This window comes from Orcinus orca, chromosome 5 (assembly GCF_937001465.1).
Source record: "Orcinus orca chromosome 5, mOrcOrc1.1, whole genome shotgun sequence".
NCBI lineage: Eukaryota > Metazoa > Chordata > Mammalia > Artiodactyla > Delphinidae > Orcinus > Orcinus orca.
The window spans coordinates 65,973,002-66,207,025 of NC_064563.1; the positions used below are offsets into that span (position 1 = coordinate 65,973,002).

At 43.5% G+C, this 234,024-nt stretch overlaps 4 protein-coding genes, 1 long non-coding RNA gene and 2 pseudogenes across 12 annotated transcripts; 6 read left to right on the plus strand and 1 right to left on the minus strand.

Annotated features, from left to right (window-relative positions):
• Positions 1-14,477: 14,477 nt before the first annotated feature.
• Positions 14,478-18,339, plus strand: LOC125964526 (uncharacterized). The gene is made up of 2 exons (XR_007477618.1): positions 14,478-15,038; positions 17,158-18,339. It is a non-coding gene; the product is annotated as an uncharacterized LOC125964526 (long non-coding RNA).
• A 5,419-nt stretch (positions 18,340-23,758) lies between these two features.
• Positions 23,759-112,348, minus strand: ABCC5 (ATP binding cassette subfamily C member 5). 8 transcript variants are annotated; one of them, XM_033403145.2, is made up of 30 exons: positions 112,200-112,347; positions 108,768-109,017; positions 84,749-84,906; positions 84,409-84,564; positions 83,583-83,730; positions 78,535-78,768; positions 78,211-78,384; positions 77,452-77,599; positions 74,714-74,862; positions 74,199-74,306; positions 69,661-70,017; positions 65,979-66,050; positions 63,664-63,788; positions 63,472-63,544; positions 61,196-61,399; positions 60,173-60,316; positions 57,653-57,755; positions 54,230-54,414; positions 53,454-53,600; positions 53,019-53,148; positions 51,380-51,533; positions 51,160-51,288; positions 48,349-48,535; positions 46,549-46,638; positions 43,825-44,014; positions 39,935-40,094; positions 28,935-29,013; positions 27,815-27,928; positions 26,992-27,156; positions 23,759-25,225 (listed from the first exon to the last, which is right to left on the minus strand). In XM_033403145.2, the coding sequence occupies exons 2-30, from the start codon at positions 108,894-108,896 to the stop codon at positions 25,124-25,126; spliced, it is 4,314 nt and encodes a 1,437-aa protein (XP_033259036.1). In that variant the 5' UTR covers positions 108,897-109,017; positions 112,200-112,347; the 3' UTR covers positions 23,759-25,123. The 8 variants fall into 8 exon arrangements, with proteins under 8 accessions (XP_033259036.1, XP_004278459.1, XP_033259037.1 ...); XM_004278411.4 differs by having other exon boundaries at positions 108,768-108,951; positions 112,200-112,346; XM_033403146.2 differs by lacking the exon at positions 112,200-112,347 and adding an exon at positions 110,295-110,407 and having other exon boundaries at positions 108,768-108,951.
• On the plus strand, positions 56,964-57,658 carry LOC125964525 (40S ribosomal protein S15a-like; annotated as a pseudogene).
• Positions 112,349-121,752: 9,404 nt separating the features above from the next.
• Positions 121,753-127,747, plus strand: LOC101269648 (5-hydroxytryptamine receptor 3C-like). Its single transcript, XM_012536228.3, is given in 10 exon segments — positions 121,753-121,819; positions 122,977-123,143; positions 123,517-123,561; positions 124,023-124,132; positions 124,386-124,552; positions 124,736-124,896; positions 125,693-125,909; positions 126,093-126,263; positions 126,266-126,307; positions 126,436-127,747. Coding segments are annotated over 10 exon segments (1,377 nt in total). The 3' UTR covers positions 126,666-127,747.
• Positions 127,748-147,901: 20,154 nt separating this feature from the next.
• Positions 147,902-151,320, plus strand: LOC101269900 (5-hydroxytryptamine receptor 3C-like; annotated as a pseudogene).
• Positions 151,321-166,413: 15,093 nt separating this feature from the next.
• On the plus strand, positions 166,414-172,197 carry LOC101270067 (5-hydroxytryptamine receptor 3C-like). Its single transcript, XM_012536254.3, is given in 10 exon segments — positions 166,414-166,545; positions 167,840-168,005; positions 168,445-168,489; positions 169,368-169,489; positions 169,748-169,823; positions 169,825-169,915; positions 170,485-170,645; positions 171,013-171,220; positions 171,426-171,641; positions 171,749-172,197. Coding segments are annotated over 10 exon segments (1,353 nt in total). The 5' UTR covers positions 166,414-166,468; the 3' UTR covers positions 171,940-172,197.
• Positions 172,198-218,846: 46,649 nt separating this feature from the next.
• On the plus strand, positions 218,847-228,671 carry EIF2B5 (eukaryotic translation initiation factor 2B subunit epsilon). Its single transcript, XM_004278413.3, has 16 exons — positions 218,847-219,151; positions 220,266-220,390; positions 221,228-221,413; positions 221,505-221,682; positions 222,178-222,258; positions 222,534-222,611; positions 223,133-223,445; positions 224,327-224,472; positions 224,701-224,842; positions 224,969-225,070; positions 225,252-225,359; positions 225,496-225,586; positions 225,891-226,014; positions 226,735-226,860; positions 227,293-227,403; positions 227,579-228,671. Exons 1-16 carry the CDS (start codon positions 218,942-218,944, stop codon positions 227,636-227,638), a joined length of 2,181 nt encoding a protein of 726 aa, XP_004278461.1. The 5' UTR covers positions 218,847-218,941; the 3' UTR covers positions 227,639-228,671.
• The last annotated feature ends 5,353 nt before the right edge of the window (positions 228,672-234,024 follow it).

Sequence of the window (234,024 nt, forward strand, 5' to 3'; positions counted from 1 at the left end):
TGCTCTTTTCCCTCCAGAATTATTTATATCCTGTTCTGGGTAATGTTCTGGACTCCTTGCAAAGTGATTAACTTATATTAATCTGTGGGACAGGCTCAGACCATAGCCTACCCAGCACACAACATGGGCAACCCTCCTTCTCCTACAAATTATAGAGCCATCTGCCTGCTGGATACCTCCTGGGGATTCTATCCCAACTTCTTCCCAGTAAATGGCAGCTTGGAGCTTACAACCAAATAGAATGTCTGAAGAGAGACAGGCTTGAAGCGCCACCTCTGTATTAGGGACCATTGCTGTTGTCCCTGTCACTCGACTGAACCGTTTAGGAATATCTGCAACATTTATTGATCTACTGTCAAGCTCTGATTCTACTTTCAGGAGACATCTCTCGCCCAAGTTGGAAAAGCTCAGTATTGATTCCAGGCTGTTAATGGCTCCCTGGAGCTCTTATCACAGAACACCTCCTAGAATCAAATTGGCAGGAATGGGCTATTAATAAGGAAATTTCTAATCCCAAACAACATGAAGCAGAGCTGAACCTTAGTTCCCTCCTTTTTAACTTGACCTAATTTGGAACAACTCTTGGACAACCAGGGCCTGGGGGCTTCTACCAGGATAACAGCAAAATGAGTTGATGACATGGTCCTATCCTCACAATTAAGGAGACGTTTGTCTAACCTCTGAACTTGATGGCCAAATACTGCCAAGGACTGTTCAGTATTAGCCAATCTGGCAGACCAATAGACAATGCAAAACACCTCCTTCCAACATGCTGATTCACTAACCTTCCTAAAGAGGCATTTCTAGAGCAATATGAATGGCAGGGGGTATGGTAGAGCAAAAAATTTGGAATCAGAGGGACATGAATTCCAAACTCAGTTAAGTGCCTTACTAACTGTGTGTTTGCGGCAGTTACTTGAGCTCTCTTAAGCTATCTGTTAAAAAAAAAAAAAAAGATTAACAGTAGCAACAGCATCTAAAGGACAGGGTTATTATGAAGGAAAAAATGCATGGAGACAGGAATCTCAAGTCTGATCAAATTAATAAGAATTTAATAATCACATCCTGGCAGGGCCCTTCCTGTCAAGTCTTCCCTGAACCATGGTTGTAAAAGTTGAACAAAGATTCTCATGCTGGAAAAAATTGGGCCCCCATACCTTCTATCCCCATTGTTTTCATGGTGTACCACCTTGTACCATTGAGGCTTCCACCAGGGACAGGCTGGCGCATCAGTGCTGAGCCAAAGTCCCTTTCTGAGGAAAGTCTTAACACAGCGCACCTCCGTGCACAGGGCACCAAGATGAGTGACTCTGTTTCATCTTCATTAAAATGGCAACCTTGCCACCTACACACCTGTGCTACATTTCCTTTAAAATGACACCCCACTCCCAAAATGATTCATGATGCCTGGCATTCACTCCCTGTGAAACCGTCTCCCCTTGAGGGTGGGCTGGCTCTAGCGACTCACTTCTAGCAAACAGAATATGGCAAAAGTGATGGGATACCACATCTGAGATTAGGATACAAAAAGACTGTAGCTTCTGTCTTCTCACTTGCTCTCTCTAGTGAAGGTCAGCCGCTATGTTCTGAGCTGCCCTATGTAGAGGCCCAATGTTAAGGAACTGAGGGTGGCCTCCAGCCAACAGCCCAGGAGAAACTGAATCCTGAAGAAAGCAATGCAAGTGCTCTGACAGTGGAACCTCCCCATGGAGCCTTCAGATAAGACTGCAGCCCCAGCCAACAACTTCATCATAACATCATGAGAGACCTTGAATCAGAGGCATCCAGCTAAGCTGCACCTAGATCCCTGACCCACAGAAACCCAGATCCCTAGCCCACAGGAGTGCTGTTTCTGTAAGTTGCTACGTTTGGGGGTAATTTATTACATAGCAAGAGAGATAGACAACTGATTCAATAAATATCTCTTATCTAGGATCTGCATGACAGTCAGTCATTGTGAGGACTGAATGCTGTAGTGGACTCAAAGCCCTTAGCACACAGTAAGGCTTGGAAAAGAGCAGGAATTATTATGTTATGATCCAGTTCATGTCAGAAACCTGCACAGAAACCTGTTTCAAGCTGAATCACCAGAGAGCTACAAACCTGAACTCTATTTTTTAACTCCATGCAGAAATGTGTTCATGTTAAACTTTCATCGTTTAAAATGGGTTGAAGAGGGCTTCCCTGGTGGCGCAGTGGTTGGGAGTCCGCCTGCCGATGCAGGGGACACGGGTTCGTGCCCCGGTCCGGGAAGATCCCACATGCCGTAGGGCGGCTGGGCCCGTGAGCCATGGCCGCTGAGCCTGCGCGTCCAGAGGCTGTGCTCCGCAACGGAAGAGGCCACAGCAGGGAGAGGCCCGGGTACCGCAAAAAAAAAAAAAAAGGGTTGTAGATAAGAAGAAGCTACCATATGAAAGAATATTTCTGTATCTTTAAACTCCTACTGAAGGCACCACCCAATACATCGTCCACTGGCCCTCAAAAAGGTATTCTGATTGATGATCTTCATAATAACTTCTCGAAGGGTGATAAGCCAGTTTTCCTGATTCAGGCATGCCTCCTTTTATGACATAATGCGAGTCATACCTAATCCGGATTTCCTTTTTTGACTTGATCCAGGGAAGCTCAGACTCAAGTTTTATGTACATATACAGTGGCTGTTCTTGACCTAAACAGTTTGATTTAACTTTATTCCTCTATCTCTCCTTATTCAGTACTTGTTCTCTTAACCTAGTTATAAAATGAAAGACATGAGAAAGGCATTTCTACTAGAAATCAGTTCTAAGGATATAACACAAAATGCAGACCAAGCCTAAGGCACATAAATGGCAAATAGGCTAAAAGTTCACCAATAAGGGTTAAGAATTAGAAAACATCCATCTGGTGGAACATTATGCAGCCATTTAGAGTGACGTGGAACAGTGGTTTTCAAAATGTGGTCCCGGGGCCCAAAGCATCCACACCACTTGGGAACCTGTCAGAAAGGCAGATTCTCAGGCCTCACCCCCAATATTCTGGGAATGGCTCCCAGCAACGTACATTTTAGCAAGCCCTGCATGTGACTCTGGTGTACCTAGAAGTTTGGGAACCAGTAATGTAGAAGAATCAGAATGATATGTTAAGTGAAATGAAGGATTCAGAGTTATATATTCAGCATAATCACAGCTACGTAAAATATATGTGGACAAAAAAGATTGGAAAGAGGTGCATTAAAATGTCTGCAGGGGTTACTTCTGAACAACACAGAACATTTAAAAATATCCCTAATTGAGTGTATTCTTTCGCAATCATAACTCTCCATCCGGAATGCCATGGATAGAGATGAAGGGATGGATGGATGCATGATTGACTGAGTTGGCAGACAGGCAGAAGCTGTAGCAGGTGGCTGTGCTGGGCAGGCAGCCCAGCGAAGGGTGCTTTCTGCAGGCACTGGATCGAGCATGAGGTCACACTGGGGCCACCTACCTTGGGCACGGGGTGGCCGTGCACATGGGTGGAGGTCACGCACTGGCGCACGGCATCTGTGGTCACGACGCGGCTGAGGCGCTGCACCTCACGGACGGTGCGGGTGTAGGGCAGTAGCTCGCGGTCCTAGTAGCGGATGGCCTGGGAGGTGCCCAGCACCGCATCCAGTTCCCGCTGCACCCTCTCTGCAGGTGGCTCTGCGTGGGTCCCGGGAAGGGCTGCAGCCCGACCTCCCCACCACGCCCTACCATCCTCGTCCCCACCCAGAGACAGTTGCCAAGGTTCATCGCCCCTAGGTTGCCCTACCGCACTCAGCCACCCCTGGTCCCAACAGTGGCAGTCCCTCTCTGAGGCAGAGCTTGTGAACAAGATTTTGCAGGATTTGCTCCTCCGAGGGGAACTTGAGGGAAGGGCTAGGACCCAGATTTCAGCACCCACTGTGTGCCAAGTGTTCTATATACAAAGAGTCCTATGGGGTAGGAACTGTTGTCTCCACTTTACAGACAAGAAAACTGAGGCTGTGACAGGACCGGTACTTTTCTGAAGGCCACAAAACTAGTGGAACCAGGATCTGAACTCAGGTCATGGCCAGTTTGTCCCTGAGAGAACTCTAGCCGCCTTTCTTTCCTTTGTGATCTTGGTGGACATTGACACAGGGCCTGGCACTTAGTAGGTGCTGGATCATTACTGAATGGGTGAAATAATGTTGCCTCATTTCACACTGTTCCTAAGTGGTTTAATTACTTACCCAGGATCACTCAGTCAGTAGCAGGGTGGGACTAGAAGTCCCCACACCCCAGCCCCTCCATCTGATTCAAAGCCATGAACACCTCCTACACCACAGCAGTGAGAGCAGGACCCACCCCTGGGGCCACAGACCAAAGACAGTGATGGGGACAGGTTCCTTCAGCCCAGAAGCCCACAGCAGGGGTAATGGGCATGGGGCAGTCAGCAGGGTGTAACCATGGCCCCCTTACCCCGGATGGCTCCATGCTGGACCACGTAGATGAGTGCCCAGCACAGGGTAGTGGCCGTGGTGTCGGTGCCTCCCAGAAACAGGTCGACCACTACCTGGATCAGGTTTTCTTCATTGAATGTAGAGACAGGGTCGTCCGTGGCCTGGTGGGTGGGGGATGAGTGGTGGGGAGAGCAGCTCTGAGTCTGAAGCTCTCCTCTCACAGAGCCCTGGCATCTCCCTGACTGAGGCCTGGCCTGTCCCTAAACTTGTGGGACCAGAACTCCTCTGGGGTCAGAAGGGCCTGAGTCCCAGGACTGCACTGACTTTTGAGGGGAAAACTGCCCTGGTCTCCTGCTTCCCACCCTACCCATGTCTGCAGGAGCCAGCGCCGGCCTGGGTAAAGATAGGGAGGGAAAAACCCAAACGGCTGCTGCTTCAGCGTGTTCTGAAAAACTGAGGTCAGGATGAGGAACTGAGGCCGTGGCCTTGAAATGAGATGCAGCCGGGAAGACAGCCCCCTCCGTCCCTCCCTCCCTCCGTCTGCAGCTGTTTCAGGCCCACCTTAGTGATCTGGGCCAGGTAGCAGCTGATGAACTCCTTGGGGGCCTCAGGTGTCCTGAGTTTGTGTCTGCTGATCTCCCGGCAGATATAGCCTCGCACAGCCTTCTGGTACCTAAACATCTCCTGGTGGGGGCCTGGGTGAAGGCCCAGGGGAACCGATCATACAGCTGTGGGGGAAGAGGCCTGCCCAGGGGCTGCTCAGGTGCTGACCCTGAGCCAGGGCAGCTCAGAATGGTGCTGGGGGCACCAAAGTGGTCTGGAACCTCTGACATGGGCCTCCCAGGACCGCTCGTCATCTGGAAACTCTCCACACCCCCAAAGTAATCTAGACAGTAATGAAGGCAGTAGTAGCAGAGACTGGACCCAGGGCTCAGCTAGGATGTCGCAGGCCCAGACAGCCGTATATAAGGGGGGTTAACCTGTCTCTTACTCCCTGCCCACACTTCCATGCTCAACCACAATAAAGGAACTTTGATGCTGTGAATCGTCATTTTGCTGAGCAGAGGCTGCCTGAGGAACCCAGAATCAGGCCCCATGGCCTTCCTCCTGCCTACCCGACACCCTCCCTGCTATGCCCTGGCTGAGGCCCCTGCCCACCCTGGGCCCCCAGCTGTCCAATGGTCGGCACACCTGCCTCCCCGAGGGCCAGCTTACCCTGCACCAAATGGTGCTGACAAAGGCCAGGCCAAAGTCGATGGCTTGAATCAGTTCCTGGAAGAAGGGATCCTCCAAGAGGAAGCGGCGGCCAAACACGAGGGCCCCAATGACTCTGGCCGTGGACGTGACAATGTGTACCCGAGGGTCGAAGGGTCTACCTGAGAACAGAGGGGCAGGGCTCAGGGCGAGGAGGCAAAAAGAGCACTGCCCTGAGTGTTCATCTAGTCTGTATAAGGTCACTCATTGCATCACTCATTCATTCCCAGTCTTCAGTCATTCACTCAGCAAATGCTTACGGAGCAACTTCTATGAGCCAGGCTTGGTGACAGGCGCTGGGTTTGCCGGGAGAGGTGTGGGAGACAGACCCATTTAAACACACTAGAACGTGGGGCAGGTACGTCCCAGCTGGGAACAAAGGATGCAGGGACCAGCTGTGCCTGGGATTTGGGGAGGGCTTCTTAGGCAGGTGATGTCAGCCAGGTCTGAAAGGAGCAGTGGTTTCTCACAAGGAGGGAAGGGGAGTGGATTAGGACATTCCAGAGGGGGAACAGCATGTGCAAAGGGTCTGTGGTGTAAAAGGCTCGAGATGTTGAGGGAGGACATTTCCCCATCTGTAGAGAAGGGCTTCAGGCTTCTCAATGGACTGGATGTTCCTGGGCCTCTGTCTGCCCACTTGCCCACCTTACAGAAACTCCTGATTTATTGATGTAGCACAAATCCCCTACTGGACCCGCAAAGGGTCCACCCCTTTACACACACACACACACACACACACACACACACACACACACACACACACACACACACACCCGAGGGCTCAGCCTCCTTGCAGGAGTGTGCTTGTTTGTTGTGGAGGGATTAGGGTGGTCCTGCCCCAGCCGCTCCTTACCCTGCTCCTGGTGGAAGGCCTCTGCCAGCTCTGCCGCCTCTCCCTGCAACTGCAGCTCCAGTGCCAGCTTGCCTAGGCCTAGCTCCCGAAGCGTTGCCAGGCAGAAGCGTCTCTGCTGCCTCCACGTGTGCCCATTGCTGCAGATGACCCCTGGGCCCGGGTTGGGGGACAGTCAGCAGCCCGTCCCAGCCTCCCAGGCCAGGGCCACCTGGCTCTCACTCAGGCAGGGAGAGCAGACCCTGGGCAGCCTTCCCAATCAGCTCACGGCTGGTGCTCTGACCGAGGGGCATTTGGCGGTCATGTGGTCTGTGGGCCTGGTACCATCAAGGTGGGCTCAGCCATGCCCTCCTCCCAAGCTGCCAATCTGATTTTGCCTTTAAGAGTCCCTACAAGAAATGGAGGAGGAGATAAAGAAGGGAAGGGAGGACGGAGCCTGGAGGGGAGGAGGCGGGGGGAAGGGCATTTGCTGAGCCAGGCGCTGTCCTGGGCACTGTTGGCTGTAGGGCTCACTTAATCTCCCCCACATCCCGAGGAGGCGAGAGCAGTCACTATCCCCATCTAACAGACGGGCACACTGACGGACGGAGAGGGAGGCTGCCTCGCCCGGTCACACAGCTGGCAGGGGCACAGCTGAGACTTGACTCAGGTCTTTTTGACCCTCCAGAGCCGGTTCCTTCCCATGCTGCCCCCTCCCCTCGCACAGCGGTGTTTGAGGAGACCCGAGTCCTCCTGGCAGATTCCTCCCTGTGAACAGTTCTGGGTCACCCCAGGGGACTCTTGAGTGCAGTCACCATCCAGCCACCCCGTTCCCAGCAGAGAGGGCAGCCTTGCCTCTTTCTCCAAACACGTCCCGGAAGAGCGGGGTGAGGGGCCGGCCTGAGAACTGCTCCGAGTTGGAGACCAGGGCTTCCTTCACCACCCAGAAGCCACTCAGCACCACCACGGGCGTCGGGCCCACCCACACGGTGAACACGTTGCCGTGAGCCTGGGCCAGCTGCGGAGGGACAGGGTCCCGGGGCTGCAGAGAAAGCTCAGTTGGCCCCATTCCTGGGAACCTTCCTCTTGGCATGAATCTCCACCTTCTCGCACCCAACACTTACCTCGGGTGCACCTTCTCAGAGCACCCGCCACCCCGTTCGTCAGACAAGCCAAACCCTGGGTTCCCACAGCCAGCACTAGTGCCAGCTGGGGTCACATCACAGGCTCCCTGAGCACCTAGAATAGTCAGGGCCCAGCACTTACACATACGGGGTCTGGTTTGGACCCCAAGGATCCTGGGAGGTGGGTATGCTCTACCCATTTTACAGATGATAGTCAATTATAACTATACTTTCTTCAGGGCTCAGTGTCCAGTGTGGCCTTTACATATATTACTTGAGTGCATTTTCAGTATAAGTGGGCGAGGTAGGTATCATAATCTCTAGTTTATGAAAATGGAGGCCAGGGAATTCCCTGGCAGTCCAGTGGTTAGGACTTGACGCTCTCACTGCCAGGGGCGTGGGTTCAATCCCTGGTCGGGGAATGAAGATCCCATAGGCTTCACGGTGTGGCCAAAAAAAGAAAAAGAAAAACAAAGAAAGAAAATGGAGGCCAAAAAAGAAAGCAAAAGACCAGGGCTTCATACCCAGGTCTCCCGACCCTCAGTGCAGTGCTTTTCCTACTACACGAGGAGCCTGGGGATCATGGTCATCTAGAATCTTCAACCAGAATTTTATAAAATACTTAGTGAACATTGATGAGAACTGAGCATTGTCATGGGGAAGGGAATTGTCTCCTCCAGTTCTCAGCAATAAGTCAGCTCTGGCCCGGATTTCAAACCCCCCACTCAGGGCAACAAAACCCTCCCACTGGTGGGATCCACCCACCCTAGAAGGGGGCTTGGTGTAGCAGTGCTACCTGAGTGTGCCCTCGGGGGTCCCATTCTCCCCAGTTCCCATCTCAAGTGGATTTTCAGAAAATTCCTTCCAGCCACAAACAGTGCTCTCCTGGAGCAGAGTCCTGTTAAAGAGTTTTCTCCACCTCATTACATTGGCAGTGGAGCTCTGCCGCAGAAACCTCTTGGGTGACCTCTGTGCAAAGTTTTTTTTTTCTTTTCTTTTAAATATTTATTTACTTATTTATTTGGTTGCTCCAGGTCTCAGTTGTGGCATGTGAACTCTTAGTTGCCGCATGTGGGATCTAGTTCCCTGACCAGGGATCGAACCCACGTCCCCTGCATTGGGAGCGTGGAGCCTTAGCCACTGGACCGCCAGGGACGTCCCTGTGCAAAGTTTTTACATTCAATGTTTGCAATCCCCCAACAACCCTGCATTTGACAGATGAGAAAACTGAGGCTTGAGGTCATAGAGCAAGTGAGTGGCAGGTGCAGGATTCACCTCCCCAGGCGTGTCTGAGCCCAGTTCCTTGCTTCTAGTGTCCCTGGGCTGAGGGGGAGGGTCCATGTGCCCACCTCTCCAGAGGGCCTTCAACTCAGGATGGATTCCCTACCTGGAGAAGTGTCTCTGGGTGCAGCTGAAAGCTTAGTTGCCATAGGTTTCCAAGGATGGGGAAGGGGAAAGGACCAGGAGGAAGGTGGCTCCTTTCCCAGTAGATGGTGCCAAGTTTCAGGAGCAGGAAGGAGACAGCCAGCAAAGCCAGCCCGCTGAGCAGGGAGAACATCTTGGGCCTGCACGTCCCTCACCCCTTTGCCTCCAGCCCTGGGCTGCCAGTGCGCTCCAGCCTTCTCTTTAGCTCTGTCCGGCCACCCTCCTCTCCAGCGCCGTCTGACCTCCGCTGTTATCCCAGCACAATCAGGCAGTGTCATGTTGGGAGGCAATCCCAGGAGTCTTCTCACAATGGAGTAAATCCACTTGGTCACGCTAGTCACACCCAGGCCTGGCTACTCAGCAGGGCCACAGGGCCCCGGCCTGGGACAGGTTGGGACAGCTTCATTCCCAGAGCAGCCTCACCTCTGGCCCATGGAGCTCAACCCCAGTCAAGGTCCTCTCGGCCTCTTCCTGTGAGTCTCAGCCGACCGCCTGGGTCTGCTCGGCGAGGGACGGGGCAGCCACTGGCAGCGGCGGTGTCTCCCCTCGGGATATGCTATTCTGGCTCAGCATGATGCAGACTGGGCTCATCTTTCCTGCTCACCTCTGCCCAGGTGCTAAACAGTCTCTCTGAAGGCCTCACCAGCCTCCCAGTCACCCCCACCCCTGCTCCAGCCTCTGGTCACCTTGAACTCTTCACCTGCCCGGGATCCTCGTGTTTGTCAGTTGTCACTTTCTGTAGCCTTTGCTTTTATCTCAGCTGTCCTGGAGCCAGATTGCTGAGTCGAAATCCTAGTTCTCCCCTTACTAGGTGAGGACCTTGGGTAAGTTATTCAGCCTCCCCCTGCCTTGGTTTTCTCATTTTCACAATGGTGATGATAATTTTAGGCACTGCCTCAGAGAGTTGTTGTACCAGGTGTGGCGGGAGATAAATGGTTCACTCAAGTTGAGTAAATTGAAGATAGTTTAAGAGAGATTTACAAACGTGTGTGGGCAGGAGTTAGTGGAACCACAAGGCACAGTGCAGTGCTCCAGGGTAGCCACGCGGGGGAGTCCTGCCCACTCAAGGCTGAGAAGGAGAGGGGCATCGATTAACCGGTGCGGAGTTTCAGTTCAGATAGATGGAAAAGCTCTGGGGATGGATGAGGGTGATGGCTACGCAACAGTGTGAACGCACTTAATGCCACTCAACTGTGCACTTAAAAATGATTAAAATGTGGGAAATTCCCTGGCGGTCCAGTGGTTAGGACTCCTTGCTTGCACTGCAGGGGGCCCAGGTTGGATCCCTGGTCAGGGAACTAAGATCCTGCGAGCTGCACGGTGTGGCCAAAAAAAAAAAAAAAAAGATTATAATGGTAAGCTTTATACTGTGTATATTTTACCACAATTTTTAAAAAAGCCAACGGACAGAGACATCAGTAGAGGAGCCTGGAGCCCTTAGTTTGGTGGAGACCCACCAGTGACTCTTGGTGGATCACTGACAAGAACTCTGGCCTTCAGTAGTGAGATGCAGTTGGTTTATGGCAATCCTGCAGAAAATAAATACCTCATCCTCACTCTGCTCTACCCTCTGATGTCTGTAATGTAATGTGCCTCCCGTTGGTCAAATCCAATTAGAAGCTGGAGGGCAAGAAATCCCGTAGAAAATGTAAAATGGTGCAGCTGCTTTGGAAACCCTCTAGCAGTTCCTCAAATGGTTAATCATAGAATTAGCACGTGATCCAGCGGTTCCACTCCTAGGTGTATACCCAAGAGAAATGAAAACATATGTTCATACCACAATGTGTACACAAGTGTTCATAGCAGCATCATTCATAACGGCCAAAAATGATCAATGGTCCATCAACTGAGGAATAGTTCTCAGACTTCACTCTGCATGTGGAAACCCTGCACTAATCTCTCCATCCACACAGTCAGTCCTTCCCCATCTCTATGCCTTTGCTCATGTAGTTCCCTCTGCCTGGAGGCCCTTCCCCCATGTCTCCTCCTCTAGAAGTTCCATCTATCTTCAAGGCCTCTCTCACCTGGATGTGATGACAAGGATGTTCCCCTCACAGGGCTGTTGGGAGGATGAGCTGAGACAATGTGAGATGAAAGTGCTTGTGGATAATGTACACACTGGTACAAATACTGTTACTGCTGCAATTTCCACAAAACTGCTGGCTTCCGCTTTTTATAAGTTGCCTTCCCCTCTCCAACATGTCATGTTCCTTCTTCCTCAAATTGTTGCTTAAGAGCCTACACTTCTCAAAATGCTTCTCTAGCCAACCTCACCGGTCTCTATCCACTACCTCCAAACACCCCAACCCTCTCCCACAGTGGTCCTTGCCTTGGCTCTGTTAACTACATGGGTGTCCACTCCATCTCTTCCACAATATGACAAGGTCCTAAGGGCCTTTCTTTGGGTTTCTCCAACAGTGTCACCCGATTGCTCAGAGTCCCAAGGTGCCATTAGGTAACGTGGACTTACTAACAGAAGGACGTGGTGGCCCCCCAGGCCAGTCCCACAGCTCACTTTCCTCTGTGTGAGCACACCAGTGTCCACTGCATGAGAGCTCCTCCATGGTGGTCCTTCCACACACGTCTAGACATTTGCTTTACCCCCTTCTCTCCCCCACTGCAGTGTGGGGACCTTGGAATATCTCACATGTAACCTAGTACACCGTTGCAGCCTTTGAGTTAACTCAGATGGTTTTGGTGGTTTGGGCACATGAGGATGCTGTTCTGGGGACGGCTGGGGTGGGTGGTGCTGGCAGGCATGAGGGTTTTAGTAGAGGCTTTTGCACAAATGCAGGGAATTGGGCAGTGGCTGTGATGGTGACTCTGGTTTGGGAGATTGTCGTAGGCTAGAAAGATGGGTCGGTCATCTGTCTTGTGACCCACTGACCACATTTCATTCGGGTCCAGCTACATTCTGGGTGTCTTGGCTAGGTAGGAATGTTTCTCAGAGCCTCCTCAGAATCAGATACAGCATTTGAAGCCTTTTCTTTAAGACACAGAAATTTATTCCCCTAATGGGAGACTTGCCTGGTCAACATTTCTAAGTGTGTTGAACTTTGACAAACTTCCTCCCCTCCTTCTGGCTCCTGAGGGTGGGATGTGGCTCCTGGAAGAGAGACACACACAGCACACAGGGCCAGACCGCAATCAGATTCTGGGGATGGCAGGTCCAGGACCTGGAACGGAGGCTCCAGGACACTAACCCCCTCCTCATTGCTTGGCCAAGGCCCTCAGTGTTACACTGTGAGGTGTGGGCTCCCCAACAAGATGGTGGAGGTAGGCCACACGGTTCCCACTTAGAGGGAAGTCCCCATGCAGTGTCTGATCCTGGGGTAGCCCACCCTCAAGTCATACCTTCAGAGATGGTCCCCTTATGATTCCAGCCACCATCACCATCCAGGCCATGGGGCTCCCTGTTTCCTGTTTAGAATTCTAAGCCAAGGGCAGACAAAGCTCAGACCCCCATCTCTTACTCCTCTAGGAGCAACTCAAATCAACTAAAGATGTCTTGGCTGAGAATCTGCCCTGTGTGAGGTATATGCCCATCAAATTCCTAAACCAGTGCTTTCTATGACACTGTGATGGATGTTACTATAAGCAGGTAAGGTAGGGGATCCCCGGAGAAAGAAAACCAAGCAAGCCTGGCTTTCTGGACATAAAAGAAGCCATTTTGGGCCTAAGTCATTTTGTGATCTATGCCTGGCCACAATGCTGGCCCTTGATCGTTAAAAACTAACGATCCTAAGGGAACAAAAGAATGCAGAAACAAACAACTGTTATCAGGCAAGAGAAGTAAAAATAGCAAAGGTAATATGGGCTGTCAAGACTCCCGGTTCTGTTACCACAGTAAACATTAGCCTGAAGGGTTCAACCACCAGATCAACTGGAACCTAAGGGATGATGATGTTGACCTTTTCTGACCCTCGTGACTTCAATCAACTAAAGCTTGGACTCTTTGACCGCCCAGGCCCCTTTATGAATATACATCTACACTTAGCTTAAAACGCCCCCAGTTTTGCTGTTTGGGGAGACACTGCTTTGGGAAAGATCCCAGTGTTCTCCTTACCTGCTGCGAGGAGTAAATCCTTCTCCTCTCCTGCTCTTTGGCTTGGGTGCATCTTTTGGCTCGACACCCACCAGGAGGCGAACCCAGTTTCTGCGTACCATTATTGCTTCTGTCTTACAGATGAAGAAAGCAAGGGTGAACTGATTTGCTCAAGAAAGTGGTAGGGCTACAATTCTAACCCAGGTCTTCTGTCTCCAAGTTCAGTTTTCTCTTTCCACAGCTGCCTCTCAGCTGGGACAAGCCAACATACTCAAAAGGGAGTTTACTAAAGGCCAAGAGAAAAACAAATGTGAGAAACCCTGAGCCAGTCATGCTTCCAGAGATCCTGATGCGGCTGTAGAGGCCTCCTTCACAGGGCCCAGGCTGCTCCCGGGTCTGGCTTTGCACCCTGTCTGATGCTGCACCCAGGAGCCCCTTCTTCAGAACTGAGATGCCTTTTCCACTCCTCCTTTCTCTCCTCTCCCCCATCCAGGGGGACCCCCTTCTGTGGCCCCTGGAGAAACAGTGGCTATGGACAGCATATCACAGCCTCAACCGAGAGGCCTGGGCCCCAGGCGGGAGGTATTCTCCAAAATAGACTGCTCCCTGCAATGTGATGGATTCCAGATAAAAGGCTGCTTCCTCCCACCTCTAGATCTACCCAAACCTGGGCCTAATCCATGCTCACTTCCACTCCACACCCACTCCAGCAAGGTTTGGGCTATCTGTAGCCCCACCCCTACCTCTCCCTCCACTCTGAAGGGGAGGAGACAAAAATAAGGAGGTACGGAGACCACTAGAGATAAAAGAAATAAGAAGAGGTGAGGGAGGAGAGGTCCCTAAAGTTATCTCCGTACACGTGAACAAAGAGAGGGACTTGTACTTCCTACATTTGTGTTGAATTTGCACAATGCGCCTTATGCCTCCTGGGAGTGAGTGGGAAAAAATACAGGTGGCCTCCGGACAGCTAGATGAAGTCCCCAAAGAACTGGAGCTATTTCTGGGGAAGATCGGGAGACCCACAGGTCCCTAACTGAAGGAGGGTCAGACTCAGAGACCATAATACCCAGGCAACCGGGACAACGGCTGGCCCTAAAGGACATGTCATGCTTTGCACATTATAACATTAACCGTGCCTCTTTCATTCTCCAAAGTATCCCAGTTTGACCACTCCCCATGAACACCCTACAGCCTCCGACTCCGAAAGTCTCCAGGCTTTGCAGGCAGGGAAATGATGATGTGATGTCTCACTGTAATGAGATCTCAGCATTGAGAATTCTGCTGAGCATTCCAGTTCCCACAGGGAGTGGCTTGCTTTCAACCTCAATTTGAGAGGGGGAGTGGGGCCACAAAAGACACTCCCATGCGCCACTGCTGTGCCCCAGGAGTAGGATCCCAGGGCTCGGGAGGAGGCTTGGTGTCTGAAGAGCGCGGCGGAGGGTAGCCAACACCCTCCCCATGCACACGGGCACACCCACACCCAACACCTCCTGCCTTCACGGAGCTCCGGAGTAGTTGAATTATTCATCAAACCAGAACGATGTTTTCATTATACTCAGCCTATTCCTCTTATGCAAACAAGATTTATGGAAGTTTTTTGTTAAAAATATTAACTATATTTTAAACAGTCAAAAGGAAAGACCCAAAATCTTACGGAGGACACTGGAAATAGACGGAGACAAATGTACTTACAGTGCCTGAGCTTAAGAGTAAGAGTGGAGACACCATGTGTTGCAGAATCCCCATTGAGAAGGAGAGAATTTTCCCAGCAGCAAATTCTGAAAGGGATTTACTGTGCGGACTATTATCTAGTAGACAAAGTTGTCAACAGATTTTCTGGAAGACGAGCAGCAGCTTTCCTCATGGGTCCATTTCTGAGAGTGACTCTAGTACTGACCAAGGACAAAGAATTGAAACCAGAGGAGTGACGGTCTCTCTGTAAGTACAAAATGGCTCGCCTAGTGTGGCGTGATTTACAGGGAGAATCAGATCATACCTAGGAATGGGTAGTATCACGTCTCTTAGTCAAACACTGTTTTGCTTATCTAACTATGAATGCCAGCGGTTGTATCACGTGGTGGGTGGCCAGGACCGAGCACCTACAATCTTGACCAGCTGCCAGGCTCCCAAAGGAAACATCCACCAAGGACGCTCTAGGCAAAAACCCTTCCACTGATTACTTCAAGGCTCTGCCCTCTGTGAGGCAGCTTGGTGGGTTAGTCTGGACAGTCTGGTGCAGAGGGCTCCTGGGGCTGATCTCAGAGAGGCCCCTTTTTGGCCTTTTAGCACCAGCCCCGGGCTCACATCCTTATATTAGACCTTCAGACCTTTCCACACTCAAGGTGAGAACGCATGACCCCAAGGTAAAGAACACCGCCGACAGGAGCAAAGGGTGTCTGTACAACCCAGGCCAGAACCGGTCCAGGCACCTCCCCAGTTATGAGAGAGCCTGGCTGCTCTCAGCATGCTGGCTGCATAGAACAAGAGCAGAGAATCGTGGAGGAGGAAGGAGGGAGAGAAAAAGAGACAGCTACAGAGAGTACATTGTTTCAGTCTCTCTTCTTTTTCAGCCGCGAGCTCCATGTGTCTGTTTTTGGTCTCCAGCGGCCAGCAGAGTGCCCAGCACTTAATGGGTGCTCCATAAATATTTTTTGGGGAAAGGAAAAAGTCCAGAGGAAGCTAGAGTCCAGGTATTGGGAAGCTGGGAGGGAAGAGATAGTTGGGTCAATAACATGGGAAGGAGAAGTGAGAGCTTGGAGGGAAGGCCTCTCTCATAGGCCCATGGGGATGAGGTAGGGGAGGACCCCAAGTGGGCCTGTTGACACATTTTCTGTCATCAGTGGACAGAATGGTCCCAGGACCACAGCCCACTAGATTCTTTGTCAAGGACACAAAAGGTTGGTCAGGACAGTGTCCCTCAGCCCCTAGAACTGTTCTGGGCAAGGTGAGTGTCTTGGCCCCAGCAACCGTGTGCCCACACTCCTCCCTGGCTGGCACTGGGCCAGTCCTGGGTGGGTGATGGGGCTCCTCTTCAGGAAGGCAGCTGTGCCATAGCTGGGGGAGAGCAATTCCAAGCTCTGACAGTTCTCACTCAGGCAGCAGCTGGCTTGGTCTTCCTATGCTGAGTCCACCAGAGGGGGTGGGTGGGAGTTTGCCGGAGTCCAGGCCAGAGACAGCAGCAGGATAGGGAGAAGATCCCAGGAAAAGAGGTGACCCCCTGCCTCCAAATACACACCATCTCCCTCGTGGGAGCTAGGAGGGATGGACACAGTTCTGGAGCTATGCTTCAAATGAGGTTACCAGGACCCAGGTTTTTCAGGACATATTCGTTGATCCACGTTAATCAGAACTGGAGCTGGAAGAAATCTTAGAGACCATCTGGTCCAGCACATTCATTTATTCCTGAAGCAACTGAGGTTGAGGTCATCAGATGCAAGAGAACCACTAGAAGTCTAGAATCAAACTGTCTGGGTTTGAATTCTATATAATTTACCACGTACTGGATGTGTGACCCGAGAGAACTTAATCTTCATGGACCTGTTTCTTCATCAGCAAAATGTGTTTAATAACACCTACCTAGTGCAATAATTGAGAAAATTAAATAAGGTCATATTGCAGGCGCCTCCACAGTGCTTGGCACACAGGTGCTCAGATAATATGAGTACTCTCTTTCCTTGTTGAAGGTGACAACACTGATAGGTTATAAAACTTATTAGGTTTAAAACATTAATTAAAATACAACAAATCAATACTTATTATGAAATAGACATGAGGATTTTATGAGACTAGTATTTTGTTTCTATACCTGTAAACAGGCTCCAACGGGTCACTAATTCCCTGCAGCAGAGGTGGCTAGATGTTCACCAAAGCTGTTTTGTCCTCAAAGCAGTTTTTGCCTCCTGGGCACACAGCTAGACATTGCCCAGCTTCCCTTGCAGCTATAGAAGTGAGCTCTAGCCAGTGGAATTTGAGTGGAAGTAATATATAATATCTTTAGGTCTGGCCCACAAAAACTTCCTGTTCAACACTGCATGCTCTTTCTTCCCTGGTTTACTAGCCCACACAGAGGATCTGGCTGAGGACTTCAAGCCTAGAGGTTGGCAGAATGACCAGAAGGAGAAAGCCTGGGTTCACAAGTGACTCTCACTCCCCCCTCCCAGCACCACACTGCTCTGTGACAGGGTGGGGTCATTGTGATAAGCTGCTGAAAGCAGTTAGCAGATTCTGACTATCTACTTGGACTCAGGGAATTATAAGCCGTGAGAGGACAGAATGGTGATGTGGAAATTGCCTTTAAAAATCAAATTTAGGGACTTCCCTGGTGGCGCAGTGGTTAAGAATCTGCCTGCCATTGCAGGGGACACGGGTTCAAGCCCTGGTCCAGGAAGATCTCACATGTCACGGAGCAACTAAGCCCGTGCACCACAACTACTGAAGCCCACACGCCTAGAGCCCACGAGCCACAAGTACTGAGCCCATGTGCCACAACTACTGAAGCCCACGCGCCTAGAGCCCATGCTCCGCAACAAGAGAAGCCACCGCGATGAGAAGCCCGCACACCGCAACGAAGAGTAGCCCCACTCGACACAACTAGAGAAAGCACACATACAACAAGGAAGACCCAATGCAGCCAAAAATAAATAAATAAATATTTAAAAAATCAAATTTAAAGACAACATGGAAAACTGAAAACTGAAACAACCTAAATATCCATCAAAATTGCATTGTTTAGAGACTTTCCTGGTGGCGCAGTGGATAAGACTCCATGTTCCCAATGCAGGAGGCCCGGGTTCGATCCCTGGTCAGGGAACTAGATCCCACATGCATGCTGCAACTAGTTGCATGCCACAACTAAGGAGACTGCATGCTACAACTAAGGAGCCCATGAGCCTCAACTAAGGAGCCTGCCTACCACAACTAAAACCCAGTGCAAGCAAATAAAAAAAAATTGGATTGTTCATATAAAAAGCACATCAAAGTCATCTTCTCAGTAAGACTGGACAGCCCCTCTATAATTTTACCCTCTGGTGCCCTTCCCTGCTTTATTTATTTTTTTCCTGGACCTTATCATTATCTAATATTCCATATATCTTACTGACTGCCTGTTCTCCCAATAGGATGTAAAGTCCATGAAGGTAAGGATGTTCTCTGTTTTATTCACTACTATACTGTCAGTTCTTAGAACAGTGTCTGCCTTATACTAGATGCTCAATAAATACTTTTTGAATGAAACAAATAAGTGAATCTCTACAAGACAATGCTATAAAACTATTAAAATCATGTTTCTGAAGAATATTTGACATGAGAAAATGTTCATAATATATTAGTTGAGATCATACAAGTTGTATATGTAAGTTATCCTAATTTTATTTTTAATGACTTTTATTTTATTTTGGCTGTGCCGTGAGGCTTGTGAGATCTTAGTTCCCCGGCCAGGGACTGAACCTGGGGCCATGGCAGTGAAAGTGCCAAGCCCTAACTACTGGACCGCCAGGAAAGTCCCTGAATTATATTTTAAATGAATAATGCTGTTATGTGTTTTTAAAAAATGCCTGGAAAAATACAGATCAAATTATTAACAGTGGTTGCCTTTTTCTGTAGGGAGTGATTAAGATGCATTTCTACTCTCTACATTTTTTATGTTTAAGTGCTACTTGGATTTCTAACAAACATGCATACATAGTATTTTTGATAATTTTTTAAAAAGGAAAAAAATACATGTTTAGAAAAAGCTATAAAGAATACAACCAGGCATGAAGAACCTAGGGGCAAGACAGGAATAAAGACTTAGACCTACTAGAGAATGGACTTGAGGGCACGGGGAGGGGCAAGGGTAAGCTCGGACAAAGTGAGGGAGTGGCATGGACATATATACACTACCAAACGTAAAATAGATAGCTAGTGGGAAGCAGCCACATAGCACAGGGAGATCAGCTCGGTGCTCTGTGACCACCTAGAGGGGTGTGAAAGGGAGGGTGGGAGGGAGGGAGACGCAAGAGGGAAGAGATACGGGGATATATGTATATGTATAGCTGATTCACTTTGTTATAAAGCAGAAACTAACACACCATTGTAAATCAATTATACTCCAATAAAAACGTTAAAAAAAAAAAAAAAAAGGAAGAATACAACCAGGGACTTACCTGGCGGAACAATGGTTGAGACTCCGTGCTTCCACCGCAGGGGGCGAGGGTTCGATCCCTGGTTGGGGAACTAGGAACCCGCATGCTGCATGGCACAGCCAAAAACAAACAAACAAAAAACCCGTTAAAAAAAAGAAAAGAGGGGGCTTCCCTGGTGGCGCAGTGGTTGAGAGTCCTTCTGACGATGCAGGGGACACGGGTTCGTGCCCCGGTCGGGGTGGGAAGATCCCACATGCCGCGGAGCGGCTGAGCCTGTGAGCCATGGCCGCTGAGCCTGCGCGTCCGGAGCCTGTGCTCCGCAACGGGAGAAGCCACAGCGGTGGGAGGCCCGCCTACCGAAAAAAAAACAAAAAAAAAAAAAAAGAAAAGAGGGCTTCCCTGGTGGAGCAGTGGTTGGGGGGGTCCGCCTGCCAATGCGGGCGACGCGGGTTCGTGCTCCGGTCCGGGAAGATCCCATATGCCGCGGAGCGGCTGGGGCCGTGAGCCATGGCCGCTGAGCCTGCGCGTCCGGACCCTGTGCTCCGCAGCGGGAGAGGCCATAGCGGTGAGAGGCCCGCGTACTGCAAAAAAAAAAAAAAAAAAAAAGAAAAGAATACAACAAGATAACACTGGCTATTTTTGGGTGATGGATGCCTCAGTAGTGTTGTGAAACCACCCCACAATGTAATGGCTTAAAAACATTTTATTTTGCTCAGGAATTTGGGGACAGTTCTGGCTGGCCAGTTCATCTCTGATTTACGTGGCATCAGCTGGGATGTCTGGGGCTGGAGGTTTCACTTCCAAAATGGCTTCCTCACTCACATGTCTGATGTCTCAGTACTCCTTGGCGTCACTCCATCTCCATACACTCTCTCATCTTCCAGGAACCCTCCATATGCTTTGTAAATCTCACGGTATGCTGGTCTCCAGATAGCTGCACTGCTGACATGGGTGGTTGGCTTCCAAGAGGCAGGAAGTGTGAGCTGCTAGGCCACAAAAGGGCTTTGTGCAGAACTGGCACAGCACCACCATATTCTGTTGGTTAAAGTAGCCACAGAGCCCACGCAGATTCAAGGGGGTGGAGAAACAAGACTCCACCTCTTGATGGGAGAGTAGCAAGGTCACATTGCAGGAAAGCCCATGAGATGGGAGATGCTGTTGCAGCCATGCTTGTAAAACACACTGCCATGGTAGGGTTCAGGCAATTTTGGGTTTCTTCACTGCACCTATCTGCATTTTCCAAATTTTGTACAAAAAGCATGCATTATTTTTATAATAAGGAAAAAAAATTATTTAGAAAATATGTCTCACGACCATGCAGGCAACCATCAGCGCAAGGTAAGGTTTCTGTGTGCCCCCCTCCCCCGTGACTCATTTCCTCTCAATGCTAGGCCCTATTTCTAGGTGATCAATCAGGAAAGGGGTAGGAAAGGAGCTGTCACATCACTAAGCCACACCTCAAATGCCGACCAGGGATTGAACCCGGGCCCACGGCAGTGAAAGCGCGGAGTCTTAACCACTGGATTGCCAGGGAATTCCCGAGGAATCAAATTCTTTTTTGTCATGACCACAAAGAAAAGTCTGCAACACTGGCTTCTATTAACAAATATTCTTTGAGCATCCACGTATAAGGCATGATTCAAGAGTCAGCTAAGTAGTGTCATACTTATTAAGCACCTTCTGTATGTAAAACGTAATACTTGGGCTTCCCTGGTGGCACAGTGGTTGAGAGTCCGCCTGCCGATGCAGGGGACACGGGTTCGTGCCCCAGTCTGGGAAGATCCCACATGCCGCGGAGCGGCTGGGCCCGTGAGCCATGGCTGCTGAGCCTGCGCGTCCGGAGCCTGTGCTCCCCAACGGGAGAGGCCACAACAGTGAGAGGCCCGCATACTGCAAAAAAAAAAAAAAAAAAACACGTAATACTTAAGCCAGGAGTTATAAGGTATACAAAATATACCTTATAATTAAAGGTATATATAATAAGATGATTTACTGCCTTCAAGTTTATATTCATGGGCTAAAATATAAGGAAATAATCAACCATTATATGCAGAGCAAACGGAAATAAACCTTAAAATAGATTTGTGAGCAAAGTGTTGGAGGAACCCAGAGGAACTTAGTTTTAAGAGAAAGGCTTTGTGGAGGACATAGTATCTGAACTGAGTTTAAGAAAAAAAAAATGGCTTTGTTGAAAAAAAACATGGCTTTGTTTGACAAGAGAGAATCAAGGGATTCCAGGCTAAGAAAATAGCAAAGACTTAAAGGTGTGAAAATATTGACTCGTTTTTGGAAATATTGAGTAGAAAAGGAGGGTTGGAGGCAAATAATGGACACCCTGACTGCCAAACTCAGGAATACAGGCCACTCAACAGGCAGATGTCCCCTGAAGATTTTTGGAGGATAAAGTATTTGATCCACTTGCATTTTGGTTTGCGTTTTGGCAGTGGTATATACAGTGGTTTGGAGAAAGACACTGAGGCAAGGAGACTAGCTATGAGGCTGTAACTACAATATTTAAAAAAAGAAAGGAGGTGAGTCTAAATTAGGGCAGAGGGAGAGAAGGGGGTGGTAGTGGTGATATATAGGACCTGGAAGTGGTAAATTTACTGGGAATGGGCAGGAGAACTGAAATAACTCAAGGCTTCTAGCCTGAAAGACTTAAGGAAGTCAGAGGGGCTATTAATTAAGACAGGGAGCACTGATTTGCAAGAAGCTGTTTGAGGGGCCTGGGAGATGCGCCCAGCAGGCAGCGGAGATTGGTACTAAAGAGAGAGGTCAAGCCCACAGTTGAAGGTTTGTGTTGGTGGGAGTGAAAGAATCCAGGCAAGGAGAGCAAAGGGAGAGGGCAAAAGGCAGGGAAATGCCTCCTTTTGAGGGGACAGAGCAGGTTACAGGGGTGGGAGGAGACCCAAGAGGTGAAAGAACAAAACTGAAGGAGGGGAAGTTAGTGTCACGTGCTGCAGTGAGCTTGACTAGGGCAACCACGTAGGGCTCCTTCTGCTGACCTTGTTACTCTTCTTTTTTTTTTTTTATTTTTATTGGAGTATAATTGCTTTAGACTGTTGTGTTAATTTCTTGCTGTACAGCAAAGTGAATCAGTCATACGCGTGCTTATATCCACTCTTTTTAAGATTTCCTTCCCATTTAGGTCACCACAGAACATTGAGTAGAGTTCCCTGTGCTATACAGTAAGTTCTCATTAGTTATCTATTTTATACATAGAAGTGTATATATGTCAGTCCCAATCTCCCAATTCATCCAACCCACCTCTTCCCTCCTTGGTAACCGTAAGTTTGTTCTCTACACCTGTGACTCTATTTCTGCTTTGCAAATAAGTTCATCTCTACCATCTTTCTAGATTCCACATATAAGCAGTATTATACGATATTTTTGTTACCCTTCTTGGAGGGTAAATCCAGTGCATCCAAAAACATCGTTGCTTACATTGGCGCCGTCCAACAGAACTTTCCACAATGATGGGAATGTTCTATGTCTGCGCTGTCCAGTACAGTAGCCACAGGCCACATGTGGCTACAAGAGCACTTGAAATGTGACAACTGAATTTTTTTTTTAATTTAATTAATTTATTTATTTTTGGCTGCGTTGGGTCTTCATTACTGCACGCAGTCTAGTTGTGGCGAGCGAGGGCTACTCTTCGTAGCGGTGTGCAGGCTTCTCATTGAGGTGGCTTCTCTTGTTGCGGAGCACAGGCTCTAGGCACGCGGGCTTCAGTAGTTGTGGCACGCGGGCTTCAGTAGTTGTGGCACGCGGGCTTCAGTAGTTGTGGCATGCGGGCTTCAGTAGTTGTGGCACGCGGGCTGTAGAGCGTAGGCTCAGTAGCTGTGGCGCATGGGCTTAGTTGCTCCGCGGCATGTGGGATCTTCCGGGACCAGGGCTTGAACCCGTGTCCCCTGCACTGGCAGGCGGATTCTTAACCACTGTGCCACGAGGGAAGCCTTGAATTTTTGACTCAACAGCCAAACCCCTGAATTTTCAAGACACTGGTTTACAAAAAGGTCTGGGTTTAAGATACGATTTCTGATGCCTCAGCAGAACCAATACCAAATAGTTTAATGCTGCTTTCTTGGCCGCATTCAACATGAGATATTGAGAAACTCTAGAATGAGTACCCTTTCGAATGGGCACTTAATTCTCAATGAGTTAACCTGAATGAATTGGCTGAAAGGGCCATTATATTGTTTGAATTGCTGAGAACCCTCAACAGACTTCATTTAAAATGTGTTTCACCACAACCATCCATCTTACCACATCCCTTCCCACTCCCCACCCTCTTATTAGCAGCACAGGAGCTTGGTTTGACGACCATGCCCAGGAACACAGGCTGGAGGGACTAAGGCCCACCGCAGTGATTCCAGGCAAGCGGGGCTCCACGCCCCTTGCAACCAACCAGCTCTGCTACTGGTCCCTCCCATCTGTCACTCCACAGCTGGATATTCAGATCCGAGGCTCCGGGACTCCGAAGCCATTCAAAGACACCTTGTTCCCCTCCCAGAGAATTATTTTATACACCAAGAGTTTTAGAAAATCCAAAATAATTTTATTCACTTTTTCAGATTTTTGCCTCCACAAGGTGTTCAGCAAACATGCTAAGGCGACAGAATGTCTAGTTGGTCACGACATGCAACGCTGACCATTGGACGGATGACAGCAGCGACCACGCCCACCTGAGCTACTGGCCCCAGAGCACAAACGGGGTTTGTGGGAACACACCGAACCACACGGCACTCAGAACCTGAGGTAGGTCTCTTTACAGTACAAAAAACTTCTACACCAGTGTGAGACACTGATGAGCAAGAGCTGCTTAAAGTCGCAGACTTTGGAGAGAGGAAGAGACTCTGCAGCGACCACAGGGAGAAAGGGGAAAAGACCCACAAAATCCTGAACCCTGTCACTGAACTGTGGGCTCGTGGGGCAAATGAAGGCAAATGAAGAAGTACCACCGGGAAAAGCAGCAGTTGGCTCCAGGGTTCGGACCGATGGGTTGAGGAGCCGGAGAGCGCTGTGCGGTGGCCAGCGTTAGGAACCTGAGGCAGTGGGACACTTGGAACAGACTCGATGCTTGTTGAGAAACAGCAGAGAAAAGGAGGAAAGCAGGAAGGACACTCCCCCCTCACCGAGGAACGTCTCGGCGATTCTCATTTCCGACGGAGGGAACGAAGAGGGATCTGGGACTTTGCCCCACTGCTCTCCCGACAGAAACAGTGAAGTGACAACAGGACAGAAAGCAGGAGCCCTGAGAATTCACGGTGCTCTGCGTGGCCTCCAGTGGCCCCCGCTCCACCCCGCCCTGGAGTGGCTGCTGGGGAGGCGGCAGGGGGCCCACTGGAGGGCCCGCTATTGCCACACGCCTTCCTTTTGGACACCCAGAAAACCCGGCACCATGAAACAACCAGCTGGGGAAGAACATATGCTACCCTTCCTATAGTCTAATAGTGAAACCAGATCCTAGTGCAGCAAACTGTACAAAAATGATAGAAAGGAATCTGCACTGTTCTTAGCACAGTGCTTATTTTAATATAAAATAAACGGCTTACATTTTCACTGGAAATATAGGCTATGTACAGAATTATATATAGATATAGCTACACGTATAAAGCTTCATTATAGGCCTCTGATACATATATAATAACGGTTCCCTGAACCTTTTAGAGTGCAATTAAGAACAAAAACTAAATTTTGTTTACATGAGTATGGAATAAATACAATAATCAAAATATGACTCTCCCTAAAAGTGAAACACACAAGCCAATCCTGAATTGCTGTGCTAAAGATAAAATCGGGAAAGGCAAGGTTTCGGCAGGAGGACACGATGAGGGGCCCGCCCCAGGCAGGGAATGGCAATGCTCCAAAGAAAAGAGACTTGGGCAGCGGCGGGAGGAGTTAGCCCTTGACGGCGATCTTGTTCTCTGCAGCAGCAAACATGGCATAGAACCGGGAGCTGTCATTGGACAGAAGGACCGATGGGGTGTCAAACTCCACCACCTGTAAAGGAAGGAATGATGGTATCAGAATGTGACTCGGGGACACGTGGGGTGATTTAGAGGAGCCACTGCTCAGGAACGGGGGCAAAGCCCAAAGCCCCCTGAGGATGGAATCAAGGTGGCAATTCAACTAGCCCTGTCATGCCCAAATGGGTTCTTTTTTTTTTTTTTCAACTAACCAGGGTTTAGTTAAGAGAAAGGTTAGAGAGAAAAACCTCCAGACCTCCTTCACATAAATCTCAATTCTTTCAGCCTTGGGTATGAAGGAATCAATCAACAAGGTCCTATAAGCTGCAGAGGAAAAAATTGCAGCTCAAGTCAAAGGCATACCAGGCAAATGTCATCTTGTGGTGCAACCTGATCTGAATCTATGGCTAGAAAAGGAACAGCTCAGGATGCCTAGTTGGCAGGGGGAAAAAGGGAAGTGAGTATAAAGTCAGTATAATCAACTCAGACAATTATCCATTCCTGTGATGGACTTCTAGGCGGCCACTGGAAATCATATTTCAGTAGAAAATGAATGATATGCTGGCAGAACCTGCCTCCCATGAGAGAGGACACATACTCTCCCAGCCTCCCCTGCTGCAGGGCAAAGGCATGGAACACAACTTTGGCCAAGGAGAGGAAGGGGACATCTCCTAGGGTGCTTCTAGGAAAGGTTGTCCTGACCGAGAGACAGGCATAAGGACAAAGTGTTCTTCCTTAGGACTGGCTGTGTGAGGGTATGACGTTGGGTGCTAGAGCAGACATCCTGCATCATAAGGGGAAAGGTAGACACTGGCCCTGTTGAGGGATAGGCAGATTATAAGCAGATCCATATGGGAGAGGGAACAAGAGGAAAGGGCATTTTAGGTAGATGGAACTGTATGAGTAAGACACAGAGGTGAAAAAGCTTAGGGGATTCAAGATTGTTTATAGCCAACAGCACTGCAAGGAAATAGCAGGAAACGAAGAAGGCTGGGGGGCCAGATTGTTGGAAAGCTGGGACCAGAAAGAAGTTTGGCACCACTACATGACTGTAAAAAGCAGACATATAGGGACTTCCCTGGTGGTGCAGGGGTTAAGAATCCGCCTGCCAATGCAGGGGACCGAGGTTTGAGCCCTGGTCCGGGAAGATCCCATATGCCACAGAGCAACGAAGCCCATGCGCCACAACTGCTGAGCCTGTGCTCTAGAGCCCGCGAGCCACAACTACTGAGACTGCGTGCCACAACTACTGAAGCCCACGTGCCATAACTACTGAAGCCTGCACGCCTAGAGCCCGTGCTCCACAACAAGAGAAGCCACCGCAATGAGAAGCCTGCACACAACAGCGAAGAGTAGCCCCCACTCAACACAGTTAGAGAAAGCCCACACGCAGCAACAAAGACGCAACGCAGCCAAAAATAAATAAATAAATAAACAAAAAAACAAACCAAAAAAGCAGACATATAGTGGCTCGTCTCAGTAGCTTTGGGAAATTCTTGTGCATGTGAGTGAATTACTAAGTACACATGCTCTCTGACCTAAGTCAAAATGTTACTGTTTACAAGCAACAAAAGAACACGTAGTAAAGCATAATGAGAACCCCATAAGAGTGCTCCCAGCTCAATCTCTTGACTGGGAGGGCTGCATCCCACCCAAAAGGAACCAGACTACAGTCATTATGGCCGCTTATCTGAATGCTCAGAACTACTCTAAGAGGGCCATCTGCCCAATCCTGCCAGGGGCCAGTTTTCCTCCAGACAAGGCCACGTGCCAAGCCAAGGTCCCTTGGGGGCTCAGTACCTGCCCCTGGGCCAGCACCATAATCCTATCAGAGCCCAGGACTGTATGTAGGCGATGGGCAATCGTCAGCATGGTGCAGTCGGCAAATGCTTCTCGGATGGTCTCTTGGATCAGCAAGTCTGTCTCCGTGTCCATGGCAGCTGTGGCTTCATCTAGAATCAAAATCTGCCGGGGAAGAGAAGAAAAAGAGGGGTCCGACCAATTCCTTAAGCATTCTGGTTAATCTAGGTTTCACTAAAATGTATTTTATGATTTGAATTTTACACCGTATATTGTTTTTTCTAAATAGGTACACGCATATGTAAAAATACTGTTTTGCTTAGAACTGATATAACTTCAAACCCCTATGTTTGCCTTGATTTCCATGAATGAAAGGATATACGTGAAATACTGATCTAACAAAAGACTCGCCCCACTTGCTCTGTAACTCTAAACACGTACAGTAATCTTTCTGGACCTCCCTTTTCCAGTTTTAAAATGAGGGGACTGGATTTGAGGACCTGGATGTGTCTTGTAGTTTAAAAATTTTTCAAATCCACGGTTTCCAGTACTACAACTACTCACTGGCTAGAAACAAATTGCCCTTGGAAACTGAAGACTCAGGGAAGTTAAAAATAAAAACAAACAAGCAAACAAAATATCCATATACCCAAATTGTGTCAAGGTTAATTTAGAAACATCTCTGGCCACACTCTTAAGAAGTGCTGCTGGGCTCAGAGCCAGGGATGCCTTTGGACCTCATGCCACAGGCAAAAGCTGTTCTTCCATCTTCCTGCACGTCTCTGCTGATCCCCCTTCCCTGCCACCCACCAAACTGCCTTACCTTACAGTGACGGAGCAAGGCTCTAGCTATGCACAAGAGCTGCCGTTCCCCCACTGAGAAGTTATCCCCATTCTCCATCACTTCAGATTCAAGTTTCAGAGGTAGCTGAGCAATCTAGGGAGAAAGGAAGTCGAGATTAGAAGGGTAAAAAAAAAAAAAAAAAGTAAATTTTGAAAGATAGGAAAAAAAAAAAAGAAACTAAATTTTGTCAAAAATCCAGTGGCAAAAATAAATTATTCTGAAACAGATGAAAGAATTATTAGCCCAGAACCTAGCTCACCTAGAAAGAAGGTACAGGTGTGATGATCACGTAGTAGGACCGCATTTTCTAGGCCATTCCATATTTCAGCTAAACTATTCTATTAGTCTCATATCATCAAAACGTCCCAGAAATTCCAATATGTTCGTCCCCAAAGCCTGTCATTTTTGGTTCTGAAAATATGGTCATGCGATGAGAAATGGGGTAGACGAAATTACTCTCTTTCTGAAGTCCAAAACTGTAGGCCCATGGCTGTCAAACCTTTCTTTCCATAAACTATAGAACCTATTCTTCAAGTGAACTTGTTTGAGGCAGAGCAGATCTAGCTGAATTAGCGGAAGAGACCCTGGGCTTGTGTGCAGGAACACAAGAGACCCTACTTCAGGCCAGGGGTATCTGTAGATTGTGGCCCCTGGACGGGGCCTGCCGAGTTACCCTAAGAGGTCTGTGAATCCATACACACACTTTCTCCACAAGTGATATATCTCTTACACACATATAGATGCTTCAAAAAGATGTTGTACTGTTATAATGAATAAGAATAGAACTTGATTTTAAAGCATGACTGAATTCTGAGTGGTTGTCGTTAATATCTTCTCAATGAATGGACAGTAAAAAGGGCAATATGACCATGGGAGGGGGCTAAGGGGGGAGGTGAGGGTCGGGAGATAACAACCTTTATGCCCTTTCTGAAATGCCTGGGAAGCCCTGCTCTGAAGTGCTCCTCCACAGACATCCTGGAGGTGGAGGGAAAGGCTGGGCTGGACAGCGGCAGCCACAGCAGGCTGGAGACTGACCACAGCATCACTGTGTTTCCAGCCCTGAGATGCCAGCAAAACTCTCCGTCAGTTCTTTACTTACACATTCTTTCATGTGTGTCCTTTCTAGGGCATCCCAGATCTGGTCTTCAGTGTACTGGTTGAAGGGATCCAAATTGGACCTAGTGAGAAACATAACAGGAATTCTCAGGGATCCACCATGTATGTGACCATGCTGCACAGGTTGACTGTGGTAAAGGTTTAGACACTGGGGCTCAAACCCCATCCAGCCACAGCGGGAGGCTGAGATGGGAGCGCTGCTGCCTGCCTGTCGCAGGAATGAGCCTCCCTTTCTTCTTTACAAAACTTTATTATTTTTATTATGTAAATGATACAAGTTAGTTATAGAAAAATTAGGAGATATAGACATACAAAGACAAAACAAAAACTAATGTATGTTTAATGACTTCTTATCAGACCCTCAGAAACAAACACTGTTAGCACTTTGGCATAGATCCTTCTAGATTTTTTCTATGCATATACATGTTAAAATCTCTCTCTTATATGTATAAACTTAGAAAAACGCCCTCTTTCTTCTTGCTGCACCAGGGTGAGAGCCTGTCACTGAGCAGGGGTCTCAACAGCTAGCTGACCAGGAAAGGAGCCAATCCAGCAGGAAGGCAGAGGAGAAGGCTGAGCATAATGGGTTCAGGGGGAAGGATTTTACTGGCACCGAAAACTAGTTTGGGGACTCTTGCTTACTGTACTAACAGTATCCACCTCAAGGACATCAAGATTGATACCAAAAGAACAGGTCTAGGTATTTCTGGAAGTGTTAAAGACAGGAGAAAAAGCTCTTTGTCATGGAGGATGAGGGTGAACAGGTGGTGATGAAACATATTGGGTGGAAAGTGGGCTGTTGCTTTAATTTGGGGTGTCTTGTCTCGATCTAAACGTCGCGTTTGTGGGTCTAGTAATCTGAAAGGTATTAGGTATAATTTGCTTTGCTCATAAATTATGGTTGGCATATGGGAAATAGAAAAATCTTTGGGAGAAACTTAGCTCTGATCCACACTCATCTCTGTGTCTGGGGAGACTAATCCCAGGCATGCAAACACAAGCAGGTCATGATCGCAGAATTCTGCCCGAGAGGAGAACGCAGGCAGGCACACGCCATCTCCGGATTCCTGGGCAACTCTCTAACCAGCCCTGCTCTCTCGTGCCCCTTTGCACGTGTGCTTCCCTCGACTTAGAACATGCGACCTCTCCCCACCTTTTTACTTGAGAGGCACTGGTAAGACAACGGCTCTGGAGCCAGACTGCCTGACTCCTTCACAGCTTCCATCAATGACAGCTGTGTGACCTTGGCCAAGTTAGCCTAACTACTCTACGCTTCAGTTCCCTCAACTATAAGACAGGGATAAAAGAGCACCTTCTCAAAAAGGTTGTTTCGGGGACTATATTTCACATGTATAAAGCACTTACAGCAGTACCCGCGGCAGGACCGGCAGTGTGTACGTGAGAGCTACAATTACTGTGTTATTATTATCATTGTTCTTATTCCTTGGCTGTGATTCCTTCTTGTCCTTCAGCTCTCAACTTAGATGGGGTCTTCAGGAAGTGTCTCCTTACCCTTCAAGCTTGGACTGGTGGTCCCCCTGCCCACCCCTATAACAGCACTCGTCACTTTGTTCACTTGTCTCTCTCCTCCATTGGATTAGAATCCTTGTCTGGATCTTATTCACTGTTGTAGCCCATGTATACTGTCTAATTTTTTTTGTAAGAAAGAAGAACTTATTCCTCCCATGCTTATTTGAGGTCCTGATAACAGACATTAGTATGTCACAACTTAAGTATTTTCAGTAATAACAGAGGCAGAAAGCAGCATGGTGGAGGGCGGGTGTGTACACACATAGGATCCGGGCAGACTGGGTTCGATCCCTGCTCTGCCTCTTACCATCCGCGTGACCTTGGACAAGTTAGTCCTCAGTCTCCTCATCTATAAAATGGGGGGATAGTGACACGACCTGGTAGGCTGCTGTGAACATTAGAGCTGTGTAGATACAGTGCCTGGAACACGGCAGACACTCGATAGCTGGTAGCTGTTAAACTGACAGGGGACATGGTCACTTTAGATGCCTGGTTGCACTGCTTGGTGGTTTTGACTCTTATATTTGATGCATTTTTCAAGTGGACACAATAATCCCAGGATCCGAAATAGTTCTGATCAAGTCCTAGCCGTGAATGGTCTAGATGGGGAAGACATTCTCTGCAGGCATGCCATCTAGGAAGAGCCCTCTCACTTAAAGAATGATGGTCTAAAACTGAAATGGCAGAGCATGGGCCTAAGTCTAAGAAGAAGCTCACCTGCTTCTCATCAAAAAGAGATGCTGAAAGCACCTGATCTTGCTTGTCCCTCTAACACTCTGGAGTCTGCCTGAGCTTGCCTCAGGGTTGATGAGATCTGCTCTCTCTCCAGCTGCCTTGTACACTGATACACCAACAGATCAGGGTGAAACCTGTGTTCTCCATCCCAAGTCTGAGGGATAAAAGGTTAATCACGTTTTTGTTTGGTTCAACACAGACTGGTGGGAATTCCCATGGGGCAAGATTAGCACAATCCACCCCCCCAAAAACAACAACAACAACAAGATTAGCACAGCCTCTGAGTGACATTTATCTAGATGGCAATGCAAGTTTTCACAATAAAATATTCTCTCTCCTTTTGTGTCTAATATGGACTTTCTCATAGTTTATAGCAGATTTCCTGACCTTAGGGGTCACAACAGGCGTCTCACTTTTGAACCATAATGCTCAGAGCTCTGTTTTCTCTTTTTTTTTTTTTTTTTTAAAAAAAAACAAGTTCCTCGGAGCTCTTTACAAGAGTCTTCGGAAGTCCTCATCAAACCTAGACAGAAGGGGCACCCGCCCAGCGGGAAATCACAACTGGTTCCATACAGGGGTCATGTCCTGCTTTGCCTGGTCTCCTGCTCCTTGCCCTCCGCCTTGGTCTCTATCCAGCTGCCCCCCGGGACTGCACGCTGGAGAATGGCCTCTGCCCATTACAGGGAATCAACTCTGACCTCGGGCAGTAGGACCCGAAGTCGGTGCACATGTGGTTTAGTGCCGGGCTGCTCTGGATCTGCATCCTGCTCTGACTGTGATTCCCACTTAGTGTCACGGGACCCTATCGAGCTAGAATCTCCCCTGTCGGACAGTTCTGCAAGGTCAGTTCCCGTTGTGTCTCCATGGGCCCAGGTTCCTATCTTGACAGCCTGCTCAGGCTCCCAAGTTTCGGGGCCCCACCTTGCTCTGGTTTTATCTATGAGCTCCCTGATTATAAATATCTGTCTTTTGGGGTCTCTGAACACTGCCCAGTTGCCACTGCTGTGGTCTATTTGCCAGAGGAAAATCCATATTACCTAAGGCTGGAATTCCCAGCACCAATAACTTGATAAATTGCCACCTATGGTTTGATACCTCACTTTCTGGATTTCCGGTTTAGCCCATCTCCTACCTCTTAAATCTTCCCTTTCTCTACCTCTTCCTGGAAGGAATGTGTAATTCTAGGTTTTAGATTCTACCACTTGTTCAGATTCCTCCCATGTCTGCTGAGTTGAGTCCTTTGAACAGAGTTAAAGACCTCAACAAACATATGTTCAAGATTGAAGGGTCCGTAATGTTGGTTTCCAGGAAAGGAATGTGTACAGTTTCCCTAGACTTAGTCTAGGAAGTGTTCTTTAATACTGTACAGTGATGCCTAGTGTTATGGGTTGAAAAGTATCTCCCAAAAAGATATGTTGAAATCTAACCCTCAGTACCTAAGAATGTGACCTTATCTGGAAATAGGGTCAGTGTAGATGGTATTAGTTAAGATGAGGCCATCCTGGAGTAATGAGGTACGGTGGACCCTTAATCTAGTAGGACTGATGTCCTTATAAGAGAGCCACATAAAGACAGAGACACAGAATGAGAGGGCCCATGTGACAACAGAGGCAGAGACCGGGATGATGAATCTACAAGCCAAGGACACCCAAGACTGTTGGCAAACCACTAGAATGTAGTAGAGGCAAGGAAGGATCCTACCGGTTTCAGAGGGAGCATAGCCCTGCTGACAACTTGATTTCATACTTCTAGCCTCCAAAACTGTGAGAGAATAAATTTCTGTGGTTTTGGGCCACCCAGTTTGTGGTACTTTGTGGCAGCATGCCGAGAATACAAATACATCTAGTAATTCGTCAGACACCTCTTACCAGACAAATAGTAAGTACACAAGAGTGTACTGCTCACTGAGCAGCTGCCCCGTCAGACTCGGCAGACACATAGAGGGGCTTGACATTCAACCCCGCCCAGGCCCATCACACCAGCTGAAGGGGACTCCCAAGACTAAGCAATGGGTTCCAGATATGTAAGGAATATTTACGTACACCAGCAGGTGGTAAACATACACATTAAGGCAGACCAGACTGATCTCAACAGGGAACTCAATCAGGAATGAAAAAGAAATATATACCCTCATTAGAGGGGCCAGATGGTCCTGGTCTCACCCACAGGTACGAATGAAAGCAAAGTTATACATCCACTGCATCAAGTACTCAGCTGGGTAGATGGAAAGAAAAGCATCTGAGCATGAAGGCACTTATTTTTTAACAGTCGGAACTCCTGGAGTCCTATGTTGCTCAAAGTGCATTTTCATCTTTGGTTCTTTATATGTTATTTTTAGCAATATTCTAAGTTTACCTATTGACTACTACTGATTAAGGTCAAGAGTATCTCCCGGGGTGTTTGAGGATACAGCAATCCCCTCCAGGCGCACAGAAGACACCATGCTGAACCACATCGTCCTCTGTCGGTGGTGCGTGCCTCCCTGCAGCCTCAGCCTCAGGACAGGAGACTACGGGACCCTCAGACCTTCGTCTCCCAGGAAGTTAAAGGAAAACTCAAAATAGTAATTCAGAAACAAGGCTTGGCTTTTAGTTAAGAGTACATGAAAAAGACTAAAGAGAACAGCAGAGGTTGTGTGAAAATTTTTTTCAAGAAGGGGGACAGAGGCTGTGCAAATCTGAAAGCAGATGAGAGTTTGAAGATGTCGGAAAAAGAAAGGTAACTAATGGTCAAGACCCCTGCGGCAGCAGGCGCAACCCTAGTTTTTGGAGAAAGAGATTACCTCTCAAGGTAGTGACTAAGGGGGCTGTGGTGATAACTTCAGAGACAATACAGTGAGCGGAGTGAGGGAGAGCCCAGGCTCTCAGCCAGACAGCCCAGGTTCTTATCTTTGGGCAAATTATTGAACCACTCTGGGTTTTAGCTTCTTCATCTATAAAATAGGCATAATAGTAGCACCTACCTCATTTGAGTTTTGAGTGTTTGATGAATTAATACAACTTAAATGCTTAGGACAGTTCACCACGTAATAAGTCCTCAATATGCTTAGCTACTACTATTATTGTTGTTGTTCTTTAGAGCAGCAGTACCTGGTACCAAAGGACCTTTTTCTTTCTTTTTTTAAAGACAATTTTTTTTAGAGCAGTTTTAGGTTCACAGCAAAATTGAGAAGAAGGTACAGAGATTTCCCATATACCCCCAGCCAGAAGGACTTCAACAAAAGTTAGATAACATCTAGTGTTCTTCATATAGCGATCCTAGACTTAGCATTACTTTCTGACATTGAGATTAGAAGCTTTGGGGGAATTCCCCAGTTCCACAGGGTCTAAGACATCAAAAAAAGTAAAAGGGGGTCCCTTAAACAACAGAAGAATTCAAAGACAAATGAAAGACCTTGAGATTCTAAGATTCTGCTTCAAATCTGGAGCAACTTCCATTCCCTCTAGAGCGCTAGGTGCTTGTGCTTGAAGGTGTCTGGGCCCAGAATGAACCAAAGCAGAGTGGGTCATTGGTGGGCTCAGTTGTTTTTGTTGTGATTTTGAGTTGAGAGCTTGAAATATTCCTCAAAAGTAGAAAAAAAAAATTAATGGGCAGTTGGAAAAGGAGAGAGAGCAGCTGAACAGGAAGAACTGAGAACACTGCCTCCGGCTAATGAAGGGATGCCAGGCAGAGATGCTCCAGGTGATGAGAAGTGCTCACCCCCCACAAGAAGACTGAGACTCAGAGACAGACTAGAGTGACAGCTGAGGACAACTAGTCTCACTAAGGGGCAGATTAACCATCAGCCAAGGCAGGCTGCAGATCGTCCACAAGGGTGGAAAGCATTTGGGCAGGAGCTGGTTACGGCAGAGGCAAAGAGATAGGCTTCCTGAGACCAGGAAGCACAGGTCCTCTGGGGAAAGGAAAGGACTGCCAGGACCACGAAAGAGGGAAGGTCAACAAAAGTGTTTAGGGCTGGATGAGAAGGGACCTCTCTTCCTGGAGCCAACCATTAGGGCAAAAGGCAGAGGAAAGGCACTGGCCACAGAAACACAGGCCTTACAATTCAAACCCAGACAGTTGGATGAGGGAGGGCTGGGTGAGCTATTGGAATGGACTGAGATTCTGCCTAATCTAGGGAGGAGTGTGCCCCTAAATGATCTGGTCTATGATTTATTTATATTTGTATGCAGAACAATTCACAAATGTTTAACTTGCAAAATTCTCTGAGTTCTGTTTGTCTGATTTTGGTTTTACGTTGATTTCCCTCTAAGAGCTCCTGATATGTTTTAACTGCATGTTGGTATCTCCAGGAGACGTACGCACCCCCAATGCTGGTTAAAGGCAGTGGAGATACAGCTTCCAAATTCAGAGTCTCCAGGAGGTAGCTGAGGAAGCAGCTGATCTACCCTGCCTTTGCCTTGGGAAACTCATTACAGGCCGCCTAATTTTCTAACAAAAGCAGAAGAACACCAAAAGCTGGATATTCTTTTAAACCTATGAGAAACCTGAGGGGATAAAGGGAAGATAGAAGGTCTGGGATTTAATTTTTCCTCAGTGTCTACTACCGACTTAAAAAGTCAAAATTACAGCAGGCAGAAAGTGAAACTTATATGATTTCCTAGGTTTGCACAGCCGACTAACCAAACAGCGCTCCGAGCTCAATTACTAAAAACCCAGTCAACAGCACACCAGCCACTGAGCCTGTCCATCAAGGGGCAGCATATCTCTGGAGCTGATAACAAATGGCTCCATCTCCCACGAAGGATGTGCTTCCACAGTGTTCTACAAACAGCAGCCAGCAGGTCAATGCTTAACCATTAACTCCAGAAGCCCGAGTCACAGACCCAAATGAAGTGCTGTAAAAATTTGAAATGAACACTGATACTTCTTGGTGGCAGCATATTCAAGGGAAGTCTAACGTTTAACATGCCTTACTTCCTAGTTCTCTTCTTTTTTTAAAATTTATTATTATTTTTTACATCTTTATTGGAGTATAATTGCTTTACAGTGTTGTGTTAGTTTCTGCTGTATAACAAAGTGAAACAGCTATACGTATACATATATCCCCATATCTCCTCCCTCTTGCGTCTCCCTCCCACCCTCCCTATCCCACCCCTCTAGGTGGTCACAAAGCACCGAGCTGATCTCCCTGTGCTATGTGGCTGCTTCCCACTAGCTATCTATTTTACATTTGGTACTGTATCTATGTCGATGCTACTCTCTCACTTTGTCCCAGCTTATGCTTCCCTGTCAGAACCATTTTTTTTTTTTTTTTAGATTCCATATATATGTTAGCATACGGTATTTGTTTTTCTCTTTCTGACTTACTTCACTCTGTATGACAGACTAGGTCCATCTACTTCACTACAAATAACTCAATTTTGTTTCTTTTTATGGCTGAGTAATATTCCACTGTGCATATGTGCCACATCTTCTTTATCCATTCATCTGTCGATGGACACTTAGGTTGCTTCCATGTCCTGGCTATTGTAAATAGAGCTGCAATGAACACTGTGGTACATGTCTCTTTTTGAATTATGGTTTTCTCAGGGTATATGCCCAGTAGTGGGATTGCTGGGTCATATGGTAATTCTATTTTTAGTTTTTAAAGGAACATCCATACTGCTCTCCCTAGTGGCCGTATCAATTTACATTCCCACCAACAGTGCAACAAGGTTCCCTTTTCTCCACACCCTCTTGAGCATTTATTGTTTGTAGATTTTTTGATGATGGCCATTCTGGCCAGTGTGAGGTGATACCTCATTGTAGTTTTGATTTGCCTTTCTCTAATGATTAGCGATGAGCATCCTTTCATGAGCTTGTTGGCAATCTGTATATCTTCTTTGGAGAAATGTCTATTTAGGTCTTCTACCCATTTTTGGGTTGGGTTGTCTGTTTTTTTGATATTAAGGTGCATGAGCTGCTTGTATATTTTGGAGATTAATCCTTTGTCAGTTGCTTCATTTGCAAATATTTTCTCTCATTCTGAGGGTTCTCTTTTTGTCTTGTTTATGGTTTCCTTTGCTGTGCAAAAGCTTGGAAGTTTCATTAGGTCCCATTTGTTTATTTTTGTTTTTATTTCCATTTCTCTAGGAGGTGGGTAAAAAAGGATCTTGCTGTGATTTATGTCAAAGAGTGTTCTTCCTATGTTTTCCTCTAAGAGTTTTATAGTGTCTGGCCTTACATTTAGGTCTTTAATCCATTTTGAGCTTATTTTTGTGTACGGTGTTAGGAAGTGTTCCAATTTCATTCTTTTACATGTAGCTGTCCAGTTTTCCCAGCACCACTTATTGAAGAGGCTGCCTTTCCTCCATTGTATATTCTTGCCTCCTTTGTCAAAGATAGGGTGACCTTATGTGCATGGGTTTATCTCTGAACTTTCTATCCTGTTCCATTGATCTATCTTTCTGTTTTTGTGCCATTACCATACTGTTTTGATTACTGTAGCTTTGTAGTATAGTCTGAAGTCAGGGAGCCTGATTCCTCCAGCTCCGTTTTTCTTTCTCAAGAGTGCTTTGGCTATTTGGGGTCTTTTGTGTTTCCATACAAATTGTGAAATTTTTTGTTCTAGTTCTGTGAAAAATGCCAGTGGTAGTTTGATAGGGATTGCGTTGAATCTGTAGATTGCTTTGGGTAGTAGAGTCATTTTCACAATGTTGATTCTTCCAATCCAAGAACATGGGATATCTCTCCGTCTGTTTGTATCATCTTTAATTTCTTTCATCAGTGTCTTGTAGTTTTCTGCATATAGGTCTTTTGTCTCCTTAGGTAGGTTTATTACTAGCTATTTTAACTTTTTTTTTTTTTTTTTTTTTTTGCGGTACGCAGGCCTCCCACTGTTGTGGCCTCTCCCATTGCAGAGCACAGGCTCCGGACGCACAGGCTCAGCGGCCATGGCTCACTGGTCAGCCGCTCCGCGGCATGTGGGATCTTCCCGGACCGGGGCAGGAACCCGTGTCCCCTGCATCAGCAGGCGGACTCTCAACCACTGCGCCACCAGGGAAGCCCTATTACTAGCTATTTTATTCTTTTTGTTGCAATGGTAAATGGGAGTGTTTCCTTAATTTCTCTTTCAGATTTTCCATCATTCGTGTATAGGAATGGAAGAGATTTCTGTGCATTAATTTTGTATCCTGCTACCTTACCAAATTCATTGATTAGCTCTAGTAGTTTTCTGGTAGCATCTTTTGCATTATCTATGTATAGTATCATGTCATCTGCAAACAGTGACAGTTTTTCTTCTTCTTTTCCAGTTTGGATTCCTTTTATTTTTTTCTTTTCTGATCACTGTGGCTAAAACTTCCAAAACTATGCTGAATAACAGTGGTGAGAGTGGGTAACCTTGTCTTGTTCCTGATCTTAGAGGAAACGGTTTCAGTTTTTCACTGCTGAGAATGATGTTGGCTGTGGGTTTGTCATATATCCTAGTTCTCTTCTAAATGATGATTTAAAAAATTAAGAAAAATATGGTTCTTTTTCCTGAGCCAAAATTATAAGGTTAATTGTATTCTCAAAGGCATTCCTGTGGCATCTAAAAATAGAGAGATTTATGGGAAGGAAGAGCAGATTTGGCAACACCTTTCAATTTCTTAATTTTAGACCTGAGTCTTCAATAAATTATAATTCTCTTAATGTTGCTTGTTTAACCCTGTTATCTCAGTACCCAAAGGGAATGACATCCTCATCAACAGAACCAGTCTATGCTGTCCAAATTCACTAGTGTTTTAGAGAAATGCCAAAGTAAACACACCCAAGAACGTTGACCCCACATGAATGCAGGTGAGAAGTCAGTTTATCCACCAAACCTCCTTGAATCAGTGGGTTCAAATGCCAGTTCTGAAGAAAGCGGGGCGGGTGTGTGTGGAGGCCTAGTTTTAAAGACAAGTCTGAACATTGCCTGTGGTTATTTGAAATTAAGTTGGTACTTTTTTTTTTTTTTTTTGGAAACTGCTAAAAATTAAAGAGGGAATGGCAATATCACTTTTAGAGTGATTTAATAAAAGGAGTCCTATCTAGGTCAACTGTATAGTTAAAGCTGTTTTTATTTAGAAGGAGTCAACTTAAATAGAAATGGACTCAAATTATGGAAACACATTGCTTTTAGGAGGCAGAAGCTAGAATAAAGCCTAGGAAAAGATAACAGGGTTAAACATATATCCTTCTTAGTTATTTTATCTTTGGCAATCTGGCAGATTTCAGAGACAGGCATCATTCTAGAGTAAGAACAAAAGGCAGGGGAAAGATACTGGAAGATGAAAAAACGTGAGTAGTAATAATGCCTGAAGACCATCGTGAGAACTGTGACTTGGAGGGTACCTAGAAGAGAGTACAGCACGGGGAGGACGATGATGGCTGCTACCATGTATAGGATGCTCGCCCTTTGCCAGCCTCTGTGCTTGTATAAAATTTGCACAAATTTATTCAACCTTCACAACAATAGGGCTTAGTAGTATCCCCATTTCACAGAGGAGAAAACAAGCTTAAGCGTGGTTAACTTGTCTAAGACACACAGCCCAGATGTCTCTGACTTCTTGCCGCCACACTACACGGCCTCTGGGCCTCACTTAGCTAATGAGGTGGCTCGCACACTGGAGCTGCCCCTTCTGCAATGGGGAGCACATGGTGCCATGGGAAAGCGCTAGATCAGAGGCCACTAGATCTCAGTCCCCGATGGGGGCTCTAACATGCCCACCTGGCCTGAAATGTGGCACGAAACATGTGGGCTGAGCTCCTCACCTGACAGTGCCGCTGAAGAGCACCGGCTCTTGGGGAATGATGGAGAGTTTGCTCCGGAGGTCAGCAAGGCCGATATCACTGATTCTCACTCCGTCGATCTTGATACAGCCTCCAGATAACTCCACCAGACGGAAGAGGGCCATGCCCAGAGAGGACTTCCCTGATGAGTCAGAAGACGGGCAGAAAAGTCATTCAATTAGCAAATTCTGTGAAGACAAAACTGGTTTATTCTCAGGGCAACCTCATCTATTTTTCTATTTCTGTTCAATCATTATTTCAACTGATTAACTCAGGTAATGTATAAAATGATAGCCAGAAACAAAAACCAAAACCAAAACCAATGAACTTTCCTGGGACTTCACTGGCAGTCCAGTGGTTAAGAATCCACGTTTCCACTGCAGGGGGCACGGGTTTGATCCCTGGTTGGGGAACTAAGATCCCACATGCCGCATGGTGCAGCCAAAAAAAACCCCCAAAAACAATTAACTTTCCTGAGCTACCAAGCGTATACATTTACATCACACAGCTCCAGCCTAAGAAGGAGTGGGAGGGACCATTATACTCTCATGAGAGTAAAATGGAGAAACTCCTCCTTTTCACCTTAGGAACAGGTACACAGGGTTAATGCTTCTCAGGCAAAGTGAGAACAGACAGCAAGGAGCTAGTGGCAAGTCGGAGGACAAGCTGTTTTCTCTCTCTTCTGTCCCCTTATCTTAGCTGAGAGAGAAACAAGACAAGGCCTTGCATCACTGTGGCAGCTGGGAAATGGAAGAAGTTCCTGGCTAAACACACAAGGGAAGGTGGTTTGGGCTTGAGAAAATGAGTGGCTATAGATTCTCTACCACAATAGGAAAATGCGGTAGAAAAGCAGGTTTGGGGGATAAAATAGGGAGTTCAGTATCACAGTGGTAAGCAGAACAGCTTTGCTTAATTGACTCTTTTTTTTTGGCTACATTGGTTCTTCGTTCCTGCGTGCAGGCTTTCTCTAGTTGCGGCGAGCAGGGGCTACTCTTCGTTGCGGTGCGGGGGCTTCTCATTGTGGTGGCTTCTCTTGTTGTGGAGCATGGGCTCTAGGTGCAAGGGCTTCAGTAGTTGCAGCACGCAGGCTCAGTAGTTGCGGCACTTGGGCCCTAGAGCGGGTGGGCTTCAGTAGTTGTGGCATGCAGGTTTTAGGGCACATGGGCTTCAGTAGTTGTGGCACGTGGGCTTCAGTAGTTGTGGCGCATGGGATCAGTAGTTGTGGCATGAAGGCCTAGTTGCTCCACAGCATGTGGGATCTTCCTGGACCAGGAATCGAACCCGTGTCCCCCTGCATTGGCAGGTGGATTCTTAACCACTGCGCCACCAGAGAAGTCCCTTAATTGACTCTTCATTTAAAAAATGATACAAGTAATTCAAGCAGATTTAACATCAATCTCCCATAATCTCACTACTGCTTTTTTTTTTTTTTGGACACATTTACTTTTAGTTTTTTCCTCAGAGTTGAGATCATACCAGAGAAATAATATTGTAACTGCTTTTCCCTCTTAACATTACCTAGCAAGCACTCAATCATATTATTACCTTTTCAAGACAAAGTTTTAGTGGCTGCAACAAATTCCATCATGTGGCTGTACTTTTACTTATTTAATCAGTCCTCTAACGTTGCACATGTAGTTTATTTAAAACTTACTATACTAATGCTATGGCAACCTGGTCAGTGCTCAAACTGCTCCTATCTCAGACGATTTCCTTGAAACGGATTCTCAGAATGGAAACTACTTTGTCAAAAAGATATAAATATTTTTAAAGCTCAGTGTTCTACCCCACCAAAAAAAAAAGGTTTGACATAGTCCTATCTATCTACCATTCTGCAAGTCAGAATGTAGATAGTTAGATGTAGAACCACAGGTTTTTATCTGTTAGAGCAGTTTTCCCAGTTCTTGACCCTCCTCCCCTCCTCTGGCTCCATGTTCTGAAAGACCTCTCATGGCAGCCTTGTGACTGTCTATTCAGAGGTCAGCGAGGGCACAAATACCTGCCTCACCCCAATGTTTGCAGCCACAGTCCTGCTGTTGAGATTTGACCCCCGTCAAACAACCTGTGGGAACCCAGAACGTCCATCTCCCTAAGGCAGGAGTCCTCAGGTCCATCTACCAGAAACGAGTTGGGAAACCTGAGTCCATGTAGCGGGACAGTTCTTGATGAGGCCTGTCTTCCTGGAACTGGCTTTTTCAGGACTGGAGGATCTGGTTAGGGGCCCCTCCCAGGTAGAAGGGAGGAGGTGGAGGCCCTCCCCAGTGCCGTAGCAGTGGTTCAAGATTTAAGCTGAGGAAGGAATGGCGCTCAAATAAACAGGTTAAGTTGTTCCACTTAAACAAAAGATCTGAGACTAGACTACCTTTGTACTGATGGAACGTGCTGGTAAAAAAGGCAATGAGGTCCTCACAGTGGTTACAACCATGGTAGAGAGCCAGGGCCTATGACATAGTCTCAGAAGAAGCTTATTAGGATTACAGTTTAGACTTTGTAAGTCGGGCTATTTATAATTATTTTATTTTTGTTTATGTCTCATCTGTCACCACTCATGGTTTAATAAAGTCCTGGTGAAAATTTCGGTCTGTCTTACCTGTGTTAAAGGGAAATCACAGGAAGGGAGGTCAGTCAGAACTTTCAGGGGAGCAGTGCACCCCTGGGGGCCAATGTAGCAGAGGGAATTCGAGGGAGAAAGCAAAGTAAGAGCCGTGGGGACATTCACCCTCCTTGGATGGGCATTCTCTTTCCAATGCACAAGCCTAGAGGCAGTATCTTGTTTTGACATGCAATAATTCCTTCAAAGAGGAAGCAGCTTTTTCTTTTCTGCTTAGCAGGTTCTTTAAAGTAAATTGTCTCAAGAAGACTTTTTTTTAATGGCAAGAAAAAAAAAGCTAAAAGAGTTTTGATGCCAAGGAAGCATGGAACTCAGAAAGCTAATGAGAAGTGACTCAGAGAGACCTCTTACACAAGGGTAAACAGGTTAATGAAAAAAGACGAGACTCAATCTTGAAATGTCATTCAGGAAGGAAAGAGGGAAAGAAACACATTATTCAAGTCTTGACTCTAGAAATCTAAGGGGCATATAGTAACACATTTCTAAGAATAAGAGTGAAATTAAATGCCTAAAATGAAGGCCTAGTCTCTATTTGCAACTGATGTCAGATCAAGAAAATAATTTGTCTTCAAAGGAACATAGGTTCCTCACTTAGAATGATGCTGGCTTCTGATAAATATGAGGCTATACAGGTAACACATCACAAAGACCTTAAATTTTTTGTATACTTTGACTTCACAGAAATAAGGATGTTCACTGCAGTGCTATTCATAATAGTGAAAAATTGACAACAACCTCAATGCCCTTCAATTGGAGCAGGGTTAATATAAATGATGGTACATCCATAAAATAGAATTTTATATAATGCTGCATAAAAATCATGTCATAGAATATTAACTGACATGGAAAATCTTTGGTAATTTTAAAAGCAGGCCATGAAACAGTGTGTATAAAAGGACCTCATTTTTGTAAACACATTTGTTGATAGAAAAAGCCTAACAAGATATCCACCAAAATGTCAGCAGTAATTATCTCTGGGTAATGGAGCTATGGGAGCCTTTCCCCTTTTGTACTTTGCTATATGTTCCAAGTGTTCTGCACTGAGAATGTATACTTTTATGATTAGAAAAAGCATTAAATGTTATGAAAGCAGCGTTGAAAATAAGCCTAGAAAAGTGGTTTCAGAGACCGAGACACTAACTGCTCATCTAACAGGAATCTGATATGAAGGGATGAGACTGGTATTCAATAAACAGGAAATCATGGGCCCCAGACTTGATTCTGGTAGGTTCAAATGTTTCTCCAGAGAGGACATCCTTACCCGATCCTGTCCGTCCCACGATGCCAATCTTCTCCTTAGGTTTGATGGTGAAGGACACTTTCTTCAAGACCAGGGGGAGATTTTCTTGGTACCTCATCTCTGCATTCTCAAAGGTGACCTCTCCTTCCTGTGGCCAGTCAGAGGAGGGGGACTTGTTCTTAATTCTGGCAGGTGCTTCCAAGGAAAGAGTCTGGGGAGACAGAAGTGGCTGGTTTAGACTGACTATAGATTCTGGGGGAGCTGCAAGGCCTTGTCACAGAGAAGTAGAACCAGGACACCCAAAGCAACCACACAGAGAAAGCTGCCGCTCTGTTCCCTTGCTGTGAAAGAGACCCCTGGCAGTGAATGCTCATCACCAGTAAACTAGACAGAGACAAAGTACAGTGGTCTCTACACTTAGCAGTTTACAACGGCTACTAAGCAGCAGCTCGGGAAGGGCAGTGGCTTTCAAACTGCCTTCTGTCATAAGGAATTCTTCCCCAAAACCTCCTTGGAGGGACTCCCCTGGTGGTGCAGTGGTTAAGAATCTGCCTGCCAATGCAGGGGACACGGGTTCGAGCCCTGGTCCGGGAAGATCCTACATGCCGTGGAGCAACTAAGCCCGTGCGCCACAACTACTGAGCCCGTGCACCACAACTACTGAAGCCCAACTGCCTAGAGCCCGTGCTTCGCAATAAGAGAAGCCACTGCAATGAGAAGCCTGCACACGGCAATGAAGAGGAGCCCCCGCTCGACTCAACTAGAGAAAGCCGCACAGCAACAAAGATCCAATGCAGCCAAAAAAACCAAAAAACACTTCCTTGGAGACCAATGTGAGGCATGAAGCCTTCCATCCCTCTTCAAGCACAGCAGTTTTTATTGGAATTTTTTGAAAATATTCCCCTTGAAACAGGGTTTCATCATTTGAAAACCACTGGGCTGAACCCAAAGGAGGGAAAGTACATTTATGGAACATTAATGAGACCCTGGCATCCTGCCTTCTCAGTCAGTCCAGGAGAGACAGACTCTACTCCAAACTCCACCACTAATAGCTGCGTGACTCAGACATATCACTTCTTCACTCTTCGTCTTAGTTTCTCATCTGCAAATTGTGGGGAATAGATTAGATGATTTTGGAAATCCATTCTAGCTTTAATATGCTGTGTTTAATACAACCATTGGATAATTTTTGTCATCAACAGTCACACTTCACGATGCTTTAAAACTCTCTGGTGACTAGTCATGGAGCTTATAGCCTCATAGGGAAGCAATGGCCAAAGACTGCAGTGTTCTGGCAGGCGGGGGTGGAGACTGAAGTCTAAAACTCCGTGTTGGGACAGGCATCCAGGTTGGGGACTGGCAGTGGGGATCCAGTCCTCAGGAATATGACTGGTTTGTGCAGAGTATACTCTGTACCACGGCTGGCCATCACCCTGACCTTTCCAGCAAGAGACTCACACCAATAGTGATATTAAATCAAACACTACACACCCACATGTACACCCACAAATTGTCCACAGACCAGAGCACTGGGCCAAGAGACTCATGTATAAACATGAAGAATAGCCTTTAGCAGATTTATCAGATAGCCATCCGCCATTCTTTCTGATAACAATCATTTATGAGTTTAAGAAATATCCTACGACTGATGAGGTTCATTGACAAAATAAATCAGCAGGGCATGTCTCTACTAGAAAATGCAGTTTACATAATATACTTGTTCTCAGTGAAAGGCTAGTTTTTTAAAACTATGTTTGTAAGTCAACGTTCTAGTTGGAACTTGGAATGTATTCATTATCTGTAAATAACGATATAAATGCTAATAAAGTCTCTGGGCTGTTCACAAAATAGGTAACTCCTGAGAAATAGATTAAATTGAGAATCCTAACTACTCAGGACTCTGCTTCTCTCTACAGACAACTGTTTTCGAGTTCCAACTATGACACCAGCAAGACACTGCCCCATGGCAGGGCTGCAAGGGTTACTGGGGAAAGGTGGGAAGAGCTAGATCGTCTCAGTACCAACTCATTAACTGGTTTCTGAACTGTGAATGCAGTTTAGAATTAGCTACGGAGCTTTTAAAACGTCAGAAGTCTGGGTCCTATCCCAGACCTATTGCATCAGAATCTTCAGAGATGAGGCCCGTGTTAGTCTTTGCCTCAAGCTCCATATGGGATTCTGATGGCCTTCCCTGGTTAAGAACAAGTAAACTAGACTAAGACTTGAAATAATACATGGTTTTAAATAGTGTAAGGAAAATGTTACATTAGTCAGCTTAACTGAATTAATGAGATTAGTAATACTTTGGGGACTGCCCTGGTGGTCCAGTGGGTAAGACTCCATGCCCCCAATGCAGGGGGCCCGGGGTTTGATCCCTGGTCAGGGAACTAGATCCCACATGCACGCCGCAACTAAGAAGTCCGCATGCCACAACTGAGAAGGCTGCACACCGCAACTAAGACCCGGTGCAGCCAAAATAAATAAATAAATAAATAAAAGGAATGCTTTGGAAATTAGCTGATGAACATAGGTTCTCAATCAGGCACAATTCACAAATATATTTAGAAAATCTTAAGATATTCTCTTCTCCACTCCACACATGCTGGAGAGACCGCTGCCTCTCCTGTGGGACAAGATAAGGCAGAGAAAACAAGCATCCTCCTGGGACATTCACTCGAGGCTGTAAAAGGGTAAAACTGCTCCATGAAAAGTCAGATTGTAGCAAAAGGCCTGTAGCAGCCTGACCTTGATGTAGTGGTTGATCCTCTCAACTGAGGTGAAGCGAGCTTCTGTCTCAGATGCCAGTCTGACAGTAAACTGGAACAGTCCTGTTAACTGACAACGGAAAACAAGAATCCAAGAGAGAATTTACTATTAATACACACCAGGCCAACGCCAGAAAACCTCCTTCATCTAAGGGATCACAACTCAAGTTACAAGAACTAACTGGGCACATGCAGCAGCTGATTTTAGGGACCGAATCATTCTCTAAATATTTAAGACAATGCCTAATAGCACCCAATCAACTGCAATTCTCAGTGAATGCAGGTGGCGTTCTGGTACTGCTGGCACTAACTTTCCTGTATCTGAGGGCTTTCCGCCCGTCTTTACATTTCCAGTAATTCAACTGTAGCTGAATAACTGCTGTGCTTCATACTTGCATCTACACCTGATGTAGTAGTCACAACAAATGGAGATTATATCAAGCTCTGCGCAGCAGTGAGAATGCTTCCAGCAAGGTCAAATAAGAGAAATGAGGCTGGGCCAAAACCGAATGCAGAGCCCCTGTGTGCCTCAGACTGAGGACTCTGAAACACAGTATATATAAAACACAGATTCTCCCCCCACCTCTAATAATCAAGGAAGTCTGCATAACATGGACAAATATCTTTGGGTATCTGTGAAGATACGTATCTCTTCTTAGGTTTCTTCTGGCTACTTATTTTTATCTTTCCAATATAGAAAAATGTCAAACGTATACAAGAATAGAGAGGAGAGTATAATGAACTCCCATGTATCAAACATCCAACTTAAAAAATTATCAACTTACAGCCAATATTGTTTCATCTATACCACCCCATCCTTCCGTATTATCTGGAATCAAATCCCATATAGGCTATCATTTCACCCATAAATATTTCAGCTTATATCTCTCTAAAATATAAAGACTCCTTAAAAACAACCATTGTCACATCTTAAAAAGTTAGTAACAATTCTTTAACATCTTCAAATATCTAGTCAGTGCTCAAGTTCCCAATTGTTCTTTGATCTATTTGAAGACCTTCAACCATTCCTAGGAGCCAGAAGGGTTTACATATGTAACAGTATTGGGAAAATCAGGGGCCTGAAAATAAAACACACAGAAGAAATGTATTGATATATATTTCTTAGAAGACTAGGAAGAGGCCAGAGATGAAAGGGTAGTGAAGACAGAAACCTACAATTAAGAAACCATTTTCAAAATCATATTTATTTAAGAAAAAAATAGCACCTATTTCATAGACAAATGCAACAGAGTTAAATCCCTTTATTCCTATACAGTCAACCTTCAGTATCCATGAGGGATTGGTTCCAGGACTCCCGCCAATAAAAAAAATCCACGGACACTCAAGTCCCTTATATAAAATGGCATAGTATCTGCACATAAACTATACACATCCTCCTGTATCCTTTAAGTCATCTCTAGATTACTTATTATACCTAATACAATGTAAATACTATGTAAATAGTTATAAATACAATGTAGAAAATAGTTGGGCAAAAATAAATAGTTGCCCACCTACAGTAAATTCAGTTTTGCTTTATGGAACTTTCCAGAAATTTCTCCCCCCAAATACTTTTGATCTGCAATTAGTTGAATCTATGGATGTGGAACAGGTGGATGTGGAGGGCTGACTGTATACCAGTCCAGAGTGTTACTGCCAAAGCAGACGGGGAAAAGCTCTAGGAGTCGGAAGTAAAACAATGGCTTAGGGTAGAGCCCCCTACCAGCTCTCTCCTAGGCCAACATACGAGCAAGAGGACGCCCCCATCCCAGAGACTAACCTGGACAGCATAGGAGATGGCAAGCCCCGCGTAGGCCGGGGGAATCTGCCCATGCATGAGAACAATCATCAGCCCGGTGGTGGTGATCAGGGCAATGCTGATCAGGTCTAGCCGCACTGCCAGCCACCGCATCGCACACGTGAACAAGAAGAAGGGTCTCTGGTTGTTATCCAGTAGCTCCTGGTACCTGTGAGGAAGACAGAACACCTAATAGGCAAATAAAGTACCACACAACCCTGGGCATGGAGGATGCCAAAGCTCTGGTGAGTGATGGGTGGAGGGCTAATACTGAAGTACTACTGTTTGTAACCAGGAGTGTGAGATGGAAACTTAAGGAGTGCAGAGTATTCCAGGCTCCACAGACAGGAGGACACGAGGGTTTTCTAGTTTTACCCTTTCAAAGAAACGTGTTAAAGATGCTAGGGAAAGATATCTACTTCTAAAGCATAGGGAAAGCAGGAGGGAAGGAGACCAAATAAAGAGACTGCTTAAGCTTTAGAAAAATGTTTTAGGTCAGGGGTCATTTCCTCAAAGAAAGAGAGGTTACAAAGGTAAACTGCAGAAATGGCACAAGACCAGAAAAAAAGAAAACCTTGGACCGAAAGTGGAAATTGCCTGCTGACACACTTGTTTCCCAAGGCCATGGAGCAAAGAACCAGGAGCAGTGATTTAAACCAGAGCAAAAAGACCTAGACAATCTTTGTCACTGCAGGAGAACACACCACTGTCACCGGGGGGCTTAGAGAGTAGATCACGCCCCACCTGAAAGTCTGGCACCTACAAACAATTAGAACTCCAGAGTGGGAGATCTGGGTGGGCAAATGTGCTTTGCTTTAAAAAAAATCACTACCCTCCTTACAATAAGATATGTGCACTTTAGAGAAAATTAAGAAGATGCAATAAAAGAGGAAAATGTAAAATTCCAGTACTCTCACCACTCAGCTAAAACCAGAGTTAATATTCTGCTGCATTTACTCCCAGCAATTTTTTCAATGCACTCACACTTCTGTGGGTATGTACATACACACGTACACAGTCAGCATATTTCACTTTTTTCACTTAAAGTTAGGATGCATTTTTCTGAATTGTTTAACTAAACCTTCCTACTTTAGAGTTCCTTTTTAACATTAATTACTTAATTTTTGGAATGAATAATATACTCTACAGGACAGAATATTCACAAGGTACAAAAGGTTTTATCCTGAAAAGTTGGTCTTTCTCCTGCCCTCCTCCAACTACTCAGTTCCCCTTTCCAGTGGCAACTATTAGTTTCTTATGTGTCCTTTCAGAGATATTCTAAATGTTACAGACACATCATTAAAAGGAGCACACGATACCCACCCATCTGTACCTTGCTCTTTCACTAATATACCTTGGAGATCATTCATTATCAGTACCTAGAGAGCAGTCTCATTCTTTTTAGGGGCCATATCATATTCCACCACATGGGGACAACACAGCTTATTTAACCAGTCCTCTACTGAATGACCTTTAGTCTAATTCAATCTCTTGTTAACACAAATCTCCACAATGACTATATATGTACATAAATTTCTCATACAAACAATATTCAACAGCTAAATAAAATGTCAGTCTAAAGTCAATGAATGTCTTTTACTGTTCAGAAGATAAAAAAGTAAAAAGAAAAAATAATAATAATAAAAAGCAAAACTCCGGGACTTCCCTGGTGAGGTGGTTAACAATCCACCTGTCAATGCAGGGGGCACGGATTCGAGCCCTGGTCTGGGAAGATCCCACATGCTGCAGAGCAACTAAGCCCGTGTGCCACAACTAATGAGCCCGTGCCCTAGAGCCCGCGAGCCACAACTACTGATCCTGCGCCCTAGAGCCCGCGAGCCACAACTACTGAGCCTGCATGCCACAACTACTGAAGCCCATGATCCTAGAGCCTGTGCTCTGCAACAAGAGAATCCACCACAACAAGAGAATCCACCACAACAAGAGAAGCCACCGCGGACCTCCCTGGTGACGCAGTGGTTAAGAATCCACCTGCTAATGCAGGGGACATGGGTTCGAGCCCTGGTCTGGGAAGATCCCACATGCCACAGAGCAACTAAGCCCGTGCGCCACAACTGCTGAGCCTGCGCTCTAGAGCCTGTGAGCCACAACTACTGAAGCCTGCGAGCCACAACTACTGAAGCCCACATGCCACAACTACTGAAGCCCGCGTGCCTAGAGCCCGTGCTCTGCAACAATAGAAGCCACCACAATGAGAAGTCTGTGCACTGCAACAAAGAGTAGCCCCCGCTCACTGCACCTAGAGAAAGCCTGCACACAGCAACAAAGACCCAGCACAGCCAAAAATAAAATAAATAAAATAAATAAATTTATAAAATAAAAATTAAAAAAATAAAAGTAACCATTCCAAAAACAAAACAAAACAAAAGAAAAAAACAAGAGAAGCCACTGCTATGAGAAGCATGTGCACCGCAACAAAGAGTAACCCCCGCTCTCCACAACTAGAGAAAGCCCACGTGCAGCAGAGAAGAACCAATGCAGCCAAAAATAAATAAATAAAATAAATTAATTTTAAAAAAAGCAAAACTCCATCAAATATAGCCATTCAGAACTGAAAGCTAACAGACTCCAAATCTGTGTTTTTGTCTTTCCATTTGCTCAGAAGGGAGTTCCACCAAGCAAGTGAATCTTAACCAGAGATCATTAAATTACTAATACTCTTAGTAATGAGCTTTATAATCCAGAATTCTGACCTTGAAAGGCTTCTTAAACTCTCATTAAATGCTGAGATGCTGGCTCCCCATTGAGCCCTCGGGCCCCCATTGAACTAACCTGTGCAGAAATTCCTGCCCTTTGTTGTAGGCATGGATGGTGGCAAGGCCCTGTATGCTGGATGTGATGTGGGAGAGGAAAGGTGACTGCGTGATATTGTCCAGACGCTTCAGCTCTCGGATCAGAACCCTGGAGAGAGAATGTGTTCTGTGTCAGAGGGGTAGACTAGCAACTCTGGCTTCATCCTTTGCCCTGGAAGACATGAAGACTTCCTGTTTACCTGGAGACAATGTGCAGAATTGAAAAGAGGATGATGAGGGGCCCCACTGCCACAAGGAACCACGGGAAAACTCCCGCGATCATTCCAACACAGAAGAACACAAGGATGACGTTCTGGATGAACATCTCAGCCTGGAACGGCAGGCGCACATCGACTGGGGAAACCGTAAAGGAACACGTGTCAGATGCTGGGATCCACAAACCGGGAAAATGGAATTTTAAATTTCTCCCAATTTTTAAAAAACAAAAAGAGGCTCCCTAAAATCCCTATCTGAAAGTTATGATTTTTGCCTTTTAAACAGTCTGATCAAAGAAAAATCTGGAAACCTGGTTGCTCTAATTTTTCTTATCCCAAGAGCATTTAAGTGACCTTTCTCCCCTGTGCCTTCTTTTTGGTTCACTATGCTGCCCAACCCCTTTAAACATTTCTTCCACTTTGCAAAGTAATATATGCTTGTTGTAAAATATTTGGAAAATAAATATGCAAAAAACTTAAATAAACATAGTCTTTATTCTTACCAATATCAATGAACTGCCGCTAACATTTAAGAAATTTTTCATCATGGAAAATTTTAAACATACACAAAAGTTGAAAGAGTATAGAACCTCCAACAGTTATCAACATTTTCTTCACCGTTTTTTGAACATCTCCTCCCCCCGCCTATTTTCATGCAAATCTGAGACATGTTGATACCACTGATTTTTTTTTCAATCTTTTTTCCATTTGTCTGTGTGTTTAACAGAAATGGGATCATGTCATGCACATGTGTAGCACTGTTCTGTGTATCAGTGATGGTTTTGATCCCTTGTGACCTCTGGCCATGGCTTTACACTGGCCTATCAACATCGGAAACAAACTCCTTCTATGGAGGCAACACAGTACAGTAGATAAAAACATTAGCTCTGGGGTCAAAAAGATCTGGGCTCAATTCCCAGCTTGTTATTTAATAGCTGTGTGATCTTCAGCAAGTTATTTAACCTTTCTAGGCATCAGCTTTTCCGTGTATTCAGTGGATGAAACGATATCCACACCTCATAGGGCTGCTGTGAGGATTAGGATAACGCATGTAGAATATTCAGTACACAGTAAGCCCTCAATAAATGTCAGGCAGCATCACTATCATTATGGGCTACGGGAGTATAGTTGACCCTTGAACAACGTAGGGGTTAGGGACACAGACCCTCTGTACAGTCAAAGGTCCACATAGAACTTACAGTCAGCCCTCCATCTATGTGGTTCCTCATCCGTATTTCCATATCTGCGGATTCAGCCAACCTGTCGTTCAAGGGTCAACTGTATTTAAGTTCTGGTGCTGGCACAGCCCATGAGGCATCCAGCATCCAGCAAACCTGTCAGAGGTTATAGGTGTCCAGGAACCTATGCACTACCCACAAGTAAATATGTGTTTTGGACTCTGAGATGCCCCTGTCCAAAGCCTCTATGCTAACTCAGTGCTCTGAACTGGTTTTCAGTTTAAATAAGATCAAATAAGAACTCAGACAAAAGGTGAAAAAGCAGATAGGTCCTTAGCCTAAAGAGTTTGCAATGTGGAGAAAATGCCAAAACTAAAATGTTCCTGACGCAAACATCGACAGCCACCGTGCTCCAGAGCACAACAGAGAGGAGCAGTGAGAAATACCTTCATCCATGTCTTTGGAAAACCTGTTGAGAATCCTCCCAGTGGGGGTAGTGTCAAAAAACTTCATAGGGCTTCGAAGGATCCTTCGGAAAAGCTCGTCGTGGAGCCGGGAGGAGGCTCGCAATGTGCCCTGAGGGGCAGAGCACAGCGTGATCAGAGATCCGGGACTCAGGCAGTTTCCCTAAGCTCCCACTCCACAGGGTCGCAACTCCACAGGACATCGATGCCCAAAGCCGGAGAAGGGCGAATGGTCGTGGAGGAGGGAGGTGGCTAATAGGAAAAAGCTGAGGCTCATGGGATGCAGGTCACTTCGGAGAGGGCCATCCTGCTTTAAAGGAGCTCCCCGACTCAGAGTACACCTGAGGGATGCCAGGAGGAATCCTAACCACGCAGCCTCTGGGGAGAGGAGGAGCAGAGGCCCCCACCGGTGCATACCTTGACAAAGACCACTCCGCGAATGGCTTTCAGGATCAGCATGACTGCCATGGAGAGGGCGTAGATGCTGGCATAGTACTGCATGAGAGGATTGTCCTTCATGCTGCTGCTCACAGATGTCCTGTTTTCCTGAGTCACCGTGGTGTTCTGTTTGGAGGCAAGGGTCTGTGAGGCAAGACTCCCAGGGACTGCCAAGAACCCCGCATCAGGGCCATTCTTGGCTCAAGGGAGGGTACAGGATAAAAACTCTGGGACCTGGTTGAGGCAGACACAAGGCAGACTTTGCCCTGCTCCCTCTCTCTTTTCTTTTTTTTTTTTTTTTTTTTTTGCGGTACGCGGGCCTCTCACTGTTGTGGCCTCTCCCGTTGCAGAGCACAGGCTCTGGACGCGCAGGCTCAGCGGCCATGGCTCACGGGCCCAGCCGCTCCGCGGCATGTGAGATCCTCCCAGACCGGGGCACGAACCCGTGTCCCCTGCATCGGCAGGCGGACTCTCAACCACTGCGCCACCAGGGAAGCCCCCTCTCTCTTTTCTAAGGACAAGAGCAGGCAGCCTACAGTTTGCTACTGATAAGCTCTATTGCTCCGTGAGTTGGTCAGGGAGCAATTATCTGCTGAGGTTACATTAGAGACTCATCAAGATCTTATCCTGGGTAATCCTTGTTCATTGCTTCTTTTAACTGAAAACTAGAACAGTTTCCCTAAGGAGAGACAGGGACTATGGAGAGATGGCCACTTTATGAGACGTATAATTTTCCCATTAATGAGGAACCTTACCCCACTTCCTTGCTTGATCCAGTAACTCAACCACCAGTTGCTAAAGGCGGTACTGCCCACGTTCAGCATGAAAAGGGACAGAATGACCAGGAATGCCAAGGGGCCCCCAGCAGCCTGGATGTAAACACCATATACTGACCAGGGCACGGAACCCTGCCCCTTCTCTTCCATTTGCACAAGCTGCCCTAGGTAAGGAAAAGAGAAACGTGAACTCAGAAAGGAAAGGCTGCTTTTCAAAACTAAGTCACCTGTAGAACAACAGAATCAAAGGGAGCCTACAGTTTCACAGAGCTCTAGATGAGAATTATTTCCCCTTCATCAGGAGCATTTATTTATCCATGTAACATTTACTAAGCACCAACTATGAACCAGGCCCAGGATGAGGTCCTGGAGCGGTAACGAAGATTAAGACCAGGTCCCTGCCCTGGAGATCTGGCTCAGATCATCCTTCCACAGTCTAGTAGGACAAACAGGTAAATAAATACATAATTATAATAAAATGTGCGAACTCCAACGCTAGAGCTATTTGCAGGGCAGCATGGGAACATCCAGGAAATGCACATAACCTACTTGCGGGAGCTGTGAGGGGCTTAGCAGGGCGTTTCCCCGGAAGACTTCCTATGCAGTCCATATTGCGTTATTTATTTATTTTTTTGGCCGTGCCACGTGGCTTGTGCGATCTTAGTTCCCTGACCAAGAATTGAACCCAGGGCCTCAGCAGTGGACACGTCAGGGAATTCCCCATACCATGACTTGAAAGGTAAGCCAGAGTCGGCCAGATGGGGAAATGATGGGCACAGGTGTGGGGAAACAGCAAATCGGTATACACAGATATCCAATTCAGTGTGGCTGGAACATTCTGTGTGCCTAAGGAGTGGCAGGAGATAAGGCTGATTAAGGAGGCTCTGGTCAGGGGATAAAGGCATTTGAACTTTATCCTTCAGACAAGAACTCCTCAAGAGAATGGGCTACAGGGGTGTAGAGATTTGACTCCCTGGCCCTGCTGTGCACTAGATGGGCCTGGGATGGCCAGACCAGCCACCTCAGGCAGCCTCTACCATGCATCCCAGGGGCTCAAAGAAATAGTGGCGTTTTTCTGTGTGTGCCAAATCAAGAAAAAGATTAGAAAATGCGGCTTTGACATTGGGAGGCCACTGAAAGGCCTCAAGCAGGAAAGTGAGTTGGCTGGTTTTTAACTAGATCTCTCTGCTGTTCGTGTGGAGGACAGATTTAAAAGGAGGCAGCTGTAACAGTCTGGGTAGATGATAAAGGCCAGAACCAGGGTCATGGCAATGGGGACGGAGTTTCAGGAGGTAAATTCAGTAGGACGGCGTGACTGACTGTGGGAGGAGAGAAAAGATTCCAGGATATTTCCTAGGGGCTCCGTGGGCTGGTCAGGTGATCGATGCTGACAGGAGAATACAGAGAAACATCCCCACAGGAAGCAGCCTCTCCCCTTTATCATATATGATGTGTAATTACCTTGGAACAAGCAACACATGCCTTGAGCACTTTGCGATGTGAGTCTCCAGGTTAGTGGCTATGTAAATAAGGACAAATGTCCCCTAAAGACATTCTATTTTTTTTTATACTGTCTATGGCAGGAACTGACAGATGTCTCAGGCTTCTGTGCTGTGTTTGCTTTGTGTGTGAGAGAGTAAGGCATCTCAATTCACACCGGAATTCAAAAGCTCATATGTGGCTAATTGAAAGAAAGACAAGAGGCAGGGAGTGGTAAATCTGGATGGTCACCTCCGAACGCCAAATGCTTTAAGAACAAGGAAATGAAAAAAGCAGTGGCAAACCCAGGAAAGGTCCTGGATTCAACACGTCAGGTGAGGAGGTGACACAACAGAAAGAACTTTAAAACAGGACTGCATTTTTATTTATTATTATTCTTATGCTTTGCAAACTGATATGCAGCTTCAAGTTCACAAAAGTGAAAATGCCTAAGGTATTGCATATAGCTTTTCTAACTCCCAAGATTTGTTTCAGTTGATAAGATAAAGGGTTTAAAAAACAGGACCAAGGACTCTGGATAGGAAAATCAAGTAGGAAAAACCTTGGCTGTAACTCTTCACCACAGCCCTGCTGCAGTCTGCTTGGGACAAGCAGAGGAGTGTATCATTGTAACAGGGGAGGTTCTGAGGATGTAGGCATTCTTAAAGCTGGCATGCCTCTGCATTGGTTGGCATGACTTTTAAAGAGCAGAGATGAACCCACGATTCAATTTTTGCTTAGTCAAGATGACTCAGCTATGACTACCTACACCTCACCCCACCCTGCATAGGAAAAGAGGGCATAGGGTTAAAGGACATTCTTGTTGCCTTGCTCGGCTTAAGAAAACACAAAGTGCCTCATGGTCTCCCAACAATCATACAAAAATCTGGTATTCTAGAAATATAAGGCGAGGCGCTCTACAACACACAATGCTATTAAACAGCATGAATTACCACATGGCGTAATTTCTGATAAACTTTTTTTTTTTTTTTTGTGGTACGCGGGCCTCTCACTGTTGTGGCCTCTCCCGTTGTGGAGCACAGGCTCCAGACGCGCAGGCTCAGCGGCCATGGCTCACGGGCCCAGCCGCTCCGCGGCATGTGGGATCTTCCCGGACCGGGGCACGAACCCGCATCCCCTGCATCGGCAGGCGGACTCTCAACCACTGCGCCACCAGGGAAGCCCCTGGTAAACTTTAATGACACACTTTCCACCATCTTTCTGTGCTGCCAAAATGGTGCTCATGAACGTCCTGGCTGGCTGATACTCTCAAGAGCATCATCAATGTGAAAAAGAGAGGCAAACGTCAGGTTCTTATCAGGCCATGCTCCAAAGTCATCATCTGGTTTCTAACTGTGATGGTGAAACATGGTTATATTGGCAAATTTAACTGATGATCACAGGGCTGGGAAAATTGCCGTGAACTTAAACAAGTGTGGAGAGATCAGCCCTAGATTTGTTTTGCTTTGTTTTGTTTTTGCTGTACGTGGGCCTCTCACTGTTGCGGCCTCTCCCGCTGCAGAGCACAGGCTCCGGACGCGCAGGCTCAGCGGCCGTGGCTCACGGGCCCAGCCGCCCCGCGGCATGTGGAATCTTCCCGGACCGGGGCACGAACCCGTGTCCCCTGCATCGGCAGGCGGACTCTCAACCACTGCGCCACCAGGGAAGCCCCAGCCCTAGATTTGATGGGCAACACAAGATGTAGAAACATGGCAGGTCCCATCCTGTCAGTTTGGTTTCATTGTACTGAGAACCTCATCTAGCATCATGGACCATGAAAAAGCAAGTGTGTGAAAACACACTGGAGGGAAAACCATGGGATCCTTTTTCTAGGGATGTAATACGTATGTGCAAATAAAATGCTTCAGTGGAAAATAAAAACCAAAAAAAACTTTAATGACAAATCTCAAAAAAGTTCATTACCTTCCTCTGGCTTCACTGCTTTCTCCTTCTTTACTGACCCTGTTTTAGGACACTTGTCTTGTGTTTTCTTCTGTGAACCACTGGTTTCCTTTTTAGAATTAATCTTAAAAAAAAAAAAAAAAAGTGTCTCCGTCATCATGATATGGCCATTCAGACAAATGTCCAAAGGACACGTTAGCAAATCATCCATCGAGCTGCTGCTCTTATTGAAAAGAGACACATCCAGCTTCTTAAAAGTTAACTTCTGGAACCTCCCCAACTCCTTAAATCTTTAAGCTGGGTTCCTACCATTCCACTGACACTGCTCTCCCCAAAGTAACTAAAGACCTAAACTCCGAACACAGTAGCCTTTATGCTGTTCTCATCCATTCCAACTTGTCCAGAGTATTTGAGCTGGGGTCACTTCCATTCTTTCCATCTCTGATCCCCACATCACTAAATCAAATCATAGATCTACCATGGGATAAACTTCCGCTTCTCAGCCTGCTTTTGCAGCACCTCCACATTCTGGCCCTAGCCTGTCCGTGCCTCACATCACACTGCCATTTCCCACTTCTAGACTTTTATCCACCTGGTTCTTCACTTGGGATGTTCCTCTCCTCACCCAACTCAATCACAGTTGTCCCCATTCAGATGGATTCAAATCTTAATTCTCCCTGAGGCAACTTAACACTCCTCTAGAATAGAGTTCACCCTCCCCTGTTCTCCCAGGCACTTGTTAGTACTTTCACAGCATGTTGCTACATATGTGACCTGGTGTTGTTACATATGTACATATGTTGTTACATATGTACGAGCATAAGGGTATTGGTATTCCCTAGAAGACTGCGAGTCCCTCAAGGACAGAGATGACATCTCACTCATGGTTATAACCTACACAGGGCCCAGCACCCAGAACTGCCCATAATGGGGCATGCTGGGACTTACGAAACATTCATCAAATTGAACCTGAGATAATAGAAACTACTTAATGTTCTCCTTTCCAAGTTCCTCTTATATCTTTATACAGGAAATTCTCTATACATAGTTTATTACATTTAATTCTATGTCACTGTCAGCCTCATGACCCCAGTTTGCTCTCCAACTAGATTTTTAAAATTGACAGTGAAAAAAACATCAGAAAATAATATAAAATTTAGAGCCACATCTGGAACATAAGATAGGACTCTAAATTTTATATTTACCACAGTGCATGAATAAATGCACTCTCTAAAGAGAAAATTACTATTTGTTGACCACTGACTGGGATAAGAACATTACATATTATTTCAAATGCACCAACTCAAAGAGGCAGGTGCCACCCCCATTTTTAAGATGAGGAAACTGAGGCTCAGGAAATGAAGTGATATACTGAAAGCACGCTCCTTCACTCAACATGTTCCCTCTCGATATTCCTTTGCTCCTTGGACATTTCATGTTTTAGCTTCTCTCCCTCTCATTTTCCCCTCCATGTGTACAGTGAGGAGGAGATGATCTGAAGAGCCCAAAGCACCGTGAGAGTCACAGGGAGAGATCATAAAATCCAAATCTGGATTAGGTGTCCCTATAGCAGTTACTGATGACACTCGCAATGTCAGAGTTATATCAAAAGGCCTAAAACACATCATGAACAATGAGTTGTACTGAACCTGAAATCAAACAAGATGATACCCAAACACTGAAATAAGAGTCCCAGAAAAGGTCCCAGTAACTTTTTGCTTTCATCCTACTCAACATCAAAATGACCTAGTAGCTAAGAAGCGGCTTTTAGCCCAGCCTGAGTGAACTCCTAGGACCCAAGGCGACCAGAGTATGAAAAGGTCAATATGAGAGCCAGCTCTACGCACGCCCTTGTCTTTGCCTAACTCAGAGCCCAGAACGGGCGGCCAGCTTTCCGTGTTGCTGCAGGAGGCCCGGCAGTGCAGCACTTTGGAGTCAAACTGACCTTTCCAGCAGGCTGTTTAACCCTTCTGAGCCCCCGTTTCCTCAGCTGTACAAGTGGAGGATAATCGTATCTGGCCGCAGAGCTCTGTTAAAATGGCTGAACAGGATGACAGCTATAAAGTGCCTAATCCAGGAATTGGGACACAGCTGGTACTAGTTAATGAGTGCCAAGTCGGCAGCCAAGACACCATAGATAATTTTCAAATGTATGCAGTATTTAATGTCTCTTCTCTGCCACCTTATTCATTTGATTATTAAGAAAGGAGCTTCCTAATGTTTCAGTCAGGATTTGATGGAGTTTAGGAAGCTAAGTTATGACTGAACAGCAGCACACACTGAGCCCACGTCCTTCTTGTCATTGCCTTGCTGATAAACTCTCCGTGACAGAAGACCTCGGTTCTCTAACCCCACAACCCTGCCCTCGCAGAATAGAACCAGTATGCGGACTAAAGCACAGCAGTCTGGTCACCAGAGAACAGGGCCCCTGCCAACAAGACACGGACAATGAGTTCAGCTGAGATTTCTCCATCACTCACTACGGTTCTCTCTCTCTTGCTGGAAAGACACACACACACACACACCCCCCACGAATCTTACCTCAACTGGGGGTGTCTCTCCCAGCAACAGGTTATTAAAAATGGTAGCATAATCACCATTTAGATTCATCAGTTCCTCGTGGGTGCCTCTTTCTGTAATACAGCCCTCTTTCATGAAGATCACCTCATCACAGTCAGCCAGGTACTGGAGACAAAGACAGGGACAACATAGTGTGGCTGATACTTGTGCGAATACATCCAAATGCCTAGACCTCAGTTCAGCGGTTCTCATCTGGAGGTGAACAAGCCCCCCAGAGGATACTTCGTAGTATCTGGAGACATTTTTGGTTGTTACGGTTGGGGGGGAGGGGGTACTACGGCCATCTGGTGGATAGAGGCCAGGGATGCACAGGACAAGCCCCCCACAAGAGGGAGCTCTCTGGCTCCCAAACCCCACTGTGCTGAGACTGAGAACCCCTGCTTTAGTTTGTCCTGCCTCGTGATGTAGTTCAAAAACCAGTTCCTCTAATTTTTGACATAAATCTGCTGATGAAGCCACACAAAGGCCTGCATTAAACCTCACATCCCTTCCCTGTGCTCAGAAGTACATGTAATTACAGTCTTTCTGCGGCAGAATGGGGGCTTAGCCCCCCAGACTTGACAACATATGCAAAGCGGTTGGTAACATCCTTGAGCTGCTCTCTGAAGTGGCTGCTGGTCATGGAACGACAGAGGGAGAAGAACTTGTTTTCCCTAAACAGTTCCCACTCGCGCATAGATGTTAACACAACCCTTTCCAAACTGTCTCATACCCAAACTCCATTTTCAGTCTACTCCTCTCAGCCCTTTTACTTACTGATTTACATGCAGAAGCTAACATGCTCCAAGGATCTCTGATTCAGATGGCCATCTGATATAACAAGCTTTATTAGTACAATGGGACAGGGGGCTATTTGCTGAGCAAGTGAACACTCGTGATTCCAGGGACCTCTAGGAGCCCCACAAAGGTACCTGGACCAAGCCCACCTCCCTGTTTCTGATTTCTCAAGCCAAGGTGGGGAGCCTGGGGAAGGAAGCACCATACCTGTAACTGGTGGGTAATGAACAGAACCGTCTTCGACTTGAGGTGCTTCTGGATAGCACTGTTGAAGATGTGGTTGCCCACGTGGGCATCTAAGGCACTGAGGGGGTCATCCAGGATGTAGATGTCTCGGTCACTATACAAGGCCCGGGCGAGGCTGATCCTCTGGCGCTGCCCACCACTCAGGTTGGCTCCGCGCTCGCCAATCTACAGGAGCCCAGAAAGCACGGGAAGCCTCCAGCTCAAGTCCAGAACGATGCTCAGTGATCACCCCAGTCACCTCACATCTCCCCCACCCAAACCAGCTTCTTCTCTTCACCTCCCCACCTGGATGAAGTGCTGCCATGTCCTTCAGGGCCCACACGGAACTGGGGGGGCATCAGCCCGGATGCCCCCTCCCCTCCCACCACCATCTGGTTCCTAACCAATCCTGTATCTGAGCCTCGACACGCCCTCTTGATGCCCCGCTACAATCCATTCTCCATGGGCAGAAAGACCTCTCCAAAACACAAAGCTGACCATGTCCCACCCTTGCTTAGTCCTAAAGAACATAATCTAAGCCCCCAAATATGGCAGACAAGGCAGGCCCTTTACCACCTGGTTTCCCAGCAACTCTCAGTCTCCAGTGTCAATCCCCCTTCCATACCCTGGGATCTGAGCATTTTCAGTTGTGTGTCTATTATGAACACACACCACCACTGTCATGCCTTCTCCTATACTGTGTCTGCTCAGTTCTGGTGTCCTCTCCTCTGTGAAGTCTCCCCTCCCCCTCTCCACTAACACCCAAAAGAAAGGGGACTCTTTCATCAGCCTATTTTGTGCCTATTTGTCGGGATGTCTCTCTCGATTGTAAGCTTTTTGAGGACACAGACTATTGTCCTTTCCTTTTATATTCCCAGTGCCCCCAGCAGCTTCTGCTCATGCAGCCGGCATATAACAAGCACTTAATAAATATTACTAAATAAACGAATGAAAAAAAAATCAATTGTCAAACGGCAACTGGCTCTGTATCTTTAAAAAAATCTTATCCTTAAAAAAAATTCAATTAATTCAGAGGTTTTCAAATAAGAACATGTATGAGAATTACCTGCAGGGCTTGTTAAAACATATTGTGCAGCCCCACCCTTAGAGTCTTGGATTCAGTAGGTTTCGGGTGTGGCTGAGAATCTGCAGTGATGCTACTGATTTGCTGCTAATCAGGGGACCAGGATCTGAGAACCAGTCAACTAATCAAACCATTCAAATCTGGTTTGAGGGCTTAAACTGAAGTCAGCTGAATAAAAGAGTCAGCCCCAGAAACCTCCAGGACAGGTCATGGGAGGTGAGTGTCAACACTGAAGGCACTAGCCAGTTCCAAAGACAAGCCTCTGGGAACTGTTCCAGGGCAGAGAAGCAAAGAAAGGCGGGTTTGTGCTAAGGACTCTTTCTTTCTAGAGGGAGAGGCCTCTCTAGAAACCATGTGTGAGTAAGGAAGTTGGCAGAATGAAGTTCAGGGGAAGAAGCTCAACAAGCACATGCTTGACTTTGGTTTTAAAAATGAATAGGGTAGGGGCTTCCCTGGTGGCGCAGTGGTTGAGAGTCCGCCTGCCGATGCAGGGGAAGGGTTCGTGCCCCAGTCCGGGAAGATCCCACATGCTGCGGAGCGGCTGGGCCCGTGAGCCATGGCCACTGAGCCTGCGCGTCCGGAGCCTGTGCTCCACAATGGGAGAGGCCACGACAGTGAAAGGCCCGCATAACGCAAAAAAAAAAAAAAAAAATGAATAGGGTAGAAAACATGAATTCTGAACCAACAATGGGATTTTGTTTAAAATCCACATGACATGAAATATTTATATGCTTAAAACAGGTAGTGTTGGGGCTTCCCTGGTGGCACAGTGGTTGAGGGTCTGCCTGCTGATGCATGGGACAAGGGTTCGTGCCCTGGTCTGGGAAGATCCCACATGCCGCAGAGCGGCTGGGCCCGTGAGCCATGGCCGCTGAGCCTGCGCGTCCGGAGCCTGTGCTCCGCAACGGGAGAGGCCACAACAGTGAGAGTCCCGTGTACAGCAAAAACAAACAAACAAAAAACACAAAAAACCAGGTAGTGTTGATATTCCTGCCCTAAGGACCAAATGCTTTCCTAACATAAAGTCCCAGAGAAAGTAAAACTCCCGTGTAGGTTCTTCTCCCATGCATTTAAGATGCACTCCTAGGAGGTGGCTCTGGCATAGCCCTGCCACCTATCTTCCAGAATCCTCTCTGCTGAACACCCTGGCCCACCAGGGACAGAAGACTTGTACCTCCGTCAGGTCACTGTTGGGAAGGATAGCCAGGTCAGGCCTCAGGCAGCAGCTGTTCAGCACAGAGTTGTATCTGAAGGACACAAAGAGACCCAGCATCAGGGACACGGTTGGGGTAGAGCCTGCTGACTCGGGCTGTCTGTGTCTCACACAGCCAAGATGAAAGCATGACAGAAACCAAACATTCCTTGCCTTTCTTCATCAAATGCCTTCCCAAAGAGGATGTTGTCTCTCAGAGTGGCATTGAGGATCCAGGCCTGCTGCGCCACATAAGCGAAGGTTCCATTGACTGCAATGCTGCCCTCTAGAAGTGACATCTAGGGAAAGAGACACCATCTAATGGCATCACAACGCAAAACCATCACCCTAAGCCAGCAGAACCCCCGACATTCCACAGCGGAGTTGAAAATCTTGGCAATTTCCTTGGATACTTTTTGAACCCAAATCTGGACCTCACCTTTGTTCCACAGAGAGCAAAGCTACAGCAGTAGCTACAGCGGTCAAGAAAATCAAAGTTCTCCTTGCTTACGTGTGATGGGAGCCCAGCATAACCCATGACTTGAATGAACAAATACTTCATTCAGCAACCCATACGCTACTTTATTATCCTTTTTTCCTAACTGCAAACTGTTCTAATTGAAGGAAGCACAAGCAGAAGGCCCCTGCAGAATTCCCCTGGGGAGTATGCTGTAAAGATTTAGAGCTAGTCCCTGCCTCAAGATGAGCGCAGGTCAACTCATCCACAGAATTAATACAGGCTGTTGGCTACAGCAGCTGCTTCTGTAAAATGAAGACCAGAGGGGAAAAAAATTCCAGTTAGACATCAACTAGTATTGCTGAGTATCTACACAATGATGACAGACCCTCCCCTCCAACATGAAGAGACTACATGATGAGCCATGTGCTTTGAATTGTGTTTTCCATTGCAGTGGTCGACATGAATCGATTTACCCATTTTATGCTCTTTCAGTGTTCCTTTTGGAACTAACAGTAGACGTTTGTCTTGGGTTAGGAATGCTATAGCTTGAAACAGTTTCATTAACCAATCTGCACATACAAGTTTGTCCTCTCAAACATGGTAATGCACAGTGTACACACACAGGCCGTAACGCAGTACCACAACTGCCCCCAAACAGGTAAGTACACTGATAACGCACTCAAGTGTTCAGAAACCCCCTGAGGGTCTAACTGTGGAAATCCAGCTCTCTCGGCTGCTACAGTACAAACACCCCACACTGCAGACCGCCAACAAAGAGTTACACTCTAAAGAAGCAGGGCTGACCGGTATTCCCAGACTCTCTGTCAGAGAGAAGGCTGTCAGGATTTGATCCAGAAGCAAAGACCCACTCATTTTTCAATTTAACTGCTGCCCACTAACCCTTCCTTCCCCTTCACTCCACCTGTATCTCTCATCACTGGCCCTGAAATCTGGCTGATGATCAGAAATTACACAGGAGGTCTTTGGTTTTTTACGAAGACCACTGGCTGAGCCCAACCACTGTACAGCCTCATAAGGCAGAAGCGGGTGTGGGTGGGAAGCTGCACCTCCAGATGATTTGAATACAGGCTTCCTCAGACCACCCCGGGCACCACTGCTCTAGAGGAGAGCCACAACTCCATCAACTGTGACAGTGACGCTGAACAGGACCAAATATTCCACAAAACAATCTTCCCCAGCCCCTTCTCCCATTTGTTTAATTTCCTCAATATGGAAAAATGACTCAGAGGACTTCATCCACCAGGAGGAATAACCTTAAGTTTATCCTCATCTCACCCAACAAGTCAAGCTAGTTTAATCCAAATGCTCACAGCCTTCTTCTGGGCCCTCTGAGCACTATTCACTCACTGCCCTGTGCTGTGCTTGTGTGTCTAGAAGGCCCAGCACCCCAATCAGACCATGGACACTCCTCTTTTTTTTTTTTTTTTGGGGGGGCAGCGCCACGTGGCATGCGGGATCTTGATTCTGCAACCAGGGATCAAACCCGCGCCCCCTGCAGTGGGAGCATGGAGTCTTAACCACTGGACCTCCAGGGAAGTCCCAGACCATGGACTCCTTGAGGGCATAATTCTTTCAATGGTTAGGCTGAAAACGGAGTGGGTCTTTACTTCTAGATCAAATCCTGAAGGCTCTCTCTCTGAGAGGGAGGCTGGTGAGGCTGGTCCATTTGTTGGCAGTCTGCAGTCTGTCCATCCCTTACTTCTGACATTTCCCAACACACTGTCCGGCATACCTATGGCACTCAGTAAATACATGCTGAATAAAAGAAGGCAAGAGAAACAAATGACTCCAGCTGGGTACCAATCAGTCATTCAGCCCCCTTCCAGATACAGTGCTGTTGTTAAGGGGTAGGAAAGGCAGGGGGCGGGGTATGATACAGACCTAGGGTCATTTTGTTTCCACCTTTCCTGACTCTCTTCAGGAAATAAGTTCATTTTTCCTGAGACTCTGGCTAAGCAGAATCCAGAGAAAGAAGCAGAAAATGCCAAGGACAATCACAAAATCTTACCTGGCCTAAAATGGATGAAATGAGAGAGGTTTTTCCACTTCCCACACTGCCACAGATTCCAACCAGTTTACCCTGAACAAAGCACACGAGAGAGGAAGGTCGTTAAAGCACTACTGACCATTCATCTCTAGGACTTCGGATTTCTTTGAAGAAAAAAATGTTAACGACAGTCCATCACTATGGGAATGTCATCCTGAGGACACAGCAAGTCACTTACCTCTTTTCTCCCTCATCAGCCACCCACGTCATAGGGTTTCTGTGGGGATGCACTGAGGTAACAGATGTGTAAGCCTTTTGGAAAAATTAAATATGTGACAGACATTAAGGTATCCCACATCACTTTTAGAAAGGCCTACCCCCTTTCCTACTTTGTTGGTAACCCATGCTTTTTGATAACTTGTTTATTTTTCTTGTTGTTTTTGGAAAAGAGGACAGGACTCTTGAAAATTACTTTATTTTCATTTTATTTTATATGATTTTTTTCTCCAGGGTCTATAAATCATTTTCATAAAAATTATGTGCACTGTGCACTGTTGTTTCCATTTTTCTACAAAACACCTCCAAGAATCTGAGGGCATATTTTTACCATCAATCCCACATGAAAGTGGAAAACCAAGCCTGTGATTAACTGAATATCCTCAGGCAAAATGATGAGTTCTCCATGGGCAGTGTTAAACGTTTTCAAGAACAGACATGATATTAACAGGGCCACTTGTTCAGCAACACTCTGTTGCCTCAAGACTGGCAGCGAGGAGAGGCACGGAGAGTGGTGGTGTGGAAAGAGCGTGGATTCTGGAGGCAGACAGGTCTTGATTTGAATCCCAGCTCCACCAGCACTTTCCAATTGTGTGGACTTGGTCTTATTACTTAAATGAATACTGTCTCTCTAACTGAGCTTTGAGCAACTTGGAAGGAGCCATCCTTGCAGGACCAAACACAGTGTCTGGTACTTAATAAAAGTATAATGGACAAAGTTTTTGACATGGTTCAGGAAGTTGAAAGATTACAGCCCGGTCATGATGAGGAGACCAAGTCACAGGCTCAGACTCTGCTCAGGTCGGTCAGGTTAAAACAGAGAAAACGCTGTTCCGATGACTAAATGGTCACTAAAGATGTCAACAATGAAGTAAGTGCCTGGGGCACAGAAGACATCAGGTGAATATTAACTTCCTACCTCTTCCCTAAAGGGGGGGCTGGGGGAATTGTGGTATCTCTTCAAATAGCTAAAGGTCTGTCATGTGAACGTGGATGGTAAAGGGCAGAAGGAGGATCAACAGATAGAAAGGAGAAGAGTAAATTTCAGCTGATTACAAGGAATAATCCTCTAATAGAGCTGATCAGCGATGTGATATAGTTGCCTCAATCAAGATAATCGTTATTAAATAAGGAGCCTGCTGTTAAAAGTTAATTGAAGTCTGGACTTCCCTGGTGGCGCACTGGTTAAGAATCTGCCTGCCAATGCAGGGGACAGGGGTTTGAGCCCTGGTCCGGGAAGATCCCACATGCCGCGGAGCAACTAAGGCTGTGCGCCACAACTACTGAGCCTGCGCTCTAGAACCCGCGAGCCACAACTACTGAGCCCGTGTGCCACAACTACTGAAGCCCGTGAGCCTAGAGCCCATGCTCTGCAACAAGAGAAGCCACCATAATGAGAAGCCCGTGCACCGCAACGAAGAGTAGCCCCCGCTCGCCACAACTAGAGAAAGCCCTTGCGCAGCAACAAAGACCCAACACAGGCAAAAATTTAAAAATTAATTAATTAATTTTTTAAAAAGTTAATTGGAGCTATAAAAACTGACTTGTGTGCCTGCCAGGGATGAACCATGCTAGTTGTTGCAGGTGGTCTCATAGAGGACCATCTCCCCCAGCTCTTATCTATAGCTTCCAAGAGCTGGGAGCTTTTTGTTTTCCCTTTAGTCCAGCTCTGGATCTGTGTAACAGGCCTCACACCGCATTAGTACCCCCTAAGCCCACTTCCAATTAAGTAGATGAACATTCCTTACCACCTCCATTACCACCACCCTTGGTCCAGAAAACTCTTATGTTTTTCCTTGGTTCTTCTCACTTCCCTCCTTGTTTCCCTACATACTCTTCTGAATCCAGAAGCTAGAATGATTCTCTTCATACGTAAGTCAGATCGCATCACTCTTCTCCTCCAAACCCTCTAACGGCTTCTCTATCCATTCAGAGTAAAGCGGAAATCATTCCAGGAGGCTCTGGCACCCCAAGCCTCTCTGCCCTCAGCACCCTCCCCTCTCTCCCATGCTCACTCTGCTCTTGTGACAGGCACGCTGCACACTCGGGGCCTTTGTGCTTCTGTTCCCTCTGCCTGAATGCTCTTCTTCCTCCACGTATCCATATGGCTTGCTCCTTCAAGCCTTTGCTCAAATACAGGCATACCTTGGACATATTGTGGGTCTGCTTCCAGACCACCGCAGTAAAGCAAATATCGCAATGAAGCGAGTCACACGAATGTTTTGGTTTCCCGGTGTAGATATAAGTTATGTTTACGCTATACTTTAGTCTACTAAACGTGCAATTACATTATGTCTAAGAAAAACAATGTAAATACCAATTTAAAAACACTTTATTACTAAAAAATGCTAACCATCATCTGAGTCTTCAATGAGTCATAATCATTTTCCTGGTGGAGGGTTTGAAATATTTTGAGAATTACCAAAACGTGACAGCGACATGAAGTAAGCAAATGCTGACGGAAAAATGCCTACAGGCTTCCTTGATGCAGGGTTGTCAGAAGCCTTCAATTTGTAACAAATGCATTATGCCTGTTATTACTTTTTTTTTTCTTTTTTTGGCTGGGCCGCATGGCAGGTGGGATATTAGTTTAAATGAGGCCTCCCTTAAGAGGCCTATTTAAATTGACCACACCTGCTCCCCCCCCCCCCCCCAGCAAGCACTCTATCCCCTTTCTTCGTAGCCCTTTTACTTGTTTACCATCTATCTTTGCTCAGAAGAAGGTAAACTCCAGGGGGGCAGGGATTTGGGCCTATTTGGTTTTTCACTGCTCTATCCACAACTCTGTAACAGTGCCTGGCAGGGAGCTGGCACTCAAAAATGGAATGAGTAGATATATATACACCTGGGACCCTCTGGCTGCTGCAGCCCTCAACATGGCGCTGGCTCCCAGTCACATTCTGTATTTTAAAAGCCTTAAACCTGAAGTGTCTATGGCAGCCACTCTCTATAGGAGGACCTGTGGGAGACTCTAGTCCTGTGTTACCTGGGCCGTGACATCATATACCATAACGATCCTTTCCTTAAAAAATAAAGTTACGATAGAATTGCTGAGCACAGCATCACTGAGAGTACCTATTATACGTCAGGTTCCGTGCTATGCACAGCCCAGTGCTAATAAGAAGCTCACGCAGAGCTACAATAACTAGAAATTATTATTACAGCTCACATACAACTAAATCAAATCTATTCAGGGCAAAATTGTGGAAAACCCGCTCGAATGCTTCATTTCCTTGCTTATAAAATGAGTATCTCATGAGAGCAGTTGTTATTCATTTCTATTGTTAAATGCCTAAATATCCCTTCTAGAGGTGGAACTGGTCAGATCTGCTCTTTAGTTCAAAACCACTCCCAGAGAGAAAGCCCTTTGCTAAAAGGACTGGCAGCTGCCTACCCCTGCCAGGATAGACACCTGGTAGATGGTTACCTCTTCAATTTCCAAGTCGATGTTGTACAGCGTCCTCTGCAGGCGGAGGTTCCCCAGGTGGGTGTGCTTGCCCTCTTCCTCCTCAGGACTGGGCCGCTCGTCACTGTCCAGGAGGAGGTGGCCCTTCTGCTCTGCCAGCACCGCCTGATGCTCAGTGGGCTGCAGCTGCCTCACCTTCTCTTTCTTGCCCCTGGCAGCCCTCTTGTCTTTTTTCGTTTTGGGGGTCAGCTTGGGTGAGTTCTGGAGACTGGAGTGGGAGGAGTCCCATGCCAAGGTGGCATTTTTCATCTCTATCGTGATGTGAGGGCTGGCTGGTTTTTTCTGTATCATGTGAACCTCTTCCATTAGAAACAAACTCTGATAGGAGTTGTGAGAGAGGTGCAAAGATGAGACACTGGATCAAGACCAGGGAGACAAGCCTAGGGCGTACACTCACGAAGCAAAACACATCAGGCTATACAGTGGAAGGAAGCTGAAGGGCAAAAGGTAGCTCATTAGTGTAGCCCAGCCTCAGGCCCACGGAGAGGTCACGGGAGTGTGGGGACACCCTCGGGATGGACAGGGGCCTACTTAACTGGCCCAACACTCGACGCTACCAGTTACATGCTAAACTACTCTTTCCTTTTCCACCAGTCTAATGTGGGCCAAGGGCTATTTAACTGACTGGTCTGCAGCCCCTGTTCTCACTCATGAGTCGCTGAGTAGCAGGTAGTAAAATGCAAGCAGGGAAACCAAAGGGCAGCCACGCTGCTCCCCTGCTCAGACCCTCATCACTCTGTCTGCCTTCCAGACCACTCCTGCAGAACCCCCAAGCCTAGGCACTTCCCTCGTGCACATGTCAGGGGGAGAGGCAGAGCTGAGATTGTGACCAGGCCTAGCTCGCTCCGGTTAGAAAGGAGTACCTAAGGTTCTATTGACGGCGGAGTACATCTTCTCGCCAACAAGTTCTCATGTCTTCCAAGTCCTGCCTCGGAACTTGTGAGAATTCAAACAAAGGGCTTGCGTGGAAGGGAAGGGTATCTCCCTCGGAAACATCCTTGGGAAGAAAGAAAGACTCTTCCCTCCCACTCATTCCCCAAGTCCCACTGAGGTATATCAGGGCAAGAGAAATGGAATGCTTGAAAAACTAAATGTCTCTGAAATTAGATCTGAAACAGTGACCATAATAAACCTCTGCCCAGGACCAACATGTGCCCATGACTTTGAACCCACTTCTGACACCTCCCTTAACCCAGTGATATTCCCTATAGGGTGCTATCCCAGTTGGATTCCCAGTACGATTAAAATTTTTTTTAAACGTTAGAAAGTCTTTAGAGAAAAGATGGCTTTTAATGGCAGGACTCTTTGCTTAGTTACCGAGAACCCCTAACTATTTTGAAGTTTGCAGGTGCTATTAAATGTACCATATAATCCCCTTGCCTAAGAGCAAGCTCTTTCTCCTAAATCCTAAGCTTGCTCTTTGCATCCCTAAATTGCCCCGTCTCCTATCCATTCCCAATCCCTGATCTTCCCAGAAATGTCATGTTTCTAAATCTCCTAGATAATCTTCACTCTTGGTCAACCTTTAAAAAAAGTAGTGTTTTTTTTAAAGTTCAGTTTTCTGAAAAGAGCCATTGGTTTCATTTGCTCAGAGCCTTCCTAAGAGACTGGGCTGAGAATAACATGCGAAATATTCTGCCCACCTTCACAGAGTGAAACCATATGCTGACAGAATTCCTATCATTTCTCTCTCCTAAAGAGTTACTAAATGGGTCTTGTAGGCCTCATGCACTATAAAAACTATGCTAGTGTCTCTGGCTTGCACAGCTCGTCCACACTTTCCCTTCCCACAGGCTCCCTGCAGCCCCTCACTCCTCCCAGAAGGATTTCAGCTTCAGGTCACTCTGCCTGGACATGCTGAGGCACACAAGCGCCCCACACACCTAAATTTATATCTACTTGGATTTGCACCTGCGAGGACAACAGAATCTTAGAGATACATAAACCATAAACCTCAACTTTACATCAAAACACTACTCTCACTCACTGAAGCAATCAAATCAGAATGTATCTTTTGAGCAGAAGAGGAGAGACTACTCATAGGGTTGCCAGATAAAATACAGGATGCCTAGTTAAATTTTGATTCCAGATAAATAATGAATAGTCTTTTAGTATAAGTACGTCTCATGCAGTTTTAACTGGGTGACCTGTGTTTTTATTTGCTAAACCTGGCAACACTATACTGGTGACTGTCTTATCAGAAAAGTTACAAGGTGGCTTCTCACTGCCTTTCTAAAGTTATCATCCTCCCAGAAGTGGAGGCGGGGGCGAAGGAGGAGATTTGCCAAGAGGAATTAGCTAGAATGAGACTCATTCTCATGAGGCATACAACAGAGCTGGGGGTGATTTTGCTTCTATTATTAACTCTGAAGCTTCCTGGATAGAGGAAGGATCTGTAGCGTGAGAAGCCACCTGCTAAAACAGGTTCTCACTAGTAAGTGAAAAGAAGAGAGCTCTCGAGAAATAAGGGGGTTGGGGTGGTGTGTGAACAATCTGTACTATAAATTCCTATTCCTTCGTCCAAAATGCCACCAAAGCCATTCACTAAAAAGGACAGAGAAACAAATAGGGGGACAAATTTATGCCCAAAACATCTGCCTTAGGGGTGGACATTCTGCTTATCACAGATAATTTCAACTGATCTATCTTCAAGTTCACAGACTTCCTTTGTCACCTGCATTCTGCTACTAAGTCCATCCAATATATTTTCAAATTTTGATTAATATATTTTCTTATCTTAAAATTTTTTTATTTGGTTATTTTCTATATCTTCTATTTCTCTGCTGAGACTTTCTACCTTTTCATTTCTAAGGTCTTTTTCTGATAATTCCAACATTTGGGTCATCTCAGTATCTAGACTTTCTTTGTATGCAGAGTAATGTTGGATTGTATCCTGGGCATTTTGAATATTATATTATGAGACTCTAGGTCTTGGTTAAATCTTATATAAAATGTTGCGTTTTTCTTTTAGGAGGAAATTGATCCATTTAGGATGAGCTCTGGTCTGCTTCCTGTGGGCTGTTATAAACAAGACAACAGGCCCCAAATGGAGTCACTTATGCTAAGCCCCATGTCACCAAACTGAGACTTAACTATAGTTTCAGCTCTCCCAGAAATGGAATATTAAACAAGTCAATCAGGAATCACCTGATCAGCACTAGTTAGGTAACCTGCCTGATAGACCCCTGCCATCCCCTAAAGGAAAGTAACCTTGTAATAACCAATGCGATTTTCTGCCTAGAAGAACTTCCTTGTTCCTGCTCCCTTCTACCTATAAAAGTCTTTCATCTTGTACAGCTTCTCGGAGCTCCTTCTGGTTGCTAGATTGGATGTTGCCCAATTCATGAATCACTGAATAGAGCCAATAAGATTTTTTAAATTTACAAAAAAAAAATCTGCGTTCTTAAAAACTAGATATTGTGCGTTCTGCAAAATAAGGCTCTGATTACAATTAGACCATTTCTTTTCACGTGGCTCTGGATCTTGGCCTTCTAGTAGCCAGGCTGGGGCGAGGGAGGGCTTGGGGCTAGGGTCGGGGGGCACATTCTTGAGGACTAGCTTTCTTGACCAAACAAAATTCACCTGGTTAACCATAAACAAGTAAAATATAAATAAATCTTGGGAAGCTATTCTCCATGCTTCTTAAGAGGAAAACCCAATTTGTTTTCTGCTGAACACCTAAGGTGATGATATTAATCCCTCAAACACCTGAGCTTCAAGCCTTCAAGACCTTGCTTTTGTATTGCTCTCAGCAGCCAAGAAGAATTAGCAGGAGCTACTCTCTGCAGTGGCTTTGTCAAGAGAGTCCAGCCACACAGGTGCTGGACATTTTTTTTTTTTAAGTATTAACCACTTTCAAATATCTATCTCCCTCCACCCTCCCAAATATATCTACCTCTTGTATCATGTATTTGTATTATTCTGAAGGCACAAAAAACACAGTCAAGGCACAATCAACTAACCACCTGCAAGGAAAAAAAAAAACCCTGATACGTACTTAACTGCAGTTCTCAGTATGATCTAGTCTTATGACTATTCCCATGTCACTGCATTACCTGTATCATGAGTGGCAACCACAGGGCAGGGAAAAGAATCAAAAAGAGCTTATTCCCGACAGTATTTTGGTAGAGGTAGATGCAGATCAAGGTGAGAAAAAGCTGACAGCCTCCTGATAATTCTAATTGCCTAGGTTTGAATCACTTAAAGACCCAGTAAATTATAACATATATCCATGTTAGGTCCAGGCAGAAGGGACTAGCTCTGAAGGGGAACACTGAAATTTTGGAAGCCCAGAACTAGGCTGTCTACAAAAGGTAAAAATTCATATTTCTTTGAAAAGGTCCCCTGAGCCTCCTCCACTGCCCCCTTTCTTACCAACTTGCCGAAAGGCTAAAGGTGAAAAAAGCCAAGTGCAGCCAGCCCATGTGGCCCATTGGAATAAAGGCAGCAGTTAGTTTTGCCACAGCTCCCGACACGGAGGAGGGAAGGGAGCCACTTACCTTAAATCTGTCGACAGCAACGGATGCTTCTGAGAGGGACTTTACTGAGAACGGTGTAACTTTCAAAGCAAAAGTCATGGAATTGAAGACAGTCACCACTGTGAAAGCCTGAAAATAGGAAAAGAGAAGAAACTGAGCCTGATGAGGCTATGCGACTAAAGTAACACGACGTCATCAATTTCCTTTCAGGTTTAAGGAGGGCTGTAACTTGACTGTCAAATGTTGGTAAGAGTCAGATATATTTCAGATATATATTTTTTAAGGTAGAGTTTTTGAGACCTCTAATTAAAATTCTCAGTGAATCTGAATCAAACAATGACCTGTATTTTCAGAATTAAACCCAAAGTTGTAAAACAACCCGTACACTTATTTGTGCACTGGGGCTAAATCCTCACTCTTCCACTTCTCAGATTAACCGCATGAATGAAAGAAATCCAAATCTAGTCACCAGAGGACCAGAGCATCTCTATATGTGGTATTTCTAAAACGTCCCCAAGCCCTGAGGGCTCACTGACCTGTGCTGCTGTCAGATCAAAGCCAAGGGTCATGTGAACAGAGAAGGTCACAACACTGGCGATCACCATCACAATGGGAGCCACACCGACGGTGATGCTCTGAAAGTACCCGGCTTTTTCCAACATCCGACGTTCCTCCTCTCGGATTTCTAAGAATAAAAAGCAAGCCAGTTTCTAAAAAGCAAGTCGAAAGAAACCATGGGATATTGCTCCTCTGTCACCAAACAAGACTTGGTAGGTCTTCAGCCACCATAGGTTTTAAAACGACCCTGTAACATTTACGATGCAAAAAACTAGGTCAATACGGCCATCAATTACAATCACAAAAGCTGGCACACAAGCTTGAGGTTTGAAATGCATCAAGTCACAGGAATGAATCTAACAGAAAACAGTCACTACTTCTCAGTACAATGATCATCTTCTGCCTTAGTCTAATTCTTTTTGCAAATTTCTTTTGTTTAAAAGGAATGAACACATGAATCATATCTGCTAGTGGCAGTTTTGTTTGCTTCCCTGGTTGTTTATTTCTAGGTTAAGTACTTATAAGAAAGACTATACAACGGTAATGGAGAATTAAAAAGGAACTAAGATTTACTAGGGTGTCTACTGTATGTATGTTGGTGCTAGAATAGAGGCTTTCACACAAGAAGCAGTAAGGGTGATTGGAAGAAGATGAGTGAAATACAATTTTTGTAAGCAGAATGATTTTTCTTAAATATTTATAAAACTGACAACCTTATTATCAGAGCAACCATGGAGTACAAAAAACCAGGGAGTAAGAGGTATGACAATAAAGCGGTGAGGTATTTTCAAAAAATTTTCAAACATAAAAGCAATTTTTCTGGGAGACTATGAACTGACCTTTAAAGGTATTACCACTCTCCCAAACACTGGGAAATATATTGAGAGCCAGCTCTCAAGTCATAGTTTTAAAAAATTCAACTCATTGCTTTAACATGTATCACATAACTTGCCCAAGTCTATAATGAGCAAGGATGCTCTTTTCAAGCTAAAACACACAGGTAAAGATACCAAAGTCAGGGGCTGAAGGATGAGTGGAGTCACAGAAAGAAGATTATAAAACTGAGAAAATTAGAATCTGAGAGCCGGAAGGGACTATCATTGGTGACCCTGCCAACAGGTTTGGCAGATGTCCTGTTAGCACCCAATTGTTCCATTCTATTGGCAACAAACTCACTACTTAAAGAAGGAGCCTAATCCACTGCTGGATGCTTCTGACCACTCATAACTAAAGTTTATGAAGTGGACACAATGTTCCTGAAGGTTTAGTCAACAAACCAAGCAGTGAAAATAAAACAGCTTCCTTGATCTGAACACTGTATTTCTATTCAACCCAAAATTGCACCAACTTTTAAACTTCTTTTTACTTTTTTATTTTTTGGCCACGCCACACAGCATGTGGGATCTTAGTTCCCTGACCAGGAACGGAACCCACACCCCCTGCGGTGGAAGCGCGAAGTCTTAACCACTAGACCGCAGGGAAGTCCCCTGCACCAACTTTTTAACTGGATCATATTCAGGTTAGCTCACTGTGAGATTATGGTCAATGAACAGCCATATCTTTTATATTTAAATTAAATTTAAATGTAACTATGTCTTCTCATTTGAACTCTAAAGTGCCTTTAAATATTTATTTTATTTATTTATTTATTTATGGCTGTGTTGGGTCTTCGTTGCTGCGCTAGGGCTTTCTCTAGTTGCAGCAAGCGGGGGCTGCTCTTTGTTGTGGTGCGCGGGCTTCTCATTGCGGTGGCTTCTCTTGTTGCAGAGCACGGGTTCTAGCCGTGTGGGCTTCAGTAGTTGTGGCACACAGGCTCAGTAGTTGTGACTTGTGGGTTCTAGAGTGCAGGCTCAGTAGTTGTGGTGCACGGGCTTAGTTGCTCCATGGCATGTGGGATCTTCCCGGACCAGAGCTTGAACCCGTGTCCCGTGCATTGACAGGAGGATTCTTAACCACTGTGCCACCAGGGAAGTCCCCTAAAGTGCCTTTAAATATATTTTTCTTAAATTCACCTTTTTTAGGGCCCAAGATTTCAACTTTTGTTGAGATCTTTTGGAATGCCCAGCTAATGTGCTAATTATTCCTCCAAACTTTGTGGCATTTACATACGACATGTTTATGTCTGCAATGAATTTACGGATCAGGATCGGGGCAGGCACTGAGAACCTTGTGACTCAACACAAATCAATTATTTGAAAAGAAACCAAATTAAAAACCCCTGTGAGTGAGTGGCAGAGCGAGGCCCAGAGTCCAGCTGTCCTGACCTCCAGCCTAGCCCTTCTCCCAGCACTACCCCCAGGGTCTCACACCCACCTACCCGTAGTGCGCATGCACGCACAGAGTGGTGGGGGCAGAAGTGGCGCTCTCAGCCGCCACTTGATACTGTTTTCTGTGATGTCCTCATGGCCAGACCAGAAAATTACGGGCTGGATGAGAGTATAGATAGGGGGCTTTGAAACTGAATGAATTACTCATAACCAGCTGAGTTATCTTGGGAAAAATCACAATTTTCTCAAGTCTCAATTTCCTCATTTGTGAGATGAGGTTATGGGTGCCAGTCTCTAAGATCCCTATCAACGTAAAGCTCATAGGCTAGTATTAAGGACATAAGGTATTATGATCCTATGACATTAGGATTCCCAGGAGCTAATGTGCTCAGGAAGCACAGAAGCCAACATCCTTCTACCATTTACCCATATGAAGTCTTTAAACTCACTTTGTACACTCTGAGAGAATGCTTTGACCCAGGCATACATTTTAATAAATTTAATGTAGGTAAGGACTTCATTCATCTTCTGGACACGGTCATCTGTGATGGTCACACATTTTCTCCTGAAATATGCAGTGATCCGTGATACAAACATCTGAAAGGAAAAGCGATGTCATGCCAAATCACAGCTTATTCAGAGTTAGAACCGTCTAGTCTCTCTGGGAGATAAATCCGCTTAAGGTTATTATAAATAAAGTGAGCATCCCGTGGTTATACTGCTTTTTAATAAAAGTGGTCTATTAAATGATAATCAAATAGTATTTGACTCTTATCCTGTGGAAGAAAGTTAAGACAAGTAAATATTTGTCCTCAGAGTAATCACAGATATCTATGCTACCAAAGGGAAGCGGGAGAGCCATATTAGTTAGCATCACCTTGAGGTGGCATGACTCAAGCTCTCCTGCGTTACCTGGGGAAAGCAGGGTTCACCTGATGACCTCCTTCACTCACACTCCCTCTTTTTAAATCTCACTTAGGAGCGACTGCCTTTATTCAAGTGACATGTGACGTCCTCTGAAGTCAAAATGCTGCCTGTATGGATTGAACACTGTCTAGCTCTTTCCAGACATTTCCAAACCAGGTACCTGCTTAAAGGAAATTTCCAATCAAGGATGTGATACCTCGGTGGTGCCTACTATATATAGCCCAGTGGAAGTAATTCATCTGAAGAGAAGCTGCCAAAATACGGTAAGGAAGCTTACTCACCATTGCAGGATAAAAGAGGATAAAAACAGCTGATCCCAGGAAGCCTGTTGGTCCCAGAATAATTACATTATAAATCATGCCCAAGATGGCAATAACAGGTCCTCCAGCCAACAGGCTGCCAACGGCAGCTGCCTCGAACATCCTCTGTCCGTCGTTGGAGCACAGGTTGATGAGCTACGAGACACAAAGAGCAGTGAGTGGACACTGCGAGGACGCAGGCACTGCCTCAGGAGGAAGAGGAAGGACAGAACGGGGACCCAAGGGAAGGAAGAAGCTCAGGTTGGGAGCTTTCTCTCTGCCCTGAAGCCAACACCCCTCGCTCACCTCACCCACGGACTTCTCCTTAATGTTCTTCAGCTTAAGGATCTTCTTAAACGCCATGGTCAGGATGGCCCCCCGCAAGCGGACCCCAGTTCGGTAATTCAATGCCCACGTCAGTGCAAGCGACCAAGAACGCACGATTTCTGTCAGGAGGAGGCCCAGGACTAACAGCAAGCTGTACTGGAGGTTAGACTCTGTGTCCTGGGTGTACTCCAGGAGGTGTTTCACCACGAAGGCCTACAGGGAGAAACACACACCACCGTCAGCTTCTCCACGGCACTCACACGCCACGCCACAGTTTTATGTTAAGTTAGAAAGAGGAGGCAGCTCCACTGTACAGTGATAAGTGCCTAAGCAGAGAAAGACCTTCTCGGAGGACCAACTATTGCTGACGGCCCACCTGCAGCTATTTACGCAGAGCAATTTGCAGGAGGTAGGTCTAATTTGAAACTTTCTTCCTTCAGGACACCACCAAAACCCATACTCTTTCTAATGTAACATAAACCGGTCCATGAGCTGAAATTCATTCTCAACACACGGTCATTAAAAAGTATATATTTGACCTTATTTCCAGTATCTCCACACAATGATACATTTCTTTACATGAAATTAAGACCCTTTTTTTTTTTTTTTTTGGATCGTTTCAAACGTGCTTATTTGATAAAAAGGAACAGTGTACCTACAGTTGGACTGGGGAAGAGTGAGAAGTGCATTTGCAAAACATTCCTGAAAATAAACATCGGCAGTTTAATAGTACAGAAGAGAGCAAACAAAGCTGACTATTCAAAATCCAGAGACCCTCCCCAGGGCCCTCCCACACTCCCCGCTCCCTCCCAAAAACAAAAACATGTTACCTCAGGTAGCACATGTCTAACACCACCTGCAGGGAGGGAAGGCAGCAGCCCCCAAGAACCACCGAGTGCCACCTCCAGCTCTGAGGTCCTGCAACGCCGGAGCACACACTCACACGAGGCACATTCAGCAACAGGATTAAATACCAGGAAGTGGGAGGTAATGTACTTTTATTGAATATGAAAAAAATAAAAAGTACCATCTTCAAAGAGCATCTCACAGACACTGTACAACAGGAGGAGCATTGCGGTAACATACATGGGAACATACAGAGTCGAGTTATACAGGGCTAGCCAGCCAACAGGTCTGGCCTCGACTGTTGTTTTAACTACACACAGTGGAAATTACAGCATAGAACCAATATCTGTTTCCAGAGTCCGGAGTAGCGCATCAAGCTGACAGCACTTAATCGGTTAGGGCTCCTGAAGTTGCAGTTAGCCTGCAATAGAGGAGATTCTCCAGGAATAAAGACCTTGCTGCTAAGGAAAGAGAATTAAAAAAACAAAACTGAAAACTCCCCAAAGAGTTGGCTCTGCTTAAAATCACTGGTCCTATTGGTTCACTAGGCTGTGAGGAGTGACCTCTGCTCAGGAGGGAATACAAAAATCTAGGCCTCAAGGAAAAATGGGTGGCATCCTTCAGAGTCTTTTCGAGTCCTTGCAGCTAAAGTTGATCTTGCCAAAAATGAAACAAAACAAACCACAACAAAAGAAAGCCAAATCAATCCCCCTCCCCGAAGGAAGAAAATAAAATTAAGGAGAAACCCATTCACCCATCTACACCGATCCTTATAGCAAAGGGTACTATAGCTGGAGACCAGCGCTTGAATGACAGATAAAAATGGAGGCCAGAAGCAATTGTCCTGAAGCAGCTAATGCTGAATTCCAGAACCCAGACTCTCTCTGGGTAAATCGGTATTTCTTGCTTTTCCTGAGAGGAAATTAATATCAGATGTCGACTAGATCCTAAGAGATTCCCACCAATCAGATTTATGTCAAGTCTCAGTAAATAACCTGATCAAATAAATAGGAGATTTCAGATTCCAAGAACTATTGTATCCCACCTCTCCCCTCCCTCAGATTTTTAGGTTTTATATCCATTGCTTGGGTCACCACTGCATACAGCTGGGTTGTTGGTTTACTAGCAAGAAGATTGGCTTCTTTTCCAGTATGCAATCCAAAATGTGGAACTGAGTCACTGAGTGGCAGGGTCAAAACCCCATTTTCCTCACGTGAAGCAACTCAGTAAGATGGCGGTGCAGTAAAGCATTTTCTCACACACCTCGGCACTGACGGAGCAGTCTCCAAAGGAAGGCGTGAAAGGACAGCAGGTTGTAGTTTGGGGTTCCTTCCTTCCCATACCTTTATTGTGCCATTTTTCAGCACCAGGTAATAGCATTAGTACCTCCCAGAGAGGAGGAGCAGAGGGAAGGTGAAAGACAAAATGAATGCTTACACTATGCAAAACTTTCAAAGGGGAGGGAAAAGAGGAAACAGCAGATTAAAGAATTTCCAACACATAGGGGTTTTTTAAAAAACAATTACATTTCAAACCATTTTGTATGGAACAAAGAAAAAAAAAGGTTTTCATGAAAAATCTAACCAAAATTTCGTTTTAAAAGGTTACAAATTAATCATTTAAATTTAAACAAACTGGGAGAAAACTTGAGACTGTCAGCATAGTTGTCTGGCTGTGGAAAGCATTCCCAGTGAATAAACATTACCTTACCTGAACTCTTGGCGAGAGATTCTGCCCAGCTTGACTCTCTCATTCTGACCGCAGAATACAGCCATCCTGAAAATTCTAAAGAACAGCTTCTGTCACTGGTTCCACTACAGAGACACTCCCCCCAAATCCAGATCCTGACAGCATCAAGCAAGCTGCAGCTGGAGAGAGGTTGGAAGGGTGGGAAACTTACCTCTCTAGAGGCTTTTCACTGTCCTTTCCCCAAAAGGCCCGTGAGCAGAGTTAGCATTCACCAAGAGATAGCACTGCAGGAGGGAGCCGTCTCTTGCAGATCTACAGGGCGGATGCTAATTCTTTACACACAAATCATAGGTCAGGCCTGGTCTTTTAAAACTGTTTTAATCCAAGAAGGCCACAAATCACCTCTGCAAGTTTAGCCATTTGGTCACTCATCGTAGGTCAGGACCATACCCTTAGGGATTCTGGCTCTCCATTAACACTATGGTGACCCTTGGACACCGTGCGCAGAGCAGTGGTCCACTGGCATCACTGAAACCTTAGATCGTCTTGATCATTAATGTCCAGCCCCAGCTGGCCAGCAGTTAAAAAACAAAACAAAACACAGTCACTTGATTGTGTTTTATTTGCTCTGCATATGGCTACCAAGGTTCAGTGAGACCTGAGGGGAGAGTAAAAAAATATATATGGTATCTGGGGAGTCAGATCTTACGTAGATTTCTGTAAGAACAGACTAAGCCAGTTTGAAAGCCTCGCCGTATGAGAAAATGTGCAAATCTAAAATGGATGTTCTTCCAGAGGATTTAAATCCACAGATGGAAGGTGTGCTCATTGCTAATACTAATCGCAAACCCGATCCTTCAAATTTCCAATTAAAAAGAAATTTGTCAGAATTAGAGCTCCAAAAAAGAAGTTTTCATTGCTTACAATTTGAAATCTTTTTTTATTAACTAGAGACACTGTGGATGGGACCATTGCTTTCTTGATTGTTCTAGGGGAAAATCTCCCAAAGTAACACAGGCCTTAAGGTGCTCTTCCTCAAGAGGGTGGAGAAAAGGAAAAGCGTGCTGCTGTCTTCCTATTAAAGGAAGGCTCTCAGCTTTCCCTGGCATCTAGAAGAGTTTACTAGAGATTAGTATTCCAGTGCGCTGTGCCTTAAAAGAGAGATAAAGGAATATGCAGATGCTCAAGTGAGTGACTGTAAGGCCCCCCAAGCTGAACAAGCATAAGAAACTTTTTTTCCCAAGTAAAAAATTAAAGTCCCAACAATCTATGGAATTTTTGGGGGGGGGAGGTGGGAGGAGCCAATTAAATTCTTGCGTTGGCCGAATGGAATCAAGGAAGCCTGTATACCGTGCTACCCAGCTGCAAGAATTCTTCCAAAGATCAGAGCAGCCACCAGCCCTGTAGTGAAACAATGACAGAAGCTCTTCTTGGGGGAAGCTGGTCCTATGAAAACGTTTGCCATTTTGGTCAGTGACATGATATTCAGTTACATGGTCCCTCTTACTTAAAACTTATACAAAAGTATGTTAGTTGGTCAATGAATAAGAAACCCAATACCAGAAAAGTAGTGTTCTCTGCTCCAGAAAAGAGATCAAAACTTTTAAAAGGCATCAGACATTAAAAACAAAAACAAACAAACAAACAAAAAAACATAACAGAAAAACTGCAAATTAGTTTTACCTAATCACCATGCACCTTAGGCCCATACTTACCAAAACCATGACCCTCCAGCTTACCCACACACGGAAAACGCACAGAATAAGGAGTACTACGGCTCCGATGCCTCAAGGCAAATATGTAGAGAATAGATTTAATCAAAGTCTCAAGGGTAAGGCAGCACAGCAGGTGTAAGAAACAGGTGTCCAGAAAACAGCGTGACCGTCACTCTTCTCCCCTACTCTGCTTCAGCAACACTAGGAAAACCAGGGCTGCAACCCCAACACCTGCCACACGGTTTACACTATAAACCAGAACTTGAAATGGACTTCAGGTTAGCCTCTAAGAACCTCAACAGTCCTCCAGCTTCTTGAGGGCTCCTGTGCCACAGAACCGTCAAACATGTGACAACTCTGCCCCCAGACCTTCAGTGTGTCACCAGCACCAACGCGACAGCCTACGCCACACAACACTGCTCTCGGCTGCTCACGGAACTGTGAGACACCTTTCCCGAACCGGGACTGTCGTTTCGTGTCGATACGCCGCAAAGCAGCGCGGCCCTGGGCAGAGCTGGAGTCATTCAGCTTCACCCCCACCCCAGGGAAGCAAGCCAGGTCCGCTTCTCCTCTGGCAACACAGCCCCCTCCTCCTTCCAGTTCTCACAAACCACCATTCACCCCAACATCAACTGCGCCCTTGCAACAGACCTGGAGGCATCTCTAAGGCTGCTAACTAGCCCAAAGGTGAGGGCAACCCCTGCAACAGAACAAGAAGGTTACAGCTGGCCATGGCTGGGGCCCTGGAGACTGTTAGGAAGGATGGTTAGGACTTACTGGTCCACTGAAGCCAGCCAGCTGCGTGATCATCAGGCACACGATGGAGAGGATGAGCCTGGTGCGGCAGAAGGTCCACACAACCCTCCGGAGGGAAGCATCGTCTGGCCCAACTTCATGCAGCTCTTCTTGCCACAGTCTCTCTAGTCTTAACAAGGGCACATGTCCTCCGTCACACATCTCCCCAGGGAATACGCAAACCCCCCCACCCCCACCCCCACCCCCCACCCCCCCAACCTCCCTCCTGCCACCATTCACACCAGTCTCTCCTTTCAAGTTATGTACAGTCTTCACCTTCTGGGGAAGAAAGACCTTTCCTGGGTAACTACATATTTACCCTGTATAGGGAGCCTCTCGGGATTCAGAAAATGATGAGAACGAAAAGTCTCTCCTTCCACCCAGAAAAATTATCCCTGAATAGAATCTGCCTGTGGATAAGAACTTCCTTCCTCAAGGGTCCCCAACCCTTTCTGAAGGATCCTGTGGTAAAATGCAGAGTCGTAACTAGATTTTAATCATGACAATCGGCTACCACAAAAATGTATTCTGTCACAAGGCAGCAACATAATCTCCCTGCAGACTCAGGAAGAGAAGCGGGGCTGAGAGAGAGAGAGAAAGCCCGTGGTTAAAACAGGATTAAAGATGATATAGGAGATAAAGCAGAAGAGCAAAGGGAAAGTCACCCCCAGGCTACCCTCCCTCCATAGGATAGCTCAGATCCTAAAAGGACACAGAGCTCTGGACCTGACACTGCTGGACCCACACTCCTAGCTCAGGCCCTACACAACCAGTACGTGGGAGATGAGGGTGGATCAGAGACGCCTACCTTCTACAGTTCACCTCGGAAGACTCGTGCTTGGACAAAGACCACACGTCCTCCATTAAGAGCTCCCCCTTCTTGTGGGCTATGCGAGCCAGAGGAGAAAGCCAAGAAAAAGTCATACAGGAGAAGAGCCCAGCATTGTCCACTGGGTGCTGGTGTCTGAAGACAGAAAACCCAAAGCACAAAATTGTCAACACACGTGGAGAGGCTAGCCAACACTTACAATACAATGTTTAGTATACAGAACTCCTGGCAAAACCCAGGTTTTCCCCAAAGAGTCTAACCTTAGCCCGAATTTTTTTGGTGCTTCACAGACAAGCCACTAACCAGCAGAACCTCTTACTTGGAAGTGGTCCGGATGGGCTTCAGAGCACTTAAGCTATGATGGTACTTTCCCTTGGGATGTTCCTCATCCAGGATTCTGAGCTGAGAATGCATGGAGGCATCCAGGGAAAGGCCCTCAGCTCGGGCTGCTGCTTCCAAGGCATCTTGGCAATCCAGCTGTTTCAACAGATAGGGAGGGAAGGCAAAAGCACAATTAAGGAACAGTAGAAAAACAGAGAACACCAAATCTGCCTGACATTAACAGCTCAAACTGCAAACCAGATTCATCTTACCCAAGAAATCCCAAGGGTCAGTAGGTTAAACACTAACTTGTATGATATGAACTTGCTAAGGAACATTAAACCAGATACTTAAAATTTCTAAACTAACAGACTTCATTTTTTGAGTACTTTCAGAAAAAATTGAGCAGAAAGTACAGAGAGTTCCCATATACCTCCTCACCTCCCCCCTCTCCTCCCCCTGTTTCCTCCATAATTAACATCTTGCATGAGTGTGCTACATTTGTCACAACTGACAGCCCAATACTGATATATTAGCACTAACTAAAGTCCACAGTTTACATCATTATTCACTCATTGGGTTGTATATCTTAAAATTTATATTTTTATCACTAAAATGTTTTATCTTTCATTTCCCAATACAGACTGAGAGTCAATTACTACACTACTAACTGCAAATTCTATTGCCCATTTTCTATGGCAAAAACTTCACAATCCCCCCCCACTCCCGCCTTATCAGCCCTGTCATGCAGAAAAAGCCAGGATGCACACATGCCTCCTCTCTCTCTCTTATCAGCAACAGGGAGAGCAGAAGCGGGGCTCTCACCCTGGCTGCCCCGCTAAAGAGCTCCTACCCAGACTTCTGCAGCATGAAGCAGAGAGTCTCATGGGTGGAAATACAAAGTTATACATATTTTACTATAAAGTTTACAAGTACCAATTAATCATATTAACAAAAATGCGTATAATTCAAAGTCTGACTGTGGCAGAAGAGGGTGGACCAAAAATCTGGACACGTCTACGCCCGTTTACTCTAAAAGTAACCCAAAGTCACTTAATTTTTTAAAAAGTTTATTGAAGTATAGTTGATTTACAATGTTGTGTTAATTTCTGCTGTACAGCAAAGTGATTCAGTTATACATATATATATATTCTTTTTCATATTCTTTTCCATTATGGTTTATCCCAGGATATTGAATATAGTTCCCTGTGCTATACAGTAGGATCTTGTTGTTTATCAACCAAAGTTACTTTTGCAGTTACTGTTGCAGAAACATAAGCATTCTTTTCCTCAAGTAAGGATGATAAGGACCTTATGCTTTTCTCACATTCTCACAAATATTTCCAGCAATTATTGTGAACTAGCAAGAAAGAATAGATCCCCAGATCAAGAAAAAGTTAAGTGGTGCAGCACCTAACACACTGTGCCTCACACAAAGTGGAGTCTCTATTTTGACACACCACCTCTTTTACACACAAAACAGAGGCAACTCAAATATTAAGGATTTGTGCCTGGGGGTCACCTGCATGCCTATGTGGCTCTCTCCTCAAATACAATAGCTTTAGTTCACAGCACACTTATGAATCTTCAGATAAGTCACTGCTTAGTATCAGGCAAGTACACAGCAACTGGGAAGCATTTTTTCCCTTTTGTCAAAGGCAAGGCAAACTTCAAAACAAAGTCTACCTTCAAGAGAATAACAACAAAACGTGACAAAGGAGTCAACACCAAGAAAAGAATGAACTCATATAAAGTCCTTAGTTATTAGGTGAACACTTATTTATGGCACCTAAAAATGAACTTAAGTCTACTGAGATTCAAGTACACAACAAAGGTTTTTTTGTTTTGTTTTGTTTACTTAATATTTATTTAACCTTTAAGCTGCCCATAACCACAAGGGGAAGAAAAGAAAACCATTGGATTGAGAAAGCAGAAAGACACACTAAAAATACAAACATATTCTCTATAAGGGAGTAGAAACTGAGAATACGTACAGATAGGTACAGAAGGTGACAAGGACCAGCCTTATTTGGATGTTCTAAGCTTCAAAAGAAGACAAAAATTAAAATAATACCATTTCAAGTACACACTGGATAGCTGCCCTAAATGAACTATATGCTGGGTCACAAGGCAAACCGTAACACATTTCAAAAGACTGATATCACAGTGTATGTACTCTGACCACGAGGGAATTCAATTAGAAGTCAGTAACAAAGATAACATGAAAATCTCCAAATATCTAAAAATTGCAACACACTTCTAAATAATACGAGTTAAAGAAGACATCAAGTCGAAATTAGTATATATATTCTGAGCTAAATAATAAGAAATTGTAACACATCAAAATCTGTGGGATGCAGCTAAAGTGGAGCACAGAGAGAAATTGTGAAGGCTTTCAAAGCATATATTAGAAAAGAACAAAAAGTGAAACATCAGTGCTCTAAGGTAGGGGTTGGCAAAATTTTCTGTAAAGGTCCAGCTAGTAAATATTTTAGGCTTTGTGGGCCAAGAGACAAAATAGAGGATATTATGTAGGTACTTATGTTACAAAAGAAAATAAATTTCTACCAAATGTTTATTGCCAAAATTCAAAATATAGTAATACTAATTGAGTACAATTTTTTTGGTGGTACAGGTCTACTAATGAGAAGAATGAAATTCTTTTATGAGGGAATAACATTTCACTTAACTGGGGTTTAAAATAGTTTTCCCTTGGTTACATTTCTTTATACTAACGATGAAATATCAGAAAGGGAATGCAAACAAATAGTCCCTTTTAAAATCACATCAAAAAAATAAAATACTTAGGAATAAACCTCACCAAGGAGGTGAAAGACTTATATACTGAGAACTATAAAACATTAACAAAGGAAATTGAAGATGATTCAAAGAAATGGAAAGATATCCCATGCTCTTGGATTGGAAGAATAAATATTGTTAAAATGGCCATACTACCCAAAGCAATCTACAGATTTAATGTGATCCCTATCAAATTATCCATGACATTTTTCACACAACTAGAACAAATAATCCTAAAAATTGTATGTAACCATAAAAGACCTAGAATTGCCAAAGCAATCCTGAGGAAAAAGAACAATGGAGGAGGCATAACCCTTCCAGACTTCAGACAATACTACAAAGCTACAGTAATCAAAACAGTGTGGGGCTTCCCTGGTGGCACAGTGGTTGGGAGTCCGCCTGCTGATGCAGGGGACACAGGTTCGTGCCCCGGTCCGGGAAGATCCCACATGCTGCGGAGTGGCTGGGCCTGTGAGCCATGGCCGCTGAGCCTGCGCATCCGGAGCCTGTGCTCTGCAACGGGAGAGGGCACAACAGTGAGAGGCCCGTGTACCGCAAAAAAAAAAAATAAAACACAGTGTGGTATTGGCACAAAGCCAGACATACACATCAGTGGAACAAAACAGAGAGCCCAGAAATAAACCCATACACCTATGGTCAATTAATCTTTGACAAAGGAGGCAAGAATATACAATGGGGAAAAGACAGTCTCTTCAGCAAGTAGTGTTGGGAAAGTTGGACAGCCACATGTAAATCAATGAAAGTAGAACACACCCTCACACCATACACAAAAATAAACTCAAAATGGCTTAAAGACTTAAATGTAAGACAAGACACCATAAAACCCCTAGAAGGGAACATAGGCAAAACATTTTCTGACATAAATCATACAAATGTTTTCTTAAGTCAGTCACCCAAGGCAATAGAAATGATAGCAAAAATAAACAAATGGGATCTAATCAAACTTATAAGCTTTTGCACAACAAAGGAAACTATAAACAAAATGAAAAGACAACCTATGGACTGGGAGAAAATATTTGCAAATGATGCGACTGACAAGGGCTTAATTTCCAAAATATACAAACAGCTCATACAATTCAATAACAAAAAAACAAACAATCCAACTGAAAAATGGGCAGAAGATCTAAATAGACAATTCTCCAAAGAAGACATACAGGTGGCCAATAGGCACATGAAAAGATGCTCATCATCACTAATTATTAGAGAAATGCAAATCAAAACTATTGTACAATGAGTTATCATCTCACACTTGTAAAAATGGCCATCATTAAAAAGTTTAAAAATAATAAATGCTAGAGAGAGTGTGGAGAAAAGGGAACCTCTTATACTATTGGTGGGAATGTAAATTGGTGCAGCCACAATGGAAAACAGTATGGAGGTTCCTCAAAACACTAAAAATAGAGTTGCCATATGATCCAGCAATCCCACTCCTGGGCATACACCCACACAAAACTATAATTCAAAAAGATACATGCATCCCAGTGTTCACAGCAGCACTATTTACAATAGCCAAGACATGAAAGCAACCTAAATGTCAATCGACAGATGAATGGATAAAGAAGATGTGGTATATATACACAATGGAATATTATTCAGTCATTAAAAAGAATGAAACAATGCCATTTGCAGCAACATGGATGGACCTGGAGATTATCATACTAAGTGAAGTAAGTCAGAAAGAAAAAGACAAATACCATATGATATCACTTATATGTAGAATCTAAAATATGACAAATTAACGTATTTACGAAACAGAAACAGTCTCACAGACATAGAGAACAGACTTGCGGTTGCCAAGGGGGGAGAGGGGAGGAATGGATTGGGAGTTTGGGGTTAGCAGATGCAAACTATTATATACAGGATGGATAAACAACAAGGTCCTATTGTATAGCACAGGGAACTACATTCAATATCCTGTGATAAACCATAATGAAAAGAATACAAAAAAGAATATATATGTAAAACTGAGTCACTTTGCTGTACAGCAGAAATTAACACACATTGTAAATCAACTACACTTCAATAAAATTTTAAAAAATAGTTTTCCCTTTTCATCAAAATTGATTGTAAATTCATCGTTAATGCTGATTTGTAACAAGATATTATAATTTCATCTTTGAAAACCTCTTTTCACACAGATAGGTACAGCCAAATACTGAATCAATCCATGAGTATATGATTTTAGTTGAGCATACTAATCTCTTGGTAGGCATCATAGGATTCTATTAGATTTCCCTCTTGACATTTGCCTTTATCATATCATTACATTGCAGATTTGTCACTTCCAATTCAAAGTTAGGTGGAAGTCACTGAATGGCAAAATTAAGTGGACTATTTTTGTGTGTGTGGCAAAATACATGCAATATAAAAATTGACATTTTTACCATTTTTAAGTGTATTTACCATTTTTAAGTGTACCATTCAGGGGCATTACTTATATTCACAATGTTACGCAACAATCGCCACTATCTCTTTTTTTCCAATAAATTTATTTATTTATTTATGGCTGCGTTGGGTCTTGGTTGCTGTGCATGGGCTTTCTCTAGTTGCAGCGAGAAGGGGCTACTCTTCGTTGCGGTGCTCGGGGATATTCTTCGTTGCAGTGCACGGGCTTCTCATTGCGGTGGCTTCTCTTGTTGTGGAGCACGGGCTCTAGGCGCGCAGGCTTCAGTAATTGTGGTATGCGGGTTCAGTAGTTGTGGCTTGCGGGCTCTAGAGAGCAGCCTCAGTAGTCGTGGCACACGGGCTTAGTTGCTCCACGGCATGTGGTATCTTCCCGGACCAGGGATGGAACCCGTGTCCCCTGCATTGGCAGGCAGATTCTTAACCACTGTGCCACCAAGGAAATCCCTCATTACTACCTATTTCTAAAATGAATGGATCTTTTCAATTAATCTACCACAAAGGAGGCAAGAATATACAATGGAGAAAAGACAGTCTCTTCAATAAATGGTGTTGGGAAAACTAGGCAGCTACACGTAAAAGAATAAAATGAGAACATTTACAAAAATAAACTAAAACATGGATTAAAGATCTAAATGTAAGACAAGAAACCATAAAACTCCTAAAAGAAAACATAGGCAGAACACTCTTTGACATAAATCGTAGCAATATTTTCTTGGATCTGTCTCCAAAGGCAAAAGAAAAAAAAGCACAAATAAACAAATGGGACCTAATTAAACCTAAAAGCTTTCTCACAGCAAAGGAGACAATCTACTGAATGGGAGAAAATATTTGCAAATGATATGACCAATAGGAGGTTAATATCCAAAATATATAAACTGCTCATACAACTCAGTATCAAAAAAACAAACAACCCAATTAAAAAGTAGGCAGAAGACCTGAATAGACATTTTTCCAAAGAAGGCATACAGATGGACAATAGGCAATAGCTCAACATTGCTAATCATCAGAGAAGTGTAAATGAAAACCACAATGAGTTATCACCTCACACCTGTAAGAACGGCTATCATCAAAAAGACCACAAATAACATTAGTTGGCAAGGATGTGGAGAAAAGGGAACCCTGTACACTGTTGATGATAATGTAAATTGGTGCAGCCACTGTGGAAAACAGTTAAGAAGGTTCCTCAAAAAACTAAAAATAGAATTACCATATGATCCAGCAATCCCACTCCTGGGTATATATTTGAAGAAAACAAAAACACTAATTCAAAAAGATACATGTACCCCAATGTTCATAGCACCATTATTTACAATTGCCAAGATCTGAAAGCAACTTAAGTGTTCATCGACAGATGAATGGATAAAGACATGGTGTGTATATACATATATATGTATACACACACATACATATACATACAATGGAATACTACTCAGCTATAAAAAGGAATGAAATTTTGCCATTTATAACAACATGGATGGATCTGGAGGGTATTATGCTTAGTGAAGTTTGTCAGAGAAAGACAAATAGTATGTTATCATTTACATGTAGAATCTAAAAATTAAAACAAACTAGTGAATATAACAGAAAGAAAGAGACTCCGGCTTCCCTGGTGGCGCAGTGGTTGAGAGTCCGCCTGCCGATGTGGGGGACACGGGTTCGTGCCCCGGTCCAGGAAGATCCCACATGCCGCGCAGCGGCTGGGCCCGTGGGCCATGGCCGCTGAGCCTGCGCGTCCGGAGCCTGTGCTCCGCAACGGGAGAGGCCGCGACGGTGCGAGGCCCGCGTACGGCAAAAAAAAAAAAAAGAAAAGAAAAAGAAAGAGACTCAGAACAAACTAGTGGTTATCAGTGGGGAGAGGGGAAGGGGGAAAGGCAAGATACAGTAAGGGGATTAAGTGGTACAAACTACTATGTAAAAAATAAATAAGCTACAAGGATAGATTGCACAGCACAGGGAATATAGTCAATATTTTATAATAACTACAAATGGAGTATAATCTATAAAAATTTTGAATCCCTATGTTGTATGCCTGAAACTATTATAACATTGTAGGGACTTCCCTGGTGGTGCAGTGGATAAGACTCTGCACTTCCAATGTAGGAGGCCCGGGTTTGATCCCTGGTCAGGGAACTAGATCTCACATGCATGCCGCAACTAAGAGTTTGCATGCCACAACTAAGGAGACCGCGTGCCTCAGCTAAGGAGCTGGAGAGCTGCAACTAAGGAGCTTGTGAGCCACAACTAAGGAGCCCGCCTGCCACAACTAAGAGCTGGTACAACCAAATAAATAGATCAAAAAAAAAACTAATATAACATTGTAAATCAACTATATCTCAATTTTTTTTTTTTTTTTTTTTTTTTTTTGCTTTACGCGGGCCTCTCACTGTTGTGGCCTCTCCCGTTGTGGAGCACAGGCTCCGGATGTGCAGGCTCAGCGGCCATGGCTCATGGGCCCAGCCGCTCCACGGCATTTGGGATCCTCCCAGCCCGGGGCACGAACCCTCATCCCCTGCATCGGCAGGCGGACTCTCAGCCACTGTGCCACCAGGGAAGCCCCAGACCTCAATTTTTAAAAATTTAAAAATTAAATAAAATAAAATGAATGGATCTTGAAATATGGAAATTTCCTTTGTACTTCACTGAGGTTCTGAAACACACTGCTGGAACTGTAATTTAAGCTCAGAAAATATATAAACTACAAATCTTTAAGGGAATGGGGACCCCACTTCTTATTTCAAGTTTTGATAGCGTGAGAACTATATAAAGTGACTTGACATTACTTATGATTCAAACATTAGTTGTCACTGAAATTACTTTGTCACAGTCTCATTTCAGATTCCTACCAGCAATCTATGAGAGATCCAGTTTCTCCACATACTCGTCACTGCCTGGTATTGTCGTTATTTTTTATATTAGCCACCTGAACAGGTGTGGTTTAGTGTTTCATCATGATTTTAATTTCACTACCCTAATGGTTAATGATGTTTAACATCTTTTCCTATTCTTATTTGCCACTCATACATCCTTTTGGGTGAAGTGTCTGTTTAAGTCTTTTGCCCATTTTCTAAATGGATTGTTATTCTTAGTGTTGCATTTAGAGAGTTCTTTATCTATTATGGATTCAAGTCCTTTGTCAGATGATTTGAAAGTATTTTCTCTCTTAATAGGGTCATTTCACGGAGCAAAAGTTTTATATTTTGATCAAGTTTAATTTGTTGATTTTTTTCTTTTAAGGATTGGGCATTTAGTGTCATGTCTAAGAACTCTTAGCTCTAACCCCAGGTCATGAATATTTTCTACGTTTTTTTCTAAAAGTTTTATAGTTTTAAATTTTGTTCTGTGATCCATCCTGATTAATTTTTTGATTAATTTTTATATAAGGTATAAAATTTAGGCAAAGGCTCATTTTTTTGACTATAGCTGTCCAATGTTCCAACACCATTTGTTGAAGATTCATCTCTCCATTAAGTTGCTTTTGCACCTATGTAAAAATGAGTTGGCCATACTTGTATGGGTCAATTTCAGGACTCTATTCCATTGACCTATTTGTCTATCCCTTCACTGATACCATTAACTTGATTACTGTAGCTATTTAGTAAGTCTTAAAATAGCATAGTGTGATATCTCCAACTTTATTCATCCTTTACAAAACTGGTTTAGCCATTCTAGTTCTTTTACCTTTCCAGGAGAACCAAGTTCAAGATTGAGGAGAGTTTTATAAACATCTTTTGACGTTACGGCACCAGAGAAGGAAAACTTGGTATGCCATCCATTAGTATTCTCACATAAGAATGACATAGTAGCATTAAGAGAAAACTAAAATCTTCACATCTTCATTTATTCTTTCAACAAATAACTTACTAAGCACCTATGTACAAGACTGTCCCAGATGCTGGGAATAAAAAATATTCTAATTTCTATCTTTGTAGTACACTAATTTCATTTTATTCATCTCTAAAATGCCTAGTTACAATTTTCATCAAAACCTACGAATAGAAAAGTGAATGGTTGACCACAAACAAAATCGTCTTATTGCATGAGTTTTGTTCCTTTGACTATATACATGATGTCATGTTCCACGACCCCCTGGTAGTAAGTTACTTCCCTTATTGGAGAATGCCAAATTCAAAGGCTCTCTAAAAAGACTCAGATGAGAGCAGGCAGGCAAGGTTTCATTCCCAAAGGCATATCATGAGTACTATACAAGCATTATCAAATGCCTGTAACATATCAGAGACTGAGGACTCTTGCAATGTTTTTGATTTTAGAACAAGGCACTCAGTATAATTTTATTCTGACAAAGAAAAACTCCCATAGAAGTGGTTGAACTAATTCTCAAATTTTCATAGAATAATAAAACATGGAGTAAGAATGAACACAGTAAAGGTATGGAGAAGTCTATATCGTTGATCTAAGACAATCAAAAGTTGCCATTCTAAGCAACCCACTTTCCAAGTCTCATCGTATTTTTGCTATTCTTTCCTAAACTGCTTCCCAAACTGTCAATCTTGCTGTCATAGCTTACTCACTGCCCATATAAGGACAGTGAAATATCTGATGGAGATAAGAAGATTCATGCAGGATGCTCTGTTTTGAAACAGTCCTGCTCCATATTTGCACCTAGCTCCTTCAGTGACACGACTCTCAAAACAGTAAGCAACAGGTGTTTAGCTCTTGAATGATAAAATAACACAATCAAGAAAATCAAGAGAAAATCCCCTTACTCCAATAAGACTATGTTCTCTACGGTCTTAAAGTATTCATACTCCTTAGGCAGAATTTTCCCATAGTTGGAGGCCACTGTGAAGTATAATGGTTTTGCACATGGATTTCAGAAGACAGACACGGGCTCACAGGCTGATTCTGCCACCAACTTTCTGCATGTTACCTAGCCACTTTAAGCTTCAATTTCCTCATTTTTACAATGGTACATGCACCTACCACAAAGTGTTGAGAGGAATTAATGGGATAATGAAAAGTGCTTAGCAAAGTATTGGGTATATAACAAACATTTAATATATAAACTATACACCAATTTATCCATCTGATAAATCATACAGCCTATCTTAACTATTCCTCTTTCCTTTAGCTTTCCCTGACTCTTTCAAGATTAGGGAATTTATTTCCCTCCTCCTATGTCTTCCCTGCACTGTGTCACTGCAATAGGATGCTTCTACTAAGAACTCCTGGAGGGCAGGCTGACTAACTCTTGTTTGCACCCCTTGCCCCTGGCACAGTACAGAGCCTGGCACCTATTATTCAAATGGCAACCAGAACATCTCCATGTTGCCCCACAATCTGCATTATTATCATGTAAAACTGCATGACATACCACTAAGAAATCTTCTTAACCGATCCACTTCTGTTTAATTTCTCTGCTCTTTTGCTTATTATTAATTGTATAATAAACAATTACAGTTTATTTTTCTCTTTCTGGATTACTTAGGATAAATTCCATCAGTGGGATTACAGGATTAAAGAGTGTAGCTCGAAGCAACTAGACATCCATCCAGTTTGTTTAATTAACCTTATTATAAGATATGTACTCCAGTACTATTGCAAAAGAGAATTGCTCTTAGTTTTAGTACTTTCAGTTCTATTTTGTTGACCTGAGCCTGCCTCTATCCCACCTACTCTGGGACATTAGCAAGAAACAGAGGAAGTTAGGGCAATCTTCTTTGTTTATAGCCCGATCTCATGACTAGCATGTATCTGTAAAGGCAAACTGCTTACTTGAAGGTGATGGGAAAATTTGGGCAAATGAACTAATAATAAACCAACATAGCATTTACTATGTGCCAGGCATTGTTTTAAATGTTTTACAGATACTAACTCTTATAATTCTCATAACTACCCTATGAGGTAGATACTCTTATTTCCCCTGTTTTACATCTGAGGAAACTGTGAAGTAGCAGCAAAGATTTGAAGAGATCTTTAAAAGCAGAGATCGAATCCAGGCTCCAGAGTTGAGGCTCTTAATCACTATGCTATGTGCCATTCCAAGAAAAAACAAGCAAATAACTCATCACTGTACAAGATGACCTCAGATGTGTCTTTATAGACAGCCAGCTCTCCTCTCTTCCCCAGGGTGAGTATCAGATTAAAATAAACTATGACTCTGCTAACTAACCTCATTATAAGCAAATGGTAATTTCCACAGTCAAAGGCACAAGTACATGATTAGAACACTAGAATATAAATAGACTATTTTACTCAATTGCAAAACTCCACTTCCTGGTTGTTTTTCAACCAAAGATGAGTAGATGCTAAATGATGAATACATTATGGACTGATATTTAAAAATAAAATAAAAGCATCTTTATACTACCCTGCCAGTAACTGCATAGATGTCTTATACTTGTAACTGTTTGGTTGGACGCCTAACTTCTCTTTCTTTCTAGGCTTCCCAAAAAAGCATACCTGGCCAAGCAAGCCAGGGGGAAAAATGTCTATCTAAAGTAAAAACGAATTTAACCTACCATATTAACATTCTGTAATGTGAGTTACCACGTTCTAAGATTGAGTGGATTAAAAATAGAAATGGGGCTTCCCTGGTGGCGCAGTGGTTGAGAGTCCGCCTGCTGATGCAGGGGACACGGGTTCGTGCCCTGGTCCGGGAAGATCCCACATGCCGCAGAGCGGCTGGGCCCGTGCGCCATGGCCGCTGAGCCTGCGCATCCGGAGCCTGTGCTCCGCAACGGGAGAGGCCACGACAGCGAGAGGCCCACGTACCGCAAAAAAAAAAAAAAAAAAAGAAATGAACCAAGAAAAATGACTTAATATATTTAAGCTATATGGGCTTATTATATGAACGCATAAATAATATAACACGGTAGGGAAATACAATTGAGTGAATATCATTGGGACAAATACAAACAGATTGGAGATGAACTGAGATCCAGGTTTCACACCATACATTAATCCATCTGGAATTAACCCCAAAAGTTACATTAAAATGATGAAATAAATAGAAGAGAATTAAACAGCATATTTAGCCACCTAGGGAAGGAAATAGTCTCCATTTCCCCCCAAAGCCTGAAACTTATCAAAGGCAAGATGGATGGCTTAAAATATAAAAAGGAAAACTTTTTGCATAATGAAATTAGCATTAAGGGGAAGGGAATACAGCTAAAGGAGTGACCAGGTAACTAATATAATAATATATTTTGAACAGTCAGCTTTTACTGAAAAACATGTTTTATCCATTCATTCAGCAAGTATTTATTGAGGGGACTACACGCCAGGCACAGCTCTGGGTGCTGGGGACACAGGAGTGAAAAAACAGACTTGCACCTCGAAATCACTGCCTTAATGCAGGTTACATTCTAGTATTTATAAAAGGTCAAAATCCAGAATAATCTACTAAATTGGTTCAGAAGCTTCTCTCAGCTTCTGAATTCAATGTTACCAATCAAGAAATTAAAATTAAATTTTAAGATACAACTATATATACCTTAATAGAAATAGAGATAAAATCCAACCCGAGAAGGAGGGAAATGTAAGACAACCACATATCATCTGAACCTTGACCCAATTTTTAATGTCACTGGCAGGTACTCAGGGGAACAAACTGGTCATATGTAACACTTTACATATGATTTGTCTCCATAGTATTATTATAGGAAGGAAAATTTTCCAAACAAAAAAAATTATTTAAACCCAATGGTTTACTGGGAACTAAATGCCTAATAGAAGATTAATGGCTAAACTACAGTAGAGCAACACTCCAGTGCAGTGCTGCTTAACGGAAATAAAATACAAGCCACAAATGTAATTTAAATGTTTCTAGTAGCCACATTTAAAAAGTAAAAAGAAACAGGAGAAATTAATTATAATAATATACATTATTTAACCCAATATATACAAAATACTATCTTTTAAACATGTAATCAATAAAAATTATTAATGAGATATTTTATATTCTTTTTTTGGTTCTAAGTCTTTGAAGTCTGGTGTGTGTTTTTTATTAGGTTTTTTTAAAATTAATTTACTTTATTTATCTATTTTTGGCTGTGTTGGGTCTTTGTTGCTGTGCACGGGATTTCTCTAGTTGCAGCAAGAGGGGGCTACGCTTCATTGCGGTGCGCGGGCTTCTCATTGCGGTAGCTTCTCTTGATGTGGAGCATGGGCTCTAGGCGCGTGGGCTTCAGTAGTTGTGGCATGCAGGCTCAGTAGTTGTGGCTCGCGGGCTCTAGAGTGCAGGCTCATTAGTTGTGGCGCACGGGCTTAGTTGCTCCACAACATGTGGTATCTTCCCAGACCAGGGCTCGAACCCGTGTCCCCTGCATTGGCAGGTGGATTCTTAACCACTGTGCCACGAGGGAAGCCCTGGTGTGTGTTTTATATATACAGAACATCTCAATTCGGACATGCCACATTCCAAATGTCCAATAGCTACATGTGGCTGGTGACTACAGTATTGGATAGCGTAGTCCAGTAGTTTTCAATTGAGGGTGATTTTGCTTGCCCAGGGGACATTTGGCAATGTTTGCAGACATTTTTGGTTGTCACAACTGTGCGTTCAGTGGGTAGAGGCCAGGGATGCTGCTGAACATCCTACCATGCACAGAACAGGCCCCCACAACAAAGAATTATCTGGCCCCCAAATGTCAGTAGTGCTAAGGTAGCCCTAGCTAAACAGCTAACACGGCTAGTACTTGATGTATGATGATCCAGGGGAATGTGTTTTATGAGGCCTATTTGTTTTTTACGTTACAATGCTTTAAATCAATTTTAGAAGTAACTTTTTAAGGCTTCTCCTGCGACGAGATGAGGGCACTCATTTCTCTTTACTTCTCTTACGGGGCACTGCAGACTGAAGGTCTCTCCATGGCCAGATGTTGCGGCCACAGAAGGTGTCCGCAGCAGTTGATTCATTCCAAAGGGAAAAATACTGCTTGATCCAGGAGTTGAGAAAACATTAAACAAGGAAATACTGCTGCCATTTGTATCTTCCTGAGGACTGTGGCTAGGAGACATGAGCATTTTTTTTTCCTACCAAGGTGATGGGGATGGAGCAGGGCAGGGACAGTGGGGAACTAAAAGGGGACAATGAAATTTAGATTCTGCCATGGTTCAAACAAAGGTCAGGGAAACACAGAGTCATTTACCTGCCCATCCCGTGAGGGAAACAAGGAACTTTCGATCCATAAGCAAACAGAGAGGTTTTCACAAGAGCCCTCCATCCTCTGTGCACTAAGACCATCCCCAGGGCTGGGATAATTAGCTCTCACTATCACACCACATGGCTTCCGCTTATCTAGTTTGTCCCATCTCATTTTAACAGGCTGCCAGAGCGGAATCTCTGCTGACAAGGCAACCACAGGCTTCCCCCTGCGTGGAGGCCCCTGGGACAAGATACCAGGGGCCAGCAATCATTCCCCAGGCTAAACAATCCTTTCCCAACAGCAGGACAACAGCAGGGTAGCCTTGCTAAGCCTGGAGGCTGAGGAATCAACCAGAGGCACCTCTCAGCTTCCAAGGGTATTAAAGGCTGCAATATTCCCATCTGGCCCGCCTCACAAGGAAAGCCGCACTTGGGGCACAATCAGAACAGACAGGCCTCAGACTCTACAGCATATTCTTCCTACCCTCTCCTTAATTCACAAATACAGAGTGGGTAGCCTCTTCTCATAAACCCTTCTGGCCCAAGTAAAAGCTTTTCTGCAGGTGTCCCAGCCCCACAGCTGCCTTTACGGCAAACATTTAGAAAGACAAACTTTTAAGAGGAACTGTTACACTGTCAAATACAGTTTTCAAGAGACTCAAAATGTTAACAATTAAATAAGTTAAATTTTCTTTTAAATTAAAAAAGAAATGAAAAAGCTGATACCCTCCCAGGAACAGCTGACTCCAGGCGTCCCCAATTCTCCCTCTCCCCGACAAGTTAACGCTACAAAGGACATTTCCCCTCCCAATTCTCAGCACTTCCTTATTCCAATGGGTTATTAACATGATTCTGACCGGCTCTAGCATTTCCCTTAAGAACTTCCAAACAGCGGTCACTTCAGTCAAGGGACAGCGAAATTCTAGAACGTAATCTTCACAGGAAGGAAGCAGAATATAATAGAAAGGGCTCACTATTCATTCAAAGTCAGGGAACCTGCTAACTTCAGCCCTATTGCTCAGCAGCTATGAATTAACTTGTACCCCAGCTCACTAATCTGTAACTAGGCTGTATTACCCTCATGCTGAGGATAAGCTATTACAATTCACAAGTGTAAATATGTAAAACCAATGGATATAACTTACCACCATCACGGTGAAACAGGTATTTTTCCGCAGCTCATAACCTAGCATTGCCCCAGAATCCGGAGAAATTTGAGGGCTTTCAATTGTTTCATAAGCTAAATTCCAAGGAACTTTTCTAAAGTTCCTATTACACTGGGGTGTGAGATTAACTTTGTTATTATAATGATAAGGTTTCAAAGGACTAAACTGAAAATAAATCACAGAAGGGATTGGAGCCCCATTGGTTGAGGGGACAGAAGAGACTTTATTCCATGAGATCTAAGGCAGAGGTTCTCAGTGCTGCTGACACATTAGGATCACCAGGGCAGCTTTTAAACAACATGGATGCCTGAGCCTGACCCCAGAGACTGGTTTAATGGGTCTGGAACATTGGTATTTTTTTTTAACGCTCTTCAAGTGATTTTAATACGCAGCCTGAACTGAGAACCACTGATGTAGACGGTAGGATGCTGGTCATTTGCATTTGACAAAATCCCTTCAAGATTTTCAGGCTTTAGCTTAAAAAAGCCAAAATATAATTTGTAAATGAAACTCCCTTCAGTGATCAGTAAGTACCGTGTGAGCCCATGTTAAATGCCTAGAATAAGACATTAGTGGGTCCAACATGTGACTCCTGTACCGCAGAGCAGGCTGGAGCCACTGACAATGGTGGGAAGCAAAGGCAAAGGTGAAGATTTGGGCAGTCTGGCTATTTTTCCACTGTGAGAATACAACATTTCAGGAAACTAAGTGACTGCTCAACACCACATCTGCTTTAGTAAACAGAAGTTTTCATCGGATATCTAATAACAGATAAGTTGATTCTTTGAACAGCTAATTCAGAAAATAATCAAAACATATGTAACATCTAATTAATTATCTAAATAGGTTAACTCCCTAAACGGGGGGTAAGGAGGGAAGGAATAGACTTAATAAGCTTAATTCTACGGACAGGTTCAACCATTGCAAAGACTTCCGGAGGCTTTGTTTCCTGTTTCCGGCATTGACCTTTTTATTTTTGATTAAGAGAGAGGGAGGGACAGAATGGTGAAACATTCAAAAAAGCATTAGCAAAAGGCTACCTCAAAGCAAAACCAAAGTTTCACTGAGAAAGTTCTCACTGACCATTTGTAACTTCCAAGTTATAGATCTTAACAAAATAAAGGTTTGGGTATTTAAAACTGCTTAAAAAACAAAAAGCTAGTTCCAATACTTTTCATCCCTTTTGACAGAAAGCTCCTTTAACTCATGCCAACAAGCTATATTTATTTCCCTTAAGCAGCATTTCCTAGGAAAGAAGCAGCAGTCCTGCTGCAGATGGCATAAGAGAGCTCATGATCAAGGCAGCAGGCCAATCTTAGGAGACCCACGTGGTAGACTCAGTCACCACGCAGGAAAGCCACCTGGGCTCTGCACCAATGGCAGCACTGTTGTCATCTCTACCGGAGAGCTCTGGGCTGCTATTGGAGACCAACATCTGGCACCAGGCCAGACACCGTATCATACCGTACTAAGATTTATAAAGCTTTATAGATGCCTTCAGGGAAAAGAAAAAAAAAAAAGGCAGGTGTTCTTACGCATCCTATTACTAACTGTCCAGAAAATGTGCTGAGTCACTGAGTAGCATTCAAGAGAAAAATAATGCAGAGACTGCAAATACTAATCTCCTTCACCCTGCTCTCCTTCCTAACAGCAAGGAGACTCACAGGTAATACTTTCGACACTGAAAACACAAGAGCATGGAAAAATTCACATACCCTTAGTCCATAAAGAAAAGCTTTCAGAGTTAAATTCTCTAAAAGTGTAATGTACTAGACAAAACTATTTTATGGTAACAATAGTTGTCTCTAGGTAGAGGGGTTAAGGGTGATTTATTTTTTCTATAATCTTCTACAATTTGCACATTTTCTATAATGAGACCATAATTCTTTCATAGTAATATATCTTAGAATCATATTTCTTGGTAAGAGATTACACCCACATCTTTGTCTCTAGCATGTAACTTCAATTCACCCAAATATTTCCACTCACTAATTATGAACACTCCAACCAGGGCTACAGTGTCAGCCGAACAAGGAACTAAAGGAGACATTAAGTGAAGGTCACTGGACTTTGCAAATACTTGCTTCGTTACTTTGCCTAGAAGCAGAATATTCTAACTTGGTAGAAAGCAAATTCCACCAGTGGTACACTTCTTTTTTTTTTTTTAATTTATTTATTTTTGGCTGCATTGGTTCTTTGTTGCTGCGCGCAGGCTTTCTCTAGTTGCGGCGAGCGGGGGCTACTCCTTGTTGCATGTGCAGGCTTCTCATTGCAGTGGCTTCTGTTGTTGCGGCACATGGGCTCTAGGTGCGCGGGCTTCAGTAGTTGTGGCATGTGGGCTCAGTAGTTGTGGCTTGCGGGCCCTAGAGCGCAGGCTCAGCAGTTGTGGTGCACGGGCTTAGTTGCTCTGCAGCATGTGGGATGTTCCCTGACCAGGGCTCAAACCCGTGTCCCCTGCATTGGCAGACGGATTCTTAACCACTGCACCACCAGGGAAGCCCTGCTTATTTTCCATCTTTCCTCCTTTCCTAGATTACACATGCTAGGGAAAAACAAGTCACCTTTGGCTTTAGCCTGAGCACACTGAGAAAACAACCACCCACCACAATAAAAAAACTTATAAAAGCGTCAAATAGCTTTGTCTTGCTTTTGCTTAAGTTTTAATTTAAAGCAACTAAAATCCAAACTCCTTGGCCTATTATTCAAGAACACATCACCTGAAACTCACTGACCTATCCTTCTACATATATGACTTCACACTTCATGTTCAAAGCCAACAGCACCTAGTTGGTCCTACCCACAGCTCTTTCTTCAACCAGGCATGTTCTTATTTCTCTGAATTCTAACTATTCCTCTAAGTCTCCAACCAAATGCTACCTCCTGCTGAAGTCTTCCTTGACCTCAAAAACTGAAGCACTCTCTCCTTCTTGTTAATCTCCATAGCATCTAAATTACAGTAATCTATGTACATGCCTATGAGTTTAAGATACGGAGGGCAGGCAGGCCCAGCACTAATTTATCTCCATGTGCACCAGAACACTTCATTCAGGGCTGTGCATGCATCTTGGAGAGTGCTCAAATGTTTGCTGAATTAAAAAAGTGAATAAACATCACATCTTAAAACAAACCAAGCCGGGGGCAGGGGGATGAATTGGGAGATTGGGATTGACATATACACATTAATATATATAAAATAGGTAACTAATAAGAACCTGCTGTATAGCACATGGAACTCCACTTCACTGTACAGTAGAAACTAATACAACATTGTAAAACAGCTATACCTCAATTAAAAAAAAAACACACACACAAACCAACCAGACTTGGTGGAGTTATGTGATCGATATGTGCATATCTGAATGCAGTTATAAGAAAAGGAGCTGTGCTTGGAGAGTCATGCCTCAGACACAGGAACAGTGTTAAGGAGCGGTCTGGACATAAATCTTTGTTAGTTGAAATAATGCCAGCCTAATGCCAACCAAGATTAATACTTAGGCTCAAAGAACTAACAGCAACAGAAGGCACCCCTATTAGCACTTCAGGATTAAAGGATGTCTGCAAATCATCAAGTTGTGTGTGGCCATAAGCTTTAACTCAATAGTCCTGAACAAAGGGGAGGTGTGAAAATGCATTATTTTTAACTTAATTAGCTCTAAGCAAATGTGATACAAATATCTGAAACGTGAATGATTAGAGCAATTTTCCCAAAGAGTATTCCAAAAGATTTGGTCACAATATTAAGAAACAGGCAAACTGTGTACTCTGCAACTTTGCTTACAGCTTGAGAGAAAAAAAAAATCACCCGCCTGTTTAAAATGAGAATTTAATCCCTGATGCTTTGCTTCTGACTTCTGTTTGACAGTTCCATGTGTCCATGTTAACTGGACCTATTGAAGGCTAATGGTGGTGAATAAAACCTTGTTTTCCAATTAAGAGCCACAGATGATGTATCCTTATCTTTTGTTACTTTGGGAGGTACTGTTTTTTTATTTCTGATGGATAATAGACATGCCTGGCATCTGGGAGGTCCCATCCCAGATTTCGTCTCTAAAAACTAATATGGAAACAATGGTTATGATCAAGAGACACGAAACTGTAATCTCTACCCAATTATCTACTTACATTCCTTTTTTTAAAAATTAATTAATTAATTTTTATTTATTTTATTTTTGACTGCATTGGGTCTTCATTGCTGTGTGCAGGCTTTCTCTAGATGCGGTGAGTGTGGGCTACTTTTCATTGTGGTGCGCAGGCTTCTCATTGCGGTGGCTTCTCTTGTTGTGGAGCACAGGCTCTAGGCGCCCGGGCTTCAGTAGTTGTGGCACGCGGGCTCAGTAGTTGTGGCTCACGGGCTCTAGAGGACAGGCTCAGTAGTTGTGGCGCACAGGCTTAGTTGCTCCACGGCATGTGGGATCTTCCCGGACCAGGGCTTGAACCCATGTCCCCTGCATTGGCAGGCGGATTCTTAACTGCTGTGCCACCAGGGAAGTCCCTCTACTTACATTCTTAAAACGGTATGCTTATACAGCCATTCTACTTCCCAAATACTTAAATTACCCATTTGTAAACTATCGCTGAACCAGAAATTTGTCATCTTGCTGATTTCCTCTATTAGCAAACTGTTATATGAGACAAGTTCAAGATATATTTATATCTAAGATTCTGGATTTTGACAGGTAATATGCAAGAAGATTCTAGGTGGTATGTGAACTTTTAAAAACACTTGATATTTACACATTCCTTTTAACGTGTGTAAAAAATAGGTTGCATAAACCTATAATTCTATTGCTTAGGTCAAGGCTGAGCAAAAAAAGCCAGTACATTAAAAGAATTAAGGATTTTCCTGGCGGTCCAGTGGTTAGGACTTCGCCTTCCAATGCAGGGCATGCAGGTTCGATCCCTGGCTGGGGAGCTAAGATCCCACATGCCTTGCGGCCAAAAACCCAAAACATAGAACAGAAGCAATATTGTAACAAATTCAAAAAAGACTTTAAAATGGCCCACATCAAAAAAAAAATTATAAAAGAAATAGTTTAAGTAAAAAAAAAAAAAAGTTCAGAGGGTACAGGATATGGCAAAAAACAGGAAAACAGTACTCAAATGTAAACATTTAGGAAACATCAAAGGATAATGAAAATGAAACTCATGTGGACTGCTCAGATTTTATAAAAGGGGTTGGTATCAGCCTCCTGTTTCTTCAAGATGAGGCTCAGCCACACAAAGGAAACTTGCTGTCTGGTGCCTGACTTAATAATTTAGGGGACAAAAGGCACAACAGTGACTCCGTTTCCAGTTCTTCTCCACCCACAGAGGAAAAGTTTGCTGCTCCCACTGCACACCCTGATGTCAGTTCCGCTCTAACCAACTGGACGGGGCCTCTGTCGCCAGAAATTTCACAGGGCCACACACTACCTTCCCAGGTTCCATCTCTTCCTGCTCTACAAGCTACCCATGGGCAAGCTCGCTCACTCCTAAGACTTCATCTACATGGATGCACTCATGACTCCAAAACTTGTGCCTGCTCTACTCCCTGCCTATGCTCTAATTATCTACTAATCGTCTCATGTGGATGCACTTCAAATTCCACATGTTCAAAAGCAAACTCATTCTTACCTCCTCTCCTTCCTTCTCTTCCCATGTGTCCATCAATAGTTTTAAATCCTTACCATGAATCCCAGGCACCCCAATGTTTCCCTCCCCTTCCAGAGATGCCCTCAAATCTCTCCCCTCTCCTCCATCCTCACTATTATTCTTGGACACAGACCCCTGGCCTCTTTCACATGGGCTGGCACAGAAGCCTCCAGATTGCTCCCTGCATTTTGTCTCTCTCTTTCTCTCATACAGGTTTTTCCTACACTGTCTCAAAACTAATCTTCCTAAGATAAAAATCAAGTCTTAAAAATCTCAACTCAACTGCATTAGCCATTAGGTAATGCAACTTAGAACTACAATGAGATATCAGACATACCTATCAGAATGGCTAAAATAAAATTAATAACACCAAGTATTGGCAAGAATGCAGAGAAACTGGATCACTCATACATTGCTGGTGGGAATGTAAAATTATACAGCCACTCTGGAAAAGAGTATTGAAGTTTCTGATAAAACTAAACATGCACTTACCATATGACCCAGCAATTACATTCCTGGGAATTTACCCAGAGAAATGGAAATTTTATTCACACAAAATCCTATACACAAATGGCTCAGAGCAGCTTTTTTTGTAATAGCTACAAACTAGAAATAACCCAAATGTCCTTCAACAGATGAATGGTTAAACAAACTGTGGTCTACCTATAACATGGAAAATTACAATTAAAATGAAAGAACTATTGATACACACAACAAATTAGATGGATCTCAAGGGAATTAGGCTGAGTGAAAAAATCCAATGTCAAAAGGTTTCGTGCTATATGATTTCATTTGTGCAGCATTCTTAAAATGGCAAAATTACAGAGATGGAGAACAGATAAGTGGTTGCCAAAGATTGGGGGAGAGACTGGGGCTTCCCTGGTGGCGCAGTGGTTAAGAATCCACCTGCCAATGCAGGGAACATGGGTTCGAGCCCTGGTCCGGGAAGATCCCACATGCCGCGGAGCAACTAAGCCTGTGCACAACTACTGAGCCTGCGCTCTAGAGCCTGCGAGCCACAACTACTGAAGCCCGCGTGCCACAACTACTGAAGCCCGCATGCCTAGAGCCTGTGCTCTGCAACGAGAAGCCACAGCAATGAGAAGCCTGCACACTGCAACAAAGAGTGGCTCCCGCTCGCTGCAACCGGAGAAAGCCCGCAGGCAGCAACAAAGACCCAACGCAGCCAAAAATAAATAAATAAATAAATCTATTTTTAAAAAAAAAGATTGGGGGAGAGGGCAAGGGAGGTGGTTGTGGCTCTAAAAAGGGAACATGAGAGATTCTTTTGGTGGAGCTGATTTGTATCTCTACTGGGGTGCTGGTCATACAGATTTACACATGTGGAAAAATTGCATAGACTACGCACACACACAAATGAGTGCATGTGAAACTGGTGAAGTCTTAATAAGGTGGCTGAATGGTATCCATGTCAATCAATATCCTGTTGTGATATTATACTATAGCATGCAAGAAGTTACCACTGGGGGAAGCTAGGTAAAGTACGTATGGGATCTCTCCATATTAGTTTTTACAACTGCATGTGGATCTACAATTATCTCAAAATAAAAAAGTTAAAAGAAAAAAATCCTCTCAATAGCTTCCAATAGTTCCCCAACACCCATAGTAAAGGATTCCTTAGCATGGCGTGCAGAGCTTTCTCACATACATCCTATGCTCTAGACAACTAGCTCTAAGACCTAACACTTTTTGAGCACAGGCTATGTGGCAGGCACCATTCTAAGCATTTTATATGTATTAGCTCATTTAATCCTCAAGGGAACTCATGAGTTAGGTTCTACCGTTGATACCATTTTAGTCATAAACCACTAAGGCACAGATGACTTAAGCAGCTTGAAAGCATCCCCACCTCATCAGTCGTCAAAGCCCTGCTCCAGTGTTACCTTTGTGACTTTTTCCAGTTTAAGTCCTATACTAACAGTGTCTAGCATTCAAAAGATACCCGATATGTGTTTAATTAACATAAGGTTTGGACAAAGGGACAAAGAAAAGGTACAAAACTGGCACCTTAAGGATTTGATACTGATTACCTTGAATCTATGTTTCCCCAAAGTTAAGCTCGAATGGGAAAGCACTGTATAATATACAGTAGAAACAGAAAACAACCATCAGTTAGAAAATGTTGATTAATAAGGCAACAGCTTTCAGGTAGCAAAGAGGGACAGGTAATGTCAGGCTAATGAAACTCCAGTGTCAGCTGCAGAGCCATATCTTTCTCCAATTTTCATGGAACAAATAGATGAACACAAACCTCAACTTCCTACCCAGCAACCCCCGTTCTTCTTTATCAGTTACTTCTGCAATTCAAGAAAAGGTATAATTTTTTCCCCTGAATAAAGATATTTCTTCCAGTTTAAAATGTATATTCATTATTTCCCTTGGAGGAAATTAGGTTATTAACTAAAGGCTCCTTTACACTCATGGGTTTACTTGAAAATTTTACTGATTATCCTCCAACAATCTAGAATTGTTCCAAGTACACGCTGAAGTCTGAATGAAAATCTCCAAAGGAGTCACCTTTTAAAGGCAGACAACAGAGGCAGAGGGAGAAAACAATTTTAAATACATGAATGAAGTTTAATGGTTCATATTCCCTCTGCTCCCTGCCCAGGCCTTCCCCTATCCCACATGGCATAAACCGTCTTCTCTCAAGCAAAGCCTTTTTAGAGGAGAACCCAAGGGGAAAAATAGGTGAGAAGCTGAGAGCTAACCTCTCCTCTTTCATAAATAACCATAAATTCTTAACAGTGACCTAAAGTCAATAAAGAAAAATAAACTTATTTTAAATTAGGCATCTTGTGAAGAGAGAAAGTGTGGTCTAGCATCGCAGCAGGTAAGAAGAGGGACTCAAGCAAGGCAGTACTGACCGGTTGAGTTCTCTTGTACTTGGAATCCTCGCGGTCTCGGTGCTGCCCTGAATTGCTGGTTCTCTCCCGCACATTTCTATAACCAGGGCTGGGGATGATATACTCCTTTCTTATGTCAATGTCCTTCATCTTCTCTGAGTGGAGGTGCCAGGGTTCACAGACTCTTGGTTCCACTTGAGAATTTCTGAAATTAAAAATTCATCAAGGACAGGTATTTCCTAAATTGTGCTTCATCGTAAGTGAAAGTGCTCTAAAATAGGGGAAAAAAGGACAAAAGCATTAAAGTTTTCTGTCATTATATCTATAAAAATAAATTTTCAAAAATCTTTCAATTACCCTTTAATTTTTTCAAGAAAAAAATTCAGTGTGATAGAATCAAGAAGAATTCTCTCCTCCCACCTCTAAGGGGGGAAAAAAAAAGATTAAAAAAATAAACACAGTGACAGAAACACCCGCCTTCTTCACCTTCAACTATGTTCAATCACAATGTATAGAGCATTTATATACGTCTTAAAAAAAAAAAGACTTTCTGGAAACAATTTAAGTTTGTTCCAAGCATTACAAATTCCACAATTCTAAAACAGATAAATTTTACTAAATGAAAACTTATAAAACACTTATTCTACCAATGATATATCTCATCTCTGTATTTTTATAATTAAGTAATGGGTTAACTGACGCTTTTAAAGCTCTGTGAAGTTACATAGCTAAAACACAAAATAGTACTACACTTTACCTTTAAAAACAAATTCCCCTTGGGTTACTGAAAGTGTTCTAAAATTAGATAGAAGTGATGATTGCACAATTCTGTTAATATACTAACCAAACACCACGTTGTATACTTTAAGGGGTGAATTTCATGATACAAAAATATCTCAACAAAGCTGTTATTAAAAAACAATAACAAAAACAAATTCCCTACCCTGTCCTACTAAGTCTTACCTCGTATCTACCTGAAACTCTGTTCTAAACCCCTGCTAGCCTGGTTATCTCTAATCAATATCTGATATCAATTCTGGTTACTTCTGCAAAAACAAAACACATGCATACGTCTCTAAAACATTTCCCCCACTCTAACATGGTTCAAAGCTTCCCAGGTACAAGTTGGGAAAACAATTTTCATACCAGCCTCACTAGAAATTAAAGAAGTGTAGCTGTGTTGCCTTTTGAATTCCATAAATTCCTAGCTATCACTGAGACTTAAAAGTACAACAGTACGGACATAATTCTGATAGCTACAATTCATTTTTTAAGGTATCAGAAAAAAAGGAGAACACTTACAAATCCTCTAAATAAAAAGGACTAAATCTCCTCCAGAGACGTATTTCCAGCACAAAAAAAGCTTTACTTCTTGCCTTTCAGGGGTCTGGCTCAAGTACCCTGAGTTGATACTGCTAAGTTACTTATCTTCAAAGAAAAATGTCACCTTGTCCAATGACAAACTGCACCATAAAGAGCACCGGCTTACAACCAAGAACACAGCAATCATGTCACTGAGACCTCAGCAAGCCTAAACTATAAACAGACCTGGCATCTGCCAGTGTCCCCAATGTCGGGATGCCGCTGCAGATCAGAATAATCCTTCTTACAGGGATCACTGAAGTCCAACCTTCCCCTCCAAAGGTTCCCCGGACTAGCTGATTATCTGGAAAGCAGAAAAGATTAGTCCTATTTTGAAAAAAGGCAAGTGGAGGGGAGGCAGTTTGAAAGGGGAGAGGCCAAAGTATTGTAACTCACGCACAATACCAAATGCCATGTCAGGAAGAACACAAAGATCATCTCAATTGTCTAATAATTCATGTAACCTCAGTTTCTTTCAATCACTTTATTCCAAGTTATTCTATGTTGGAAGGATGTGGGGAGCAATTTCCCATTCCCTCTAACACTCCTGCTTCTTTAATTTCCTGGGGAAAGAGGCACAGCTATGAAAGTAGGCAAGCCTTGTGCAGGGACAAAGCTAGTATCTCCTGGCCTTGAACAGAAGGAGGATTCCAGCTTCTGTGGATCAGGGATATAAGACAGGGCAGCCCACATGGAGGCCAGCCAAGAGCTAGGAAGTCCAATGGGTCTGGGAAACAAGGGCCAAATCTGAAGAAAACAGTTAAGGAAAGATCACTAGCTAGACTTTTTAGGGATACCTTTTGTATTTCTCTCTTTTCTTCTTTCTGTTCTCCCTTAAAGTTGTTTAAAAGTCTTTTTTAAAATGCTAACTTGCTCCAACTATTAAGAGAGGGAAAAGGAAAGGTATTTTTATTTTTGAGTCAGAGCTGAACGATGGCACTAGCAGAATATTCGAAGTGGGAGAACCCAGAGAGGTGCTCAGCGCAGAGGCCACTTGGTCAGCTCCCTTTTTTTTTTTTTAACCAAAACTCTCTTTCCAGTGATAAAAGTGTAGACGTTCTCCTGCACGATGATGCAGTCGAAGCTGCATGGGGGGAGGGGGCTGCACAGGATTACAAGGACTGTAAGTAGCAAGACTGGTGTTTCCAAATTGCCTTCATTACAACATTCCTTAGGTTTCCAACACCTCAGGAATCTGGTTCCAAGCCCTGCAGCTACACAAAAAGACCTGAAGCTACAAGGATATGTATTTACCACCCCCTTGATATCCACTTGCTGTGCCCCAGCCTTCTGCACATTTCACTTACTCACGCTGGAGACCCCAGAATGACCTATTCATCTTCTTCAAAACCTCCTGAAACTTTGCCAGTCTTTCCTGTGCCCATCTGCCTCCTGCCTCCCCACGTCCGTGCAGAAACCAAACGACCCCTATGTTTTAAATACAAAGCACCATGCAGCTCTGTGCGGCGGAAGAGGACAGGGCACTAATGACAGTCAAGAAATCTAGATTCCATTCCGGACTCTGCCAAGTGTTTGCTGTGCGTGCTTCTGTCACGAACCTCCCTCTACCCATTCGCCAAAACGAGAGGTTGGCTTCTGAGGTCGCTGGCAGCTCAGTCTCCTCTGTGGGGATTGAGCGGGGGTGCCCCAAGCCGCCTCCCTACAACCTTGAGGACGGGGGCTTCTCTCAGGCCAGCTTCGCCTGGGATGCCGGGGCCCTAGGGCGTTCCCGCGGCCAGTTCGGGCCCGCAGAGGCGATAGCTACCCACACCCACGGGCCGCGGGCGCAGCACCCCCTGGTGGCGTTAGCCGGGAATGTGGCCGGCAACCCCAACCACTCATCCCACCCTACCTGCCTTCCGACGCCAGGACCTCACCACCTCACCACCAGCCCTCAGGGGTCAAGTCCCGAGGAGGAGGCGGCGGCGGGAGACTAGAGGGAAGCCTGGCCCCGTTTCTCAGGTCTCCGGCTTCCCCCGACCTGCTTGCATCCTCGATCGCAGTCCCCCACCTCCGGACGAAACACACGGGAGATAGTCCCCGCGACAACCCGAGGGAGAAGGAAGGAGTACGGCGATCGCCGCTACCTACCAGTGCCCCAGCTCCAAAACGACCGCGTCGGCCACTCTACCACGCTCCCGAGCATCAGCCCCGGAGCAAAACAAGCCTTTATAGCGGCATTGGCCGCCAGACTGCGCAGGCGTGCTGCACAAAGAATTCCCAAGACTGAAGGGAATTGTAGTCCCCCTTCCAGGAGCCCGAGGCTCGATTCGCGGCAAAGAACTATATTTCCCAGAAGCACCGTAGAAGCCCTGGAGGAGGTGCAAGTCGCTCCTCCCTTCCACCGCGCTGCAGGCTCTGCACCATCCTTCCCAGAGGTTCTGCGATCCTGTCTGGAATCTTCTCTGAGGCCCTGTGTTCCAGTGGGTGGCCGGGAGGGTTGACAGTAGCCCTCTGTGGGCGGGCAGCACAGTCAGTGTTTGTAGGCAGGGCGGTCACGGCGGTGCTTGGCCGTTTATGCACCGGAAAGCACTGTGAAGGTCATCATAGCCTCTATGTCCTCTCAACCAGCCAGCCCCAAATCTCATGTGTGGCCCTTCACGTTTTACTACTGCTTGCTCACGACTCTGCGCTATCACCTTTCTCCTTTTAATCCCACTGCCCATCACATAATGTTATAATGCCTGGTTTCTAGCAAATAAAGGCCAGGATCACAGTTTTTAGAGTGGCAAGAGCCTTAGAAATGGCATGCCAATTCATCCCTTTCTTTTTATAAAAGAAACTGAGGTTTCCAAAGGGACTGATCACTTTATTTCTCTTGGTGTTTCATCTGTATCTTCAACATGATCATAACATAAATAACTACTGTGTTGAGTGCCTACCTGTTCTGTATCTGGTGCTTTACACGCTTATTTTTTAAAGTCTCCATATCAACCCTATGTATAGGTATTATGATTATCCATTCCAAAGATTTAAAAAAAAAAAGTAAGGAAAGTGACTTCTACCTTTATACAACTAGCTAGTACAAAACACAAATGGAGGGAATTCCCTGGCGGTCCAGTAGTTAAGTCTCTGCACTTTCACAGCCGAGAGCGCAGGTTCAATACCTGGTCAGGGAACTGAGAACAGAGATTCCACAAGCCCCATGGCACAGCCAAAAAAAAAAAGCATACCAATGTACCATAAAGCTGAAGTAATTAATACAGTGTTCTTACACAAGGATGGATTACTATACCAATGCAATAAAGAGCCTAGAAACAGACTCATTCATACATGTAAACTTGATCTGTAACAGAGAAAACATTAGAAATCAGTAGAGGAAGAAAGAAGATTCTATGAATAGCTCTGGAACCACTGGTTATACATATTTTTTAAAACTCAGGAATTACTACTTCATACCACACAGAAAAATCAATTTCACGTAGATTAAAGGCCTAACTGTGAAAGGGAAAACTTTCAAACATTTAGAAGAAAATGTGAAATATCTATGTGAACTTAGGAGTAGAAAAGAACTTCTTAAACAAGATACAGAAACAAATTAATAAAGGAAAGTTTGATAAATTTGTACTATATTAAAATTTAAACTTCTATATAAGATGCCATTGAGTACAAAGATAAAGCACAAATTATAACTGACAAAGTTTTTAATACAGAATATACAGATAATTTCTACAACTCAATAAGAAATGGTAAATAACTTAATAGGAAAATTGGCAAATGACGTGAACAGACAGTTCACAAAAAAGAAAACTCAAGCAGCCACTCAAAGATGAAAAGACACCCAGGGAGATTAGCTCAAGATGGTGAAGTAGAAGGACGTGAGCTCACCCTTTCTTACGTAAACACCAGAATCACAACCAACTGCTGAACAGCCATAGACAAAAAAAAAGCTGGAACCTACCAAAAAAGATACTCTACATCCAAAGGCAAAGAAGAAGCCACAGCAAGGTGGTAGGAGGGGCGAAATCGCAATAAAATCAAATCCCATACGCGTCAGGTGGGTGGCCCACAAACTGAAAAACAATTATACCACAGAAGTTCTCCCACTGGAGTGAAAGTTCTGAGCCCCACGTCAGGCTTCTCAGCCTGGGGGTCTGGCGACGGGAGGAGGAGCCCCCAGAGAATTTAGCTTTGAAGGCCAGCGTGTTTTTTTTTTTTTAATAAATTTATATTTTTATTTTGTTTATTTTTGGCTGCGTCGGGTCTTCCTTGCTGCGCTCAGGTTTTCTCTAGTTGTGGCGAGCAGGGGCTACTCTTCGTTGTGGTGCGCAGGCTTCTCACTGCGGTGGCTTCTCTTGTTGCGGAACGTGGGCTCTAGGCACGCGGGCTTCAGTAGTTGCGGCTCGCGGGCTCTAGAGCTCAGGCTTAGTAGTCGTGGCGCACAGGCTTAGTTGCTCCCCGGCACGTGGGATCTTCCCGGACCAGGGCTCGAACCGGTGTTCCCTGCGTTGGCGGGCGGATTCTTAACCACTGCACTACCAGGGAAGCCCCACATGTGTGTTTAAAAATGTAGAGCCAGGTGCTTCCCTGGTGGCGCAGTGGTTGAGAGTCTGCCCGCCGATGCAGGGGACGCGGGTTCGTGCCCCGGTCTGGGAAGATCCCACATGCCACGGAGCGGCTAGGCCCGTGAGCCATGGCCGCTGAGCCTGTGCGTCCGGAGCCTGTGCTCCGCAACGGGAGAGGCCACAACAGTGAGAGGCCCGCATACAGCAAAAAAAAAAAGAAAAGAAAAAAAAAGTGTAAAGCCAGGCTTGGGCATGATCAACAACAAATCTGAGGTGTAATTACTTCTGGTGTTGGAAGGAGAATAAGATCAGAGAAGGATATACAAAGGGCTTCAACTGTTTCTGTAATATTTTCTTTCTTTAAGAAACGACTTTGGGCTTCCCTGGTGTGCAGTGGTTAAGAATCCGCCCGCCAACGCAGGGGACATGGGTTCGAGCCCTGGTCCAGGAAGATCCCACATGCCGGGGAGCAACTAAGCCTGTGTGCCACGACTACTGAGCCTGCGCTCTAGAGCCCACGAGCCACAACTACTGAGCCCACATGCCACAACTACTGAAGCCCGTGCTCCTAGAGCCCGTGCTCCGCAACAAGAGAAGCCACCGCAATGAGAAGCCCGCGCGCCATAACAAAGAGTAGCCCCCACTCGCTGCAACTAGAGAAAGCCCGCACGCAGCAACGAAGACCCAACGCAGCCAAAAATAAATAAATAAATTTTTTAAAAAAACAGATACACACTACAATATATAAAATAAACAACAAGGACCTACTATATAGCACAGGCACCTATATTCAATATCTTGTAATAACCTATAATGGAAAAGAATCTGAAAAGGAACGCATATATATATTATATATATTATATGCATATATATATAATATATATATATATATATAGCTGAATCACTTTGCTGTACACCATAAGCTAACACAACATTGTAAATCAACTATACATCAATTTGTAAAAATGACTTATAAATGTTAAAATTTTAAAAAGCTTGGCAGTGGGTACACAGGTGCTTCTAAAATCATTTGCTGTACTTTTGGGTAGCCTTTAAGGATTTCATAATAAAAAAGTTTTAGTATCATAGAAACAAACCATTTCTCCTCTCAGTGGGGATATGTTCAATTTAACAGAAAAATCTTGAGGATTTATATAGATATAGATATAGGTATAGATATATAGATATATATCTACTGAGAATTCCTTAAGCACCTCTGGCCATCTGGTGGGATAAGAAAAACCTTTTTCAGTACACCTCAAGTCACCTTTCCAAGGCATACTGGTACTTCCAACCATGCTTCAAACATTGTAGTACCCAAAAGCTGCATATCTGATACCTTCATATAAAATAAAAATCTTCAAAAATCTCCCTGAATACTTCAAAAATAGGTTTTTAAAAAATGAATGAGCACTATACAACCCTGGTTCAACATCTCAATACACTATGGTACTACCTCAGCCTGTCCAAGAATAGCCTGGGCCAAAGACTTAACTTATTTACATGGTATTAATTGCAAAGCATCCCCTCCTTGAAGTGTATTTATGTTGTGAAGTGTTTTGGGGCAGAGGCTGATATTCTCCAACCTTCAGGCAAGGGGCTAGAGAATCTATGTTGCAATGCAGAATTGTTAAATATATTTATGTTGTGTAAGGTACTCAATATATTCATTTATTCAATATTTGATAGAGATACAATGGAGCTAAAACAGACAAGTTTCCTGCCCTCGTGGGGTTTAGAGTCCTGGATAAACATTAATCCAAATTTAAACTATAATTGATATGTACAAGAAAAGAAAGGTTAGTTTTACATCTGAAGAGTAGTAGGAGTTAGCGAGGTGAAGATGGTGGAAGTGAGCAGAGGAGAGAGCTCTCCAAGCAGAGGGAACAACAAAGGCCGGGTGGTGGGAGAAGGAAGGGAAGGTCTCCAAAGGTAGATCATGTTATAGGTCTTTAGAGTAAGACCAAAAACCAACCATTGCAAGGTTTTAAAAGGTGAATGGGTTACGCGTTGAGAAATCAAATTTACATTTTGAAAACTTCCCTGAGGCTGGCAGACTGGAGAAAGAATTAAAGACAGCTAGAATGGAAGAGAAGAGTCAAGCTAGGAGTGACTGTCATCATCCAGGATGGTGGCTTGGACTAGAACTGTGGTGGAAAAGATGGAGAGAAGTAGGCGGACTCATGAGAAATTTAAGAGGTCAAATGGACAAACGTTGATGGATTAGATACTGTGGGATGAGAAAGAGAGGTGTCATGGGTAACAGCTTGGTTTCTGGTTGCAGAACTGGATGGACGGTGGTCCCATTCATTGATATAAGAAATGCTCTACTCCAGCAGCCCCCCGACACCCTCCTCTACCCAGCTTGTCAGGAGCTAACGTCAAGTGTGATCACCCCACATCTGCTGTGGCACTCCTGAATTCTTCTGCTAGTTATAAAAACAAAACTTCACTTTTGCAGATCAATTTTGCAATGAAAGTCATTTTCATGGAATAAGACTTTTTAAAAAACTAGTTAATAAATGGAATCTTTTATTTAACATCATGGTAACAATATAGTGCAACAGAATAATGCACCTCTTTAATGGTCTCAGGCAAATTAAGAAAGAAGAGAAGAGGATTTAAGATGTAAACAATGCTGAATAAAAGCCAAATAATATCATAGCATGTTATAGAGACAAAGGTTTCACAGAATTTTTAATAGAGAACTGCGTGGGAGAAGCTGAGTGTTCACAGAGTACACAGCGGTATAGGCATGTTATGATAAGTCATATCACATATTCACCTTATGAAGGAAAGAATTACACACTCCCCACCTTTGCAGTAATAACCTCCTAAGTTCATTAGCAGTAGCAGTAGTAGTTAGAATGAAATGAAGAATTGCTTTTTAAAAAATGTTTACGAGCTATTATATTTTGATGCACTATCAAATTGGCTCAACAAAATAACAGATAGGTGTTCCAAAAAACTAGCTCTGTATTATAAAGAGGGAAAGAATGACATCAATTATCTAATTTTAATAAAACAATATTATGCACTACATTAAATTAGTGTTGTGTTGATTCTGTAGTCTTGTATGTAATAATTTGTAAATTTATTTTAATTTTATAGTGGTATGAGAACTATAAAGGATATAAGGACTTTATACATGGTTTTATGAATATACATATTTAAGTAATATTATAATATAAATAATTTAGGTCAACATCAGGGGTTTAGGATAATTGTTTCCCTTAAAAGAGGTCTGAGACTTATTCAAGTTTGGGAAACACTGGGCTATGAAATTAAACCAAACTTTAGCTTGGTATACAAGACCTGTGATCTGGACCCACGTTATACCACAGCTTCATTTCCTGTCACTCTCCTACTCAAATATGAGGTCCTGATAACACTGTAATTTCCATGTTTTTACTCTAGCTGTTCCCTCCACCCAGAACAATCATCTAAATCTACTCAGCTCAAATAACAAGCATCACAATTAATAGACAGGCCTTGGAATTTTACTCCTCCCAAAATGACAATTAAGGATTACTTAAGCAAACAAAAGAATGCAGTATGTCTAACATCTCTAATGGTAAAATGTGCATGAGGGATTTTCCCACATTGTGAAGTATCGACTGGGTACCTGTCAGGTCACAGACAAGAGGCAACAGGGTCCCACTAAGCCGGAGAAGACAGAACCAACAGTCCAGCCAAGATGGAGGCTTCTCACTAAACAGGCCTAGACAAATTGGAAGAGTGGTCGCTCCCAGTCATCCCCCAAAGCTTCTCAGGTGTGTTGCTTTATAAACATGGGATTTTGATCAGAAGAAGAGATAAACAACTTTGGTCTACACTGGTGATAACCTATCTGGCATGAATATCAGTCCAGGAAAATTTAAAACTGATGCAGGCTGTGTGTATTTTTCACTCAAAATAATTCACTTATTGAATTCCATGAGGAAAAACTATATACTGTTAAAACACAAATTATATACGTTATCGATTGCAAGACCACCAAAGAGAAAAATCAACATTGCCCGTCTACTAAAATGTTACTGTCTGAGCATATTTGAGAGGTAACAATACCAGAGAATGTTTTTAAATTCTCATCTTAAAATTAGATCTAGGTGGATAACATATGGCCAGCAGCTGGTAAGCCATTGATCTAAAGGAAAAGAAAGAAAAAAAAAAGCTTCCTCCTTGAGGCAGTCTAAGTTTATATTGCTCAGGGATTCAGAAACAGCTTGAAATTGGTATCTATTTACCTTTTATTTGTTTGTGGGTTCTTACCGTTCTAATCAAAATTCAGATTTAAAATACTTATCTAAAGAAAAAGCCCTTATCTCGTTTATTTTTTAAATTTCTTTTTTTTTAATTTATTTATTATTTATTTACTTATTATTTTTGGCTGCGTTGGGTCTTCGTTGCTGTGCACGGGTTTTCTCTAGTTGCAGCGAGCGGGGGCTACTCTTTGTTGCAGTGCGCAGGCTTCTCATTGCAGTGGCTTCTCGTTGTGGAGCACCAGCTCTAGACGCGCGGGCTTCAGTAGTTGTGGCTTGTGGGCTCTAGAGCGCAGGCTCAGTAGTTGTGGCGCACAGGCTTGGTTGCTCCGCGGCATGTGGGATCTTCCTGGACCAGGGCTCGAACCCCTGTCCCCTACATTGGCAGGCAGATTCTTAACCACAGCGCCTCCAGGGAAGCCATATTTTTAAAATTTCTTGATTTATTTATGTATATGCTGCAGCATTCTATGTTCTCTCTGTAGCAAGTCTAAGACAAATTTTTCAAGTTTTCTTTCTTCTAGATTTACGCTATTTACCTAAAGCAGTGTTTCACAAAAATATCCGTGAAGTACTAGTCCTGCAAGATATTCTGAGAAAAAGGAATTTCCAAAAGTCAACTACATTTGGGAAATTATATACATGATATTCAAATCACATTAGCATTTTTTTAAAATACTCTGAGAAATCCTACAGTAATAAAACCTGTTTCTCCTTGTTTAATTCAGCATTTCTCAGACTTATTTGAACTTGAACAATGAAAAAAAAGTTTTTCAGAAAAGCATTGAACGGGCTTTCCTGGTGGCGCAGTGGTTAAGAATCCTCCTGCCAGTGCAGGGGACACGGGTTCGAGCCCTGGTCTGGGAAGATCCCACATGCTGCAGAGCAACTAAGCCCATGTACCACAACTCCTGAGCCTGCGCTCTAGAGCCCACGAGCCACAACTATTGAAGCGCATGCACCTAGAGCCCATGCTCTGCAACAAGAGAATCCACTGCAATGAGAAGCCTGCACACCGCAACAAAGAGTAGCCCCCACTCACCGCAACTAGAGAAAGCCCGCATGCAGCAACGAAGACAAAACACAGTTAAAATTTAAAATAAATAAATAAATAAATTTAAAAAAGAAAAAAAGAAAAGCATTGAACATCCTGTAGAACTAGTGTTCTGCAGAAAATGTTTTGAGAAATGCTGATCCAGAGGAATCTTTTAAAAAAGAAAAAATAAATAAACTTCCTGAAGGGGAAAGGATTCTCAAAAGATGAAGAGTGGTGCTAAGGAGAGTGGAGGGAGGGTCCTTATCAGTATGCGGCTGAGTGAAGCTGAGAGAAAACACTTTTCTGCTCATGAGAACTGGGGTTAATTCAGTCTACTCAGACGTTCTAAGTCCAGAAGATTCCATTCAGGCTGAAGCAACCTAAACAACCTTGACAGAGTGAGGATAACAATAACAACTACTCTTACTGCCACTTTTAATGTTATTGCTGCTCCAATTCATAAGCTGCTTAGGATGGGATAGGCAACGTACAAATATTATCTCAAACCACATAAAACTCCTGCATGACAGGTTTTATCCTCTCAATCTTAAAGAGGAGGAAACTGAGGCAGAGAGAGGGTGACACGACTCTAACAGAAACAGGATTTGGCCTTAGACCTTTCTTCCTGTCTCATACCAACTAGTCTGAAAAGCTTCTTCACTGAAGCAACCTCTCCCTTGGTTTTCCTAGCCACTGATGACACTCCCTGGGGCCTTCCCTCACAGAAATCATTCTAGAATAAAACAGGTTAAACAACTGATGACTTTGGCCCACTTTCCCATATGTCTGGTTTCCACCAGGAACCAAATATGTGCACATTCTAAATCTGACAAGACCCGGGATCACCTAGGCACGGCATGGTATTTCGAAATTACTTCCTAAGGCCTTTTAAGAATCGAACAAGAAAATTAATCTTAACACTCAAAGGCAAACTTAAACACCAACCAAGGCCAAGCAGGTAACGTAAATGAGGGGAGCTGCTCAGGAATAAGACAATATGGGTGACAGAAACTGTGATGATCCAGAGAGAAATATTCTCCATCCAAAGGGCTTAACCACTTCTTAGCTTTGGCAGAAAGCATTGCTGTCAAGCAGAAATGTGAGCCCAGTACTGCTTGATCTTATCTTTCAAACAAAGCCAGAAACAGTTTTTACATGAAATCTCCCTATTTTTAAAATGTTGGCAACTAACTAATTTCCTAAAAACACTAGCAGGGTCAAAAACAACATGAATTTGCAGGCTGATTGGTCATGACCTCATAAAGCAACTTCTACTGAAAAACTCTGTGATCTCCCCTCCACCCCACCCCCTCCTCCTGTATACCTGGGTCCAAATTGCTTTTGACACATGCAAAAAAATCAAAAGTTAAGACTTGCCAGTACAGAAGTCATATTTAAAACCTCAGAGTCTGAAGTTGATTATATAAAAGGAGACACCCCCCTGCAATTATGTTGAAAGATGGCAGCAGGGTTAAAATAAGTACGTGTGCCACTTGAAGGCAATAGAGTCATTTTGTGCCTTTCCTATGGTCCATTATATGCCAGAGTGACTCTAAAGTATGAGGAAGCCATTCGCACTGCTCCAGTGACCAAATATTTTTTCTTCCTCCTCTCCAAACTGATTTGTCAGATTACTTTTGGAGACCAGGTTCAGGTCTAGTTAGGGCATGGGGTGGGGTAGTCCTCCATGATATTCTGTTGTCACTGGGGGTGCTCATTAGAGAGATGGCTAACGCTACCTGACACCTGAATTATTCAAAGCTAAGGCTTGAGGTGTGGCCTATGGTCTTTTAAGGTCAACATTATCACCAAGTCCCCAGAGAAGAGCCAAGCAGAGGAAGATGGAAAGAGGTTGGCTCCATGGGGAAGGATTCCCCCTCTGCCTCATTCTCCACCTGCTGCTTCAAGGTAAGATGGGACAAGAGTAAGAGAACAGCATCCATATAACTTCTGGGAAACAGAGAAACCAGGCTAATTTTTATTTCTAGACAGTCAACGACTGGGTGTTCATTTTGGTAAAAATGGAAACTCATGACACTGACAGCTTTGTAGCTCTTTCTAGGGTCCTAAACAGTTAGTTGACGCCTCTCTTAATCTATTTCTCCACTCCCCATACATCTATGGGCCTCTTCCCTTTCCCCATGTCATTCTCTTTCCAGACATATAATCTACCCCACGGTTTCTGGGTATCGACTGACATTGAGAAGAAGAAAATTCTTTCTCAGTTCCCTTAAGCAAATGAAAAGAAAGATGCCAAGAGGAAGGAGGTAGAAGAGAAGATCTGTTGTGAAAGAGGGAAACTTTTTCAGCACAATTTTCCCAGTCTAGAGTAATTTCTTGTTCATTATTGAGAATAAGCAATGAGGGATAGGACAACATCAGAGACAGATAAGAACAGACTCGACCAGAAGATGTTACCACATACATTCTCTGTTTCTGCCCCACAAAGTATGACAAGAAAAGGTTTGGGTATAAGATGGGTATCAAGGAACTCTTTTTAAGATAGTCTCAGTGGTGATGAGTCCTGAGTTTTAGAAGAGAACAAATACAGCACAAGGCAAGGACACAATATATACCATTAAACTGAAAACTGAGTTCCTTCTTTAAGGAGTTCCTTCCTTAAGGTCCCACAGATTGCTCACTACCTACCTGATTATTTCTCTCATCATTAATTCATGACCATCTATGCCCTGTTCATATAGTGAGGAGGAGAACTGTGATTGCAAAATCTGTCACTGACATTCACCCAAATGGCTCAAGGACAAAGGTTTGTGGTGAGATTGTTAAGAACACAACAGGACACTAAAAAGTGGTGGTCAGGACTGAATTTGCATACACATTTAGACAAGTTTTGTGTAGACAGAGAGACAATGGAATTGAGGATGGAGCGCTGACTCGGCTCACCTCATCAACTTCCCCCATTTGCCTACCAGCCCAGCCCAAGCTCCCTGGTCCAGGAAGGAGGAGTTCAGACATTTCTCCCATGACCCCTGTTGTCTCTCTGTGCAGAAACACTTCCCAGACCCCAGTGCTGGCACTCCTTTCACAGTCTCTGCTCTCTACAGGAAGAGGAGACAATTTCACCATCACTTGCTCAGGATTCGACCAGCATGGGGTGGATCCCGCTGCCTTCCAAGCAGTGTTTGACAGAAAGGCCTTCCGTCCAGTCACCAACTTCAGCATCCCCACTCATGTCCACATCTCCTTCACCCTGTCTGCCATCCTGGAAGTAGTAAGTCCTGACCTAACTCTGTAATGGTCTAGCGGTGAGCAGTGGGCTCCCTGACTGGATTTTGTAAAATTAAAAGCTCATTCTATGGGGTAGGGAGGAATGACAGGGAATGCTACAATGACATCACTGCAGGCAAAAGCTCTCCCTTTTTGGGAATACGCCACAAGGAACATGATCCCAATGGACTCTCATACTGGTGCTTTCACTTGCATTGCTCATGTACTCTGGATTATATGACCTACCATTTTTAGTGGCTTATGAAAATTTTTGTAATTGCCACACCGAACAGCCTTGGAAATGAGTAAAAGGTGGGTGGTGGCACTGGACCTGACTTCATAAAATTAATGATCCTGGATGAAAATTGTTTTTCCAGGATACACATCTTTAACTGATGACATCATTCCTGTGGCTAAATGTGGTAAGATAGACTCCGTTTCCCCTTTGTTATGACACCTCTCTTTTTCCACTCCAAGGTCCAACTTCACAGATTAAAATGGATAAAGCTGAGAATACCCACAAATTAGACAAATTCATACAGAACCAGCCAATCATGAAAACATAAAACCTCCTGATTATTCTGCCACTTTAAGGAGGGCAGAGATGGGGCTCAGGGAGCAAGTGGCATAAACCAAGGTCATGGAAACCAATATTTAAGTGGCTCCAACACAGGGAACCCAAAGCCAAGCTCAAGGTCTCCCTTGAGACCACTGAGAGGGAAGTGGAAGCAAGTAAAACTTAGTGACGTCGTGACAGCTGTCACCAGAGAGAGGGTGGGAGAGTAAAGAAATGAGTAAAAAAAGGAATGTAAAGTGCAAGAGACAGAGGAAGACTAAGACCAGTTTTCACCCCCTGTTTGTCCCACACCACGGTTTCCTCTAGATCTGGTACAATCCATTCCTTAGGTGGAACCCAGTGGAATGTGGGGGCATCAGGAAGCTGAGCGTGGCAACTGAGAACCTGTGGCTTGCAGATATCTTTATCGAGGAGTTGTGAGTATCGGGGCTGAAAAAAGCCAGAAGGAGACCATATCTCCAGGGAAGAGCATGAGTAACCAATAGGGGCCACACAAAGACTCACCTTAGAAAGGAGCAGTGCCTGAAACCCCCAAAACATGGCAATAGGTGGAAGGGGGAGGTCAGATGAGTGGGGCTGGAGCACAGGAATGGGTGACCTGAGAGAGGAAGAAGGCCAAGTCTGATGGGGAACCCACAGCACTCACCTCCCTGTCCTTCTCACACACAGCCTGGATATGGATCAGACCCCTCCAGGTCTCATGGCTTATGTCAACAGTGATGATCACATCAAATACAGTAAACCAACGCAGGTGACCAGCATCTGCAACCTGGACATCTACTTCCCCTTTGATGAACAGAACTGCACCCTCACCTCCAGCTCTTTCATCTACACAGGTGAGTGAGGCTCACATGTTGAGAGCTAGAGAAAGGGTTTGGGAAGAAGAGGATAGGAAGCTGGGAACAGTGAGGGAATCTCACCGAAAGGGGTGTGAAAGCTAAGTGGTAAGGAATCCAACAGTCTGGGCAAAGGGGTTGGGAGTGCTGGGGGAAGCTGAGTTGCCTGGATCTCCTTTGTAGTGCAGAACATGGTGTTGGGCATGGAGGAGGACGTGCAGGAGATTTTGAAAACATCACAGAACGTCGTTTGGAGCAAGGGGGAACGGGTACTTCAGGCTATCCACCAAAGAATGATGAAGATGCCTGTGGGCACCAATGAGTATGACCAAATCATCTTCTATGTGAGCTCAGGGGCCCTGGATGAGATCTTCTCCTTAGATACATAGCTTATGTCCTCCACCAGGATGTAAGCTCTCCCATGAGAAAATAAGCTCCCCAGGGACAGAAATTGTTATCACTTTTTTCACTGATAAATCTCCAGTACCTAAAACAGTACCTGGCACTCAGTAAATATTGATTGAATGGATCCTCCCCGAGGAAGAGACAAAGCTCCCATGGCAGTGATTTATAGTGAGCATGACCCTCCGCCCCCTGCCAGGGCTATCAGAACTTTTTGGAGGGCAGGAATTTTTATATTTATTTTTTAAAAGAGGTGGTGGAAAAGTTATGCAACACTGTCTTAGGGATATTATGATTCCAAATCCTGGTGACTCCCAAATGTCTGCTCTGTCTTGTTTTCCCTCCCCCTGGTTTTAAATGTCCACCAGCAAAGTCACTAGAGATTAGACCTTGATGAGGAAAGCAAGCAGAAATACAATGCACGCAATACCTGAGAATCTGGTCCCTCAATTCTGCTAAGAGCACATTGGTAGTAATAAAAATTTAGGTGGAGAAAGTTGAACTTTGGGCCAAGAAGGAATGAGATACATTTCAACGGTAAGCAGCATGGTAGAATCAAGCCATGGAAAGGCAGTGTAGTGATTCCGATGGCTTTGCTGGAGAGGCAGGAATGAGAAAGGGACTTGAGGTGATGTTTCCTTACTAGAAAGTAAGGAGCAAATCTCAACTCTTGCTTCTAACTGGCTTGGCAGCCTCCCAGGCTTCTCCTCAGTTGCCTCCCTCTCCCCTCCCTACCAGGTGGCCATCAGGCGCAGGCCCAGCCTCTACGTCATAAGCCTCCTGGTGCCCAGGAGCTTTCTGATAGCCATGGACGCCCTCAGCTTCTACCTGCCGGCAGAAAGTGAGAACCGCGCCCCATTCAAGATGACACTCCTACTGGGCTACAACATCTTCCTGCTCATGACGTTGAATGACTTACTCCCTGCCAGTGGCACCCCACCCCCCCATCAGTATGGTCCCTCCCACTTTCCGGGGAAGCAAAGGCAGCAGGGGACATGGTGGGAGGCAGGTAGCAGGAGAACCGCTGCCTCTCCACTTAAGGAGGGAATGGATTCTGAGGAAAGATTGGATTTGGGGAAAAAAATCTTTTTTAGTGAGGAATCTGCCCAGATTTATTTATAGTTTGCTTTGCCTTCAGGTGTCTACTTTGCTCTGTGTCTGTCACTGATGGTGGTCCACCTGCTGGAGACCATCTTCATCACCTACCTGCTGCATCTGGCCACCACCCAGCCCCCACCCAGGCCTCGCTGGCTCCGTTCCCTGCTTCTACACTGCACCAGCCCAAAGAAATGCTGCCCCGCTGCACCCCAGAAGGGAACACGGGCCTGGGCCTCAGCCCTGCCCACCTGCCTGGTGAGGGAAATCAGCACGGCCCACGCGTCCTCTCATCACCTCCACTTCTCTGCTCCCGCCTCCTTCCTGTCCCCACAACCCCCCAGCTGACCTTGGCAGCCCGCAGCTGAGTCTCTGTCTCTCCGTAGGTGTGAAGGAGCCCGTGGAGTTGGTGGGGAAGGCGCCAGGTCCCAGAGAGGCAGAGCTAAATGGGTGCCCTGGGTCAGCGAGGGCCCAGCAGGAGGACGAGGCTCAGAAGCAGCACTCGGTCAGCCTGTGGATGCAGTTCAGCCACATGATGGACACCCTGCTCTTCAGCCTCTACCTGCTCTTCCTGGCCCCCTCCATCGTCACGGTCATCATCCTCTGGAACACCTAGGCAGATGCCCACCTGCAAGCTCCAGGCAAGAGCTTCTCTTGCCTCCAGGAACCAGCCGGGCTCTCGTTCCTGTCCAAATCCCACCTTACAGCCCTGGCAACCACCTTGTTTTCAACCCAGCCCTTCTGTTCAGTTTCAGACCAGACCTGAATGGTCTCCTAAGCTCTCCTGAGTCAGGTCCTTGCTCCTGCACGCCATCAGCTCCCCTCAGCCCTCCCACGAATCCTGCCTGCCTGGTTCCTCAGGATTCAGGTTCTTGGAATACTTCCTTGATCGAATCTCCTCCAATAAACCCCTTTGCAGAAAGCACTGGCTCTTCTCTGCAGTATATTATAGTTTCAAAACCCTTGAGGTTGAGAGTCTTCTTGCAGAAACTTCTCATTACCAAAGTAAGAAGGATTTTCTTGTTTGTTTGTTTGTTTGTTTTTTAAGTCTATTAGGCAACATGTGAAAGTGGGGAGAGGGGAGAGAAGAGGCCAAAATCTATTACAAGGAATTATAATGAAATAGGGATTAACCTCCTAAATCCAGTTATCCCGGATTTAAGCTTCAGAAATTAATAATGTGCCAGAACCAGGCATCTCTTGTTTAAAGAGTGAAGCCTTTTGTCACAGCCTGACATATGACTCATTCATCATTAAACACTTAGAGTGTTAACATAATCCCGAATTCTGCTGTCTGTGTTGCAATTAGAGTTGATCCGTCCCTAATCATGCTAAGAAAAGAACACTAGGTCAAGGAGAGCACGTTTGAAAATGGCATCTGCTTTACTTGGGAGTAACACAAATGCCTCCATATGAACTGGAAAATCCCCCTTCCTGGCACTTGCCTTATCATTTTGAAAGTCTTTGTCTCTTGGCCCATTATTTCCAATAGCTTCTTGGGGGAAGTGGAGACCCCACTGTATCACTGTACACCAGAGCTGTGGCATGATTTGCTGGACACCAGGTTCAGAAAAGCACAGATTCGAGAGCAACTTAATTACAACTTGAACATAATCTTTCATTTTTAGCAACCATTTATTTTCCTTTCTTTAGTTTATTCTACTACTGTCTATCTGAAGCCTAAATTTCCCAGGTTATAACAGGCTAGGAGTAAAAAGAAAGTCACAGTATTGTTCACTAAAGTATATTTCCTTGGTTCCTCCTCTCCACTGCTCTTCCTCAAACTCCTTTGGCTTCCTCTGGTCACTGGTGGCAAGGTCACCAAAGGGCGGCAAGGCTGCCAATGTCCACTAGAAGTGCTGCTGCTGGTGGTGTGGGCCTGGGGTCCCATCCCAATGTTCGCGGCAGGAGCTTCTGCCCTCTCGGAGCCCAGGCCGCTGGAAGGCTGAACCCACAGTGCAGATGTTCCCACTGGATGCTGAGTCACCAGGACCAGCTGGAAGTTGCTCTTTCCTTGCAGTCCCCTTCTGCTGGGACTCAGGCAGAAGTCCATGGGAATCTGGGCATACTGAGGCAGAAATACACTGCTATACTCTGAATGGCTCCTTTCGCTCAGGCTCCTGGTCTTCCAATTAAACTTGTGCCCCTTAATTCTCCTTTTTTTCTGCTTTTTTTAATTTCAGGAAGGTCTTTGGCTCTTCGGTTTCTAGAACCTTGTCAAACACTCCCTTCACCATCACCAGCCCTCCAGGCATGTCAAAGATCTAGCTAAGCTTAAATCAGGAGCCCTGACATTCACCTAAATAAATGAGCATGTCTGTTATTATTTTGGATATCTGTTATTATTTTGGCAGTTCCTCAACTCACAGCTTTCTACAAAGTGGGCCTTTAGAAAGGACACAGTATAGGTATACTAATAACCAACATTTATTTAGTTATTAGTATGTGACAGGCACTTTTCTAAGTGCTTTATATGAATAAGCACACTTAATCCTTATGGTAACCCTATGAAGCAGGAACTACAGATCCACACCTACCTTGGAGCCAAATGTGGAATTTTTCAGATTTTAAAAAGGTAACAATCATGCATGTACTATATGTTACTAACACCCCAAGTCAGCTATGGAGTAGCACCCTCTAATCAAACACAATTAATATTTCTGCAGTGAAATCTATGAATATTCACACTCGGTAGCAAAAATGAAACTACAGACAGACTCACAACTGTTCATGTCAGGCTTTGCCACCAAATAATTTATGAAAAATAATTTGGTTTTCAAAGCCCTTTAGGTTATAAAACTGTGGTTTTGTATTATCATCCCCATTTTATATATTCAAATAAATGAAATAAATGAGAAAATGAAGCACAGAGAAGTGCTGTGATGGCCACTGAGCTGTCTCCCAAGTTTCCACAGCTAGTCAGGTGACAGAGCTGCAGTTTGAACCGAGGAAGCTGGCTCAAGACACGGGACTCAGCCTCTGCCACACGACCCTCCAGACGGAGGATGAAACCAGACAGGTTCTCCAGGAGTCCCGTGTTGGGACATCAATCCACTTCAAGTCTTTTTTTTTTTTTTAAATATTTATTTATTTATTTGGCTGCACCGGGTTGTGGCATGCGGGATCTTCATTGCGGCATGCAGGATCTTAGTTGAGGCATGCAGGATCTTTAGTTGCGGCATGTGGACTCTTCAGTTGCGGCATGTGGGATCTAGTTCTCTGACCAGGGATTGAACCCGGGCCCCCTGCATTGGGAGCATGGAGTCGGCCACTGAACCACCAGGGAAGCCCCCACTTCAAGTCTTCATCGGCTAACACTATAGGAGAATTAAAACAGGAAGCGCAAGTCTCTGATCAGGGTCCCTAAGACAAACTTTCTTTTCAATTTCCTTTTACTCCCTCCCTCAGTTTTTTCTACTCCTCACCCCTCCTGCCCACCCTCATCATAAGTCATAACACCCAAGTCCACTACCTGTACTTTCTCCACTGCTTTCTGGAGTATATATTTCCCCAAATCTGATCTGGGCAATCCTTCTTTCCTTTGTATTCTCTATGGATTTAGCTTTTTGCTGCTGATATCTATTGCCAGATACTTTAGGATGTTCCACTCCTATGCCCTATCCTGAGACACTCATCTCACCTGGAGACTCATCCTTGACTTTGCTGAGTAGCTCACTTACCCAGATTTCAAGAGGTTCTAAAATTATGTGAGGTCCATTTGCATCATTTTGTTCGTTCTTTCCACCGATCATCACGGTACATATTTCTCTACTTATTTTCTTCGCATTTTTTCCATTACATAGCTTTATGTTTTATTTGAATAGTAAATATGCACTTTATCTTTTTGGACATATGGATTAAGATACTAAATCTCCTTTCAGTAAAAGAAGGCATGATATAATTATAGTGATTTTATTTTTCCACAATCAAAATCTGAACATGTGATCTTAACACACACTGGGTAATCATACAGAACCTTTGAAATCAGAGAGCTCCCAGAAAAGTAACAAATGTGGTAGCTGTCTTTCTATTCCATCTATAACAGAATCATACGATAAGCACACTTTGTGCTAATGACCTTCCTCTTGTTAGGTGGCAAAGCTTTGTAAGGGCTTTGCAAGGTAATTTATGACCTCCTTAGGAAAATCTGCTGACAGGCAACTGGTCCAGCCTGGGCCATCTTGCATGTGATGGGCTGTTTCTGCCAACAGCTCCTCACCGCCCACTCATCTGCGCTGCTACCCTTTGGTTCTTGCACACATTTTTGTTCACTTTCTTTTTCTCTAAACCATTATAAGCAGTACTTCTCCACATTCTCTACATATTTTTTTGGTTCCCTATTAACACAGCATTAAAGTGTATTATCTCATTATTGTCTTTGCCTCTCTCTCCTCTTCCTGAAGACCGATTCTAGGATATGAAGTCACGGAATTCATTTCAAGCCTATCCTTTTCCTCCTCTCCAGTTTATGATTCTCCCTTTGATAAACTCTCTTATTTAATCATCGATTGGCACTGGTCCTTCTATATAGCAGGGAAAAAACTAGCATAGTAGAGAGACTTTGGGATCTGGCAGCCCTAATTTGATTCCATTACTTGTACAAGTGGCTTAACCTTACAAGTTTAAATGTCTTCATTTATGAAATGGAGCCAATAACACAGATTAAATTGTTTTTTATTTATTTATTTATTTACTTACTTTTGGCTGCGTTGGGTCTTCGTTGCTGCACGCAGGCTTTCTCTAGTTGCGGCAAGTGGGGGCTACTCTCTGTTGCGGTGCGCAGGCTTCTCATTGCAGTGGCTTCTCTTGTTTCGGAGCACGGACTCTGGGCATGCGGGCTTCAGTAGTTGTGTCACAAGGGCTCAGTATTTGTGGCTCGCAGGCTCTAGAGTGCAGGCTCAATAGTTGTGGCGGACAGGCTTAGTTGCTCCGCGGCATGTGAAATCTTCCCGGACCAGGGCTTGAACCCGTGTCCCCTGCATTAGCAGGTGGGTTCTTAACCACTGCACCAACAGGGAAGTCCCAGATTAAATTATTTTTAAAACATGGATTTAAAAAACCATTTATAGGCTTATAGAAACTAGAAAGGCCAATGTGATACTATAGAGAGCATCTTTTCATCATGCAGACTGACACCTAGAGTGCAAAATCGACATCTAGGTGGGAGGCACTAGACATAAAGAATTATAGACTTTCTAGCACAACCCCCTCATTTTTTAGATGAGAAGAATGAAGTGGAGAAAAGTGAAGTGATAAGTATGGGGTTGTCACACTTCAAGAGAATTCAAGCCCGTTAAAGTGGCAGCCACAGCTGAGTGGTTGTCTTGGTCTCTTTTCCCAGGTGCCTCTGAGGAGTCCCAGGACCCTCCCTCTTTCTGTTCCAGGCACCATAGCCAACCTGACTTCAGCTAGTGACTCACCCTGCAGTTTGGATGTTTTGGCTGCCTCCATGCTCCTGGATCCTTAGCCCTGGCCAATGCCCTCTGTATGTGATTGCCACCCATCAGGGCTGCAAAAGAACGGCCTTCACTTACCCTCCCTCCTCTACCAGCTAATTCTGCCCTTGCCAGGTTACAGCTATATTCCCAAATCTGATCCCTCAGGATACCAGACGAATGGGGCCACCAGAGGGCCATATAGTGTGATCCCCTTTGGAATATAAGCTAAGGTGAAAGGTGCTGGTATCTGACTTGCAAAACTACAGCTCCTGTCCCTACTGTTTACCTTTGGAGCCAAACGTTGTCTAGGCCAAAGGATTTCATTTGTGGAAACCTAGGGGCCTAATAATCTAGTCCACAAGACTCCCCAGCTATAGAGTAATGAAAAGAGCAAGGAAAGAACAATGGAACTAGACTGGCCTGGGTTTGAATCTAGATTCTACCAATATCCACCTGGATGGGCACTGAGCAAGATTTAGATTTTTTTCACCTCTCTATACCTCAGTTTTCTAATCTGTAAAATTGGGAGTAATAGTGCTGACCTCTCAAAGCAGTTGTGAGGATATGAACACTGTATGTAAAGTACATAACACAGTATAGAGCACATGGCACAAACTCAGTAAATGGTAGCAAAGCAATCTACAGGTTCAATGCAATCCCTATCAAATTACCAATGACATTTTTCACAGAACTAGAACAAGAATTTTACAATTTGGAGGGAAACACAAAAGACCCTGAATAGCCAAAGCAATCTTGAGGAAGAAAAACGGAGCTGGAGGAATCAGGCTCCCTGACTTCAGACTATACTACAAAGCTACAGTAATCAAAACAGTATGGTAATGGCACAAAAAAAATTTAGATCAATGGAACAGGATAGAAAGCCCAGAGATAAACCCATGCACATAAGGTCACCTTATCTTTGACAAAGGAGGCAAGAATATATAACGGAGAAAAGACAGCCTCTTCAATAAGTGGTGCTGGGAAAACTGGACAGCTACATGTAAAAGAATGAAGTTAGAATACTCCCTAACACCATACACAAAAATAAACTCAAAATGGATTAAAGACCTAAATGTAAGGCCAGACACTATAAAACTCTTAGAGGAAAACATAGGAAGAACACACTTTGACATAAATCACAGCAAGATCTTTTTTGACCCACCTCCTAGAGTAAAGGAAATAAAAATAAAATTAAACAAATGGGACCCAATGAAACTTAAAAGCTTTTGCAAAGCAAAGGAAACTACAAACAAGATGAAAAGACAACCCTCAGAACGGGAGAAAATATTTGCAAATGAATCAACGGAAAAAGGATTAATATCCAAAATATATAAACAGCTCATGCAGCTCAATATTAAAAAAAAAAAAACAACCCAATCCAAAAATGGACAAAAGACCTAAATAGACATTTCTCCAAAGAAGACATACAGATGGCCAAGAGCACATGAAAAGCTGCTCAACATCACTAATTATTAGAGAAATGCAAATCAAAACTACAATGAGGTATCACCTCACACCAGGTGGAATGGGTATCATCAGAAAATCTACAAACAACAAATGCTGGAGAGGGTGTGGAGAAAAGGGAACCCTCTTGCACTGTTGGTGGGAATGTAAATTGATACAGCCACTATGGAGAACAGTATGGTGGTTCCTTAAAAAACTAAAAATAGAACTACCATATGACCCAGCAATCCCACTGCTGCCCATATGCCCTGAGAAAACCATAATTCAAAAAGAGACATGTACCCCAATGTTCATTGCAGCACTATTTACAATAGCCAGGACATGGAAGCAACCTAAATGTCCATCAACAGATGAATGGATAAAGAAGGTGTGTCACATATATACAGTGGAATATTAGCCATAAAAAGGAACAAAATTGAGTTTTTTGTAGTGAGGTGGATGGACCCAGAGTCTGTCATACAGAGTGAAGAAGTAAGTCAGAAAGAGTAAAACAAATACCGTATGCTAACACATATATACGGAATCTAAAAAAGCAGTACTGATGAACCCAGTGGCAGGGCAGGAATAAAGACGCAGACGTAGAGAACGGATTTGAGGTCACGGGGGGTGGGGGGGAAGGGGAAGCTGGGATGAAGTGAAAGAGTAGCATTGACATATATACACTACCAAATGTAAAATGGATAGCTAGTGGGAAGCAGCTACACAGCACAGGGAGATCAGCTCGGTGCTTTGTGACCACCTAGAGGGGTGGGATAGGGAGGGTGGGAGGGAGGCTCAAGAGGGAGGGGATACGGGGATATATGTATACATATAGCTGATTCACTTTGTTATACAGCAGAAACTAACACAACATTGTAAAGCAATTATACTCCAATAAATATGTGAAAAAAAATAATGAATAAAAGCAATAAAGAAAAATAAATGGTAGCTCCAGTTAGGCCATTCTGAGCATGGTCTTCACTGGAAACTTAGAGGGGACAGTCAGAAATAAAAGGCTGGGCCCTGGCTCCAGCTCTCTGGAGGCTGCTGCGCCTCTGCCAAACCCCAGCTCCACCAAAGTGCACCCAAGGTGGAGGCCCACACCTCAGCCACACCAGAGGAACAGCAGGTAACTTCTCTGATATGGCCTCAGGACTCCCATGAGGATCCCAATCACCTTTCTTACATCTGCAACGGTGCCTTCATCTCTCTCCCCATCCATGGTAAACTGACAGGCCAGATATTTAACTAAAATTTATTGAGCATCTTTTCATGCCTGCTGGGCATCTGTATATCTTCTCTGGAACAATGTCTATTCAGGTCTTCTGTCCATTTTTAATTGGGTTGTCTGGTTTTTTTGATATTGAGTTGTATGTGTTGTTTATATATTTTGGATATTAAACCCTTATCGCTAATCATCAGAGAAATGCAGATCAAAACCACAATGAAATATCACCTCCCACTGTCAGAAGGGCTATCATCAAAAAGTCTACAAATAACAGATGTTGGTGAGGATATAGAGAAAAGGGAATACTAGTACACCGTTGGTGGGAATGTAAATTGGTGCAGCCACTATGGAAAACAGTATGGAGATTCCTCAAAAAATTAAGAATAGAACTACCGTATGATCCAGAAATTCTACTCCTGGGTATATATCAGAAGAAAATGAAAACATTAATTTGAAATGATTCATGAACCCATGTTCACTGCAGCATTACTTACAATAGCCAAGACATGGAAGCAACCTAAGTGTCTATCAGCAGAGGAATGGATAAAGAAAATGGGAGATAGATATAAAGATGTAGATATAGAGGTATGACGGAATACGACTATAATACTATATATAATATATATGTAATGGAGTACTACTCAGCCACAAAAAAGAATGAAATTCTGCCATTTGCAACAACATGGATGGACCTAGAGGGTATTATATTTAGTGAAATAAGTCAGACAAAGACAAATATTGTATGTTATCATTTACATGTGAAATCTAAAAAAACAAACAAATGAATGTAACAAAACAGAAACAGACTCACAGATATAGAGAACAAACTAGTGGTTACCAGTGGGGAGAGGGAAGTGGGGAGGGGTAAGATAGGGATAGGGGATTAAAAGGTATAAACTATTATGTATAAAATAAATAAGCTACAAGGATGTATTGTACAGCACAGGAAATATAGCCAATATTTTATAGTGTTTTAAATGGAGTATAATCTATCAAAATATTTAATTACTATGTTGTACACCTGAAACTAATATTGTAAATCAACTACATTTCAATTGAAAAGCATTTATTGACTACTTACGGCTGTATGCCACACACTGGGGGACCAAAAAAAAAAAAATGTTTCCATCTCTCCCTGAAATTACAGAGCAGGAGGAGAGACACACATGTAAAGAGATGTTTCCAGTGTAAGGGTCACAACAGCATTCAGCAGCACATACGCAAGTGTGCATGTGTGTGTGTGTGTTTGTATAAGAGACAGAAAGAGTGGAGAGAGAGAGAGATTGAGGAAGGCTTCACAGAAGACTAGATGCTTGAGTTGAGCTGAATCTTTAAGAATTTATTAGTGGGACAAGAGATCAATGGTAGAATGTGTATTTTAGGTCGAGGGAATGTGGAGAAATAAAATCACATACTGGATGTTGAGGTGCTACTTAGTATGTAGTGTTTCTCCCTGTGTAGTCCAAGATCCACGTGCATTAGAATCAGCTGTGGATCTAGTTTAAAATGTAAATTCCTGAGCACTGTTGCCTGCAATTCTGATTTGGGGCTAAGATTCAGATTTAGGGCCAGAGTGGTGAGGGTAAGGCACATTAGGTAATTCTGATACATACTGAAGATAAGAACAACTCTTTTATAACGTAAAATCAAAAGTGGGACTTCCCTGGTGGTCCAGTGTTTAAGACTCCGTGCTCCCCATGCAGGGAGCCCAGATTGGATCCCTGGTCAGGGAACTAGATCCCGCATGCTGCAACTAAAAAAGATCCTGCATGCTGCAACTAAAAAAGATCCCCCATGCCGCAACTAAAGATCCCAAATGCTGCAACTAAGACCCGGCGCAACCAGATAAATAAATAAATATTAAAAAATAAAATAAAATCCAAAGCAAAATGATGGAGAGATAGGTGGGACTTAAGCCAGACAGTACTTTACATCATGCTAAGGAGTGAGATTTCATCCTATAAGCCAGTGGTTCTCTAAGTGTGGTCCCAGGATGAGTAGCTGCAGCAGCACCTGCAAAACTTGTTGAAAATACAAATTCTCAGATTCAGCAATCTTAACGTAACTGCTATAGAAAACGGGAGCCAGTGAAAGATATCAAGTATAAGAAGGACATGGTCAGCTCTGCATTTCAAATTACACAGCCTACACAGTGGAGGATAAGTTAGAAAAAGCCAGACTAGGAGTGAGACCATTAAGGAGGTGACCGGATGTGAACCCCGGGGGCTTCGATGGTACTATACAGTCTTGAGAGATTCTTTACTGTCTAGTGTCTGCATAGGGCTTAAGAATCAGGATGAAGGTGACGCCTGCCCTCATCTTGGAGGAGAGCAGGCTCTCAAGGCTATTCACACAGACCCTGCTGACTGGCCTGGGTGCTGGAGCCTCTGAGCCTCAGACACTGTTTCTCACCTGGGCTCCTAAATCCAGTGTCTGTGCCTCTGGCCTTGATATCCAAAGCCATAGGGAATCTAGTGCCCAACCTGCCTATTCCTGATTCCCCAGAGTACAGCCATGGAGACACCAGACACCAATACTAAGAAGCCCGAAAAGGATGTGCAAGTGTCGGCTCACTGTACATGCTGGGAGTTCCATGAAGATAGGCCAGAAATTGCCCAGCCAGTCAGGACAAGGAATGAGAGGAGAGGACACAGTGACCATCCTATAATCATTTGGGATTTTTTTTTTTAAGTGTTGGGAATTCCCTTGCAGTCCAGTGGTTAGGACTCGGTACTTTCACTGCCAGAGCCCAGGTTTGATCCCTAGTCAGGGAACGAAAAAAAAAGAAAAAGAAAAAGAAAAGTTAAATCTCTAGGAATCCAAGTTGCCAGTGCTCAGGCTGTGGGATATTTTACCCCCAAATGGACCTTTGGCAATGTCTGCAGATGTTATTAAGGTTATGACTGGGGTGGGGAGTCGAACTGGCATCTAGTGGGCCAGAGATGCTGCTAAATATCTTACAGTGCACAGGACAGTCCTCCAGACAAAGGATTATCCAGCACCCAGTGCCAACAGTCCTGAGGTTGAGAAACTCTGCTCTAGGCAATCCCAGGTTCACAGGAGTCCTAACTGGCCCCATATTTGACTAAGGAGGCAGCTAAAGCCCAAATTCAGAGCTGCTGTTTTTTAGGTGCCATGACTGAGTGCCCAAGAATCCTAAAGATATATGAACCCAAGACGGAGGCTCCAAAGATGCCCAGAGAAAGCTGAGAGTGGAGGAAGTCCCTGACCCTTCCACGATGACCCCTGAATCAGCTAAGAGTTGCTGAACCATCTCCTAGTTCTGAGTCACCATGAAAGCCCACAGCTTGGCTTAGGAGAGACATGCATCTGGAGCTAAAATGGGAGTCTTAGAGACTCCCCAGGATATTCCAGAGAATGCTGAGGACAACTATTCCTAATGGGCTCAGAAAATGATAATCCAGCTACTGCAGCTCTGACTAAATATAGCTAACGTCCCCTATCTGAGAGCCTAGTGGAGAAGAGAAGGAGGAGGCAGGCATACCCAGGAGGGATGTCCAAACCACATTTGTAACAGGGAACTCTGCCCTGGCATTAACTCTAAGTGAGAGCTAGCCTAAGCTAGTATGCCTCCTAAACAAGCATTCCAGATGCTTACTAATTTGTCTGAGATGCAGGACTGGCCAATGTGAAAAGTACCCTGTACACGTAAAGAATTCTGAAGGTAGAAAGAGACCCAATGTTCATGCTGAAAAAATATGTGATTCTTGTATGGCTTGTTAAAAAGCCATAAGCATTGGAAAACCTGCAACCCTGGTTATTTTAAGTACTATCATTTTTATTGTTTTACTTGAAAATGGTCCCTAATTCATCATTTTAGGTATTTTTATATAAGATGATCAATAGGGGGGACCTTCAAGATGGCAGAGGAGTAAGACATGGAAATCACCTTCCTCCCCACAGATACATCAGAAACACATCTACATGTGGAACAACTCCTACAGAACACCTACTGAATGCTGGCAGAAGACCTCAGACTTCCCAGAAGGCAAGAAACTCTCCACATACCTGGGTAGGGCAAAAGAAAAAAGAAAAAACAGAGACAAAAGAATAGGGACGGCACCTGTACCTCTAGGAGGGAGCTGTGAAGAAGGAAAGGTTTCCACACACACTAGGAAGTCCTTTCACTGGCGGACGGCGGGTGGGGGTGGGGGAAGCTTCAGAGCCACGGAGGAGAGCACAGCAACAGGGGTGCAGACAGCAAAGCAGAGAGGTTCCCGCACAGAGGATCGGTGCCAACCGGCACTCACCAGCCTGAGAGGCTTGTCTGCTCACCCACCGGGGCGGGTGGGGGCTGGGAGCTGAGGCTCGGGCTTCGGAGGTGAGATCCCAGGGAGAGGACTGGGGTTGGCTGTGTGAACAGAGCTTGAGGGGGCTAGTGCGCCACGGCTAGCCAGGAGGGAGTCTGGGGAAAAGCCTGGACCTGCCTAAGAGGCAAGAGACCATTGTTTCAGGTTATGCGAGGAGAGGGGATTCCTTCCCCACGTGCCCACAGAAGGCAGAGCACCACCTAAGCACGCTCCAGAGACAGGCGCGAGCCGTGGCCACCAGCTTGCACCCCAGAGAGAGGCAAGAAACGCTAAGTCTGCTGCCACTGCCACCAAGAAGTCTGTGTGCAAGCACAGGTCACTACCCACACCCCTGGCCCACCACTGCCAGGGTCCCAAGATCCAGGGACAACTTCCCTGGGAGAACACATGGTGCACCGCTGGCTGTTGCAACTTCATGCCAGCCTCTGCCACTGCAGGCTCACCCCGCATTCCAATTATGACTACTGTACCCCTCCCTCTCCCCGGCCTGAGAGAGCAAGAGAGACCTACTCATCCGCTGCTTTAACCCCCTCCTGTCTGGGCAGGAAACAGATGCCTGAGAGCGACCTACATGCAGAGGCAGGGCCAAGACCAAAGCTGAATGCCAGGAGTTGTGCAAACAAAGAAGAGAAAGGGAAATTTTTCCCAGCAGCCTCAGGAGCAACGGATTAAATCCCCACAATCAACATGATGAACCCTGCATCTGTGGAACACCTGAATAGACAATGAATGTTCCCAAAATGGAGGGAGTGGACTTTGGGAGCAACTGTAGACTTAGGGTTTGCTGTCTGTGACTGATTTGTTTCTGATTTGTATGTTTATCTTAGTTTAGCTTTTAGTGCTTATTATCATTGGTGGATTTGTTTATTGGTTTGGTTGCTCTCTTTTTTTAAAATTTTATTATTTTTACATTTTATTATTATTATTCTTTTAATCTGACTTGATTTGATTTTTTTCTTCCCTTTCTTCTGAGCTGCGTGGCTGACAGGGTCTTGGTGCTCCAGCCTGGTGTCAAGCCTGAGCCTCCAAGGTGGGAGAGCTGAGTCCAGGATATTGGACCACCAGAGACCTCCCAGCCCCACATAATATCAATCGGCGAGAGCTCTCCCAGAGGTCTCCGTCTCAACACTAAGACCCAGCTCCACCCAACAGCCAACAAGCTCCAGTGCTGGACACCCTATGCCAAACAACTAGCAAGACAGGAACACAACCCCACCCATTAGCAGAGAGGCTGCCTAAAATCATACTAAGTTCACAGACACCCAAAACACACCACAAGACGTGGCCCTGCCCACCAGAAAGACAAGATCCAGTCCCAACCACCAGAACACAGGCACCAGTCTCCTCCACCAGAAAGCCTACACAAGCCACTGAACCAACCTCACCCACTGGGGGCAGACACCAAAAACAACGGGAACTACGAACCTGCAGCCTGCAAAAAGGAGACCCCAAACACAGTAGTTAAACAAAATGAGAAGACAAAGAAATATGCAGCAGATGAAGGAGCAAGGTAAAAACCCACCAGACCAAACAAATGAAGAGGAAATAGGCAGTCTAACTGGAAAAGTATTCAGAATAATGATAGTAAGGATTATCCAAAATCTTAGAAATAGAATGGAGAAAATATAAGAAATGTTTAACAAGGGCCTAGAAGAACTAAAGAGCAAACAAACAATGATGAACAACACAATAAATGAAATTAAAAATTCTCTAGAAGGAATCAAAAGCAGAATAACTGAGGCAGAAAAACGGATAAGAGACCTGGAAGATAAAATAGTAGAAATAACTACTGCAGAGCAAAATAAAGAAAAAAATGAAAAGAATTGAGGACAGTCTCAGAGACCTCTGGGACAACATTAAATGCACCAACATTCGAATTACAGGGGTCACAGAAGAAGAAAAGAAAAAGAAAGGGACTGAGAAAATATTTGAAAAGATTATAGTTGAAAACTTCCCTAATATAGGAAAGGAAATAGTCAATCAAGTCCAGGAAACACAGAGAGTCCCATACAGGATAAATCCAAGGAGAAACATGCCAAGACACATATTAATCAAACTATCAAAAATTAAATACAAAGCAAAAATATTAAAAGCAGCAAGGGAAAAGCAACAAATAACATACAAGGGAATCCCCACAAGGTTAACAGATGATCTTTCAGCAGAAACTCTGCAAGCCAGAAGGGAATGGCAGGACATATTTAAAGTGATGAACGGGAAAAATCTACAACCAAGATTACTCTACCGAACAAGGATCTCATTCAGATTTGACAGAGAAATTAAAACCTTTACAGACAAGCAGAAGTTAAAAGGATTCAGCACCACCAAAACAGCTTTACAACAAATGCTAAAGGAACTTCTCTAGGCAGGAAACACAAAAGAAGGAAAGACCTACAAAAACAAACCTAAAATAATTTTTAAAATGGTAATAGGAATATACATATCAATAATTACCTTAAATGTAAATGGATTAAATACTCCAACCAAAAGACACAGACTGGCTGAATGGATACAAAAACAAGACCCATATATATGCTGTCTACAAGAGACCCACTTCAGACCTAGGGACACATACAGACTGAAAGTGAGGGGATGGAAAAAGATATTCCACGCAAATGGAAATCAAAAGAAAGCTGGAGTAGCAATTCTCTTATCAGACAAAATATGGAATCTAAAAAAAAAAAATGGTCATGAAGAACCTAGGGGCAGGACGGGAATAAAGACGCAGACCTACTATAGAATGGACTTGAGGACACAGGGAGGGGGAAGGGTAAGCTGGGACAAAGTGAGAGAGTGGCATGGACATATATACACTACCAAATGTAAAACCAATAGCTAGTGGGAAGCAGCCGCATAGCACAGGGAGATCAGCTCGGTGCTTTGTGACCACCTAGAGGGGTGGTATAGGGAGGGTGGGAGGGAGGGAGATGCAAGAGGGAAGAGATATGGGGATATATGTATATGTATAGCTGATTCACTTTGTTATAAAGCAGAAACTAACACACACAAAAAAATAAATAAATAAAATTAAAAAGTGAAGTATAATAATAACATTCTTATTATTAAAAAGAAAACATTTTTCCTAAAAAAATTGACTTTAAAATAAAGACTATTACAAGAGACAAAGAAGGACACTACATAATGATCAAGGAATCAATCCAAGAAGATATAACAATTGTAAATATTTATGCACCCAACGTAGGAGCACCTCAAAACATAAGGCAAACACTAACAGCCATAAAAGGGGAAATTGACGGTAACACAATCATAAGGGAGAACTTTAACACCCCACTTTCACCAATGGACTGATCATCCAAAATGAAAATAAATAAGGAAACACAAGTGTTAAATGACACATTAAACAAGATGGACTTAATTGATATTCATAGGACATTCCATCCAAAAACAATAGAATACACTTTCTTCTCAAGTGCTCATGGAACATTCTCCAGGATAGATCATATCTTGGGTCACAAATCAAGCCTCGGAAAATTTAAGAAAATTAAAATCGTATCAAGTATCTTTTCCAACCACAATGCTATGAGACTAGATATCAATTACAGGGAAAAAACTAAAAAATGCAAACACATGGAGGCTAAACAATACACTACTAAATAACCAAGAGATCACTGAAGAAATCAAAAAGTACCTAGAAACAAATGACAATGAAAACATGATGACCCAAAATGTATGGGATGCAGCAAAAGCAGTTCTAAGAGGGAAGTTTATAGCAATACAATCCTACCTCAAGAAACAAGAAAAATCTCAAATACACAACCTAACCTTACACCTAAAGCAATTAGAGACAGAAGAAAAACAACAACAAAAAAACCAAACCCAAGTTAGCAGAAGGAAAAAAATCATAAAGATCAGATCCGAAATAAATGAAAAAGAAATGAAGGAAACAATAACAAAGATCAATAAAACTAAAAGCTGGTTCCTTGAGAAGATAAATGAAATTGATAAACCATTAGCCAGACTCATCAAGAATAAAAGGGAGAAGACTCAAATCAACAGAATTAGAAATGAAAGAGGAGAAGTAACAACTGACACTGCAGAAATACAAAGGATCATGAGGGACTTCTACAAGCAACCATACGCCAATAAAATGGAAAACCTGGAAGAAATGGACAAATTCTTAGAATAGCACACCCTTCCAAGACTGAGCAAGGAAGAAATAGAAAATATGAACAGACCAATCACAAGCACTGAAACTGGGATTAAAAATCTTCCAACAGGGACTTCCCTGGTGGTGCAGTGGTTAGGTCTCTGCCCTCCCAATGCAGAGGGCCCAGGGTTCATTCCCTGGTCAGGGAGCTGGATCCCACATGCATGCCACAACTAGGAGTTCGCATGCCACAACTAAGAAGCCTGGAAGCTGCAACTAAGGAGACCACCTGCCCCAACTAAGATCCAGCACAACCAAATAAATATTTTAAAAATAAATAAATATTTTTTGTAAAAGGATAAAAAAAAATCTTCCAGCAAACAAAAGCCCAACACCAGATGGCTTCACAGGTGAATTCCATCAAACATTTAGAGAAGAGCTAACACCTATCCTTCTCAAACTCTTCCAAAATATAGCAGAGGGAGGAACACTCCCAAACTCATTCTACAAGGCCACCATCACCCTGATACCAAAACCAGACAAAGATGTCACAAAGAAAGAAAACTACAGGCCAATATCACTGATGAACATAGACGTGAAAATCCTCAACAAAATACTAGCAACCAGATTCCAGCAGCACATTAAAAGGATCATATTCCATGATCAACTGCGGTTTATCCCAGGAATGCAAGGATTCTTCAATATACACAAATCAGTCAATGTGATACACCATATTAACAAACTGAAGGATAAAAACCATATGATAATCTCAATAGATGCAGAAAAAGCTTTTGACAAAATGCAACACCCATTTATGAAGAAAACATTCCAGAAAGTAGGCATAGAGGGAACCTACCTCAACATAATAAAGGCCATATATGACAAACCCACAGCGAACATCATTCTCAATGGTGAAAAACTGAAACCATTTCCTCTAAGATCAGGAACAAGACAAGGTTGCCCACTCTCACCACTATTATTCAACATACTTTTGGAAGTTTTAGCCATGGCAATCAGAAAAGAAAAAGAAATAAAAGGAATCCAAATCAGAAAAGAAGTAAAACTGTCACTGTTTGCAGATGACATGATACTATACATAGAGAATCCTAAAGATACTACCAGAAAACTACTAGAGCTAATCAATGAATGGTAAAATAGCAGGATACAAAATTAATGCACAGAAATCTCTTGCATTCCTATACACTAATGATGAAAAATCTGAAAGAGAAATTAAGGAAACGCTCCCATTTACCATTACAACAAAAAGAATAAAATACCTAGGAATAAACCTGCCTGAGGAGACAAAAGACCTGTATGCAGAAAACTATGAGACACTGATGAAAGAAATTAAAGACGATACAAACAGATGGAGAGATATACCATGTTCTTGGATTGGAAGAATCAACGTTGTGAAAATGACTATACTACCCAAAGCAATCTGCAGATGCAATGCAATCCCTATCAAACTACCAATGGCATTTTTCACAGAACTAGAACAAAAAATTTCACAATTTGTGTGGAAACACAAAAGGCCCTGAATAGCAAAAGCAATCTTGAGAAAGAAAAACAGATCTGGAGGAATCAGGCTCCCTGACTTCAGATTATACTACAAAGCTACAGTAATCAAAACAGTATGGTACTGGCACTAAAACAGAAATATAGATCAATGGAACAGAAAGCCCAGAGATAAACCCATGCACATATGGTCACCTTATCTTTGATAAAGGAAGTAAGAATATACAGTGGAGAAAAGACAGACTCTTCAATAAGTGGTGCTGGTAAAACTGGACATCTATATGTAAAAGGATGAAATTAGAACACTTCCTAACTCCATACAAAAAAATAAACTCAAGATGGATTAAAGACCTAAATGTAAGGCCAGACACCATAAAACTCTTAGAGGAAAACATAGGCAGAAGACTCTATGACATAAATCACAGCAAGATCCTTTCTGACCCACCTCTAGAGAAATGGAAACAAAAACAAAAATAAACAAATGGGACGTAATGAAACTTAAAAGCTTTTTCATAGCAAAGGAAAACATAAACAAGACGAAAAGACAACCCTCAGAATAGGAGAAAATATTTGCAAATGAAGCAACTGACAAAGGATTAATCTCCAAAATATACAAACAGCTCATGCAGCTCAATATCAAAAAAACAAACAACCCAATCCAAGAATGGGCAGAAGACCTAAATAGACATTTCTCCAAAGAAGATATACAGGTTGCCAGCAAACACACGAAAGGATGCTCATCACTAATCATTAGAGAAATGCAAATCAAAACCACAATGAGGTATCACCTCACACTGGCCAGAATGGCCATCATCAAAAAATCTACAAACAATAAATGCTCGAGAGGGTGTGGAGAAAAGGGAATCCTCTTGCACTGTTGGTGGGAATGTAAATTAATACAGCCACTATGAAGAACAGTATGGTGGTTCCTTACAAAACTGAAAAGAGAACTACCATATGACCCAGCAATCCCACTACTGGGCATATACCCTGAGAAAACCATAATTCAAAAAGAGACATGTACCCCAATGTTCATTGCAGCACTATTTACAATAGCCAGGACATGGAAACAACCTAAGTGTCTATCGACAGATGAATGGATAAAGACGATGTGGCACATATATACAATGGAATATTACTCAGCCATAAAAAGAAACAAAATTGAGTTATTTGTAGTGAGGTGGATGGACCTAGTGTCTGTCATACAGAGTGAAGTAAGTCAGAAAGAGAAAAACAAATACCATATGCTAACACATATATATGGGATCTAAAAAAAAAAGAAATGGTTCTGATGAAACTAGGGGCAGGACAGGAATAAGACGCACATGTAGAGAATGGACTTGAGGACACAGGGAGGGGGAAGGGTAAGCTGGGACGAAGTGAGAGAGTAGCACTGACATATATACTCTACCAGATGTAAAATAGACAGCTAGTGGGAAGCAGCTGTATAGCACAGGGAGATCAGCTTGGTGCTTTGTGACCACCTAGAGGGGTGGGATAGGGTGGGTGGGGGGGAGGTGCAAGAGGGAGGGGATATGGGGATATATGTATACATATAGCTGATTCACTCCGTTATACAGCAGAAACTAATACAACACTGTAAAGCAATTATACTCCAATAAAGACGTTTAAAAAAAAAAGATGATCAATAGATTGTGGGTGTTTGTGATTCTTGCAGTTAATGACAAAATTTATTTTGCCTTAAATTTATTATGTTCTAAATTATGATCAGAAAATACAAGGTCCAATTGCCATCTCTCTATTTACTTGGCTCTATTTCTTTTTTCTACATACTCCTATCCAATATCTGCATTGTAGGATTGTTGGGGAACTACATAAAATGAAGTATACAACGCCTGGCATACAGTAAAGTACTCAATATGTTAGTTACCACCTGCAGCAGCAGCAGCAGGAGCAATAGCTCCTGAGATTTCCAGATCCCAGAGTTGAAACTCTGACTCCCCAGGTCGGAAGAAACCTGTGCCTTACTGCTTTATTTCTCCTGCCTCTATCACCTCCACTTCCTGGCAGCTATATCTACTTCTAAGTCCAATTGGGACTTAGGTCCCGTTTTTCAGCCAACTTTGATAAAAACAAGATATATGTCAACTATCTTCAGCCACTTTCAGCAGGGCTTGAAGTTAACCCTCCTTTCCTAGATCCAAGGTCTGGGAGCCTAGCCTACCTGTGGAACTCAAGTGTCCCTTGAAAGCCCTTCACTCTTGGCCAGTCCAAGAGTCCGGTGCCCCATGGGTGTGTCAATGTGGACACAGCAGTACTTTGACCCAATCCTTTGGTCAAGTTTCCAAAGAAGGGAAGAAATGACTTACAGAGCTGGTGGGGCTGAAGGACTGCAGACATTTCAAACTTTAAACAAAAGATATTTCAGCCTTCTGTCCTATACTTTCCCACTTTGGGCTCCTAAGTCATTCCTGCCTACCTTAGCAGTTTCTATTTTGGGCTGTCGTGATCGTCCATTCTAAACAAAGTTTCTTTTGTACTCTAGGTCTTACTCTTCACCCTTTCTGCAAGGAAAAAATTTCTAACTTTCTGGAAATGTAGCTAAGATACTTGATATAACAATGCCCCAATTCACTCATTTGGTCCGATTGTGTTTTTCTACAGAGATGTGACATAAGACATAACATTGACACAGACCATTAATATTTATGCTAGCTGAGATGACTAGTTTATGATAATGTATAACACTATTGACAACATAAAGATGTTAAAAACAGATCTGCTCTCTGTTTTGTGACATCTAATTATCATGTAATCAATGCATAGAGTAAAAAATTGTATGGAGAACATTAGTCTGGGGGAGAATGAATTAGGGAGGCAGAAAGACTGGAGAGAGGAAATCTAGCTGTGGAATGTTGGAAAAATATGAATAGTAGATAATGAAGCCATGAATCAAGATTTATAATTTGGTATTTGCAATTATTCTGAATGAATACATAACCAAATCACTACATATTGTCACCTTTCCAAATCTGAAGATTCCTTGGCCTTAGAAAAATAATAATTCATATTTCCCCAGCCCATGCTCTATTATTAAAGCGAGTTATTTTGTTATTGATCTCAGCACAGAGCTGCCAAACAGGATGCTTCTCCCTTAATCTTGGCCCAACTTTCTCCCTTCCTGGAGCCCAGAAAGCATACCTGGACAGGGGCAAAGCAGGACACTCTGCTGTGACCTTTCTGGCCACAGCCTCTCACCAGGGTGTGGTCACTTGTCATGAGCAGTATTCAAAACCAGGAACCGAGGGGTGGTCTGAGCGCCTTTAAGCCCCAGGGTTTAGGGGCTCCTGGTGAGTCCCCAGAGAAGAGTCCAGAAGAGGAGGATGGAAGGGGGGTGGCCTGCTAGGAGGGGAATCGTCTTGTGCTTCACTATCAGCCTCCTGCTTCAAGGTAAGATGGGGCAAGAACAGGGAAGACCAGAGTGTGGTTCTGAAGGATATCTAGGAACTTCCTTCTGGCACTTGAAGGACATTAGAATTAACATGTTAAATAGTTCTTCCATAATGTCAGTGTTTTGATTTCCTTTTGGTGACAAATAGAAAGACATTCCACTGCTCAGGACACACAGCCCTCCTCTCTCCCTGACTGCATAGAGATCTACCAAACTGTCCCATTACACCATTTTCATTGTCCTCCAGTGCCTCTTCCACCACACCCTCAACCTACCCTCCCTGTCTTTTTCCTTTGATATGGCGTCTATGAAAAGAGTAGCCCTGAAGGAGTAAGTAAAATACTAAGAGAGGGTGGCAATCCATCTGAGGGATTGCCTCCATGAGGGAATATTTGTTCCCAGGCTGGGTACATACCTTAAATGTTATGGAAAGAGATGGAGATCACACAAAAGATCACACAAAAATGATACACACTATATCAGCTGAGAACCTGTGGCTCCCAGACATCATCATCATGGAATTGTGCGTATCTGGGTGGGGGAAAGCCAGCATGAAGCCCATCTGCAAAGAACAGCTGAGGGTCAGTGCAGGGCATGGGGACACCAACAGATTCAGACTGGGGCACAGCCTCAGTTAGGTGACTCCCACAAAACACTATGAGCAGAAGAGATGAGAGAGTGACCTTAGAGAAAGAGCCCAAAAGGAGCACAGTAGGGGAAGACCTGGGATGGAAGGGAGTCAAAAGCTGATGAAGGCACCCACAGCACCCACCTCTCCCTGACTCTCACAAGCAGCGTGGATGTGGATCAGGGACCTCCAGGTCTCACCGCCTATGTCAGCAGCGAAGGTCGAATACAGTAAGACAGGCCAATGAAGGTGACCAGCACCTGTAATCTGGACATCTTCCACTTTCCTTTTGACCAACAGAACTGCACGTTCACCTTCAGTTCCCTCCTCGACACAGGTGAGCCAGACACATTTTGGTAACCATTTAAGGTTCAAGGGGAAGATATTTAAATGATGTAGGTGTTACTTAGGAAGGTTTTACATTAGTGTTTCTCGACTCTGGCTACCCACTGAAGCTTTTTAAAAATACCAATAACTATGCATTACCTCAGAAATTCCAATTTAATTGTTCCAGGTGGGGCTCAGTTACTGTGATTTTTTATATCTCCCCAGGTGATGCTAATGTGCAGAGAGGGTTAAGAACTACTGCTTTAATTCCTCAATAAAGTAAATAAATTAAATAAATAAATAAATAAATACTACTACTTTAGATCTTAGATGGCCCTTGCACCAAAGAGGCCCACCTGACCCTGAGTTGCTGCACATCTATAATTTTTAGTTCAAACCTTTTAACATTAATAGCTAACACACTTAAACTGATAATTAACGTAACCCAATGCCACCAGGTATCCTGTGGCAGAACTGGACAAATTAATCATTATAATAGGCATGTGTGTAATTATAAAAATATTGAGCTGTTCAAGACTGAGTCCACTAAAACAACATCATAGAACTGGGGAATTGAGAAGAAAAACAGGAAAGTTCTTGACTCATGTTTGAGTCATATCTAATCTTCCCATAACTTTGACTTCAACAACAACAAATAAACTCCCAATGCTGCAGCCCACACATATATGAATTGCTGGTCCTGTGACCCATCTGAGACAACCTGGATGCCCTGCTTTAAAGGACAGAGAAGAGAATTTGTTGAAGAAGCTCAGTGAAGGAGGAATTGAATCTTGTGTACAGGAGACTTGAGGAGACTTCTGGACTGAGCGGCCCCGGCCTCCCTTGCAGTGGACAGCATGCTCCTGGGCATGGATAAGGAATTGTGGGTGATAACAGACACGTCTCGTAACGTCATTCTGACCCAGGGGAGTGGTAGCTCCTGAACATCGACAAGGCCACCCCAGAGACGCTGGTGGACAGCAACCTATATGACCAGATCATGTTCTTTGTAAGTCCAGGGGCCCCTGTTTGACTTCCGAGCCCAGTTGCTCTGTGATTTTCCTCTTGATCTAAGGCCCTTTGGGATGTAAAAATAGTTCCAGGGGGTTAAGCCCCTGCTCCTCACTCTACCCCCTACCATAACTGCCCTCAAGAAGGATCCCCAAGGCCTCTGCCCTGTAGAGAGGAAGAGCAGCTGGGCTGTTGTAAGAATGGGCAGTCCTGTCCAATGCTCCAAAGTGCCCCACTTGCCCCTAAAAGTCTACAGTTGTGTTCCCAGCAGGTGGAACATAAGGGAAAATTAGACAACAAAATTGGGGGCACTTTAGAAGAGGTCACAATTAAATGCATCTGTTACCCAACGAGGTCATCCCATGGCCAGCCTAACTGGACATCAGCAAGGATTGGATAATCAAATATAGAGTTGAGGGACTTCCCTGGTGGTGCAGGGGTTAAGAATCCGCCTGCCAATGCAGGGGACACGGGTTCAAGCCCTAATCTGGGAAGATCCCACATGCCGCGGAGCAACTAAGCCAGTGCGCCACAACTACTGAGCCTGTGCTCTAGAGCCCATAAGCCGTAACTACTAAGCCTGTGTGCCACAACTACTGAGCCTGCGTTCCACAACTACTGAAGCCCGCACGCCTAGAGCCCGTGGTCCACAACAAGAGAAGCCACTGAAATGAGAAGCCCGTGCACCACAACGAAAACCCAACACAGCCAAAAATAAATAAATAAAATAAATTTTAAAAATATATATATAGAGAGAGAGAGTTGAGTCCTCTGGCATCGGTTATTTGCCACATCCTCCACACTCCTCCCCACCAGGTGGCCATCAGGCGCAGGCCCAGCCTCTACGTCATAAGCCTCCTGGTGCCCAGGAGCTTTCTGATAGCCATCGACACCCTCAGCTTCTTCCTGCCGGCAGAAAGTGAGAACCGCGTCCCATTCAAGATGACACTCCTACTGGGCTACAACGTCTTCCTGCTCATGACGTTGAATGACTTACTCCCTGCCAGTGGCAGCCCCTCTCATCAGTATGGTCCCTCCCACTTTCCGGGGAAGCAAAGGCAGCAGGGGACATGGTGGGAGGCAGGTAGCAGGAGAACCGCTGCCTCTCCACTTAAGGAGGGAATGGATTCTGAGGAAAGATTGGATTTGGGGAAAAAAATCTTTTTTAGTGAGGAATCTGCCCAGATTTATTTATAGTTTGCTTTGCCTTCAGGTGTCTATTTTGCCCTGTGTCTGTCACTGATGGTGGTCCACCTGCTGGAGACCATCTTCATCACCTACCTGCTGCACCTGGCCACCACCCAGCCCCCACCCAGGCCTCGCTGGCTCCGTTCCCTGCTTCTACACTGCACCAGCCCAAGGAAATGCTGCCCCGCTGCACCCCAGAAGGGAACACGGGCCTGGGCCTCAGCCCTGCCCACCTGCCTGGTGAGGGAAATCAGCACGGCCCACGCGTCCTCTCCCATCACCTCCCCTTCTCTGCTCCCGCCTCCTTCCTGCCCTCACAGCCCCCCAGCTGACCTTGGCAGCCCACAGCTGAGTCTCTGTCTCTCCGTAGGTGTGAAGGAGCCCGTGGAGTTGGTGGGGAAGGCGCCAGGTCCCAGGGAGGCAGAGCTAAATGGGTGCCCTGGGTCAGCGAGGGCCCAGCAGGAGGACGAGGCTCAGAAGCAGCACTCGGTCAGCCTGTGGATGCAGTTCAGCCACATGATGGACACCCTGCTCTTCAGCCTCTACCTGCTCTTCCTGGCCCCCTCCATCGTCACGGTCATCATCCTCTGGAACACCTAGGCAGACATCCACACCCACCTCTCCCTGCAAACCACAGCTTGAAGTTTCTCTTGGTCTTAGGGCCAGCCAGACACAGGCCCTTTCCTAATCTTAAACACCCCCAGTGACTACCATGTCCCCTCTATATTCCCAAAACTCCAGCAGGGCCCTACCGAGCAGGTTTAGAACAGCCCTAGACAATCTCCTGACTTCTCATATGCACAGTCCTCAATCCTGCACACTTTCAGTGTTTCTTAGCCACACCTAACCTCTGACTCCCTTACCACTGAAGATCGGGGTCAGTGGAGTCTCTCCCTGATTGACTGTCCCAATAAACAACTTTCCAGGGCTTCCCTGGTGGCGCAGTGGTTAAGAATCCGCCTGCCAACGCAGGGGACACGGGTTCAAGCCCTGGTCCGGGAAGATCTCACATGCCGTGGAGCAAATAAGCCTATGCACCATAACTATGAGCCTGTGCTCTACAGCCCGCAAGCCACAACTACTGAGCCTGTGTTCCACAACTACTGAAGCCCGCACGCCTAGAGCCCGTGCTCCACAACAAGAGAAGCCACCACAATGAGAAGCCCGCACATAGCAACAAAGAGTAGCCTCCGCTTGCTTCAACTAGAGAAAGCCCAGGCACAGCAACGAAGACCAAATACAGCCAAAAATAAATTAATTAATTAAATAAATTAAAGAAGACAAAAACAAAAATGACTTTCCAGGAAGCACTGGCTCCTCAGTACGTTTATTATAGCTCCACAAACACTGAGGTAAAGAGTTCTCTCGCAGAAGCTTTGATACTTCACCCTAAACAGGTGTAATCTGATTTGATTTTAAGTCTCTCAGGCACTTTCAGAGATTCAAAGGAATGAAAAGGTCAATCTCATTTCCAAGAAATTACTATAAAATACTGACAATTGCAAAATGTCCCTTTCATCAACCACTTCCATTTCATTTTCTTTTGTGTCATTTTTTTACTCTGACAGTTCTTCTGATTTCACAAAATCAAATAGAGAGGGCTTTCTGAATATACATGCCTGGAGGAGGGCCAGGAAGACTAGTTAAGGGCCTCAATTAAAGGGTTCAGGTTACATAGTTGTACAGCCACACAATGGAATGCTTTGTAGCCATTTAAAGTGAGAATACAGATCTCTGTTAAAACCATGGAAACAGGTCCATGATATATAAAGCGGAGAAAACAAGTTACAAAACACTATGTATACATAATTTCTCTTTTAAAAAATAGAGTGCTAGATAGAAATGCAGAGAAAAAGGTATGGGTGGCTAGACACCAAAAAAAAAATAGAGCAAATTTTGCCCTGCATAATAGGATTATGAGTGATTGCTATCTTCTTTTATATCCTTGTCTGTGTTTTCAATGAGCATGTATTATTTTTACAAAAAAAAACCCAAAAAACCAACAACAACCTATTTTTTAAAAAAGAGTTCCGTATTAACAGTACTTCACACCGCCACCAGCAGATATCCTGTGGAGGACTCTTAACAGCTAGCTGGGAGCAAGGACCCGAGGAGAGAGAGAAATTGAAAGGGAAATGAAAGAATATGAAGGATGATTATCTGGATTATGTTTTAATTATATTCAGTAAGATGAACAGATTTCAGGGATTTATTTATATTTCTGCCTCCACTTGGAGAGTGTGCCTTCCTAAAGGTCAGGCATAATGTCTCATCCATTTTTACAGTTCAGTATATGGTACCATAATCATGATGCCTGACACATCATAAGTGCTTAATAGACTTGTTGAACTATTAAATGCATGAACGAACACCAGCCAACCAAGAATCAGTGTCTATTAGCTCTAGGTGTAATCCCTTTATCCCATCTTGGCATTCCATCTTTCATGTATTATTTAAGCCAGTCTGACATTTAGTCACCCAAAGTAGTTTCTTATTTCAGTATTCAATAATTCTTAAGCAATATCTTGAATCTTTAACTCAGCCTTTTAACATATTAAGTGCAACACACAGCTGGCATGCCGAAACCTTACATAATAAAGAAGGTTTTTCTTCCTTCACATAACTTTTTAAATTAAACTTTGTATTGCAATACAACATACATACAGAAAAGTGTATGCATCTACGTGTACCACTCAATGAATTTTTAAAATTGATCACACCTGCATAACCACCACCCAGGTGAAGAAATAGAACAACTTTAGGAAAAACACTCCTTGGGGCCCCTCCCAATCATTACTCCCATTTATTCTCTCTGAAGATAATCACTAACCTGACTTCTAGACTCGTTCAGCGTGTTTTAGGATTTTAGATTAACGGAATTACAGTATGTATTCTTTTATGTCTGGCTTTTTTCCCTCAATATTATGTTTGTGAAATTTAGCTATGTTGTGTGAATAGCGATAGTTTGTTCATATTCTTTGCTGTATAGGTTTTCATTTAACTACTTTTAGGTTAGTAATTGTAGTCTTATTTAGGAGTTAACAGACTCAAACTTACATTAGTTAAAATCACTGCTCACTTATTGATATTAAAAGAACATTGGGGGACCTCCCTGGCAGTCCAGTGGTTAAGACTCCATGCTTCCAATGCAGGGGTGTGGGTTCTATCCCTGGTCAGGGAACTAAGATCTCATATGCTGCAGGGCACAGCCAAAAGAAAAGTTTAAAAAATAATAAAATAAAAATAAAAGAACATCAGCAGATTGCCTTCAATCATGCATTAAACTAGATAATTTAACAGTACTTGCTTATCTCCCTTTATATCCTCAGTTAAAGGGTATAATATCTTAAATCCTTCTTGTAACAAGGAAGGGGATGAAAAAAGTTGGGATGCTAGATGCATGGTCCAAAGCCTTCTCTCTTCAGGAGAGGGTTCACTCAAGAGTTGAGGGTTCCCTCTTGACCATATGATATTGTGCTGGGAGGAGGAACTGGTTTACAGTGAGAGTATGTCTCCATCTTTCCTACCCATTTCCATGTGGGTATTTTCTCATTTGCCTGATATGTAAGAGTCACTCAGCTAGCATAAATATAAAATTATAACTATAAAACTTCTGGAAGAAACTAGAGCAAAACATACTGCAACACTGTGATAAGCAAAGATTTTGTACACTGAACAAGGGACTATAAAAATAACCAGGTGTATTAGAAGAAGCAAATATAATTTCTAAAAACAAAAAATATAATTATTGAAAAAAAAACTTCAGTGGATAAGTTAAAGCAAATTAGAGACAGATAAAAAGGAATTGGTGACTTAGAAGACAAGGCTGAAAATATTTCTCTGCCAGAAAGTGGCAGAGAGAGACAAAGGAATGGAGAAGGAAAAATGAAATGAGGAAAGAAAATCCTAAATGAAACCAAAAGTCAAAAAGGAAGAAAAAAGAAACAAAGTGTGAAATAAGATGGCAGAAATAAATCCAAATATTTTAGTAATAAAAATAAATCTAAATGTACTAAACTCAACAATGTAGTTAGTATTTGTTTAGTTGGATTTTTAAAAGACACACCTAAAATCTAAGGACACAGAAAAGCTAAAGGTAAAAGATAGGAAAAGTTATGTAAAGCAAATACTAATTAAAAGCAAGCTGGGAGGTGGAGTCAAGATGGCAGTGTGGGAAGACACGGACTTACCGTCTCCCCACAACTAGGACGCCTGCCGGCCGCTGGTGGGGGACTCTGTTGCCCAAGGAGATGGGAGGAACCCCAAAGTGAACTGGTAGGAAGCAGAGGGACTGAGGGGGAGGAGAAGTGGAGGCCAGACAGGATCAGCGCCCCTGAGGCCAGGGAGATCAGGACAGACAGGTGGGAGGGACTCTCCAGGAAGAGCGGGAGAGGAGCACAGGGCGATCGCCTGGCCCACTGGGGCTAGGGAGCCTGCTGAGCTCCCAAGCTGGTACCCCCCTCAAGGCCCCCGCCAGGCCACGTGGGTCCCTGGGGGCATAGGAGGGAGGCCTGGAGAGATCAGGAAAGGCAGGCAGGAGGAGCCATCTGGGAGGAGCGAGAGAGGAGCAGAGGGCGATTGCCCTGCCCACTCGAGCCCAGGAAGCCTGCTGGGCTCCCAGGCGAGGTCCCCTGCCCTCTGAGACCAGGGGTGGGGGGCACACCTGGGCCCCTTCTGTTCCTTGAGCCTAAGCCTCAACCCCCATAGCCCCCAGGGCCTCTTCCAGCCCTGTGGGTCCTAAGCACAGGCCCAACCCACCACCCAAACCTCACCCTTGCTTAGGCCCCGCCCTCCACAGCCAAGACCTTCCCCCTCCCCCCCTTTTTTTTTCTTTACCCTCCTCTTTTTTACTACTGTGGTACTGATGTACCTTCTGGTTGTTGATTTATCTATATTTTTATTTTTATATTTTTCCTAACATATCTGTTAGTTTCCTAGCCTAATTTATTTTTTACTTTGTTATTGTTTTGTTTTGTTTTGTTTTGCCACCACACGTGGCTTGTGGGATCTTGGCTCACGAGCCAGGGGTCGGGCTGAAGCTCCTGCAGTGGGAGCTCTGAATCCAAACCACTGGACTAACAGAGAACCTCAGACCCCAGGGAATATTCATCAGAGTGAGGTCTCACGGAGTTCGTCATATCAGCACCAAGATCCAGCTCTACCCAATAGCCTAAAAACTCCAGTGTTGGAAGCCTCAGGCCAAACAACAAGTAAGACAGGAACACAATCCCACTCATAAAAGAAAAAAACTGAGACGGCAAAAAAATATGTCACAGATGAAGCAGCAAGGTAAAAACCTACAAGACCAAATAAATGAAGAGGAAATAGGCAATCTACCTGAAAAAGAATTCAGAGTAATGATAGTAAAGATGACCCAGAATCTCAGAAATAGAATGGAGGCAGACTGAGAAAATACAAGAAATGTTCAACAGAGATCTAGAAGAACTAAAGAACAAACAGACAGAGATGAACAACACAATATTGAAATGAAAAATACACTCAAAGGAATCAATAAGAGAATAACTGAGGCAGAAGAACGAATAGGTGAGCTGGAAGACAAAATGGTGGAAATACCTGCCGAGAAGCAGAATAAAGAAAAAAGAATGACAAGAATTGAAGACGATATCAGAGACATCTGGGACAACACTAAATGCACCAACATTCAAATTATAGGGGTCCCAGAAGAAGAAGAGAAAAAGAAAGGGTCTGAGAAAATATTTGAAGAGATTATAGTTGAAAACTTCCATAACATGGGAAAGGAAATAGTCAATAGTCAATCTACCCAGCAAGGATCTCATTCAGATTCAATGGAGAAGTCAAAAGCTTTTCAGACAAGCAAAAGCTAAGAGAATTCAGCACCACCAAACCAGGGTTACAACAAATGCTAAAGAAACTTCTCTAGGCGGGAAACACAAGAGAAGAAAAAGACCCACAAAAACAAACCCAAAACAATTAAGAAAATGGTAATAGAAACATACATATCAATAATAACCTTGAATGTAAATGGATTAAATGCCTCAACCAAAAGACACAGACTGGCTGAATGGATACAAAAACAAGACCCATATATATGCTATCTACAAGAGACACACTTCAGGCCTAGGGACACATACAGACGGAAAGCGAAGGGATGGAAAAAGGTATTCCATGCAAATGGAAATCAAAAGAAAGCTGGAGTAGCAATACTTGTATCAGATAAAATAGACTTTAAAATAAAGACTGTTACAAGAGATAAGGAGGGACACTACAAAATGATCAAAGAATCAATCCAAGAAGAAGATATAATAATTATAAATGTTTATACACCCAACATAGGAGCACATCAATACATCAGGCAAATGCTAACAACCATGAAAGAAGAAATTGACAGTAACACAATAATAGTAGGGAACTTTAACACCCCACATACACCAATGGACAGATCATCCAAATAGGAAATAAATAAGGAAACACAAGCTTTAAATGACATAAGAGACCAGATAGATCTAATTGATATTTATAGAACATTCCACCCCAAAGTGGCAGAATACACTTTCTTCTCAAGTGCACATGGAACATTCTACAGGATAGATCACATCTTGGGTCACAAATCAAGCCTTGGAGAATTTAAGAAAATTGAAATCATATCCAGCATCTTTCTGACCACAACACTCTGAGATTGAAAGTCAATTACAGGAAAAAAACTGTAAAACACACAAATACGTGGAGGCTAAACAGTGTGCTACTAAATAGCCAAGAGATCACCAAAGAAATCAAAGAAGAAATAAAAAATACATAGAAACAAATGACAATGAAAACATGAGAACCCAACCTATGGAATGCAGCAAAAGCAGTTCTAAGAGGGAAGTTTATAGCAACTCAACCTCACCTCAAGAAACAAGAAAAATCTCAAATAAACAATCTAACTGTAAACATAAAACAGCTAGAGAAAGAAGAACAAAGAAAACCCAAAGTCAGTAGAAGAAAAGAAATCATAAAGATCAGAGCAGAAATAAGTGAAATAGAAACGAAGAAAACAATAGCAAAGATCAATAAAACTAAAAGCTGGTTATTTAGGAAGATAAACAAAATTGATAAACCCTTAGCCAGACTCATCAAGAAAAAAACGGAGAGGACTCAAATCAATAAAATTAGAAATGGAAAAGAAGAAATCACAACTGACACTGCAGAAATACAAAGGATTATAAGAGACTACTACAAAAACTATATGCCAATAAAATGGACAACCATGAAGAAATGGACAAATTCTTGGAAACGTACAATTTTCCAAGACTGAAACAGGAAGAGTTAGAAAATATAAACAGACCTATCACAAGTAATGAAATTGAAACCATAATTAAAAATCTTCCAACAAACAAAAGCCCAGGACCAGATGGCTTCACAGGCGAAATTCTATCAAACATTTAGAGAAGAGCTAATACCTATCCAGCTCAAACTCTTCCAAAATATTGCAGAGGGAGAAACACTCCCAAATTCATTCTATGAAGCCACCATCACCCTGATACCAAAACCAGAAAAAGATACCACAAAAAAAGAAAATTATAGACCAGCATCACTGACGAACATAGATGCAAAAATCCTGAGCAAAATACTAGCAAACAGAATCTAACAGCACATTAAAAGGATCATACACCATGAACAAGTGGGGATTTATCCCAGGGATGCAAGGATTCTTCAATATATGCAAAACAATCAATGTGATACACCACATTAACAAATTAAGAAACCATATGATCATCTCAGTATATGCAGAAAAAGCTTTTGACAAAATTCAACACTAATTTATTATAAAAACTCTCCAGAAAAATGGGCATAGAGGGAACCTACCTCAACATAATAAAGGCCATATATGACAAACCCACAGCAAGCATCATACTCAATGGTGAAAAACTGAAAGCTTTTCCACTAAGATCAAGAACAAGACAAGGATGTCCACTCTCACCACTCTTATTCAACATAGTTTTGAAGTCCTAGCCACAGCAATTAGAGAAGAAAAAGAAATAAAAGGAATAAAAATTGGAAAAGAAGAAGTAAAACTGTCACTTTTTGCTGATGACATGATACTATACATAGAAAATCCTAAACATGCCACCAGAAAACTACTAGAACTAATCAATGAATTTGGTAAGGTTGCAGGATACAAAATTAATGCAAAGAAATCTCTGGCATTTGTATACACTAGCAATGAAAAATCAGAAAGAGAAATTAAGGAAACACTCCCATTTATGATTTCAACAAAAAGAATAAAATACCTAGGAATAAACTTGCCTAAGGAGGAGAAAGACTTGCACTCAGAAAACTATAAAACACTGATGAAAAAAATCAAAGATGACATAAACAGATAGAGAAATATACTATGTTCTTGGATTGGAAGAATCAATACTGTGAAAATGACTATACTACCCAAAGCAATCTACAGATTCAATGCAATCCCTATCAAACTACCAATGGCATTCTTCACAGAATTAGAATAACAAATCTTAAAATTAGTATGGAGACACAAAAGACCCCGAATAGCCAAAGCAATCTTGAGAAAGAAAAATGGAGTTGGAGGAATCACGCTCCCCGATTTCAAACTATACCACAAAGCTACAGTAATCAAGACAGTATGGTACTGGCACAAAAACAGAAATATAGATCAATGGTACAGGATAGAATGCCCAGAGATAAACCCACGCATATATGGGCACCTAATTTATGACATAGGAGGCAAGAATATACAATGGAGAAAAGACAGCCTCTTCAATAAGTGGTGCTGGGAAAACTGGACAGCTACATGTAAAAGAATGAAATTAGAAAACTACTTAACACCATACACAAAAATAAACTCCAAATTGATTAAAGACTTAAATGTAAGACCAGACACCATAAAACTCTTAGAGGAAAACATAGGAAAAGCACTCTTTGACATAAACCACAGCAAGATCTTTTTTGACTCACCTCCTAGAGTAATGGAAATAAAAACAAAAATAAACAAATGGGACTTAATTAAACTTAAAAGCTTTTGCACAGCAAAGGAAACCATAAACAAGACAAAAAGACAACTCTCAGAATGGGAGAAAATATTTGCAAATGAAACAACAGACAAAGGATTAATCTCCAAAATATACAAACAGCTCATGGAGCTCAATATCAAAAAAACAAACAATCCAGTTTAAAAAAATGGGTGGAAGACCTAAATAGACATTTCACCAAGGAAGACATACTGATGGCCAAGAGGCACATGAAAAGATGCTCAACATCACTAACCATTAGAGTAATGCAAATCAAAACTACAATGAGATATCACCTCATGCTGGTCAGAATGGCCATTATCAAAAATCTAGAAACCATAAATGCTGGAAAGGGAACCCTCTTGCACTGTTGGTGGGAATGTAAATTGATACAACCACTGTGGAGAATATGGAGGTTCCTTAAAAAATTAAAAATAGAACTACCATATGACCCAGCAATCCCACTACTGGGCATATACCCTGAGAAAACCATAATTCAAAAAGAGACATGTACCACAATGTTCATTGCAACACTATTTACAATATCCAAGACATGGAATCAACCTAAATGTCCATCGACAGATGAATGGATAAAGAAGATGTGGCACATATATACAGTGCAATATTAGCCATAAAAAGAAACGATATTGAGCTATTTGTTGTGAGGTGGATGGACCTAGGGTCTGTCATACAGAGTGAAGTAAGTCAGAAAGAGAAAAACAAATACCGTATGCTAACGCATACATATGGAATCTAAAAAAAATGGTACTGATGAACCTAGTTGCAGGGCAGGAATAAAGAAGTAGACATAGAGAATGGACTTGAATACTTGGGGTGGGAGGGGGATGCTGGGGCGAAGTGAGAGTAGCATCAACGTATATATACTACCGAATGTAAAATAGTTGGCTGGTGGGAAGAAGCAGCATAGCACAGGGAGATCGGGCTCGGTGCTTTGCGATGACCTAGAGGGGTGGGATAGGGAGAATGGGAGGGAGGCTCAAGAGGGAGGGGATATGGGGACATGTTTATGCATATGGCTGATTTGCTTTGTTGTGCAACAGAAACTAACACAGTACTGTGTAGCAATTATACTCCAATAAAGATCTATTAAAAAAAAAAAAGGCAAACTGGAACGGTTCATCAACATCAGACAAAATTTTCATTAAGACAAAAATAATTATTCAGAATAAAGAGAATCTCAACATAACGATAAAATGTTTAATCACTTGGAGAATATAAACATTATAAAGTTGAATGCATCTAATAAAATAGCCTCAAATATATATAAAGCAAAAATAGAAAGAATTAAAAAGATAAAGTGACAGTTCTGTAATTATAATAGATTTCAACACATCTCAAGTTGATAACACATTATTGAAAAAATAATATACTTTAACCACACAGTTAAATTAGATTTAATGAGAATATATAGAACTCTACAGTTAACAATTGGAAAATACATTCTTTGCAAGCACATTTGGAATATTTACAAAAATTAACTATATATAGACTATAAAGCATGTCTCAAAATTTAGTAGCAGTCAGACTGTATTCTCTGAAATTATTGTTATTATTATTAACACTTAAATAGTACTAATTATGTACCAGCACTGTTCTAAGCATTTTATAATTATGACCTTATTTAATCCTTATAACAACATGATGAGATAAGAGCTATTACTATCATCCATTTTATAGATGAAGAAACTGAGGCAAAGAGGTGAAGTAACTTAAGTAACTTACACACAAGATCACACAGCTTGTAAATGGTGGACCTGGGATTCACACTGAGGGAGTCCAGCTTTAAAGTTCATGCTCTTAACCACTTTTCTATGCTGCCTCTTTAGTCACAAGCTAGAAACAAAAAACTTTTCCACATTTGTAGACTAAAACGTATGTTTCTAAATAACTCATAGATCAAAAAAATAATTGATTTTTTTAATCCCTTAGAATTGAAACTAGTACATAACAACACTTGAGGGAGATAAATATTTCAAAGGAAATGTGCAACTTTAAATAAATATATAGGGATTTCCCTGGTGGCGAAGTGGTTAAGAATCCGCCTGCCAATGCAGGGGACACAGGTTCGAGCCCTGGTCCGGGAAGATCCCATATGCCGCAGAGCAACTAAGCCCGTGCACCGCAACTACTGAGCCTGTGCTCTAGAGCCCGTGAGCCACAACTACTGAGCCCGTGCACCACAACTACTGAAGCCCACGTGCCTAGAGCCCGTGCTCCACAGCAAGAGAAGCCACCGAAATGAGAAGCCTGCACACCACAACGAGGAGTAGCCCCCGCTCGCCGCAACTAGAGAAAGCCTGCACGCAGCAATGAAGACCCAACACAGCCTAAAATAAATAAATAAATTTATAAATAAATATAAATGAAAAGAAGAAAGGATGCCACAATTCTCGGAAATGTGAAAGTAATGTGTAGTAACAGATCAGTGGTTACCTGGGGTCAGAATGGAGTGGGGAAGGGCAGGAGGGAGTGGTTGCAAAGGTTATAACCACTCTTTGGTTGTGATGATGGTTTCACAGGTGCATATATATATGTCAAAACTCGTCAAAGTGGAGTCTTTGAACAGTTTATTTTATGCCAGTTATACCTCAATAAAACAATTTTATAAATGTGCCCATAGGGAAAAAAACTTAAACGTTATATGAGGGTGTAAAGTGAAAAGTCCTTCTGCATTCCCCACCTGCCACTACTAATGTCTTTGAAGTCTTCCATGAGAACTTTCCCAAGCATATCCATCTATCTCCCTTTCCTCCAAGGAGGTAATAACTCTTCTAAATTTTGTATTTATTATTCTCTTACTTTTTGTTTTAGTTTTACTGCATAAGCATATTTCAAACAATCTGTTGTTTAAATATGTATATTTTGGAATACACATATGTTAGATAATATCATACTGTATATATTACGCAACTTGTTTTTTATTATTCAACATTGCACTTTTTTTTCCAACGTTATACTTTTGAGATTTAACCATGTTGATAGATGAAGTGAAGTTAATTCAGCTCTTTGCTGCATAGTATTCCATTACATAATTATCTGCACTAATATTATAGCCGCTAACCACATGTGGCTACTGAGCACTTAAAATGCAGCTGTTATGACTGGGAGACTGAATTTTTAATTTTAGTTAATTTAAATTTTAATAGCCACATGTGACTAATAGCTACATACTAAACAGTGCGCTGCTAGAGTATGCACCTAGAAGCAGAACTGCTGGTTCTTACAATACACACATCTCCACAGCATATTGTTTTCCAAAGTGCTTTTACTCCCACCCACAGTGCACCCACAGTGCATAGGAGTTTCTGTGGCTCTACAGCCTCACCAACACTTCTATTATCAGACTTTTAAAATTTTGCCATCTATTGAGTGTGAAATTATATTTTCTTGTGATTTTAAGTTCATTTGCTTTCCATAATTGCAAATGAGATTGAGTTTCTTTTTATTGTTTAGTGACTGTGTTTCCCCTTCTGTAAAATGCCAACTCAGTACATGGCTTCAGTACATTTTTATAATACATGGGGGAGGTAGTTGTTGTTATTCATTTATAGGCATGTCATATTTTTCTATTATTATTTTGTCAGTTATATATGTGTTGCAAACATATTTTCTCAGTTTGTGACCTGACTTTTCATATTTAGTGTCCTTTAATGAACAAAAGTTTTAAATTTTCAACATTGCTGAATTTATGTTTATCACTTTAGGGTCCCGTGTTAATAAATCCTTGCTTATGCAAAATCTGAAATTTCTAAAAATGCAGAAAAACTGGATCACTCACCCATCATTGGTGCTAATGTAGAATGGTATTGCCACTCTGGGAAAGAGTATCCCAGTTTCTTTAAAAACTGTATATGCAGGGAGTTCCCTGGTGGCCTAGTGGTTAGGATTCCAGGCTTTCACTACCATGGACCACGTGGGGCAGCCAAAAACAAACAAACAAAAAATTGTACATGAGAATACCATACAATCCAGCAATTACACTTCTGGGTATTTATTCCAGAAGACTTATGTGCACACAAAAACCAGAACACAAATGTCTCTAGCAGCTTTATGCATAATAGACAAAAACTATAAACAACTCTGTGAAGAAAAACGTATTTGACCCCTGCTCCCAGTTCCTGACACAGAGTTCCTAAAACCCTGTAAATTCCTGAGTGATAGGGGTGTTAGGAACATCTTTTGTTCTGATATTTGGTCTTTGATCCTGTTCCTGACACAGACCTCCTAAATCCCTTGAATTTCCTGGATGATAGGAGCACTTTTTGCTCTCCTGAGGTGACTTTTGGTGGACTCCTGGATAGCTTCAGGATGGGGACTGTTCACTAGAAAGACCAAGCCGTGATTAGAAGCTCCAACCCCTAGCCTCTGAAAAGAGGAGAGGAGCTGGAGATTGAGTTAATAATCAATCATGCCGGGCTTCCCTGGTGGCGCAGTGGTTGGGAGTCCGCCTGCTGATGCAGGGGACGCGGGTTCGTGCCCCGGTACGGGAGGATCCCACATGCCACGGAATAGCTGGACCCGTGAGCCATGGCCGCTGAGCCTGCACGTCCGGAGCCTGTGCTCCGCAACGGGAGAGGCCACAACAGTGAGAAGCCCACGTACCGCAAAAAAAAAAAAATCAATCATGCCCATGTAATGAAGCTTCCATAAGAAATCCTGAACTATGGAGTTTGGAGAGCTTCTGGATGGACGAATACATCCACGTGCTGGGAGGGTGGCACACCCCAACACCACAGGGACAGAAGTTCCTGTGCTCAGGACCCTTCCAGACCTTGCCCTGTATGTCTTTTCATCTGGCTACTTATCTGTACCCTTTATTATATACTTTATAATAAACCAGTAAACACAAGTGTTTCCATGAGTTCTATGAGCCATTATAGTAAACTATCCAACCTGAGGATGGGGCTGTGGGAACCCCTAATTTATAGTCAGTTGTTCAGAAGTACGGGAGGCCTGGGTTTGTGACTGGCATCTGAAGAAGGGGGCAGTCTTGTGGGAATGAGACTTTTACCCGTGGGATCTGCACTAACTCTGGGTAGTTAATGTCAGAATTGCTTTGTATGAGGGGGGAAGAAAAACCACACATTTGGTGTCCAAAGTGTTGTGAGTAAAACAGAGGAAATAAGTGTTTTCCCTTAAAACTCAGAAGTCCTTCACCAGGTGAAAAACAAACTGTGGTACATCCATACCAGGGACTACTACTCAGCAATGTAAAAGGGGTGAGTACTTATACAGGCAGCAATCTGGATGGATCTCCAGAGAATTTTGTTGAATGAAAAAAGCCAATCCCAAAAGGTTACATCTGCATGATTTGATCTATATAACATTCTTGAAATGACAAAATTATAGAAATGGAGAACAAATGAATGGTTGCCAGGTGGTGGAAGAATGGGGAGGGAGGTAGTTGTAGCTATAAAAGGGTGACATGAAAGAATCCTGGTGTTAATGTTCTGTATTGTGAGTGTAGCAATAGCAATAGCAATATCCTGATTGTGGTATCTCAATATAGCCCATCCCAAAGGTTTTCAATAATGTGAGTGTGAACCAGAACCATCCGGGGAGCTTTCAGACATACACACACAAACCTCCAAATGATTTTTCTACTCACACACATTACCTGACAGCGCCAGGGCTGTAGGCCTTTACAGACATTAGATAAGGAAGGGTAAGTGGGAGAGTTCTGTTTTAGGAGAAGTGCAAAATAAAGGATTAGGTTGGGGGAAACTAGATAGAGGAAACCTTATGAAGAAACTATTCCAACAGTACATACAAGGGATGACGCAGTTCTGTACTGTGGTGCTAGCTGCGGGGACAGAGTTCTGAGAGGTTTATGTCTCAGAAAAGGAGCTTAGGGCTTCCCTGGTGGTGCAGTGGTTAAGAATCTGCCTGCCAATGCAGGGGACACGGGTTTGAGCCCTGGTCCCGGAAGATCCCACATGCCGCGAAGCAACTAAGCCCGTGTGCCACAGCTACTGAGCCTGCGCTCTACAGCCTACGAGCCACAACTACTGAGCCCGCGTGCCACAACTACTGAATCCCATGCACCTAGAGCCTGTGCTCCGCAACAAGAGAAGCCACCACGATGAGAGGCCCGCACACCGCAACAAAGAGTAGCCCCTGCTCACCGCAACTACAGAAAGCCCATGCACAGCAATGAAGACCCAATGCAGCCAAAATAAATTAAATAAAATAAATTAATTTTAAAAAAAGGAGCTTAACCTCTCAAGCAAGCTTCTTAACTAAGTATTGACAGTAATCCCTAATGTCCACAGTTGGATAGAGGATATACTTTTAGGTCTGCAACAAAATAATTACATGTTCTTGCCTCGTGAAATCAGCAAGTGTCCCCGCCACAAGAGAGCATACCCATCCCCTCCTGGTGGTCCTGCACTTTCTCTGAGGCACAGTTAGTTCCAGAAGGACCTGAGGCGACCTTTATCAATGGCCTCACCTGCCCCATCTCCCAAGTCCCCCAGTTTTCCTGAAAGGTCCTTGTTACTCAAATTTAAACCACTTATCTAGACAAGGCGGCTAAACAGGCACTTCTCCCCTAGTCTTGGCCTAACTTCCTCCCTGCCTGGAGCCCAGAAGGCATACCTGGACAGGGGCAAAGCAGGACACTCTGCTGTGATCTCTCTGGCCACAGCCTCTCACCAGGGAGTGGTTACCTGTCATGAGCAGTATTCAAAACCAGGAACCAAGGTGTGGTCTGGGCTCCTTTAAGCTCCAGAGTTTGGGGGTTCCTGGTGAGTCCCAAGAGAAGAGTCCAGAAGAGGAGGATGGAAGGGGGGTGGTCCACGACAGGGGAATTCCTCCTCTGCCTCCCTGTCAGCCTTCTGCTTCAAGGTAAGACAGGGCAAGAACAGGGAAAGAGGGGAATATTGTTCTAGGAAAATTCCAGAAACACCCTCATTCCCCAGAACTAGAAAGCATCTAAAATAACTGGACTATACATTGCTTTTCTCTGTAGTATCTATATTTTGGTTTCCTTTGGGAAACAGATGAAACGCCCATTTCACTGATCAGTACGCATAGCGCCCGTCTCATTTGCCTGCATAGACATCTACCAAATTGTCTGTCCTTCCATTTTACCACCTTTCTGATTCCACCCCTTTATAATGTTCAACTCTTCCTTTATACCAAGATTAGTAACAATGAACAGGGTCGTTTGGGTCCTGTTAATAATAATATAACTCCTTTCCCACCTCACTTGGGAAGATCTTGTAGAGGAGGTAATGTGGAGGGGAAAGGACAATGTTTGCTTTCCCCCAGATATGCTTCTCCTTAGTCTGGAGATGTACCTTATGAGTTAACTGGTATGGGGAGACAGTAGAAGAGGCATGGGAAAGAACTTGCTGGGCTCAGCTACAGGAATAACCGGAGTCACCTGCGGTTGGCGTGTGGGTGAGGTGGGCAGAAGGGCTTTTATGTTTCGTCACATAGCTCCACCAGTCACATGGTAGATGATCAATGAGATCTTTTCAAGATGATGATGATGAAAATGGCTCCCACAGATCTTAGAGGAAGTCATTGGGTTTGAGAAGGGCACAGAGCACAGAACAGTGTAGGTAGTCAATAAATTTACATTGAATACAACGTTCTTTAAGTTCCCACATGTTTTACATCACACTCATGTTTACTTCTCTCCAAACTTTTCCTTTCAGGAAATGAGAAAACATGAAAGTGGGACGGGACCACTGAGAAACAAAATTTTAGGGGAATTTTGTTCAGTGTCTATGAGGAAGAATCACAATAGAGCTAGAGAGAAAAAAGTATGGTCAGACAAAGGCCAAAACTTTAGGGTTATGACTATGGAAGGAATAGGCCTCCCCAGAGAGGCAGTCTGCATACAGATTTGGGTAGGATTTATATGGGAGCAAAACCACAGGAAGGAAGGGCTGAGCCCTGACTCAGCTCACCACATCAACTTCCATCATTTGCCTACCAGACGAGACCAGCCCCCCCAACAGCCCTGGCAGGAAGAACTTGGCATTCGGGAATCTTGGCCTAAGAAGGAGGGGTTCACATGCCCACCCCATGTCCACATTTTCTTTCTCTGCAGAGAGGCTCTAAGGTCCCAGCCCTGGCACTCCTCTCACTTAGGAAACAGAAAAGCCCTATTCCCATCTTACGGGGTCTCTACTCTACAGAAAGGGCAAACATTTCAGCATCAATTGTTCAGTCTTTGAGCAGCGTGGCGTAGACCCTGCTGTCTTCCAGGCTATATTTAACCAGAAGGACTTCCGTCCAGTAATCAACTATAGCATCCCCACTCACATCAGCATCTCCTTCACCCTGTCTGCCATCCTTAAAGTGGTGAGTTTTGACTGATAACATTCTTTCCATAGCCTGCTAATAGGAAACAAGAACTCTTTACCCTGTCAATCCAACACTGCACCTGTCCAGTAGTGAGCAAAGAGTCCCCTGAATGAATTCTGTACAAGTTAAATGTTCATCCTATGGGGTGGAGAGACATGAAGGGGAACGCTGCTGTGACATTTCTGCAGGTAACGTTTGTCCTTGAGTCCTGCCCTTATAGGAAAATTATACTAAGAAAACATTCCCAATGGGCCCCCATGCTGTTTTTTCCCCTATATTTTCCATGCAACCTGCATTTTTCTGAACTACTTTCTTTTGAGACTTGTAATTGAAAAGCTGAACTGTCACATGGGACCACTTAGGAAACAAAGGAAGGAGGTAGACTAGGACCTGATTTCATGGCATTAATCATCCTGGACGGGGATCTTTTGGTCAGGATGCACAACTTCAGCTGCTGATGTCATTTCTGTGGTTAAAGTTGGTATGTAAGCTCAGCTTTCTTCTTCTCTTTTTCTCCTTGCCTGATTTTCTGGCTTTCCTTGCAAAAATCACATTTGTTGAAATTGACAGTGCCCAAGGAAATACACAAAGCCAACCAGAATGGGGCCAGTGCTGGTGACAAATAGCTTTCTGGGCTGCCAATCAACTTTGAAATTCAGATGGAAAAAAAACAGAAAGATGGAGGGCGGCACAGTTGGAAGCCCCTAAGTAAGCTTCAAGGTCCAAATGTATCCAGCACCCAGCTTAAGATTTCCCTTGAGCAGGAAGTGAAAGGCCAGTAAGACTTTGTTAGCTAGAGAAGAGGGACATTATCACCAGAAAGAGGAGAGGAATCAGAGTTTAAAAGGAAATGTGGTTTAAAAAAAAAAAAAAACCCGCAGGGAATTCTCTGGTGGTCCAGTGGTTAGGACTCCGCACTGCCACTGCAGGGGGCACAGGTTCCATCCCTGGTCGGGGAACTAAGATCCCTCATGCCATGCAGTGTGGCCAAAAAAAAAAGACCAAAACAAAACAGAAAAGCAAGATGCATAACAATGTGCACAGTATCATTCTATCTGTGTAAATAAAAATGAATGCTGGGATATATTTTTTTCTAGAATGATATATAAAAAACTGTTAATAATGGACCTGAGTTGGGGATATGAACTGAGTTGGACTAAATTAAGGAGGGAAAAAATTATTCTTTATATTATACCTTTCTGGAATTGTTGAAATTTTATCATATGCCCATAGTACATACATTTAGAAAAAAATACATACATATGTATATATTTTTAAGGGACTGGAAGGGCAGGAGATGCTGACATAAACTAGCTCCAGGTTTCAGCCATAACCATCCCTCTGGGCCCTATGCCCTAGATCTGGAGTCACCCATTCATCAGCTGGGACCCAGGAGAATGTGGTGATATCAATAAACTCACTGTGACATCTGAGAACCTGTGGCTCCGAGACATCTTCATCGTGGAATCATGGGTATCAGGGCTGGGAAAAGCTGGGGGAAGACCCTTCTGCAAGGAGCAGGCGAGGGCACTGCAGGGCAAACCCATTCAGCGGGACCACTGAAAACTTATTTCAGAGAGGAGCACAATCACAGCTCATCAACTTCTCTGCTAGAAATGAGAAAGCAGTAGGGAGAAAAGATGGCGGAGTGGCAGCATTGGGAAGCCCTGCCTTAAGAGCAAAACATAAACTGATGTGAAACCCAGAGCATTTGCGCCCCCTCCCCTTCTACCGCTTAGCAACGATGTGGATCACACTCTGGATGGCCTCTCTGCCTGTGTGACTAATGAAGGTCGCGTTGTGTACAACAAACAGGTTGCAGGTGACCAGCATCTGTAACCTGGACATCTACTTCTCTTTTGACCAGAAGAACTGCACCCTCACTTTTAGCTCTTTCCTCTACACAGGTGAGTTGCAGTGGTGGTTCTGGCACGGGGTAAACTGAGATCAACTGTGGGGCAACAAAAAAACACTCAGAAGCAAAGTCATTTTTTTAATTTTAATTTTAATTTTTTGCAGTACACGGGCCTCTCACTACCGTGGCCTCTCGCATTGCGGAGCACCGGCTCCGGACGCGCAGGCTCAGCGGCCATGGCTCACGGGCCCAGCCGCTCCGCGGCATGTGGGATCTTCCCGGACTGGGTCAAGAACCCGTGTCCCCTGCATCGGCAGGCTGACTCTCAACCACTGCACCACCAGGGAAGCCCACGGTCATTTTTTTTAATGCATAAAAAGGGACAGTGGAGTATTTGCTAATTGGGGGTGTGTGGATGGTGGGGTAGGGGAAGTTGAACTTAAGAGAGAACAAGACTTCCTGAGAAAGCCCAGAATTGAAAGAAGGCAGTTGGGCAGCAAGGAAGTCACATTACAGGACTGTCTGAAAGAGGTAGCTAAAGCAGTTGTTGAATCACCTCTCTGAGCCCCACACAGAGTAGGTGCTGAGCAGATGTGTGCTGAGTGAGTGTCTCCCCTGCAGTGGAAAACACGTTGCTGGGCATGGACAAGGAAGTGTGGGACATAACAGACACCTCACGTGACATTGGCCACACACAAGGGGAGTGGGAGCTCCTGGGCATCAACAAGGCCACCCCGAAGATACCTGTGGGCTTCAGCCTTTTTGACCAGATCATGTTCTATGTAAGGCCAGAGACTCTGGCATGGCTGTCCAACCCCCATATCTTTCTCATCGTACACTTCTAAATCTCAGAGCCTCTCACCTCTTGCCCTAAGACCAGAAAGTCCCTGGGCACCATAACCCTCATAGCGTTCCTCTCTCCCAAGTCCCCCAAAGAAGTCCCCCTCTCTGCACCTGCCAGCTCTGGCCTAGGTTTGCTTTGGTGGGTATGGGGGAGTCCTATTAGTCATATGAAAGCTGCTCCTCATCCAGCCCCAGAAAGAGCCCCTGCTGGAGTGAGGACATCAAGAAAGGAAGAGTCTGGAATCATCTCTTGGTTTCCCTTCAGTTCTAGCTTCACCTGGTTCTCTGCTCTCTCCTCCCCACCAGGTGGCCATCAGGCACAGGCCCAGCCTCTACGTCATAAGTCCCCTGATGCCCAGTAGCTTTCTGATCACCATCGATGCCCTCAGCTTCTTCCTGCCAGTAGAAAGCGAGAACCGCGCCCCATTCAAGATGACACTCCTGCTGGGCTACAACGTCTTCCTGCTCATGACGTTGAATGACTTACTCCCTGCCAGTGGCACCTCCCTCATCAGTATGGCCCCCACCCCACTGTTGAAAAATGAAAAAAGAAAAAAGAAAGAGGCAGGGTAGGCGGGTGAACTGGCTAGATCTGCCGAGGCAGCAGAGGGAGACAGTGGTCATCTTAGAAAGGGCTCAGTGTGTGAGACAGAAAAAAGGGGGGCTTGGTGGTTCCTCTGGACCTGACTCACTCAGGTGTGCTCCTTCCCGCCACCCAGGTGTCTACTTCGCCCTGTGTCTGTCACTGATGGTGGTCAGCCTGCTGAAGAACATCTTCATCACCTACCTGCTGCACCTGGCCACCACCCAGCCCCCACCCAGGCCTCGCTGCCTCCGTTCCCTGCTTCTACACTGCACCAGCCCAAGGAAATGCTGCCCTGCCGCTCTCTGGAAGGAGGATGTGGGCCTGGGCCTCACACCCACCCACCTGTCTGGTAAGAGAAATCTGCACTGCCCACACTCTCTGCACTGGGCCCAACTTCCCATTTCTCTAATCCTGTCTCCTTCCCACTTCACAGCTGCGTCTCTGCCCTCTCCACAGGACAGAAGGAGCCAGGGGAATTGGGAGGGAAGGAGCTGGGACCCAGAGAGGCAGAACTGAATGGTGGCTCAGGATGGACAAGGGCCCGGCTAGCTGACCTGTGGGTGCATTTCAGCCACATGATGGACACCCTGCTCTTCCGCATCTACCTGCTTTTCTTGGCCACCTCCATCATCCTCTGGAACACCTAGGAGTAGTGTTCTAACGGTGCAAGAACACCTGGTGTTCAGGTTTCCTTGGCTTCAACTAACCATCCCAGGCCCTGTTCCCCTGCTCCAGTTCACATACAACAGTCCCAGAAATGTGCCCGTGATCCCTGCTCCAGCCTTCCCAGGGCTTAAACAGAACTACTGCCGACTCTCTCAGAACTGACATTATATTTCCAAAACACAATGAATTCAGAATATACATGTTTATGTTAGAAATATCATTTTTACTGGAAAAGGAAGGCTTTATAATAAAGGCTACAAATATTTACCAAAAAGTAATTCATGTTGCTGGAATAGAGGACAGGGATTAAACCTCCTGAAAAATAGGCTGAAATATTTATTTATTGTTTTAATAAATATTTATTGAGCATCTACTACCTGCTAGGCACTGTTCTGAATTGTGAAGATACAGCAGTGAACTAAACTGGCAAAAATCTCTATCCACACGGAGCTTACCTTGGGGGTGGGTGGAGACTGACAGTAAAAAAGATAAGTGAGAGAAACATAGAGTATGTGCTAAGTACCAAGGAGAAAAAGCAAATCAGGGAAGGCAGAATGGGAAATGTGCGGAGGGGCTGAAAGTTTAGGAGGGTGGCCAAGTTAGACCTCATGATAACTTCCTGCCGGGCTGGGTCCTGTGCATTGTTCCACAATAATGCCAGCTGGAGACTGCTGTAACCCAGTCTTTTACGAGAGGCTCAGAGGTTATGTAACTTGCCCAAAGTCATGCAGTTCTTGCTATTTTTAGTTCATTTTTTCAGGGATAGATTTCGGGTCTGTGCTTAATGAATGTTTATTGAGCCCAGGTGAGGGGATAAACAAATGTCCTTGGGTAACCCTGTGGGAGACTTGAGGAATCAAATACAATGTCTGTCCTCAAAGAGCTTGTGGCACAGCTGGAGAACTAAAATACATATGTAAATAATTTCAATGAAATGTAGAACATGTTTTTAAAGCTTTGTTGATCACCATTAAAGAGAAACTGCAGGAATTCCCTGGTGGTCCAGTGGTTAGGACTTTGTGCTCTCACTGCCGGGGCCCTAGGTTCAACCCCTGGTCGGGGAACTAAGATCCTACAAGAGCGCCACATGGCCAAAAAAAAGAGAGAGAGAGAGAAACTGTTATAAGAGTTCAAAGGAGAAAGGATTCCTTTAGCTGGAGCAATGGTTCTCAATCCTGGCTGCACGTTAGAATCATCTGAGGAGATTTTCAAATAATCCTAATACCCAGGCTTTACCCCAGACCAATTAAATCAGAACCTTTGGCATGGGCCACGGCTTTGGTGTATTTGAAAGCTCCCCATGAGATTCTAATGTGCAGCCAGAGTTGAAACTACTGGGCTAGAGGTTAGGAGAGCTTCATGTGGAGAAGGCAGTGAACAAAATGTATGAACAGATGGAGGGACATGAGGCCTGAGAGGACTCACTGGTCACAATACACCTCTGGGGTTACATATAGGTAAAATCATAGCAAATGGGCCTCATGGGATCCAGGGGTTTGTGCAGCAATAGTTAAATAGTGGGATCCAAGCGGAATCCCAACACACTCATTCTCGTGGTACTCAGGGGACTCAAAGTGTCCAGAACAAACTCATAAAACCATCTGCCAGAAATAGCCCCCAGTAGAATGCAAATGGTGCACACTTTAGCAAACAGCTTGGCAGTTCCTCAAAGTGTTGAACACAGAATTACTATATGATCTAGCAATTCCATTCCTAGATATATACCCAGGAGAAATGAAAACATATGTTCACACAAAAACTTGTATTCAAATGTTCATAGTGACATTGTTTATAATAGCCAAAAAGTGGAAACAACCCAAATGTCTATCAACTGATGAATGAATACATAAGATGTTACATATATATACAATGGGATATTATTTGACCATAAAAAGAAATGAAGCACATGATATAGGCCACAACATAGATGAACATTAAAAACATGCTAAGTAAAAGAAAAACCAGTCACAAAAGACCACATATTATGGGGCTTCCCTGGTGGCGCAGTGATTGAGAGTCCGCCTGCCGATGCAGGGGATACGGGTTTGTGCCCCGGTCCGGGAAGATCCCACATGCCGCGGAGCGGCTGGGCCCGTGAGCCATGGCCGCTGAGCCTGCGCGTCCGGAGCCTGTGCTCCGCAACGGGAGAGGCCACAACAGTGAGAGGCCCGCGTACCGCAAAAAAAAAAAAAAAAAGACCACATATTATATAATCCCATTTATATGAAATGACCAGAATATGCTAATTTATAGAAGCAGAAAGTAAATTAGTGGTTGCCTAGGACTTAGTGGGGAACACGGTAGGTGAAAGAGGAATGGCTGCTAATGAGTACAGGATTTCTTTGGGGGATGATTTTTAAAAATGTTCTAAAATTAGACTGGTGATGATTGCATAACTCTGCAAATATACTAAAAACCATTGAATTGTGTGCTTCAAATGGGTGAATTTTATGGTATGTAAATTATATCTCAATAAAGGAATTAAACAACAACAGAAAATAAATAACCCCCCACAAAATTCTCTCTGTTCACCACTTCCGGCTTATTCTCTCATTCCACTGCTCCCCACTGTCACCTCCCAGACTCTCTGATTCCCGGATCCATATACTCAACTTTCATCAGTGTCTGCCCTGGCCCTCCTCTACCTTCGGATGAATCACCAGGGCTCAAGGACCTCAGCTCCCCATGCTTCCTTGATGTTGACATCACTCACAGCTTCAGCTCACACACAGCCTCCACCATTTCTAATTATATGAAACCCTCACAGCCAGACCAGCTCAGTGCTCCTTGATAGGAGATGGGGATTCAGACAATACACCTAAGATGAGTTTCCAGAGCTTTGGACTACTTCTCATGGGGATGGAGGAGGTTGGGGGATGCAATGAAGAACAGCAGCCCTGCTTCAATTTCTGCAATTGAAGAAAAAAATACAGGGCTGGGGTAGCTGATAATCCCCACTGGTCAGCTGGCAGGTGGACCTCCTGTACATGCAACATGCCATCAGGCTTAAATGAGAGCTTCTGCCTCCATGGACCTTCCAGTCATCTGGTCCCCAGAACAGCAACATGGAATGAATGAATGAGTAAAGCACTCATTCATTGTTTAGCCAATCTTCACTTAGTGCTTACTTATGTTCTAGACACTTTTTTAAGTGCTGGGGATATGGCAATGAACAAGACAGACAGGAGGAGACTGAGGAGGAGACAGGAGGAGACTGATGATTTGATACAATGATAACTGTTCTAAAATAAATAAACAGGGTAATAGGACAGAGAATGACACACAGGTTAACAGTATATTCCAGGAAGGCCTCCCTGAGAAAATGACATTTGTGGCGGCTGAGAAATGAATGATAAGATCATGATGAGATGTGTCCTGGGATATCATCCTGATGTATTTATTCATCAGAAGAGGTCAGGATGAAGCCTAATAGACAGGCTCTACATTTATGGAAGCAGGTCAAGGTAGCCAGGATCTCTGGATGAGCAAGGTGAGAAATTGGAGGAGGAGTCCCATGTTGGTTATTTTGTTGCTATTGTGTAATGTTTGAGGATTGTGAGGGTAAGCATTTATAATCCCATCAAAGAATTTAGAAAAGTATCTTTCAAATGGTTTTGATCATGGAATCTATTTTACTCACCCATGCATAATGCCTCACTCTAAAAAGAACCAGTGACAATACAGAATTGAAAAGGAACAAAATTAAAAGTTGCAGCAAACTTGTTGCTATAATTACATGTGAATTTGTTTACTATGTACTATATAAGAGAATTTGAGTTTACCTGAGTCTTTTTAATCAGAAAACAATGCCCTATAAACTTTAAAATAGGCAATATTTTTATTATACTTGTCTTGATATTATAAGTTATTTAACTAGCTTACACTCTCTGAAAGTATATCACCAATGTAGTGTCACTACACAAGTAGATTTAAAATTTGTATACGTCCATTTTAACAATAAGATATAGATACCTGAACCAGAAAGCAAAACTACTTTTTTCTTAAAAGCAGAGCTACTTTTGATGCAAATATGCATTGCAATACCCTGAAGGGGGAAATCAAACAATTTACATGACACTGAATAGATGATGACGAAACAAAGCTACCAGTTCATTATCAAAAAGCAGTAATAGCAGCTCAACCACCTCAGGTCAATGCTGCTAATGCACTGATTAAAAAAAGCCCTGGAAACTGAGAGAATTCCAACATGGGGGTGTCTGCTTGCAGGCAGGAGACTTTTAACTTTGCCAGAGAATACAGGATCTTAGTAGAATGAATCAATAGTTGAATCCTGATGACACTTGAGTAGTGTGCAAATTTTAGTTTACAAATGTCTCATTTTAGCAATCCTGAATTAGCAGGTCCTTAGTGATACATAAAGCTGAAAGAAAGACCTGAAGAAAGGACGTGGATTTGTCAGCCCTTCAGGAGTCCCTCACCACCCTCTAGTGGGGACACTACTCAGACCCCTCTGAGATCATTAGTGGACCTAGGATATGTCAGAAGAACATACTAAGCACAGATGCCCACATTACCCATATTTTCTTGACTAGAATTTGGACACATTGTCAGATTTTTTTTTCTGATTTGTAAAATCATTTATATGAACAGGCTTATAAATCCTTTCTTACATGAAAAGAAATATAAAAGTTGCAAAGAAAACAAAGAGCAGGTATCAACTAACATGCACCTGTGCTTTTCATCACTGACCTATTGTTGAGGTTGATGATTTGATGAACTATTATTCCATTTGTCCTTGTTGAGAAAGAACTCTGCCTGTTTGAGTATTAATGGGTCTACAGTAACATAAAGACATGGTGGCTTCTGCAGTTTTCTATGTCTAAACCAAGGCCTTTTCTTGGTTTAAACATAGAAAGTTGTTTTAATAATAATAGCTATCATTTACTGAGTACAGTTGACCCTTGAACAACATGGGTTCGAACTGAGCAGGTCCACTTTTACACAGATTCTTTTCAATAGTAAATTCTGCAGTACTACACAATACGAGGTTGGTTGAATCTGGGGTTGGTTGACTCTGCAGATGCAGAATCACAGATATGGAGGAACCATGGATATGGAGGGTCCACTCTAAGTTATAAGTAGATTTTCAAGTACTCAGAGGGTGGGTGCCCCTAATTCCTGTGTTGTTCAAAGGTCAACTGTACTTTCTATATGCCAAGCCCATTATAGTCTTTATCTCATTTGATCCTCACAACAATTCTATGAGGCAGATATCAGCATTAGACATCTAGGTAGAAAGAGAATAAGATCCTTCCCCAGGATCATATAGCAAGTAAGTGGTAGAACCATTTTTAATCCAATTTTGTCTAACTCTTAATCCTATGTTTTAACACATCCAGGTCATGGCCAAGGAATGAAGAAATAATAATTCTTGAAAATGAAAAACTAAGTATTAGACTCTGTATCCAGAATGATCCCCACCAAAAGATTTATCCCATTTCGCTCTGATAACCCTTAACCTCAGGGTGTCAGTCTTCACTGTGGCCAACATCAGCCTTTGGACTTTCCCAAGTTCTCATGATTTCCTTGCCTCTCACTGGAACCCTCCGAAACTGGCTTGTTCACACACACAAATGAATGTGTGTATAACTGATGAAATCTGAATAAACTCTAGGGATTATACTGTTTAAAGACAATTTTCAGAAAAAAGGCAAAATCATGACTCTCGTACAAATATAAAAAGGAATACGTATTAAAGAACTGACTGGGTGATGTCAGCAACATGGCAGAGTCAAAGCTCCCTTTGCCTCTCCCATTCAATCTACAATGAGTAAGACATCCAAAATTCAACAAAGGTGCCTCTGCCCAACACACCAGGACACCAGAGAATTCCAAATACCTGTACATCTAAAGGTGGTGGAGTGGAACACATACAAGAGGCAGAACTGAGGAAACAGCAGAGTCAGTGGCTGCAATCCTGGCCGTCCGGCCACGGCAGTTGAGTCCACAGCCCCAGAGAACTTGGTAGTAGCAGGGGAGGCAACACACAACTCCAGCAGCCCCGGCAGCCACAGGTAACTGGGCGGCAGCAGCAGTGGGTCCTGGGACCCTGTCCCTCCAGCTACTGAGGCACCCATGCTCCTGGTCCTTGCCCCCAGACTCGCAGTGGCAGAGCCCGTGAACCTTAAAACACCAGCCAGGACAGAGGTGCCTGAGTGATCTGGGCTCCCCGCTCTCCCTAGGCCTCCCCTGACAGGGCAGATCCTGTGACTCAGGGGAAACTAGTGGCAAGGGAAGAGCCCATCATCCCAGTGCACCAGGAAGCAACGACAGCAGCACTGGCAGAAGCAAAGCAGCAACGAACCCAGAGGCATAAGAAGCTATAATGAAGGCACAGAGCCACACCTATTACAGAGATGGTGGAAAGCATTGACTCCTAAATAAAACTGAAGGCAGCTCAGGTAAGAGAAACCAAAAACTTGTACTATAGCACCACCTACTAGAAAAAGAGAAGGGCCTCTAACTTCTAACCTGTTTGTACTTCAAAGGCACAGGCAGAGGAATAGTTCATCAAGTACTATGAAAAGCCACAGTTCACATTATACCACCAAAAGAAAATGACAATTCTCCAGAAATTAAACTTAAAATCACAGAATACTAATCTAACTGATAGAGAATTCAAAATAGCTGTCATGAAGAAACTCAATGAGCTACAAGAAAACTCAGAAAGGTAGTTTAATGAGCTCAGGAATAAAATTAACAAACAGAAGGAATACTTTACCAAAGAGACTGAAACTCTAAAAAAGAACCAAACAGAAATGCTGGAGGTAAAGAACTCAATAAACAAGATGAGGATGCATAAGAAAGCAATGGAAATAGAGCAGACCATATGAAAGAGATAATTATTGAGCTCAAAGATAGAAACCTAGAAATGAAAAAAGTGGAAGAGGAAAGAGAAATAAGATATTTTTAAAATGAGGGGAATTCTACAAGAGCAATCTGACTCTTTTAGGAAGGGCAACATTAGGGTAATGAGTATCCCAGAAGGAGAAGAGACAGAAAAGGGAGCAGAGAGTTTATTTAAAGAAATAATAGCTGAGAATCTGCCAAACCTAGGGAAAGAACTGGACATACAAGTCCATGAAGCTAAGAGAACACCTAATTACCTCAATGCCAAGAGACCTTCTCCAAGACACATTGTATTTAAATTGTCAGATGTCAATGACAAAGAATGTTTTTTAAAGACAGCCAGGGAAAAAAGAATGGTAACCTACAAAGGAACCCCCATTAGTCTATCAGCATATTTGTCAGCAAAAACTCCACAGGCCAAGAGGGAGTGGAAAGACATTTTTTTAATTCTGAAGGATAAAAACTGTCACCCAAGAACACTCTGTCCAGAAAAGTTATCATTCAGATATGAAGGAGAAATAAATACCTTCCCAGACAAACAAAAGCTGAGGGAATTCATAAACATTAGACCTGCCTTACAAAAAATTTTGAAAGGAGCTCTTCTACCAGAAACAAAAACGCAAAAGAACAAAAAAGAACACAGAACAGAGTTCTGAGCAAGGTGATAAACAGAATTAGAAAATTGCAAATCTTTATCAGAATAGGTTTGCAAGCACTTTTTATAGGATAAAGGTTAAAGGGGGGAAAGCATAAAAATAACTCTAGCTATTTCAATTTGGTAACAAACTCACAACATAAAAAGAGATAGTTTGAGGAAAAAAAGAAAACATAAAAGTGGGAGAGGAAAAGGATGCAACCTGTATAGGCAAGTGAAGATAAGATGCTATCAGCAGAAAAAGGACGATTTTATCTATGAGACATTTTATACAAACCTCAAGGTAACCACAAAACATAATATAGAGCAGCGACACAAAACATAAAAAAGAGGAAACTGAGAAAACCACCAAACCAAAATGGCAGACAGAAATACAAGGAAAAAAGAAACAATGGAGAAACAGAGCAACCAGAAAACAAAAGAGAGAATGGCATTACTAAGGCCTCATCTATCAATAATCCCCCTAGGCGTAAATGGATTGAATTCACCAATCAAAAGACACAGAGTGGGACTTCCCTGGTGGTACAGTGGTTAAGAATCCGCCTGCCAATGCAGGGGACATGGGTTCGAGCCCTAGTCCGGGAAGTTCCCACACGCCACAGAGCAGCTAAGCCCGTGCACCACAACTACTGAGCCTGCTCTCTAGGACCCGTGAGCCACAACTACTGAGCCTGCGTGCCACACCCACTGAAGCCCGTGCACCTAGAGCCCATGCTCTGCAACAAGAGAAGCCACCGCAATGAGAAGCCTGTGCACCGCAACGAAGAGTAGCCCTCGCTCACCGCAACTAGAGAAAGTCCGCGCACAGCAACGAAGACCCAACACAGCCAAAAATTAATTAATTAATTTTAAAAAAAATTCAGAGTGGCTAGATGGATTAAAAAACAAGACCCAACTATATGCTGCATCCAGGAGACTCACCTCAGCACTAAAGACGAATATAGGCTAAAAGCGAAGGGATGGAAGATGATACTCCAAGCAAATGGCAGCCAAAAGAAAATGAGTGTAGCCATACTCATATCAGAGAAAATAGATTTCAAGCCAAAAAGGTAACAAAAGACAAAAATGGACAATATATAATGATAAAGGGGACAATTCATCAAGAAGACATACAGTGATTAATATATATGCACCTAACATGGGAACATAGAAGTATATAAAACAATTATTAACAGACCTAAAGGAAGAAACTGACAACAACACAATAACAGTAGAGGATTTTAACACCCCACTGACATCAATGGATAGGTCATCGAGACAGAAAGTCAACAAGGAAATAATGACCTTAAGTGAAACATTAGACCAAATGGATTTAATAAGATTTGTATAGAATTCCATCCAAATACAACAGAATACACATTCTTCTCAAGTACACATGGAACTTTCTCAAGGACAGACCATATGTTGAGACACAAAACAAGTCTCAATAAATTTAAGAAGACTGAAATCATATCAAGCATATTTTCCAATCACAATGGTATGAAACTAGAAATCAACCACAGGATTTTTAAATTTATTTATTATTTATTTATTTATTTTTGGCTGTGTTGGGTCTTCGTTACTGCGGGTGGGCTTTCTCTAGTTGCGGAGAGTGAGGGTTACTCTTCGTTGTGGTGCATGGGCTTCTCATCACGGTGACTTCTCTTGTTGCAGAGCACGAGCTCTAGGCACGCGAGCTTCAGTAGCTGTGGCATGTGGGCTCAGTAGTTGTGGCTCTCGGGCTCTAGAGCGCAGGCTCAGTAGTTGTGGCGCATGGGCTTAGTTGCTCCACAGCATATGGGATCTTCCCGGACCAGGGCTCAAACCCATGTCCCCTGCATTGGCAGGCAGATTCTTTTTTTTTTTTTTCGATACACGGGCCTCTCACTGTTGTGGCCTCTCCCATTGCGGAGCGCAGGCTCTGGACACGCAGGCTCAGCGGCCATGGCTCACAGGCCCAGCCGCTCCGCGGCATGTGGAATCCTCCTGGACCAGGGCAAGAACCTGTGTCCCCTGCATCGGCAGGGCAGATGGATTCTTAACTACTGCACCATCAGGGATTTTTTGGAAAAAATCCCAAATACATGGAGACTGAAAAACCTGATACTGAACAACTATGGGTCAATGAAGAAATCAAAGGAGAAATAAAAAATTACCAGAAGACCGATGAAAATGAAAATTTGACACACCAAAATCTATGGGATACAGGGGACTTCCTTGGTGGCACAGTGGTTAAGAATCTTCCTGCCAATGCAGGGGACACAGGTTTGAACCCTGGTCTGGGAAGATCCCACATGCTGCGGAGCAACTAAGCCCGTGTGCCACAACTACTGAGCCTGCGCTCTAGAGCCCATGAGCCACAACTACTGAGCCCACAGGCTGCAACTACTGAAGCCCGCCCACCTAGAGCACATGCTCTGCAACAAGAGCCACTGCAATGAGAAGCCCGCGCACCGCAATGCAGAGTAGCCCCGTTCGCTGCAACTAGAGAAAGCCTGCATGCAGCAACGAAGACCCAACACAGCCAAAAATTAATTAATTAATTAATTGATTTTTTAAAAATCTATGGGATACAGCAAAAGCAGTACTAAGAGGGAAGTTTATAGCAATACAAGCCTATCTCAAGAAACAAGAAAACTCTCAAATAAGCAATCTAATCTTACACCTAAAGGAACAAGAAAAAGAAGAACAAATGAAGCCCAAAGTCAGTGGAATGAAGAAAATAATAAAGATCAGAGCAGAAATAAATGAAATAGAGATTTAAAAGACAACAGAAAAGACCAATGAAACTAAGAGCTGGTTCTTTGAAAAGATAAACACAATTGACAAACCTTTTGCTAAGACTCACTAAGAGAAAAAGAGAGACGGTTCTGATAAATAAAATCATAAATGAAAGAAGAGAAATAACAGATACCACAGAAATACAAAGGATTATAAGAGAATATTATGAATAGCTATATGACAACAAACTGGACAACCTAGAAGAAACAGACAAATTCTTAGAATTGTACAACCTTCCAAGACTGAATCATGAAGAAATGGAAAATCTGAAGAGACTGATCACAAGTACAGAGATTGAAACAGTAATCAAAAAGCTCTCAAAAACCAAAAAACCAGGACCAGACAGCTTCACAGGTGAATTCTACCAAACATTAAAAGATTTAATACCTATCCTTTTCAAACTCTTCCAAAAAAATTTAAGAGGAGGGAATGCTTCCTAAGTCCTTTTACAAGGCTAACGTCACCCTGATACCAAAACCAGACAAAGACAACACAAAAAGAGAAAATTATAGGCCAATGTATCTTATGAACATAGTTGCAAAAATCTTCAACAACATATTTGCAAACCAAATACGACAATATATTAAAAGGATCACACACCATGATCAAGTTGGATTTATTCCAGGGATGTAAGGATGGTTTAACATCCACAAAGTGATCAACGTGATACACCACATTAATAAAAGGAAGGATAAAAGCCATATGATCATCTCAATAAATGCAGGAAAAGCATTTGGCAAGATTAAACACCCATTTATGCTTAAAAGCTCTCAATAAAATGCATATAGAAGGAATGTACCTCAACATAATAAAGCCCATATATTACAAACTCACAGCTGATATCAAACTCAATGGTGAAAAATTGAAAGCTATCCCTCTAACATCAGGAACAAGGCAAGGTTGCCCACTCTTGCCACTCATTCAACATAGTATTGGAAGTCTTAGCCAGAGCAATTAGGCAAGAAAAAGAAATAAAAGGTATCATAATTGGAAAGGAAGAAGTAAAACTGTCACTATTTTCAGATGACATGATTTTATATACAGAAAACCCTAAAGACTCCATCAAAAACACTATTAGAAATAATAAACAAATACAGTAAAGTTGCAGGATACAAAACCAATATACAAAAATCTATTGACTTTCTATACACTAACAATGAGCTAGTAGAAAGAGAAATTAAGAAAACAATCTCATTTACAATTGCAACAAAAAGAATAAAATACCTAGGAATAAGTTTAACCAGAGATGAAAGACCTAAACACTGAACTATAAGGTATTGTGTTGAAAGAAATGAAAGGAGACACAAAGAAATGGAAAGATATTCCATGCTCATGGATTGGAAAAACTAACCGTGTCAAAATGTTCATATTACCTAAAGCAATCTACAGATTCAATGCAATCTCTATCAAAATCCCAAGGACATTTTTCACAGAAATAAAATAAAAATTTCTAAAATTTTTATGGAGCTACAAAAGACCCCAAATAGGCAAATTAATCCTGAAAAAAAAGAACAATGCTGGAGATATCACACTCCTTGATTTCAGACTATATTACAAAATATAGTAATGGTATTGGCAACATGGTATTGGCAAAACAGCATGGTATTGGCAAAAAAAAAAAAAGATACGTAGATCAATGGAACAGAATTGAGAGCCCAGAAATAAACCCACACATATGTGGACAATTAATTTGCAACAAAGGAACAAAGAACATACAATTGATAAAGGATAGTCTCTTCAATAACTGGTGCTGGGAAAATTAGACAGTCACATGCAAAAAAAAAGTGAAACTAGACCACTATCTCACACTATACCCAAAAAATAACTCAAAATACATTAAACACTTGAATGAAAGACCTGAAACCATAAAACTCCTAGAAGAAAACCTAGCCACTAAGCGCTTTGACATCAGTGTTAGCAATATCTTTCTAGATATGTCTCCTCAGGCAAGGAGAAAAAAAGCAAAAAGTAAACAAATGGGACTACATCAAATTAGAAAGCTTCTGCACAGCAAAGGAAACCATTAATAAAACGAAAGACAACCTACTGAATGGGAGAAGATATTTGCAAATGATATATCCAATAAGGACTCATACAACTCAACACAAAAAACCAAACAGCCCAATTTAAAAATGGGCAGAGGAGCTAAATAGACACTTTTTCAAAGAAGACATATGGATGACCAACAGGCATATGAAAAGATGTTCAACATCACTAATTATTAGGGAACTGCAAATCAAAAACACAATGAGATATCACCTCATGCCTGCTCGACTGGCTCTTATCAAAAAGACAAGAAACAACACGTGTTGGAGAGGATGTGGAGAAGAAAACCTTATATACTGTTGGTGGGAATGTAACTTTGTGTGGCTACTATGGAAGACAGCATGGAGATTTCTCAAAAAATTAATAATAGAACTACAATATGATCCAGCTATCCCACTTCCGGGTATGTATCCAAGGAATACAAAAATAACAATTTGAAAAGATATATGCTCCTCTATGTTTATCACAGCATTATTTACAATAGCCAAGATATGGAAGCAACCTAAGTGTCCATCAACAGATGAATGGATAAAGAAGATGTGGTATATACATATGTCATATACATATAATATGTATACATATATATATATATATATATATATATAATGGAGTATTACTCAGCCATTAAAAAAGATGAAATCTTGCCATTTGTGACAATATGGAGAGACTCTGAGGGTACTATGCTAAGTGAAATAAGTCAGACAGAGAAACACAGATATGGGATGATTTCACTCATATTTGGAATATAAAAAACTAATAACCAAAATAAATGAAGAAAACAAACAAAAACAAACATGTAGATATAGAGAACAGAGTAGTGGTTACCAGGGGGGAAGGTGTGGGGGTGAAAGAGAGGGCAAAATGGGTAAAGGGGATCAACTTTACAGTGACAGATGGAAGCTAAACTTTTGGTGGTGAGCACAATGTAGAGTATACAGAATTAGAAATATAATGTTGTATACATGAAACATGTTATAAATCAGTTACCTCAATAAAAATAAATAAATAAATTTAAAAAAAGAATTAATTGAATTCATAAGATATGAGAGAACCAGGCAGATGTTATAACTGGTTCAAAAGTCAAGAAGCACAAATCTATACGGAGAAAAGATACTGAATTGCAAATAAGGGCAATTTTTCAACAAGAGGGAGAAAGAAGTCCACTGGAACTCTGTAGGAAGAGATTGAGTTTGCATTTTGACAATATTGAACTTTACCTGAGCCCTGTGCTCCCAGAAAACAACAATGGTTAAGAAGCCCACCTCCCACTCTTTTGCTTTCTGAAATCCCCTTTTGTGTTCCGGGAAATGACTGACTGCAAAGAACCACTCTTCCCCCAGGACTTAGATAAGATGCACTGTCCACTCTCTCTCACCTCTCCTTTGTTTACCTGTAACAAGGCCAGTCACGAACTTTTCCCCTTTGGTCCAGACCCCAACAACAAGGCCAGGCACACAGTCTCCAACTACCAGCTCTTTGTCACATAGATGATTAACTGAGATTAGCACTGTTTATCCCCTGAAACTAGCTAGACACAGAGGTAAACATTTCCTGCTCAACTGACTGAGACTTTCCCTGATTATGAAACAATCTCAACTGTAAATCATTCCACCTATAATTTGTCTGCTTCTCTCTATAAAAAAGTCTAAGTAAAACCACCCTGCCGAGGATCTGGGTGATCTCCCTATTGCAATAGCCTGAATAAAGTCAACCTTCTTAATCGTTTGATTTTGTCTTTAACAATATTCCTCAGTTACCTGCAATTTTAAAAGAGCTGCAAAATAATTCAAAGGCAATGAACAGGGCTAGAATCAGACAGCTGAGAACACTTACTCAAGACAATGCATAGTTTCGCATTGAAGTACAATTTTTTTTCTATAATCTCCTCCCTTTTAACCAAAAATAATCTCAGTGGAAGATTATTCTTGATCACAAAATAAGGCTGGTCTCATAACATTTGTCTTCACTGTTGACACTGGTGCAAAAAGAGTGATAATCTGCTATTTAGGCGTTCTTAAGTTTGCTTAAGTTTGCTTTGCTGTAGGTTTTCAAAAAATCTCAAATTTGACTTTTAAAAGCCTCTTGAGGCTAGGCAGCTGCACCAAGAACTCACCACAAGTTTTCACCTGTAGTACCCATTGGGTGAATTCCTCTGTTCTTGAAGACCTAAGATTCCTGTGTCTGGCAGAAGGTGGCCTTACCTACCTAGAAGCTGGTAACCCTGTAAGCCAGGTAGCAACCAGTTTTCCTAGAAGGGTTTGTAAGCACTGGCTCCATAAAGTCAACCTTAGTTCCTTAGAAGTGTCTGACCACACTTGATTGAATGAGCATCATTCTCAAACATAACATTCCAGGCATAGCCTTGGTTGTATAATCAATATTTCCAATTATGTCTTGGTAAAAAGGAAACAGATTCTTACTAAATCTATGCCAGTAACCATATTGTTATGAAAATATGATCATTATATGTCATGAAATTAAGAATATTCAACAAGAGTTTCCAAATTCTGAAGGGGTCAGGCAAGGAGAAAGGTATCATTTACAAATATTTCATTTCAGTTTACAAAAGCAGAGTCAAAAAAAAACAGTTATAATTACTAAATTATGAGATATAGCTAGCTTAACAGGAGAGGAAAAGGTCTTCCTCAAATATCCAGAAAATAGAACATTACAAAAAATAACAATAGTTCAAACAAAAACTGTAATCATCCTTCATGAGTTCATTCAGTCTTATGTAATGAATTCTTGTTTCACTATATCTCAGGCTAGCAGTCTCATGAACCCATGGGCCTCTGGACTACAGTTCTAGAAATCCTGCTCAGTCTACTACATGGCCTCAAAGTTGTTTAAGTGGTACCATCAGAAGCCTGTACCCCAAAGTATATGGCATAGTCCTTTTCCACAGGACACTGAGACATTCCTTTGTTGAAGACAAAGTACTCTGGCCTGCAGTAGATCATCAAGCTTTCAGGGAAGCATCATATAAAACACTGTCTGCAGATGACTTTAAATGGCTGTAGTTAGCTTTTTAGCTTATTACTAATAATTTTCAAAAGTGAAAGGTCTGATAAGAATGCATTACTGGGCTTCCCTGGTGGCGCAGTGGTTAAGTGCCAAAGCAGGGGACACGGGTTCAAGCCCTGGTCGAAGATCCCACATGCCGCGGAGCAACTAAGCCCGCGCGCCACAACTACTGAGCCTGCGCTCTAGAGCCCGGGAGCCACAGCTACTGAGCCCGCGTGCCGCAACTATTGAAGCCCAAGCACCTAGAGCCCGTGCTCTGAAACAAGAGAAGCCACTGCAATGAGAAGCCCGTGCACCGCAACAAAGAGTAGCCCCTGCTCGCCCCAACTAGAGAAAGCCCGGGTGCAGCAACGAAGACCCAACGCAGCCAAAAATAAAAATAAAATAAATTTATATATATAAAAAAAAGAATGCATTACTGTACAAGAATTACACAGATGACAAGGAAATTTAGTTGTTTTGTGGCATGCAAAACAAGATAAAGTCAATCCAAAAAGAAGTTTTAGACAAAATAATTATAAGCATAACAATTAATTCTATTTTCAAAGACAGTATACATTACATCTAATTTATAAAAAGAGACAAATATAAGCTTTACAAATAAAAAATATTAAGACACAACATATAATAATCCTGACTTTATATACCATGAATATACAAGCTTACTGTAAGAAAATATCAAGAACATATCAAGAATATCAAGTAAAGATTCACTAAGTCTTGGACTTCCCTGGTGGTGCAGTGGTTAAGAATCCACCTGCCAATGCAGGGGACACGGGTTCAAACTCTGGTCCGGGAAGATCCCACATGCTGCGGAGCAACTAAGACCATGTGCCACAACTACTGAGCCTGCGCTCTAGAGCCCACGAGCCGCAACTACTGAGCCCATGTGCCACAACTACTGAAGCCTGTGCGCCTAGAGCCCGTGCTCTGCAACAAAGAGAAGCCACCTCAATGAGAAGTACGTGCACCACAACGAAGAGTAGCCCCTGCGTGCCGCAACTAGAGAAAGCCCGTGCGCAGCAACGAAGATCTAACACAGCCAAAACTAACAAATAAATTTATTTAAAAAAAAAAAAGATTCACTAAGTCTTAACTCCTAGATATCCGTATATTAATTAAATTATATAGATCGGTTATATGAATCCCCAGCTGAAGCCAAGAAGATGCTAGATTCAAATTAAAGAAGTAAAAATGTGACCATGTAAACATTAAAAAGAAATAATAACTGACCAAAGGCTACAACCACACCACCACGAGATCTGCTGCCCTCTCCTGGAGGTTGATACCCCATGATTCAACTCTGGCTCCAAGGAAAGAGAGGATGCGTGCAGAACCTCCAGACTTACTTAGCTTTTTCTTCCTTCCTTCCTATGTTTCTTTTTTCCTATAAAAAAAATGATTTAGAATTCACATCAAGTTGCAAAAATAGTACAAAGAGCTCTTGTGCACACTTCACCCAGATTCCCCAACGGTAAATATTTCTAAATCATTGAGAATAAGTTGCAGAATTGATGACCCATTAACCCTGAATACTTCAGGGTGTATTTCATAAAAACAAGGGCACTCTGGGAATTCCTTGGCGGTCTAGTGGTTAGGACTCGGCGCTTTCACTGCCGGGGCCCGGGTTCAATCTTTGGTCGGGGAACTACTAAGATCCCACAAGCCATGCAGCGCAGGTAAAAACAAAACCAAAAACCTAGGACACTCTCCTATATAACCACAGTACAACCATCAAAATGAGACAATTAACATCAGTCCAATATTACTATCTAATCTATAAGCTCTATTCAAATTTTGCCTCTTGGCCCAATAATGTCTCTTACCAGTACAGGATCCATTTAGCTGTTATACCTCTTCAGTCTCCTTCAGTTAGGAATAGTTCCTCAAGCTCCTTGTCTTTCTTGAAGAGTACAGGCTATTTATTTGTAAAATGCCCCTCAATTTGGATTTGTCTAATATTTACTCATAGTTTATGCATTTTTTGCAGGAATACCCCAGAAGTGATGCTGGGTTCTTCTCAGCATATCATAGGAAGTGCAAAATGTCAATTTGTCCCTTTACTGGTGATATTAACTGTTATCACTTGTTAAAATGATGTCTGCCAGGTTTCTCCACTGTAAAGATAATTGGTAAGTATGCCATACTTACTACTTAATAAGTAACTTATAAGTGTTTTGTGGAGAGAAACTTTAGACTATGTAATTATCCCATTTCTCATCATGAATTATTTCTCAATATGATTTACTTGTTATGAATTACTTATTCTATGATCTTTTCAAAATTGTGATTTTCTAATTCTATCATTTCTTCTACACTCATTCATTGGCATTCTAATGTAAAGTAGAGCTTTCCCTCTTCTTTTTTTTTCCATTAATATTTTCATATTTATTACAAGTTGAAATGATATTTTCGGCATCTTGTTCAAATTAATTTCACTTGTTTCTTTTTACTTTAAAAAATTATGGGGCTTCCCTGGTGGCGCAGTGGTTGAAAGTTCGCCTGACAATGCAGGGGACACGGGTTCGTGCCCCAGTCCGGGAAGATCCCACATGCTGCGGAGCGGCTGGGCCCGTGAGCCATGGCCGCTGGGCCTGCGCATCCGGAGACTAAAATTATGGCTGCTAGAAAATTTAAGATTATATGTGTGGCTGGCTTAAATTTACTTTTAATAATTTTCTCCAAAATAACCTCTTAAAATTAGCATATTTCACAAAGACTATTTTAAAGTTTACATTTTATTTCTATCAGACAGTGACAGTACAGCTAACGTAGATGCTTCTCTCCCCTGCATCTGTCTTCCCCCATACCTGGCTTTGTCACCTTTGATTTGCTCTCTGCCTTTATCCAATCCCCCTCCCATCTCTCAGCCTGAAAACCACCTCCTCCCTCCAAGAAACAGCATTTCTTTCTTCAAGGGGAGTTTTTTCCCTCTTGGTTCCTTCCCATGTTCTGGAGTACCTAGGAGTCTACCCAAATAAGCACAGATGTTCTTCTCTGTTCAGTATCACAGGTTGGAAGGATGGGCTCTAGTCATGCAAATTGGAGTTTTAGGTTCTTTGGGGTCTTGTTCATGTTCCTCATCAGAAAGGGCCTCAGGCTGGCACCAAGTCCAAGCTTGCTCCGCTCGCCGCACGACAGGCCAATGAATCGGAGACAGGTGCTGAGGCAAGGAATACAACTTTATTCGGAAAGCCAGCAGACCGAGAAGATGGCAGACTAGTGTCTCCGATAAACCATCTTATCTGGGTCTGCTTTCCCTCTTCTTTTACTCATTGATTGATTTACATCAGTATGGATTCATGAATCCCTGCTGTATTCAAAGAGTTACAATCTATTACTATGAATATTTATTTTGATGCTCAAGTTGCTTGGACTTAGTATAGATCAACAAAGAAGAAAGCAGTAGTTGGTGATACGGCAATGACAGGAACTGGGGGAAAGTGACCATTTCATCTGTCAATGCCCTCTGCCAAAGAACACCAGGACTACACATAGAGTTAAACAAGTTGGCTTTACTATTCATTGCAACAAGGGAGGACACACACCATAGGTAACCGTGGGTGTCTCAGTAAGAGTGTATTAGAGAGAACCTGTTATAGGTTTGGGCTTCCATCGAGTGATTTGGGGAGAGCATAAAGAAGCAGGGATTTGTTCAAGATTGAATACTATCAGAAATCAGGGGTATGAGTGGATAAAGAAGTATAAGTCATTCATTTAGCAAGTGGAGGGCATGTTTGGTATTTCGTGGGGTTGCACAGTTATCTTGTTTTTGTGTGTGCTTAGACAGACGTATGAAATGGCCCTGTTTTGTCTCCTTCTATCATGTTCCCGGGGTAATCATGTCTGAGGTTGGTATTCCTCAGACTGTTTGAGATTGTTTACCTCCAACAGGAGAACAAAATGACCAGTTCTGGACATCAGGGCATTATTTCTTTCTCACAATGTAGCTTTCAGAACTTCAAAATCGAGATAAAACTGGGCAGAATCAAACATGGACAACGTACATTAGGGGAGATGATTTCAAAACATTTGGAAAAAAGATAGGCCTCCGATCAGCATGTGCAGGCCCTGTAGGTCCTCTAAATTCTCTCGTCTCCATGGTGATGTCCCTTATCTCTTGGTCACTAGGCGCTCTGCTGGCCCCTGCTGTTTGAAGTCTGCCACTGGTGAATCCTTGGTCTGACTCTTAGCTCTGACAGAGCTTTCACTCACTGGCTTGTCCCACCCCAGCAATCGCACCTGCTGCAGACCCCTCTGAGCCTCACCCAGGGCCTCTGTCTGGCCTTGGCAGTCAACCCCACAGGCTCCACTGCAGGGCTGCTTCGTCCATCCCTGACTCCACGGCAGCTCTGTGGGCTCTCGTGCAGCCTTCATCCACCTTCCACGCAGGGCACAGAGGAATTTCTGGTGTCCTTACATTTCCTGGGCACAGAGGGTGATGCAGGAGCGCTACCTCAGGCCCTCTCTCTGCCTAAGCATTCTGTACTCCAACAGTTTCCACATGTCCTTTTGGGCCACAAGGAATGGCAGTCCCTTTCCAGGATCCCAAAGGAGTGGTGGGACATAAGCCCCCTCTGCTTCTGTCTTGTCTCTCAACCTACCTAACACCCTCTCAATACACACACACACACACACACACACACACACACACACACACTCAGATTTCAGCACAGAGATTCAGAGAGAGAGAGACAGAGAGAGAGTGTGTGTGTGTCCGTGTGTGTGTATTGGGAGAGGGCTTCTCTCCCTCTTTCTCTTCTCTCCTTTGTCCTGTATTCAATAAGGCCAGACAGACAGGATTTAGTCCCCATCTACTGCAGCAGACATTCTGCGTAAGTCACATTCTTCTGGGAGTAGCATTTGCCCTCCCCTATGTCTATGATAGCAGAAGGGCTACAGAGGGAACTAATTTATGGGGCTGCAGGGAGACAGATATATGTGTGTTGGGAGCGAACAGTGAGGACTGAAAATTTCATAAGGACCGTTAATGTTTTTGGACATTTCTCCATTACACATGATAATTGTCTTGAAATATTTGAAAGGCATGATGCTGAAGACAGAAATAACTTATCCTTTATTCTCTATCAGGCAAAAATCACACCAGTGGTGTAAGTTACAAAAATGCAAATTTGGATTAAAAAAAACTTTTAAGTAAACAGATATTTTGTTCAAATATAAAATAGGATAATCTAAGAAGTAATGGGCAGTGTCACTGGAAGCATTAATATTAAACCACATGAGGTTAGATGACCATTGATCAAAGATTCATAGGGAAAAACTACATTGGCTGAAAGATTGTAATAGATGACCTCAACATTACCGAAATATACAGATTCTCATTTTTTTTTCACAATGAGATTTTTATCATACATTTTCTGACATCATTAGCACCCAGACTGCAGACTGATATGTCTCTGAGCTGGCCATCTGTAATGAGAAAACAGTCATTTTGAATTGTTGCCTAGGCATTTTACAGTATGACAACCCTGCTTACACCCAGGGTCTGGACATTTAGATAAGGACCCAAGTTTAGGATTCCCACCATGCTTTTCCCCAGGCACCTTTAAGAATGACCACTCGGGGACTTCCCTGGTGGTCCAGTGGTTAAGAATCCGCCTTCCAATGCAGGGGACGCAGGTTCGATCCCTGGTTGGGGAACTAAGATCCCACATGCTGCGGGGCAACTAAGCCGGCACGCTGCAACTACTGAGCCCAGGTGGCACAACTAGAGAGAAGCCCGCGTGCCGCAACGAAGAACCCCTGTGCCGCAAGGGAAGATCCTGCATGCCGTAACTAAGACCCAATGCAGCCAAAATTAAATAAATATTTTTTTAAAAAAAGACCACTCTGAGTTGAGCCTGTGGACCCACTTTCAAAATTAGTGACTTCTGCCCCAACCATCTCATGAGTAATAGGTGCTTGCTACCCTGCTCTTATCTCCTGCTCACTTGTGACCTCGGAGGAAGGACTGCCCTTCCCCAGCTCACTGCACCCTTGTTCTGGGATTTGTAAGTAATAAACCTTGCAGCTTTACTTCTTTATGTGACTGCACTGAAACCAAGCCTTCAATCAAAATGGCCCCAGGGGTTTTCACTTCCCTAAAGTGGGGTATCAGATGCAAAGGGAGCAGCTACCTGCTGACCAGTGTGGGTGGTTTGTTCCTCCTTATTCAGCAGGTCATAATCTACATGTTCTTAACATACCAGCTCTGGGTTTTCCAACATGCCATCCACTACTCACCCAATCTCAGAATCTAAAATGCAGCCAAGGACTTGGGGCCAGAGGTGGCGAGGAAAAGTCATATGCAAGGAATTGAGACACCAAAGCTGTTTCACATATTGGTATGGAGTCTGAATTTACATTAATCATATGATGCAGAATTCTTAAAAATTCACACACACACACACACACAAATGGCTTAGACCTGGTAAAACCTTCAAGGCCATGACAGAGGCAAATGAAAACTTTCTCTGCAGGGAAGCTTCACAACCCAAGGCACATGAAACACCCACTGAAATAATCTAATGAAGATGAGTTTACAATCAAGACTTACAAATTACAAATTACAATCAAGAATTACAAATTACAAAAGAGGAAACAAACCACAATGAGACAAAGTTAGCAAAACTCTTAGCATACCAAGAACTAGTTGTAATAAAACAATCTGAAATTGTAAAATAAATATGTTCTGTCAAAAGAAAATTCAGAGAACTTTACTTGATGTGAATATTTCATTGAGCAAGAAACTAACTGAGAATACGGAGACTTCCAACCAAAAGTGGTTAGGAAGCTTGGCCCTCAGCAGTTACAGCTCAGTTTATAAAGCATGAATAGTACATTGTTTTCTATTGTGATTGGTTACTAGAAACTTACATTCTTTGTCACTGCATAAGCTTGCAGTGTTTATAGCTGATTAGCTAGGAAACTGTAAGGTCACATTGACATGAAGAAAGCTTACGTTTCATTTAACGTCAAAGTAGGCATCTCAGAGAAATCATAACAGTTTTAAATTTTGATTATGTGACTATGAGTGTTTGGTCTAGGGGTATATTCAAACTGTGGCCTCTGCTTTGGTTTTTCTTTAACAGTTCCAAATAATAAAAGATTAAAAAGGATTAAAAACCAAAATGAAAGACAAAAGAAAGGAAGAAAGAAAAAATAAGAAATTGATTTTTTAAAGAACCAAATAGAACTTTCAGAAATGAAAACCATAATCATCGAAATTGAAAACTCAGTAGACAAATTAGGTGGTAGTTTAACACAGCTAAGAAGAGAATTTGTTACCCGGAAGCTAGCTCTGAGGAAATCAGGAGGGACACAGATATAGAGGTGGAAAATAGGAAAGAGGTGTGGTAGGCAGAATAATGGTTCCCCTGAGATGTCCACATCCTAATTTCTAAAACTTATAAATATGTTAGGGTACATGGAAAGGGGGGAGTTAAGGTTGCAGATGGAATTAGGTTGTTAACACTGGCCTTGAGATGAGATTAGCCTGGATATCCAGGTGGACCCAATATAACAACAAGCATTCCTGTAAGTGGAAGAGCATTAGAATGAGAGAAGTGGCCCAATGTTGGTGGCTCTAAAGACAGAGAAATGGGACCCTGAACTAAGAATGCAGGTAGACTCTAAAACCTGGAAAAGACAAGGAAATGGATTTGCTCCTGGAGCCTCCAGAAAGAATGCAGCCACACCAAAACACTGATTTTGGCCCCGGGAGACTAATTTCAGACTTCTGGCCTACAGAACTGTAAAATAATAAATATGGGGTTTTTCTCAGCCAGTAAGTTTGTGATTTGTTACAAAAGAAATAGGAAACTAATACAAGAGGTTAAGAGGCATGTTGAGATAGAAGGAATGATATGTCTAATTAGAGAAATAATAGAAGAAATACAATGTTTTTTAATAACTGAGAAATTTCCAGAATTAAGGAGATGAAACTTCACACTGAGAGATCACACCAAGATCTGAATATAGTAAATATCAGCTAATCCACAACCACACACATTGTAGTGAAACAGCTGAGAGAGAAAGTCTTAAAAGCAAACTGAACCTCAAGCTCACAGAATGATTCAAGGATTTGCCTGGAGAGTACTGTCACTTTGGAAAAGGATAAGGCTTGATGTCCTTGGCACAGAGATCATCAACCATCTTTCTCATTCCAGGTTGTTACTCCTGTAATGAATTTCCACCAGTAGAAAATTAGAATCTCTATTAGTCAGAACAAAGGGGAAGGCAACACCTCAAAAGCTCAAACTAGAAAGCTGATATAAGGTTGAGTGGCAAGATAGGGAGAAGGCAGGTTCGGGCAGTTAAGGTAAAATAGATGTGCTCTCTTTGGGGCTCCAGGAATGTAATCCTATCTGATGGCTATCACTGCCCCAGGGCTCAATTTGCATACAGATTTGGGCATGCTTTGCATGGAGACAGAAACATTAGCAAGGAGGCTGGAGCCCTAACTCAGCTTACCACATTAGCTTCCATCATTTGCCTTCCACCCAACCCCTTCTCCCTGGCCTTGATGGGAAATGCCCAGCATCTGAATCACGGTGATCCTCTTCCCCCATTCTCCATCTCATCCCTGGGGGTGTAGGGTACAGAAGCAGCAGACAAACCCAGGCTTAAATCAAGTCCAGTTTCTGCCTCTTATTATCTATTTGACCTCAGAAATTTACTTCCTCTTATTGCACCTCAGTTAACTCATCTATTATATATTAAAAATAGTTTCTACCTGATAGAAGCTTGGGAGGATTAAATGAGGTAATCCATTTAAGGGGCTTAGATTATACCTGGCACATTTCAATGCTCAATAAATATTAGGTATCATTAATATCACAGGCTACCCTCAAGCTCCTGCCCTGGGACCCCTCTCATATAGAGAACACCAAGAGTTCTCTCCCAATTCTCACACATTCTGTGTTGACTACAGGAAGGAGCCGTACTTTCATAATGGATTGCTCAGGGTTTGGCCAGCATGGGGTGTATACCATTGCCCTGGATTCAGTGTTTGACAGGAAGGCCTTCCATCCAGCCACCAACTTCAGCACCCCCACCCATCTCCTTCACTATGTCCGCCATCCTAGATGTGGTGAGTACTGACCCCTCTAGCCCTCCTTAGTATCCTTAATCTTTTCCCAGCCCCTGGCAAGGCAGCCCCCAAAGCCCTTAACCACATTGCAGCCTCCTCCATCGTTCCTATATGGCATTTGCCTCATGGGGATCTCAAAGAAGCTCTGTCCGGTTCAGCAGGATGAGGTATTAGAGCACAAGGAAGATAATTTCTTTTCTTCTCACCCAGTGATTCTCTCTCCTGGCTGTACACCAGTGTCCAGGCTCCAGTTCCAGAGGTTCTGACGGGATAGAACCCAAGCATCAGTATTTTTTAAGCCCCTCAAGTGATTCTAAGATAGAGCCAGGGTTGAGAAGCACTACTCTAATCCAATCCTGCCGTGAACTCACCTGCCCATGGCCTAACACTTCTGTTTTGATCAAGATTTTGTCCTTGACCTATAATGTTGGACTTGATCACAGTACAACTTTTATATACCTTGGGGGTTGATAAACAAAAATGGGTAGTGGGTGAGATGGACAGTCTTTGTACCAGCAACATGCTGGAAACAGGAAATTCTTTTGGCAGGATGAACAGCTACAGCTCTTGTCATTTCTGTGGCTGGAAACACTGTTTATTCCCTGCCTTCATTTACAGTCAGAATGGATTTTAAACAAAGATATAATGATTATGACCCTTTATGTACCCAAGAACATAACTTTGAAATGCATGAGAGAAAAATTTAAAAATCCACAATCATGGTGAAGGGCATCAATAAACAGCTTTCAAAAATCAAGTCAAGGGCTTCCCTGATGGCGCAGTGGTTGGGAGTCCGCCTGCCGATGCAGGGGACACGGGTTCGTGCCCCAGTCCGGGAGGATCCCGCATGCCGTGGAGCGGCTGGGCCCGTGGGCCATGGCCGCTGAGCTTGCGCGTCCGGAGCCTGTGCTCTGCAACGGGAGAGGCCACAACAGTGAGAGGCCCGCGTACCGCAAAAAAAAAAAAAAAAAAATCAAGTCAAAAAGAATAAACATATAGTGATTTTTAAGAAACTTGATTTAATAAACATATCAAACTTGGTACCAATGAACATGCATTGGTATTTTCTGACACAAATGGAATATTCCCCCAAACTGACCATACTTTGGGCCACAAAGAAGGAAAGGAAGGAAAGCAAAAATTATCTAGACCACAATCTCTTACTATAATACAAGAAAATAGAAACTACAAAAGATAGCCCCCACCCCCCAAAACCTTATTTCTTAGAAATTTAAAATTAAACTTCTAAATATGTTGGACTAAAGAGAAAATAAAACAACTAAGTAGAAACTAGAATGAAGAGCACTACATACAAAGGTCTATGAAATGTAGCCAAAGTATCAATATAACTCAGTGGAAAATTTCTATCTTAGGTTCTTTAATTAGAAAATGAAGGGAAAAATGAAAGTAAATGAATTAAGTTTCCAACTTGAAAGCCCTGGTTGAAAGGAAGGAGAGTGGAGCGGAAGAATAGTCATGATCATCTAACCTTGCTCTCAAAGTGTAGTTCCCAGATGGGCAGCACTGGCTGACTGCACCACCTGGAAGCTTAGAAATGCACTTGATCTTGGGCCCCTCCTAGCGTGACTAACAATCCCAGGGTGCCCAAGACTGTGGAATTCTCAGAACATAGAACTTCACTAAATCCAAGAAAGTCTCGGGCAAAGCAGGATGAGTTAGTCACCCTACCTAGTGAATCAGAATCTGCAGTTCAACACAATGCCCAGGTGTTTTGTATGCACAGTGAGATTTGAGAAGTGCTGATCTGGTACAAATTTTTATTTAATGTGCATAGAGCTCTCTGTTCTGGCTGTGGTTCCACAAACTGCAGCTGCTGCCGTTGTAAATGCCCTGAGACTAGACAAGCCCCCCAGCCCACGGAATTGGATAATCCTTGAAAACAGTTTCCAGAGAAGGTTGCCAGCTTCGGAAAGGAGAGCTTGGAAAGGTCATCCCAGAGACAAGAAAGGATGGTGCGTGGCACCTGCCAAGGAGAGGACGACCACTAAGTCTCTTGGCTTCACCCAAGGGCTTGTTCAAGGTGTCCTTTCAGTAGAGACTGGTGAAAGGGGCCTGAAGACAGTTGAAACCACACTAGAGACTAATACATAACACCTATAAACAGCATTACAGTCCACAAAATCCTTTCACATGCCTTATTTTATTAAATCCCACTACTACCCTTATTTCACACTAAGGAAATTCTAGTTCAGAGTTGATCTTTCAACTCTGAATCGCATTCCTTCTGCAGAAATGAGAGGATTTCTCTGATCACCGGTAATTTCACACAGAAGTGGGAAAGCAGAAGGATCAAAGTTTATGAAGAAATGGACACAAGGAACTTCAAGTCTATCTCTTACAGCATGGATGTGGATAAGACCCCAAAAGGCCTCCAGGCATATATAAATAATGAAGGTCGCATCAGGTATAAGAAACCCACGAAGGTGGTGAGGATCTGTAGCCTGGACATCTTCTACTTCCCCTTTGACCAGCAGAACTGCCCCCCCACCTTCAGCTCATTTCTCTGCACAGGTGAGTTGCAGTAGAGTCTCAGGGGTGGGGGTGAGTGAGAGCAACCAATAAAGCAACAGAAAATAAAATATAAAGAAATTATGAGGGGCTTCCCTGGTGGCGCAGTGGTTGAGAATCCTCCTGCCAATGCAGCGCACACAGGTTCAAGCCCTGGTCCCGGAAGATCCCACGTGCCGCGGAGCAACTAAGCCCGTGCGCCACAACTACTGAGCCTGCACTCTAGAGCCCGCGAGCCACAACTACTAGAGCCCACGCGCCTAGAGCCCGTGCTCTGCAACAAGAGAAGCCACCGCAATGAGAAGCCCGCGCACCGCAACGAAGAGTAGCCCCCGCTCGCCACAACTAGAGAAAGCCCACGCGCAGCAGTGAAGACCCAACGCAGCCAAAAATAAATAAATAAATAAATTTATTTTTTAAAGAAAGAAATTATTAGTATATGGTGACCAACAGCAGCAAAATTTAAGGCTCTTTGGATGCTTAAATATTTTCCGTAAAAGCAGAACCCAAGTCTACCTTGTGCGTTTCCATCCCCAGCTCTTAGAAAATTTCGTGACATGTGGTAGGCACTCAAAAATATTTGTTGAATGAAAGGATGAAAGAAGAGAGTGCAGTTGAGTCAACAGGAGATTTTACCCTTGGAAAGTTATTTGGATCTTTCTTTCAGTGCAGAACATGTTGCTGGGCATGGAAAAAGAAGTATGGGAAATAGCAGACACATCCCAGGACATGGTTCAGACCCATGGAGAATGGGAGCTCCTGGGCATCAACAAGGCCACCCCAAAGATGTCTGTGGGCACCAACCTATATGATCAGATCATCTTCTGTGTGAGCTCAGAGGCCCTTGTTTTTTCCTTCCTTGCTTGCTTGTAGAGTTGCCTACAATCTCTACCAAATGGTATCTCCCAAGTTTCAGGGTTTCTCAGTCTTACCACTTCTTCCAGAGGCCAGAACCCTCTTTTCTTGCCTGTCACACTGGATTGTCATCAAAGCTTTATCACAGGCAGAGGGATGCACAGATGATATTTTGAAACTATCAGTCCTGGATAGTTAACTTTTTGCCCCAAAACATGACAAAGAGCCAGAGTTCTCTGCCAAATGATTTACCGGGACAAGTTAAGCAGACAGAGGAGGTAGGACTGCTATGCAGAAGACACAGAGGGGAGTCTAGAACCACAGGGGAGGGCTGAGGGAAGAGAATGCAGGAACAAAGAGGAATTCCTGTCTGAGAAGTTTTAATTCTCTTAGGCATTTTTAAATATGTACTTCTTACTTGTAGATCCTTTTATTCATCTTTTTCATTATCTTGTACTAATTTCATCTTAATACTCTCCTAATTTATTTTGTTTCATTTTATTCTTTTATTTTCTTTTAAAAAAATTTTTTTTAGATTAATTTGTTTATTTATTTTTGGCTGCTTTGGGTCTTCATTGCTGTGTATGGGCTTTCTCTAGTTGCGGGGAGTGGGGGCTACTCTTCATCGCAGTGCGTAGGCTTCTCATTGCAGTGGCTTCTCTTGTCGCAGAGCATGGGCTCTAGGTGCGCGGGCTTCAGTAGTTGTGGCATGCAGGCTCTAGAGCTCAGGCTCAGTAGTCGTGGCGCAGGGGCTTAGCTGCCCCACAGCATGTGGGATCTTCCCAGACCAGGCATCGAACCCGTGTCCCCTGCATTGGCAGGCGGATTCTTAACCACTGCGCCACCAGGGAAGCCCTATTCTTTTATTTTCTAAGTTGAATTCTCAATTAAAATATTCTTAGTCTTTCTATAAATTTTACTCTGACACAGTTTGAGCTGCATTCTATAGGTTTTATAATGAAGCGTTCTCCTCTTTATTACTTCCTAGACAGTTCATAATTTCAGTTTTTATTTCCTCCTTGATCTAAAAACTATTTAGGAGACTGTTGGTTTTTTTTTTTTTTTGCGGTACGCGGGCCTCTCACTGTTGTGCCTTCTCCCATCGCGGAGCACAGGCTCCGGACGCGCAGGCTCAGCGGCCATGGCTCACGGGCCCAGCCGCCCCTCGGCATGTGGGATCTTCCCGGACCAGGGCACGAACCCGTGTCCCCTGCATCGGCAGGCGGACTCTCAACCACTGCGCCACCAGGGAAGCCCTCTTTCTTTTTTTTTTTTTAATATTTATTTATTTTGGCTGCTCTGGGTCTTTGCTGTGGAACGCGGGATCTTCATTGTGGAACGTGGGATCTTTAGTTGTGGCATAAGGACTTCCTAGTTGTGGCATGCATTTGGGATCTGGTTCCCCGAACAGGGATCGAACCCGTGCCCCCTGCATTGGGAGCATGGAATCTAACCACTGGACCACCAGGGAAGTCCCAGGAGCATGTTTCTTATATCCATGGATAACCGGGTTTTGTTATTGTTACCTTTTCATTGTTAATTTCCAGTTTCTTGGATTATCATCACAGAGCATGGTCTTTAAATCAGAAACTTTTTGAATTTATAGTTTCTTTCTGGCCGGATTCATGATTGATTTTGCAACTGTTTCAGGACCCGACACAGCCAAATAAATAATTCTTTTCTTTAAAGAAAGTATATATTCCCTATTTATATGTACATCTATAAATAGAGCTTACTGATTGGATTATTCAAATCCTCTGTGTGTGTGCTAGAAGTATTTTATTCAATTTCTTTGAGTACTTGTAGTTTTTCTTTTATATACTTGACTGCTACCTCATATGATGCATAAAAGTGTATGGTTATTCCATCTTCTTCATGAATTGTCCCTGATTTTATCCTTAAATAACATCTGTTCAATGTGTTCTGTTCAATGTGTTCTGAACTTTATTTCTATTTGTATGACAATAATCTTGCCACTCTTGCTTTGGCCTGGTATCTTTGCATATTTATTTTACTAATTCTTGGTTAATTTTGAAAGGTATTACACATACAAGGTACAAATATTAAAAGGTACAATAGAGTAAAACATGTCTCCCTTCTATCTTTGTTTCCAGCCACCTAGCTCTCCATTTTCTTGTGCATATTTCAGGGTACTTATTTCCCATCTTTCCTTGTCACTTTGTTTTTGGTGCATTTTATGTAAACAACATAAAGCTGCATTTTATTTAATTCAATATTGTCTTTTGATAGATGAATTCAGCCTTATTTACATTTAGAAAAAATACAGTTGGTTTTATTCCTTCCATACATTTTATGTTTATGATTTATATTCCTTGGTGTTGTTTTCTCTATTTTCCATTCCCTTACTTTGGCTGGCTTGGTCTAATTTCTATTAATTTTTTTTCCTCCTATAAATTTGAAGTCCTGTAATGCTTTTTAATTATGTTCATGCTGATCTTCCTAACAGTTATAATTAGACCAATATATTTCCATTAATTTCCAAAACTAAATTATTATGCTGATCCCCCATCAAGATGGGTTCTTTTTAATTCTTTTTTTAAAAATATTTTATTTATCTATTTTTTGGCTGCGCTGGGTCTTAGTTGTGGCATGTGGGGTCTTCGCTGAGGCTTGTGGGCTCTTTCGTGGCGGCGCAGGCTCTTTCTTGTGGCACGCCACCTTCTCTCTCGTTGTGACGCGTGGGCTTAGGCACCCCACAGCATGTGGGATCCTAGTTCCCCGACTAGCGATTGAACCCGCGTCCCCTGCATTGGAAAGCAGATTCTTTACCACTGGACCACCAGGGAAGTCCCCACCAAGATGTTTTATCTTAAGCAACATTCCTCTCCATCTAATCTTTTTCTGTTCTGGAGTTTCTCCTATACACAGGTTAGCACACCTGTCCTCCAAACTCTTTTTCTTCATTCCCTTGTTTCTTTGTAGTTTGGCTTTGTGTTACAACCAATCTTCTAGACAACTAATTCAGTTCTCAGTAGTGACCATTTCTACTCTTAGTTCATCTATTGAATGTTTTAATTAAAAACACTTCTCCTGGTGGCACGGTGATTAAGAATCCGCCTGCCAATGCAGGGGACATGGGTTTGAGCCCTGGTCCAGGAAGATCCAACATGCCTCAGAGCAACTAAGCCCGTGCGCCACAACTACAGAGCCTGCGCTCTAGAGCCCGTGAGCCACAACTACTGAACCTGCGTGCCACAACTCCTGAAGCCCGTGCACCTAGACCCCGTGCTCTGCAACAAGAGAAGCCACAGCAATGAGAAGCCCGCGTACCACAATGAAGACTAGCCCCCACTAGCCACAACTAGAGAAAGCCCTCGCACAGCAATGAAGACCCAACACAGCCGAAAATAAATAAATAATTTTTTAAAAAACAATACTTTTCTTACTTTCATAAAGGCTTCTAAATATTCTGATCGCATACCCTAAACATTACCTTCTCTTTTTCTATCTTTTCTACCTCAGTAGGAGCCTCTGTCCTGAATATCCATCTTGGTCATTGAGATGGTTAATTTTATGTGTCAACTTGCCTAGGCTATGGAACCCAGTTGTCTGGTCAAATAATTGTCTGGATGCTGTTGTGAAGGTATTTTTATATGTGATTAACATTTACAGTCAATAGACTAAATAAAGCAAATTAACCTCCATAATGTGGGTGGGCCTCATCCAATCAATTGAAGACCTTAAGAGCAAAGACTGACATTTCTGATGAAGGAATTCTGCCTCAAGAGTGCAACATATTTGTCAATTATACCTCAATAAAGAAGAGTTTTTTTTAAGAGTACAACGTAGAAACCCTGACTGAGTTTCCAGTCTCCTGGCCTGCCCTGCAGATTTCAAACTCAAGACTTCGACATCAACACCTTCCCAAACTTTCAACCTCTCAGGCTATTCTACAGATTTAGCCCCTAGAATCACAAGAGCCAATTTCTTGGGAATTCCCGGTGGTCCAGTGGTTAGGACTCCACACTTCCATGGCAGGGCGCACGGGTTCGATCCCTGGTCGGGGAACTAAGATCCCGCATACCACGCAGGGTGGCCCAAAAAAAAAAAGAAAGAGCCAATTTCTTAAAATCTTAAAATCTCTCTCTGTATATATTTTTTCCTCAGAATATAAATATCCTGTTTCTCTATAATCCCTGACTAATAGAGTCATTCTTCCTGAGACTGAATCCCCTTAAGTAAATTGTCAATTTTCTTTGCCTGTTTATGATTTTGTGTTCCCTCAGCACCTATATAGGTCACATTGTAAGAGTCTTTTGAGCTAGAGCAAACCACCTTAACTGTGGACGGCCTGGAATAGACTGCTCTTATGAACCAGTGATGAAACAGTTTTATTCTGCTGAAGCACATGGAGGGTGCTTCTTAATTCCCAGGTCAATCTAGGACCAGGTAGCAATCCCCTTCCATCTGCAGGGACTGGAAATAATTAAACACATTAGTGTAGCTACCTCTCTCTCTCTCTCTCTCTCTCTCTCTCTCTCACACACACACACACACACACACACACACACACACACATCAGGCAGGTCTGCCAACGACCATAGCAGCAAGCAGTTAGAGGCAGCTCTTCCCCAAGCTTCTACCTCTGGGATCCCCTCAGAGAACTGTAACGTTCTGATCTTCACAATCAATCAAAGAGAGGCAAGCTTTCTCCTTGCTACTGGTACATAGCACTCAACTGGGGCCCAGAGAGGGGAAACAAAGGCACGCATTTGACCATCTCCCTTCTTGCCACTGTCTCACCTATTTTGACCCTCTTATTTTCCCTACAATCCCCTAGGATCTCAGGGGTTAGGTTTTTCCCTATGTCACATCATCATTCTTTCTAACTCTAGTTTCTTGACAAAATGACAGCATTATCTTCTCTACACTATGAGAAAAACTCCTAATCTGACCAACTAGGCCTAGTCCTTGATATGCTAAAGAGGGATATAAAAATATATAGAAATTCCTTTCACTCTCAAACTGCCTATTATCTTGCTATATAATCACTTTCAAATGTAAGCCATTAAATGTTGCTTCATTCAAAACTTTTTTTTTCACAAACTGCAAACATATATAGAAAGGGAAAAAAGGAATCTACAAAGTAAAAGAGATTTAAGATGCATAACTTTAATCGTGATAAAATACCAAACAAACCTAAACTGATTTTAATAATTTGAAAAAACTTCCCATAGACCCAGATAGCTTCACTGGGGAATTTTGTCAAATATATAAAGAATAATTAATATCAATTCTACACAATCTCTTCCAGAAATTAAAAGCAGAGGGAATATTTCATAACTATTCTATGAGGCCAGTGTTATGACCCAGATACTAAAATCAGACAAAGACATGGAATTCCCTAGTCATCCAGTGGTTAGGACTCCATGCTTCCACTGCTGGGGGCCCGGTTTCAATCCCTGGTGGGGGAACTAAGATCCCACAAGCCGTGCAGCACAGCCAGAAAAAAAAAAAAAAAGAAATGAAATGAAATAAAATAAAATAAAATCAGACAAAGACATTATAAAAAAGAAAACTACAGATCAATATCCCTTATGAATCTAAAAGCAAAAATTCTCAAACTACTAAAGTACTAACAAACTGAATCCAGCAACATATCAAGAGGATTATACACCATAAACAAGTGGGATTTATCCCAAGAATACAAGGTTGATTTAATATTGAAAGTACATTAATGTAGGGCTTCCCAGGTGGCGCAGTGGTTAAGAATCCGCCTGCCAATGCAGGGGACACGGGTTCCAGTCCTGGTCCGGAAAGATCCCACATACCGCGGAGCAACAAAGCCCGTGGGCCACAACTGCTGAGCCTGCGCTCTAGAGCCCATGAGCCACAACCACCGAAGCCTGCGTGCCTAGAGCCCGTGCTCCACAACAAGAGAAGACACCGCACTGAGAAACCCGCGCACCGCAACGAAGAGTAGCAGCCACTCACTGCAACTAGAGAAAGCCCGCACACAGCAACGGAGACCCAGTGCAGCCAAAAATAAACAAATAAAAATAAATAAATAAATTTATTTTTTAAAAAAAGAACGAAGGGCAAAACCCACATGATTATTTCAACAGATGCAGACAAAGCATTTGACAAAAATCCAACACCTTTCATTATAAAAAAATCAACAAACTAAAAATAAAAAGGAAATTCTTCAATCATTAGATAAAGGGCATCTATGAAAAACCTGCAGCTTTCATCACACTAAATAGCAAAACACTGAATCTTTCCCCCCTAAAATTGGGAACAAGATAAGGATGTCCATTCTTTCCACTTCTAGTCAACATTGTACTGAATGTTAGCCAGGACAATTGGCAAGAAAAATAAATAAAAGGCATCCAGATTGGAAAGGAAGAAGTAAAACTATATTTGCAGATGACAGGATCTTATAAATAGAAAATCTGAAGGAATCCACTAAAACATCTATCAGAACTAATAAATAAGTTCAACAGGATTATAAGATGCAAGATCAGTATACAAAAACATTCTATTTATATACATTAGCAATAAACAACCTGAAAATAAAATTAAGAATTATAAAAAATAAGACATTTAGGTAAACTTAACAAAAGAAGTACAAGATTTGTATCTTGAAAACTATAAAACATTGCTAAAAAAAATTAAAGAGGATCTAAATAAATGAAAAGATATACCATGTTCCAGATTTGGAAAAACTTAATATTGTGAAGATGGCAATACTTCCCAGATTGACCCACAGATTCAACGTAATCCCTATCAAAATCCTGCATTTTTTGCAGACATTGAGAAGCTTATTCTAAAATTCATATGGAAATGCAAGAGACTCAAAATAGCCAATATAATCATGGAAGAGAAGAACCCAATTGGTAGACCTACACTTTCTGATTTCAAAACTTACTACAGACTACAATAATCAAGATAGTGTCGTACTAACACAAGGATAAACATATAGATCAATGAAATAGAATTGGGAGTTCATAAATAAACCCTAACATTTATGATCAATTAATTTTTACAAATGGACCAAGGCAATTCAATAGGGAAAAGAATCTTTTCTTTTTTTCAGCAAATGGTGACGGGATAACTAGAGATCAACATGCAAAAGAATGAGTTTGGATCCCTATCTCACACCATACACAAAAATTAACTCAAATCATATCTTTAGACCTAGATGCAAGAGCTAAAACTCTTAGAAGAAAACATAGGAGTAAATCTTCATGATCTTAGGTTGGGCAATGATTTCTTATACACGACACCAAAAGCACAAATGATAAAAAAGATAGATAAATTGATTTCATCAAAATTGAAAACTTTTGTACTTTAAAAGAATCATCAAGAAGCGGGGGAAAAAGAGCCCACAGACTGGAAGAAAATATTTGAGGTTCATACATCTGATAAGGGACTTGTATCCAGAAAACATAAAGAACTCTTATAACCCAAAAATAAATAGACAAATAACCAATTTAAAAAGGAGCAAATAATAAATAGCAGAGGGAACTCTGCTCAATACTCTATAATAACCTAAATGGGAAAAGAATTTGAAAACCAGTAGATACATGTATATGTATAACTGAATCACTTTGCTGTACATCTGAAATTAACACATTGTTAATCAACTCTACTCCAGTATAAAATAAAATTTTTTTAAAATAAAAAATAGTACTTCCCTGGTGGTGCAGTGGTTGAGAGTCCGCCTGCCAATGCAGGGGACACGGGTTCAATCCCTGGTCTGGGAGGATCCCACTTGCCGTGGAGCAGCTGGGCCCAGGCGCCACAACTACTGAGCCTGCACTCTAGAGCCCGTGCACCGCAACTACTGAACCCACGTGCTGCAACTACTGAAGCCTGCATGCCTAGAGCCTATGCTCTGCAACAAGAGAAGCCACCTCAGTGAGAAGCCCACGCACAGCAACGAAGAGTAGGCCCTGCTTGCCACAACTAGAGAAAGCCTGCACGCAGCAACGAAGACCCAACACAGCCAAAATAATAAAATATAAAAAGGAGCAAAGAATTTGAATAGATGTTTCACCAAAGAAGACATACAAGTGACCAATAAGCACATGAAAAGATGTTCAACATCTTAGTCATTAGGAGAATGCAAATCAAAACCACAATGCTAGGCCACTTCACACTCATGAGAATGGCTCTGATCAAAAAGACAGATAATAACAAGTGTTGGTGAGGACATGAAGAAATTGGAGCCCTCATGTGTTGCTGATTGGAAAGCAAAATGGTGTAGCCTTTTTGGAAGATAGTTTGACAGTTCCTAAATATGTTAAACATAGAGTCACCATATGACCCAACAATTCTACTCCAAGGTATATGCCCAAGATAAATGAAAACACATAACCCCACAAAACTTTTACACAAATGTTGATAGCAGCATTATTCATAACAGCCAAGAAATGGAAAAAAAACAAATGTCCATCCATTGATAATGGATAAACAAAATGTGGTATATCCATATGATGGACAATTGTTCAGCCATAAAAAAGAATGAAGTACTGATACATGCCACGACATAGATGAACCTTGACAATTTTCTGTAAGTGAAAGACATAAAAGGCCACCTTGTGTCATATAATTTATATGAAATGTCCAGAATAGGCACATTCATAGAGATAAAAAGTAGATTAATATCTGCCGAGAGTTGGTGGGGGAGGAGATAGCGGTGGGTTGGGAGGAATGGGAAGTGACTGCTAATGGATACAAGCTTTCTTTATGGGATGATGAAAATGTATTAAGATTAGATTACGATGATAGAGGCACATCTCTGTAAATATACTAAAAACACTGAACTGCACACTTTAAATGAGTGTACTATATGGTATGTAAATTATATCTCAGTAAAGCTGCTAAACAAAACTAAATTGAGTGACATTCTACAAAATAACTGACCAGTACTTACCAAAAAGTGTCAAAGTCATGAAAAGCAAGGAAAGACTGAGGAGTCACCACAGATGTGAGGAGACTAAGGAGAAGTGAAAACTAAATGCAATGGGGGGTCTTGATCTAATCCTGGAGCAGGAAATGATACTGAAAGGGGAAACTGTTGAAATTCTAGTAAGTCTATAGCTTACTTAGTAATATTGTACCAGTATTAATTTTACGGATTTCATGTACTATTATATTATGGTTATATAAATTGTTAACATTAGGGGAAGTATATTAGGAAACTCTCTGTACTATTCTGCAACTTTTCTGTAAATCTAAAATTATTTCAAAATGATTATTTTTTAAAAGATAGAAGCTTAAGAGATATTTCAACCAATTGCAATGTATGAATTTATTTTGATCCTGAATTAAACAATAAACTGTTGAAAGAAAAAACACTTATTAGCTAAGTGGGAAAATTTGAACAGAGTGGATATTTAATGATATCAAAAAATCACTGTTAATTTTCAGCAGGATAATGACATTGTAGTTATTTTTATTAAATAATTCTTTTCTTCTAGAGATAAATGCTGGAATATTTACAGATTAAATCATAAGATTTTTGTTTTTTGTTTTTGTTTTTACTGGGAAAATAACTTTATTTTGTTTGGGGGAGTGGTAGGTGTCCAGTCTCAGAAATTCTGGAATTGCTTCTTGGTGCTGGTGGCCTTGGTGACTCTGAGCACGCTGAAGGGTACAGATGAAATAAGACTGTCTATAAGTCGATCACTGTTTCATATGGTGATGGGTATCTAGGATTCATTATACTATTTTCTCTACTTTTGTGTATGTTTAACTTTTTCATTATGAAAATTTTTTTTCACTGCTTGTTTCTTTCTCTTTGCCTCCTTTCTGTTACAAATCCTAATCTCTTCTCAGGCAGATGCAAGCCTCAAACCAACCATAATGATGTCATATATTCAGAAAGATAAAGAAAAAAGCACATTACTGGCTCTCAAAATATTGTCTACAATTAAACTAGTATTATTGTCACAAAGTTTAAGACAGTGATTCCCAATTTGGGGGTTGTGGACCCAGGGAACCAACCTGTGGGGTTGACGAATGCACAAGTATACCAAGTAATGCCTGTAGATGGAAAAAAACAACATTATATATATAAACAGGCATTTATATATACATATATGTACACATATATAACTATCTTTAGAGGTATGTTCTTAATTTCCAAATACATGGGGTTTTCTAAATTATCTTTGTATTACTGATTTCTAACTTAATTACACTGTGGTCGGAAAATATACTTTGTGTCAACACATGTCAAACTTGAATGTGCACATGAATCCCCTGGGGGTGTTGTCAAAATGCAGTTTCTGACGCAGGAGGTCTGAAGTGGGGCCTGAGCTTCCACATTTCTTAACAGGCTTTTTTGTGCTGCTGCTGCTCTATGAACCATACTTTTCAAAGGGTCTCTCTGACACCAATTTCTTGCAATCTGTTGAGATTTGCTTTATGCACAGCTAACGTTCACAAACATTCCACCGGCATTTGGAAATAATGCATATTATCTCATTACTGAGTGCAGTATTCTACATAAATTCATTAGATCAACATGATTAATTGTGATATTCAAGACTTCTGTATCCTATTCATTTATCTGCTTGACTTACCAAATACTGAGAGAAATACATTTTAAATCTCTTACTCTGAGAGTGGATTTGTCAACCGTTTCTTATAGTTTTGTAAATTTTTACTTCATATGTGTTAAAGCTGCATTTGTAGGTGCACAGAATTTGAAATGTTTTATATTCCTGTGAATTAAAGTTCTATCATTATAACATGACCAGTTCTATTTCTAGCACAGCTTACCGACAGATTAGTTTTGGACAACATTTGCCATCTTTTTACTTTCAGCTTTTCTGAGTCCTTATGTCTTAAGTGTATCGCTTGTAAACAGCATATTGCTGCATTCTATTTCTTGGTCCAGTCTTTATGTGAATAACGATCTTAGAATTTTTTTAACTCTGATCACCTCCTTCCTGACTTATACATGTAAGTAATTTAGTACTTTCTTTTTTTGATCCTCCCCAATTTAGACATTAATATTTTTGGTATCAATATTTGTTTCACTTTACTCATATATTTACAATATTGTTTACTAGATCTTCCACCTTGCAGCTAAGACCTTTGTTCTGGAATTTTCTCCTTCTGCTTGAGGAAGTGCTGTTCAATATACTGTTCAAAATGGTGGAAATTTTCTATATTTGCACTTTCCAGTATACTAGCTGCTAGCCACATGTGACTACTAAGCACTTGAAATGTGGCAAATGTGATTACATTACTGGATTTTTTATTTTATATAATTTTAATTTTAATAACTATATATGGCTAGTGGCTGCTGCACTAGACAGTGTAACTTTAGAAGGTCAAAGTCCTTTAGTCAAGGTCTTCTGATGATCAATTGTCTCAGTTTTTGTTTATCTGAAAATGTCTTTATTTCTTGTTCTTGAAAGATCATTTCTCTGAGAAGACAATTCTAGGTTCGCACACTGTTCCTACAATCCTTGCTCATTTGGATTCAAGACCTTGATGTTCAGGCTGGTCTGCTTGGCCACACTTTTTTTCCTCTTGGCAATACTGCCTCAGGAACCCTACTGGCTCTCCCATCCAGCCTGAAAGGTCTACTAACAATTGGTGAGTAGGTTGGTGCGCGGCAATTACCTCTAGGGGGTGGTATTGCCTAACTCCACAGGCCACCCTCCAGTATCTCAGGGTCTAGCCAAAGTACTGTTTTATGTGTGTCAATCGCTTTCTTTTTTTCCCACACCCTTCTCCTTCCTTAAGTTTTGTTGGTTTTTGTTTCGTTTTGTTTTTTTGCGGTACGCGGGCCTCTCACTGTTGTGGCCTCTCCCGTTGCGGAGCACAGGCTCCGGACGCGCAGGCTCAGCGGCATGGCTCATGGGCCCAGCCGCTCCACGGCATGTGGGATCTTCCCGGACCGGGGCGCGAACCCGTGTCCCCGGCATCGGCAGGCGGACTCTCAACCACTGCGCCACCAGGGAAGCCCCCTCCCTTAAGTTTTTAAGTGCAGTTTCTTTTGAATAACCTCAACCTGTTTCAACTGAACTTTTTTTTTTTTATGTTGAGCCTTCTTTTAATTTATTTATTTTTATTTATTTTTTGGCTGTGTTGGGTCTTCGTTTCTGTGCGAGGCCTTTCTCTAGTTGCAGCGAGCGGGAGCCACTCTTCATCGCGGTGCGAGGGCCTCTCACTGTCGTGGCCTCTCTTGTTGCGGAGCACAGGCTCTGGACGCGCAGGCCCAGCGGCCATGGCTCACGGGCCTAGTTGCTCCGCGGCATGTGGGATCTTCCCAGACCAGGGCTTGAACCCGTGTCCCCTGCATTAGCAGACAGATTCTCAACCACTGCGCCACCAGGGAAGCCCTCAACTGAACTTTTGAGAAAGTTTAAAGAATATTTTTCCTCAACTCTCATCCTGGACAAAGAGGATTGTCATACCTCTAGAGACTAGTTACACCTCTGGAGGTGATACTGAAGATTCCAGGGGGAAAAAAAAAGAGACAAAGAGAGACCAGCAAGCTAGGACATGAACAGTAAAAACCTCAGCTATCCGATAGCATATTAACAACCCTCAACTTTCAGAACAAATACTCCAGACCTGCAAGTTATTAGAAAAATAAACACTCATGCAGTGAATAATTGGCTCTGATCACTAAGCAGCAAGTAAGCCCAGCTGAGAAGCATGAAAGGCCTTAAGCTTTACCCTGAAAGTGCTCTAATCCATCGGTTCGATGCATACAATAAACAGAACACTGACTGTTTAGCAATGTCTAGAAAAGTCCAGCTCTTGTACATGTATCAAGGGTGCCCTGAAGGGGACATATCATACCATTATTTTGACATCTTTACAGGTAGAACCTGAAAAAAGTGCCATTTAAAAGTTAGAAGAGGGGCTTCCCTGGTGGCGCAGTGGTTAAGAATCCGCCTGCCAATGCAGGGTACACGGGTTCGAGCCCTGGTCTGGGAAGATCTCACACGCCTCAGAGCAACTAAGTCCATGTGCCACAACTACTGAGCCTGCGCTCTAGAGCCCACGAGCCACAACTACTGAGCACACATGCCACAATTACTGAAGCCCTCGCGCCTAGAGCCTGTGCTCCGCAACAAGAGAAGCCACTGCAATGAGAAGCCTGCACACCGCAACGAAGAGTAGTCCCTGCTCGCCACAACTAGAGAAAGCCTGTGCATAGCAACAAAGACCCGACACAGCCAAAAATAAATAAATAAAATAAGTAAATTTATAAAAGTTAGAAGAAAACACAGGGTTGCCAATGATTTCTTGGATATGACACCAACAGTACAGGCAACAAAAGAAAAATATAGATAAGTTGGACTTCATCAAAATTTAGAACATCGGGCTTCCCTAGTAGTGCAGTGGTTAAGAATCCGCTTGCCAATGCAGGGAACATGTGTTCAAGCCCTGGTCCTGGAAGATCCCACATGCTGCGGAGCAACTAAGCCCGTGTGCCACAACTACTGAGCCTGCGCTCTAGAGCCCCCGAGCCACAACTACTGAGCCTGCATGCCACAGCTACTGAAGCCCGCGCACCTAGAGCCCATGCTCTACAGCAAGAGAAGCCACCACAATAAGAAGCCCGTGCACCACAACGAAGAGTAGCTCCCGCTCACCGCAACTAGAGAAAGCCCACGTGCAGCAACGAAGATCCAACGCAGCCAAAAATAAATAAATAAATAAATTTATTTATTAAAAAAAAAATTTAAAACATTTGTGCATCAAGGGACACCACCAACAGAGTAAAAAGGCAATCTATAGAATTGGAGAAGATATTTGCAAACCATATATCTGATAAGGGATTGAAATCCAGAATATATAAAGAACTCCTACAACTCAATGACAACAAAACTGATGTTTTTTTAATATTTATTTATTTATTTGTCTGCATCGGGTCTTAGTTGCAGCACATGGGATCTTTGTTGCTGCGTGCAGGATGTTTAGTTGCAGCATGCAAACTCTTAGTTGCGGCATGTAGGATCTAGTTCCCTGACCAGGGATCAAACCCAGGCCCCCCTGCATTGGGAGTACAGAGTCTTAGCCACTGGACCACCAGGGAAGTCCCAACAAAACTGATTTTAAAAAGGGCAAAGAAAAAAAAAAAAAAAAGGCAAAGGACTTGAATAGACATTTCTCAAAAGAAAATAGACAAATGGTCAATAAGTGCATGCAAAGATGATCAACATCACTAGTCATTAGAGAAATGCAAGTCAAAACCGCAGTGAGATACCACTTCACACCGGTTAGGATGGATATTATAAAATAAACGTTTTTTCAAAGAAAATAACAAGCATTGGTGAGGATATGGAGAAATTTGAACCCTTGTGCACTGTAGGCCAGAATGTAAAATGGTACAGGTGCTGGAAAACAGTATGGTGGTTTAAGATTAAACTATACAATCCAGCAATTCTACTTCTGGATATATACCCCCAAAAAAGTGAAAGCAGGGACTCAAACAGATATTTATACACTCATGTTCGGAGCAGAATTATTCACAATAGCTAAAACATGGAAGCAACCCAAGTGTTCATTACAGATGAATGGATAAGTAAAATGTGGTGTATACATACAGTGGAATATGACTCAGCCTTTAAAAGGAAGGAAATTCTGATGTATGCCACAACATGGATGAAACTTGAGGACATTTCATGCTAAGCATTATTTCACTTAGCATTCTTCCATGCTAAGTGAAGTAAACTAGTCACAAAAGAACAAATATTATTTGATTCTACTTATATGAGGTACTTAGAGTAGTCAAAATCATGTAGACAGAGAGTAGGATGGTGGTTGCCAGGGTTGAGGGGAGAAGAGAATGGGAAATTATTGTTGGATGGATACAGAGCTTCAGTTGTGCAACATGAAAAGAGTTCTGTGGATGGATGGTGGTGATGGTAGCACAACAATGTGAATGTACTTGATAGCACCGAACTGTACACCTAAAAATGGTTAAGATGGTAAATTTTATGTTATGTGTACTTTAACACAATTTAAAAAACAAAACAGGGCTTCCCTGGTGGCGCAGTTGTTGAGAGTCCACCTGCCGATACAGGGGACACGGGTTCGTGCCCCGGTCTGGGAAGATCCCACATGCCGCGGAGCGTCTGGGCCCATGAGCCATGGACGCTGAGCCTGCGGGTCCGGAACCTGTGCTCCGCAACGGGAGAGGCCACAACAGTGTGAGGCCCGCGTACCGCAAAAAAAAAAAACCATAAGCTTCAGCTTGAGGAGCCTGAAATTACTTCTACTTATTTGTCTAAAGTTGATGAGATTCTCACTTACTGAGTGGCAACAACCACTCATTCATTCAGCAAATATTTATTGAGCATGTGCCATGTGCCAGGTACTCTTCTAGACCTGGGATACAGTAGTGACTAAAACAGATAGAAAGCCCCAATTTTCACAGAGCTTGCATTCTAGACTGGGTGATATTCAAGACTCATTTTGAAACCTTAATGGCAATATATTAATTTACAAAAAGAACCAGAACTGACGGTTGACCAAATGGTCTTTTAACATATGAAAACATGTTCAACCTCACTCAAACTAAGAGAAATACAGGGCTTCCCTGGTGGTGCAGTGGTTAAGAATCCACCTGCCAATGCAGGAGACACGGGTTCGAGCCCTGGTCCAGGAAGGTCCCACATGCCATGGAGCAACTAAGCCCATGTGCCACAACTACTGAGCCTATGCTCTCGAGCCTGCAAATCACAACCACTGAAGCCCGCATGCCTGGAGCCCGTGCTCCGCAACAAGAGATGCCAACGCAATGAGAGAAGCAACTGCAACAAAGAGTAGCCCCTGCTCTCTACAACTAGAGAAAGCCCGCGTGCAACAACAAAGTCCCAGTGCAGCCAAAAATAAATTAATTAATTTTTTTAAAAAAAGAGAGAAAAGAATCAAAATAAAATAAAATTATTTTTTTAAAAACGGGAAATACAAATTAAAACTACACTTCATTCCCCTATAGATTGACAGAAAGTCCAAACTGTTGACAACACACTCTGTGAAGCTGTAGGGGAACAGGCACTCTCATACACTGCCAGTGTCAGGGCAAAATGGCACATTTTCCATGGATAGCCATTAAGTAATATAACACCATGAGCAATTAAGTCTCAGCAGGTTTCCCAGTGAGTTCAACAGCATATCTCCTGCCATGGGAATTGAATTCAATTTGAACCAGTCACTCTCCTTTAAGAACAAATTCTAAGAAATAAATGCAAATGTATAAAGATATCAATAGGAAGATGCTAGTTGCAGCATTATTTGTAATAGCAAAAACTGCAAAAAAATCTGAATGCTTACCAGTTGAGAAACGGTTGGATAAATAATGGTATATGCATACTACAGAATGTTATGGAATCATTGAAAATAGCTAGGTTTGTCTACATTCCACCATATATTAAATAAAAATTAAGTTGCAGACAAAAATGCATCATCATAATATTAGCTAATACTTAAGTTGTACTGACAATGTGTCAACAGTGTTCTAAGGGCTTTTCAACCTTATGACGTAAGTACTGTTATTATCCCATTTCAAACATGAGGAAGTCCAGGCATAGAGCGATTGTGTAACCTGCCCAAGAATAAACAGCTAGTAAATGACTAGAAGCTGGAATGGAACCCAGCTCTGAGGATTATATGCTAGGGTACCACATTTTACTTACCTATTCATACACTTGGGTTGCTTCCATGTTTTAACTATCATGAATAATGTTGCTATGAGCACGGATGTATAAATATCTGTTTGAGTCCCCGCTTTCACTTTTTGGGGGTATATATCTAGATGTAGAAATGCTGGATCACACAGTAATTCTGTGTTTCATTTTTCAAAGAACCACCATACCGTTTCCCACAGTGCCTGTACCATTTTACATTCCCACCAACAGTGCACAAGGATTCCAATTTCTCCACATCCTCACTAATGCCTTACTTTCTGGTTTTTGGTTTGGGGTTTGGTTTGTTTGTTTTGATAACAGTCATCCTAATGAGCATGAGATGATATTTCACTGCAGTCTTGATTTGCACTTACCTAATGATTAGTCATGTTAAGCACCTTTCATGTGCTTGTTGGCCATTTGTATACCTTCTTTCAAGAAATGTCCATTCAAGTCCTTTGCCCATTTTTGTTTCGTTGTTGTTAAGTTTTGAAGCAAAAAATAAAAAATAAAAAAAATAACAACCGGTCGAGAAAGAGTCTCCTTAAGACCCATCCATTAAAATCTTATGCATCCAGCTACCTGTCTACAGAATTACAAGGCCTGGATTTACCACTCACATTTTCAGAGGTGTCAGGAGTCATTTAAAATTTTCTACAATTGGACCTATTTCCCATACCCTCAACACACCCCCACGCAACCCCCTCGTGTGTGTACTCGCACAAATTACTAGTCCTGTTTGTTTACTCACCCATCTTTTGTAGGACAGTGGAACACCTTCTTCTACAATGTACGCTCATTTTAATTGAAAACTTTTACTGAGTTGCCTTCTGCCTTTCCTTCTCCAGGCTAAATTTTCCAAAATTCTGAAGAAACAGTTTTCGCTCAGCACTCTCATTAACTGGTAGAGGGAAGAAATGACAGACTCCTCGGACCCACGAGGAGGGTGCCTGAGTAACGCGGGCCAAGCCACAGCCGCCAGACGGAAACAAACCTCAGCCCTTGGAACTCCGAATCCAGACATGCAACGCGGCCGTGGGTGGTAACGACGCTTGCAGAAACTTTGAGGAATCGATGGTGGAACTCCGACAGTTCTCGTGCTGGAAGAGCACGGTGCCTTGCTGGCAAGTTCCTTGTCCACCTAAGGACACCCAAGCTGCCTCACCTCGCTTCCACCACGTCCCCAAGGTCCCGCACTTCCGTAGGCCTGGCTTACCCGCTGCAGCCCACTGCCTCTTTTCCCATCTGGTGCCGCGCCTCTCAAGACTCGGGCCTTGCGGCTTACATCTTCCAGGCCTACTCAACTTTAGAGTGTTCGTGGTTCCACCTTTATTTCCAATCTGATTAAGGCACAGAGTAGAGCTTCAATAAATCCTGATAGGCTGAATTAGTGAATAAATGAAGACATCATAAAATAATAAATTTTTATCCACACATGGCAGAAAGATTGTGGAGCTATGACATCATATGGATTGGGTTCCAACACCAGTTCTTCCACTTACTAGCTGGGTGAACTTCACCCCACTGAGACTTGAAGAAATGTTTGTTGGGGCTTCCCTGGTGGCACAGTCGTTAAGAATCCGCCTGCCAATGCAGGGGACACAGGTTCGAGCCCTGGCCACACAGGTTCGAGCCCTGGCCCAGGAAGATCCCACATGCCGCGGAACAGCTGGGCCTGTGCGCCACAACTACTGAGCCTGTGCTCTAGGGCCCACCAGCCACAACTACTGAGCTCACGTGCCACAACTACTGGAGCCCGTGTGCCTAGAGCCCGTGCTCCACAACAAAAGAAGCCCCTGCTCTCCACAACTACAGAAAGCCGGCGCGCAGTAACGAAGACCCACAGCAGCCAAAAATACATAAATAAAATAAATTTAAAAAGAAAAAGAAATGTTTGTTGAACGAATGGATAAAATGTTCTCTCAGAGACGTGTGACGAACTAAGTGCGATAATGCTTGTATCATTCCCCGCCACGATCAGCGCTTAATAGAATTACTACTCTCCCTTCTATTCCACGTTCTGTATTTATGTAGACTGTGAGTGCCCTGAGGCAAGGAATGTCTGACTCGGTTCTGAGCTCCCCAGGGTGCTGGGTCACATTAGGTGATGAGAATGAAGACGGAGGACCACAATTTTTAACATGCTCGGGGCGGAGAAGATCACACATCCAGAAAGGATCTGGCCGCTTCGCAGAGACCACGTGTCTCATTATCCCCCAAGAATCTCAGCTTGCTCACGAACAAATGACAGCCGATAATACTTGCAGATGGAGTCTGCAGTCCACAGGACCCCAACCCCGGGCGCCTCAACATGCGGCCACGAGCGCCGCAGGGCCCCAGGCCGTGCTCCTTCCTGCTCAGCCTTCAGGCAGGTCTAGGGGAGACGCATGCGCATTCCTTTCTCCTCAGCTCCTCCCGGCCTCCCTTCGCTAGTGCTTCGCATTTCGAGTGCTGGATCTTTTTGTCCCCTACTGCGTGCCGTGTCAGTTTCCGAGCGGAAGTGGTGACTGTGAGAGAAGAAGATGGCGGCCTCTGTGGTGGCGCCGCCTGGTGTGGTGGCCGGTCGGCCCAACAAGCGCAGCGGCAGCGGGCCGGCAGGCGGTGGCAGCGGCGGCGGCGGCGGTGGAGCAGCCAGAGGGGCGGAGGAGGAACAGCCGCCGCCCCTACAAGCAGTTCTGGTGGCCGACAGCTTCAACCGCCGCTTCTTCCCCATCTCCAAGGACCAGCCTCGGGTGAGCGCCGCGCGCGAAAGCTGCCAGAGGGTCCGGAGGTGGCGGAGCTAGACCAAGTTATCTTTTTGGCTGCCTAGTGAGGCGCGCTCTGGAAGGACTTGTGTCCACGGTCTTTCCCAGAAATCGGGTTTATCTGGTTAGGAAAAAGGCGGAGAGACCGTCTAAAGCCCTGACGACTGCCTGACCAAGTGAATGGCAGGCAGATTTGGGCACTCGTAATGCTGTCCACCTCAGGTCTGGGAGGCCTGCAGGGGCTAATGAAGAAGCAGTGCTTGTGAGAAGCCTTCACACGGGGATTCAGTGCCTCAAGAGGAGGCTGCGCCGCACTTATGTAGAGGAAAGAAAAATCCTTAGGTGAAAGGGACTGTCACCTCCTTTTGCCTCCAAAAGGGAAGTCATGTGCCTGAAAAAAGAGCAGGCTGGTCTGATTCCATAGTAACAGCTGTTTTGGATCTCTTGTAGTGTGCTTTTTTTCTTTTCAGGTTTTAGTGACAGCTAGTGCTATCTGTCAAAAGGAGAACAGAACAGGTTCAGTGGCTGGTTGCCCGCGTCCCCAGTATTGTCCAGACACTGGGGAACTGGACTGAGCTAGTCCTAGGGATTGCTGGGTCATTCAGCAGTCCCCAGTTCAAAGAAAAGGACTTGCATTCAGTTCAGGAAAAACCTCTTTGACTCACCACTCCCTCTAAATAGTCTAATGGCTGTTTATTTTGTACAGTTGATTGGGATGGCTAGCCCCTGACTCTTAGAAAGGGATCAAGGAAGGAAATTTTATGGGAAAAAAAGCATGAGTGGTACTTAAGCTTCTGGAGATGTAATTGATTTCTATATTATCCTTTGTCAGGGATAGTTTGCTGTTCTATACCAGCTCTGTGTCTGATGCTAAGCAAGTAGATTCCATGCCTACTATATCCCAATTGCAACCCATTAGACTCTGATGTTTAGAGTATGCCATGAACATTAAAGGCAGCAGCCTGATTAGTTTTAAATAGGAAAGATAAAGTAAAAACTAGTGTTTGAAAATACTGATAGAGGAGTGAAAATTGTGGTTGGAATGGGGAAAAGAATGATACTCAGAGGACCCTCATGACTTTTTTTCATCTCCTACCCTCAGGTCCTCTTGCCCCTGGCCAATGTGGCGCTAATTGACTACACTCTGGAATTTCTGACTGCCACAGGTGTACAGGAAACCTTTGTCTTTTGTTGCTGGAAGGCTGCCCAAATCAAGGAACATTTATTGTAAGGCTCTGCAACTTTTCTTTCCATGTTTCACCATTTTTTCCCAGTTTCCTTAGGATGGATATAACTAAATAAGAGGAGATTATGAGGGAGAAAAATGTATTTGTTTGGATCCCATCATAAGGTCTAAGGGCATTCTCTTCACTTAGGAGGTGAGCAGCTGAAGCCATGACAAAGATTAAAGAATAGCATTTGGATTTTTTCTGAATCTCACAAAGTTTGTACCCAATGGGTTTTGCTTTTTATTTAGTGGCTCCAATATGCAAGTTACAAGAGTAATATCTTTGTTTTTCCACTGAGCTTCTAAATATTGAGCTCTTCCTCATTTTTGTATTCCTGGTGCCTAGCTTAGTACCACGCACATAGTAAACACTTAACAAATGTTTAGCGAAGTGTTTTTGAAAAAGAGTGAATCTCAGGATTTATGGAAGCTTAGGAAATAAAGACTAGGATGTTAGCATGGTCTCCATCAAACAGCTCCTAAATTTGGTATGAGGTTTAGAAGGAGAAAAGTGGAATGAAATGTGTGTTCCCAGGATACTTTGTATAACCTAAGTCTCAGCGGGATTTTTAGTTCAAATCCGTGTTTAGGGACAGGGGTCAGGGTATGGAGAGGAAATAGCCATGTTTCTCTAACCCATAAAACAAGACTAGTGACAGACTATGCTGAAACCATTAATTATAGTTCATAAACCTCTTTGAAGTCAAGGATGCTGACAGGAACCCAGAAAAAGCCATAGCAAAGGAGTGTGAATGTTGAGTGGGGAGAAAAAATAGGGAAGCTCTGCATGATGTTTATGCTTGGTTTACTCATCCCCCTCACCTCCCTTCCTTTAGGAAATCCAAGTGGTGCCGCCCTACATCCCTCAACGTGGTTCGAATAATTACATCAGAGCTATATAGATCACTGGGGGATATTCTCCGTGATGTTGATGCTAAGGCCTTGGTGCGCTCTGACTTCCTTCTGGTGTATGGGGATGTCATCTCAAACATCAATATTACCAGAGCCCTGGAAGAACACAGGTCAGGATGGGAAAATGGTAGCGATGAGGTTTGGGACCAGCAGAGCCCTAAGACTGCTTTTTTGCAACTCTCTCCCTCCTATCCTTTACAGGTTAAGGCGGAAGCTGGAAAAAAATGTGTCTGTGATGACGATGATCTTCAAGGAGTCATCCCCCAGCCACCCAACTCGTTGCCATGCGGACAATGTGGTAGTGGCTGTGGATAGCGCCACAAACCGGGTGCTCCATTTCCAGAAGACCCAAGGCCTCCGACGTTTTTCTTTTCCTCTGGTGTGTGGGTATCTGGGGTCCTTGAGGTGGGAAAGTGACAGGCTTCAGCAGGAGAGATGAGTTAAAGTCCTTGTAGGGACTTCCCTGGTGGCACAGTGGTTAAGAATCCACCTGCCAATGCAGGGGACGCGGGTTTGAGCCCTGGTCCAGGAAGATCCCACATGTCATGGAGCAACTAGACCCGTGCACCACAACTACTGAGCCTGCACTCTAGAGCCCATGAGCCACAACTACTGAGTCTGCGCTCTAGAGCCTGTGAGCCACAACTACTGAGCCCACGCGCTGCAACTACTGAAGCCTGCACGCCTAGAGCCCGTGCTCCACAACAAGAGAAGCCACCACAATGAGAAGCCCGCGCACCGCAACAAAGAGTAGCCCCTGCTTGCCACAAGAGAAAGCCCGCACGCAGCAATGAAGACCCAACTCAGCCAAAAAGAAAATAAATAAATTTATTAAAAAATAATAATAATAAGTCCTTGTAACTTCTCCCCACAGAGCTTGTTCCAGGGCAGTGGAGATGGAGTGGAGATTCGCTATGATTTACTTGATTGTCATATCAGCATCTGCTCTCCTCAGGTGAGCTCCTCAGGGCCAAGCCTGCACATCTAAAGAGTAGAACTCTGAGGGTTTATTATCACCCCCTTAAAAGGCCAGGGTATATTTCTTCTCCTTCATTCTCTTATCTACAGCAAATAGGTGCTATCATCTTGACCCCAGTATCTTATTGGCAGACTTTTTTGGGATTCTGGCCCATATCCTGCTGTCATAGTGTCTGATAGGTCTCTGGGGGGCTTGTGTTTGCTTCCAGAGAATAATGCTTAACCTTGGCCCCCTCTGACTTCCCCACACAGGTGGCTCAACTCTTTACAGACAACTTCGACTACCAAACTCGAGATGACTTTGTGCGAGGCCTGTTAGTAAATGAGGAGGTAAGAAAAGCTCCCAATGCCTCGTTAGAAGAAGGCTGTGATTTTATCTCAATGCTGATAAATTTGGTCCCCCTTTTTTTCTCTCTCCATTTGCTTTTTTATTCTGCCCATTTTTAGGGCACAGTAGACCCTACTGACACACAAAAGCAAAAGATTCATTTGTGGTTTTTGGCAGATCCCCAATACCATCTGACCACCAGTGACATGCTAAAAACATCTCAAGATCAACAGATAAATTGCTAAAAACATGAACATCCACCATTACACATAATGTGAAAGTTTGTTTTCCCTTAGGAAGGGTTGGGGGAGTTTTGGTCCCCTTTTATGTTTTATTAAACCTTAGGAGAAAGGAAAAGAGCTGGAGAGGAGAGGGAAGCAGTATACAGAGAAAAGTCTCAGGCCACTTGGCTGTGACATTGAGAGGCAGTAGGAAACTTAAGAAAGTTAGAATAGAATTATACCTGGGATGTTCTTTCTCTCTTGCTTGCTTGAGTGACCTCTCTTTTTTTCTCCTCATTCAGATCTTAGGAAACCAGATCCACATGCATGTGACAACTAAGGAATATGGTGCCCGGGTCTCCAACCTACACATGTATGCTGCTATCTGCGCTGATGTCATCCGCCGATGGGTCTACCCTCTCACCCCAGAGGCGAACTTCACTGACAGCACAACCCAAAGCTGCACTCACTCCCGACACAACATCTACCGAGGGCCTGAGGTCAGCCTGGGTCATGGCAGCATACTGGAGGAAAATGTGCTCCTGGGCTCTGGCACTGTCATTGGCAGCAATTGCTCCATCACCAACAGTGTCATTGGCCCCGGCTGTCACATTGGTGAGTACAGGTGGGGAGGTCAAGCTGGCCATCCTAGGAGCAGGAACCTGGGGGAACCCCATGTCTCTAGAAAAGGATACAGAGGGATAGTCCCAGAGAATAAGGAACTAGAGTGGCTGCCTTAATAAAGGAAGAAATAGGGATGTAAAAACAGTGATACTTTAATTTGTGGCCTGTGAGCCTGTTATTGGGTGACTCTTCACATTTCAGGGTACCCTATATTCACATTCAGGACCAACTGGATAATTAACATGCAATAATAACATCTCTTTAGTGCATTGCAGTTTACAAAGGGCTTCTGCATACATTATTAAAAACCTTGTGAGGTAGGTATTATTTATAGATAAGTTTATAGATAAACAAAAAAGCTGTAAGGTTGTCTCACCCAAGGTCATAGCTAATAAGAGGCAGTGCTGGGACTTGAATCTGAGTGTTCTGATTTTAAATCCAGTGTCCTTTCTACTCTTAGTAACTTGCTTTGGTTATAAGAAAGTGATGCTTGTAATGGAACCACCCCTTTAAAAGAACAACAATAAGATTCTAATTCTAAAATGTACAAGAAGAGGTGGAATAATTTGGTTCTACTTTTAGGCATGGATTTAATTCTAATAAGGTTCTTGAGCTCAAGGAGTCTCCAGAAATCTTAAGGGTTCTCAGGTTCTTAAGTCCAGTATATAGTCTGTAATTGTTGTAAACCTGGTGGAGTGTAGTCAGGCGTCTCTGGCCCAAGTTTAGGGAGAGGGTATTGCTGGTGAATTGGGGAGGGAGTAGTAGAGCTTGGTGGGAGCTGTGCTGATGTCAGTCAGCCCCATTCTCCACAAACGGCCCTGGTCTGGAATTGGGGCCCTGGGTGACCAGGAATCCTTCCTGTCCTGAGCCAGGTGATAATGTGGTGCTGGACGAGGCCTTCCTATGGCAGGGCGTCCGAGTGGCTGCTGGAGCACAGATCCGTCAGTCTGTGCTCTGTGACAATGCTGAGGTCAAGGAAAAAGTTATCCTGAAGCCACGCTGTGTCCTCACTTCCCAGGTAAGACCTGTTCCACACTGCACATAGGCCCCAAGTTGAGTGGTGGTTATGCTGAGCCAGAAAGGGGCCTTATGTCCACCCAGTCCACCCTGAATTGAGAGTCCCAATCCAGTGGTTTCATTTACCTTCTATTTGGCTTGGTAAATAAAAGTCACTCTGATTTTCAGGATGTACTTTTCCCCAACACACTAATCAGTCTGTGCCACCCACTCCTTTTTTCTCCTCCAGGTGGTGGTAGGCCCAGATATCACGCTGCCTGAGGGCTCGGTGATCTCTTTGCACCCTCCCGATGCAGAAGATGATGAGGATGATGGTCAGTTCAGTGATGATTCTGGGGCTGACCAAGAAAAGGAGAAAGTGAAGCTGAAAGGTGTGAGGCTCAGCAGGTGTGGGGCATCTATCTGTGTGTCTCTCTGCCCCATAGAAAAACCAAGGTTCCCCCCTAAGGGGTTGGTGCTTCTACTGGGCCTTTGCTAAATATCCGTGCCTTTTCCAGGTTACAATCCAGCAGAAGTCGGAGTTGCAGGCCAGGGCTACTTCTGGAAAACAGCAGACATGAACATGGAGGAAGAGGAGGAACTACGGCAGAATCTGTGGGGTGAGCTAAGCCTTATTCCTGCCACCCACCCTCTAAATCAGATTATTTTGAGGGAAATTGAACACTTCAGAATCAGACTACTTGTTCATTACTTTATTTATGCAGACTGAGCAGATATATTGCTCTCTGTCAATGGCTCTTTCAGTATTTTTCTCTTTTCTCACCCTTTATGGATTCTCAGGACTCAAAATCAACATGGAAGAAGAGAGCGAAACTGAAAGTGAGCGAAGTATGGATTCTGAAGAGCTAGATAGCCGGGCAGGCTCCCCACAAATGGATGACATCAAAGGTAAGTGGCCAGGGGAGCAGTGTCTGGGACAAAAGAGGAAAGCCTCCAGTTTGGTTGGGCATAAAGTCAGAACTGGATGACTTAAAGCATCCTGGAGTGATATTGGCCCATGAACTTACTCTTGCTTTGATTTTAGTGTTCCAGAATGAAGTCCTGGGAACTCTACAGCGGGGCAAGGAGGAGAACATTTCTTGTGACAATCTAGTCCTAGAGATCAACTCTCTCAAGTAAGAGCAGCTCCTCCTCATTCTCATCTCCTCGGGGTAATCCCAGGCAGGTGTAGGTTCTCTCCTACTTCTTCTCCAAATAGGAACCTGTTCCCTCGACATCCCAACTGGACAAGGCCGGTAGCATTTGGAGCAAGGAGAACATTATGTTTTTGCCTCAGCATAGACTTCCTCCTTCCAAAACCCTCTCTTTCCATGTTGTTCCATCTGACTTTCTCTCCCCCAGTGTCCTGCCAAAGTCATAGTCCTACAGTATGCTGAAAGGGCCAGTGAAGGCCCTGGTGTCACCCCAGTCTCCCCACAGGTACGCCTACAACATAAGCCTGAAGGAGGTGATGCAGGTGCTGAGCCATGTGGTCCTGGAGTTCCCCCTGCAACACGTGGATTCCCCACTTGACCCAAACCGCTACTGTGCCCTGCTGATTCCCGTAAGCAAAGATTGGGGCTGGGTACAAGGGGTTGGGTGGAGACAGGTACACATCCTTACTGGGCTTGACTTTAAAGGAAATCAGGAGTAGAAGGTCTTGTGAGATATATGTTACTTGTGGTTCCTTTCTCCTTGCCTCTGGACACAGATTAGGTTCTAGAGCAGGTTTGGCTGGTCCAGGGGAGTCAAGTTAGGTTCAATACTGAGTGGCCTTTGAGATTCCAGTATTCAGACAGTACTAGACCCCAAAGGTATACCCAGAATAGACCTGGACTGTCATATTGTCTGACTGAAAATGATTTGACCAGAATGAGGTGAACCTTTAGGCTGGAAACAGGTATTCTGAGGAAGCCTGCAGCATCTGACCCCCTTCACCTTCCCTAGGAAATTTCTTTTTCCCCAGTCCTGACTGCCAGCACTCCCAAGTCCCTCTGACATAATTCCACAGGACCTGTATCATCTCCCTCTTGTCTTTTTTTTTTTTTTTTTTTTTTTAATTTTTAAATTTTTGACCTTGCCATGTGACTTGCAGGATCTCAGTTCCCCAGCCAGGGATTGAACCTGGGCCATGGCAGTGAAAGTGCCGAAATCTAACCACTAGACTACCAGGGAACTCCCCATCTTGTCTTGAAAGACCCATGTTATCAATATTGATTTTCTTTGCTGTCCAGGTGTAGGTGCATGCTCAGGAATATATTGCAACTTCTCCTTTCTTCCACAGTTGCTCAAGACCTGGAGCCCTGTTTTTAGGAACTACATAAAGCGTGCAGCTGATCATTTGGAAGCATTGGCAGCCATTGAGGACTTCTTCCTGGAGCATGAAGCCCTTAGTACTTCCATGGCCAAGGTGAATACCACGTCAAGCCCCAAAGTCCTGCACTTACTTTGAAACAGGCCTTGGTGACCTCCGTGGAGACACAAAATAGACTGACATGAATCCGTATGGAGTTTGGTTAACAGCTTCATCCACCCCTAGTGTTGTGCTTATTGCTGGGATAGTACAGCTTGGAGCCAAACTAGTAAGGCAACCATTTGGAGGTTACCCTGGGAATGTGCAAAGCACTACCCAGCAATAGTTCCAGAAGTCAAACCTGTCCCAGTATCAGAGTGAAGAGCTCATTCTTACCTGTTTTGGAGGAGGCTGCTCCGTGTGTAGAAGGAGGCTGAGGGCCTGGTAGAGAGGCACTAGATCTTGCCTCCTCTTCCTCTGTTATCCATTATGTCTCGCTGAACCCTGCAAGGCCCCTGAGATCTCATCTCCTCTGCTGGCCTTCTGCAGGTACTGATGGCTTTCTACCAGCTGGAGATCCTGGCTGAGGAAACAATCCTGAGCTGGTTCAGCCAAAGGGATACAACTGACAAGGGCCGGCAGTTGCGCAAGAACCAGCAGGTAAGTCAGGCTACCTTCCTGTCACTGCAGTGGTTGCCTGGCTCCCTGGCTCCTGGCCTTAGACTCCAGGTGGTTGGTCCCTGGGACTCTGGTTGTTAGAGCTGTTTATCTGCTAAGGAGAAAAGGAGGGTTATGTGCCCCTCCCTCAGTAGCTCTCCGCTCTGCTTCCTTACAGCTGCAGAGGTTCATCCAGTGGCTAAAAGAGGCAGAAGAGGAGTCATCTGAAGATGACTGAAGTCGCACTACCTGTTCCTGTGGGTGTGGTTGATTGCCCTCCTGGTTTCTGGGCCAGGGCAAGTGAGAGGCTAGTTGCAGAAGGATGAGTGACCACCATCTGAGCTGAGACTTAAAGGAGCAGAGGCTGGAGCTACAGTATTCTTCCCACCGCCAGCAGCCATGTACCTCCCATCCTGACTGGGGAGTTGAGATGAGGGAAGTTGGGCTGGATAACAACTCTGCCTAAGGAGGAGCTAGGCAGGCCCTGCAGTTAGAGGAAGGCCAGAGGAACAGCTTTGTGCTCTGGTTTCCCCTCAGGGAACAGCAGAGAGCAGTTGGCCCTCTCTGTTGCTTGTATTTGTTAATATTAAAAAACAGAGAGAGGGGTATATTTGGTTTCTCTGCAACTCTGACTGATCAGCAGTTGAAGTAGGTCAACAAAGAGTTCTCAACCTCTGATGTGGTAGCCTTTCTTAACACCTGGTGGAGAGGGAGAAGAGGGGTGTTATGGCCACTAGGTGGGACTGTGGTGCCTCGCTAGTTGACCATTGCCATGGCCATGGTGGTAGAGGGCCTAGATTCTTTTCCAGACTTTGTGGGCCAATTTGTGGTCCTGGAGTGGTGTGCCTGAACCTAGTTCTGTAGAGAGTCCTAGTCCAAACACTTTTCTGTCAGAAGGTGATGATGCCAACCATATGTAAAGTCCATTAACCACTGCCAGTCTGTCACATGCTCTGTCCATTTGATCCAGTACTACTGTCAAGAGAAGCTGGGCTACTTTTCATCTTATAGATAAGGGAATTTGCTCAAGGTCTCATGACTCTTGAGGGGTAAAGCTAAGGACTTGAGCCTCATAATCCAGAATTCTTTTTCCTTCAGCATATTCAGTGTCTCAGTGAAGGGAAATTGCCCCCAGAGGCAAATACAACCCCAAGCCAGCAATGGATATCCTAAGAACAGAGGAAGAACCTGTGAAATGGGCTGTCCCCTAATATTGAGAGAGTATCTACTGCATGACAGACATTTGTTTTTTATATACATTTATTTATTTATTTTTGGCTGCATCGGGTCTTAGTTGCGGCATGCAGGATCTTTCATTGCGGCGTGCGGGCTTCTCTCTAGTTGCGGCGTGCGGGTTTCTTCTCTTTCTAGTTGTGATGCGGGCTCCAGAGCACGTGGGCTCTATACTTGAGGAACATGGGCTCAGTAGTTGTGGCACACAGGCTTAGTTGCCCCGAGGCATGTGGGATCTTAGTTCCCTGACCAGGGATCAAACCTGCATCCCCTGCATCGGAAGGCAGATTCTTTACCACTGGACCACCAGGGAAAGTCCCCAGTCATTTTGCTAAATACTTTTCATGTGTTATTTTAGTTAACCTTCACATCAGCCCTATGAAGTAGGTCTTATCCCCATTTTCAGATGAAGAGGCTGAAGTTCATAGAGGTCCTGTAACTGGTAATTGATAGAGCAAGGATTTGTTATTGGACTCTAGAGCTGGAATTTGTCACCTATATTGTCTCCTTTAACCTCAAACATGAGACAGGCCCTTCTATCTCACCTTTTTGAGCTCTTTGTTGCTTTCCTATAAACCTTACTCTGTTAACGCTTAAACTGTAGCAGATGTCTTTGGTAACAAGTGGCCCTCCTGGACATCACAGGTAAAATGGTTGCCTTTTCTTCATTTCAGTTGGGTGGAGAGGAGTAAGATGAGGAAGGGGATACTGAACTGTACTAAGGGGTATTAAGGGGCATTACTCAGTATTTCTAAAGAGGAAAAAACAGGCTGGCCAGGGTTTGACTTAATTTACTTTTCTTATTCAGTGAATTTCAGTTTCTCCTTTGTCAAATACAGGACCTAGTGACTAGAGAGCATTTGAAGGTTATGGCATGGACCTAATAGGGGCAGTTAAATACAAGCAACTGTAGGGTACCTCTGATTTATACCTGATGGGTGGCAGAGATCAGAAGTGGCCTATAGAACTTTTTAGGAGGAAAATATTCCTTCTAGTTGCAGTGATTAGGGAAGGCTTACAGGATTGTGACACTTGAGTGGCCTAAAAAATAGAAAGGGTAGAGGGAACATTATGAGCAAAGCAAAGGGTTTCCATTTAAATATGGCAGATTAAACACATGGGCTTTGGGGACTTCTCTGGCGGTCCAGTGGTTAAGACACCGTGCTTCCACTGCAGGGGGCACGAGTTTGATCCCTGGTCCTGGTCGGGGAACTAAGATCCCTTGTGCTGTGGAGCGGCCAAAAAAAAAGAGAAAAAACTCATGAGCTTTTTACTCCAAAACCACTTTCAAATGGTAGCAAAGGAATTCTTCAAAAAAGGCACGTGACTCAAGGAAAACAGAAGGTGACAACAATGAATGAGAGACATCAACATTTTGGGGAAAAAAATAAATGGAAGGGTGAAAGTTGACCTAGCAGAGCAGAATGAGATGGGCTCTACCTGCTGAGGTGGTTATTAACAAGAAGCAAACCAGTGTGCCCTTCTGAACCCAGAAAAGGCTCAGTAGAGGGGTTAAGGATTGGGTCCTGAGAACTGGGGGTGGAATGGAGGAGAATCAGACAAAGATCTGTATGAGAAAAAGCTCCCCCAGGTCCCCACTTTATCTGATCCAACCAAGTTATTACCCCTACTTCTCCTCTGCAGGAAATGGGAGATTTAGTCTGGAGAAATGGTGGGGAGGAATTTCCAGAGAAATATCTATGAAGGTTTCCTAAACCCAAAGGTCATGAGTTTCTACACTGACAAGAGCCCATGAGTGCCCAGCATAATGAACAAAGTAACACCACGAAATTTCAGAACCTCAGGGAAGATAAATCTTTAGAATCTCTGGATTCGATAGGAGACGTGGTGGGGATGGGATTGAGGGGCTAGATTGAAAATGAGGGATTAAATGAAAGTATATGAGTGGTAGGGCTCTGAATGTCAGCACACACTGGCTTATACCCCCAGGCCAAAACTAACTAAACAATTGCAGACCAAAGGCCTACAAATACTTAGAATTTTGTTTCAAAAAAAAAAAAAAAAGCCATCTTCCTCTGCTCGCCGTATACTGAACACTGAAGCCTGTTAGCCTGCGTACATGGACAGAACTTCCAAACAGATTTTTAGTATCTCACTCTTACATATGAATAGACTGTTAAAGGCCACCAAACATTTGAAGAAACTTCCAACGTATGAAAGGTGGAGACCAAAACAAACAGAAAATTGAAACCAAGGAAACTGACAAAGTAGGGAGCTTTTCGAAAACTTTAGGGGGGGAAATGGCTATAATTCTCAAAACTCAGGGAAAATATTGTGTCTATGAATAAAGTGCTATGAAAAGAATTGGAGAACAAAAGAGCTTTTAGAAATTAAAAAACTATATGAATTTTCTTTTCCTACTGAGAACTGGAGGACTACAGAACCAAATAGGGAAATTATATGTCCATCCTTATATACTTATTGAATTTTTAATTGTGAATATTTTACCTATACAGTTGGATAGGGGAAAGTTTGGAAGTAATGTTAAAACCTTACAAAAAGGTGAAATCATTTGAAAATAAAATGAAATGGATGATGGAGAAAAAGATAAAAGGATCAATCCAGAAGGTACAACATCTAACAGGAGTTGCAGAAAGAAAGGAAAAATGGTAGTGATGTTATTAAATAATTCAAGAAAATATTGTTGAATTTCTAGATGGGTAGGGCTCGCCCAATGCCTAGCACAGTGAATGAGCACCAAGGCACATCACCAAGAAATTTGAGAACCTCAGGGATAAATAGAACTTCCTAAAGACTTACAAAGAGTTAAAAACAAGTGCCTAGGAAAGAGATCAAACTGATCACTAAATAGCAACACTGGAAGCTAGAAGACAGTGGAGTGATGCTTTCAGAATTCTGAAGGAAAATTACTTTCAACTCAGAATCATACTTTCATCTTTTCAGGTTTCTCCCCAAATTTAAAAATTTTTTTCAAAACAAAACTTTTTATTGAAGGGCTTCCCTGGTGGCGCAGTGGTTGAGAGTCCGCCTGCCGATGCAGGGGACATGGGTTCGTGCCCCGGTCCGGGGGGATCCCACATGCCGCGGAGCGGCTGGGCCCGTGAGCCATGGTCGCTGAGCCTGCGCGTCCGGAGCCTGTGCTCCACAACGGGAGAGGCCACAACAGTGAGAGGCCCGCGTACCACAAAAACAAACAAACAAAAACAAACAAAAAAAAACTTTTTATTGAAGTATAGTGGATTTACAATGCTGTGTTAGTTTCAGGTGTACAGCAAAGTGATTCAGTTTTATATCAATATATACTGTGTTCAGATTCTTTTCCATTATAGTTCCACCCCGCCCCAAGTTTTTATTTCCCATGCTTTCAAGGGGAACTACCAAAGGATGTGCTTTACTAAACAAAGGAGTAAAGTATCCAAGAAACTGGGATCCAACACAGATGAGAGGTAAAGGGAGTTCTGAGAATGATGCAGAGAAGTCCCAGGATGACAGCTGTTCACAGGCTGAGACAGTCAGCAGTGCAGACCAGAGCAATGGAATGGAAGCCCCCAGGAAAGAAAACGGATTATCTAATACATTGGGCTGAATGAATAAAATATGAATTGAGAACCTATTAGAGTATGTGGAAAGATTTAATGATAGGTACACTATAGAAAAAAAAATGAAAAAGCAAGGCAATGATTAATGCTGGGACTTTCTGGTGGCGCAGTTTTTAAGAATCCACCTGCCAGTGCAGGGACACGGGTTTGAGCCCTGGTCCAGGAAGATCCCACGTGCTGCAGAGCAACTAAGTGTGTGCGCCGCAACTACTGAGCCTGCGCTCTAGAGCCCACGAGTCACAGCTACTGAAGCCCACGCGCCTAGAGCCCGTGCTCTGCAACAAGAGAAGCCACCGCAGTGAGAAGCCCACACACTGCAACGAAGAGTAGCCCCAACTCGCAGCAACTAGGGAAAGCCCGCGCGCAGCAACAAAGACCCAATGGAGCCAAAAATTAATTTTTTAAAAAAATGATTATGCCAGGAGGAAAAGTTGTAAAGGAAGCATTTATTCATAGTCAAAATGTCAATACTATATTATAAGTAATATAAGTACTGTATTATCTTAACCAAAAAATGTGATCTTATCATTTTAAGAGGTTAGGGGGAGGTGGAAGAAAGGTAAATCCATCAATCAAAATTGGAAATCAATAAGTAATGTCTAGAATGCATATATCAAGAAATAATATGAGCTAAAAAAAGGTACACTGGGGTGGGGGTGGGGAGGGAAATGAGACAGGACTGCTGTAAGTTTTCTTAATATTTGTCTATGCACACATATTACTTTGATGAAATTTTAAAGTAGAGGGAAAGGTATGAAATAAAAATATACAAGGTGTGTGCAGGGGCTGGCAAGTAGGTTGAATTGCTTAAGTCAAAACTTTAGTCAGGATATAATGAAAAAAAGGCTGTAAAGGTAGGTAGAGGTTAGATTATGGAGAGCTTTGAATATCATGCTAAGGATATTTGGAAGGCATTGCGAAATATGGAGAGGTTTCTGAGTTGAAGAGGTGTCTGAAAGAGGTCCTTCATCTTGAAATGCTAATTTGGCAACAGTATACAAAATGGAGTGGGAGAAGCCCATATTTGTTACTGTGGCCTAAAAGGACCTATGTGGTCTGGTCCCAGTCTACCTTTACAGCCTCATCTACCACTATCATTGTAGTCACAATGGCCTTCTTTTTGTTCCTCAAATTTGGCAAGTTTATTCTTGCCTTGGGCCTTTATACTTCACTGTTCCCTCTGCCTAGAATGCTCTTCCCCCAGACCAGACCTTCTTATAGCTGCTTCCTCATTAGTTCTAGGTCTTAACTCAAATGGAAGAGGCCTTTTCTGACCACCCATATTACTCTTTCCCCTGTTATAGTTCTGGCTTGAGACTTCATGTCCCAGTCTCACACGCATCTTCATTCCTGTACTCATTCTGCATTCAACCCATTTATTAAACCACTGCTTTACACCTAGGTACTGAAGTTATAAGAAGGAATCAATTCGATCTTGTTCTGACCTTAAGGAGTTGTTTGGTAGACTCAGTGATAGCAGCTGTGCTTCTCAACAGACCCTAAAAGGCCATGTCGAGGTCCCTTTTCTCCAGCGATACATGGTCAAAACCGCGCCCCCCGTCCCTTCTCAGAAAGCAAAGCGACCCCTACATTACATCCCTCCCCAGCTGCAGAGAAGCAGCCGATCCCCCTTGGGTCCAGAGCCAGGGCCTTGAAGAGTCCGGGAACGTGGGCTGGAGAGATCTGCCCCTTCCATCCTTGGGGGCGTAGGCGACCGCCGCCACGCTCCCCTCTGGGCCTGGGACCAGCGCGCAGGAGCTGAGCACCGCAGGGTGGCTGGGCGGGGTGTCTGCGGGGTACGGCCGAGGGC

Bases quoted from the DNA above. Each gene is read 5' to 3' on its own strand.
- ABCC5 (XM_033403145.2), bottom strand. From the start codon at position 108,896: ATGAAGGACATTGACATAAGAAAGGAGTATATCATCCCCAGCCCTGGT. The intron at 60,317-61,195 runs GTATGGTGCTTC...CTTTGTCTCCAG, and splicing joins TCATTACCCACCAGTTACAG to TACCTGGCTGACTGTGATGA. The intron at 40,095-43,824 runs GTAAGGATGTCC...CTGACTCATCAG, and splicing joins CGTGGGACGGACAGGATCGG to GGAAGTCCTCTCTGGGCATG.
- EIF2B5 (XM_004278413.3), top strand. From the start codon at position 218,942: ATGGCGGCCTCTGTGGTGGCGCCGCCTGGTGTGGTGGCCGGTCGGCCC. The intron at 220,391-221,227 runs GTAAGGCTCTGC...CCCTTCCTTTAG, and splicing joins CAAATCAAGGAACATTTATT to GAAATCCAAGTGGTGCCGCC. The intron at 222,612-223,132 runs GTAAGAAAAGCT...CTCCTCATTCAG, and splicing joins GCCTGTTAGTAAATGAGGAG to ATCTTAGGAAACCAGATCCA.